At 40.2% G+C, this 247897-nt stretch overlaps 5 protein-coding genes across 6 annotated transcripts; 2 read left to right on the top strand and 3 right to left on the bottom strand.

Moving 5' to 3' along the window:
* Positions 1-14291: 14291 nt before the first annotated feature.
* On the bottom strand, positions 14292-25370 carry prelid3b (PRELI domain containing 3). The gene is made up of 6 exons (XM_039734933.1): positions 25199-25370; positions 17099-17267; positions 16615-16704; positions 16225-16295; positions 16043-16145; positions 14292-15820 (listed from the first exon to the last, which is right to left on the bottom strand). The coding sequence occupies exons 1-6, from the start codon at positions 25228-25230 to the stop codon at positions 15704-15706; spliced, it is 582 nt and encodes a 193-aa protein (XP_039590867.1). The 5' UTR covers positions 25231-25370; the 3' UTR covers positions 14292-15703.
* Positions 25371-28569: 3199 nt separating this feature from the next.
* atp5f1e (ATP synthase F1 subunit epsilon) lies at positions 28570-35853 on the top strand. Its single transcript, XM_039734734.1, has 3 exons — positions 28570-28692; positions 28887-29008; positions 35735-35853. The coding sequence occupies exons 1-3, from the start codon at positions 28661-28663 to the stop codon at positions 35737-35739; spliced, it is 159 nt and encodes a 52-aa protein (XP_039590668.1). The 5' UTR covers positions 28570-28660; the 3' UTR covers positions 35740-35853.
* Positions 35854-36198: 345 nt separating this feature from the next.
* On the bottom strand, positions 36199-40154 carry tubb1 (tubulin, beta 1 class VI). The gene is made up of 4 exons (XM_039734733.1): positions 40073-40154; positions 39481-39589; positions 38563-38673; positions 36199-38055 (listed from the first exon to the last, which is right to left on the bottom strand). The coding sequence occupies exons 1-4, from the start codon at positions 40127-40129 to the stop codon at positions 36965-36967; spliced, it is 1368 nt and encodes a 455-aa protein (XP_039590667.1). The 5' UTR covers positions 40130-40154; the 3' UTR covers positions 36199-36964.
* An 11455-nt stretch (positions 40155-51609) lies between these two features.
* Positions 51610-135240, bottom strand: si:dkey-11f4.7 (piezo-type mechanosensitive ion channel component 2). The gene is given in 54 exon segments (XM_039735930.1): positions 51610-52372; positions 52452-52683; positions 52769-52869; positions 52871-53038; positions 54590-54759; positions 55455-55547; positions 55648-55836; positions 57710-57857; positions 60601-60759; positions 60848-61062; positions 61144-61291; positions 65233-65368; positions 65461-65590; positions 65827-66015; positions 66098-66356; positions 69543-69749; positions 73417-73593; positions 73780-73952; positions 75609-75775; positions 75967-76041; positions 83862-83979; positions 84105-84214; positions 84348-84416; positions 84620-84744; positions 87552-87641; positions 87913-88072; positions 89614-89710; positions 90337-90580; positions 92118-92283; positions 92404-92505; positions 95273-95477; positions 97395-97595; positions 97676-97819; positions 98033-98215; positions 98362-98525; positions 98810-98907; positions 101803-101835; positions 101936-101977; positions 102125-102292; positions 108463-108611; positions 110774-110942; positions 111037-111152; positions 111443-111706; positions 111798-111934; positions 112046-112139; positions 120180-120345; positions 120473-120686; positions 121818-122025; positions 126648-126807; positions 126902-126947; positions 129753-129854; positions 130302-130397; positions 132200-132258; positions 135167-135240. Coding segments are annotated over 54 exon segments (7962 nt in total). The 3' UTR covers positions 51610-52119.
* A 30865-nt stretch (positions 135241-166105) lies between these two features.
* gnas (GNAS complex locus) lies at positions 166106-247653 on the top strand. 2 transcript variants are annotated; one of them, XM_039734431.1, is made up of 12 exons: positions 166106-166376; positions 208625-208697; positions 211276-211330; positions 211420-211539; positions 213015-213112; positions 216052-216106; positions 216221-216294; positions 217618-217676; positions 217766-217886; positions 241533-241663; positions 245937-246004; positions 246136-247653. In XM_039734431.1, exons 1-12 carry the CDS (start codon positions 166163-166165, stop codon positions 246280-246282), a joined length of 1215 nt encoding a protein of 404 aa, XP_039590365.1. In that variant the 5' UTR covers positions 166106-166162; the 3' UTR covers positions 246283-247653. The 2 variants fall into 2 exon arrangements, with proteins under 2 accessions (XP_039590365.1, XP_039590367.1); XM_039734433.1 differs by lacking the exon at positions 166106-166376 and adding an exon at positions 205841-206907.
* Positions 247654-247897: the final 244 nt, after the last annotated feature.

Below are 247897 nucleotides of genomic sequence, written 5' to 3'. Positions count from 1 at the left end.
TTCAGTAAAATTATAAATTACATTTATTTAAGTTGAGCTGTAAACTTCAATCCTACAAATATTTGACATATCTTATGACCAAATGTTCTTGTTACTTATTCTTTAGATAAGTGGTGATTGAGTGGTTATGTTTAGTAAATCCAGGACATCTGATAGTTTCGTTAAAATTTCTAGAGGTCTTTCACCAAAATAAACAATATGGGTGAAAGTGCAAAACTCTGTCCAGTTCATCAGTCTGCAGAAAATTGTGGTTAAGATGTTTTGACAGAATGACTATAAAGAATATTATAAACTAGACTATAAAGCCTGCATTAAAGTATTGAAAATAAAAGAATGTTCCAACCTTTAAAAAAAGCTTTAATTTAACTCAAAAATAATATTAACACATTTCTTTTATCAAATCCTTATAGTCAGGTAGGTCTAATACTAATTGAACTTAACTTTGAATCAGTCCATACAGACTCAATGACTAAAACCCCCAGTGTTAGCCTCACCCATAGAGGTGGGACTCTGCACCGTGTAGCGAACCCCTGTTTCAACCCGCCATTGGGTGATACATTGCTCTAAAACATGCAGTTGACTGTGTGTGCCAGAATTAATTTGCATAACAGGGTGAGCCATTGATAAAACAGACATGGTGTGTCAAGATAAAATAAAAGTCATTTATTTAAACTACTCTGTAATCCAGTAAACAGACTGTGGCAGACTGCTGGGGATCCCACCCATCCGGGACGCCTGGAAGGACCGAGAGAGGGCAGCCGCCCTGGTCTGCATTAGGGCCATGGGATCAAAGCTTAAAAGCTCAACCCTGTTAGGGCCCGTGGCCACTGCCAGGGGGTGCCCGGAGGATTGTGGAACCCTGGATTGCAGCACTTCCGCCACACCAGGAAGTGCCAAGGGAAGATCATCATGAAGCACCTGGAGCACATCCGGGGCATTATTATAGAGGAAGAGGATGGAGCTTGCGTGTGGTGGAGTGAGGACGGCAGAAAGAGAAGAAGAGAGAGAAATAAGGGACTGAGATTGGCTAGTTTGAGCACTGTGTGGTGCTGTACATTACTGAAGAATATCATTAAATGTGTGTGTTTTGGACATTCGGTGTCTGTTTGTCTGTGTCTCGGGGCTGATTATACCACAAGACATAAAACACAGTGGTGGTCATATATAAATGAGAAATCTAGAATGACAAAGCGCTGACATAGTCCAGAACGAGCAGAAGGCCAAAAATAGGAAATTTAAACATGAGAAAAATCACTAAACAAAACACTAAAGGCAAAGTGAAAAGGCAAGAAGACACTAAAAGAATCGCTAAACAAACAGGAGCTCAGGAGAGGCACTGTGACAAAGGCAAGATAGATAATGTTCGAGCTGCTTAATATCTGAGACCTCCCCTGCCCCTCCATCATGTGACTCCCACATATTAGAAAACATGCTGAGCAACAGGGGAGAGGCCAGAGGTTATCAGCAGGCATAGGATAGGACTAGGGGCAGACCCATACCCCATTCCTGACAAGCAGTCCTTAAAGTCCGAAGAAAACATAACATCTGTTAGTGGCTGGATATAGTAAAAAGAGTAACAAGATACTGCAAAACCACATGAAATGTTTTGTGACTGCTTGATTGTTAATAATGATGGCCGTTCACCACCGACTTCGCTTTGCTGTAAGTTTGGTGAAATTGTACGAATGTTTGGGATCTTTGTAAATTTGACTAAATGCATTGAAGTCATCAAGAAAGTAGGACCTGGAGCAGTGTTGAGTGGATTATAGCAGTGCTTTGGTCTTTACCTGTCCCTGATGGCTAGTGAACTGTCTGTTGGTTATGCTGGACTGATTATTGCGGCCAAAAATATGACCTGAAAAGACCATTGCCCCATTATAATTCACTAAAAATTAGTTTCCCCTTCCCTATTGGCTTCAACACATTTTTTCTGTGACACATGAGCATCACTTGACCTGCCTGTGCTCCAGCTGCAAAACCAAAAGAAATGTAACCAATTGTTATCACAAATATTTTAAGGCACCTTGGGTGAAATGGTCAACCAAATAAGTAAATGTAAATGTAATTTCCAAAACTTTTTCACCAAACTCAAGATGAAGCAAATTCATCAGGATTTGTTCATCACTGGTGGGGAAATAGTGATCAAGACTGAAAAGAAATCTGAGCTGCGGAAGGTAAACAGAGAAGGGTAATCTGGCAGAAGCAAGACTCAAAGAACTAACGATTAGAGATCATAGAAATGGTTGTTCGGGCAGATTATACTTAAAATCTTAAACTGCAGCTTGGTCAGAACTTGAAATTATTATCTAAAATTTGAATGCCTTTGAACCTGATTCCTGGAGCAGCCTTTCCGTTTATGAAAACAATGTTTTAACCCTTTTTGACATGTGGCTTGAACTTCAATTAGGTGGCCTCTATAACATCATATATGACACAGCTCATAAATTCAATGTCTAGCAGCACATAGCATCTCAGCTTCCTGTCATAATTTTAATTTTGTTCTGTCAGAATTTAAGATTGGCTGAGGCATTCTTTCTTGTTTTGTGAAAATAGTTATTAATTATTATATTTATATTTTATTTTGTGGTGGGTTGGCACCCTGCCCAGGATTGGTTCTTGCCTTGTGCCCTGTGTTGGCTGGGATTCGCTCCAGCGGACCCCCGTGACCCTGTATTCGGATTCAGCGGGTTAGAAAATGGATGGATGGATGGATATTTTATTTTTTTTGTACTACCTTTCTTATCATTTTTTTATAGCCGTGAAGTTGACCATTTACAGAGCCTTTTGCTGTCACATGATTAACAATGACAAAACAATGACAAATAATTACCGTATATTCTCATTGATAAGTTCTCCCGTGGATAAGTCGGGACTTGATTTTAGAGTATAATTTTCGGTATTTTATAATGTTGGTCGTATAAGTCGAATGCGGAAAACTCACGCTATTGGTCCAAGGGATTATGATATGCTAATGCCCACCTGAGAGAGTGACCACAGATCTCATTGCCTTTTTTTTCTTTGTGGATGCGGCAATGCGCTGTATCAGCGTGTGCTTCTAACCTCTCTCTCTCTCTATTGTGCCTCCGCAACCACACGGTAATACCCGAACTATTACAAAGCAACGTTTGCACTGATTTCTGTTTTTTGTATCTCACACCCTCACACACCTTTATTGTAAGAGCATCTCTTATCTATATGATGGAGCATTTGATCAGAAGAAAATATGAAGCTGGTTTTAAATTAAATATCGTTGAAATAGCGAAAGAAATTGGTAACTGCACTGCTGCAACAAAATTCAATGTGTCTGAGAAACTGGTGTGATACTGGAGAAGACAAGAAGATTTAAAAAAAAAAACATTTAAGTGTCGCATTTTTGAACAGGCGTATAAGTCGGGGTCTGAATTTATGATTGATTTTCTGGGTTTCAAGACCCGACTTATACGTGAGTATATATGGTAAAACCTTTTTGTGATGGTGATGAACGTCTGCCAACAAGAGTTAAACCAATTGACACATTGTGTAAAGATTTAGGTTAAGGCGGCAGCACGTTACATGACTGCAAGTTGGAGGGGGTGTCAAACTTAGTGACTTCAGTTGTGTCACAATACACGACTTGACATAGCTGCAACATGGCGTGCTTCTGTACAGAGTTTTCAACAGTTTCACATTTCCAGAGGTTCTGACAGCCAAGAACATGCCATCTGACAATGTTCTGCCACTGGCGAAGTGAACCAACTGAAAGAAAAGACCAGGAAATGAAACTTTGTCAAAGATAGCACATCTTGCAAGCAATGAACTAAACTGATTCTTTTTGTCAAGCCAAAAGGTTAGCCAGAACCTTTAAACAGAAAGCAAAGAAAAACACCTGAAATAAGACAGAGAATTTTGCACGTTATTCACAAACCTGGACCATGAATGTCTTGGTGTAAAAGCTTTTGAACGACTGTCTTCAGTCGTTGCTTGTTTATTGGACTTTCTGCCTTCAGTTTTGTCTTCAGCAACTGAAATGCATGTCCAGTTGGGTTGAGGTCAGTTGATTGACTTGGTCGTTGAAAAATGTTCCACTTCTTTGCCTTGAAAAGCACTTTTTTTGCCTTTGCAGTATGTGTTGGCTCAATGTTCATCTGTACTGTGATGCGTCGTCCTATCAGTATGGTAGCATTTGGCTGAATCTGAGCAGATAATATAGCTCTACACACTTCAGAAATCATCCTACTACTTCGGCCAGCAATATATCATCAGTAAACTCTATTGACCGATTTCCATTGGCAGACATGCATGCCCATGCCATAACACTGAATCCACCATGTTTCAGAGATGATGTGGTATTCATCAGACCATGAGCTGTTTCTTCTCTTCTCCATACTCTTCTCTTTCCAACATTCTGGTGTGTATTGATCTTAGTTTCCTTTGTCCAAAGATGGGAAAAGCGCTATATAAATTAAATGTATTTTATTAATATTACTAAAGAAAATTGTTCCAGAACTGGACAGGGTTTTGAGCATATTTTCTGGCAAAGTGTAATCTGCCCTTCCTTTGTTTGAGGTTTACCAGTGGGTTCCACCTTGTGGTAAACCCTCTGTCTTACTTTCATGAAGTCTTCTCTTGATTGTAGACTTTGGCAATGCTAGGTCTACCTCCCAGAGAGTGCTCTTGGTTTGGCTAAATGTTGTGAAGGGGTTCTTCTTCACCAAGGACAGAATTCGGTGATCATCCAGCACAGTTGTCTTATGTGTTTTTCCAGACCTTCTTGTTGTTCTGAGTTCACCAGTGTGTTCCTTCTTTTAAATAATGTACCAAATGGTTGATTTGACCACTCCTGGTGTCTCTGCTGTCTCTCTAAAAGGTTTGTTTTGTTTTCTCTGCCTAACGATGGCCTGTTTTTACTTGCCTGCACATCTGATTGAGAGTTCACAGTGACAGCTTCCAAATGCAAATTCCACACTTGGAATTAATTCCAGACCTTCTACCTGCTTAATAGTTAAAGAGATAATAAGGGAACTGCTCCCACCTGACTATGGAACAGCTTGTCAGTCAAATGTCCAAATACTTTTGAGCCCTTCACAATGAGGGGGCTATTCAGAAAAATAGCTCTCATACCTAAACAGCTCATACAATAAGCTGAAAGTCTACATTTCAAACCCTAAGCCTAACCCTACCCTAATCCTAACCCTAATGATTGCTTTATAGCAAATTATTCCATTGTGGTGGCATACAGAGCCAAATTTATGAAAACTGTCACTGTACAATATACTTATGGACCTGACTGTATAAGAAAAAGCTAAAATACACTGGAATGTCTCTTCTTCCAGTAATCATTTTGGGACAAATATACAGGATGGCCTTTGGAGTCTTAGTCTCTAATGCCAAAAATTCTAAATTTCTTCTTTAATAAGCTATCTTGTATAATATGTTGATATATTACATGGCTTATACTCATTTCGAATTTTGCTTGAACCCTTTACAAAGGTTTACACGAGAGGCAGAAGGGGTTGCAGTGGTCAGCATTACTGCCTCACATCTCCAGAATCCTTGCCTCACATCACAGTCTGGTCTCTGTCTGTTTGCAATCTATTGTCACCTCGCACTCACTGCTATGGGGACATCGCCTCCTTGCAGCTCTGGATTAGAGAGCTAAGTGATGAATAGGTGGCAGGAGGTTCAAGCCATTAAAAACCAATCTTTCTTGGATGATGTGCATTTGAACTCTCTAGAAAACATTAGGACTTGCAACTTTGGGTTAAGCTGCATCAGTAAGTGGGTGGAATACATAGAAACCATTATTATTGTTTTAATACATGAGACTAGTACATTTCTGAAACATTCATTTGTGCTAAGAAATTTTAGAATTGTCAGAATGTGTACATAGTACAGATCATGTTTATGATATTTGCAAGGCTACATGAAACAAATTGTCTCCTTTTTAAAAATTCTGAAACCTTTAGAAGTTTTTGATATTGAATTCATCAGATCTTCTCCCTGGTTATAGTTATACTTAAACCTGGATGAAAATGTTAACAATTACTTATTTCCTAAATTAAATCACTCAGCGTTGAGTTTTGTGGTGTGAAAGGGTAACCACCTCCTTGGATTTGGCAACTTGCAGGCAAACCATTCCATCCATCTATCCGTTAACAAACCATTTTTATCCAGTTCACCAAACCCTTCCTGTAACTGTTTTTTTGCCTCCTATATTACTGCAGAAGCAATTGAAAACATTCCTTCATGGTAAACAACCTATTCTCAGTAAATGACAAGGTTCTCCACCATGAGCTGCTCATCCGAGCTGCATCTCCAAAGGACTGAAGTCCAGATTTTGATTTTGCTGTTCCAGAACTTCTTGTTCTTCAGCCATTGTTTTGTATTTCTGAGATCTTTGTCTTGCTCCATGACTTACACATCATAACACTTTAAAGAACTCCTAAACCTGGTAGATATTGTTCCCCTTAGAAGAAGTACTGCCAGAAACATTAGGTGGGGCTGGGTACATCTCTGAAGTTGAGGTCAGTAGCCTGTTTAGCATTATGCATTCATTTTTATCAAAAACAAAGAAGTTATTATGTGTAACAGAAACGTGTAAAAACCAAAACATCAACATAATCATAGTAGGAAAGGTCTGCCTACTGTCCACTGCTGTACCGATGCAGATTTAGTATATGTGCTTCATGTGATATGTTTTGAAACAGTCACCAAGACACATAGGCATTGTTTGAGGAGACGTTGGAAGTTTGTTTTGTAATATTTCTTCTGTTGCTTACACACGCTAAGATAAAATGTCAGTGCCTGGCCCACACAGTCGACGTTGCCCACTGTGCTATTGTACCATTACGCAAGGCATAAGGACATTTCCCCTGACATGACCACAGACAGTTGCTTCATTGTGAATAGTGCTTACAAGCCAGACGTCATTCTTTCCTTTCATCTGACTGCAATAATTTTGCCTTTTTGCCACAAAACTACTACACCCCACCACAGCTTGACACATTCATGCATATCATGGATGGTTCGACCATACTGTGCCAAATGCATCAGTTCTCCTTTCAAGTAAAATTTCAAGCAGTTCAAGTGAGGTACAGAAAGTGTCCATTGTTATGCAGTAACCTTGGTGAAACAATGGGTCCATTAGATGATGTAGCAATACAATAGTGACTGACTGTACATGCCATCCTATTTGGTTCCTCTACTGGAGTATCAAGTTCAAGATGTACCCAGAGCGTACTTCTCTCAGCATGTAGAACCTGATACTGAATTTAGCCCATTTGAATGTGATGTACTGTCTCCATGACAGCCCTGTTTGACTTTTGTCAATACTTGTATCACGATCAATACACCTTCTGCATATTTGTAATGATTGCCTGATACATATCCCACACATTATACAGTTTCAGTGCTGGATGATTGACTTCATCATAGTCATTGCTATTAGTGAAATGCAGGTATATCATAATGAGTGAAAAACGACATCTTCTCCAAAAAGGCTGCAGGGGTGGAAGAGATCCAACCAGGAATACTCCAAGCACTTGGTAATGTGGGGATTTGTGGAAAGTGGGGACAGTGCACTGGAACTGCCAGACAGGAATGCTGGTCTCAGTTTTAAAAAGGAGGATGAGAAGATGCATTCCAGTGTGGCAAACGAGGGGAGACCTTGCCCCACCGGGATGCCTGGAGAAGCAAAGTACCGGAAGATGGCAGCCCCCCTGGAGTGCATGGGGGCCATGGAGCTTGGAAGCTCAACCCTGTGGCCGCCAGGGAGGTGCCTGGATGGTTCCAGAGCCATGGACTACAGCACTTTGGAGTGCTTCCGTTTGCCAATGCAGCACTTCCACCACACAAGGAAGGGCTGCAGGAAGGTCATCAGAGAGCACCTGGAACACATCCGGGTGCATTATAAAAGAGGCTGCCTCACTCCATTTGGAGAGCCAGAGTCGGGAGGCAGAGGACGGACCTTGCAAAGAGAGGAGTAGAGGTGGCAGAAAAGAAAGGACTGAGTATCTGTGAGTATTATTGTTGTTGGTTTGTGCACTGTGTGTGCTGTTAAAGTACTGTGCAAAAAAAATGTGTGTGGTTGGACTTCTGTGTGTCCTGCTGTCCGTTCACACCAGAGATCTTCTTCTTCCCTGGGAAAGCCAGTGCTGGGGTACTGAAATGGTTTATGGATTCAGATAGCTGGACCATTCTTGCCCCTATATTTGAGGGATCATGGGAGTATGGCAGTGCTGTCCACGTCTGCTTTGTTGACCTGGTAAAAAGCCTATAACCATTGTACCACGTGGTATCTTGTGGAAAGTGCTACAAAGAGTATGGGGCTATGGAGCTGGTGCTGTTTGATATTCGGACTGTGTTATTTGTTGAAGGAGAGTTGTCTTTGCATACCTAGCATTCAGTCAAGGCTGATCAAAGTGGATGCTGTCTCTTATCCAATACCCAATTTAATGGATAGCTAAGATTTGATGAAGTGATTCTGAGGTTGACCAGCAAGTGCAGATTTAGCAGTTTTACAAATGTTACACTGGGCCATGGTAATAAAGCTACACTTAAGTCCTTGAACAAGGCATTTGGTATTCTGCTCAGCCTATCTCCCCAGCCTCACCTACTGTATAGTCATGAGCTGTGGGTACTAACCAAAAGAAAGGCATCAGGAGTACACGATAACAACAAGAGGTTCAAATGCAAGGTTGCTAGACTCATTTTCTGTGATAAGGAGCTCAGCAATTTGAGAGGACAGTGTTTGTCTGGACCAAGAAGAACCCATTGAGGTGGTTTGAGCAAATAGTCAGAATGCTCCCTTTGGTGCCTTCCATGAAAGCATGGCCTACTGGGTATCTGTCAACTAGCCTGACAGTGTTTTGGAAATCCCCAGGAGGTGGGGGAAAAGGTAGGGCCCAACTGCTGCTGCTACCACAGCCCCAGCAGAGTGAATGATGATAACAATAACCCATGACACCAGAAAGTCCCGATTCCTTCCTGTGTGGATAGCGCTTTGAGTACTGAGAAAAGCGCTATATAAATGTAATGAATTATTATTATTATTAATGTTCATGTGCCTATGACTAGCGCAATGAAGCTATTTTATTTTTGCCTGTCTTCCATGACTCACACTTTGAACATGTTTTCCAGATGGTTTCAAACATAGAAGACAGACTTGTGATAAGTGTTTCAGGTACAGTTGCTTTGGAGAAGATCATTGTTGTTTCAAATCTTTACAGCAGGACTATTTGTATAGTGCTTTTGTGGACCCTCAGACTCATCAATCAGCTTCTCTTGATGCAAAAACCTGGAATTAGGAAAAAAGATTTTTTTTTTCACTTAAATATTGTTTGTGACAAAACGTATTAAAGATGAAGAAAGGTATGACATGACTTGTCTCATTTTCAACCTTGACATCAACAGAAGCTAAAATTCCAGTTTTATAGGTTGAGTAAAGTTGTGCTGTCCACTGCAAATTGTCAAACAGCCATATGAAGCACTGACCAAATTAAATGTTAATATTATCTAAAGATCCAGAAAATCAAAAAGAACATTATTTAGCAAAACTGAACTCTTGTGAATAAACAATATTTTTAAATAGATTTGCTCAGCCAGTAGCCCTACACCAGCCGTTTCACTGAGCTACATTCAGCTTCAGTATTCAACTGGCAACATGGTGCAACTGCTCTGGTAAAATTACAGAAGTTGTTCCATAATTTGAAAAACCCAGGAGGTAGTAGTAATCACCATACAGTAGTTTACATTGCAGTTTAGATACTAAGGGCCTAAGCTGACCTCCATGGTGCTCAGTTTACAAGGTACAACTGCTCATCAGATAGTCACCTCCTCAAAACCTTCACTCACATGGCTGCAACACAGTATCCATTATTCCGACTTTATAAAAAGGTTTGGTTGTTGTTCCACCAAATATTAGAATTGGCAAGACATGACCTAAGTGACTTTGCATTGTTGGGCGCCAGGTGTAGTGGGTCAGGCATCTCCAAAGGATCCACCCTCCTGGGATGTTTACACCCTACAGCCTCTAGACTTTACAGTAGAGAATTATGTGAAAAATAAAATCAGAATATCCAATGAGTGGTAGTGCTGTGGGTGAAAACACATTTATAATGTAAGAGATGATAGAATGAACAAACTCATTCAAGGTAACCAAAAGTCAAAATGCAACCACAGCTTTTCACTAATAAAAGGTTATCTCTGAATTAGACCTTGAAGAGAAAGATGAGGCCAGAGTGCACACGTGGATAAGCGATAATTAAAAAAATGTAACAGTTTGAATCCATTATTGCCTTTTTTTTAACTTATCATCAACTTAATGCTGCTCTGCACATCCAGAGACCTACATTCAAATTTTATGCCTGGTCACTATTCTGAAACTTTTAACATATCTCAGTTGACTGAGTGTTTTCTCTGATTTACTCTTTAACATCCAAAAGATGTATGACAAATATGTGGGAGTATCACCAGGCATGTCTCATGATGGACTGGCGTCTCATCTGGGTGTACTTTGTGAGTTTCCAGAGACTGACTCCAGTTCCCTTGTAATAAAAGAAGCTGATTTAGAAAACAGAAAGAAATTCTGAACTGAAATAGTATCGATCCACCCACACTACATTTGTTCTGGTCCTAGCTGTATTACTTAGTCTGAAGTAAAAAACTCCTAGTGATGGGCAATGCTTACCATTCTTTAAAAAGCTTCAAAGCAGTTGCACTGGGCACTGACTGATTAACGTTACAAAATGTACATGACACCTTGTGCTTCACTTAATCCACTTTCTTAAGAAATGGGACCTGTATCAGTAACGTACATGTGCTGGTATAGTGCCTTGTGGAAGTATTCATCCTTTTTAGTGTTTGTCTGGTTTTTGAAGGGGGGCCGGAAGGTGTGTTCCAACTACAGAGGGATCACACTACTCGGCCTCCCTGGAAAAGTCTATTCAGGGGTTCTGGAGAGGAGGGTCCGTCAGGAGGAACAGTGTGGTTTTCGTCCTGGTCGTGGAACAGTGGACCAGCTCTACACCCTTAACAGGGTCCTGGAGGGTGCATTGGAGTTGGCCCAACCAGTCTACATGTGTTTTGTGGACTTGAAAAAGGCGTTCGACCGTGTCCCTCGGGGAATCCAGTGGGGGGTACTCCGAGAGTATGGGGTACCGGACCCCCTGATAAGGGCTGTTCGGTCCCCGTATGATCAGTGTCAGAGCTTGGTCAGCATTGTTGGCAGTAAGTCGAGCCCGTTTCCAGTGAGAGTTGGACTCCGCCAGGGCTGCCCTTTGTCACCGATTCTTAACTTTTATGGACAGAATTTCTAGGGGCAGCCAGGGTGTTGAAGGGGCCCGGTTTGGTGGACTCAGGATTGGGTCACTGCTTTTTGCAGATGATGTTGTCCTGTTTGCTTCATCAGGCCGTGATCTTCAACTCTCTCTGGATCAGTTCGCAGCTGAGTGTGAAGCAGCTGGAATGGGAATCAGCACCTCCAAATCTGAGACCATGGTCCTCAGCCGGAAAAGAGCGGAGTGCCCTTTCAGGGTTGGGAGCGAGATCCTACCCCAAGAGGAGGAGTTCAAGTATCTTGGGGTCTTGTTCACGAGTGAGGGAAGAATGGAGCGTGAGATCGCCAGGCGGATTGGTGTGGCGTCCGCAGTGATGCGGGCTCTACATCGGTCTGTCGTGGTAAAAAAGGAGCTGAGCCATAAGGCAAAGCTCTCAATTTACCAGTCAATCTACATTCCTACCCTCACCTATGGTCATGAGCCATGGGTAGTGACCGAACGAATGACATTATAAGTGGCCGAAATGAGTTTCCTCTGCAGGATGTCTGGGCTTTCCCTTAAAGATAGGATGAGAAGCTCAGTCATCCGGGAGGGTCCGAGAGTAGAACCGCTGCTCCTCCACATCGAGAGGAGTCAGATTAGGTGGCTCGGGCATCTGATCAGGATGCCTCCTGGATGCCTCTCTGATGAGGTGTTCCGGGCATGTCAAACCGGTAGGAGGCCCAGGGGAAGACCCAGGACACGCTGGAGGGACTATATCTCTCGGCTGACCTGGGAACGCCTCGGGATTCCCCCGGAAGAGCTAGAAGTGGCCGGGGAGAGGGAAGTCTGGGTATCTCTGCCCCCGCGACCTGATCTCAGATAAGCAGAATAGGATGGATGGATATATATATATATATATATATTATATATATAAAAGAAAATCCTGAGATAAGACTATTTCCAAGCGATTTTTTCAAGCATATATACATATATATATACATACATACACACACACATATATAAATATATATATATATATATATATATATATATATATATATATATATAGTGGAAGCTCGAGATACGAACAGCTCTGTACTGTATATGAGAAATTCAAGATATGAGGAAAGTATGAGCAAAAAATTCGGATCTAAATACAAGCATTGGCTCGCGTAATGAGCCACGAGCCAGGCTGTGGGTATGCGTGACGCATTTCCCGATCCGCCTCGACTCGGGGATTCACCCAAGCTGACACTGCCCGCCCGTCAGCACACTCAGTGTTCCTTGTTCTCCCATAGTGTGAGGATTTACGTGTTTGTGCGCTTGTGATTTCATTGTTTTTTTTGCATTTAACGTGAAAATAATTATTCCACGAGAGAGCCTTCCTGAATCAGAGGGGGACTCTCCTTCCCCACAGTAACCTGTTTCCTCCTCCCCACCTCCCTATCGTCTCCCTCAAGCCAGCCAGGACTCTTCATAACAGTTATATTATTTACCAGTGTTATTTATTTAAGGTAAACTACAGTATATATTATTTATCAGTGTTATTTGTTAGGAAAATTGATTTTTATGTTGATATTTTTGGGGGTGTGGAACAGATTAACTAGATTTCCATTATTTTCAATGGGGAAGTTTGTTCTAGATACAAGAAATTCGCTATACGAGCTCAGTGCTGGTACAAATTAAACTCGTATCTCAAGGTTCCACTGTATATATTTATAAACCAATCAAGCAAAAGCTGAAAAGTTGTGAGTGCATGGGTACATCCCCTTTGCTCTGAAACCCATTAAGATCCATTCCAACCAATCAAAGTCAGAGATTAGTTGATTGGGGTCCACCTGTGTGCAATAAAAGTGTCATGTGATCGGTCACATGAGGTCGATATAAAAAGACCTGTTCTGAATGGCCTCTGCCTCTGCAGCATGATTATGCAAGCAACATGAAAACCAAAGGGCACTCCAAACGGGTCAGAGACAAAGCTGTGGATAAGTGTAGATCAGGGTTGGGTTATTAATAAAAAATCCCAAACTTTGAATATCCCACAGAGCACCATTAAATCATCCATTAGAACAAAATAGAAAGAATATGGCACTACTACAAACCTGATAAGAGAAGGCTGCCCACCAAAACTCACAGACCAGCCAAGGGGAGGGGGGGTTTTTGGGGGTGGTCTTTATGGAAGAGTGGACTGCAAAAGCCATTGGAATTTGCCCAACAGCATGTGGTGGATTCCCCAAATACATGCAAGAAGGTTCTCTGAGATGAGACTAACTTTGAACTTTTTAATTCCTCATGGGAAAAACCATTTGTGGCACAAACCCAATCACTTTCCATCACCCCAAGAGCCCTGTTCCCAAAGAGAAGTATGGTTGTGGCAGCATTATGCTGCGGGGATGGTTTTCATCAGCAGGCACAGGAAAACTGATCAGGATTGAAGGGAAGATGGATGGCACTAAATACAGGGCAGTTCTTGAGGAAAACTTGTTTGTCAGAGATTTGAAACCGAGTCAAAGGTTAACCTTTCAGCAGAACAATGACCCTAAACACACTGCTAAAGCTAAACGTTTAAATATTTTGGAATGGCACGGTCAAAGCCCAGACCGCAATGCAATTGAGAATCCATGGCATGACTTGGAAGACTACTGGACACCAACACAACACATCAAACTTGAAGGAGATGGAGCAGTTTTGCCTTGAGGAATGGATGAAAATTCCAGTGGCTAGATATGCTAAACTAACAAAGATATATACAACAGAGGTGACCCTACAAAATATTGACTTGGTGGGTAAATGTCTATGCACACTCAAGATTTTTTTTTTTCTTTTCTTCAGAATTGTGTGTCACAATGAAAGTATTTTGCACCCTCAAAATCAAATGGTGCTTACCGTAACCCAAAAATCAATTTTAATAACAAGCTGTAATAAAACAAAACACAAAGGGGATGGATATTTTCGTAAGGCACTGTAGTTGAAGAACTACCTGTCAGCAGATACAACTGAAATGGTCACATTTCACCCCTAGTAGCCAAAAATGAAGACACCAACTGAATGCTGCAGATTTCATAAAGAAGGTTTATTCATGTATTTTAACTGAATGTTACAAACCAAATATAACATGACATGTGACTTTAAAGTCCATCAAAGTAGGGAGTCACAGAGGAATACTGGAATTTCCACAACATGTGTAGTTCAAGCTGATCGGTCCTTTCTAGAATGAGCGTATTTTGTTACTCACACCAGTCACTTGATAGAGAAGAGCTGCCCACTTTAGATCATCATGACACATATATGACCTTTTGTGTCCCAGTGATGACCAAATACACATAACCAGTACTATATTTGGACTATTCATCCTTAAGCCCATTAGACACTGCTTATTAGTAGTGTTAACCATGCTGGTGGAGATCAGAGTGATCCGATTAGTCATATAAATACCATAAACATGTACATAACATCCCTAACTTATCTATCAAAATGCCGCCAAGAGAAATATACAAATTAGACTTACTAGGTATGAAAACATGGGGTTATCTGCTTGGACCTTCTTTCTTCTTTATTGTGCGTTTAGAATATGTTCATTCTTCTCTTTGAGCAACCTATAATTCATTATATCTGATCTGCAGGTCCCATGCCCTTTTACACAATATCTTCATTGCATGACAAATCATTACAGACCGTCATCATGTACTGCACGATCCACTGTGCTCGTAACATTCAAATACAATGGCAAAATGCACCAACAATAAATAAGGAGATGCTGGTCATCAGCAAATATTTCACTTTGTGATTCAATGTAAACAAAAAAAAAAATATAGAGCTAGGCTGCACATTCACTGTTCCCATTTCCCAAATGAAGTCTTTTGGACACAATCCACCTGTACTGGAATGGTGCAGACTAGAAACAATGTTTATGTGCTTTAAATATTAACTATTATAAAAATGCTTCTTTCTCCAAGTCACTTGTAGTACCACCATTTTCAAGTATTGATTTGCCAAAACTGGCCATTGCTGAACAAAAACTGAACCTTCACCTCACCACTTTGTTACATTCGCCATATATCATCCTAGCTAGACTCCCACCATCGCAGTCCATCTTGTTCTCAAGAATTCTACCTGCTGCACTCTGACAGAGGAACTCATTGAGAAAGCAGGCCAGGTCCAAATGTAACTGCAGCTCCTGTGACCAACAATCCTGCACTTCGGACTCCCCAATTGATATCTCAAGGCTAAATTCTTCAGTTGGCCATAATCTATGCAGGCTTCAACTCTTGACCCCTTCTTCTCTCTAAATAAATAGGTCTGCACAGCCCCTCTTTGTGCTCATTTCTCAAAATATCTAATATAGATATGTAATTCTCAGACCGAGTGCTTGCCTGTTACGTACATTTAGAAATAAATAGAAGCACAAAGAGAGGCTGAGTAGGGCCTGACTGGTCCAGACAATGCCAGTGGCTGAATCATGAGGGTCATTTCTCTGTGACAGCAGCAGCCATAGGTGTTCGGATTGTATTTCGAGCTGTAGCTGTGAATTCTTCAATTTCAGAGTTCAACCGTCGGATCACCCATTCCATTGCTTCACGGCCCTGAGGAGGACACAAACAGACAATCAGAAAAAGTAGAACAATCCTACACACACTTTAGCATCAAACCCAACAATAATAACACTTGAAGATTTGTGAAGCAGCACAACACAAAATACAGAAGCACACAGAGATTTCAAGATATTTGCTGGGATGACTTTCCCAGATTAGAGAACAGAACATGATTTCTTTAAGCAAGTCATCTCAAAGGCTGATGTTCCATACCTTGCTGGCATTCGATGATATTGTGCTGGCCATTACTCCCTCTAAGTAGCTACTAAGGCTGACACCTTTGACAGTGATGATTGCCTCTTGGGTGAGAACAGTCCTAATAAACAGAAGCCTGTGAGAAGCAGTGCTGATAATAATATTAACATCTTACTCATAAATTACTGTGCACAACATACCTCTCAGAGTCTTGAGGATGGGGCTTGTAAACCAATCTCTCATCCACTGAAACCATGTTAGTAAATGTGATCTTAAAAAGAAAAAAAAAAAAGAACAGTCGTCATGTAGGACCTCGAGTAATGTGTGAACTCATTCACATTTGTCAAAGACAAGGATAACATTTAAGCCTTACAGAACCATGATGGGAGAGTAAAAGTAAAATAAATACCTATGTGTGCATATATAAAAAGAACAGACATCTGCATAGTTATGCATGAAACAATGTGTATAATAGTACATGAGCTCGTTCTGGGTGTCCCACCAGCAGAAGACTCAAGACATTATGTAGCAGGAAAGTACCTGCAGTGACAGTAACTAACTAAACAGATCAAAGTTCAAAGGCTACTTACATTAGAAGATCTGAGCTCAAATGTCTGTTCTTCTGGATCCACAACAGAGTGCTCCTGGACATATGTCCTCGTACGTGTGGCACCAATAATCTAAAAATAAATTCAACAGAGAATGACAGGCATGTAAAACTCTCAATGCTCAAAGGCAAATTGTGCCCCAGATGGCTAATCTGGACAAGACTGCAGGCTCTCAGTAAAACATCACTACCAGACATTTCACAAAAGGGCTACACAATGCACCCACTGCGATTCCAACACAGAATGACGATGCAATGCCAGACCATTACCACAATTGCAGGGGCAGAAAATTCCAAATCAGCCAGGCTTTCTAGGAGAACTTTCATTCTGTTGGACACTCTGACAAGCCTTTTGCATACTTATAACATGCAACTACACTTAAACTGCATTGTACTGAAGTTTACATGCAATAAGCTTTCTTCTAGTGTCAGGTCATAAAAAATAGTTGTTAATTCGAGCTACTTACAGATTTGACAATTGATGGTAGCCCCCATTCAGTGCTGAGTAGCCGGCAGCTATGCAATCTTCCTTGAATATCCACATGTCTGTTGAGAACATCAACACCTACCACACTAGGATTCATCGGGTTGGGGTATTTCTGCATAGCTGCCTTGGTAACAGTGTCCCATGGATGGCTATGACAAAGCAAAAAATACAAATTAATATATTAACTGGATTCTGGTCAATTTGAATGAGAACTGAAATACATTTGTCAGTAACAGGATTGCTGCTGCTTTTCCTTGTACGGAATACAATTTCACTGGCATACTCCTGATGGAGAAAATGCTGCTGTAGATTTTGTTACAAGAGGACGTGCCAGTATGAGACTATATCCATTGTTATTTAAACCACTACTTTTTGCTTAGAGTCTAATTTTCCAATCCAGAAAACACTCATGATAAGAAATGTTAAAACTAGAACATTTTAGGCATGGATATCATTATTTCAAATATCATAATATCCTTAAAAATCACAACTATGCCCATTTTCTCTCACAAAGTCAACAATATTTTACCTCCACTCTGACAAGGACGGCACACCCGTTATCCAGTTAAAATGAAGTGAAAAGGTTGTTCATGCACCACTGGATAACACCTGCCTGCCTACCTACACTTCAACATGTGTCCCCAGTCAAGTAAACTTTAAACTGATAGTCAGCAGTACTGAAAAATAAATCAAATCTTTATAGAAGTTACTTCTTTCATAGTGAAAAACCACCCCTCAGCAGAAACCATGTAACATCCAAACTGTTAAAAACTAGGATGTGTCAAAGTGTAAATGCACAATGGACTCAACGTTTAAATATATAAAAATACCGTTGTACCCACAAATGCTGCAGATCTCCAAAGGGAATAGCCTCTGGCATGTTACAACAATGACGGTATGTGAAGTCTCATCTATAATTTTGGGTTGACATATAACTAGGGGTTGGTACAGTAAGTATGAGGAGTGCCATGCTGCTGTAAGCAAAGGAAGGGTCAGGCAAGCAGCACATTCTGCGCTCTGCAGTGTCAAATCCAGCTTAATAAAAGTGCCTGCATGTCTATGTCTCTGTCGTCTGCACCACTTGTGGATGGATAAATGTAAATCTTTTTATTACTAGATTAATTACAAAATACATTCCAATAGCTTATGCTAACCGTCTATGGGGGGTTGAAATCTAAGTAATCAACATAGTCCTCAGCTTTAATGTTAGCAGTGCACAGCTAGTATAACTTCAATTACATTTTTACTGTTAGCAGGCTGTATCCTAGAGCTCATAAGGAATTTGCACAGCTGGTTGCTAAACTACTATGTGCAGTTTCACACTGAATAACAACTTAAACTGTGGTTATGGCCGCCCACTGCTGCATTTATTTTGATCTTTTGACCTTTGCATCTTGACCCCAATAACCTCTGGATGATAAAGAATGTTCAAACCCCTGCAGTCGCAGAATAGCACAGAATTGTTTCTTAAAGTTTATGCTCTATTGGATGTAACATGGAAAGCAATGTGCACTAAATACTTTGTGTGTGTGTGTATATATATATATATATATATATATATATATATATATATATATATATATATATATATATAGTCAGGGATGCCAGGGGCCATGACCCGGCCGGGACGCCACGAGGGACCGGATGTGGGTCTGTGCCCACCCTGGATCACGTGGGGGTCGCCTTCCTGGTTGCTCTGGGGGCCACGGGTACAGGGCATGGAAGCTCCACCCTGTAGGGGCCCGTGGTCACCGCCAGGAGGCGCCCCAATGCCTTGGGACCTGTTACCCCAGCACTTCTGCCACACCAGGAAGTGCTGGGGAAGAATGGGCGGCCCGGAGAGCTGCCGGGAGGACAGCCGGCACTTCCACCACGCTGGGGCGTGGCTAGAAGAGGAATGCCGGGAACACCTGGGGCTCATCCGGGGACTGTATAAAAGGGGCCGTCTCCCTTCATTTGAGGCTGGAGTCGGGTGGAGGCAGGACAAGACAAGAGAGAGGAGAGTGGAGGCGGCCCGAAGAAAGGCATATTGTGGCCAGGACTGTGATTGGGGTATTTGTGCACGTGACTGGGGTCTGAGTGACCAATGAACTGGGGTCATTGTGACCATATCATTTGTATATAGTGTAAATAAATGTGTGGTGGTGTTTTAACAACATGTCCGCCTGTCTGTGTCCGGGTTCACAATATATATATGTACACTGCTCACAAAAATTAAAGGAACACTTTAAAGAAACACATTAGATACATCAGATCTCAATATGAAGTTGAATATCTATACAAATAACGACAGGGCAATGTCTTAGGAACAAAAGGATGCCAAGTCTTTTAATGGAAATAAAAGTTTTCTGCCTACAGAGGGCTCAATTGCGTAGACACCCTAAAATCAGAGTGAAATGAAGATGTGGCAGGCTAGTCAATTTTTTCTTAAACTTAATTTCTGCTACTCAAAATGCTTTTCAGTATCTTGTGTGGCCCCCACGAGCTTGTATGCATGTTTGACAATGTCGGGGAATACTCCTAATGAGACGACGGATGGTGTCTTGCGGCATTTCCTCCCAGATCTGTATGAGGGCATCCCTGAGCGTTGTACAGACTGAGGAGCAACCCGGCGGCGCCTAATGGACCGAAACATAATGTCCCACAGATGTTCTATTGGGTTTTAGTCAGGGGATCGTGAAGGCCATTCAATTGTTTCAATTCCTTCATCCTCCAGGTACTGCCTGCATACTCTTGCCACATGAGGCTGGGCATTGTCGTGCATTAGGAGGAAACCAGGACCTACTGCACCAGCGTAGGGTCTGACAATGGGTTCAAGAATTTCATCTCGATACCTTATGGCAGTCAGAGCACCATTTCCTACGCAGTAGATGTCTGTGCGTCCCTCCATGGATATGCCTCCCCAGACCATCACTGACCCACCACCAAACCTGTCATGTTGAGCGACGTTGCAGGCAGCATATCGTTCTCCTTGTCTTCTCAGACTCTTTCATGTCTATCACAGCTGCTCAGGGTGAACCTGCTCTCGTCTGTAAAAGTACAGGCGCCAGTGGCGGACTTGCCAATTCTGGTGTTCTTGAGCAAATTAGTCGAGCTCCACGGTGCTGGGCAGTGAGCACAGGGCCCACTACAGGACGTCGGGCCCTCAGGCCATCTTCATGAAGTCTGTTCCTGATTGTTTGGGTAGAGACAAAAGCCGCTTTTCCACTGCATAGTACGGCATGACACGGTTCAGTACAGCTCACCTTGGTTCGGCTCAGTTCAGCTTGGTTTGCGTTTCGACTGCAGTTTAGTACCGCTTTAGAGTGGGCAGGATTATTCACGTGTCGTTATAGTTGCGCCGCCTCTACTGCAGTGACACCGTGGAACTTTTACAACAACACGCAGACAACGACAACACTTTAGCTCGATGACGCAAGGTTAAGCATCTAAAAAAAGCACATCACTAGCTAACTTTTATCACTGTTGCAAAGCATAAAATGAACTTAACTGCCAGTGTAACATTAAAATGCTGATTCTGTATATTACAGATCTTCCACATTTTGCAAAAAAGTCGCCGCAACAGACTATCTGTTTGGACATTTAACCGTGCTTCAGAGTGGTGGGATGTGATTGTTCCCGGTTTTACAAACACTCAGTGGCTGGAGAACTTTTGAAACTTCCGCGTGTCTGTACCTTTAAAGAAAAGAATAGCCAGTGACGCAGTAATGACGATTTTCTCCGGCCAATCAGTGACCAGCAGAGTTTACACGTCACATTTTGGTAACGGTTCGGCACGCTTGGAACCTCGGCTGAGGTGGTACTAAAAAAAGGACCAGGTACCAGGTACTGTTCCCAGTGGAAAGCCCCGCAAAAGTGAGCTGTACTGAACCGTGTCGTGCCGTACTATGCAGTGGAAAAGCGGCTATTCACACCAGTGGCCCTCTGGAGGTCATTCTGTAGGGCACGAGCAGTGCTCAGCCTGTTCCGCCTTGCACAAAGGAGCAGGTATCGGTCCTGCTGATGGGTTGAGGACCTTCTACGGCCCTGTCCAGCTCTCAGAGAATAACAGCCAGTCTCCTGAAATCTCCTCCATGCTCTGGAGATTGTGCTGGGAGACACATTAAACCTTCTTGCTGCAGCACGTGTGGATGTGCCATCCTGGAGAAGTTGGACAACCTGTGCAACTTCTGTAGGGTTAAGGAATCGCCTCATACTGCCAGTAGAGATGATTACTCAAGCCAAAACTAGCACGAGTGGAAAACCAGCCAAAAAAGATCAAGAGGGAGAAACTTGAAATGACCTCCACATGTAAAACCAGTCCTGTTTTGAGGGTTTTCTAATTGTTGCCACTTTAGTGCACCTGTCGTTAAGTCCATGAACACCAATTAAGCTGAAAGTGATTAACAATGACCTCAGCTGCTTAACCAACCAGAAAATTATCAGACAGGTTTAATTGATTTCATGCCAGGCCCAATAAAAATTTTAAAATTTTTGTGAGCATATATATATATAAAGAGGCATCATAGTGGAGCATTTGGACAAATTTCCTTGAAGGTTAATAACATACAACATTTGAAACACAAGTCAACACTAGTGATACAAGACTGTTTACAGAAAGGAGAATCCAAATTCTCTCAAGAATATTCCTCATTGTAGAAGAACATGCAAGGGGCAAAAACAGACCTGTCTGCTGCTTTTAGAGGATATCTGACCAGATGTGTAAGCTGCTAATTTTTCATTATGCTTTAACATTGTGATTAGCACACCAAGATTTAAATTGTGACTATTGTATACAGTATAGTGGAAAACAGCCTTTGATAAGGCAGACAGATGTAAGCTGGTCCTAATCCAACCAACACATTTTCCAAAGAGCTTCAGTACATCAGTTTCCAATTTTCAAAGAAGTAAAACAGCCAAACTCAGTTCCTTAGTAAACTTTTAATCTGTCGTAAAATATATGTATGTATTAATTTATTATTTAAATACCAGATTAAGAAATCCAAGTACACAATTATTTAAAATGGACATCTCTAGTCACACCCTGCCAACATTAAATCATTGCAATTTTATTTTATTTAAAAGAAACAGTGAGACATTGCATCCATATACGCATATAAAGCAATTCTCTAAACTGCCGACTAATCAACAGATTTGTGAAATATCTGCAAAGAATGAATATTGGAAATGCTGTGATAAAATTCAGAAGCAGTTCCACATAGTTGAGCTTTTCAAACAATCTGAACAAAACTGTTGCAAGCTTTTTCATTTGCCATAATAAAATAATATCTTCATATGGTGGGCACACCATTTTAAAGCCGTGCCATAGTTACACCTCTCACTGTTCGACTGTAAATTACCCCGTATATGTAAGTGTGAGTGAATGCCCTGCAATGGAATGGTGGATCTTATCAGTTTGGCTTTGACATCCTGCAATAGAATGGATAGCATGATAAATTACAAAGTGGAACTGTGTATTGGGGTAGTATAGTGGTGGGGCAGTTAGCACTGCTGGCTTACAGCTACAGGGACCCACATTTAAAGGCGTTTTCAAACTCATAGTCCGTTTGCTTTGTTCCCAATCAGGTAATGATTAGTTATTTTGTTTCAATTTCCAAATAGATCACTTGTATGTCACATAGCAAACTTCTAAGCAAACCAGAAGGCACAAAAACACTCTGTGGTCCTGTTGTTGCCTCTGTTTATTGGGCAAACACATTCGCCCCAGAAAATCATCAACACTGCATTTATAATAATTAAATTGTTTGTTAACCAAACACCACTATATGGACAGAATGTCTATTATCTGATAACTAGAAGAACACATGAAAATGATGCATTACTTTGCATGCTACAGAAAGAACACTTTTCATATGGATGACTGGGCTGGATAATGGATGGATGGACTGCACACTGATGTGCCTCAACTGCATTTACCCAGTAAAAGTATCAGGTGGATGTAATGCACTGTGTACTGTATTATGCTACTCTCCAATAACCTACTATATGAACATTTCTATTTAGTTTACCCAAAATAACCTGTCTATAATCGATCAACTTGGAAATATAACAATGTTTACTCTAGAATGTCCAATCAATATTTACAAAACAGTATCTTAAGTTAATGCATCTCCAGGATCCGCACCATGCCAGCCATGCAATCACATTAACAGAATGCCCACCTGTGTGCATCACTGTAGTGGCACAAACTAGGGGATTTAATTATCGGTAGCACAGGGCACTTATTTCTTGCCAATTCTGTATGTGTTTTTATCTACTTGATCACAAGTGAATTTAAACCCTTTATTTTATTTTTTAAAATAACTGTTTAACCTGTTATCAGAAAAAGGCTGAATCAGGTACAAGATGGTATCAAGAAGGTATCTAACTGAATGGTACTTTTAGGAGGTGTTCTATATAAACTTCCATACAATTGTGGATTTTTTTATACTAAAATTGTACAGTTACCAACTGAAATATTTCCCATCATACTCAGTATTTCCAGTAGTTAATTTAGGCCAGTGTCACAACATACTCCTACTACACGTGAACTGCTGGAGGGTCATTACAAAAAGAGTGGTCCACACTAGGGTGCAATTGGCACGTTCGCATATACCTAAACGAACCGGAATATGGGGGGAAATGGGGGGGACTTTCCAAATGAAACTGACAACGCCTCACGTCACCAAGCGAGTTTAGTTTATCCTCATTGACGTGGGTTTTCGCCGCTCGGTTCTCTAGGTTCCTTAAATCTTCCCCAAGACATGCATGCGTGGTCAAAAAGCATCTAGGATTTGGCGAGCGTGTGGGCATGAGCGAATCCTGCAACTGGCTTGTGGGCCCTTCTGGGTTGGCTATTGTCTAAATGCACGCAAACTGTGGCCGGCCTCTTCATCCAAATGCCAGAAACACTGACATGGTAAAAGCTGGTCAATATCCTGCCAGATGGACGAGATAAGACTATCAGTCAGAGTTTAACCAGTTAAATTGTTAAGTTAAATTATCTACATGCTACTCCACGAGCCGTTTCAGATGAGAAGATAAAGGACAAACATCACTCATATATGGCCGTATGTCAGCATAAAGGATGATAAGATACGACAGTCGCGACGGCAAAAGAAATACATTTGTGTAAAACAACCGGTTCACGTCCAGAACACCTAAAGCTTTGATGTCAAAGCAATAAAATCACTCGCCACGAACGTGAAATCAACGTGCACAAACAGTGAAAAACGGTTCTTGAGTATTCCCGTCGCAGTTCCTTAATGTGCATGCGCAGTGCAGCATGAGAGCAGTTGCTACGATACAGGGGCGGAGTCAGAAGCACTATGTAATTGGGAGAAAGGTCAAATTGTGATGTAACACTAGAGCATGGCTGACGGAGCAGCATTCTTACCCTGAATTGGCACAATCGGTATCAAGCGAACTGAACGTCCTGTCCAGATATTGCGTCGCTGTACAGAGTTCCTTCAAGGTTAGCTGAACGTCACGACGCTGTAGCCATGGCTTCCTGGGTTGGTATTGCCAAATCAGTACACTCAACAAAATACTCAATGTCGTTAACCGATATAAACTCTCGTTTCTATTTTATCTTTACATTAAACAATATGAACACAATAAATGAAAGGTAGAAGGTGCTCAGTCCACTCTTCGCGAAATTAGGGTGTTTAAAAACAGCAGATATGGACCGGCAAGTTTCAATCAACGGGCTTTACTTCCCTCCGATACTAATCGTATAACTGCTTCAAAGCGCTCTCTTCATCACTGGCCTCTAAAACCCGTAGATTGTGAGCGGCGAGTTCCGCTTAATGATACTTCCGCTCTCATACAAAGTATTTTTCGTGTGGCCCTTACACCAATAAAAGCTCAGAGACATTAAATATACTCCCGTTTTCGTCGTTTGGTAAGAAAATTATGCCACTTTAACAAGTCCGAGTACTAACTTAATTCTAGGCAATTTCTGCAAACTTCTAAGCCGTTCAAAAGATATTTAACCTAACCACGCCGACGCCCCAAAAGAAAACCCAGAAAGATCCTGTCTCCAGCGGCAAAATCTGTTTCTATGCTCGACCCAACTGATTAGAATATTACTCCCACTTACTTGAAAACGTGTTCGGAGGTCCAGATCTTCATAGTGAACAGCACCAGCAGTCACGAGGAACCACACTGTCAAAGTCACCGGCTAGCGCTCGCGCCGGAACCTTCCAGAGGCTTATCTTAGCCACGCCCTCTGTGAGGCACATGATCGGGCCCTGGAATTCCGGACTACGGTAGCTGATGAAGGCCATATAGGGTAAAGACCCTACGTGAACCTTCTCCGACTGCGTCTGATTTCCCAATCATCCCCGAACCTTTATAAGCGCATTGTAATAGAATTGCATAATTATGACATAACTTAAAGGTTTTCAGCGCTTACGGTTAGCTAGGAAAATTACGCCTACATGTTGTACATCTTACTTTCCCAAAACATATACAGTATATGGCATTTGACTAGATAAGGTATGAGATTAGTAGGCCTACATCAATAGTTATGTTTTTTAGAGTAATTACAAAAATACAGTCAGTCATTGTCCAGCCCGCTATATTCTAACACAGGGTCACAGGGGTCTGCTGAAGCCAATCCCAGCCAACACAGGACGCAAGGCAGGAACAAATCCCGGGCAAGGCACCACACACACACACCCCAAGCACACACTAGGGACAATTTAGGATCGCCAGTGCACCTAACCTGTATGTCTTTGGACTGTGGGAGGAAATCGGAGCACCCGCATGCAAACCCAGGTCTCCTTACTGCGAGGCAGCAGCACTACCACTGTACCACCATGCTGCCCACACCTAACATGTAGTCCTGTTTTATATTAAGCAATTGATCAATGTCCATTTATTCCATTACCAGGTCAAAAAGTGTAATATCATCCTCAGAGGCAGTGACCAAGATAGGTTACCAAAGCTACGCTACTCATAAAATTGAGGGAATACTTAATCTTCACAATCTAACACCAAGTCAATTAAGCTTCAGGGATATCAGTCTGTCCAGTTAGGAAGCATAAGCAGTTGTGAATCAGCTACACCTGCTTTGCTGTAAATGAGACATCAGGAGATGGGCTGCTACATGAACAGAGCTGGACAGGGCCATAGAAGGGCATCAACCTAGCAGCAGAAGTACTGCTAGAGCCCTACAAAATGACCTCCAGCTGGCTTCTGGAGTGCATGGTCAGGAATAGACACCATGAGGGTGGTTTGAGGACCTGACGTCCTCTAGTGCAGCATTCGCCTGAGAATAACACAATTGCCAGCTCTGCCATTGGTGCCCCGTTCTCCTCACAGATGAGAGTAGGTTCACAATGAGCCATGTGAAAGACCTGAAAAAGTCTTTGCAGTGGTGAACGTTATGCAGCCTGTGACATCATCCAGCATGACCAGTGGGTCAGTGAAAGTCTGGACAGGCATATCCTTGGAGGGTCAAATAGATCTCGCTGTGCTAAGCAACGGTACACTGACTGCTGTTAGGTCCTGGGATGAAATCCTCAAGCCATTGTCAGACCCTACGCTGGTGCAGTGGGCCCTGGATTCCTCTTGATACAGGGTAATGCCCAGTCTTATGTGGCCAGAGTGTGGGGGCAGCTCCTGGATGACAAAGGCATTGATGCTATTTACTGGCCCGCATGTTGCCCAGAGTCCTACTGAGAACCTCCGAGATGCTATGTAAAGATTTTCCACTTGAATATTTCATCTATCGAGATGCAATGTGTGATTTATTTTTTTGAGCAGTGTAGTTTCCCAATGGGTTAAGGCAACAGTACAAATGACAAAAAATAGTTTTGATTGTAACTCACCAAATAATGATGCATTATCAAATTTATGTTTATAGTTACCATCTTAGACTCAAGAAAACATAAATTCCTTGGATCAATACAGTTTCCGTGTATAGGTCAGTAACTGTACATAGGTAACTTTTTTATTTAGTAAAGTGGCTCATTTGGCAATGAACTCATTATTTCTTCATAGTATGTTTGTTAGACCTCTTAATGAGGCTGTTTATCTACTGATCATTTTGATTGCCTTTTACTAAGACGTTCCCATGTTTTTTTTTTTGTTGTTTTTGTTTTGTTTACAGTGACCTAATTCTCAGGTCCTTGCAGTGAATGTCCCATCTCCACTGATGGAATCATGGTTGCAGGACTACAGCCTGTTCCAGAAGCATTAGGTGCAAAGCAGAGCATGGTGCTGGTTCTCCACAGGTCAAACACATGCACACACCCACTTTCCAGGAATTTGTCATTTGCCTGCACAGTTGTGCATTGATTGTATCTGTATTGGGGATACCAGAAATGTGGATCTATTCAGGTTTCTGTTTACATATTGCATGGTCTTTGTGTGTGTGAGTATTTGTGATCCAATCTTGTGTTAAAATGTAACTGTACTGTATTTGTAACAGTGTATATTTCTCTCTCTCTCCATGTGCCATGTCCAATGCAAATGTTGTGTTGCATGGTCTTCCATGTGGTCCCCAGAAGCCACAATGTTTCAAATATAAGTTTGTTTCTTACTTGGCAAAAATGGGGTGTAGCCAATCAAGAAAACATAGCATTTACATACCTTTTATTGAAGGTATAGCCATCAGCTTACACACAATTTCTATATAGAATCAAAGCAGAATGAATTTTTGTAGGTGGTTATAAACACCTTAAGAAAAAAAAAAAATGGAAATAAAATAGAACTGTGTTTAGCCTGCTTCTGTATGGTTCGTTGTGCTAGTGGAAAGAATACTAATCTCCCATGAATTTCTGTATTTTATATCAGTAAAATATTTAGTATAGATAACTTAAACGATTACCAAATATTATTCACACTAACCACGGTGGCAAGGGATATTAGCCCACACACTTTATTATACGCAATTTAGTTTAATAGAGACAGTCTCTTCCTCTTGAATCTTAACGGTTTCCATCCCAAGTAAGAATTTCTCTTTACTCTGTACATATGACAATGTTAGACCTTCTATTACATGTTTCAGTATGGACATTAAAATGCTAGAAATAGCTTTAAAATGGAAATTTAGCCTGTATTATTCAGTATCTATTAACTATATCGTTATATTATTCAGTATATATTAATTATTTTGTTGAAATTAATGTAATCTGATAGCAACAAAAATAAAAAAAAATAATAAAATAAAAACCCTCTGTATATATGACAATTATAATGCCATAATCCCACACCAAAGTGAGAAGTCGCTCACTCCTCACTCCCTGTCTTCTCCAAAACCTGTGCATGTGAGCCCTGTATTCCTGCAGGGAAGTCCTTTTATGCAGTCTTGTGATGGTTATACAGTTTAACATCTTCTTATATAATTTTGAACATTTTACGTTTACTGCATCCTCGCTCCTGATGTGCGAGCACCACGACCGTACGACTTAAATATACGCGGGCGCCGAAGCCGCAGCAGTCCCCGTTCCGTACTTCCCGGCATGCTTTACTCATTGCCACGTGACCGGACGCTTCTTCTGTGTGCCGTGTTCTTCTGCTCGGCTGTCCTTGACCGCTCGAATTAAAGGCAAAAATGGTGGCGTACTGGAGGCAGGCTGGTCTCAGGTAAGTGATTGAGATAACGAGTTATTAGTTTAGAAAGTGCATACAGAATGGAAGCCAGGTGTAGTCATTGTTTTATGTGTGTGACTGGCTCTGCTACTTTCATAAGTACCCTCGTCCTGCATGTCTTGTACCTCTTGTCACTTTTAGTGACAGCTCTCTTGAACAAGGCCTTCTTTCTCTCTCCCCGATTTCAGCTACATCCGTTACTCGCAGATATGTGCGCAGGTTGTACGCGCAGCCCTCAAGCCTCAGATCAGAGTGGAAGCAGAAAGAGCGGCTGGAGCGAATGTGAAGGTCACCAAGGCCAAGACTAGTGGTGAGTAAAGTAACAGAGAAAGAGATTGTGACTGCGAATGTGTGGTTCATTCTTCCGGATTAAATCAAGGGTGACCAGACACCCTCTTTCATGAAGATGATCTCTTTTAGATGTTTAAAATAGGCCGGGACGTTTTAAATAAAATTGACCAGGATTTCTTATTTTACATTACATGGACCGGTTGTTTTTACAGTTACTAAAAAATCGTTTCATGTAATGGTGGTAGATTCTAAACGCACTTCATTCATAAGTTGTCGGGAAGCGCTAAGAAATTTGTTTAGAGGAGAGCACACAAAGTAGTCTGACAGTCCCTAGAAGGATGGGGCAAAGCCGCATTACGTTTTAAAAATCGTAACCAAAGTACTAAAGAAAGCGTCGATTTAAATATGAATTGCAAAATAAATGTCTGTTCTCAATCAAGGAGCAATGAATGGGAAGTCGAAAGGCCCTTGTAGAGCCGTCACATAGTTGTCCGTAGCAAATAAAGGCACAAACTGCTTTGCACATGTCAAACAAGGCAAGGAACTGCCAGTAACGAGGAGAGCACATCTGTAGGCTACGTAGTGAGAGTCGGAAAAACCGAGGAAACTAACTGCAGCTGAGGGTGATCGTGACAGATCAGTGAAATGTGTAACTTAGACTGACACCACAGTTGATAGGTTTTTAGATAAAATATCGTTCTGAAGGCTTTGGGTTTTTTTTTTCGATTATGTAAACAAACTATTGACACTGTTTAAAGAATTTAAAGTTTTATTTTTTTATTAGATAAACGAATAAAGATTCATTACTTTATAGGAATGTGTTGAATTTCAATTACCATTCTTAGATCCACCCCCAACCCAAACTTTTTTTTTTTTGGGAAAGATAACGTATGGACACCCTATGGTAAACACAGTGTCCAAAACAGGCTTGGGCGTGAGAATAAACTTCTTGCCGATGAGACAGTAGACACAAAGACAGAATATCCCAGTTCAGTTGTTAAATGCACACTTGGCATAGCACAACTGATTGTATTACATAATATTTTTGAAATCAATGCACCTATTCACATAACTTGTGGATCTGCAAAGCATAAATGCTTTTGAGGTTTTAGCAGAAAAATTAGCATTTTTGAGATGAACATATCAACCAGTATTTTCACATGTTCCCAATTTATTTATTTTATAGTAAAATGAAAATACATTTGAGCTATTTTGATAAGACTGCATAGTTTAAAAAAGCATTTTTTAAGCAGCTGTCTGCTATTGAGACCTAATATGGATTTTATGACCCACATTCCCAGTGCTTATTATATATATTCGATTAATCAGATGTATACTCAGTACGATACATAGTACTTCTTATACGATATTTGTAGGTTTATTTATTTGTTTTGTTTTTTTTAAACTAGGGTCTAATATTACTTCACAAGAGCTTATTACTCTTGAAGATGCTACACCTTCAATTGCCCATGAGTAACATTCTGAAATAAATCAGTTATTGCTTTTCCTAGCAACTGACCTTGGCTTTTGTTGATGGTCATTGGGAAGCACAACCTTCTTTGAAGTTAAATTTTTTTAATTTTGAGACGAAATTAGTAGGAATAAGGGAAATATTGGGCATAAATATAATTTCTCTTGTCAAATCTGGTAAAATGATAGCTTACATTGAATCTGAATGTCATTCTTTCATCTGTAGTCTTGTATAGTTACAAAGTCTAGGAGAGTTTAGATCGAAGACAATATACAGTGAATCGTGGTTTCCTTTAGCTTGTTACATATAGCATTGATGATTACAAGCTTCATATTTGTGTGGCCTTTGAAATGTGTTTAATGGTATGAGCATTTTACAGAATAGAACAGGTGAAAATAAATAATATTGTAAATTATGTGCAGTGTCCACATCCTCTATATTTTGAACTTGAGGGAACCCCTTCGATGAGCTGAACGAGCATTTACAATGCATCCGGAAAGTATTCACAGCACATCACTCTTTCCACATTTTGTTATGTCGCAGCATTATTCTAAAATGGATTAAATTAATTTTTTTCCTCAGAATTCTACACACAACACCCCATAATGACAACGTAAAAAAGTTTACCTGAGATTTTTGCAAATTTATTAAAAATAAAAAAATTGAGAAAGCACATGTACATAAGTATTCACAGCCTTTGCCATGAAGCTCAAAACTGAGCTCAGGTGCATCCTGTTTCCCCCAATCATCCTTGAGATGTTTCTGCAGCTTAATTGGAGTCCACCTGTGGTAAATTCAGTTGATTGGACATGATTTGGAAAGGCACACACCTGTCTATAGAAGGTCCCACAGTTGACAGTTCATGTCCGAGCACATACCAAGCATGAAGTCAAAGGAATTGTCTGTAGACCTCCAAGACAGGATTGTCTCGAGGCATAAATCTGGGGAAGGTTACAGAAAAATTTCTTCTGCTTTGAAGGTCCCAATGAACACAGTGGCCTCCATCATCCGTAAGTGGAAGAAGTTCGAAACCACCAGGACTCTTCCTAGAGCTGGCCGGCCATCTAAACTGAGCGATCTGGGGAGAAGGGCCTTAGTCAGGGAAGTGACCAAGAACCCGATGGTCACTCTGTCGGAGCTCCAGAGGTCCTCTGTGGAGAGAGGAGAACCTTCCAGAAGGACAACCATCTCTGCAGCAATCCACCAATCAGGCCTGTATGGTAGAGTGGCCAGACGGAAGCCACTCCTTAGTGAAAGGCACATGGCAGCCTGCTTGGAGTTTGCCAAAAGGCACCTGAAGGACTCTCTGACCATGAGAAACAAAATTCTCTGGTCTGATGAGACAAAGATTGAACTCTTTGGTGTGAATGCCAGGCGTCACGTTTGGAGGAAACAAGGCACCGTTCATCACCAGGCCAATACCATCCCTACAGTGAAGCATGGTGGTGGCAGCATCATGCTGTGGGGATGCTTTTCAGCGGCAGGAACTGGGAGACTAGTCAGGATAAAGGGAAAGATGACTGTAGCAATGTACAGAGACATCCTGGATGAAAACCTGCTCCAGGGCACTCTTGACCTCAGACTGGGGCGACGGTTCATCTTTCAGCAAGACAACGACCCTAAGCACACAGCCAAGATATCCAAGGAGTGGCTTCAGGACAACTCTGTGAATGTCCTTGAGTGGCCAGGCCAGAGCCCAGACTTGAATCCGTTTGAACATCTCTGGAGAGATCTTAAAATGGCTGTGCACTGACACTTCCCATCCAACCTGATGGAGCTTTTAGGTGCTGCAAAGAGGAATGGGCGAAACTGGCCAAGGATAGGTGTGCCAAGCTTGTGGCATCATATTCAAAATGACTTGAGGCTGTAATTGCTGCCAAAGGTGCATCGGCAAAGTATTGAGCAAAGGCTGTGAATACTTATGTAAGTGGGATTTCTCAGTTTTTTTATTTTTAATAATTTTGCAAAAACCTCAAACTTTTTTTCATGTTGTTATTATGGGGTGTTGTGTGTAAAATTCTGAGGAAAAAAATGAATTTAATCCATTTTGGAATAAGGCTGTAACATAATAAAATGTGGAAAAAGTGATGTGCTGTGAATACTTTCTGGATGCAAATGTAAACTGACCAAGGCATGCTGTCACTCCTAGTATCTGTTGTACCCAAGGCCTGAAGTGGGTTGGTGCTCAGTGCTAGCACTTTTGTTTCTGCTTTGCAAACCTAAACATAGCAGCACATCATAGTCTGACTGTGAAGGGAACACCTCAGTTCTCTGCAATATTGCATGTACTTCCAAAAGGGGCCCATCCAATTTTTTGAAGTGTATGATTTCTATATAAGTAAGATCCACACGATCAACAATCCAATGAGAACAACCATAAAACCTCCATCAAGTTTTTTTGTGTACCGCATCACAAGGAGTAAGAAAAAGCCGACAGATTAGGGAGTATAGTGTGTATCCATCGAAGCAACTTGCTCAGCATGTCGTCTTTGAGCTTTGCAGAAGTTTCACTTCTTTCATAGCCCTCGGCAGAAAAAGTGAGTGTGTGTGTGTGTCTATAAATATAAAGAATGCTTATATGTATGTCTTTGTGCATGTGTGTATATCTAAGAATATTGATATTTATGTAATATACACGTATGCTTAGACAGATAAACAGAAGTCTTATTTGTTTCCAGGGAGAGGTTTTTGCTTTCTACTGAAGCTCAGTGAATACATATTATTAAGACAAGCAAAGATCTTTCATATATACACCAGAATGCCTGAAAAGAAAGAAAACGTCAGAGTCGGTAGTTCCAGTTGCAGTATTGAATTATGCAGGTGTAGTGCCTTTGGTATAAAGGAGCCCCCGTAGTGTTTCTTGACCTCTAGGGTGTCCAGATTGTGTCTTGTAACTGAGCCTGCATTTTTAGTTAGCTTGTTAATTCAGTTGGTCTTTCACATGTGAAGGATGTTGCTACCGGTATTCAAAAAAAGCAATCTCCCAAAAGGAAGGTAGATAATGTTGGCGTGGGTTTCCTCCCACAGTCCACAGACATGTCGGTTTGACACATTTTTGCAAGGTCAAATTGGCACATGCATTTGTGTCTGTTCATGCTGCAGTGGGCTGCTGCCTCATCCAAGTAGAGCTGGATGATTTTATTTTTTTTTCTTTTTGATTAAAATGTTAATTTAAATTAATGAGTTAAAGCAATAGGCAAACATGAAAATCATGTTTTTTAAATATAAATTACATGGTACATTTAAACAGTCAAGCAGACACCTTAATTTGATCAACTGATCACAAGTGTAAAGTCAAACCATACTAATGCAAAGAACACAAGTACCATTTCCTTTACAAATGAGCAAATTCCAAAGAAAGTCTGGAACTGGCTTACATATGAAGGATCAGGTGTGAGACTAAAGTAAATTGCAATGTCTGCAAAAATAAAAAGACAGTAGCAGTTAAAACAGAAACTGCAAATGTAACCAGTGTGAGAAAGCATGTGGTGAAGATAAAGCCTCTCCCTAACTAACCGCACCAGAGTATTCTTGGCCCTGCTTCAGCATGAACAGCGCAAGGTGTGCTCCCTTTTGTATATCTGTCAGTCACGCCTTCTTACCCTGCAATAGTGGCTAGGCTAGGATGGTGGAATTGAACGAGCAGGCAGCTGGAGGGCTTTTGGAGCACATGTATAAGAAGTGTCTCCGCTACAAGCGGGTCACTTCAGTAGCCTGTAGTTGCAGTAGAAGGAAGTAGCTGGCTGATGTGCTTTGCAAGCTGAACTTGTTGAGTGGAACAAAAGAAAGTCACCAGTAATATTGCAGAAAAGCTGCTGCTGCTCCAAAAAAGGGTTGTAAAGTGAAAATGGCAGAGTAATGAAAGGAATGTGGAGGCTATAATGAACAACAACCAAGGCTGCAAAAAATTAAAACTAAAAACTACTGTTTTCGGCACCCTTTCTTTGATAGTAAAGACAAACCTTCTCTCTTGTTATCTCAAGAATAGTTGAAAGTGCTTTCTATGTTGCAATATAATCAGGAATTGACCATAAGTTGAAAATGAAAGATTTTTTTTCCTGTATTGCCCAGCCCTACGACCAGGGATTGCTCCTGCCTTGTGCCCAGTGCTTGCTGAGATGGGCTCCAGCTTCCCCACACTCCTACTCAGGATGAGGCAGGTTTAGAGGATGGATGGATGGATGTGTAGATAAAAGGCAACACCATATTGCTATTTTTGGCTCTTTGTTCATTTGTTTGTTGAACAAGGTAATACAACAAGCAGCCTTCAAGTGTGAAAGGTTCCCCAATTAATTGGATAATTAAGGGTTTTTTTTTTTTTTTAATACTTAAAGTAACAAATATACTTCTTACAGACCGTCCTTCAGTGTACATTGGTCTAACCTTATCCCTTTCCATCACAGTGAAGCTGATGAGCACACAGATTCTAATACTCATTTTTAAAAATCCCAGATAAAAAAATGTTTTGCTGTCAGTTTGAAAATCATTATTCATCCAAAATTTCAAAATATCTCTATAAAATATTTAGGATTTGGAGACATCTCTCACAACTGCAAAATTCAGTGTTTATGACTCTACAGACAGAATTACAGTGGGAGAAAAATGAAATACATGATGAGTAACAAGTTTGAAAGCACAACTCACTAGTAAAAACTAAATACTAAAATACACCAATGTAATCCTTGAGTTCTAAACAGTGGCCTTTCAAGTCAAAAATGAAAAATCTTGGAGGCATAGTGCTATTAACTAATCCTTGATTTCAGTTTAAAAATATAATATTAACGGTCACATGTGACCATGATAAACGATTTTTCAGGAGAGTGTCATGGCACCTGAGAAGAATCTGAAGCTCTGGTAGATAGACGACAAGTTTATCAACACCAGAATAGTGTGTGGGACATGGGTCTGCAATTTGGAATGGTCAAGCCAAGGGGATGAACTGAACAGGCAGTTCATGTTTATACACCCACAAATGTAGCTAAGATGAAACATTTCTGTGTAGGTTAATTGGCAGAATTCCTTTATTCTTAAATTCTTTTTTTAAGAATATCATTGGAATAATGCAAGAGGCATTTTTGTTTTAATGTCAGTCTTTCCTGGTGTGTTGTAAGTTTTCTTCACTTCTTAATCTTGAGTGTTTTGCCTAATAGAGAACTTAGGTTTCTAGTCCAGTGCAATAACATAATGTTGGTTTTCTTTCATTGTTAATATTTACATTAGAAATTTTTAAATGTAACATCTTTTTTTTTTTTTTTCTTTTTTTTTCCTCCTCAGGCTGAGCCCAGAATTACTTGGTTCTCTGTTGGATGATATTTTCCTTACTTCATTTCTGCTTTCATACCAGTCCACCGTAACTGTATTAATATAATTACATTAAAAATTCCAAACCCCTACGCAGTTGTATTTGCTGTTCTTTCAGAGTTTATCACTGAATGCTGTGCTTACATTAATGTCTAGTATTTAATGAAGAGAGTAAGGTTAACATACAAGTCTGTGTCCCTGCTTCTAGCTATCTGTTCTTTTGACACACATATTGAGGGTCAAAAATTACAAGCTGCAAATGACAAGACTGAAATAATGGCCCAGGTTATTCAAATCCACAAAGGCAAATGCAGTGCAATGCAAACTGGTGACCGGTCTCTTATTTTGAATAACCAAGCCAAAATATGCATATCATTTCCCCATGAGATTTTCGCTTTCTAACCAACTGCTTTGTCTTAAAATCAAACAACACTTTGTCATTTTTCCAACACTGTTTTTATTGACGCAGACTAGTAGTTACATTTCTAGCATGTATAGCACCTTGAGGAATGGCATATAAGATGGTAGGTTGGTGTATAAAAGGCAGTCTTAGTCGTCTTCATGTGAGGCTCACTGCAGCTCTTATTGTAAATTGGCAGGGCATTGAGGCCAAGCATATATGAAAAGCCAAAGCTTGTGTATCTGCAAACATATATACCAGACTTTTTCTATGAAGTTTAGAGTTGCTCTTTACGTGTACAGGTAAGTGCCAGCCAATTCTGTATCTTTCTAGATATCTGGGTGTTCCAGTACCTTTTTTTTTTTTTTGTTGTTGTTTTTGTTCTTGATCTCAGTGAATTTCTACTCCCATAATATTAATGACACATTTCATGTTTATTTGCTGCTGGTTGCCGCTTTTTTTGACTTGTGCTCAGTACACGCCGGTGCTCTCCCAGTCAGTCCACAAATGAATCGGCAGTTAGCAAGCCAAAGCCTAACGCAAGAATGTCAGCACGACTGCAGGTAGGGAAAAATATTTGAAGCTGCTGAGAAGTGTGAAGATTTTTTTTTGTTTGTCTTCCGGATGCATAATCAGTCCAGTGACAATAGAAGGCTGGTTTCCAGGAATTGGTAGTAGAAAATGGACTTGAGATTGCTCAGTTTTATTGTTCATTAAAATAATATTTGGAAATAAACTAAAAGGTGAGACAGCTATTTTAAGGAGAGTTGATGCCCAGGCAGCCTATAGTGACATATCTACTGCTATGACTGGACCTCCGTCTCCACTTCTGTCTCCGCTGCCACGGTCTCTTCCTCTTCCTCCTCTCCCCACTCCAGGTCAGCTGTGGCGTCCTGGTACTGCTGGTACTCCGACACAAGGTCATTGGTGTTGCATTCAGCCTCAGAAAACTCAAGCTCGTCCATTCCTTCACCGGTATACCAGTGTAGAAAGGCCTTTCTCCTGAACATGGCTGAAAACTGTTCGGAGATCCTGCGGAACAGCTCTTGTATAGCTGTATTGTTTCCAATGAAAGTGGATGCCATCTTTAGTCCCCTAGGGGGGATGTCACACACAGCTACTTTGACGTTATGGGGAATCCACTCCACAAAGTAACTGCTGTTTTTCTGTTGGATAGCTAGCATCTGCTCATCCACTTCCTTGGTGGACATTTGACCTCTGAAGACCCCAGCCACTGTGAGATAGCGGCCATGGCGTGGATCACAGGCTGTCATCATGTTACGGGCGTCAAACATCTGTTGAGTGAGCTCGGGCACAGTCAAAGCACAGTACTGCTGGCTCCCCCGAGCAGTCAGAGGTGCAAATCCTGGCATGAAGAAATGCAAGCGGGGAAAGGGAACCATGTTGACCGCCAGCTTACGCAGATCCGCATTGAGCTGACCAGGGAAGCGCAGAGATGTAGTGACACCACTCATAGTCAAGGAGACTAGGTGGTTGAGGTCTCCATAGGTAGGGGTACTTAGTTTGAGAGTGCGGAAGCAGATGTCATAGAGTGCCTCATTATCGATGCAGTAGGTCTCATCTGTGTTCTCTATGAGCTGGTGAATAGACAGGATGGCGTTGTAGGGCTCCACCACTGTGTCAGATACTTTGGGTGATGGCATCACACTAAAGCTGTTCATGATGCGGTCTGGGTACTCCTCACGGATCTTGTTGATGAGCAGCGTGCCCATGCCTGAACCGGTGCCCCCCCCCAGGGAATGGACCAGCTGGAAGCCCTGCAGGCAGTCGCAACTTTCACACTCATTGCGGAGGACATCCATGACGCTTTCGACCAGCTCTGCTCCCTCAGTGTAATGGCCCTTGGCCCAGTTATTGCCAGCTCCAGAGTTACCTGTGTGAGGAAAAGGTATGAGCAACAAGCACTGGTAGAGAAGCAGTTGTTCTGAAGAGCACATTTATACCAAGTCTCTATTGAGAAAGCTTTCACAATCCCCAGAGACACTTATGGTCATCCACCTCCTGTTTCAAGCCTCCCACAATAAAGTGCAATAATTTAAACTTCTAAATGGAGGGGAAAGCCATGATAATTCCTGAGCAAACAAGCAGTCGTGCTGCTTATAGTCATGGAACGTCATTGCTGTATATTCTTTTGAACCTGGAAGATCAAGTGTGCATCATGCAGGTCCTCTTAGCCAGGTCACTGTATCTGCAGTGTTTAAAACCAGTATGGAGCATGCCATGAAGTCCTTATGACAGTACACATGCACATATATGTCCTCCCCTACATCCTCCACCATTATGTGCGTACACAAAAAGATCCATGAGCATGCTGAGTGACAGCTGCTTGCACATACATCCTCCCTACAGCTCCCACCGGCGTGCGCACATGCATACTCACCATGGATGAAGTTATCCGGGCGGAAAAGTTGCCCTATTTTGCTGCTGCGGATGCTGTCCATGGTTCCAGGCTCAAGGTCCACCAGCAGAGACCGGGGCACATATCTGCCATCTGAAGGAAGAAATAAATTACTCCATCAAACTTTATTTCATATAGTGCCTTACTAGGCAGAGGAAACACCATTTAAAGACCCTTTACATGTGCAGTACTGTAGTTGGTGTGTGGACAGCGAGGGTTCAGTTAGCATCCTTGAGGTTTTTGGTCCACATTGACTACAACAAAGGGCACAATAGCTTTGAACCAAGTTCATCTTGAGGCTGTTACGGCGTGGGTCACTTTGGAGTGACCAAAAATGTGCAAGCATGGAATGAAGAGGGAAGAAGCTGTGATGACCTTAATTAAAAAAGAGGGACACTAATTATCAGCTAAAAGTGGACATCTGTGGACTTCAGTTATGAAAATGGCTGTTTGAAGAAATAATAAAGCTGTAGGGGTTTCACTAATGGACCACTCAAGCAAATATCAGGTAAGAAGTTGCCAAGAGTATTGATGGATACTCAAGATAAATATGACCTCCCATTCTCAAACCGGGTTCATCAAATTCAGGGTCATTTGGCGCAAGTTTGGAACCAACCCTGGGTAAAGCCCACCTTCGCACCGAGCCAGTCTTACAGTCACATTGGGGCCAAATCAGAGGCACTGGTTCACCTAACCTGCAAGTCTTTGGGGATGTAAAAGCGGAATAAGAATGGTGAGCAGCTTTGGAGCTTAATGATCACGTTTGTCCACAAGTCTGTCCTTTTTAGTGTCTGACCTGGCTGCTTTGACACAATATTCCCCTCAGAGAGACCCCCAATCATCTTTAAGCATCTATGGTGACCACCTCTGGGGCCCCACATAGCTGCCAAAGTTTCTCACCATGTGCTTCATTGAAGTAGACGTTGACTCTGTCCAGCTGCAGTGTGCTGTTCCCCTGGTAGGCTCCCGTGTTGCTGATGCCATGCTCATCGCTGATCACCTCCCAGAACTCACAAACAGAGCAGAAAGAAGAAAAGGAGAATTTGAGACACACATACAAAGACATACGCTGTCAGTCAGGCAGGGCAAGCCTGCGAGGGAGGCCTTATCTCAGCCCCCAGAAGTGTAATCTCTCTACTCCATGCAGGAGGCTGACTGGTGGCACTCCCTGTGGTCAAGGCACACACACACACACACACACACATGCAAGCTCACCCATCTTTAAAGGGGCATCCCTTTCACTGCTCAGCCGGATACATTCAAATAACATTCAAAAAAGCTCCTCATGGAGATTTGCATGGGTGGCACAGCTGTTTGCGCCTGGCATCATGCAAGCTCGTCCAGTACTGCCTGCGAGCCAGAGGCGTCCAACCTGAGCTGGGACTGGACTGCAGTTCACTCTAGCTCTCGCTCTCTCAAAATGTAAGCCAGCCTGAAGGAGGCCACGATGGTGGGCTTGCCACACAGACCCCAGCATTAGCCGATGACCTACCTTTGATCCAATTTGATTGCCGCACTGGCCGACCTGCAGGTGCACAATTTCCCTCATGTCGTGGCTCAGCACTTGGTAATGATGTGACTCGGGGGCCGGGAGCAGGCAGGGCTCTTATATGAGCAGTGATGTCACCACAGGGTCCCGCCCTCGGCTGCCATCCTGCCCTGGGATGGGGGATGGGACAGTGCAGCCAGACGTTTGGCCCTCTGCTGGTCCACCCAGGTGTCATCTGGCAGAAGGCACTTTTACCTGTTCACTTGATCTGGCAAACATGTTTATTTCCACTGTCACTAGAGAAACAAATGGTTAGGCAGGAGAGTGAGCAGAGCAGGGTGGGAGCAGATATTCAGGGGTCTGTCCATTTTCACAACTTCAGCTTTCTTCTTCCACATCTGCCTTATCCTCCTTCTACGTTCCTCCTCATTACGATTCTTCCTCCTCTTCTGCCCCTGGCATCCTCCCTTGAACTTCTCTCTACCTCCATCTCATCCTGTGACAGATGTGGCCCAAAGTTTGGGTACCCTTCCACTAATTTAAAAAGAATCACAATTTGGCTCCCATCATTCTGGCAGGAGATCCAAAGGAGACCTTGGAATGTTCTAAATTCCTAATCTGAACTCCACTGAACATTTGCCGAAAGAACTCAGACTCGCAGCTGGAAGAAGGAACCCAACAAACCCAAAAGTACTGGGAGAGTTCAAGAGGAGTGAAGTTAGGTGTGCTAGCTGAGAGGTGCACAAGTCTCACTCCCTCCAAGCTTTATTAAGTGCTTGATTGTACTCATTACCTCAAAAGGGTGTGCTGCAAAATATTAGGTTAGGGGGTCCCAATAATTTTACCCAAGCCATTGTCATTGGTTTTATTATTTTAAGTCTTAAAGTGAAAGCAATACGTCTGCCATATTGAATAAAGAATGGTGAAAGTCGGTTACTTTTGTTAGTTAGAGCATTTTTCACAGAAAATGGTGAAAGGGTAGCAGTTCTTTTGGCCTTGCCTGCCATAGTGTGCCATTTGCTTACATTTCATCTTCTTACTTGTTCGACACTTTTCAACATTGTTCCCAGAATCCCAGTCCTTCCCTCTTGTTGTCAGCTGTTCATCTGATTTCCCTTTTACCCCTTGGCTGCTTCTTCCTCACCCCTCCTACACATTTCTTACACCTCCTCATAGTCCCCTTGTTCTTTACGTTTCCTCTTGTCCACGATGCCTTTGACTCAGGGTTCATTTTGTTCCCTGTTGATTTCTTATACTGTACCTGCTGTCCTTCACACTGACTCATTGTTGCATTTCCTTTTCCTCCCCTTGTCCTTCCTCGCAGCTCCTCACCCTTAATCTTTTTCATGCTCAGAACTTCTCTATAGCTGGCCATCCCCTCACTTCTCGCATACTTCCATTTCTTCATCCTTTCTTACTCTTTTTCCTCATATCGACTTCCTTACATTATAATTTCCTTCATCTACATGTTCTCCTAAACGCTCTCCCTTATTAACGTTCTTCCCAAGAGATTCTCTTGCCCTGGGTTCTTTCAACTGGTTCTTCCTTACAACCTCTGCTTTCTCAAGGCTCCTTCCGTCCAATGCTGGCTCATCCTCACATTTTTCCTGTCTCTTCCCTCACATTCTTCTACTCACTTCTTCATAACCCGCTCATCATTTGCTCTTCCTCACGTTTCTACTTCCTCACCCTTCCTATCAATGCCAGATCAAGACCCCCATGGTGTTATATTTCAGCCAGGGTTACTTATGTTTACATTTCTGTTCCCTGTATTTTGTGCAATTTTCTGCATGGTTCATTTGTTACAGTCATTACTGTTGATATCATTCTGTTCTTTTATTATTTAGTAGATATGTTTAATGTATGATTATTTTTATTGTTTGTGAATTATTGAACATTTATTCATCATTTAGTTCTTATGTGTGTGACTGTGTTCTGCTATGTTCCTTGTATTTTGTGGGTGACTCCAAACAGGTAGGGCTATCCTTACCTCACCACCAAGGGACCACTCACCCCACCAAGCCTTTAAAAGCAGACTGGGAAAGTGAGCTCCCTGTCGTGATGGGTGTTTTGTTTTAATTTACTGAATCCATTATTTCAAACTATGCATTTAAGGGAATTCATTCTTTTGGTTCATTTGATTCATTTTTAGAGATCACTTATACCGTAGTTTAACGGTGTGCCCCTCTGATCTCATCACAAATATATAATTTAATAGTTCAGACATTGGTGTCATATATATTGTTTCCTTTAGAAGCAAAAGCTCCCTAATTGGAATAAGTTCTTTTAAATTGCGTCATTTTAACTCTTTGAGGGCTAAATATTTTTTCCAAAAAACTCAGTTTTCTGAAAAGCACAAATAGCAATGGTTTCACACATAAGTCAACGTAAAACATCTGTTGCTATGTGCTGTGCCTGCTGTTGGCGTATGTTCATCTCTGGCAGCAGTGACTGCGCAGGGGGCACCTCAATGGTCAGCAGGAATTCATGGTGGGCCAGCTGCCTGGCTGTCTTCGCACAGCAGGCAGGTGGTGATGGGGGTTGCATTATGACGTAATCTGGTTTGTAGCTCTTGTCATTATATTATACACTTCTGTAGGAGCATCAGCTACATGAAAAGGTTCAGCAGCACGATCAGCTGGGGACCGAACAGAGGAAGCTGGTAGCTCACTTTTGTTTTTGATATCCATCTCCAGATCACTTGCATCACACTCAGAGTCCGACAAGTCAGAGTTCTATTCAACAAAATTACGTAAAAGGTCCATGGAGTATTTTGCTTTGTACATTCACTTTGGTCTCTGCCAGATGTCGGTGCCATTTTAGAGGTTGTTTGCTCTTCGCTACTCACGCACGTGTAGAGAATCGAGGTTAAATCAACAAAGTTACTTAACTTTCCTTCTAGCAAAGAGAGTCGAACAAAATGTAAGGGTGAGTGTTGTTGCCGTTTACAGCTGATTACCGTCCTCTACTCCTGAAATTTGAGAAAAGTCGACATCAGCCCTGAAAGAGTTAAGTAACCGAAAAATATAGAGCTATAATATTAAAAGGCGCTATCCCTCCCATAGTGATTACGGCGGTTACAAATCACATCAGAGATATATACTTAGCTTTCTTTAATGACGCTTTACAAGGCTTTACAAAACGGAGGAAGCTATAGCAGACAATACACAAGGTCAGATCTTGATGCATACAGTCTGCCATTTTCCGTTGCTGCGCTGAAAGGATTTTCGGGACGGATGAAGATAACATCATCTGGCCATCAGCTTCAAAGGGTTTAGCCGTGTCCAAGCCTTTTTATACTGTGCTGGTCCTCTCTGGTCTCCAAACAAGGACAGTAAAGGACTCAACCCCACCTCCAAAAATACAATAACAGCACAATGCCTACACTCGCAGTTGTCCTTCATTCTTCAGACGGCTAAAGTAATGGTTTTCTAAATGCAGGCAGACTTGCCCCTGTGTGCCAGACTTAGCCTGCTCATGTGAGTGAATTCATAAAAGTGTTTTACAGAGACGGTGACATTAACCTTAATATTATAACAAACTTATTATAACATATATATGTATGAAAATGGTGTATATAAATATAATGGATATTATTGCTTGTTAATTTAAATTTACTGTAATTCATCATCTATAAACTAGATTAATCTCTCTCTATATAAAATCCAACATCTGTTTGTCTGTTCCACTTTTCACAAGAGAACTACTTAATGGATTTAGATCGGGTTTTTTTTCTATAATTTGCTTGAACATTCCAGTTGATTTTGCGACTTCTCTCATTGCGCTAAGAATCATAGTTCACCTGCTGTACCGATTTATTCTCACGAATCCGAGAGAGGCGCAGCGGGCCAAGGGGAGGGGTGCAGGGCCATGGGGTGTATCTTACATCCACTTAGCTAGCGAAAGAGAGAACTACTTAACGGATTTAGTTTGGGTTTTTTTCTATAATTTGCTTGAACATTCCAGTTGATTTTGCGACTTCTCCTATTACGCTATGAATCACAGATCGCTTGCAGTAGCGATACATTCGCGCTAAGCCGAGACAGAGGCTGTGGGCCGAGTGGTGGGGGAAGCGTGACGTCAGCAGTACGGAGCCGGGCAGGGCCCTCTTCACTGTCCTGTTTCACTACTATGCGGGCGGAGCCGTGGGGCATGGCTAGTTAATTATGAATATCAAATGAACGAGAATTATACTGATTCTCAGATAGCGACCCATTCACAAATCAAGTGTGTCGAGACTCATGAGTCAGGTGGTTCTTGCACATTAACTTTATTCCCGTGCGTGTACATAGGGGACAGCTGAAGGGCTCTAGTGACTGTAAATATACCTCTGCTACAGGGGTTGGCGCTGTGTCTTAACGCCTTTCTCTCTTCCACCCTCTGCAGACTGGGTGATTGACGTCTAGAACATCTCTGATGGCACTTCTGGTGCCCATCCACCTGGACCCGCCTCTTCCTGCCAGAAAGACTGAAAACCGGAAGCCCCACCATCTTTGCCAGTTCTGGCCTGAATTCATGTCTGAAAAGATCTTTATACAATTATTTACTTGATTTTTTTTATTTGTTTGTTATCCAATTATATGGGGTTACTGAGGAGGTACCGCAATTCTTTATCATTGATTCTCGTACACTTTATATATCAGCAGTGGGCAGCAGCAGTGAAACAAAAGCAATGACGACGTCATGTAGGACACACATGCACTAGTCCCGTTGAGCTCTGCTATTTGTGCTCATAAATCGATTTATATGATTCACCAAAAAGAGTCACACAGAAAGAACAAATTGTTCACGAATCGCCCATCACAAGTTCCTTGCAGTCCACTGAATTTGCTTTGGAGGACGGTTGTGTGAGTATTGCTATTTCTTATTTTTTGTTTTCTTTCCTCTGTTTTTGATCTTCTGCTTTTGTTAATTGGGTTTATCTTCTGGATTTCATGTTGAGACTTCTTCACTCTGAATTGCCTTTTAGGTAACTACTTTATTTTAGTCATTTGCTATTTCTTTTTGTTGTCAATAAATATTTTCATTTATAAAGATCCTTTTTGGGACTTGTCTCTTCGAACCGGAGTTTTACGGTTCTCCTTCTTGTAAAGGCATATGTGTTCATTTTTTAAAAAAAAATTCTTGAAATATTTTGAGATATCGCTCTCTTTTTCAGTTTTCCTGGTTTAGGATTTTGTAGGCCGAAGCCTTCCAGTTTCCTAGGGTCAGGTCCCTCTAAGATGAGACCTATTTTTGAAAGCATTAGACGTTTTGCTAGCTTGTGCTGCTAGAATCATAACACAAGGGCCCTTGGGTGTCGAACCTCAAAAGGCCTCCTCACCTCACCTCGCTAGGCATATGCACGTACTCGCAACATTACAAACATTCACCCATTTTAATAATAAATCATCAGAAAAAAAACCTCCCACACTTTACATCGGATCAACTTCACCTCCCTATTTGTTCATTTGTGGATTTCAATGAATGTAATTAACTCATTTATGAGTGCAATGTCACATCTGTGGGAAGCCAAATTTCTTCTGATAACAGTTAACAAACATCCATTAAACATTTTTAAAAGGCCACTGTGGCACAAAGATGATGTGTAATCGGCTACATGCACACTGTAGTGCTGACGTACTTCCGGTGAAATCTTGACCGGCTCAGTCACTTCCGTTGTCCACACTGCAGTTGTGATTTTTGTTTAGTGTTGAGAATGTTTGAGAAAAAGAATTTCAAATTTCAGTTTACAGATAGCCCTACAGCTGAACATTGTCGTGTACCTTTATGTTGAGCTTCCAGTAAGTACAAACAAGGTACTTAGTTTTCATACGTTTCCTTCTGATGTGGAAATCCAATCTAAATGGATTGTTACTATCCGGAGGGAGAGCTTTACTATTAGTCCCCATACCCGAGTTTGTAGCCAGCATTTTAAAAAAAAAAAGAGAATTTTCGATAGCCAGGGTCCGAGACAGGGCGACGACTGTTGAAGAAGGGAGCAATTCTTGCATGGTTTAATTAGAGCAATTTCTTTGTTCCACTTTCAAGACTGGGGATTTTAGAGAGGAGGAAGTGACTGAGAGAGGATGACACACCGAGTGAGGAGGAGGAAGATAAAATCCTCGAACACCATAACTAACTTTCAGATCCAGCAGCTGTTGACCTAGCGTGCGATGAAAATGTGTCTCTCAGAGCGGAGAACCTCCAGCTGAGGAAACAAATCAAGACCCTTACAATGAAGCAGCAGTTTGGCATTCACCGTTTTGCTGGCTCAGACAGAAACATCTGTTTTTTCACAAGGTAAGCTGTCCAGCAGACTCATGTTATTTTGTATTAAGCTTACATATTCACCTGTCCCTGAATAAAGTTTAATGACTGATTATTGAAATTCTGTTTTTTTTAAGTGTAGTAAATGTAATCACATATTTGTCCCATCTAACTTCATAGTAGACACAAGATTTTAATACATCTGGATCTTACCTTCGTAATTGTGGATGTTAGCTTGAAACATATAATTTGAAGCCCTTCTCCTTTTTAGCTCCTAATGCTTGGCACAAAACGGGAATAATGCAACATACATCGTTTGCCATAAGTCTGTGCATGTCTTGAAGTGATCAAGTGAAAAATGCTATAGCTAGTCCGCAGGAAGTGAAGAAACTGACTAATGCAGAATCCAGAAGAGAGTGCGCGTATTGCCTCCTGAGCATTTTGGGTTGCATATTTGCACTCACTAAAAAAGGACTGTCAATTCAGATGTTATTTGGTTTATCTTACTTCCTGCAGTAGTCTCGTTGTCCTCGACATTGTTGCTCACGTGTAAGTCGGTGTTATGGGATACCATAGAATCAGACTACACATTGCTGCTAGAAGTGGCCCCATTAGCCCTTTCCTAATCTGAGTATCTCTCTCTAAGGTTGTTCTTATTCTTTTCCACTGCAGTATTTATGGCTTGTTTAAAGTGCTTGTTCATTGCTAATTTCATCTTGTTAATATACAGCCATGCCTGAATTTCAGGCCTGCAACACATTCCAAAAAAAAGTTAGGATGGTAAAGCATTCACTGCTTGTAATGTCACCATTCCCTCTCACAACACATTAAAGACATTTTGGCACTGAGAACACCAAGCAATGAAGCGTTTCAGGTGTTATTTTGTCCCGTTTTTCCTGCAAACACGTCTTAAGGTGTGCAACAGTACAGGGATCGTCATTGTCGCGTTTTTCGCTTCAAAATTCTCCACACATTCCCTATGGAGGACAGGTGAGGACTGCAGTCAGGCCAGTCCAGTACCCGTACCCTCTTCTTCTGCTGCCATGCCTTTATCACAGGGGTGGGCAAAGTCATTCCTGGAGGGTCACCGTGGCTGCAGGTTTTTGTTCCAACCCAATTGCTAAATAAGAAATACTTATTGCTCAAGTGACACTTCCGCTTCATTTTAATGGTCTCGTTTGTTAATATTTTGAACCCTTATTACTTCTTTTAGTATTAAACACCTGCATTCTTGGTTTTGAATTGTTCTTCAATAGCAGTAAGATGCAAATGACAAAAGAGATCAGCATTTCTTCATTTCGCTTGTTTCCATTTACACCAGTGTGTGTTTATCATGCACTGTTTGGTTTAATGGAATGCTTGGAAGGAAAGTGAAGAGAGAAAAGTGAAGGCCTGAAAATTACTCATCCATTTTAGACTTTAAATTATTAGGATGATATCCTTAGTGTCAGGGATATCTGGTGCGACGACCCCTTAGTGGACCAGAAGAGGGCATGATGCGCTCATCTCCGACCATGTTTGGTGCAGCCACCCTGGTTGCTATGAGGACCCCCCATACCTTTGGAGCCCTGGACCTCAGCACTTCTGCCATACCAGGAAGTGCTGGGGGAAAGAGGAGCAGGGACACCTGGAGTGCTTCCGGGGATAAAGCCGGCGCTTCTGCCACACTTGGGCATGTCGGTGGGAGATTGCTGGGAAGCACCTGGAGCACATCCGGGTGCTATAAAAGGAGCCGCCTTCCTTCATTGAATGGCTGGAGTCGGGTGAGGAGAGAACGAAGCAGGAGAAGAGAGAGTGAAGGCGGCCCGAAGAAGGAAAAGGCAGAGTGTGTGAGAGGCCTGGAATTTGGGGAAGTCTTGGGGTTTGTGTGGCACTTATTGGACTTGTAAATAGTGGCAACTGTAAATAAACGTGTGGTGGTGTTTTAACCATTAGTCAAATATAACACAAGTAAACACAAGTTTTTAAATGATGGTTTTTATTATTTAGGGAGAAAAAAAATCCAAACCTACATGGCCCTGTGTGAAAAAGTAATTTCCCCTTGTTCAAAAATAACCTAACTGTGGTGTATCACACCTGAGTTCAATTTCCGTAGCCACCCCCAGGCCTGATTACTGCCACACCTGTTTCAATCAAGAAATCACTTAAATAGGAGCTGCCTGACACAGAGAAGTAGACCAAAAGCACCTCAAAAGCTAGACATCATGCCAAGATCCAAAGAAATTCAGGAACAAATGAGAACAGAAGTAATTGAGATCTATCAGTCTGGTAAAGGTTATAAAGCCATTTCTAAAGCTTTGGGACTCCAGCGAACCACAGTGAGAGCCATTATCCACAAATGGCAAAAACATGGAACAGTGGTGAACCTTCCCAGAAGTGGCTGGCCGACCAAAATTACCCCAAGAGCGCAGAGACAACTCATCTGAGAGGTCACAAAAGACCCCAGGATAACGTCTAAAGAACTGCAGGCCTCACTTGCCTCAATTAAGGTCAGTGTTCATGACTCCACCATAAGAAAGAGACTGGGCAAAAACGGCCTGCATGGCAGATTTCCAAGACGCAAACCACTGTTAAGCAAAAAGAACATTATGGCTCGTCTTAATTTTGCTAAGAAACATCTCAATGATTGCCAGGACTTTTGGGAAAATACCTTGTGGACTGATGAGACAAAAGTTGAACTTTTTGGAAGGCAAATGTCCCGTTACATCTGGCGTAAAAGGAACACAGCATTTCAGAAAAGAACATCATACCAACAGTAAAATATGGTGGTGGTAGTGTGAAGGTCTGGGGTTGTTTTGCTGCTTCAGGACCTGGAAGGCTTGCTGTGATAGATGGAACCATGAATTCTACTGTCTACCAAAAATCCTGAAGGAGAATGTCCGGCCATCTGTTCGTCAACTCAATCTGAAGCGATCTTGGGTGCTGCAACAGGACAATGACCCAAAACACACCAGCAAATCCACCTCTGAATGGCTGAAGAAAAACAAAATGAAGACTTTGGAGTGGCCTAGTCAAAGTCCTGACCTGAATCCAATTGAGATGCTATGGCATGACCTTAAAAAGGCGGTTCATGCTAGAAAATCCTCATATAAAACCAAAATTCCTCCAGAGCGTTGTAAAAGACTCATTGCAAGTTATCGCAAACGTTTGATTGCAGTTATTGCTGCTAAGGGTGGCCCAACCAGTTATTAGGTTCAGGGGGCAATTACTTTTTCACACAGGACCATGTAGGTTTGGATTTTTTTCTCCCTAAATAATAAAAACCATCATTTAAAAACTGCATTTTGTGTTTACTTGTGTTATATTTGACTAATGGTTAAATGTGTCTGATGATCAGAAACATTTTGTGTGACAAACATGCAAAAGAATAAGAAATCAGGAAGGGGGCAAATAGTTTTTCACACCACTGTATATGAATGACCTGAGTTAAAGCATTAATAGGCCATGAAATTAAATTATTGGCAAGGATTGGTTTCTAATTATGCCAATGGGTTGGAACGACAACCTACAGCCACTGCAGCCCTCCAGGACTGACTTTGCCCACCCCTGCTGTGCAGAATGCGGTTTTGCATTGTCTTGCTGACAAATGTATGGATGTCCCTGGAAAAGATGTCATCTTGAAAGCAGCGCATGGTGCTCTTAAATCTCAATGTGTTTTTCTACATTAATGCTGCCATTACAGAAGTATACATTAAAAATATAAATAAAGTATAAATAAATGCCCTTTACCAAGGGCACTGACACAACACCATACCATGACAGACCCTGGCTTTGGGACTTGTTGCTGATAACAGTCTGGATGGTCAGTTTTTGTCTTTAGTGTGAAGGGCATGCTGTCAATTTCTTCCAAGAAAGATCTGGAATACTGATTCATCAGAACACAATACATGTTTCCACAGTGTGATGCTTCCGAGCCCAGACAAGTCAACGCCACTTCTGGACATGGTTACCACAAGGCTTCTTTTTAGCACAGTAAAGTTTTAAGTGGCATTTGTGAATGTAACTCTGTATTGTAGTGCCTGCCAAACTCATCCCTTGTAATCCCATGTGCTTATATGAGCTATCGATGAGTGACGCTTCTTGATCCGTCTGAGGGATCAAAGGTCACGGGTGTTCAGCTTAAAGTGCGCCGTTTCCCTTTATGCACTGAAATTCCTCCAGATTCCCTGAATCATTTCATGATATTATGCACTGCAGAGGGAGAAATACACAAATCCCTTCCAGTCTTTCTTTGAGGAACATCGTTTTTAAGCATTTCAATAAATTTCTAATGCATTTTTTGACAAACTGGAGATCTTTACTCCACAAAGACTTAGCCTTTCGTGCATACTGCTTTTGTTCCAAATCATGATTACAATCATTAATTTTTTTTTTTACCTCATTGCTTGCTCTAATTTACCTCTGTCCCAATTTTTTTTCAAATTTGTTGCAGGCCTGAAATGCAGGAATGGCTGTATATTAACAAATGAAATGAAGCTGACCAGCCAAAACTTGAAATTCCTTAGTTAGTACTGTCTGCCATGAAGTCAAAGTAAATTTAAGAATCGCTGCCTTTTTTTAAATTTGAATTTTCCATACTGTCCTAACTTTTTCTGATTTGGATTTATATATTGAGACTTGTTCGCTTTGGATTACCTTTGTTAGCAACTCCTTTTGGCCTTGTGTGCTCCACTGAGCTTCATGTACTTACAGAACATGTTTGTTATAATCCATCCATTATCCAACCAGCTATATCCTAACTACAGGGTCACGGGGGTCTGCTGGAGCCAATCCCAGCCAACACAGGGCGCAAGGCAGGAAACAAACCCCAGGCAAGGCACCAGCCCACCGCAGGTTTGTTATAATAAATCTTTTATTTTATTTACTTTTTGTATTTAACCAGAGTGTCCCTCTCTCTCTAGTGGGCATTACGTCCTTTGCGACTCCCAGTCATAACAATTGTTTATTTTTTCTCACATATTAAAAAGGCTCCTTTGTGAGTGAAGCCCCATTCACTCTGATGGAAGATCCCGCCATGCGTCCACTTCCTGCTCTTCTTCTCATTTGCTCTCTCCTCCTTCCCTAACAACAGCTCACCCTTACAGTTCCCCATCCTCTGAACATCTCAAAAGTTGATTTCACCTCGCACTGCGTCTTCTTCACATTTCCTCACCAGCTCTTGCTTCTGCCTCACATCCCCTTTGCCCTCCCCAGTTTTTCCTCATACGCTCTTTTTCTCAGTTTTCCATTTTCCTTACACCTGTCCTCCCAGCAAGCCTCAGGCTCTATCATAAGTAAGACATGAGACGCAGACTCGCAGAGGCAGTTTAATTATGACAAACCACTTTTCCATTCATGCATATAAAGGTTGGCAGAGAGACTCAAATTAAAATGTGGAATCAAAAGAGGTGGGACCTTTTGTGTTCTGACCTTGGCCATACAGATCCGGTCTCTGCTGGATGATAACAAGCTGTCTGCTCACTTACATAGAGTCTCTACTATTAAAGGTACATAAAGGACAAAAGACCTCTGCATGCCCAGAAGCATCTCAACTCAAAGACATCAGGAAGTTTGGTAGACTGCCTTGTGATTGATGGACTTCCCAGTTCTTCTGAGCAATTTAAATGAATTAGAGAGGACTGGCAGACTGACTTAACCACCCAACAAACAGGAGGTCATTCCTCTTTGGCTTCTGTATGTCCAAGTGGAAGAAGTTCTAGAGAGGTTGTGAGCGATCAAGACGTCTTTTGAGAAGGAAGCTCTGAGCAGAATACAAGACCACTGAGGAAAGAGCAAAGTAGGTCCCCAGGTTTAACAATCACTTAGTCTGCTTTCTCACGGGTCATTTTGATCATCGTCTCTGGAGAACGGTACAAGAAAATGAGCTTGGCAAAAAGCTGCTCCTCCAACTCCAGTTCACCCGTCTCTCGCACAACAAAGATGTCTGTACACAGTTTAAGAACACGATCAACACAGGGCAGCTCCTCAAACATGATGGACCGGGAAATGCCGTTAAAGAACTCCCGCACAAACTTGCCTATGACCAGCACCACAGACATGTACAGTCCGACGATCCTGACATTAGGATAAAGGAAGAATGAAGAATGACCAATGAGCATATACCTGAGGAAGACCTCAGGGAGGGAATACTTACCCATATCCAGCCAGAAAGCCCAGACTGGAAGGGCTGACCTTGTCATTGAAGATGACCAACTCAATTTTTCTGTAACCCATTTCAACATCCTTACTCGACTGGCTGCATTCATGGACTGCCCACCATTCTGGGAGTGCTTCAGAAGATCTGCTTTCATTGGCCTGCTGTAGCTTTATGGCTATGTGCCTGAAGAAGGTGAGGTTTTCAATGTCCTCAGGCCCATTTGAGTGCTCTGAAATAAGGGCACAAACCTGGCTTTGTCAGCAAAGGTCAAGGTGGCATGCAGAAAGAGGAGAGACACATCAATGTCCACTCACCCACAATGAGCCGCTGGGCAAGTTTTGCTTCAGGGCTTGAGGAGGCCCTCAAGTACTTGGGGAGAAGAGACTTAAGCACCCTATAAGAGCAAAGGTAAAGGGGTGAGAGGTCTCACTGCAGCGCTTGGTACTGTTAGAAGATACTCCACTTACACTGGCTCCTTCCTTGTCCCATTCAGCATTTCAATCATTTCACTCCTCAGCTTCTCATCTTCATACTTCACTGTGTGCTTCCCAGAGGATTCAGCATTGGGAACGAGTGAAGCATTCCTGAAAAGCACCAAGAAAGCCATCGAGATGAATAAATCTAGCATTGCACTACACTTCTTTTACAGAGATTTTCTGGCACAATATTTATTTATACAACCCTGCAGAATTCACAGTGAGATGTGGCCAGTCACTGCCCAAGCCTGTGAACGCTAGTCATGTAGTGTGATGTCACCAATGACTCCATTATAGTGCCTTGTGATTCTTTACATCAAGAGTAAGCTTGTTTGCCAGTTGTAGAGATGGGCACTTGGATGCAAGCCTTGACAACTATAAGTCGCACACAGGATGAGCAGGCATCCTGGCAAGGAGTCGGAAGGATCCCTTACTCAGACGGGAGGCCCCAAGTGGACAGAAAGGCATCCCAGCCAAGAGAGGGAAAGAAGTTGCACCCAGACAAGGCTTCCATAGTGGATGGACAGACATCCCAGGCAGAGAAGAAGATGGTTCCTTACCCAGGCGGGAAGCCCCAAACAAATGGACAGGCATCCCGGCCAGACATGTGCATAACACCTTCCCTGGTCAGGATAGAAGATGACAAGGAAGGACTGTCTCGGTGGGGGGTGGAGGTTTATTCCCCCATTCTGTAGATGGCAGAAGCCCTCAACATCACCGTCCATTGATGTCCAACCCTAACCCTAACTAGTAGGGAATGCCAAGGGTTGTCATCTGGCAGCACAGCCCTGCTGAGGTCCATGGGTGCCACAAGAGGGTGTTGCAGGGAGATGTAATCCCTGGTATGTGGGACTTCCATGTGACCCAGAAGTACTTCCAACAGACAACAGCCCTGGTACTTGAAGTACTCCCAGGTCCTCAATAAAAGGGACCACTCTACCTTGTACAGGTGAGTCGTAGCTGGGAGGAAGAATGGCAGCACCCAACTGGAGGAGGGAAATGTGTTGGACAGATGAGAGATGATTGAAGGACATTGTTTATACATGGTATTTTATAATAAAACACCCAATTATTTGAACTCGGGACTGTCTTGGTGTGTTTGTGTTTGGGGCTCGCTGGTACCCCCATTCTATCACACAACCATAAAGCACTCAATCTGAAGTGACTGCATATATAGTACTGCTGACAGTCAGTGAAAAACATGAGTGCCTGCAAGAAAAGAAAGTGAGAGGTTTTGACTGCGTAGACAGAGGGGAGGCTCGTCAAATTTTAATGGCAGCAGATGTCTCAATGTTCAAGAAAAGAAAGAAAGATTGGCTGAGATTTCTGCAGAGCGCAATACACAGAGGAAGCACTTGTTGAGTTTTTAGTTCAACTATGGAAGTTCACGATGATCGGCTTCCAAAATGAGGTAAAATTTAAATACTTCTGCGATGTAGTAGGAAAGTTGGAACCATGACGAAAAGTTGTGAGGGAGTCATGTTGTCAGTCAACCCAGTTTGCTCACTCTCAGAGACAATGAAATCCAGCAAACTGCTGATTTGAAGTCTAACATGATCTCTGTGTTGAGTATGATGGCTGCTTATGATATCATCAACCCATTACAGAGCTTGTGAACAACGTCACTTTGTAAAGTCACAAATCTTGCCTAAATGTTACCTGAGAAGTGTCCAGGACAATGTGATATAGAGGTGTGGAGAAGCAGTGAGCTCCTCAATCATCACCTTACGGCTCGCGGGGCTGATACTCCACAGCAAACTTGCATCACTTTTGATTTTAGCGATGACGATGTCCTCTGGCATGTACTTTACTATGAACTGCATGGCCGCCTATTAAAAGACAACAGGAAGAAACACTAGGAAAAGATATGGGTATAAAACTGTGGAGTGGACAGTATAGATAGAAAGCTGAAGGACAGGTATGGACCTGGGAAGTGTTAGAGAACATCCTCATTATTGGGAGACTGTAGTAGTAAAGAATGAGAGAAATTAGCAAAGCTTGGGCAGAGCAGTGTTCACCAGAACGTTATCCTGGAGGGATTAACAGGAATTCTCTGGAGTGTTATGGGGCAGGGGTGGTAAAATGATATGAATGCCACCAGTGACCATGGGCAGGAGATACACAAGTGGTGATAAAAATCAGGAGCAGGAGCCTTCAGAAATAATTGTGGAGAAAATGTGGCTAGGAAAGGATAAAAAGGACATGGAAGGCAAGTTGTTAGAAGGGATAGGAGAGAGAATGAGAGAACAAAGCAGGGTGGAGTGGACAACCTCAAAATTCCAATTAAGAGAGATGCATGGGGAGGAGAAAGACATAGTGGTTTACCTATAAAATGGGCAGAAAGGAATCACAAGTGATCTGGAATAACTTAGGATGGAAGGGATTAGGGTAGAAGAGGGCAAATGGGAAACCAACCAAAGTCTCTACAGAAGATACTAAGGTAGACTGGATCAGGGATTTGGAGAACTTTAGAACTGTTTAGATAGAAGAGGCGTGAAAATCTCAAAAAGCCTGTACAACTCACTGGGTGAAGTGCATATAGGTTGGTCATTCTGAAGTATGCCGAGTGGGAAAGTGGAACCAAGTTGTGCTGCTGGGCACTCATCGTGAACAATGGCTACAGGGGAACAGAGTGATCAGTTAACTTTCTTCAGAGACATTTTCAAGAGCCCATCAAGGAACCAAGTCAAGTACCAGTAACAATAGAAAAATCCCACCTCATAGCCACTAATGCTAAGCTGAACAGAAACATCCAGTGGCTGATTGGTCACTCCAGCTACAGACTTGACCAGTGACATGAAGAGAAGCGGAAACCAGACAATGCAGATCAAAGTGAATGTGATCAGACCACCCATCCCATACTTCACCACCTTTTTCTTCTTCTGGCCTGATGGCTGGGGATACCTCTGTTAAATTGCAAAATCACAGAAAAGTTGAGGTGTGCAAAAATCTTAAATCTACACAGATCATTTTCCAGGGGTCGATCCGTTATGAAACAAACCTGATTCAATTCAGGGCTGCTCAGGACAGGATGACTGGAACCTACAATCAGATCATCTGCTTGAGGCAGGAACCAAAAACAGATTTTGGCACCAGTCTCTTTTAAGGCGCATTCATTTATAGACGCCCTCACTCTCAGTAGGACAATTAACCTAAAATGTAATGTGGGGAGCAGCCCAGACACAGACAGATAGACATCATTTCAAGTCCAACACACATTTATTTACACAATAAGTAGTGCACAAACCCAGTGCTGCAGCACCAATCACCCCAACAGTCCAGGCCTCTGTCCACAATGCCTTTCCTTCAGACTGCCTCCTTCTCACTCTATCCAGACCTCTTCCTCTTCCACCCGACTCCAGCCCTGAATGAAGGGAGGCGGCCCCTTTTATGTCCCCCCAGATGTGCTCCAGGTGTGCTCTGGCAATCTTCCACCGACACGCCCCAGTGTGGCGGAAGTGCTGAGGTCCTGGGCTCTCCAGGCATTGGAGTGCCCCCTGGCGGTGACCACGGGCCCCTACAGGGTTGAGCTTCAAAGCTCTGAACCCATGGCCCCCAAAGCAACCAGGGCGGTCGACGCCACAAGGTCTATTAGGTGCAAGCCGTCCTCCGGTCCTCCTGGGCATCCCGGCTGGGTACCACCTCCAGCCGCGTGCCACAGTAATTATTTACATTACATTTATTTTACCCAATGAAAAATCTATACTAATATAAGGCAAAGCCCTCACTGACTGACTGACTGACTGACCGACTCACTGACTCACTCACTCATAACTAATTCTCCAACTTCCTGTGTAGGTAGAAGGCTGAAATTTGGCAGGCTCATTGCCTACAGCTTACTTACAAAGGTTAGGTAGATTTCATTTCGAAATTCTACGCGTAACAGTCATAACTGGAACCTATTTTCGTCCATATAAACGACTATAGCCTGCAGTTCAGTCGCCGTGTGAGGCGGAGTTGTGCCTGCCCATATAAGGCCTTCTATCAGCAGCTATCCAATAGACACGTTGCCGCAAAATATTCGCGGGTGAAGGACAGTGCTTACAATTGAGAAGGCAGCAAAAGAATATGAAGCGAGTGACGCATACAGGCATATTCATAAGTGCAGCTACTGTGGAAACAATGCACGGTGTGAACCTTAAGTTTAAATTAAATTCAAAGACAGGCTGCCTCTGGCGTTTGTCATGCCTACGACAAATACGATATTCGCGAGATACAAGTTTAATGAGAGGATGCAGGGTGTAAACGAGACTTTTCATCACTTTGTAATGGAGTTAAAATTGCTGGTGAAGGACTGTGCTTATGCAAACTAAGATGAGATGGTCAGGGATAGAATAGTGTTTGGCATGAACTCAGCAAAAGCGTGAGAGAAACTTTTATGTGCCGGGTCTGAGCTAACATTAAATAAAGCCGTGGACATCGTGAGATCGCACAAGATAGCACAAGCACAGCTGAGAACCTTCGATGCATGCACTCTGAGCGGCTCACGTGAACTGACTTTGTAGGACTGGGAAAGGTAAACCCGTGCATGCAGTGTGTGATGTCTCAGACACACTACTTCTCCGCTGCGAAGCGTAGGGTATTTTGCTAGTCCACAATAAAATTCAGAGAACCTGCAACCTCCACACAGACAGTGTCCAAGCCAAAGGACTCTGTAGGTGAACTATAGTATTGCCCTTTATCAGCATGTCAAAAGTAAAAATCAATCTCAGAACTAAATGAAGAACCACTAAGATGACTGCTAAATCAAAATTACAATGCAAAATTCACTTCACTAACCTTCTCTGACTCTCTCCAGCACTTGAGGATGAAAATGTTGGCATAGATATCCTCAACACAGATCCAACTGGACAGACTGAGGGTAGTGTCTGTCCAAACCCAGTCCATGACTGCCCTTAGCTCCGTGAGAAATGGGACAAGACGAAACCTGCAGGCAAGAAAGTAATCAAAAGTCAGGGGTTGGTTCAGTTGTGGCCAAAAGTGTGCAGAGGACAGTGATGGACAAAGTTCAGCAGTAGACCTAAGAACATGCAATAAACATTGTTGTAGGCAGCTATCAATTAAGACCAAGGTCAAGGTTCAAGACACAGTAGTTTGTGAGATGTTTGCCTAACAGATAAATAACCCTTAACATTTTATATATAGAGATTTGGTACTTTTTAACATTTTTGCACCATGTGTTATGATAACTTCATCAACCAACCGTTTTTGATTTTTGTTATCTTAATGCTATTCATCATAAGTGTTAGGATTGATTATTATACATATAATACATTTTTCTGAGCCATCCATATACATTTTTGACTGGCTGTTTTGAAAAAAAAAATGGAATCTGAAGATGGCACATGTCATAGATGGCCACTGAGAGGACTGGGGGAGGAAGCATGGGCAGCACAGTATCTCCCCCGGGACGTTAGATGGTAGCCCCCATGGGTTGCAGTGGTGTCTCAGACTCCCGCAGGGCTTCATGGGAGATGGAGTTATCTACAGCCCCTTTGGGATCTGGGGGTGCTGCCAGGGGTTGCTGCAGCTGTTCCTGAGTCCGTGTGGGCAGTTCTTCTGCCACACCCAGAAGTGGGGTAACAAGCACCTGAAGCACTTCCGGGTGACTTATAGAAGGGGCCAGCAGACACTACTCAGTGAGCCAGAGTCGGGTGGAAGGTGGACGAAGCTTGCTGAGGAGAAGTGGAGGAGAAAAGAGAGAAGTAGAGGAGTTATTTGTATTGTGTGCTATTGTGCCCATGGGAAATGGGGAAGGCGTTTTCCATGTGGTGAAGAAAAATAAAAACATTTGTGTTTGTGTAAGTGTAGCCTCCTGCGTCTGTCTGTGTCGGGTTAGGTGTTGGGATAACGGCATCTCTTGTCACACACAGAATGATCTGAATTCAAGTGCGGTGTAGACTGTAATTAAATAAACGAAGCTCTAGGACACATGGCCACAATTCTGTTCAAAGATCAGAGTGGTAAGTCAAAAGCCAAACAAAGGGAGACAAGATAAATCATCAGAGGACAGAAACATTGTTTTAACTAATAAATTCAAAAGTCATAATATGAAAAAGTCAACTCAAATAACAGAGCACTGGAACCATGGGGTAAAGGGGTCCATTCATCAGATTGGCCGGCTCTGTAGAATGGCTAGTAGGAGGAGACAGCTTGTTGACCAAGGTCTCCAGGACTCCAACTGTGTCCGACTTGTCTGACCTCTTTTCCAAAATCTGGCTGTGGTTCTACAATTAACAAAAGGCTCTGAAACCCCACATGGCATATTCTAGGGTACACAAAGCACTTGTGGGTAGGACTGGTTGATACCTTACAAATATCTGTCCAAGGACAAAGGGTTGGACCACTGTTCCATGGCCAAGAAGGAAACTGCAAGTTGTTCTTCATTATGTCTCACTTCTCAAGTTTTCCATGCAGTTTCCTGTTTTGACCACCAGCCTTGTTAGAATATTAGAATTAGAACAACTGTGACAAGAACAGGCCATTCAGCCCTACAAGCTTGCCTGCCTCCTTACTCACCAAGATCCTCTAAAATAACATTGAAATTTCAAGGTCCTACTCTCCACCATACTACTTGATCATTTATTCCATGTATCTGTATGCGTAAAGAACAACCTTCCAAAGTTGTAAAGTTCCTACTAGTTCTAAAGTGGTTTTATATGTCTGTTTGTATTTGACTAGTCCCTGACTTAATGGACAAATCAGCGTTAATTTGTGTTTCCCTCAGCCTCAACACTTTTTCTAGCTCTTCTCCATCGCTCATCTGCTCTCTTTACACATCTCTCCTGCAGACCTGCACTATGGAAGGGGTCTTCAGAGTCCTGCACTGAACCACCACATGGCCTGATTTCCTTTACTTTCATCATCTGCCACTTCAGTTGTGCCCATTTTGTTTTTTCTTACTCGTTTTATCATCCTTTCATACTCCTTGTTTCATTTTCTTCTCCCTTCATCTTACTCTTGACATCTGCTTTTCTTGCTTTCTCTTACTTTGCCTCTCCCTTGTCATGGACACTCGGTATTGGTTGGCATTCCAGCTGGGACGGCTCAAGGTTTCTTACCCGTGCAGGATGCCAGTTTAATGGAAGGACAAGGAGAGATTAATTGCATGGACTATCTGCTCTCCAAATACAATAGGTGGGAGTCTTCCTGGGCTGTGGTGCCTGCATGGATACCCGCAGAGCAGACTGGGAATTGCAGTCCCATGACACAGCCCTTGAGACAGTCCTGTTGTAGTCTATGGTGCCACCAGGGGGAGCTGCAGGAACTGATCGTTCCCACTTTAAAGAACTTCCACCTGACTTGGAAGCATTTCCTGGATGCAATGTGTTGGCACCAGAAGTAAACCCACGTCTGGCATAAAAGAAGCTGAGCCTCCTATACGGGGAGTCGGAGTCAGGGGGAGAGTAGTTGAGACTACGTGAGAGGTGTGGAAGGAGAGAAAAAGATCTGCATTAGTGGAAGGAGATATGAAGATTGTGTATTGCTCTCTTATAGAAATGCTTTGGGGTTACTGTAAAATAAAAAATATATCTTTTGTTTAAACCCAGGACTGTTGTGTAGTGTAGTTGTGTTTGGGGGTTTGGGATGCTGCTACGTCCCCTACTGGTCACACCACATTACTTTCCTCCCATGTTCCCTCCTCTCACCATTCCAGATCAGGACCTTACCCTTGGAAGAGAAACAGATTCAGGTAGTTGTAGCTCTTAGTCAGGAAATTGCCCAGGACTCGGTTGGGGTAGCCGCACTTGATCTGATAGGCAGACAGGCCAAAATAGACACACTTCACAAAGTACCAAAGCTGGGCAACGTGGTTGGCATTGAAGCGCCTGCTCAGGATGATCAACAGAAAGTTACCTGATGTGAGGCTTTTGGAAGGTGATAAGGAACAGCATTAAAGTGCAGAGGATGTTGTACCTTTCAGTGACCCCGGGCAGAATGAAGAACATCCAGAAGTGAATGCCAAACACCTGAAGCACTTGGAACACACACTTGCCTAGAAGGGTCTTACGTAAGTAGAGGGCACGATCTACCACCATGGTGCCAAACTGAATTAGCAGCATGATAAGAAAGGCCTCGGGCACCTGGTCCTCTGACAGTGACTCCGTGATATCAGCTGCAGCACTGTGCTTCTGGAGACACAAACCACACACACCATCAGTCATTGCATAGGCAGAGACAGCACAATAAACAAACAAGCTGGCCATACTCACCCCAAATGCCCAGTATCCAAAAATGATCACAATGAAGTTCACCACCTCAACCAGAAACATGATGGCGTAAACATCACACACTGGGCTGTACTCCGGGTGAATGATGTCGTAAAAGAACTGTCGCACAGGCAGGTACAGCTGTAGACATCTGCACTTAGAGAAGACACACCAGACAGCTGGCTGTGCATACTTTCCTCCTCCTCCTTCTCCTCCTCCTCACTTGATGGAACTCCCTTATACTCTCACATCCATCCTTATGGTTATTCATTCACCTCATTTTTGTATATTTCCATGTACATGTGGTGACTTTATTACAATCCCCATCACACTTTCAGTTCCTGTTCCAAAATGATTGCTTCCTGACAATAGTTGCTGCCCTGTGATTACAGAGGACTACTTCCTCATTCTCTCATACTACAGATGTGACAATACTACTACAGCTACTACTTCCAGATATTCCTTCTTATTCTTTTATAACAGACATATTCTTCCTCACAATCCTTCTTTTCGTTTGTGTCCCTTCCATCATTTTTTTCCATAATCACTTGTTATGTTGCTTTCTATTTAACCCTCATATTTTGGCTGTATCTTAATAGTCTTTCATACCATTGGGTACACCAGCCTATAGATTTGTTCTCCATCACACTCTTCCTCCAGCTCTCTTATTTTCTTTTAAAAGTGTTACTTGCTCCTACATATTATTCCTTTAATCCTCAAATCCTATACTTCCCCTGACTTTTCATAGACACCCATCCATCCATCCATTCTCTAACCCGCTGAATCCGAACACAGGGTTAAGGGGGTCTGCTGGAGCCAATCCCAGCCAACACAGGGCACAAGGCAGGAACCAATCCTGGGCAGGGTGCCAAGCCACCGCAGACGTTTCATAGACACTTTTGCAAATTGTTACTTTGTAATATCCCACTGCTCACTGATACTTGTGATTTCTGGGCACACCCTCTCACAGTTGGCTTCTTCCTCCCCTACTCTTCATACCGAGTTGTCTCCCCTTAACATCAACACTTGCACTCATTGACCTCATCGATCTTGGTAATGTTTCCTTAGTCAGTTACATGCAGAATTATTCCTAATATTAACTCTAAACTGAAAACTCCTTAAGCACCTTTTTTATGTTTGCTTACATCCCTTTGCTGTTTGGTTGTGTCTCTATGTTGTACTCCTCATGGCTTTCCTTTAAACACTTCTACAACTTTTAACTTCTACATACTCTACCTTATTTTTACTAGATGCACATTGTCCCACACGTGCGAATGGAAAACAACTAAAGGGCCTACAAAATAGTGAATATACGCCAGACCAGGTGGTGGCGGAGTGTGCTTACTGTCTCTCTCAGTCTCTTTCAGACCCTTCTGGGGAAATCCTACTTGGTTCCGGCGCCGACAATGACATCACTTCCGGCTAAGAAAATGTCGCTTCCTGTTCCAGTGCTGACGATGATGTCACTTCCGGTCAGGAGGAGGTCCCTTCTGGTCACGAAGACATCACTTCCGGTTCCAGTGTCGATGACATAATTTCCTGTTTGATCAGGTAAAACCTCCATCTTGTCTCCATGCAATCAGTTCTGTTCTGGACTCTGTTCTATGCACATCGTGCTACCTTTAATCAAACTTTTGCAGCTGGGAAAAACAATATACGGGTGGCTGCCCCAAATCTTTTTGATGTCTTTGACTCTTTCTTATAACAACATGCATTTAGGTTTTGTGTGTTTCTTCAAACAGCTGGATATTTTCCCAGACCTTGTGAATCTTGATTATGATTTTTATTGTTCCTTACTTCCATTAACAATCTCATTTTATTTTATTCCCTTAAACAACTTGAGGAAAATGTAAAAATATTTAAGAGCTGAGAGAGCAGAACCTGTGTCTGTCAAAAACACTCACACAAATGAGAGGTGAAAGTAGCGTGTGTGCGGTTGAAAATGTTTGAGAGGAAGGGGTGACTTGAAAAAATCTCATGGCTAAGGTCTCAACTCGATGGTCTTGAAAAAATCTTCCAAAAAGTCTCATCTCATTGCAGGATTTTTTTGTTATAATAGAGAGACGTGTTATGTCCAAATCTTATTGAAGAATTTCATCACAAAGGGTTATCAACAGAAAAAATGAGTACACGGGCAATCCTAGCACCGAGAACACGATGAAGTCAAACAAATTAATGCGAAAAATGACGATCGGTTTGCATGGCAAATTGGTTAAATGCGGGTCAATAGACTCTGCTGAAACAGTTGGTGGTGATCATGCGGAAGATGAAAACATCAACTTACAATATCCCAAAGAATAAGCACAACTGTTAACACTGTACGGTCTTCCACTGCCAGAATTACTGTATAAAGAAATATGTATCCAAGAAAGGTAATGTAGTACTTCTTCCGCGGATAACATTACACAGCAAAGGAGATCTTGATATGCCATTCATATTAAAACGTTAACAGTTTCTCGTTAGAATAGCTTTTGCAACAACAATTAACAAATGTCAGAGCCAAACATTCAAAAAAGTCTTTTTATTTAACAGAGTGAAGAAGCGAAACTCAATCACGGGCAGTAATATGTTGCATTGTCACGATGAAAGTCCAAAAACAGAATCAAAATTCAATGCGATATTGACGAAAATGTAATTTAAAAAATTGTTTTTTATGAGGTTTTGCATTAAAAGTGTAAGTTTAAAAAGTATTTGCGTGTTAATTTCAAAGCCAAACAGAACAAAATCATATTACGCAACGAATAACTGTAATGCAGCATGAAACATAATTTACTTTCAAATGATTACGTTTTACTCTTTTTAATATGGCTAATTACTCGCTGTAATGTAAAATAGTTCTATTATGCATATGAAACAATTCCCAGGAAAATAAAAGTCTGTTTAAATTGTACAACCGCATCCCCATACACAAGCGACAGAACCGCAAAGAGGCTAGCGCATAGTGCAGACAGGGGGTTGGCGAGCGAAGCAAGCAGGGTGCAGCGCCCCCTAGTTAAATCTAAAAATGAATTATAATTGGTTATCTTTTTTAACTGCATGTACTGTACATCTCTGAACTTGTCTACATTTTCTCAAGTTTTGACAACTGCTCAGTCATCCATCCATCCATCCATCCATCCATCTTCTAACCCGCTGAATCCGAACACAGGGTCACGGGGGTCTGCTGGAGCCAATCTCAGCCAACACAGGGCACAAGGCAGGAACCAGTCCTGGGCAGGGTGCCAACCCACCGCGGGACACACACACCAATTTCGGAATTATTTTTTACTTCTTTCTCAGTATCTACTACACTATATACAATGAAGACTGACTGATTCATCAATTCTCAGCAAGGTGGCAAATTGGTTACAGGGGCTGTCTTATAACTCCATATGTACCTAAATCAAATCTCTGACAATCTCTGTTTAGAATCAGTATCTTGTCCGTGTGTGGGAAGGGGGATTGAGGTTTCTCCAAATATGATAGTTTTCCTTCTGCATGCCAAAAATTAGCCTGTTAGTTTACTGGAGATTCTAGATTGGCATTGTGTGAGTATGAGTGGGGCCTACAATGAACAGGCATCCCACCATGGGTGTCTTTCTGTTGGAGTGGTTCTATGGATCAGAACATTCAGAGGAATTCATAGCAACCACAATGGAAAAGATTGACTAATCATCTATGTCCTTACAGTCTGTTTAGTTCTGCACATACCAGATTGCTTTCTGACACAACTTTTTACAACTGGCTATTTCATCCGAGGTGTTCCTCCTTACCTTTAATTACCTGCCCTCATAGGTCATGCATGTTTTCTTCCTCATGCCTCTTTATTCCTGTTAGTTACCCATAACATGCTCCTCTGAGGCCTCAGTTACTTTCATTAATCTCTCATCACTCCCAGTTATACCTTCTTACAGGTCATCACACACTCCATCTCCTCCTCACTTTTGGCCTCCCAGCTGGATATTCCTTACTCTTAGTTGCACTTCCATGTCTGCTTCATCCCCATTCTCAGTTAAACTCTTACTCTGCCCGTACACCTTCTTCCCTACTTCCTTACACTCCTTCTCACTTTCTAGAGTCATTCATATAATCTTAAAACTCTTCATTCCTTACAAATCAATGGTCTTGGCTTTGGCTTCCTGGAGTGCAAAGGTACATTTTTCCTTCATTTTCTCCCTCCAGGATTTTGCAGGTTTTCCCACCCGGCGACGCTTCTTTTTGTGCTTTGTTTCTGAACCATCAACAGCTTCTGAACAAATGTAAAAACAAGAGATGGTTGAACAGAGGCTTTAAGTCCATATAGCACGATCTGGTCATAGAGCAAAGACTGCAAATATTTACCTTCACCATTGGACTTAAAGGAGAATCCTGGTGAACTTCTTGAGGCACTTTGCTTTTTTCTTTTCTCTTTCTTAAACCTTTTGAAGAAATCAGGTACTTCAAGCTCTTTATTGTCCCAGAGACCATGGCACTGGAAATGAAAATAAAAACACTATTAGCCAGCACCACACTCATCCCATACGTGCCTTTTTTAGGTTGCTATGGATCGTTGTTACCTAAAGATGATAGAAAGATGTTTAATTGTTTTGAGACTTTAGATGTTCCCATTCTGATGCTTCTTATGTTACTTACGAGATGATATGACAAGATGGGTGTAGGACAGGTGAAGTCTTGTCCTGCTCAAGTCACAGAAGCCCGGGATCTTACCTTCAGGATAGAGCGATGGAAGAAGAGTGCCAGCAACTGCAGGAGATCACAAATGACATAGCTGTCCTTCCTTTCCACACCTACAATATTTGAAAAAGCAAATGGCCTCTCTGCATTGATCCCTCGGTAGTAAGAGCTTGTCCAGGGAAAGAAACCAAATTGGAAGAAATATTTTGCAACTACCGTAGCCTGAGAAAACAAAAATATATCATTGAGATACCCACTCTTATCCTAGCTCAGCAAACTAATAGAAAAAACTGGACACATTCACCTCAGTGTAAATGATGGCAGTCATCCAGAAGCGCTTACTAGGCCGTGGCACTGAAAGCATGGCCCAAAGGAAGATTAGTATTGGCAGTGGTAGAGTGAGGATAGAGGCTGAAACCATGTGATTTAGGATGATAACAAAATAGCAGAGCATCTCTGACTTGGATGCCATAGTGTTGTACAGAGCAAGAAACAGTTTCAGAAGACGTGGGAGGCTTTGAAAGAATCGGTTTGACTGCTCAATCTCATCATCCAGAAAAGCTCTGTAAGAGGCACACATGTAAAACACAACATTTCACTGGATATCTATGAAGAGGCCATAAAGCTACTGAGACATATCAACAAGGGCAGGGTAGAGCTGCAAATAAATATCGATCTGTTCCATCATCAAACAGTAAATAAGCAAGAACTACCAGTCATTGATTTACAGGTGCATCTCAACAAATTTGAATATCATCAAAAAGTTAATTTATTTCAGTAATTCAATTCAATAAATTAAACTCATCTATACTAATGAAAGGCAAAGCCCTCACTCACTCACTCACTCACTCACTCACTCACTCACTGACTCATCACTATTTCTCCAACTTCCTGTGTAGGTAGAAGGCTGAAATTTGGCAGGCTCATTCCTTACAGCTTACTTACAAAAGTTAGGTAGGTTTCATTTCAAAATTCTATGCGTAACAGTCATAACTGGAACCTACTTATGTACATATATACGGCCATAGCCTGCAGCTCGGTCACCGTGTGAGGCGGAGTTGTGTCCCGCATCATCACGCCTCCCACGTAACTGAGTGCCTGCCCATATAAGGCCGTCCGTCAGCAGCTATCCAATAGACACACTGCCGCTAAATATTCGCGGGTGAAGGACTGTGCTTATGCAAACGAAGATGAGATAGTCATGGATGGACTAGTGTTTGGCACAAACTCAGCGAAAGTGCGAGAGAAACTTTTAAGTGTCATGTTTTAGCTAACATTAAATAAAGCCGTGGACATCGCAAGATCGCACGAGATAGCACAAGCACAGCTGAGAACCTTCGATGCATGTACTCCGAGCGGCTCACGTGAACTGACTGTGAACGCAGTACGCAGAGAACAAGCTAGAGATCCAAAGAGTGCTGAACAAAAAACACATTACACAATTGAGAAGACAGCAAAAGAATATGAAGCGAGTGACGCATACACGCATATTTATAAGTGCAGCTACTGCGGAAACAAAAGCACGGTGTAAACCTTAAGTTTAAATTAAGTTCATAGACAGGCTGCCGCTGGCGTTTGTCATGGCTACGACGAATAAAATATTCACGAGATACAAGTTTAATGAGAAGACGCAGGGTATAAAAGAGACTTTGGATCACTTTCTAACAGAGTTAAAATTGCTGTAACGGAGTTAAACTTGCTGGTGTAGGACTGTGCTTATACAAACGAATAGGAAAGCAGGGTGTAAAGCTTAACTTTAAATTAGGCTTATAGACATGCTGTTGCTGGCATTAGTCATGCCTAAGACGAGTACGATATTCGTGAGATACAAGTTTAATGAGAAGACGCAGGGTATAAACGAGACTTTTGATCACTTTCTAACGGAGTTAAAATTGTTGGTGATGGACTGTGCTTATGCAAATGAAGATGAGATGGTCAAGGACAGAATAATGTTTGGCACAAACTCAGCGAAAGTGCGAGAGAAACTTTTAAGTGCCTGGTCTGAGCTAACATTAAATAATTGCTGGTGAAAGACTGTGCTTATGCAAACGAATTTTAAAAATGTTTCCATTTCTTTTTCACAACTTCTTTAACACACTTCTTCTCCGCTGCGAAGCGCAGGTATTTTGCTAGTATATTATATACAGTAGATTCATTACACACAGAGTGATATATTTCAAGTGTTTATTTCTTTTCATTTTGCTGATTATGGCTTATCACTAATGAAAACCCAAAATTCAATATCTCAGAAACTTAGAATATTGTGAAAAAGTTCAATATTGTAGACTCCTGGTGTCCCATTCCTGAGCTTTTAAATGGTTTCTCAATCTGGTTCAGTAGGCCACACAATCATGGGTAAGACTACTGACTTGACAGTTGTCCAGAAGACAGTCATTGACACCCTCCGTCCACAAGGAGGGGAAGCCACACAAGGCCGTTGCTAAAGAAGCTGGCTGTTCACAGAGTGCTGTATTCAAGCATATCAAAGGAAAGTTGAGTGGAAAGAAAAAATGTGTCAGAAAAAGGTGCACAAGCAACAGGGATAACTGCAGCCTTGAGAGGATTGTGAAGCACAGCCCATTCCAGAATTTGGGGGAGATTCTCAAGGAGTGGACTGCGGCTGGAGTCAGTGCTTCAAGAGCTACCAATGACAAGATGTATTCAGGACATGGGCTACAACTGGCACAACATTCCTTGTGTCAAGCTACTCCTGAACCAGAGACAATGTCAGAAGCGAGAAAATGGGCTGGACTGTTGCTCAGTGGTCCAAAGTCCTCTTTTCAGATGAAAATAAATTTTGCATTTCATTTGGAAATCAAGGTCCCAGAGTCTTGAGGAAGAGTGGAGAGGTGCAGAATCCAAGTTGCTTGAGGTCCAGTGTGAAGTTTCCACAGTCACTTATGATTTGGGGAGCCATGTCATCTGCTGGTGTTGGTCCACTGTGTTTTATCAAGTCCAAAGTCAAGACATTTTAGAGCACGTCATGCTTCCCACTGCTGACAAGCTGCCAAAAGTACCAATACCTGGTTTAATGACCATAGTATCACTGTGCTTGACTGGCCAGCAAACTCGCTTGACAGTCTAACTCCATAGAGAATCTATGGGGTATTGTCAAGAGGAAGATGAGAGACACCAGCCCCAACAATACAGATGAGCTGAAGGCCGCTATCAAAGCACCTCGGGCTTCCATAACACCTCAGCAGTGCCACAGGCTGATCGCCTCCATGCCACGCTGCATAGATGCAGTAATTCATGCAAAAGAAACCCCAAACAAGTATTGAGTGTGTACATGAACATACTTTTCAGTAGGCCAACATTTCTGTATTAAAAATCTTTTTTTTTTATCGGTTTTATGTAATATTCTAATTTTCTGAGATACTGAATTTTGAGTTTTCATTACCTGTAAGCCATAAACAGCAGAATGAAAAAGAAATAAACAATTAATGAATCTATATAATATACGAGTTTCACTTTTTGAATTGAATTACTGAAAAAAACTAATTTTTTCGATGATTTTCTAATTTATTGAGATGCACCTGTGTAAAATTAATGCTGGTAACGGCAGGATTTGGTCATGATGATAAATGAGCAATATTGAACCTGTGCACCAATGGAAGTAGGCCACAGAATTAAATTAAGTACAACGGAGTACTCTCAGGATGATACGCAAAGAAGTGCTGAAATGGTGTCATTTTGCTCATATCATATAATCCATAGTCCTGATACACTCGTTTCTTGGTATAACTTACTTGTTCAGAAGGAGTTCACTGGCTGTAAAGTTCTGAGCTTCTTCTGGGGTTGGTCTGCTCTCCTCCACATCTCCCTCCTCAGGAATGTCCTCCAGATCCCGAGACAAAGTCAGACAAGGTGCCCGAGAAGAATTTGATGACCCAGAAGATGATGAAAAGGTTGCTTTGTGCTGGGTGATTCCACTCTGTGCCTCCTCCTCCTCTTGGCTGCAAAGGTCATATGTACTTAGACAAGACTTTCAAATAGTATACTACTCATGACATGGCATCAAGAGCAGGAGAAGTGCTGACACAGACACCAGTTCTTTAAATCTCTAAGTCTGAATTCAAGAGTTCAGAAAATGAGTGGATGTGCATTTGTTGCCCTTGTTTAATTGAAAACTCAGAAAATGAGTTTCAGTCTGGAGTGGGAATGGAAAACCCTAAATGATGGAAATGTTCTTTCCTAAAGCCAAAAAACAAGAGCCCTCTTTAATTTACTTTAAAGAGTTGGGGCTACCACAGGGTGTACCCCATTCTTGTTGTGGTGTCTTGTGGCCTTTACACACAACCTGATGGAGGAGCTGGCAGCCTTAGGTTTAGAATGGACAGTTTCTGCTCCCTTAATTGTTATACAATTTTATGTTTTTCACACTATAAGTTCCCAATAAAAGAAGACTTATTATATCCAAATCCTAGCACAGAGAAACAATGAAGTCAAACGAATTAATGCAAAAATTGTCGATTAGTTACACGGCAAATTGGTTAAATGCATATCAATAGACTATGCTCAAACAGTTGGTGGTGATCGTGCGGAAGATGAAAACATCAATTTACAATATCCTGAAGAATAAGTACAACTGTTAACACTGTACGGTCTTCCACCGCCAGAATTACTGTCGGTCGAAGGAAATATCCAAGAAAGGTAATGTAGTACATCTACCACGGATAACATTAGACACTAAAGGAGATCTTGATATGGCGTTCGTATTAAAATAGTAACAGTTTCCTGTTAGAATAGCTTTTTCAAATACAATTAACAAATCACAGAGACAAACATTCGAAAAAGTCGGTTTATTTATTAGAGAGAAAGAAACGAAATTCACCCACGGCCAGTTATATATTGCGTTGTCACAATGTAAGTCCAAACACAGAATCAAAATGCAATGCGATATTGACGAAAATGTAATTAAAAAAATATTTTTATGAGGTTTTATATTAAAAGTGTAAGTTTAAAAAGTATTTGTGTGTTAATTTCAAATCCAAAGTGAACGAAATCGCATAACGCAACAAAAACGCAACATGAAACATAATTTACTTTCAAATTATTACGTTTTACTGTTTTTTAATATGGTTAATTACTCAGAATGTAAAATAGTTAGGTCTACTATGCATATGTTACAATTCCCATGAAAATAACAATCTGTTTAAATTGTACATCCGCCTCCCCATAAGCGAGCGGCTGAACCACAAAGTGCTTAGCACGTAGCGCCAGCCCAGGTGTTTGTAAGCGAAGCGATCAGGGGGCAAAGCCCTCTAGTTTTTCTATATATTAACTATTGTGATTTGATTCTGTAATACCTGTATATTACAATATATTCAGTTTTCAATTTGACTAATGATAAAGTGTTAATCATGTACCTATTGACAAAATTTTATTACATGTAATCAATCCATCCTACTTAATTTTTAAAACCAAGACTGGGAATATTCAGTAATAGTACATAACACACTGACATTACGATATTATAGCGTAATGCAACCCTTGTGTGGTGTAATTTGTTGAGAAATTGAAGTTTGCAGTAGGACTATCAATAAATAACTGAGATTAGAATATTTCATTCAGTCCTCTCTAAGATTTGCTTTTTGTTCCTTTATCCCTCAAACCAGCTGTAATAATTGAAATAAAAAAAAAAACCTGGTGGTGACTTTGAGAACTACAATAATTATCATCCTATATCAAATCTACCGTTCATTTCCAAAATTCTTGAAAAAGTAGTGGGAGCACAGGTTAATGCTCATCTCACAGACAAGAACCTGTTTGAGTCATTTCAGTTTGGTTTTTGTCCAAAACATAGTACTGAAACAGCCTTGGTAAAGGTCACTAATGACCTGTTGATGGTTACTAGCAATCCTTGTGCTACTCGATCTTTGTCTTGCCTTTGATACTGTCTCCCAAACTATTTTGTTGAATCGGTTAGCCGCCATTGACATTATAGATCCTCCTTGTATATGGTTAACTTTATGCCCGTCTAATCGTTTGTTCATCTAAAAATCTCTCAATCACGATCCCTCCCAGTCACTGGTGGTTTTCCCCATGGATCTGTGCTTTACCCTTACTGTTTTTAATATATCTACTCCCTTTAGGTGGTATTTTTAAGAAATTTGGAATTGATTTTCATTGTTATGCAGACGATATTCAGCTCTATATATCTACAAAGCCCAACTCTGTCCTTCCTCCTTCTTGCCTTCATTTCTTCTGATTTCCTCTACCTCAATAGCCTTTAGACAGAGCTTCTCCTCATTGGCTCCAAGTCTGCTTTATCAAAATCTAATAATTTTTCTCTTAATATTGATGGTACATCAGTCTATCCCTCCCGTCAGTTAAAAAGAGTTTGCTGATACTGATGCTCTGTGCAAGAGAGGACAGAGCCGACTATACTTTCTTAGAAGGCTGGCGTCTTTCAACATCTGCAATGAGATGCTGCAGATGTTCTATCAGACGGTTGCGTTGATCGCCATCTTCTACGTGATGGTGTGCTGGGAAGGCAGCATAAAGAAGAGGGACACCTCACGCCTGGACAAACTGGTGAGGAAGGCAGGCTCTATTGTAGGCACGGAGTTGGACAGTTTGACATCCATGGCAGAGCGACGGGCGCTGAGCAGGCTCTTGTCAATAATGGAGAATCCATTGCATCCACTGAACAGGATCATCTCCAGACAGAGGAGCAGCTTCAGTGACAGACTGCTGTCACTGTCCTACTCCTATCTATCTATCTATCTATCTATCTATCTATCTATCTATCTATCTATCTATCTATCTATCTATCTATCTATCTATCTATCTATCTATCTATCTATCTATCTATCTATCTATCTGTTATCTTTGATAGTACTCTGTCTTTTGAATCCCATATCAATAACGTCATGAGGTTTTTCTTGCACACCTGCGACCCTACCGCACACTAAATAGCACCGCCATCCTTACTCATGCATTGGTCACTTCCCGCATTGATTATTGTAATTCTGTTATTTTTGGTCTCCCACATAAGTTTCTCCATAAACTCCAGCTTGTTCAGAATTCAGCTGCTCGTATTATAACTCAGACCTCTTCCATGCAACACATTACCCCATCTCTTGAACAGCTTCATTGGCTTCCTGTAAAATTTCCCATTGATTTTAGAATTCTTCTCTTTACCTTCAAAGCACTTCATAACCTTGCTCCATTATACCTCTCTGAGCTCATACATGTTTATCTATCTATCTATCTATCTATCCATCTATCTATCTATCTATGTTTGTGTTCACCTCTTGAAATAATACGATGCATGTTTAGTGTTTAAACTCTTTTATGTCTTGGTGTTTACCTCAAGGGTACAGAGCTAACCAGCTCAAAAGTCTTTTCAAATCAAACTGTTTGCTTTCCGTTCATTTGCTGTATTCTCTCCTATGCTGAATCACTGAGTTTTTCCCTTGGTCCATTTTACACCCCTTTATTGTGCTCTGTTCCTGAATCTACTGATTTAAGATGTAAGGATATTGTTACCAATTTCTTTAATGTCTCCTTGTTGCTATAGAGAAAACAGCTCACTCTAGTTTGCCTAATCATGGCAGGCACATGCATTTGAACGAAAGCAATCATTTCAATGTACTTGAAAGTATTGTGTGTTTTTACCCTGATTTCAAACGGCCATTTTCAAACGAGGACAAATCAATATTAGAAGTCTTGCACAGCCTCCGGCGGAGGTGCTCTGTGGATCGCAGTGGAGAAGGAGCAGCAGCAGAGGACATCTCATCCAGGTCATCCTGTGTTGTCTGCCTTGAGCTAAGACTGGTCATGTCTGTCACACAGCTTAAGCAAAAAAGACACTGGGATTATCTCATGGCAAAGCAAGAAAAGAAAACAAAATTTACTTTAATGGGGAAACTTACAAAAACAGATTATGGATGATGTTAACCCAATAAAAGCTGTGTACATTGTCAGTGGGCAAGATGTACATCATCTCTGGACAAACAGCTATGCTTGGATGGACAATACCTTGAGATGCTGCTATCCCAAGACAGCTTGGAGTCTGAACTGGGCATCTTCTGGTACCCTTCAGATGTCCCTGGCACCACATAATCACTCTTCTCATCAGACTGAGACAAGCTTTGTTGAAGGAGCCGGGCATTATGAAACCGCCGGATTGTTTCATGGGAAGCCTCTTTGCCCTGAGAAGGTCACATTAGACATCTTTAGAATTAGAGCTTCAGACAGATACAGAAACTGTCCAGTGCTCAGTGTGGACAGCAGTCCATAGACTGAAGGCGTGGGTAGCCGCACACAAACTATGCATAATCTTTTTTGGACTATTTGCTTTCTGGAGGATGAGGGGACCACAGCATAGAAGACTGTAATTATGAAAGTTTTTATTTATTATTTTATAATATATACTAAAATCATAATATTAAATATTAATTTATAATAGAGATAATGACAAATGTGACTAAGATGAGCCAATTCCTTCTGTGCTCTAACAAATGCTGGTGCAAGATGCACATCTATGGTGAACTGCAGAATGGTGGCTGACCAGACAATGATGAAGAATGGACTAAAATAATTGTTGATAAAAAGGTGGGAATGATGAGAAGGATGAAAAGATTAATTTAAACACTTATGGATTAGAATTAGAATTAGAATTAGAACAATCTAGACGAGAACAGGCCATTCAGCCCAACAAAGCTCGCCAGTCCTATCCACTTGCTTCCTCCAAGAAAACATCAAGTCGAGTTTTGAAAGTCCCTAACGTCTTACTGTCTACCACACTACTTGGTAACTTATTCCAAGTGTCTATCGTTCTTTGTGTAAAGAAAAACTTCCTAATGTTTGTGCGAAATTTACCCTTAACAAGTTTCCAACTGTGTCCCCGTGTTCTTGATGAGCTCATTTTAAAATACAAGTCTCGATCCACTGTACTAATTCCCTTCATAATTTTAAACACTTCAATCATGTCACCTCTTAATCTTCTTTTGCTTAAACTGTAAAGGCTCAGCTCTTTTAATCTTTCCTCATAATTCAACCCCTGTAGACCTGGAATCAGCCTAGTCGCTCTTCTCTGGACCTTTTCTAGTGCTGCTATGTCCTTTTGTAGCCTGGAGACCAAAACTGCACACAGTACTCAAGATGAGGCCTCACCAGTGCATTATAAAGGTTGAGCATAACCTCCTTGGACTTGTACTCCACAGATCGTGCTATATAACCTAACATTCTGTTAGCCTTCTTAATGGCTTCTGAATACTGTTTGGAAGTTGATAGCTTGGAGTCCACTATGACTCCTAAATCCTTCTCATAAGGTGTACTCTCGATTTTTCGACCGCCCATTGTGTATTCAAACCTAATATTTTTACTTCCTATGTGTAATACTTTACATTTACTGACATTAAATTTCATCTGCCACAAATCTGCCCAAGCCTGTATGCTATCCAAGTCCTTCTGTAATGATATAACTGATTCCAAATTATCTGCTAATCCACCTATCTTGGTATCATCTGCAAACTTAACCAGCTTGTTACTTATATTCCTATCTAAATCATTTATATATATTAAAAATAGCAGCGGCCCTAGCACTGACCCAGGTGGAACACCACTCTTAACATCGGCCAGTTCTGATGAGGTTCCTCGCACCATCACCCTCTGCTTCCTGTGTCTGAGCCAATTCTGCACCCATCTAAAAACATCACCCTGAATTCCCACTTCTTTTAACTTGATGCCCATCCTCTCATGTGGCACCTTATCATGGATGTGACAGTAACTGTCAAAAGTCTAAAGTTACAGCTGACAACACGACACAATGGAGTGTTTTTTGGAAGATTCTGTCATCAGCTTACTTTTCTCAGTTCACGGTCCAGAATGGATTTCTCAAAGCGCAGCACCATGGAGATGTCCAAGTTGTCTTTGCAGAATGAATTCAGTGCGCAGGTCATGTCATCCATGAGTGAAAGGATGAAGACCCAAAAGAACTTGAATGAATCCATTGCTGGCTGGATTGTACTTTCTAATTAAAGGGACATACAAGAAAATTGTAAAAAAAAAAAAAACTCTTTACCACACATCTTATCAACATTATGTGTCCATATGTGGGACTCTCAGAAAAGGTCATGTCATGTTAGACTACATTGGTGGTTAGAGCCGATGGTATGGTCTCCTGAAAAGTAAAAGAGGCAGAAGACTGTCAAGCAGCCATACCTTCCTTTCCTGGTAGTGTTGCATCTCTTGGAATCTCCTCAAGTTCATCTTCACTAGACTCTGCCACATAAATTCCTAAAAAAGAATGGAACAAAACAATGATCAGGAACTATAGGAGAACATCAAGGGCAACAAATGATCAAGAGAGAAAAGGAGAAAACAGTAAATGGTCTGAAATGTGTAGCAAAGGTTGCAAGTGGCCTAGTATAAGAGATAGAAGTGACTCTGTTTTGGACACAGAATGCAGAGACAATGAGGAGTTGTAAGTGAAGCACAGTGGAGAATACGTTGTGAGGAATACTGGTAGAGAGGAGTGTTAATGGAAACAATCGGAAGAGCAGATTCAGTAAGGTATATGATGCGAACAGCTCTAATACTCTGGATTATATATAATGAGGCCTATGAAGGATATTGACAGGAGTCTGAAATAATTCACAGACCAAACAGAGTGAGGGTTCTGATCATTCAGGCAAAGACTATAACAATTATGATATAAACTGAAGTAACAAAGCAGAGTCTGAAATGAAGAAGAGTTGGCAGTTTGTCAGGTGAAGGACTGCGACCGACAAACCAGAAGTAAGAGCAAGTGGCAGAGTAAAGTCAGATGTAAAGAGCAGAATCTTTCAAGGTCTAAACTGAACAGTCTGAGCCAATAGGCAGAGAATATTACAATTGTGATATAAAGAGCCATGGAAGACTGAAGTGAAGAAAGACAGTGACAACAGTCTGAAGCAAAGGGCCAAGTCACTCAGGGTCCACAACAGAGATTGATGTGCTTGAGTAGAGTGGAGCATGAAGTTAGGAAGATCACTGAACAAATTACATTAAGAACAGTGACAACAGTATGAAGAAAAGGATAGCAACAGTGTCAGGCGATATCTAAAGAGACATAGTCGCATAGAATGATCAGGTTTAATCTGTGGAGTGAGGAGTCTGATATAACAAGTACAAGTAATTAAGATGCTGTCACACACGTACGCATGGGAGGCAGCTAAAGAGCTTGAGTAAGGGCAATTCTGAGTCAGACCGGGATGTGGCAGAGTGCACTGACTCTTCTTCTCCCTTTCCTGTAGACCATCCATGGGAGATTCCACCTGGCCCTATTGACGTCACTTCCGGGTCCGAGCCTATGGAGAAAGACCTTGTTGGCTCCAGCCCCTTTGATGTCACGTCAAGGCTCAAGCCTATGGCCCGACCCCTCTGGCTTCACTTCCTGTCTTCCCCTTTAAAAGCCTCCACCTTTTCCTTATTCCCTCAGTTCTGTTTTGGACTCGGTTTTGTGCACATCAGTACTGTATAACATTTTGCAACTTTGTAGCCAAGATACCAAATATATGGGTGGCTGCCCCAAACCTTGTTATGACTCTGTGTGGGGTTTCTGGCAATGCTAATATACAACAGATACAATCACACGCTGTACTGCTGCACTCCGACTTTGAATCCGGTTAACCTACAAAGCTTCTACATTGTGCCACATCATACAAACTGCCACAAAGTAATAATGTAACCACAATGAACTCCTTTACCTGTTAATGTTTATTAGTAATAGACTGAAACGTAAAGACAGAAAACATCTGAGTGCTCAAGCTCTGCCGATACAACTCCTCCTCTCACAGTTAACACAATGGACACTGGGAAAGGCTCACACTAATGCCATAACATAACAGAGTAAACAGATTAACTGGAACACAACAGGAAAACCTACAACATTACGAAGACTACCAGGATTTAGGGCTGTTCCAAATAACTAAAGTTAGTATTTTAGACACCCGTTACATTGGCAGAGAGGAGTGTGCAGAGAAAAGCAGTAGCAGTGTAGAGACTGCAAGGCATCCTGGAAGTGCAAGCGACAAAAAAGTAAACATAATGTAAGGAGTCTGCAGTGAGGAAGGCCATGGAGTATGCTACAGTATGTAAAGGAGAGTAAAAGTGTTGGAGGGGGCTTGATACACAATGGCTTCAGAAAATAATAAGATCCCTTCACATTCACCACACTTCACACATTTGAAATGGAAAAAGTTGCTATTTTTGCCTATCAATCTACACTCAATATCCAATCATGACAAAGTGAAAACGTGTTTTTTAAAAAGGTTTGCAAATTGATTAAAATCAAAAACTGAAATAGTTCATTCATGTAAGCATTCAAACCCTTAATTTTTTCCTTGCAGTAGCCCCCTTAGCAGCAGTTACAGGCTCCAGTCTTCTTGGCTAAGTCTCTGCAGCTTTTGCACACCTGGATGTGGGTAGTTTATCCCATTCTTCCTGGGAGATTCTTTCAATGTCTGTTACACTGGCTAGAAAGTGTCTGTAAACTTCTATCTTCAGGTATCTCCACACATGTTTTATGGGGTTTAAGTCTGGGGTTTGGCTGAGCCACTCCAGCGATGTCAAGGCTGTACGCCTCAGGTCATTGACAAGCTGAAAGTTTAACTGCATTCTGGAGCACAGTTTCTTAAAGGACCTCTCTGTATCTGGCTGCATTCATCCTTCTCTCGATTCTGACCAGTCTCTCTCTCCCTGCTGCTGAGAAGCACCCCCATAGCATGATGCTGCCAGCACCATGCGTCACTGAAAGGATGGTTTAAGGAAAGTGATGAGCAAAGTCTGGTCTTCACCGGACATAATGCTTGGAGTTCTGCCCAAAGAGAAGAATTTTTGTCATAAAAGTCCAGAGGACCCTTTACCTCCTGGTCATAAGAGTCCTTTAAAAGGTGTTTGGCCATCTCCAAGAAGAAACTGGACACTCTATCAGAAACGCCTGATTGATGGAGTACTGCTGAGATATCCATCATTCGAACAGGTTCTCCCATCTCAGCAGATGATTTCTGAAGCATTTTCAGGGTGACCATTGTGTTCTTAGTTACTTCCCTGACCAAGGCACTTTTTTTGCCTAATTATTGAGTCTGGCTGGACAGAGTCCTTGTGGCTCCAAACATTTTACATTTCAGTTATCGAGGCCACTGTGCTCCATAGAACACTCAAAACTTTAGAATTGTTTTTATCCCCTTGTCCTGATCTATGCGTTGCCACAATTTGATTGTGACGGTCTGTAGAGAGTGGTTTGGACTTAATCACTTGGTGTTGCAGTGTGGGTCATCTCTATTCTCCCAGACTCCCTTTTGGAAGCCTATTAAACCTGTACCACATAATAATGTAACCAAGGGATGGGCCACAGGAAGCGAGGACACACTGTCAGCAGTGAATGGTGTGAACTATGGCCAGCCATTCATCCCGGCCAATACCCCCAGGCCGCCAGGTGGAGCCCTCCCTGCAGCATGGAGGTGCCCTGAATGCCAGCAGGGAATTATGGACAATGGAGTTTTTATCCACAGCCCTGCTGGATACTACGGGGGCCGCTAGAAGGCACTGCAGGGAGGAGCAACGATGGTTTTCCCTGCAACCCGGAAGTGCGTCCTAGTCACATGGACAGAGGAAATGATGTGCTTCCGGGTTGAAGAAGAGGAGTTTTTATCTGACCTGGAAGTGTTACCAGTTGCATGGACAGAGAGAGAAAACACTTCTGGGTCACGGACTATATAAAGGACTGTGGGAGATCCCAGGGTTGAGCTTGTTGGGAGGAAGGGTGGCAACGCGTCTGGGTGTGAAGGATTGATTATTGTATTGTGGATTTGTTATTGTTTGGTGTCTGGCGTCTGGTCTGAGGGTTCAAGGGGACGACAGTACCCCATCTGTCACAATGGGTATAAAAAGTGCAGGTGCTTTTATTAATAAATTTCAAAACACAGGTTCAAAATTCAAATACGCCAAGAAGCAAGTGCAGTGTAATCTTCAATTCAAGAAATAATCCACTTTTGGACGTAAATAGTGAGATGCCTGAAAGTCAATAAAAAAATTCCAATAAAAGGCAGTGTTCCTTCTGCATTAAAAAGCAGCAATCGAAAAGCACATTAAGATCTCAAATTGAAACTCCACAGTTATCGGGTTACCTCCACTTCTATCCACCCAGCACAAGTCCCTTCTTTCATCTCCTTCAGCTCATCCTAAAAGGTCTTGCAGCCAGACAGAGATACAGATTACTACAGTCCAAGTCACTGGCTCCTTTGCCAATTGTCTCCTTTGGCACATCTCCTGGTACACCCTGAGCCAGACTCGGTCCTTTCTGCTGCCTCCATCTGTGTCTGCAAGCTCCCAGAATGCTCAGCTGCTCCCAGCTCTACTCTTGAAGTGCTGTTCCTCACACTTTCTCACAGGGCCCCTGACCACTCTGCCATGCTACATCAGCCTTGGTGGTATGATGTGTTTTGTTGTGGGTGTTGCTTGTGTCCGTTTGTTGTTTTTTTTTTTTTTTTTGGTTTGTTTTTGCACTTTCATTCACTGCTCTCTTATCCTTCACCTCTTAATTCTCTTGTCTTGCTCTCCCTTATATTCCTCCATAGGCACAAACCACAGGAAGCCACTGAAGCAATCAGAACAGAATACACCCTCACATGGCAGATGCACCCCACCTCGATTGCTCCACCAACTCCAAACAGCTGCACGAGCATGCACACCCACAGAGACTGAGCTGGCTATTTATTAATTTAAAACTGATCTTCAACCACAAAGCCACAGACCCTCTATATCACACTTGGTGTTTGTCCAGACCTACAGTGGGAATTGTCGAACCACATATATATATATACTGTATGCTATATATAGCTATTTTCCCTATGCCTCGGAAGCACACGTGGACAAGAGGAATGACGTGCTTCCGGGATGAAGAAAAGGACTTGTACCTGACCCGGAAGTGATACAGGATCACATGGACTGGGGATTGAGAACACTTCCGGGTCAGGCTAAATAAAAGGACTACGAGAGCTCCCAGATGGCAAGCTGAGCTGGGTGGAAGGGTGGCAACGCGTCTGGGAGTGGAGGAATTGTTTATTAGTGATTATTGTGATTTATATGAGTATTGTAGTGGAGAGTGTGCTTTGTGCACTCTGGCGATTAAATAAAGTCAACATTTGGACTTTTATCTGGTGTCTAGAGTCGTGGACAGGGGTTCAAAGGAGCGAGAGCGCCCCCTATGTGTATATATATATTGCGTATGGGAGGCAGCTAAATGGCTTGAATGAGCCAGCCCGGGATGTGGCAGAGTGCACTGACTCTTTTACTCGCGCTTCTGCAGACTGTTCACGGGAAATTCCGCCTGGCCCTGATGACATCAATTATGGTTCCGACCGCTTTGACATCACTTCTGGGTTCGAGCCTATGGATGAAGACCCTTCCAGTTCCGGCCCCTTTGAGGTCACTTTCTATACTGGCCTCTAAATCCCACCACCTTTCCCCTGTCCACTCAGTTCTGTTTTAGACTTCGATTTGTGCACATCAGCGCTATCATTTTATTTAATTCTGCAGTCAGAAAATAATATACGGGTGGCTGACCCAAACCTTGCTATGGCTTGTTGTCGAGTTTGTGAAAATATATACAGGTGTGAGCAATTCATAAACGATGTTCAGTTAATTAAGGTTGGAACAGGTGGACAATCAAGTTTTAGACACATCTCAATGATAGGTAAAGCGGACAGAATGTACCTGACCACAATTTGTAGTGACACAGCAATGAACCCGAATACTTACAGTATATAAAAGACAGCTTTCAGTATTTGATTTTTAATACATTTGCAAACCTGTGTTAAACATGTTTTTATTTTGTATAGATTGATAGTGAGTGTAGATTGACTGGGAAATTGGCAAATTTATCCATTTCAAATTAAATCTACAGAAAGTGAAGGGGTCTGAATACTTTCTGAATCTCCTGTATAGTAATAGAAAGAGGTCATTAAGATTCTGTGCTAAATAACAGAGGTACTGAAGTGTAACATCATGAAAAGCCCAGATATTAAGTCAGTGAAAAGCCCCTATGATCTGCAAAATGCCACAGGTCCGCTGCGCCCTCGACCCTCTGCAGTTTGCATACCAGGAGAAGGTGGGAGCTGAGGATGCCATCATCTACATGCTTCACCGATCCCTCTCCCACTTGGACAGAGGCAGTGGTGCAGTTAGAATTATGTTTTTGGACTTCACTAGCGCCTTCAACACCATCCAACCTCTGCTCCTTATGGACAAGCTGAGAGAGATGGGAGTAGATTCATACCTGGTGGCATGGATCATGGATTATCTTACAGACAGACCTCAGTATGTGCGTCTTGGGAACTGCAGGTCTGACATTGTGGTCAGCAACACAGGAGCGCCGCAGGGGACTGTACTTTCTCCGGTCCTGTTCAGCCTTTATACATCGGACTTCCAATACAACTCGGAGTCCTGCCACATGCAAAAGTTCGCTGACGACACTGCTATTGTGCGCTGCATTAGGAGTGGGCAGGAGAAGGAGTATAGGAACCTAATCAAGGATTTTGTTAAATGGTGCGACTCAAACCACTTACACCTGAACACCAGCAAAACCAAGGAGCTGGTGGTGGATTTTAGGAGGCCCCTCATGGACCCCGTGATCATCAGAGGTGACTGTGTGCAGGGGGTACAGACCTATAAATACCTGGGAGTGCTGCTGGATGATAAATTGGACTGCACTGCCAATACTGATGCTCTGTGCAAGAGAGGACAGAGCCAACTATACTTCCTTAGAAGGCTGGCGTCCTTCAACATCTGCAATAAGATGCTGCAGATGTTCTATCAGACGGTTGTGGCGAGTGCCCTCTTCTACGCAGTGGTGTGCTGGGGAAGCAGCATAAAGAAGAAAGACGCCTCACGCCTGGACAAACTGGTGAGGAAGGCAGGCTCTATTGTAGGCACGGAGCTGGACAGTTTGACATCCATGGCAGAGCGAAGGGTACTGAGCAGACTCCTGTCAATCATGGAGTATCCACTACATCCACTGAACAGGATCATCTCCAGACAGAGGAGTGGCTTCAGCGATAGACTGCTGTCACCGTCCTGCTCCACTGACACACTGAGGAGATCGTTCCTCCCCCACACTATGCGACTCTTCAATTCCACCTTGGGGGTAAACGTTAACATTATACAAAGTTACTGTCTGTAGTACCTGCATTGTTATCACTCTTTAATTTAATATTGTTCTTTATCAGTATGCTACTTCTGGAGTATGGGAATTTCCCCTTGGGATTAATAAAGCATCTATCTATCTATCTATCTATCTATCTATCTATCTATCTATCTGTCTATCTATCTATCTATCTATCTGTCTGTCTGTCTGTGTCTGTCTATCTACCATATAGACCAGGGGTGGGCAATGTCGTTTGTGGAGAGCCACAGTGGCTGCAGGTTTTTGCTCCAACCCAGTTTCTTAATGAGAAGTCGATTATTGCTGATGAAGCACTTATTGCTTAAGTGTTATTTTGATGTTTCGTTTTAGTGGTCTCGTTTGTTAAGGTTCCCCACCCTTAATTGCTTATTTCAATCTTAAAATGCTGCATTCACTGTTTTAATGGCTCCTTATGAGCAATAAGATGTAAATGACAAAGCATGCAGCAGTTCTTCATCTAGCTTTTTTCCATTTACATCTGTGTGTGTTCATCATGCACTGTTTGATTTAATAAAACACTTAATAGAAAAATGTGACTGAAAATGATCTTTTTTAGGCTTCAAATTATTTGGATGCTAACCTTGGAAAGGGAAAATTCTAAGATATAAGAACTTTGCAGTGTGCAGACTAACAAGCCATAAATTAAATAAGGTCTGAGATTGGCAATGATTGGTTTCCAGTTAAGTAAATGGGTTGGAATGAAAACCTGTAGCAACTGCGGCTCTCCAGGATTGACATTGCCCGCCCTTGACATAGACAAAAGTACTAGGATGCCCTGATGGGAAGAGCAGAAGTAAACTTTAAGCTTTGTGTGAAGACTATAAAGTTTACATGAACTGCACAAAATGGCAAGTTCACCCAATTTATAAAACTGTCTGCATCAGCATCCTACCTCGTTCCTGCATCTCCTCCTTGTCTTTTTCCTTCTGATGCCTCTTCAGTATTCGCTCCTCCTTCTTTTTAATTTTCAGTGCTTCCTTGGAGCTGGTCATCCAGGCCTCATAGGCAAGCTGGAGAAGAAAGACAATGAGTGCACCAGTCAAGCTCTGGGGGTGCTGAAGCTGATCCACCCCTAATCTTAAACTTCTCAGCCCTTGTCTTTCTATGTTCACACTCTACTTTACTGTGACCACACCTGAAAGGCTGATTTCTTTTTACTGACTTCATCTTCCATTTTCTGTGGCTCTTCCTCGGCTTCTTCCTCACTGTCTGAATCGAAGAGGCTATAAGAGCCATCTCGAATCACTGGAGAATAGAAGAACCAGTGAATTGTCCCATAAGTTAGAGCACACACCAGGAGATGCTTACTTAAAGTGGTTGGTTGGTAAGAAGGTGATCTCTTAGTGTTTGCAGCTTTGCCAAAGGAGTAGGTACTTACTGCTGCTGTGAGTGACCCAAGGTTGCCACCAATTCTTTTCCTCACTCCTACTCTCTTGATTGCTTCCCTCTGTAAGAAAAAGGACAAGATTATTGAGTAGCAGGCGATACACGTGTATGAGAAGAGCTCTTCACCTTTGATGACATTTCACTTTCTTTAAAAAATACACATACACGCAAGGTTTTTGATTAACTAACTTTACAGATTCAGGCAAGATCAAGATGTTTGCTACTTTTGAAAGTTCACTGGTGAGCTCAAAGAAAAGAAGCTACCCCGAGTATTTCCGTGCCCAATTTCTTCACTGTCCTTTTCTTTCTTCATCTGCATTGCAGTGGCTGCTGCTGGGATCATTTTCCCATCCTGGAGCTTTTTTTGTTTCAGTTTGATCTTTTCCATCCTTAAAAAACAAAATGACAAGTCGGCCAAGTCTAATCAGTGACAATAGCAAAATGTTGGGTGACACAGGTACTGTGGGAAGTGGCATCCCAAGTGGTTATCAGGGTCCTAAGAGCCAGAATGTCTGCAAGCGACAGAATGTCTTCATAAATGGCTCATTGTTCACTCCATCTAAATCATGGTGGATCTACAGTGGTGTGAAAAACTATTTGCCCCCTTCCAGATTTCTTATTCTTTTGCATGTTTGTCACACAAAATGTTTCTGATCATCAAACACATTTAACCATTAGTCAAATATAACACAAGTAAACACAAAATGCAGTTTTTAAATGATGGTTTTATTATTTAGGGAGAAAAAATCCAAACCTACATGGCCCTGTGTGAAAAGTAATTGCCCCTTGTTAAAAATAACCTAACTGTGGTGTATCACACCTGAGTTCAATTTCCGTAGCCACCCCAGGCCTGATTACTGCCACACCTGTTTCAATCAAGAAATCACTTAAATAGGAGCTGCCTGACACAGAGAAGTAGACCAAAAGCACCTCAAAAGCTAGACATCATGCCAAGATCCAAAGAAATTCAGGAACAAATGAGAACAGAAGTCATTGAGATCTATCAGTCTGGTAAAGGTTATAAAGCCATTTCTAAAGCTTTGGGACTCCAGCGAACCACAGTGAGAGCCATTATCCACAAATGGCAAAAACATGGAACAGTGGTGAACCTTCCCAGGAGTGGCCGGCCGACCAAAATTACCCCAAGAGCACAAAGACGACTCATCCGAAAGGTCACAAAAGACCCCAGGACAACTTCTAAAGAACTGCAGGCCTCACTTGCCTCAATTAAGGTCAGTGTTCACAACTCCACCATAAGAAAGAGACTGGGCAAAAACGGCCTGCATGGCAGATTTCCAAGACGCAAACCACTGTTAAGCAAAAGAACATTAGGGCTCGTCTCAATTTTGCTAAGAAACATCTCAATGATTGCCAAGACTTTTGGGAAAATACCTTGTGGACTGATGAGACAAAAGTTGAACTTTCTGGAAGGCAAATGTCCCGTTACATCTGGCGTAAAAGGAACACAGCATTTCAGAAAAGAACATCATACCAACAGTAAAATATGGTGGTGGTAGTGTGATGGTCTGGGGTTGTTTTGCTGCTTCAGGACCTGGAAGGCTTGCTGTGATAGATGGAACCATGAATTCTACTGTCTACCAAAAAATCCTGAAGGAGAATGTCCGGCCATCTGTTCGTCAACTCAAGCTGAAGCGATCTTGGGTGCTGCAACAGGACAATGACCCAAAACACACCAGCAAATCCACCTCTGAATGGCTGAAGAAAAACAAAATGAAGACTTTGGAGTGGCCTAGTCAAAGTCCTGACCTGAATCCAATTGAGATGCTATGGCATGACCTTAAAAAGGCGGTTCATGCTAGAAAACCCTCAAATAAAGCTGAATTACAACAATTCTGCAAAGATGAGTGGGCCAAAATTCCTCCAGAGCGCTGTAAAAGACTCATTGCAAGTTATCACAAACGCTTGATTGCAGTTATTGCTGCTAAGGGTGGCCCAACCAGTTATTAGGTTCAGGGGGCAATTACTTTTCACACAGGACCATGTAGGTTTGGATTTTTTCTCCCTAAATAATAAAAACCATCATTTAAAAACTGCATTTTGTGTTTACTTGTGTTATATTTGACTAATGGTTAAATGTATTTGATGATCAGAAACATTTTGTGTGACAAACATGCAAAAGAATAAGAAATCAGGAAGGGGGCAAATAGTTTTTCACACCACTGTAACATTCACAAAAAACAATGTCTAACATCTCATTTCCACCTTGATCCACTACAATTTCAGAAGAATCTTGCATGTAGAACCATCCATCCATTATCCAACCCGCTATATCCTAACTACAGGGTCACGGGGGTCTGCTGGAGCCAATCCCAACCAACACAGGGCGCAAGAAAGGAAACAAACCCCGGGCAGGGCGCCAGCCCATTGCAGTTGCATGTAGATAAGATTGCAAATATCACATTTTAGTTTGTTAATGTAAAATTAAAATGAAAAATTCCCTAAAACCAGGTCAGAAGCCTGGTTCTGATTCTGGGTTTTCCTAGTGTCAGTAGAAAGTGGGATGAAAATTGCATTTGATCCAGCACTTAAATTAAAAATCTGATCAGAATTTTTAAGGTCAAACAGTTTGGAAGAGGTTTTTTTTAAGTTTCACTAAGACTGTTGGATCAGTGAAATCTCGCTGTTTAGAGGTCACTGGACGTGTTTCTCCGTTTTAAATTGACTGTTGCAATGCCAAAGTCAAACAGAAATTCCAGGATGTTTATGGTAGCATGCTGGCTTAGTGGTTAGTGTTGTAGCATCAAAGCTCCAGAGTTGTCAACCCAGACACTGTGAATGAAGAGTCTGAATGTTCTCTATATGTCCTGTCAGTTTTTTTTAAGTACTTCTCTCTTCCACCAAAATCCTAAAAATATGTGTGTTAGGTTATTTGGTCACTCTTCACTGCCCTCAAGTGGGTGTGTGATGTTAACTTGATAGACTGATGTCCATTCTGGGTTATTTTATGCCTAATGGGATACAATCTAGCAACCATGACCCCGGTCTGAGCAAATGTATTTGATAATGAAAGGGCAGCTACATATGAAATATGAAGCAGATTACAGGCCTGAGGAGGCCTATTTAGGGCTTTGTAATTACTGATCAGTGAAAGATGGACCATGTGGGTCCAGTGCATCATGGATTACCTGTAGCGTCTTACTCAGAATTATAAATTTGCTTTGCAGGGCACACATACTGTCTTTTGAGGGCCTCCATGGATTTCTGCTCATTCTGCATTCGTGCAGCAATTGCTTTCTTCACTTTAGCTTCAAATAGCTCAGCTCCCCTGGAGAGAAAGAAAATAAGAATTCAGTGCCATTCCCAGGCCACTTCTGATCATAAGGAGTAGATAAATCATGGCACAGAAGTGCACTGGCTAACTAGCAAATGCCTTCATTACTCAAAATGAAACTATACTATAACTGTCTACACCAAGAGTATTCACCATTTAAATTCAAATTAGACCCGGTGCCACACCACACACATCTCAATCATACCCAGCGCCACCACAACTTAAATCAAAATTTAGCTGATGAATATTGTGCTGAACAGATTACCTGGATGCAAGGATCTTTGATGCCTTCAGGTCAGCCACTACATATAGAAAGTAGTAACTGAGGAAGACCCGCCTCTGTGCCAGTAGAAAGATGAAACAGATGGCATCCCAGATGACGCCAGCTTCTCCTTCAGGAAGCTCACATTCTTCATTGGTAGGTGCTGCAATGACAAAAACAGGCTTCACTGTGTCCACTGCTAAAACTACAATGCAACTGGCATTACCTCTGTGAACTCAAGTCATTGATAAACATGTACTGAGGATGGCTATGACAATGAGAACTCGTAATAGTAGGGATAGGCACTTCAAAAGTGCTTTGTGCTATTTTATTCAAACAATAAAAGTAGTGTTCAATATATTCAGTAAATACTGTATTTACGCGTGTACCACGCGCACATTTTTTCCCGAAAATTAGCATTAGAAAATCAGGTGCGCTTCATACACGAGGAAATGTGCGCGTCATACACGTGGAAACTTCTTCTGCTTGGGCTCGCGCACTCGCGCTCTCTCTCGCTCGCCCACTCACGTTCTCTCTCTCGCTCGCTTGCTCACCCACTTGCGCTCTCTCTTTCGCTCACGCACTCACGCTCTCTCTCTCGCTCGCCCACTTGCGCTCTCTCTTTCGCTCGCTTGCTTGCGCTCTCACGCTCTCCCTCGCTTGCTTGCTCGCACACTCGCGCTCTCTCTCTCTCGCTCGTGTGCTCGTGCTCTTGGTCACTTTTCATTGGCGCCTATAGGGTTGCACTGAGCCCGAGTCTGTCTTTCCTATGCCTCAGCTCCTGTGGGATCCCTAGAAGCCCCTACTTAACTAATGTCCCAGTCACCATCTCTTAGCATCCACCAGGATGCGCTGAGCTCAACTCCATCTTCCCTACACCCATCTCAGCATCTGTAGGATCCCTAGGATTCTCACAATCACTCCTAGTCTTTAATGCACAGAAGGTGTGATCAGGTCCACTCCTGGAGCACCTCTCATGCAGTCATGCCACTGACAGCTTCACCACCATCTATTAACACTAGCTCCTATCCAATTCTGATCTTTCACCTTTTCTCTTCCTTACTTCCTCAATCCCTCCTTGTTCTTTTGTTTTCTCCAGGTTCTTTATGCCTTGTGGGTTCAGACTCGCACAGTGCAAATGAGGAAACTGTCTTAACTGACCACATTTGCATGTGAATGCACAGTCAGCCAATTTCCTGATTAAACACCCCAGCGGTGCTCGGCTTTGCTGCAGCACACACCCATACCCTCAAAACCTGAGCTACACCATGTTGTTTAAATGACAAAGACACCATACCATGGACCCCTTACTCACTTCACCACAAGTGTCTATAGTTGGGGCACCAGCTTCAGAGACCTAAGCTCAATTGCTAGCCTGGTCAAAGTCTGTGTAGAGTTTGCACATCCTTCCATATTAGTTTGGGTACTCATTTTCTTCCACATGTTAAACATTCGAAGGCTAGGTTGATTTCCCTAATGTTTATTTGATTGTGAGCATGCACCTGAGTGTGGGCTATCCCATTTGGGGCTGGATCCTGCACTGTGCCTAAAGCTGAAAAAATGCAGGATTAGACAAAGCATGGCTTTTGTTAGTTCAGACAGGGAGACATTGCACAGTGGATTAATGGCTAGATACTGTAAGTCTGTGATCACAAAATGAAGCAGAATGTGGGTGGAAAGGTCAGAGGTCTGGATATAACTTACGCAGTTCATAGCCTGGCACAGTACAGAACATGCTTAGCATCTGGATGATCCAGCATCCTTTCTTCAGGAAGATGTCCATGTAGACACAGGCCCCCAACTACAAGAAAACAACACTGGAAGTCAATTTTCAATTATTACATTTAAGTGGGCAAGACACAATAAGTGCAGTGCAGAGACAAGTTCTCTGCAGTCTGGAGGAAAAGTGTTTCAGAATGCCAAGAGCTTTATTATGCTTTTCATATAAAAAATTATATGAGGATGACAAAGATGTGGCTTGGGGTCAACAGTACCCCTTTCGACCCCAGGCTGGCTCATCCCACTAGATAAAATGGACACTTGGCAGAACCTAAAGGTAATCAAGATTAACAGCCCCACCGATGTGTTAAGACAGAAGTATAGGGTGGTCTAGCTCAATTCATCTAGAAGGAAAAACACTGGGTACAACTATGTGGCCACCTGGAATTACTTCACTGAGCTGGGGAAATACTGGGTAGAAACCTATGGCTGACAAGCTCACAATTAATAATAAGACATTGGGCAGAAATGTGAAACAGCCAAGCCTCGCCCACTTAGAAAAAAAACACACAGCAAAAATGGATGTTAGCAAAAAAGTTTTCCACGGGATCATAAAAAAAAGATAATGATTTTCCTAAGCAACCTCACACAATTTAGGTTCAATTTATAGGCCATTAAACACATCTAATTGACCGTCTGAATGCTCACCGAAAGGGCATTCTTCATTGTGATGACTAGAGTAGTGTAAGCAATAAGAAGGTCCCAGCGCTTCAGCACATGTTGAACCGGCTTCAGCAGCAAAGTGCCTCCAAATAGCATGAAGTAGAAGCAAGACATCAAGTAGCCCATGCAGAAAATGTTGATCCTTGTTGTTCCTGTGATAAAAAGGAGGCAGAGCACCAGCCAGAAGAAGTATCCAAAGATGGAGACTTTTGCCATGTCCAGGTAGGACCTATCAGGAAGGTAAAACAATACCAGTGGCAAACAGGAAAAGAGGCTGAGCAAATATCCAAACGATCCACTAAACAGCTCCTGAAAGAACATGAGTGAGGATAGGTCCTACAGTTTCCAAGGTGGTGTAACCTATACTGAGACCATTACAGATGGCAGCGTGTAAGTTAAGTGGCTTCTGTACTATTGGTGGACAAGCACTAAATAATTGTGACTGTTTAATTTAAGGCCAAAGCAATTTTATTATCATGACATAAACAATCACTGTAGAAGTGTAACCGTCACTTGGATAGCCAATCAAGTGATCTGATTGATCAAGTGGTACTCCTAAGGTGAATAACCATAGAAGAGGTGTAATTATGAAGAGGTCAGCCACATCAGTGTTAAAGTCATGAGATGATCAACCACTGTGTAATAATACTTATGAGTTGCAAAGGTGACACAGAGGGGTGACTGTCAGATTGATGGCCTCTGCAATGTAACAATCATCAAATGGACAACAGTGGAGCGGTATTTGTCAGATGGATTGCTAAGGCTTACGCATGTCACTTGGACTGCCAGCATAACATGAAAATAATGACCTGGACAATCATCATAAGGAATCAAATTCATAAGGTGCATAAGCTAATGCTAAGGATGGCCAAGAACAGTGGGAGCACGAGACAGATATTCACTTATTCATTAACTGCATAGCTACTGCAAATGGGTGTGTGTCACTGGGAAGGCTTCTGTAACATAAGAACTGATAAGTGGTCAATCACCAACGGGTGATACTCTTGAGGTCAAATGGCACTGAAGAAGCATGGCTGTCTCCTGGATGACCAATTAAATTCTGTAATCAAGAGGTGGGCAATCACTGTGGAATGATACTCAATAGGTGAATAACCACTGTAGAGGTGCAATTATAAAGTGGGCATGCAGAGCAGGACTATAATCATGAAGTGGACAACCAATGTTCAATAATACTTTTGAAATGTTTAACTGCCACATAGGCATGACTGTCTGGTTGATGTCAATTGAAGTGATAGAATCATGGAATGGACAACAGTGGAGTGAACTTTGTGAGGTGGATAGCTAATGCAAAGGTTGGCCACTGCAGTGTTAGTATTTTGTTGGACAATCCCTTTGAGTGATATTCATTTGGTGGATAGCCAGTACTAATGGGTGATCGTAACTTGAATGGCCAAGGTAACACTAAAAGCATTAGGTGGACAATTACCTATTCATTCATCTTGATGACTTCTATAACACAACAATCCAGAATAGACAATGAATATGGAGGGATACTCATCATGTGACTAGAAAGTGCAGGAGTGTGACTATCACCTGGATGGTCTCAACAGTACTCTTACTATGGGGTAGTCAATCAATGTAAAATGATACTCTTGAATGTGACTGTCAACTGGATATCATCTACAGTGTTTCAGTCACAAGAAGGAAAGCATCTGCAGGACTGTTTAGCAAATTAGCTAAAATAATGGATAACAGAACCAAAAAGTGAGTTGTTTCATTGATCTTGCTCTCCTGGTGTATCTCACCTACAGTGAAGGAAGTTGTGGACCAGGCTGTATTGGCTGAGGTCTTTGGTGTCAAGGCTGCGGCTTATTTCAGTGTTATCACCTGCTAAGATACGAAACACTGCAGTGTTTTCATCTTCAAACACCTGCCACTGCAGAGAAACACAGAGGAGCAGCAAGAAGTCATCTGTGTGGATAAGAGTCGACAGGTGAGGTCAGAATCATGTCAGTCCCGTTACCACAGCACACTTTTTGTATAGACTTTTATCACAGCCTGGGTCTCCATAGCTGCTTTATAAAAACTCACAGATTAAAAAGCTGCTGTTCGGAGGCATGGCAAAGTCTGGCAAGAAGAACCACTTGATAAGGTTGGAACTGAAAGGCAAGCCAGGAGTCCTCCACGGGTAATCTGCATGAAAAACAACAACTGAGTTGACATCCTGCCATCTAACTGAGGTACAGGGAAACACAGCCTCCTAAAAGGCAGCCTAGGTACAGGGTGAGTCCAGTGGCCTTAATCAGCTTCTGTTAATCTTTTTAGTATAAAAACAGGCAAACCAATTTATCCTTGCAATGTTTCCATCTCCACACACACACACACACACAATATAATACTACCCATCACATTTTGCAAAGTATGCAAAATTTAGTTAAAATTCCAGGAGCTTTTTCTTCCCACAAACTATGTAGCACTTTATGTGACTTTCCCCCAAACACACAAAATGGCATTTCCTGAGACCCACCCAAAATACACACATATTCACTGAAATACACAGTTAAATGCAAAAACACTCCCTAATTCTTTCCTACACACAAAGAAATGTTTCCTGTAACCCTCCCGTCATGAAAGTAAATAATTTTGTAAGCATCTTCAATCACACAAAGCAACCCTAGCAATGATCCTCCATGCCACACACATCAAGTAACACATATTTGAAATTCCCCAAAATACAAAAAGTACTACTTTGATTTCGTCCCTTTATACATAGAGCTGCACTCCCTGTGACCTTCTCCTAAAATCCAATTAAAACCATGAGCAAACAGAGCAAAATTCCCTAAAAATCCTTACTAAAACAAAGTTAGACTTCCCCTTGCACACAAAGTAATTCTCCCTGTGATCCTCCACTCCATAAATATGAAATAATATTGAACACAATCACACACCCTGTGATTCTCTCCATTTGATCCTCTCCTCCACACCCACGGAACAAAACCCAATGAAATACGCACAAACAGAAACAAAGACTTACACTAAGCCTCCCACTGCAACCACAGTAATTTTCTCTGGAATCCTCCACTCCACAAAGACTGAAATTTCTTCCATATATTTAGTAATACTCATCCAACGCACACAAAGTTGCACTCTCTGTAATTCTTTCCACACACAAAGACACTTTCCCTTGATCATCTACTTCACACTACAAAGTTACACCAAAATTTAGACAGGAGTACACAGACAATCTCGATGATCTTTCAAAGACACACACTGACTAGTATTTGGTGAAATCTGTCCAAACAAAGTAACACTTCCTGTGAGCTTCCTCCACACTCAAGTAGTAAAATGTCCTTCGAGCCTCCCTCTGCATGCATACTCATTCTCCCTTTGGTCCTCCCTTTAGAAAGTATTCAGACCCCTTCCCTTTCTGCACACTGTATTATATTGTAGACGTAACCTTAAATTGATAAATTTGCCATTTTTGCCTCTAAATCTACACTCAATTACCCATAATTAGTTTACTAATTACTACTACAGTATAGTTTACTGATTTGCCTAGAACTTGATTGGAGTCCACCTGTGACAATCTGAATTGACTAGACATTCTTTAGTTCCACACTATTCACACTGCATGTCAGGACAAAAATCAAGTCATGAAGTCTAAGGAACTCTCTGTGGACCTCCATGATCAAATGTTGTTGAGGAATAGATCAGAGCAAAGAATGTAAAACCATTTCTAAAGCTTTGAGTGTTCACAGGAGCATAAAGGCCATTCAAAATGCTAGGACATTTTCTAGAGTTGGCCTGCTAGCCAAAATAAGTAACGGGGTATGAAGGGCCTGAGTCAGGGAGGTGACCAAGAACTCAATGGTCACGCTAAAAGAGTTACAGATGTCCTCTGCTGAGATAGGAGAACTTGTCAGAAGGACCACTATCTCATCAGCATGCCATTAGTCAGTCATTTACGGTAAAGTGGCTAACTCCCACTTGGAGTTTGCCCAGTGGTATTTTAAAGAATCTGAGGCATGAGGGAAAAGATACTCTGGTGTGAAAAGGCAAACACTGAACTTTTTAGGCAGATCTCCAAGCACTACATCAGGCTAAAACCAGGCACTGCAAATCACCAGCCGAACGCCTGATACCATCCCTACGGTGAAGTGTGGTATCAGTTCCCCTCATGCTATGGGGGTGCTTCTCTGCAGCAGGGACGGAGACCACTCAGAATTGAGGGAAGGATGAATGCAGTGAAAGACAGAGAGGTCACTGAAGAAAACCAGCTTCAGAGTACACACAACCTCTGACTGGAATGATGGTTTACCTTCTGACACAACAATAACCTGAAGCACAGAGCAAAGCAAATTCTGGAGTCAATTTAGGACAAGCCCCTGATTGTTCATAAATCATTTGTTGAGAGACCTCAAGATGGCAGTTTCTAGACACCTTCCATCCAGACTAACAGAGTTTGAGAGAATCTGCCAGAAAGAATGGAATGAACTGCTCAAGTCCAGGTGGGTAAAGCTTGCAGAGACCTATCTAAGAACACTCAAAGCGGTAATTGCTGCAAAAGGGTCTTCTACAAAGTACTGAATTAAGGGTCTAAATTCTTATATGAATGAGAGATATCAGTTTATGATATTGAGTGTAGATGGATGGACAAAAATGACAAATGTATCTATGTAAAATTAAACCTGTGAAGGGGTCATGAAAAACTTACACTGATACTTTGTCTGTAGCAGCATGAAGGCACAGATGTAACACTCCCTGTGACTTGAACCCATACACAATCAAAGTAACATTTCCCTTCATCCTCCTCACTCAAAGCAACTTTTCTCTTTGCCATAACACTTCTCCATGTTTGCACATTTCCTTGCAATGTGCCAAGCTGAATCACCTCCAAAAGAGCAAAACAGGCAATACGCAGCATCAAGTTCAGGTACAGCTGTCCACTTGCTTTTCTCACCTGTACAGAAGGCAGGGGGGATGCCAATAGACAGCAAGTACTGGAAAGCCAGAAGGCTGGAAGTGGAGCAGCAGTATGTGGGCCAGACCTCAGCAATGGACTTTCTTGTACGACGGCTCAACACAGCAGTGAGCATGAAGGAGTGAAGCAGGGCATAAAAGTCCATGCGTTGTCCAATGAGATTGACAGCAACCACAAAGCACACCTGGGTTCAGAGGAACAAGTGTGGTGTTATTTTTAGGGCTGCACAAAAAAACAATCCACTTTAATATTTTGTTTTAAATGTTTCCAGTTTTTAGCAGTGCCATGATCACTCTCATTTTGTGCTTTTGGTAACAGGTGCTTCTATGAAGGAAAAAATGATTAGCGTATATTTTGATATATACATTAATAGTGTTATACATACAGTATGTATACTCGTATGTTTTGCAATTATAGAACAAAAGATTTCCTTTAACCTAACCTAAAAGATGGTGTGAATTTGAGCAAGGGATAAGTTGAATACTTTGAGTTTCTAACTTTTCTAGTAACTTTCCACATTCTATAATTTACTACTATTTAACTGTTGTTCCAAATATATGTCTATGTAAGCCTAGGAATGTCTTTATCTAGTCAGAGCAGCTCAAGCAAAACAAAGATTTCACTTGTTGCACTCCAACAGATCTATTCAACTGAAAAAAAAAAACAAAACATATATATATATAGTACAGGGCAGCACGGTGGCACAGTGGGTAGCGCTGCTGCCTCGCAGTTAGATAGATAGATAGATAGATAGATAGATAGATAGATAGATAGATACTTTATTAATCCCAAGGGGAAATTCCCATAATCCAGCAGCAGTATACTGATACAAAGAAACAATATTAAATTAAATAGTAATAAAAATGAAAAGAATTAAAATAAAATTAATGTTCGCATTTACTCCCCCGGGTGGAATTGAAGAGTCGCATAGTGTGGAGGAGGAACGATCTCTTTAGTCTGTCAGTGGAACAGGACAGTGACAAAAGTCTGTCACTGAAGCTACTTAGGAGGCCCAGGTTCACTTCCCCGGGTCCTCCCTGCGTGGAGTTTGCATGTTCTCCCCGTGTCTGCGTGGGTTTCCTCCCACAGTCCAAAGACATGCCGGTTAGGTGGATTGGCGTTTCTAAATTGTCCCTAGTGTGGGCTTGGTGTGTGTGTGTGAATGCGTTCCTTGCGATGGGCTGGCACGATGCCCGGGGTTTGCTTCCTGCCTTGCACCCTGTGTTGGCTGGGATTGGCTCCAGTAGACCCCCATGACCCTGTAGTTAGGGTATAGCGGGTTGGATAATGGATGGATATATAGTACATTTAAATATATATACGAGGGACGTTCAAAAAGTTTCTGCACATTTATATTTTTGTTGAAGACTGTGAAAGCAGAAGGAATAGTAATTGGACATTAAAAATGTTGGTACGATGCTGGTAAAATTGCATTGCAAAGGAAGGTGACTATGTAGAAAGTGATGCAATTTGTTTCTGAAATTCCAACGTAACAGTTTTTGTCTGCACAGTCTCTACCATCTCAGCCACTGTAGGCTGTAACTGATTCAAATTTCTCACAGTTCTCATGGTGACCTCCCTCACTTAAATGTCTTCTTGCATGGTCACTCAGTTTTTGCAGACAGCCTGCTCTAGCAGATTCCCAGCTCTGTCATGCTCTTGCCATGTCTTAATGAACGATTAAACTGGACTCCAAGGGATATTCAGTGACTTGGATACTTTCTTGTTTCATTCAATGACTTTAAGCTTTTCAATTTTTTCACAAAGTTGCTTGTAGACAGGTGACCGCCATCAAATTAAGTATCTGACCTCTAAAGCCAATTTGCTGCACTAATGATGATTTAGGTATGCCAAGTTAGAGGGGGTGAATATTTTTCAATTATTGTGAGTTTTATATGTGTAATTAATGTATACATCTTGAATGAGATCTATTTTCATTTTGATATGAAAGAGTCTATTTTCTGTTAATCAGAGTGGAAAAAACAAATTAAATCCACTGTGACTCAATGTTGTATAACAATAAAATCTGAAAACTCCCACGGGGGTCAACACTTTTTATAGGCACTGGAAGTGGCACTAGCCTCCCAGGCCAAGCTCTCACCTCTAGACCAAACTTGTAGAAGAAGTAGTTGAAAAAGTATTTGATACAATTAGCCAGCCCTTCATCCAGATGAAGTCTCATCACACCCTTGTAAAGTTCCCCAGTTGTGGGTAGTTTTAGCTGGTGCAGCAGTCTGTAGTGTAGTTGGTGGCGGTGGACAGTCACCTCAAGAGCTAGCAGCCCTAGTGCCAGGAGGTGATTCTAGAGAGAAGAAATGAATTTAAGGAGATTTAGTTCTTAGCTTTGTCCCATGTTATCAACAGTAATCTGGCAGTCCTTACCTGCAGACAGGGCAAGATGCTATCTCCACATTTTTTTAGGCCTCCAAACCAAACAGCTGGATCCACAGGTGCCCTATATAGCACGGACCTTGATGGTACGGAGGTCTGGCGTGACTGTGTATCACTGTCATTGACTTGCATGAACTCAAGAAAAACAAACAAAAAATAATTTTGGAGACAAACAGTGTAATTTGTCACAGGTGCTGGTGCAAAACAGTAAGGCCTTTGTGACTCTGTAATGTCACAAAAAAACCCTTGCATTATTTTGCTGCAATCAATCAGTGCCTTCTACAGTAAAAGTGCACAATATACAGTTTCTGCTATAATATTTGTTCTCTTTCCTAAGCATAGAAAGACGCTCACCACGGTACAGTTAGAAGAAAACTCCTCAGGTTTCACAAACTTGAGCTGGTAAAGCATCTTACAGATGATCATAATGCAGGCCCACACAGTGCAGATGCTGGATGCTATTGGTCGCATTCTGGCAAAGGGTAGTGCTAGTGTCCACAGGATTACAAATGGGAAGTTCATCAAGGAGACCTAAGGGAGCACACATGAAACATCTGAACAGCTTCAGGGCATGTGTCATGTTATGGAGACATGATGCTGTTTGGCACAATGGTGATCCATGCATACAAACATTGAACTAGACATGTAACAGAAACAATGACTTCCCCCTTCCTAACCTCTTCAATGGCCATCCAGATCATATATGTGGCAACAATCTTGGTTATGTGAAGCTCCAGCAATCTCCAGGCAAAAACTTGAGCAGAGGTCAGCATCTCAGAGGCCTTCAGTACAAGCATGGCGACCCTGTCCACTACTAGTGCCCACTTGCTGCAAACCTCCTCTGTAGAGGGAACAGAAACAGAAACCTGTGAAATCATGGGTTGCTCAGTGTACAAAAATAATCTTAAGAATACCCTAGGATTGCTTTTCCCACAGATCCTTATTGATCATCCCAAACAGGATCTTCTTAAAGAGCCACAAGCCCACTGTAGTTACCCTGAACAGCTACCAATATCTCAACCAGCTTAAGGTTGCCAAAAGAGATGCAAGGCTCTCAGAAGATAAGAAAAATATTCCCCGTGGACAGCAGAGTTCCCAAAACCATTATTCCCTACTTGTTCCAACCTTCCATGTCTGTTGTCTTTGGTCCTCCTTCTGTGTAATGAGGTATCTTGGAATGTTCAGACTCATCACAGTGTTCAGAATGAAGCTCAGTAGCCAGTCTATTAAATAAAAATAGGCTTCATTTTGAGATTTGAAGGAGGTGAATTAATATGACCAGGCACTAACACTGTCAAACAATAAAGTATTTTACCTAGTGGAAATTAATGCCAAATTAACCACTAGCTGCACAATGAATATATGGGCATGCATTTTTACTGATATGTTCATTTTTCTAGGAGAGCAATCAAAAGTATAGGACAGCACATGAAGAAAAAAAGGACTTATCATGGCTTTGAAGAACAGGTAAGCTAGATCAAAACAAAGACTGGTGTCAGATGTTTAGTGTATGACCAGGCCTGGCACAAGCATACTTCAGTGATAGTGACATTGTGGCATAACGGTTAGGTCCTGAGCACTGATTCCCAGCATGACTACTATCTGTTCTCCCCATGATTATGTTTGTTTTATCTATTAATCTTTGTTTCCTCATACACACCCCCCTTGGTGCCTCGTTAGCTGTATGCATATGTGAGTGACTAGTTGATTCTTGCCTTGCACCATGTCCTCCAAACATCAACTTATGCCTATTTATCTGAATTGCGTGTTTTAGACCAGCTATCCAGAGTGCTTAGATCTTCTGGTCAGTTAGTTGTCTCTAGTTGTCCCTCGTACCAAATATAAAACCAAGGGGGACAGGGCCTTTTGCGGCTGCTGCTCCTCGCCTGTCTCTACCTCATCATATTAAGGAGTCGTCTACAATTGAACTGTTCAAAACAAGATTAAAAACTCACTTCTTTTCACTTGCATTCAGTGACCTTCAGTAATACTGATGGTTTTCTCTTTGTGATCATATAACATTATTTCTATTTATTATCTATCTCATTTTATGTTTATATATTTTATCACTATTTATGTTTAATTGTTTATTGTTTTTGTTTATTCTTGTATTCTATTATTGTAAAGCACTTTGGCCGCAGCATTACTATGTTGTTTTAAATGTGCTATATAAATAAATTGACAATAGCCAGGTTTCCATCCAAGGCGTTTTTGCGAAAAAATATTTAGCGCTTCAAATTTTAGCTGATGGAAATGCTAATTATCGATAAAATGTTGTACATGTCGACATAATATTTTTCGGTTTAACTTTAGCGCATAAATTCCATATCGATACTTCAGATGTTGCAAAAACTACATTGGAAACATTTTCTGTCGGATAAAGGGCTTTAACGCAAATAAATGTGTCACATGATACATTTTCATCACGTGCAATCAAAATGAGAATAGCGGAGAGGTTCGCATGTTCTGGTGAAGAGCGTCGTTATTTCTCGTGATGAGCCAATGCAGTAGCGGATAGGCTGGGTCTCCTGCTATAAAAGGGGTACCTGAACTCCCTCCACATCAACTGTAGCCTGGGGGTGTCTCTCAGGATGTCTAAATAATACAAAAACCGCAAAGGTAGTTTACTGTGCCAGTCAAAATATTTAATAAACCGTGTGTTTCATTATCTAAACATTTTTTTCTTATTATTAAATGGCAGATGTTTTAGCATATATGAGAAATTCTCTCATTAATATTAACTTTAGTTTTTTTTGATTAAACGTCGTTATTTTGTATTAATTCAAATTTCAGTTTTAATTAAAAACCTTAAGGGAAGCAGGTTACAGTACTAATTCAGTTGTTATCGCACTGAGAAGGGATGTTGAAAGGTAGGCTCACCTGTACAGATCCGATGCTGCAAACACAGCTGCATCATGGGCACTTCCAGGAGTGCCAACGCAAATGTCTCGTTTCATGCACCTGTCATCAACAAGGGCCTGGAGAACAATAGATGGCCACCCTTTGCAATTAATGTAATCGCGGTAGCCTTCCGTCGGGGGAAGAATAGGCACATGCGTGCCATCCAGCGCACCGTAAATCTGTGGCACAAGATGCACCAAGGAATTGCGGTATGCAATTTCATTGGCCTCCGCTACAGTCGGAAGTCTGATATAACGCCACATTAATTTTTCTTTAATAGCGGTGCACACAGCATATACACATCGATGGACGGTAGTTTTACTAACCCCGAAAGTTTCTCCAACTACTCTATACTCGGCGCAGGTTGCCAGCTTGTAAAGGGCGATGGCAATCCGCTTTTGGGTTGGAACCGGTGGTCGATGGCAACCTGTGATTGGCGCAACATCAGGACTGATGAATCCACACAACATCTCAAACGTTGGCCGTGTCATTCTAAAATGTTGCAGCCAGAGATTTTCTGTAAAGTGTCTCTCCACCACCTCCTCCCAGAAGGTCTTATTCCATCGTTGCTCCCATACCCGTGGGTTTCGTTGCACTGGGGTACTTTCTTCGAGCTCTAGGGCTATCAGACAAGCAACTGCTTCATTCTGCTGTCGTCTTCGGATATTATGTACAATTCCAATTATTTGTGAAACTGAAATAACAGTAAGCTGGCAAATAAAAAAAACTGTCTAAATAATCTCTCCTTTTCTTTGTTTCTTTGTTTAGTGAAGGGGGTGTAACGTGGAAAACAAAAGGTAGACAATTTGCGACATACACAAAATTATGTATGGAAACGGCTCACGGGCAGATTTTTTTTTGCAGTACAACAAAACTTATGCGACAGTTCGTTTTGGGGGGGATGACGTCATCACGCACACCATTTTATCGATAAAAAGCCAGTTGGATGGAAACAGGCTGGAGACAGCAAATATCGCACATTTTTTTACGTATATTCTGTTTGTCGATAACAAAACGTCGCAAAAAACTGGATGGAAACTTGGCTAGTGACATTGACAATCAAGGGACACCACGACTGTGTAAAGAAGTAATCTGTTAGGAAAATGGATGTCTTCATTCACTGCTAAACACACTTAATCCAGTCAGGGTTTCAGGCAGCGGTGCGAGGCAGGAACAAGCCCTAGTTTGGACAGGAAAATGGATTGATATTCTGTTACCTGTTTTGAAGCTTCAGGATACTTTTTTTAATGCTAAAAGATAAAAATGAAAATACACAGCTTTAGTTTTATCAGCAGAGTGGTGAAAGTATATAATGTTCAGAATAATGCTTGTACATATATGCGGACTCACCTGTTGGACACTGCAGACACTTTTTGCTTCATCTTTTCACCACTGAAATGGCAAGAAGAACAAAATAAATAATTTGATTATTTTTTGTAGATCAATCAATTATAAGAAATCAAAACTGAACATTAAAGGGAGAAGAGAGAATGACTCTGGACAATATGACCCCATAAATAAAGGCTATCCTCCATTTACCTGGAAATGTTTCCTTGAGGTTGGATGACATCTAAATCTGTGAGCTTTAGGAACTCCACATGGAAATAGTGAAGCTGTAAAATACAGGCTAGGAGGAATGTAGAAGGCAGCAGGATACGAGTAAAGAGCTCCACTGTATCAAACTGCTCCAGACCTAAGTCTCGCAACCTAAGGAAAGCAGAGAACATCGGGACTTTGATTTAAACATTTCAGAGTGCTAATGTAGAGAAAAATGAAATGTCTAAATTATGATAGGTCCATTATTGGTGAAAAAACAGCCAAGAATGATCCCATCAAGTGTCTCAAAATCAGTTCCTTCATATTTAAGTGAAAACAAATCTAGCAATTGTGTGAAGCAACTGTTTTATCTTACAGGATCTCCAAAGGCAGAACTCAGCTCTTGAGAGAATGTCATTGATACTCACTCACTCAAGGCCAATTTCATCTTATCAATTCATTTATCAGGCTCACTTTGCATACAAGTAAAGATACTAGAATGGCCACAGAAAATCTGCATGGATTTGGAAAGAAGGTGCAAATTCAATGTGGGAATAACTGAAAAAATTTGAAAAAAAAAACTTAAGCAAATGCCAAACTGGCACCAGATTTAAAGTTGGGACCTTCCCTTCTTTCACTGTTACAAGGATAGAACAATAGCCCCTCAAAATGCTGCACTGAAATAATTCTGTTAATGAAATGGGTGGGTGGACGAATATCAACCACATGAATGTTTTTGAAAGAAAAATACATGAATGAACACCACAAAACTTGTATGCTTCAGTTTTAAAGTCGACATTAACTGAAGAAGCTCACAAAACATTTATTCCATTTTTATCCTAAGTAAATCTATATATATATAAAATTCTTTTCGCGTTTGAAACGGAAATTACGTATGACCAGAGAACATATTATAATACAGGAACTAATCACTTTGTTTGTGGGCGCCATTTTTATATCGTCTTTACGAATTGTTATTATTTGGGTGAGAGTTATTTTACTGATATTGAAAAGAAGTAAACACAAACACGCCGATCTATCCTATAGAAGTGCACCCCGCGTGACCCTCTCCCAGCCCTCCGCCGTCAAGCGTGTTCTGACAGAGAAGTTTTATTTATTTGTCCACATGAGTGTCGCGGAAACTGCCACATTATAACTTTTTTTAATTGTCAGTACTTGATAGTACAAGAGATGAGGAAAACAGCTTTGCGTCTTTCTACTTTTTAACTGTGCCGAGCTGTAAACAATGTGAAGACGACACCACCTTCAGCGGCGACGGGTCGTGAGAACAAAGTGGACGCTGAATGCGTGGAATGTTGGGTTCCTCCATTGGGTCGAGAGCTTCGCAGTTTCGGGCGGCGTCCTCTCTTCTCGCACTGTTTGTGACACTTCGAGTGCCCCGTTGGCTCCTGGGAGAGTGGAAATCTTTGCGAATGAGTGTGATCGGCGCCATTGAAGCAAAACTCTCTTTGTAAATTGCACTTCATGACTACTTACTGTCCCTTAAGGTGAGTTCAGGTCACTAAAACCCCACAACATTCAAGGTTGTTTTTGTGATGCATTCTTTTAATAAGATGGAGGGTTTACATCTAAGAAGATTTACCAACCTCTTCATGTTAAGTTTTGGACTTGGGAATTGTTTGGACCTTCTGCCCGTTAAGCACGGAAGGGCAGCGTCCACATTTCTCAGAATAATTATTCTCTTAAATCACAGGCACGTAGTGCAAGGTTGTCAGGCAGAAATTTGGAGGATCGCATAAAAAATTGAATTTCTATACAACAGCGGCCGTGTAGCACCTTTTACAAGGGATCTGCTACTGAGAGATGATCCAAATACATTTAAGCTGCTGTTAATGATACTTACCTGTTGTGTTATAGCGCCTTTAAAATGTACTTTACCCAAAAGCACTCCAGTACTGCTCAATGTATCTTTACTTCTTACATGTTAATGTTTTACTGTTTAATAATTTATATACTACATTTTTTTCCCTTGCACTCAGTAAGCGAAGCCACTGGATAATCAACTAGTAAGGAATAAAACTGTATAGTGTCATGACTGATTTTTCAGACAAGTGAATACATGAGACATATGGCCTCAAGTACCAGGGAGGAGAAGAGAGAAAGAAGCTGATATGAGACCATATTCCCCTGTAGCCTTTTCAGATTTTCAGCTTTAAAAGGCTGCATTTAAAGATTTCCAAAATTAGATTCTCAATTCTCCTATAACTCAATGGTCTAATTAACTAAATCTCGAAATTCATATTTTTATGATGTTGATGTGAAATAAGGAGAATATACAAGAAACAAAACAATACATCTCCAAACTCAGATCCTTTACTATAGTTAATGCATTGAAAAGAATGAAAGAAATTAATTCTGATAATACCTAGGGAGATAACACTACTCAGCACTCTTAAATAGAGGTCTGCAATTTTGAAGAAATCCATCGGTTTCCTTGAGGTTCAATTTGAGGTTTTTGCAGGGACTACATTTAAGAGTTATGAGAAGACGTGGATGGTTAGTGAGGTCATGATGAATCTCTGAAAAAAATGCTTCTTGAAAATAAACTATCATCAATATTCTAATCAATAAAAATTCCCTGTGAAAGTACATTCAGCTGGAAAAAAGAAAAAGATAGCATGTGCATGTCAATGTTGCTGTAGCATTCTGGTTACTTTAAAAATGAGTTTTCAAATGTATTACTCTAGGCATTGTGGTAGATATGCACAGCAGCTTGTAAAGGCAGATGCACAACAGTGATCACTGGTTGGAGTGTTGGTTTCCTTTTTAACCCCTTTGTGGATTTTGCTGTTTTTAAGAATCCATTTAGGATATACGCCCAATTCCTGTACCTTTCAGAGGTGAAAACAGGAATACAGTGGAGAATGGGGTGGAACTTTCCTGGGAGTGGGAGAAAGGAGGACCAAGTTTTGTTGGAAATGGTTGTGTGCTGGCTGAACCTTTTTCAGAGTGGTCAAGAGCAGGATCAAAAAATCAGTACCATACAGACATCAACTCTCAAACACCTAAGATATCTCTGAAATTAATATCAAAAAAGATTATGATAAGTACCTTTTAAAATCTGAAGATTCAGCAGAAATATGAGGATCTGAGTGGCCCATTATAGGATTTGTGAAGGAACATAACAACATCAGCACATCTAGGACCGAGTTCTACTTATTCTCATAAGGAAATTGAGATTGTTTTGAGAAAATCTGTAGATGTAGGATCAGACTCCACTTAGAGGAGAGAAGAGACTCCGAAAAAAGTTTGAAAGTCTTTGATCCATTGATCACGTCTCCATAGACGGTAATTATTTTAAAGAAAATACTCATATATATGAGGGAAATGAAGTGTGAAAGGGGCAGAGGTCAAAAGAACAAGTCATCTATCCCTATTACACTAACCAGAGATGTTGTTGATTAAACCTAGCAAAGTTAAAAAGCCATAAACCCTCAAAAGACTTGCTAAACAACAAATGTGTTTGTTTTATTATACAGACATTTGGACAGTGAGTATAGCATGGTGCCATCTTAAATAATAGTCACCCACTGATTCAGACATGACTTCCAGTAGTGACATTTTTGCAACCAATGCCATTGCGAACACCCAACATACACAAAATGGTTATGTCCACAAGGAAAATAAACAAAATAAAGATTAATTTTAAAGCTCAGAAACAAGTTCAAAAAAGCTTTCTTCATAACAATAAACCTAGAAATCCATGTCAAGGAGAAACTCTTAGAGACTCATTAGCATATCTCTAAACCCAAGACTGAGCTGCATTTGCACCCACACAGAAGAAAATCTTTTGAGAAATTATTTAGAAAATCTGTAGAAGCAAGACCAAGTGTTACTTGGGGGAAAGGAGAGACTTCAAGAAATGAGTTAGAAAATATATATACCCAGAATCAAGGCAGGGAAAGAGGTCCTAGAGACCCATTAGAAAATCTGTACATGTAGAATCAAGTTTAATCCTAAGGACAGAGAATACCCTCCAAGGGTCCTTTAAAGGAATACCCCACCCAAAATGATATTTTTGTATGTTACTTAACCCATGTAGTTTATAGTGGTGGCAAAGAAAATATCTGAATCTCAAGATATCATGGAAAAATTATATATTGAAGATTCAAACTAAACTGAACCCTACTTATATCATTTGTGGTCCCCAGTCAGGGCTGGAGCCCGGCCGGGACACCCAGGAGGACCGGAGGAGGGCTTGTGCCTCCTCCAGACCGCGAGGGGGCGTCCGTCCTGGTTATGTTGGGGGCCTCGGGTACAGGGCTTGGAAGCCCAGCCCTGTAGGGACCCATGGCCACCGCCAGGCGGCGCCCCAATGTCTGCATACCCCTGGAGCTCAGCACTTCCACCACACCAGGAAGTGCTGGGGGGAAGACGACCGGGGACAGCCGGCACGTCCGCCACACTGGGGTGTGGCTATGACTGATTGCCGGGAAGCAGCTGGAGCCCATCCGGGTTCCCATATAAGAGGCCGCCTCCCTCCAGTCAGCAGTGGATGTTGGGTGGAAGAGGACAGAGCTGGAGAGAGGCATAGAGACTGTGATGCCTGGACAGATGGGGGAACGGTGCTGGAGGCACTGGAGGTGCACGTGAGCACAAATTGTAAATAATTCTTGTAATTGCCTGTGTCCGGGTTCCAGTTCACACATTATATCCGTTATATCCGTTATCGTTACAGAAGGACTTGGGTAGCATACAGGCTTGGGCAGATTTGTGTCAGATGAAATTTAATGCCAGTAAATGTAAAGTATTACACATAGGAAGTAAAAATGTTAATAATAATAATTATTATTATTATTTGCATTCATATAGCGCTTTTCTCACTACTCAAAGCTCTCAGCAATTGCAGGTTAATGGCCTTACTCAAGGGCCCAACAGAGCAGAGTCCCTATTGGCATTTACGGGAGTCGAACTGGCAACCTTCCGATTGCCAGTGCAGATCTGTTAGGTTTGAATACACAATGGCGGTCAGAAAATCGAGAGTACACCTTATGAGAAGGATTTAGGAGTCATAGTGGACTCTAAGCTATCGACTTCCAGACAGTGTTCAGAAGCCATTAAGAAGGCTAATAGAAAGTCAGGTTATATAGCGCCTTGATCTGTGGAGTACAAGTCACAGGAGGTTCTGTTCAAGCTTTATAATGCACTGGTGAGGCCTTATCTGGAGTACTGCATGCAGTTTTGGTCTCCAGGCTACAAAAAGGACATAGCAGCACTAGAAAAGGTCCAGAAAAGAGCAACTAGGCTGATTCCAGGGCTACAGGGGTTGAATTATGAGGAAAGATTAAAAGAGCTGAGCCGATACAGCTTAAGCAAAAGAAGATTAAGAGGTGACATGATTGAAGTGTTTAAAATTATGAAGGGAATTAGTCCAGTGGATAAAGACTGTTATTTTAAAATGAGTTCATCAAGAACACGTGGACACAGTTGGAAACTTGTTAAGGGTAAATTTTGCACAAAGTTTTTCTTTACACAAAGAACGATAGACACTTGGAATAAGCTACCAAGTAGTGTGGTACACAGTAAGATTTGAGGGATTTTCAAAACTCGACTTGATGTTTTATTGGAAGAAATAAGTGGATAGGACTGGCGAGCTTTGTTGGGCTGAGTGGCCCAACTCATCTAGAGTGTTCTAAAGTACTTGTGACCAGTTCTGGACAATAGCAAATAATGGCAAAAAAAAATCATGGTAAAAAGAATAAGAATTCTCATGTAACTTGTGTCGCATAATCCACATGTCCATTATCTATTCATATAGTGAAAAAAAGTCTGTTGAGCAGGTAGCCTGAGTGACTTGTTATAAAATCTTTAGACCTAGATCTAAATCTCACTTGAGGGAAGAGAAGAGGCTCTGAGAAGTCCATTATAAAATATTGTATGTGGATTCAGTATTGTGTCCCACTTGAGTGACCAGAAGTGAACAGGCCTTAAAGAAAATGAGTACTTCCAGGACTGAGTTTAATTTTTTCCTTGACAGGAGAGAAGATTTTGTGAAATGTATTAAAAATTTACTGGCAAGAAATGATGCCCCACTTACAGGGGAAAACAGATTCTACGAGGTGCAATAGAAGATCACAGGACCCAGGATCAATGCACAGAGAGAAAGAGTAGATGCACAATCAAGTCACATTTGGAACAGAAAATGGTATTGAGAGACACCAAAAAATCAATCAGTAGGCCCAGAATTAAGAGGTCTGAAGGACTTGTTAGAAACATATGAACATGTCCTGCTTGCTTCAAAGGGGTCAATCACACACAAAGAAGACAAAATAAATATATAAGAATAAAACAAAAAGTAATAATAACATATCCTTACTTACCCTTCTTCAGACATGCCAATGATCTGACGAAGGAGCCCAGAGACAGTCCGGAATTGGTACAAATAGATGGTAATAAGGACTACCATAGAGTAAGTCACCACAACCATCCAGAAATACTTCAGCGTTCGCCTCCAAAGACTATAATTTACCTTAAAACATGAATTCAAAGCTGAAGGCAGGAGCAGATATGAGATGTACAAAAACCCTAGGCTAAGCACTTTGTACTTTTTTGCTTTAATGGTCCCATAGATACTGAACACAACTGCCTGAAGCAGATTTGTTATGCAGGAGTTTTCATGTTAAAAAATAAGTTTGTCAAATGTTTTCAACAGAAAATGCGAGTTTAGAAGCAGCTAACCTTTTGATTTAAGGAACACTTGAGACAACAAAAGTAGTAAAACAGATGTAATAAAATGTAATTAACACTATTTTCTCGAGGTAAGGATGCCTTTCCTTCTTGCTTGTCTACTCACATCAGCCATTGTGGGTGGAGTTTCACATTTTCCAAAAGTATACCCACAATTTATCAAATTTCTGTAGCTTCAGGCTGCTTATTATCCTACTTTTGTTTTTGCAGGTCTGTTTCTTCAAAGGTTATATTCTGCCATGGCTTGTAGCAAATGCTCTGCACAAAAGTGTGTTGAGTGTCTGATATAATGGCAGACCTGTCAGTGTGCCTTGAAATCACCCGATCTGAGTATATATCTGCTGCAACTCACAATGTGCAGCACTAGACATATTTATACTGTGAGATATGGCCGACCTTTCATCCCGGCCAGTACCCCCAGGCCGCCAGGTGGAGCCCTGCATGCAACATAGAGGTACCCCGAGTTCCAGCAGGGCATCATGGACAGTGTTTTTTTTTTCATCATAGCCCTGCTGGATACCATGGGGACCTCCAGGAAGGCACAGAGACTTTGGTTTCACCTACGCCCCGGAAGTACATCCGAGTCACATGGACAGGAGGAATGACATACTTCCGAGGTGAAGAAAAGGACTTTTTATCTGACCCAGTAATGATAGGAGATCACATGGACTTGTTGATTGGAAACACTTCCGGGTCAGGGACTATAAAAGACTGAGAGAGATACTACAGCGTTGAGCTGAGCTGGGTGGAAGGGTGGCAACGTGTCTGGGAGTGTGTATTGATTAATTATTGCAGTGTTTATGAGTATTGTGGAGAGTAGGGTGCTCTGTGCACTGTTTATTAATAAAAAGTCATACTTATGGACTTTTATCTGGTGTCTGGAGTCAAGTCTGAGGGTTCAAGGGAGCGATAGTGCCCCCTATCTGTCACAATACTCAAATCAAATTTTGTACTTATGCCTTATGTACTCAGATCATATTTTTTATTAGGCAGTGGTGGCACACATATCGAATCACAAAACAACAGATATACATTGAAGTCATATGAGGATTATTTTCCCTGAACACTGCCTACTTTTCACCTATCACATTCTATATTGTTATTTCCTACCAAGTCACATCAAGTGGTCAAGAGTGCACCTAGGAGTTTTCATTGCACCTTATACAAATAGCACTAAATCTGAACTGAAATGATTACATCTTTGAGAGAGCCAAAGTAACTTTCTTGCCAATATGAAATTCACAATGCCAATATACACTCAGCACTCAGTGAGTACACACGATTAAAAAACATTCTGAGAAAATTAAAAAAAAGGCAGTTTATGCAATAGAGCAAAACCATGAAGATGAAATAATATGATGATGCAGTTCTGAGATGTGATTTGTTGCAAGTTTAAATCAATTTTTCCTTATTTTTATCACTGTAGTGAAAGACCGTAAGTGATTGTAAGTGTGATATTTTTTCGGTAATTACTGTCCAGCTGTCTGCAGAACAGAGATGGTGTCAACTCACATCTGGGCATCAATACTGAATGAAGTCAATCACAGTGCTTGGACACAACTTGCTCCTGGGATGACAAGTTGGTAGATGATGAAACACACAGCTGGTCTCTTTTTAAAATGAATGAATCACACAAAAAGGTTTAAAATGAAATGGATAGATTGTTTTGCAATATGTGTGCAATCCCAAGATGTGAATCAATACTTGATAATACTGTTGGATGAAAAAATGTGCATATTCAGTAAGTTTTTTTCACGTTTGGACCCTGGCCCCATCATCGCCAATTTAAAATGCAAGAAGAATACAGGCTAGGTTTTTTTTTATATATATTTTTTACAATTTACAATTTCATTGTGCCAAATTAATACACACCATTATGGTTCAGAAATCACTTCAAATTCAAAAATCCCAAACTTACCCTTTAAGAGTGATGAACTGACATACCTGATACAGGGTGGCACACATCAGGAAGAGCATGATATATAGTATCTTGTAAACAACGACTTTTCCAGTAAAGCTGATGAGAAAGAACATGGCACAGCAGAGATAGATCCAATATTTCACAAGAGTGCCCTTGATGAGTCCTCCAATCACTTCAATTGGGCTGAAATGGCTCTCGCTTAATCCTGAAGAGATAAATCAAAGACCTTCAGAGCAACCTTCTATGACTTTTTTGACTCATGAACTATAAGCAGTGATATGTTGACTTACTGACATCTGATGTTTTCACCTCTATCAGTGCTGACTGGTCCTGTATCTCAATTTCTTGCTTTTCTGTCAGTTTTTGTCGTAGTAACATCCAAAAAGTGAAAGCATAAGCAGTCTGTCAGGATAAAGATCTTGATGAGGGTTCACAGACTACAAATAAATAAACTTGTCACCCTCACCCCATTACCTGATTAATGATTTTATTTATATATCTGATAAAGAGGATTTCACTATAAAGTTAACAAAGAGTGGTGGTGCACTCCATGAACATGGACCAGAGGTGACTTCAAATCTGAGAAGTCCAGTTTTTTTAATCTCCAAATCCCATATTTGATCTAACCAAAAACGATAAACAGCTTATTATTTTTTGAATTTCTTTCCCTTTTACTGTTTGATCTTGCTTACCTTGATCCCCAGATGCACACAGGCTTTTTGTGAGTGTGTCAAACCCAAGTCCTGGAGCAGTGCAATAGAAATCCCAGGAAAGAGCTCCTCTGGACTCAACATAATTCCACTAACATAGCTACTGATCACAAGCAAGGATATATAGGAAACCAAAAAGGGAGCAGAGAGCATGGCATAGTGTCGGCGGTCCCGCAGCATCCAGATCACACAAGACCAGATTAGCAGCACAAAGGTCAGCCAGCTGTTGTAGGTGATGCTCCAAACCTGAGAGTAAAAATCAAGCTGCTAATGACTCACCCTTCAGACTAACTAGTTATTACACAGATGAACCTCCCTGGTGTTGCAAAGATCCTACCATCATGATGATGAGGGTGCTCAAATAACTTTGCTGCATCAGGAAGTGGTACAGAATGGCCAGAGGGCCTTCTCTAGCTGTGTTCATATCCAAAAACTCCTGGTTGTCCTGCTTCTCCTCCGAGAATGCCAGAAATTCTGAAAAATACAGACAAAAGCACCTTGTTGAGCACGGACTGAAGAGAAAGGTAAAACAACATGGCCAGAGGCTTTATCTTTGCATACAGTGTTCAAAAGTATCCAACTCACCTGGTTTGGCCACATTATCATCTCTGTCCAACAGAGACTCTGCACTCTGGCCGTGTTCTTCCTGCCATAGGCCGTTTCCAATAAAAGTCACTGGCTGTTGAAGCAACACAAAATGAGGGCAGCTCATTGTGGACTTATTAATGGCCATGCACCTTACCAGTAGTTATGAATCTGCACTGGAGCTTATTATTATCGTGACTTTATGAGCTCATTCATCTGCTGTGAGAAATAAGCCCCAACTACCTTGTTCCAGGAAATACCCTCTAATACTGTTGATACGAGGCTTTTGAAACACTCACCTTTTTATCTCTGCTAGAGGTCCAGAGCATTTGGCCATTTAATGGTGACAGTCTCACCTGTGGTATTTTAAAACAGAATTTCCTCTATTACTCAAGGACGAGTCATTTCTGACACCTCTAGTGCATTACCTGTATGTTTGCAGCTAACTTTCAATGTGTCAGTCCTTCAGCACAGCTATGACAAATTGTTTTTCAAATAAACTGATTTATTATCCAGAATAAAGACACTTACTGACTTTAATTTGTGTCTTCAGTTCAATAAATCGCATCATGTAAAGTGTCAGAAACAGGCATTTTTCTGATATACTGTATATTAATCACAAAATAAACTTGCAGAATTCACAGATGACACTAACACTGAAAGAAACATAAATGTATGCAGAGGAGGTGGGAAAACAATTCAGGCAGACCTGGACAAAATGCAGTTTAATGTAAAAAACTGCAAAGTGCTAAATGTAAATACAAGGAATGTTAATCTATACTAATAAAAGGCAAAGCCCTCACTGACTCATCACTAATTCTCCAACTTCCCGTGTAGGTAGAAGGCTGAAATTTGGCAGGCTCATTCCTTACATCTTACTTACAAAAGTTGGGCAGGTTTCATTTCGAAATTCTACGCGTAACGGTCATAACTGAATCCTACTTACGTTCATATACACGGCCATAGCCTGCAGCTTGGTCGCCATGTGAGGCAGAGTTACGTCCCCCATACCCACACCTCCCACGTAATTGAGTGCCTGCCCATATAAGGTCGTCCGTCACCAGCAATCAAATAGACACGCTGCCGCTACGAGGCGTTTGTCATGCCTAAGATGAATACGATTTTCGCGAGATACAAGTTTAGTGAGAAGACGCAGGGTATAAACAAGACTTTTGATCACTGTAACGGAGTTAAAATTGCTGGTGAAGGACTGTGCTTATGCAAACGAAGATGAGATGGTCAGGGATAGAATAGTGTTTGGCATGAACTCACCAAAACTGCGAGAGAAACTTTTAAGTGTCAGGTCTGAGCTAACATTAAATATAGCCGTGGACATCACAAGATCGCACAAGATGGCACAAGCACAGCTGAGAACCTTCAATGCATGTACTCCGAGCGGCTCACGTGAACTGACTGTGAACGCAGTACGCAGAGAACAAGCAAGAGCTCCAAAGAGCGCTGAACAAAAAACGCATTACACAATTGAGAAGGCAGCAAAAGAATATGAAGCAAGTGACGTATACAAGCATATTCATAAGTGCAGCTGCTGCAGAAACAAATCACACAGTGGAAAAAGTCAATGTCCAGCTAAATGAAGACAGTGTAAAAAATGTGGTAAATTGAACCACTTCGCTAAAGTTTGTAGGACTGGGAAAGGTAAACCCGTGCATGCAGTGTGTGATGTCTCAGATAAAGAGGAAGACGAGCTGTTTATTGATGCAATAAGAAAGGAACAACCCTCTGCATCTGAACAAGCCTTTGTAGACATATCAATAGGAAAGCAAGGTGTAAAGCTTAAGTTTAAATTACGTTCATAGACACGCTGCCGCTAAATATTCTCAGGCAAATCCACAACTTAATACCGGGAATGCCTGTTAAACATCTTAGATTCACGAGTAGCGATTTGGGTAGTGAACACTTCGATGAATGAAACCTGTTATCTTTACAACGGTTGACAAACACGTACTTGAACACAACACATCCTCCAAATACGAACCTGATTGAAAGAAATAATGATAATCAAATCCTTGATGACAGCAACACTCATAACAGTGACAAAACAATTACTTTGACAATCATGTTACGTTATTTTTAAAATGTTTCCTTTTCTTTTTCATAACTTCTTTAACACACTACTTCTCCACTGCGAAGTGCGGGTATTTTGCTAGTCATAAATAAAAGATGGCAGGCAATGTCTTACAGGGAGCAACCTTTGAAAAGGATTTGGGGATTTACATTGACATGGCATTCTCATTTTCTAGGCAATGTGCAGAAGCGATGAAATAGGCAAATAAAATGTTAGTTTGCTGCTGCTTACAAATCAAAGAATGCTTTGCAGAGGGAAGCAGCCAAGTTCATCCCAGGACTAAGGTGCATGTCCTACTAGAACAAGCTTGGGAAGTTAAACCTCTTTAGTCGCAAGCAGAGAAGGCTATGTGAGAACGTAATCCAGGTCTTTAAAATTATCAAAGACATCAATAAAGTCGATCCAATATATTTATTTTGACTAAACAGCAAATTACTAGAGAATACCACTGGAAATTCAAACTTATGCCAGGTCTTCTCACGCAAAGAGTTGTAGGACTCTGGAAAAAATACCAAGTCGTGTAGTTGAATCAGAAACAGTGACAAATTCTAAAAAGTAACTGGTGTGAACTTGGACCCGGGCACAGACAGACGGACATCGTTGGCTCCACCACACACTGTTTATTTACAATACTATTTACCAATTGGACTTGCACAAACCCCAGTGCCTCTTCCACCGATTCCCACAATGTCCAGGCCACACAGTCCTGTGCCTCTTTTCCTCCTGGCCACCTCCAGTCCTCACTCCAGCTCCGTCCTCTTCCACCCGACTTCCACTGCTGACTGGAGGGAGGAGGCCCCTTTTATAGGAACCCGGATGGGCTCCAGCTGCTTCCCGGCAATCAGTCCTAGCCACACCCCTGTGTGGCGGAAGTGCCGGCTGCACCCCCGGAAGCCGTCCAGGTGTCCCCTGTCGTCTTCCCCCCAGCACTTCCTGGTGTGGCGGAAGTGCAGGGCTCCAGGGTTCCTCAGGCACCTGGACGCTGCAGTATAACCAGGACGGACGCCCCCTCTCGGTCTGGAGGAGGCACAAGCCCTCCTCTGGTCCTCCTGGGCGTCCCGGCCGGGGACCACACGGGATATACCGGGGCGCCGCCTGCCGGTGGCCACGGCTCCCTAAAGGGCTGGGCTTCCAAGCCCTTTACCCGAGGCCCCCAACATAACCAGGACGGATGCCCCCTCGCGGTCTGGAGGAGGCACAAGCCCTCCTCTTGTCCTCCTGGGCGTCCCGGCCGGGCTCCAGCCCTGGCCAGGGACCACACTGGGTATGATATTGGGACAACTTAACTATTAGTTACCCAAATTAACTTGATGGAAATGGTCTTTGCTTGTTTGTCCAACTTCCTATGTTCTTATGTTCTCATTTGGCACGGCTGAACTCACTAGATTGGCAATAAGCCTACTTCATTTGCAATATAAGGATGGAGGTGAAAGTGATCTTTTGCGAACACAATGCTTATTACGAAGGAAAACTGATTGAAGGGAAACCCAAGATTGCCTTATCAGAGACCACAATGTGACTGGTGTAGGACAATGCTGAATGAGTGTCAGATCTTCCTGTCAGTGTGCATGCATAGAAAATGGATAAATCAGAAATTGTAGCACATAAATCTTCCTTTATGATATTTAATCATACACTTATTTAAGAATTTACATACTTGTAACAATGCCAATTTTTCCAAAACTAACTTTTGGGATTCGTGGCCCTAACTCTGCTGAATCGTGTTTGATAATGGATGGACTTTTTTGATATCTGTTTCTTCCTTTGGTGAATTTTATAATTATTTTCTTTAAAGTGTTTGAATGAGATTATTTTAATATTGTTTACTATTATGTTTTGCACTTTTTGACACTACTTTAATGAAGTAATTTTCTTTACAGATGTTATCTTGGTTGTGGCATCATCAAGTCATTTTGCATGATATCATGGTTTTAGGAATCTAAAAGGCACACACAGCACTCCTCGTTTTTATTTATTTATATATTTTTTCTTTGGCCAAACTTTTTGACTGTTGCTTTTTCCCTAGCATTTTAGTTTAGTTGCTTTGATAATTTGACCATGGTTAGCTTTTCAACTGTCCTTTGCAGGGTGTGGGTGCAGGGATCGTGCCCTGTCGGGAAGCCTGGGAGAAGCAGGGGACCAAGAAAAGGGCAAGTTATTCCCTGGGACAGGCAAGGAGCATGGGGCTGTAATGCTCAAGCCTCTTGGGTTACAAGGCCACCACCAGGGGCCACTGGGATAATTCCGGAGCCATGGTCTGCAGCACTTCCGCTTCAACTGCTGCCAGGACTTAAATAAGGAACACCTGGAGTACTTCCAGGTGTGGTATAAAAGGGGCCGCCTCACTCCACTCAGGGAGCCGGAGTCGGGTGGAAGTGGACGGAGCTTGCAAGAGAGGGGTGGAGGCGGGGAAGAAAAGAAAAGAAAAGGACTGTGAGTGATTGGTGCACTGTTTTGTGTGTATAAAAGAAAAATAAAAATAAAGCTCATGTTTTGGGGACATTTTGAGTACCGTCTGTCTGTGTCCAGGGTTAAGCTCCACAAGGGCAATCCTTTTCCCACCTGTCCCTTTAAGGACAGGTCTTTCTCCAGGCATTTGTAGACTATAATGATGCTGAGGGGCTACTTCATATAGTCCGTGTATCTAATAGTGAGTAGGTTCCCTAGCTACCCTGACTGAAGACAGAATTTGCTGAAGCTTGGACTCAGGAATATAATAAACATATAGGGATGCTGCACCAGAGTATGCACACCTTCTTGTTTCTCGAAGGCAGGATTTAATCTCAGTTGATATTTGTGGCTGACAGCCTCCATGAATGAGAAAGTATGAGGAGCGCACCACTCCTCTACTTAGCTAGTAAGTGACAATCTATACCTTGTCTGCTGCTCCGCACAAGTCACATCAGCCTCTCTCAGATCAACAGTCTTTTTCTCAACACAAGGCTACTGTTATGTGTGGAAATCCCAGTAAAGTGTCTGTTCCTAATACTGCTGACCTCTGCCACTTACGTATTTGCGACCCGAGTTTTCATAACAGTTTTAATCGCGCCCATTTTTTTGAAAGGAGCCCACTAATACCAATTTGTTCTTTTTTAATTAATGATATATCATAGATGCATATTTTATTATACCTACTTAAGTTTTATCAACATTTATCTAACTCTATATTTATTTTTCTAGTATCAGAATGTAGTTTCATTTAACTTGTTTTGGTTTCAATAGATGTATTTTTCATATATTTGATTCTTGTTTTCTTTTTTTCACATCTTTGCGCCCCCCTTTTTGTTACTTCGCGCCCCCCTAAAGGGGCCTGCCCCACAGATTGAGAACCACTGGATTAGTCTTTCCTATACACAAGATCTGCATATACCTACCTACCTATATTAAAGATCATGACACACCTGATTGAGAAGTTCACTAGTCTATGTCAGATCTGATAATGTGGCCACTCAGTGTTGTTTTGTTACAAAGATACAATTGCCTGAAGAAGGGGCCTGAGTTGCCTCGAAAGCTTGCATATTGTAATCTTTTTAGTTAGCCAATAAAAGGTGTCATTTTGCTTGGCTTTTCTCTAATTAACAAATAGAAACTAAAGGAAACGACAACATGCCCATGTTCTCAACAGCCACTAGAATGTCACTTTGAATCATAATGACTGTTTTATTTTCAAGCAACTAATCTGGTAACTACATTTTCTTAAGAATTAGGAGAAAAAAATCTCAACATATAGGCTCAGGAATCCTACCCAATTCCTATGCTCTTTACTAAATTTATTAGAGAGCAAGAGAGGGAGACTGGGATTAGAAACAAAATAAACTTTGTTTGCGTGTTTGACACAATTCAACAATCCATTGTCACAGGTGGCTGGGGGTGGAGCCCAGCCGGGATGCCCGAGAGGACTGGAGAAGGGCTGGTGCCTCCTCCCGACCATGAGGGGGCGACCACCTTGGTTTTGTTGGTGGCCTCGGGTAGGGGGCATGGAAGCCCAACCCTGTGGGGGCCCGTGGCCACCGCCAGGCGGTGCCCCGGTGCCTGAAGAACCCTGGAGCCCAGCACTTCCGCCACACCAGGAAGTGCTGGGGGGAAGAAGACAGGAGACACCCGGAGGGCTTCCAGGTGCGCAGCCGGCACTTCCGCCACACAGGGGTGTGTCCAAGGAGGAGTGCTGGGAAATACCTGGAGCCCATCCAGGGTGGAATAAAAGGGGCAGCTGGAGAGAGGACTGGAGGCGGCCAGAAGAAGAGGCACAAAGGACTGTGAGGCCGGGACTTTTGGGGGATCGGTGCTGGAGGCACTGGGACATGCACTAAAAACTTGTAAATATTGTATATAGTTGCGGTGAATAAACGTGTGTGTGGTTCCACACCATTTAACGTGGGGAGTTGGGGGTAACTAAAAAGCCAACCTCAGTTTGACACAGGGGCATGTGCACTGCAGGAAAAGCCCAAAATATTCTAGGCCAAATAAGAGTGTCAAATTCACTTAAGCTGCATGTCTTTGAATACTGGAAGGGCATTAGAAAATAATTACAATTCCACACAGACAATATTCTGATCACAGTTTACTCCCATTATCTTGGAGCTCTGGTGTACCAGTAATAGCACGTCATCACCATATCCCCTATTTTGAAACTAATTCAGAAAAAGCACATTAAGATAAATATGTCCAGTTATTCTATCTGTTAAGTACGGAAGCATATTAGGGCCACGGTGAAAAAAAAAAATACGGACATAGTGAAGAAAAAAAAAATCTAAATGTGGAGATTAAAGTCGACATGTTGACTTTATTCTCAACATTTCCATTTTATTCTCGACATTTACGTTGAGATTAAAGTCGACATGTTGACTTTATTCTCGACATTTCCTCTTTATTCTCGACATTTACGTTGAGATTAAAGTCGACATGTTGACTTTATTCTCGACATTTCCTCTTTATTCTCGACATTTACGTTGAGATTAAAGTCGACATGTTGACTTTATTCTCGACATTTCCACTTTATTCTTGCCATTTATGTCGAGATTAAAGTCGACATTTCCACTTTATTCTAGTAGTTTATTTTGTCAGTAGAATGTCGCAAACTAAACTACGGAAGCTGAATTTAGCTGTTGGTGTAGGAGTGTATGACAGTTCATTCTGTAAAACCCAGCACCCAATGTCTTCTAAAATGTGTCTTCACATACAATTTATATTATTGTCTATTAAGTACTGCCCTTCTCTCAATCTGGAACAGTATAACAATAGCACAGGTCAATCCAGGACTTGAAGAGCATTTGAACATTAGCGCTGCTTCAAGCGACAATACAAAAAAGGTCTCAGTCATTAGATTAAAAAGATGGACATTTAGTCTCTATTTTGCACACACACAGTACTAACGCGTTAACTTACAAGACATTCACACTGGCAGTTGAGCCATACTGCCTGACATCTGACATGCACATGGAACATCCATTAATCCAATCCTCCTACTCATCAACCTTTTGTGCCTACTCAGGTTTATTCCAGAAGTACGGTACTTGTCATAAATCAGGTACCAGTCCTAGAGAGCACATTAGTCTATGAGAGAACACACTCACCACATCAGACCAATTCAGAATTGTTAATCAACCTAAAATACTCATCTTTAGGATGTGGGTTGAAACTAGAAAACCCAGAGGAAACAGATGTCACTTAAGGGAGATGTATGAGCACATGGAGGCAATAACTTGGGTTAGTCAGGTCAGGTCAATGCCTCTACATATATGTTAAAATGTTACAGTATTGAATAGCCCCTGCCAGTACATCCAGGCCCTTCATTCAAGGATGCACAATGAGTTTCACTTCTTTAATTCCTCTATCATTTTCAGGACAGAATATGCAGATTAATTGGTTTTGAATCTCTTTGACTAATTTCTGTGTTATTTTAGCTTTAAACATTAAGGGAAGAAAACAGTCATGCTTTTGGAAGTAAAGTTTCCTTCAAGGGGGTAGCTGAATAAATATTGTGGGTGCTGACTTAAACAGCACTGGACAGCCTCACACTCACTATAAAAATAGAAAGATTATAATTACCTCCTCTCTCACACAGTCCCATTTGTGAAGAAGTGCCACCAATGTATAATATAGGACCAAGAGGACCAGAGGGTTAAGAAGCAGCGGCCAGGTCAGATCTTTGTGAAGCTGCAGTGTTGAGTTATTACTACCATTTACCTGAATGAAAGCAGTCATTCCAAATAGTCTGCAAGAGAGTTAATCACACACAGGTATTACAATCTGGCATTCTTTTAGCAGCCACATCTTTCATAGAGCATGAAAAGCTCAGAGGTTTATCATAATCTTAAAAGCATGTAAATATTAGATATTACCTGGCATAAATGTCATCTGGGGGAATGAGTAACTGGAACGGATGAATCTGATATAGGTAGAGTCCAAGCAGATGGCCAGCACTGAAGATAGCCATCATGACACACAAGCTGCTAAAGACCACCATGCTGACTGTTCTGCAGCAAGACCACCAAAGCACCAGTGCCAGGAAAGCAGCAAAGTAAACACTAGATGTGAGTGATGGTAGCGTTATACCTGAGGAGCAGAGAACAAATGACAGGAGTGGTGGGGCTCAAAAAGGCAACTTGATATCCAACATAGTATCAGAGTATATACAATTGTGAAGGATTCATAACAGTTTATCATGAGATTGTTGATGGCTGCTGTATCACAGAATAAAGTCAGGCAAAGTAGTAGGCAGGTCAAGTGCTATGTGTGTCAGTAGAAATAAGTGGCTACAACACAGATTCCAAGCTTTCATCTAGACATTAAGATGGGGCTCTTACATTGGCTTTGACACACCTGATACGGACACAAGATGAGCTATTCTACTCCAATATTTACATGGGACAGCAACACTAGTCCTAGCTTTGAGATGGGATAACTACTTTTTAACATTAAGACAGAGTTCCTAATTTTGAAAACAGTGATAAGACTCCTGTATATGGGCATTGGAATGGGAGCTGTACTGTTTGGCTACAGGATACAATGTGTACTTTGGGGAACTGACACTCAACTGAGAGACTCTATTGTTCTCTGGGCATTCTGATGGAATAGCTGGTCTTGGGAATTAAGATCGGGCAGGTACTCTTGGTAATTGAAATGTGACAGCTACTCTACCTTTTGTCTTGGCCTTGAACAACAAGATGTGACAGCTACTCTTGGGTATCAAAAAGAAGCATTATTATGGGCATTGGGATGACACACATAGTCTTACATATTAGAAGCATTATTCTGGGCATTGGGATGACACACATGGGCATTGGGATGACACACATAGTCTTACATATTAGATAGATAGATAGATAGATAGATAGATAGATAGATAGATAGATAGATAGATAGATAGATAGATAGATAGATAGATAGATAGATAGATAGATAGATAGATAGATAGATAGATAGATAGATAGATAGATAGATAGATAGATAGATAGATAGATAGATAGATAGATAGATAGATAGATAGATACTTTGAGAGTGGACATCTGGTCTATGACACTGAGATGAGACATCTGTCCTTAAAATGAGGCCCATTTTCTTGGGCATTCATAATGGGTGTGTACTCATTTGACACTGACATGGGCCTACAGTGCTTTTACCAAATCCCAAGGAAATAATACTCTACTTGAAAAATGGATCACTAAATGGTTGCATTTCTCATACCTGCAATGCCAAATAGGAGTGTTGCCACCAGCTTCCCTGCACCATCAAGCATGGTCTCCAGTAGCATTCGAATTCCCTGAAGTGATGCTGCCATCTTCTGGGTAAAACCATTCTTCTGTTCAGCAGATCGATTCTCTTCCTCGAGGTTCTCAGAGACAGACTCTGTCATCTCGTCTTCACTCTCCTCGCTCAGTGACTGTTCTACTGACTAAAATGTGTCAGGAATTCATTCAATTTTTTTACTATGGTTTTATCACTTGTTTACAACTTTGCCATTATTACAGTGAAGTTACCATCGGTGCCAAATGTAAAGATTATTTTTTTCTTGGCATCACTACTTTGTGTTTTTGCTTGTATGAAAGCTATCAATTTGTATTTCTGATTTTCATGTTATTATGTTATGGGGTTGCTTGAATGCATGTGCCATATGACCCTTGACAGTATGGAGGCCATGTTATATAAGATGGCAGATGATTAAAATAGTGACTTTACCTTGCATCAAAATAAAGGAAAGACTTTGCTTAAAAAAGCTTTTATTAGAATCTTTTGAATCAGGTTTAGTTAACATTTTGAGTTTAGCAGTTTCCTGATAACATGATGAAAGATCTACTGACCTTTCGTGCATCAACTTTAGCTGTGTCTGACTTACCTGCTATAATGTCTCTACTATCCATCCATCCATTATCCAACCCGCTATATCCTAACACAGGGTCATGAGGGTCTGCTGGAGCCAATCCCAGCCAGCACAGGGCACAAGACAGGGACAACCCCCAGGCAGGGCACACACACACCAAGCACACACACACCAAGCACACACTAGGGACAATTTAGGATCGCCACTGCACCTAACCTGCATATCTTTGGACTGTGAGAGGAAACCGGAGCACACAGAGGAAACCCACGCAGACATGGGGAGACCCCAGGTCTCCTTACTGTGAGGCAGCAGCACTACCACTGTGCCACAGTGCCGCCATGTCTCTAATAAGGATGCCAATTTATACCAGAATCAGTATTTGAGTACTCATATTAAAAATAAGTATTATTTTAATATATTCAAATAATAGGTAAACTTCTACTACATATACATGTGTATCTAACATGCTTTATTATTAATATTTTTGCTTTTTTGCTAGCAGTGTGTTTGCAAAGTATGCAGTCCTCATGACAAAAATATGATTTTTTTTGTACATGGAAATGGACCTGATTAAAGAGAAAAGATAAACAAAGATACCTCACATGTCTGTAATGCATCTACGGACCCCTTACAAAATCACTTAAAATTAACAAGTATATTTAACATGTTTACTTTAGTCCCTCGCATCCTGCTGCCTCCTGCAGCTCTCTGCTCCACTATGTGCCTTTTGGGTCTTTGGGTGCAAAAGATGTGAAGTCAGTGCCCATCTACTGTATATTTATTTAAGTCGAGACACAGTGAATCTATTTGTTATTCACCAAAGGAGTTACTTAAATATTGCATTGTTATGATCTTTAAGTATTTCCTTCCCATAATATTTTATTTAGCTAATATTTTCATTAACAATAACTTAAAAATTCTACTACTATGTAGAAAAATAATACAGAGCAAAATTTAAAAACAAATCACAAGAAGATTAAGCTATCAAAAAAAAATGATGCTATGTAGAAGATCATTCAAGTATGCAGATCAGGCCAATTTAATAAGACTGCAAAGCAGGTTGCCAGTGGTCAAAGAATGACATCTATCCATTATCCAACCCGATATATCCTAACTACAGGGTCACATGAGTCTGCTGGAGCCAATCCCAGCCAACACAGGGTGCAAGGCAGGAAACAAATCCCAGGCAGGGCACCAGCCCACCGCAGGGCACACACACACTAGGGAAAATTTAGGATCGCCAATGCACCTAACCTGCATGTCTTTGGACTGTGGGAGGAAACCCATGCAGACACGGGGAGAACATGCAAACTCCACGCAGGCAGGACCTGGGAAGCAAACCCGGGTCTCCTAACTGCGAGGCAGCAGCCCTACCCACTGCGCCACCGAAGAATTAAATTAAATGGGATTCTTTATCCCTATTTACAGATGCAGTAAAAATATAACCCATGTAACTTTAATACTTATTTTTCATTTTGCTTCTGTTTTAGCAATTACAGTATGTGTCCACCCAGCAGCCTCCCAAAGACACACATTGGTTGAGATAGCTTTCATTTCACTTTTTAAAGTGTAGATTTTAAAGTTCTCATAATAAAATAAGGACAATCAGAAATCTGGCAGTTATTTCCCAAACAAAATCAGTTTTTGTTTGCTACAATAAATGATTAATGATTTAAATATAAAACAACAGCAAATCAGGGGCCTCAAGTTGAAGAGTGAAACAGAATAAGATCAGGAGCAAAATGAATACTTTTAGGGCACTGCAAAAGTGTTTAAATTCTATTGTTAGCACACAGTGTAACCAAAAAGCAGAGCAATACAGTAGAAAATCTGTTTTATGGCACGGTAACACATCAAATGTATGATCGTATAAAAGTGACCTATTAGACACCAGTTCTGATCACGTGCTTCCCACTTGAAAAGCTCATCTTCAAGTCATTGAAAACTTCATGGGTTTGATTTTTGTGACATCACAGTTGTATTCAATGGTGTTATTTTGGTGCCAGCTTGTCTCGTAACTGCACTGAATTTTGGAGTTTTTGTTTTATGGCAGTGTGCATTCAGTTTCCAAGTACAGATTCAAACACTTAACAAGTGCTCTTTAAATGTCTCGCTTTCATATATTACTTTTTAACTCAGTCTCCATGTTGGTGCCTTGGCTCTGATTATTTTGGTGAACAGTTCTTCACAATTATTTCCTGACAATGATTATGATTAAGTGGAGTGGTGCTCTGAGGCTAAGGATTTGCTCTGGCAATCGGTAGATTGCCGGTTCGAATCCCGTAAATGCCAAAAGTAACACCACTTTGTTGGGTTCTTGAGCAAGACCCTTAACCTGCTATTGCTCCGTCCTGGGTATGACATTAATCTGCATCCAGCCCTGCATGAAGGTCCTCCAACCTGCACGGAAAAACCTGGGGGTTGGTGGCAGAATTGGCACTCCAGACACCATAAAAAAACTCACCCTGGTTCCATTCCATCTGAACTAGTGTGGTGCTGAGGTGTCACCCGTTGCACTCAGGTCCTAATATGAATCCTGAGTTGGTTTGTTGTGTGGTGGGTGCAGCGATGCGTTGTATCAGCGTGTGCTCCTAACCTCTCTCTCTCCCTCTCTCTTCTGGTTTAGAGCACCTTTTTTCAGAAAAGGTTTGTATGGTGTCAGATTTTGTTCCTAATTTTGTAAGATTGAAATTCTTTTGTTTTGTTTCTAAAAGAAACATGCACCTCCCGGTTTACTACTTTTAACATCTGAGCACTGTTCTCTAGTATCAGTCTGGGAGGTCAGTTTGTGAAAGGAATATGCAGTAGATTTGGGCATTTTTTGCATTTCTGCTACTGCCACAACGACATCCACTTGTCATGCATGGCCTATTCTGATAGGGTGGACTGATTTGCTGGGTTTAAATGGAACAGGAACAACAGTTATCTGCCTGGCGTGGATCCACAAGTGTTTAAAGGCAAAACCAAACTCAAAGTTGCTAAACAGATGCTTTTAGAAAATTTTCCAAGAGTGCAATTTTTTTGCTATCCCTTCATTTTCACAAAATGGCCTGAAGACTATACTTATGGTGGGAAGGGAGTTGCTAATTAACTGCATGCACTGTTTAAACTGTCATTAAAGTTAATGTGTCAAAATAGGGTGCTGTTCACAAAGAATAACATTTCAAAAGAACAATAAAAATGTAAAAGTTTCTTATTTAAAAAAGATTTCCAGTACTGAAGAGGTAATAATTTAGTGCTTCAGATTAAAGACAAGGCTTTAAATCTCTGATTCTTTTATTGGCTAACTAAAAAGATTACAGTATACAAGCTTTCGAGGCAACTCAGGCCTCTTCATTACTTCACATCTTGCCTGAAGAAGGGGCCTGAGTTGCCTCGAAAGCTTGTATACTGTAATCTTTTTAGTTAGCCAATAAAAGGTGTTATTTTCATTGACTTTTCACTACATCCATAATGGCTAGCACAGTACAACACCTAAGTACTACGGTTCACCGACAAAAGCGCGACGGACAAAGGAGCGGCGACAAAACTGAGACGGACAAATGAGCGCCGACAAAGTCGCTAACTGGTTTTCGACAAATGCGCGCCGACAAAATCACCACGCCAAAATCGCGAGAGAGGCCAAGAGAGTGGGACGCATACGTGCGCATTATGTACACATTATGTGCTAGGTTATAACTGTATTCAAAGATGCTAATTGCATCGAGCTTTGTTCTTCCGGAAGATGTTGGGTCTGCTTTCGATGAACTAAGCGAGAGTAGACCCGACAATCTCCAGAATGTTTATGATTACTGGGAGGACAATTACATTGGTCGATTAATACACAATCGACGAGCCAACCCGTTGTTTCCTATCACCATGTGGAACATGCGAGAACGTGTTGCTGATCTGCGTGCCGTGTCTCATAATATTGACTTCTAAAATAAACATTATTATATATGCTTTAAACTAGTAATTCATATCTAATGGAACTTTCGCGATTTTGCCTGCGTGATCTTGTTGGCACAATTTTGACGCCGCGTTTCAATCGGCACTATTTTGTCGGCACTCATATGTCTATCGCGAAAATGTCAGGTCACTAGTACGACAATCTCTGATCCTGTAATCCTTCTCAGCAAAGACCTGAGCTATTAATGGTGCACTCTCCAATCTGAAAACCTATTTAATCAGTGTGCACTAAACAGGGTTCTACATACCTCACGATCTGAAGAGAAGGTATGATTGTATTGGGTCATTGTAGTGCTCTTCGGCCTTGCAACCTTCCTACACACCCAGTAGACGAGCAGCCCACAAGTAAAGACTCCCAAATCTGGCGCCAACAGACGGATTCTGTCAGTAGGGGTCACTGGGCCCAGCCTGTAGAAGCAAAAAATGATCGTGTTATGATCCTTAAGCAGTATAACAGTGGATATCACTAAACTGAAACTTATGAGAGTGGTATAGATCTTACCGTACGATACCCACGTGGTGAAAAAGTTGTTCCCATTCGTTACCGTCTGCAAGAGAAAGCAGGCTTGTGCCTCAGACGGGTGAGGGCTTTGGTTAGGTTTGGAGATTTGATGGGTGTTAAACACAGACAGAGGCACTCATGCACACTTATACTTTACACACACTTAAAGAAAGGATGGTCTTAGTGTGAACCAGTGTGCCTATGCAGTTTGATGTGTTGTATTAATCAGTCCTTTATCTGCAGTGGAGCTGATGACACTGGACAATAACGGGTCAAAAAAGTAATTTATATTATACCTTTGCAGACTAATGTTACCTTATTACTCCCACAAAGGGGATACAACATGACCTTTATGGGAAGATGCATACAACTGGAGAAGTACCTGTGCCCAAATCCTGGCAAGATGAAATACTGTTTTTTTGGGAATGGAAGCCAAAGGTGCATTACTGACCAATACAGTACACTGATCAGTGAGGGAGCGTTGGGTTTTTTGGTCATCAGTCTGTCCTCCGATCTGATCTGTTTTCAATAGCTACATATTTCACTCCAAAAGAATGCCACTGTTCTGCATTGCAGCATTTACCATTCTAGATTTCACACTGACCTATTTGACAATATGACTTTGAATAATTCAGAAAACCCAGAGGCTTACAAAGAGAAGATGCAAACGTCAAACAGTAGACAGACAGACAGATAGATTGAAACTCAAGGCCCAGGTGCAGCAAGCAGCACCATTAAATGCAGTCTAACACTTGCGAGTCATTCTTGATGCTATTGAAATACATTTTAAGACATGGCCAAGTGTAGCGCACAAAGTGTTGAAGCTTCAACAAGAAAAGCAGTCTGAGGACTGCTGAGTTACAGGAGCACCGCCATTGTATAGTAGAATGGAGAGATGGAGGAGTTAAGTGTCAGTTTAAAGAGTAAAATACAGAAATAACTATATAAAACAATTGTAAAAACATTTATAACAAAATGCTCAAATAAGTATTCAGCTATTGAAAATGACATATGCTTTTGAGAAAATGATATGTAGTATTTCTTGTATGTCGGTCAGACAACTGCTATATGCCATGTATCTTCACTTCTTGTATTGTTAAGACTTTCTGGTGCCCTAATCTAATAGGTACCACATACCACATTGCCACCCTCATCAGAGTACCCATGTTGAATCTGTAAGAAATGAATCATGAAGTCTGTTAGACCGTAAATTAGTTAAAAGCTCCATATTAACAAGTTTGAAGTTTCACTAATGCTATTACATTTAACAACATTTATTATAATATAATTAAATTGACACAATTTGTAGCATACAGGGTGTCCTTTACAAGTTAAATCCGTCATTGATGATTTTTCAAACAATAGTTTCTCATTTTCATGTAATATTTATTGGTGGGTCACTTTTTAGCCATTTCCAAGTGCAGAGCTGAGCAGAACTCACATAGCACATCGAAGAAACGGTGTTTGGAGTTTAAGACTGAATGGCTGATCGGAAATTATTGTTAAAATGGACTTACCGCATAGTGGCGGACAGCATGTGCTCCTAGGGTTTATTTTTTAACTAATTGAAAGCAGTATCTTTTAAAGACTGTACCTCAGGGCAAGTATAGAGTGAACAGAGAAGCGAACCATCTCAAACGATATTTGAGCCAGAAATCTCATATCAATTCAGTCACAAAACTAAAAAATTAATTGAAAGGCTGTTGAAAAGAATATTAACACAATCTAAACAGGAACGCGAAAACAGGAAAGAACTTATGTAGCATAAACAAGCAACATCTGACGCAGTAAAGGTTTTTTAACGTTTGAAAATCTTCTATGTTGGTGAACAAGGATATTCATGATTATACCAGAGATTTAAGAATTACACCTTTGAGTTCATCGAGTGAGTAAATTCAACAATCAAAACCGAACTGTTAAATGAAATTAGAAAATTAGCCTCAAAACACTTTTATAGTCAATTAATCAACTGATATAACAGTTTAAAAATGTCAATTTTATACAATTAACATAAGAATGAAAGCTTAACCATTCATAAAACTACATTTGCTGACAAAAAAAAAATAACAGCATGTTATTGTTTATCTGTTCTTGGACTGTTCAATATTTAACATTAAATATACCATATAGTAAAGAATATGTTTTTTGTGCTATATATAGAAATGCATTGCTAATACTGGCATTTAAAACTTTTTTAGAACTTGTTGCTCACACACTTGAAATAAAAAAAAAACTTACAAATATCTAAATCATAAAGAAACTGTGAAAAATGTATTAGTTTAGTTTAAGGAATTGGATTGCAGCAACATATTTTTGCATCTCAGAATTCACTTTTTGGATTCCTATTTGGAATTGTTGCCTTGACATCTTGGAGTGATGAGTGTATACCAGGATAAAAATTTTGTTAGGATTATAAAGGACATGGAGAAAAGATCCCAGTGATGTTGGGATGTTACTGTGATGGCAGATTATTGCTGGATGATTCACAGGGACACACCAGAGAAAGAGTACCAACAATAGGCCACCAAACAAAGCTTTGGAGCATCTCTTTAAAAATGTTTGTTTAAAAACATTTTAAGTTAATTTAAAATAATATTATATACATGAATGAATTAATTGTGTAATTTGTTATATTTTAATTAAAGTTTTTTTCAGTTTTGTACTTAAGTGTGATGTGATGGGAACTTTCTAATTACATTTTTGTATTGTGCTCATGAATTTAAATAAAAATAACCCTTCACAATTAAAACAATTTTTACGACTTTAATTTTGTGCACCTGTGTTATTAGTCTGTATTGTCTACAAATGATTTTGCTTATCACTGCATTACCAGACCTCCCCTAGCTCTTACCCTGCGGCTCCAAATACATGAAGGTGATCTGAAAGCCCAGCTGGAGAGCCAGAAAGCTGAGACTGCAGTAGCAGATGCCGCTCAGGAATCCACCTGTAGGTCCTGCAGAGACATTCAAATACAAGGGAGTAAGTGGGACTAGAGGCTGGAGCTCAAAGACACTTGTTATACTATAGCTGAGTGACCATGAAGACCCAGGTGCAAGAATGTTATAGGCATATGCTGCAGCCATTGGGACACCCCTGGTATTTTAATGACCATATTCAGGAAAGTGCACTGGTTACCTAGGAGTGGCAGCAAACAACACCAATGAACAGTGGATGGGAACAACTTGAAACAACAGACTATAGAAGATATCCATCCAGTGGTCTACATAAGTATCAGTGGGGATGCCCCAGAAGATTATCGAATTGTTTAGGGTGAAACTATAAAACTACACATAAGGGCATCTTAACAACCTCTAATAAAATGTGGATTGTCATGAATCACTATTTGCCTCTGGGCTAGTGGAGCATGTAAATTCTCCATTAGAAATGCTCTAATACTCACCATGAAGGCTGACACTTGTGGGCACAGGAAACAGCGGCACCAGCAGGACAAACACAAGGTAGACCACTGAGAAGCCATTGTAGCGAAACAAAATTGCTACAATTTAAAACAACAGTGAAACATCAACATTAATCCACAGAGAGCAATGTTTGCAGAGCACTTTGACTAAGCTCCTGAATACATCCATAAAAATTGTGAAGAGGTGGGAAACAGCAGACCATGGCCTGAGATGGTTTAAATAATCCCCACCAACCAGATTAATGAATACAGACAAAATCATAGCAACCAATATTAAAATATAAAGGAGACAGAACAGCAAGATAAACTGGACAACCACCTACTCTTCCAAAAGACAGATAAAGTCAGTAATCTATTTTAAGTTTCATGCTGAGTCAAGACACATTCCAGCACACTATTGCTCATAGACAAGCAAGTCCACATGTGGCACCAAGTTGTGCAGTAACAGACATGATTAAGCCTGCCCCTAAGGCACCTTAATAAAGTCACTTACAAATCAGCAGGATTAGAGGTAGCAGCAAGCGGAAAATTAAGGTAGAAGAAAGGTGAGTACTCATGGTGGCCTGGTGACAAACGAACACAGAACACCTCAAACCAGGAGATCAGAATCCCAGTTCCAGGAAGAAAAATCCTCCATTAAGCTCCCTTTGTTTTCAGATACAGCAAACCTTCCAATGCAATGCTGTTAAAAAAGCTCGTCTCCCTTTGCAATCCCTCTGCAGACCCTTTATAGTAGTTCATCACTCCCTGGTAGGAGGAGTTTACTTGCTGCATTTAATATTCATAGAGGCTCACTAAAGTGCAAGTGCTTATACTGTGGAAGCAGGCTGAAGAAGGAATACTATCTAGCAGGAAGGTTCATTGGAATGAGAGTCCCACTGTGATACTGTCAATCCATGGGAACGGGTGTTACTACTTTATGAGGACAGAACCTCAAGTAGAAAGTCCTGAAATGAAGAAGAACACAAACCTTACAAAAAAGGACAACATTACTGCTTCAGTTCACAACTTTATAAAGCAGATCAGGCTCCTTGTTTAATACAGGACCTTATACAACAGGACATGTCATTGACTCAAGGCTTGGTCTGCACTGAATGAACATTTCTTGATGGCCTTACAGAACTGGTTATAACCATGAAAAAAGCCTTAGATAAATGTGTGACTCCATAGAGCAGGTCTGCCTCAAAGTCCAACGGCAGCATGTACAAGCCACAGAGCAAAATAAACCTCTACATGCTTACTGACTGAGATATGTCAATGAACCAGGTTAGGGCCTCATAGAACATGCAGCACTCCAAGGCTAGGTTCAAGTTTTACATGTTTATGCCATTATTGGATTTCATTGGAATGTCACAGTGATCCATGTCACAGACCACAGTCAGACCTTCACATGGCCAAGGGTGTCTTCTGCTTAAATGTGACTTACTATTGCTCAGTCTGGTGCTGTTTGGCTCAGCATCTTATCAAAAGCACAGTGCTCAACTAAGACATCTTTACAAGAACCAGCAAAGATAACAGAGAATAGCATCCATGAACAGAGTAGTGTGCTTCTCTAATAAGTAGACTGGACTGCACTGCTAGGCGAGAGTAGCTACGTTGGCAGGAAGTGGAGTTACATTGATTAAGCTGATGATTGCTCAGCAGGCGTCTAATATTTCAGTAAGAATGCAGCTAAGGCATTTTTGCTGGACTGAAATGGACAGTAAAACCACTAAATGAGCTCATTTAGAGAAGGAACAGCCATTTCCAGGATGTGTTTATTATAACAGGTGAGGAGATGGGGGAGGAGTGTTCAAGGTAAAAGGAGCAGAAGAGGTGAATCCTAGATAAAACTCCGATGGTATCTAACGTTTAAAGGAATAAAGGAAGAAGTGTCAGACCTGATAAGGAGAGATAATCATCAGGATCAAGATCTAAGTTCAATAAAATTGCTGGGCCTCTGAAAATTGAAAAGAAGAAGATACAAGACCTCAGAGGAGAGGGGCAAAATGCCTTATGTCAAGTTGTTGACTCATCAATAGATTTACAATCCCTGGCAGCAACAGTTATTCCTGTATCTTGCTATGAATCTTGCTTAGTTTTAGGCATCCTAGACCCTATCATGTTTATTTCTATGTACATTTCTTATGGTTACTATTTTTTATTATTTGGTTTGTCAGTTTATCAACACACTATTTTTTTTTACTGTTTCCCCAATTGGGAGTTGGCTTTTTGAGCTTAGTTTTCAAGACAGTGGTTATGCTGTTTAAGACAATAATGTCCTTTGTTGGTTACATGGTTGTAACGGTGCTATAGGAGACATCATTATGTGATCACTATTTAAGATGGTGGCTTTGTTTAATGAACAGCCAAGCTTTAGATACAAACCTTATTTTGTGCATGCCTAGTTATATACAGAAAGGAAAATAAGTAGTCAGAAACTTTGCTGTCATTTGTTATCAGAATATTTACATTGCATAAAGAACATCAATATTTGAATAGGTCATTTTGACATTTCTTTCACTTTGACTACTAGGTTTGAAATTCCCATTAGTTTGCTTCATTTCCCAGAGCTTTTGATGAGCTTTTCAACCCTTCCCAGTAAGAGGGGCAGCCTGCATCCTTAACTGACTGAAACACTCTTGGGATGGAAGGACCAGAAGAGAGAGCATGAACAGGGCATTATTTCCCCTGGATCACTAGAAGGCAGCCCCCTAGGGTTGCAGCCGTGCCTCAAATTCCCACAGGGCATCATGGGACATAGAGTTCTTCGACTAAACCCTGTTAGGTTCCATGGGTGCTGCCAGGGAGCGCTGCAGGGACTGGGGAGCCCTAATACTCTCGGGTGGTAGATAAAAGGAGCTGCCTGCTACAGATCAATGAGCCGGCATTGGGAGGAAGATGGATGAAGCTTACAAAGATGAGAGAAGGAGGCAGTGGCCAGTGACAGAGAAACACAAGAGAGGACAAGGCATGACTGAGTGCCATATATTGCTGTACTTGTGCTTGTGACATGGAAATGCTTACAGAGAAGAATTTCCAAAGAATAAAAACTCTTGTTCTTTTACACTGACATGATTGTTGCCTTGCAACTCTTCCAGTCATGTCTCAACATACTGATTCTATGGGAATAACGTTTAGAAGAGTTAGGCCTTCTAAAAAGAAATATGTCTAGTAGGAAGCACCAAGCCTTTTGTAAAGCAAATAACTTCAGAAGAAAAGTCAGGCCTGAACAGTCACAAAAGTCAAGTTTATAGAGGAGAGATACAATATGTCACAAAATATTATTTAACAAACAGGCACTGATTTGACTTGCATGAGAACCTGTTTGAAGGCAAGTAGTCTATATATATATATATATAGTCAATGTATATGTGTGTGTATGTATATATGTATATTCCAGCATCACTTCTGAATGGCTGGAGAGATTTTCATGAAACTTGGTACACATGTTTCTCATTGGTCGGCTAAAAATACTTTAGGGTGAAATCAACCCTAACCCGTCCCCTTCTGCGCAGGGTGGGGAGTGATCTTGCAGTCTGGTATGCATGTTATCATCCAGTTGACACTCGGAACAACCACCAGAGGGTGAACTGGAGATGACTGCTAGCCTTCTTTGTTTGAGTACCACTGCGCCCCTGCTGCTTTTGAAATTAAATCGAGTTGGCCGGTTCCGAGCGTCAACTGGATGATAACATACATACAAGACCGCAAGACAAACACATTAGTGTGTCTTCATTGTTTGTTAATTTATTTAGATTTTTAAAGTTGTGTTTTTTTATTATATTTTTCTCAAACAATTAAAAAAAAAAACACTTTATTTTCCTCCCAGGCAATGCTGGATATTTCAGCTTGTATTACATAAATCCTTCATGGTTAGCAATACAAGTTGGTATGCATCATTTTATGGAGCCATACAGATACCAAATGTTGCTTTATGGCTAATCTAAGTACACATTGTGAATCTGCTCCTGCAGGACCAAGGATGATGGAGAGCAGTTCATACCTGGTACCTCAGAAAGTTCTACACATACTGTATTGGAAACAGGTCTGAGGTTAGGATTCACCAGAAAAAGGTGCTGTCACGACATTCAGAAAAGATTAAGAAAAATTTAAAAATGTGCAAAACATAAAGTCTGGTTGAATAAAACAGAAACACAAGAGGCTGTCACAAATGGCACAATGGTCATGTTCTGACTTTAAATACCTGTTCCTCCATCATGACTGACTACTACAGTACTTGAAAAGTGAGAAATTAGACATGGATAACAGAAGAAGACATAAGAGGTGGCGCCAAAGGCCAGCCTTGACCCCCATTTCCTTGTCTATACAGTATATATTTAGTCTGGCTTATTTGCACAAAACCACCTATGTTATGATTTGTCTCATTTTTCTTGTTTATAATTTTTCTAAGTGAAGCTAAGCATGTACATGGTCAGTACTTGGATGGGAGACCATCTAGGAAAAGCCAGGGTTGTGAGGAAACACACAATGAAAGACACAACAGTAATTTCAGGAAAAGCAACACTAACTTCTATTACACAAGACAATATAAAGTACATTAAAGCGATAAACAAACATAACAATATCAGGAACGAAATTCCTTTTTTTTAAAGGAAAACACACAGTCCACACAAAAATCTGTTAAAAACAAGAATCGGAGGATACAACCTTTAGTGGTGCAGAGTCCAGTTTGCGCACTGTGTTACCCCAACAACTAATTGTCCAACTGTCCACAGAGGCACTCTGTTTACCAGATGCTCGTTTCCCAACAGAAGTCTTGTCAAATCATTGAATCCTTTTCAGAGTCTCTTCATCATTCTTTTTTTTCACTCTGGGCTTCTTGTGTTGCTGCCACGTAGGCATACCTCACTTCTTGTCCGCCAGCTTTGCTCTGTCCTTTCATGCGACTTCCTTCTCTCACTGGACCCACAACCGGCATCTTCTTGTGGAGCTGTCTTTTCCTCCCTGGAGGTAAGTGTTGCCGACCTTGTGCCTCATGTCATACCAGTCACGTACCCTTGTCTACCTGCGAGCCCCTGTGCTCTGTGTGAGTATCTTGGCAGCGTTCTCAGTGGACGGTCCCTCACCCCTGCCCTCTCCTGCCCAGATGTATACCTCTCCTTCAGTCCCTGCCTAGATCAACGGGATGATGGATTAAACAATGGCACATCCAAATCTCCTGGGCTTAACAAATAGTATAAACACAATTTAACAAAATGTATTGTTACCAACTATCAATGAGCACATATATGCTGATTAGAACCCAATGTTCTCAGACATGATAATTTCTAAGTTAGGTAAATACAAATATTTTCCAAGGAAGGAGCAGTTCTTTTATCACAATTTGTGTTGTTTGTATATTTAACCAGTTAAACTTCAAAACGGTAATTCTTTTGCAAGACAGCAAATACCTACAGGTATATCCTGCCATCACAATAATCAGTAACAGGATTACCCTGGAAATTTGCCTTTTTACTTCTCACCCCAGTCCCAACAATGGGTGCCTATTGCCTCTTCATCTGCTGTGTTTTAAATATAATACATGATCCTTTGCCTAAGAGATAAATGGAACCACCCAGTGTACAAAAAATGTCCCCCTCTGACACAAACATTCTGGCCACCTAATCATCCCCTGTCCCAAATTGTGTCTCTCTCACCACTTCACCACATAATAGCTCAAGTATGTTGAGCGTACTGGTGCAAAAATGGCTGCCGTTGAATCATCCAGGTGGATACTACACATTAGTGGTGGTTGAAGTGGCTACCCATTCACTATAAAAAGTGCTTTGACTAGTGAGAAAAGTGCTAAATAAATGTAAAGAATTATTATTATTAAGTGATTCCTGGGGCCCTAAAGAAAAAGTATGCATTACTTTGAGGGGGTTTGGAGACTAAGGAAACCAACAGAGATCTTTTTATGTGCTCTTTTGGTGTGTCTTTTAGTTATCTTTTGTTGCTAGGGTGAAATGACCAGGAATGTGCAGAGCATGATGTCATTTCCTGCAGGTAATAAAGGTCAGCATCGTATGCTTCCTGGTTGTCAAGTTTATGGATACAACCTGAGAAAGCCCAGCATTATTTTCTATGACTCTAAAAATGAATTTCTGTTTTCAAACTCAATACAATCCCTTTGATTTACATTTAGGCCCAGTTGGTGTGCAGGTTCCTGGTTTTGTCTCACACTCTTGTTTTGAATCTTGACTACAAATATTGTTTCACCTTCCTGGCTCTGTATACTCAATTCTTGCTCTTCCAGTTCTCATCTTGGCTAGTTTAGTTGACCATAACTGTCTCCTGATTCCATTTATCTTTCTAAATGTTAAAATATATTGTTATTATACAAATTAGAACTATTGCATTAGGTATCCATCCATTATCCAACCCACTATATCCTAACTAGAGGGTCACGGGGGTCTGCTGGAACCAATCCCAGCCAACACAGAGCGCAAGGCAGGAAACGAACCCCGGGCAGGGCGCCAGCCCACACACCACACTCACAGTAGGGAGAATTTAGAATCGCCAAGGCACCTAACCTGCATATCTGTGGACTTTTGGAGGAAACCCACGCAAACACGGGGAGAACATGCAAATTCCACGCAGGGAGGACCCGGGAAGTGAATCTGGGTCCCCTAACTGCGAGGCAGCTGCGCAACTCACCGCGCTACCGTATGAAATTATATACAAGAAAGCATTCATCCTCTGTATACAAATGCAAATTTAAGTAGAAGTCTGAAGAACAGGCAAAACGTAGTACTGCTACTGCTTCTTCATAGCTCCTAGGACCTGGGCTCAATTGTTATTTTTCTTTTAGTCACGTTGTGAGTTTTCTCTTGTTTTATTCCATATTCTAAAGATGTGTGAAGGTAAGGGTGACCCTAAATTGGCCCAGTCAGAGACTGCACATGCATATTTCCTAGAATGAGCTAGAATCATGCCCAGGGCTGGTTTTGGCCTTAGTCCCAGTGTTGCTCCAACTCCCCTCCAGCCTTTAGTGGAATAAATGGTTAAGGGAATGGAATAGAAAAAATATTTACCATGACCAAAAGCTTAATAAGAAAGTAAAATATATGGTTTAGTAGATTTTCATCTCTTCCCTCAGTGTTCTTGTTACATTGAAGCAACTCGCTTCGCTCGCCAACCCTGTGCTACGAGCCAGCCACTTCACGTCTCTGCCACTCGCATATGTGGCTTTTACTTTCACCAAACAACAAATCTTTTAATTCTCGCCGGATACGCGTCTTCATTGGGAAGAAACACTACTTTTCCCTGGTGACAACACGAATTAGACAATCTACAAGTCTCTGGCTTAAAGTTTAAATTCGAACAATATATTCAATCTCTTTTCACTGTTCTGTTATTTCACCAAGTAATAATTTCTATTTGCGCTAATGCAATCTTTACTGTCATTTTTTGAGCCTTTTGATTTTTAGTACTTTCATTATCTCTAACCTGCTGTGCATGTGTATTGCGCCAACATTTTTGAATTCTTTACGACATTCTACTTTGTCATCTACTCTTTGTCTTTTATTTCCGGCCCCGGGTGTGGTTAAATCTCTTGGCACAAAGACTCGTCTCGTGGGACGTGAAAGTATCTCTCTGAAAAAGTCACGTCTCACGTCCCAGAATTTTTTTTATCATAAAACAGAGACTACATTCTGAATTGTGGAATTTATTTGTGCTGCTTCATAGGTTTGTTGAAGCTGTACCAGGGTAGATGGGAGCATCTATGAATCACAAACCTTAGAACTTCAGCTGGGCCCAGTCAAAAAATCACTATTGTCTTCCAAATGTGTTCCAGTCATGCTTTGGCTGATGATATTTCTGCCTTTGGCTTCTCCAATTATTTCTAAAAAGAAAAATTAGGATATTCACTCAGCTTTTAAATTACAGAGACATTTGCTCACTTGTTCATGTGAAAAAATGAAATAAAATCCCATACACAGTAAAAAAGAAGGTGGCTGAAGTGGCACTGGTGATGGACTCTGAAGTTTTGAATGAGGTCTTTAAAAACAATGCGGTGGGCTGGCGCCATGCCCAGGGTTTGTTTCCTGCCTTGTGCCCTGTGCTGGCTGGGATTGGCTCCAGGGGACCCCCGTGACCCTGTAATTAGGATATAGCAGGTTGGATAATGGATGGATGGATGGTCTTTAAAAACAAAAACCTAAACGTTGAGACCTGTACTGACTGATGCAGCAATTCATCTTTAAAAATGGCATACAGGGACCACTCTCCCAACTATATAATGGCGCGGTGGGAGACCGAATCTCTTAAATACGGAAACAGTTGTTTTTAGACTAGCTCTGGGTATAAATTTATTACAACTTACAATTGTAACATAACACAAATGTTGAAAAATCCATTTTATAAAAAAAAAACTTTACACTATGCTATCATTTTAGACCATTTCCCCTGGTCCAAATCTTTTTAACCACTATTTCAGCTGCTGCATTGCCTTTAATTCAATTCATTTTTAGACAACCACAGGGTGACACTTTCAAACTCTAAACTTCATTACCACTTATTCTTCAATTGCATTAGACAAGATGCTAGGTGCTTTACACAATCAATCAAAGCACACAAGACAAGCTACAAGTCTGATAGCCTCTAATGTTTGAGCTAAACTGTGAAGGCAATCCAACTCTGCTTTTCTAGCAGGTAATTTCCCGGACAGAGTAGCAGCACCTGCCAAGCCACCCATTTCCTTCCAGCAAGAAAGCTGCTGCAAATTTTACTCTTGTAGTTTTTTTTTTTTTTGCTTTTGCATTGAGCACTTATTTAACCTTTTGTACCAAAATGATTGCTGTTCTGTTCATTTGCAACATCTTTCTTTTAGTTTTAGTGTCTACAGGAATGATTGATTGTGAGAATGATGTAAGTAAAAGGAGGTTAAAAGAGGACTATGAAAGACGGCAACATGAAGTGATTTGAAATGATTAATATTAACTGATGAAATGAAACTTCAACATCTAGTTAAATTTTATCAAAGCCATTAACTGTGACATGGTTGATCAACTTGAAGGTCTATGCATACCACACAGAGGCTTTCAGAGAGGCTTTCTGAACCACGTTCTGTAATTCAGCACTAATACAGAAGATCACAGAGCCCAGAGCTTACCACAAACATCAGCTCCCCCCTGTATGTGCATTGCGCAGTGAAAGCTTTAATCACAAAGGGTCGCAAGTGGAAATGCTGATTTAGCCCTCTGTACATTTCCAAGAGTGCACTTGAGTCTGGGAAGTTCCTCCCATTGTAAGTGCAGCCTGGGTAGTTATTTTGGCAGAGATTCAAATTCTAGACAAATATGATAGGTATTATACATTTTATCCTGGTGGACCATTGGGAATGACTGGTTTTGGCTTTGAACTTGGAATGTCTTTCACTGAGCTGCATCTGCTGTTGTTGTTTTGGAGAATTCCTCACACACTCTGCAGGTCACCCTAATCAAAATGTGAATCACCTTCCGCTTATGGTTGTCTCTAGTGTTGTGCCCCTGGAAACAAAAGTGGAGATTTTCTTTACTAGATGGCATCAGACTTTACAAAATAACAAGGAAATTATTTTCTGTGTTTTCAATATGTTCATTTTTAATAAGACTAGGGAGCTTTGCCCCCTGCACGCTTTGCTCGCCAACCCCTTTCCCCACTGCCAGCAGCCGCCTCTCCAAAACCTCTCTTAAACAATGATACAATGGGAAACAGGTACATTTTTCTTAACTCCTCTTTGCTCGAGCAGCTGCTGGCATGCTGCTGCTGCCCTCACGCGTGATCTGCAATTCGCTCGCCTATCCTGCCAGCAGTAAGCACCGTTGTGAAGAGGGGGGCTGAACGCACCCCAAGGAGATGTGGGCACTCCTCCTAAACCCCTCCTAAATGGTGATACACTGGGAAACAAGTAATGTGTTTTTTTCACCTCCTCTTTGCTCGAGAAGCTGTTGGCTTGCTGCTGCTGCATGCCGCGTGATCTGCATTTGGTGTGGAGCTTCGAATGTTTAAAAGCCTGTACAGCGCTTAAATATTCAATCTCTTTTCGCTGTTCCGTTATTTCCCTGAGTAATCCTTTCAGATTGTTTGCACTAATGTGATCTTTACTTTCATTTTTGGAGACTTTCGAATTTTCCTACTTCCATTATCTCTAACCTGCTCTGCATGTTTATCACGGGACTTGCGTCTGAAGGTTGTAAGTATGACGTGACTTGTCCGTTTCGCGGGAAGTGAAAGTGTCTTTCTGTCTCCCTGTCTTTCTTCAAACGATTACCTCTCGTCCCCAGGAAAAAGTCTTGTCTCATCGCAAGTTTTTTTTTTTTTAAATAGAGAAATGAGACACATTTATTTTTGTCACTTTTTAGACATCAGTCTGGTTTTTGTGTATACTGTATATTACTGTTGTTAATATGTGGGCTACTAACCTTGAAATTAATGAGAAGTCAAACAAAATGACACCTTTTATTGGCTAACTAAAAAGATTACAATATGCAAGCTTTCGAGGCAACATAAGTTTTCGTTTTGCTTGATTTCTCATTACATCCATAATGGCTAATATGGTACAACACCCTAGTACTCCTTGAAATAAATAAAATATCTTTTTGTGGGTTATCTTGAAGCATTTTTCAACTTTTATGTCATGCCTCAGCATCAATCGTTGTTTTTTGCATTCAATATTTAACTTTGTTATTATTATCACATTTTATTTCTTATGTTATTATTATTGATATACAGGGTGACACAGAAAAACAGAAACTTTTGAAAAACCCAATAAAAATAGAAGAAATCCAACAAAAAAATTTTATTGACAGCAAATGAACCAACTACAACTTGCCTTTTAAGAGCCAGTAATCCAAATTATCAATGTCCTGTCGATGGCGTCCTCCTGTACGTATGCATTCTTCCAATCTGCTGTTGAAGTTCCCCATTGATTGCTGCAAATTCTCAGCTGGGATACCTCGAATTTCGTCTTGAATTCTTTGTTTCAATTCATTCAGTGTCTTTGTAGACCCGACTCTTAAGGTAGCCCCACAAGAAAAAAATCACAAACGGACAAATCTGGTGATCTTGAGGGCCAAGGAATGTCACCAAATCTTGAGATGACGCGGTTACCGAACAATTCTCGCACAGCTGCCATTGATTGCCTTGCAATTGATTACTAAATTACTAAATGGCGAGATTGTTTACAGCTCACGGTCCCTGTTCTGCAGTGCTGCCAACTATACATGGCTGCCACCACTCATTTCAAAAGTTCCCGTTTTTCTGTGACACCCTGTACATCAGGATGAAGGCTTTAAAAAAGGGAACCTGTGGGAACAGGATACAGTACATTTTAGAACTTATTTTTGACAGTTGGAGGAAAGGCTTGTTAAAGGACTTGTTCAGCATCACTAGTTGGAGGTGAGCACTGATCAGGCAAATCTGCATTTTAAAGCTTAGAGTTTTAGCCTCAACACCACACCTCCACCTGCCTGTTATTATTTGCATTCACACGGCTCACTGACTTTTACATTCTTAATTTTTCAACTCTTAGTTGAACATCTGTATTAATTCATTCCTTTACACAAAGGCTTTAAAAGCATTCATTCTTATGCTTCTGTATAAATTCAAAGATAAACCTTCTAAGAAGAACTGGGTTTCCAATCATGAAGTTAAAACAAGGTATGTGCTAGCAATAACTGGAAAACCACCCTTTAAATGTAAAACAAACCTTGTTAGGCATTATAGAATTTAAACAGTAAATGAAAAACAAGGAAATAACAGTGTGCTTAATTAAGATAAAAGCCCACTCAAAGGCAGAAATGGTTTATCATAGAAGAGCCAAAAAAAAAAGATCCCCAAGGACAGAGCTGGGAATTCCCCAAGATAAGGGATCATGTTTCTATATTACTTCAGAGCACATAGCATGGTACAGGGTATTCTAAGGGCATGACTACAGGGAATTGAACGATTTCCATTTACATGAACGATTTTCATTTACTGTTTTAAAACCTGCTGTGTTGAAATATCTATTAAGAGGTCATACAACTTAATGTAAAATCACATGCTCAAACCTACTTAATTTAAATATAGATTCAGTGGTGGCGGGTGCTTATCCTAACAGCATTGAGCACAAAGAAGTAACCGGGGTGCTAGTCCTGTTAGCAATACATAACACCATGTTCAGTCACACAGGGTCAGCTTATAGTTGCCAATTAACATGCACTCCAATGAATGAGTACCCAGACTAAAACCCAGACAGACAGGGAAAAAAGTGCCAACTCAATACAAACATTGACCAGGCATGAGATTTAAACCCAAGACAGTGGATCTGTGAAGCAGCAGCGCTAACTGATGCTACAATGATGCACTTGTATAACTTTAATATTAATTAGTCTGAGTAAGGGTGCAACAGTAGCTCAGTGATCAGACATATTAACCGTGTTAGACAGTCCAGCACTGGCTTATTCTGTAGAATGCCCTGTGGGAGGGCTGAACAGCCAATTGGCTGAGGTTTCCAGGACTGACTCTGTCTGACTTTAACTTTGGATTATAACTGACTGTGCACCACCCAGTGGTTTATTTTTTCCAGGGATGTTGTTGACTAGAGCTTTTATTTTCCTCTCCCCTACTGTGAGCTGGTCACAGCACAGCAATAATGTTAAATGATACATGCTGTTAAGATCTATTTTTTTTAATATGTATGCAAATTCTTTGTTTACTGCGTGTTTAATCTTCCATGTGTATACATTATTTAGTCAGTAATTTATAATATTTGTAATTGTATTTTACCTGTGAACTTATTGGAGAAGCAGCACGGTGGCGCAGTGGTAGTGCTGCTGCCTCGCTGGAAGGAGACCTGGGTTTGGTCCTCCCTGCATGGAGTTTGCATGTTCTCCTCGTGTCTGTGTGGGTTTCCTCCCACAGTCCAAAGACATGCAGGTTAGGTGCATTGGCAATTCTAAATTCTCCTTGGTGTGTGTGTGTGTGTGTGTGTGTGTGTGTCCTGCGGTGGGCTGGCGCCCTGCCTGGGGTTTGTGCCTCCCTTGTGCCCGGTGTTGGCTGGGATTGGCTCCAGCAGACCCCCGTGACCCTGTGTTAGTATATAGTGGGTTGGACGATGACTGACTGACTGACTTATTGGAGAACTCTTCATCTAAACTCTCCTTCTAAACTTACAACTCCAGAACAACAGGTTCAGTTCTGCCCCGGTTTCTTTCTGTCTGTCTAGAATTTGATTGTTCTTCCTATGGGTATGTGGTTTTTGTTCCTTTTTTATTTATTTTATTTTTTTTTGGTGCTCTGGTTTTCTTCTCAGTTTTTCAAAGATGTACATATTAGGCTGACTGGTATGTAATGCTACTGCTGCACAACAACCCAAACACTGGCTGTTCATATTTATACCAATAACGGTGAACTGCATGACAATGTGCTGTGAATACATTTGACTTGAGTTTTGATCCTCTTTCTTTCTTTGTACGTTCAGCATTCGTTTGCTCAGAGGTTGATGTGCTTGCTGCTTCGTGAGCAGCTCTTCTTTTCTCCACCCTAGGGACCAGCTTCTTCTCTTCTTCTGTCGGCATCTTTTCACGTTAAAAGTGATTAAGTCAGTGTTTGTGTTGCAATTACTTAGTATGTTTAATTTCATCTTTCACTTAAGTTGGTACTTAGTCTTCAATCTGCCTCAAGAATGATTTAAGATATGAAGAGGTAGGGGAAGTGACGGCGAAGGTGGTAGGAATGAGAACAGTGCCCATACACATGTGCCACACGGCCGCCCTGCTGGCCTCTGCCAAGACTTGCTTCTACAATAACATAAAATAAAAAGAAAAAGAAAAATAACCTTGGAGGTCAATCATCACCCCAAAAGCGGATAGAAGATGTCTTGTAGCATATGTGTATCAAATTTCAGGTCAATAGTTCAAAAGGTTTGCGAGCTACAGGTGATTTAAAATCCTGGACAGACAAAACGAACAGCCACGGTAGCGTATTATATATAAAGATTTTGTGTACTCTCTCTGTATCACAGGGTACATCAGTTTCCACCAAAATTTATATCATTTGGCAAATATAAAGTAGCCAGATTTGATTTAATGTGGGTGTGCAAATGAGTAATGGACTGGCATTCGTCTTAGAGTTTGCCATTGTTTCTGTCTGAATTTCATGTTTCTGGAATAGTTAAATGTAATTCACATTAACAATGTTAAAGTAAAATGGAGTTCTAAAAATGGAATGCATAAACCTGACAAAAAGAAATGACAATACGAAGTAAGGGAAATTTACAACAAAGGAAATACTGGGCACAACTGGACACACCTACATTATTAAGATCACTTTGACTGTCTGAAACGTGGATAAAAGAATTGTCACCTCAGATAATTGAATTACAGTTGATATGATTTAGTAAAGAACTGAAGTTTCTTTATAGGGAAAACAACAAAAGGTTCTGTAATAACACTGTTCTACCAGGAACAAGCAACCAGGATAACACCCGCTTCTCATTTTATTTCCATTACATTTTTGTTAAAAAATTTTGAAAACCAGCATAAAATGTTATGCCTCATTATATGCTATATACTGTATATGGTTCTATGTTAGTGATGGGAAGTTTGGATCATTTTACCGACTCGGACCTTTGAGTCTTGTTCAGCAAAATGAACAAATCATTTTTCGAGTCATTTCGTTCAATTCTCTTTCTGGCTCAGACTGCATAGGTTAAGCTTATGGGGCTGTCACGTGATGAACGAACGACTCGAAAAACCTGAAAACTCGAAACAGGTGAATCAATTCCAATACAGAAACTATAGGAAGTTGCGCAAATGCGCAGGTGCGACTGAACGAATCACTCCCATGAGACGATTCGGTCTTCCCGAGTCACATTAAAGATTTGTTCAAAATGAATGAATCGTTCAAGGACGACCCATCACTATTCTATGTACTGTATATGAAACCCATACTGACCTGAGAAAGACTCATCAAGGCTGTGCTGGCATTGTGGATAATGATTGGTTAACTGCTTGTCTAGCCACTAAAACTGCAAACCCTAACTCAAAACCTTCATTTCTGAGTGTCACCATCTCGTTAATTATCTGGCTTTCCTTTGTTTTGTGCAAAACACTTTCATGCAGAATTAAGCCAAAAATGTCCTAGACTAAAAACAGAATGAAATTGGCACTAATTAATGGTGTTCAATATCAGTTGGAGAATTCAGTCTGAGTATTCACAATCGTGTGTGTGAATGAATATCAAAAAAAGTTTAGGCATTCTGTGCAATGCATGCAGTATGGACTCTGCTTTAATAATTAAATCCTCATCATTTCATAACTTTGACCTAAGAGTTTTACAGAAAAGGAATATTGATGAATTCATTAGAAAACATATTTTAATACAAGCAATAAAATTTTTATAGAGGCAACAGAGGAAATTACTGCATAAAAATGGTTTTAAGGTGATAGGACTGTAGAACCACAAGGAATACAGAGCACAGAATACTGTGTACAGAATGCTTGCAGGAAAATTCACATTTACATTTATTCACTTATCAAACGCTTTTATCCAAAGCAACTTACAAAAGTGGTCAATATAATCGAGTAAACATCATCCTGAGGACTCTTTTGAAACAAGTATAACAGAACCAGTTTACAAAATTGACCATCTTAAGCAAAGAGCTATAAACCAAAAAGGGTGACACAAGACTAGTTACTAATTTTTTTTTTAGCTTGTAAAAACCCTTGCATCAAAGCCATTATTAATTACAAACTTATCCAAAGAACAAGAAAGTCTTCAAACACTTTTTAAACACAATTAGAGAGTCAGCAGTTTGAGCTGAGATTTAAAATTTGATGCCACTAGGACATGATATTACCAGATGTCATTCATTACTTAAACCTGACTTGGTGGGAAGGAGCTTAGGACCTCATAAGTGCACCCATATACATGGCTGCTAAACTTCTGACTACTCTATATGCAAGCATCTAGCATTTGAACGTAATGTGCACTGCTACATGGAGTGTAGTCACCTAAAAGAAGAGTGATATGTACCCATCTTGGCTGGCTGAATTTAAGATGTACTGCCATGCTTCATATCATTTGCAGTGATGTAGTAGCACATGCAGGTACTTGTGGAAAAATACAAGACAGCTTGGTCAATCTGGTGTACATGACAAGGGCCATGCAGACCCTGCTTGCCCATGGTGTACGTAACAGAAAGCATGTTCTATGGTGTATATGGCAGGAGTCATGCAGACCCTGCATGCTTATAGTGTATGTGACAAGTGCTACTTCTTGTTTCTGGGCGTCTACATGGAAGGCCACGGGTGTGGACTCATCGAGCCCCAAACTAAGGAAACTAACAGATGTACTCCACCTTTAGGTTTTTGTAGCGCTGATTCAGGCTAATGTTTTGAAATACTTGTGTAACTAAAGTCATACGACAAGAAACCCTATAAAAAATCTTGAACACCGACCCCTCGGTGCAGATGAAGGGCGGTGTCCTAGGACTGTGCTTCTCTGTCATTTAACCTTTGCCTGGTGTGTATGAATAAAAGATTTTACTAACTTTAATTCTACCTCTCTGTCTTCAGTCACAAGAAACGACACCATAGAAAAAGTGCCCACAGTTTTCTGGCGCCCAACATGGGGCAACAGACCGCCGGCTGACTCCTCGATCGGGACCACTTCAGTGATCCGTCTTTTCAAGCGGACTGCCGCCAATACGGGCCCCGGCAGCAGTGCAAGCAGCTCCGGCAAAAGTTATGACTGCCCTGTCCTGAGACGGCTCCTGCGTGAGGAGCCCCCCGGTCTCCTCTTCAGCTGATCCACAGTGACTGAAAGGATTTCCAGACAGAGTTCAAATACTCCCAGGCTGGGGTAAGTACTGGGGAAATCCCCATTCTTGTACACTGCCGGCACTGGCTTGCTGTTAGGAAACATAGGAAAAATTTTATCTACATACTGGAATATACATACTTTGCTTTCGCCGTGCACTGTGACAGTTGACGTAGGAAAATAGTACAGTACTCTTCCTCTGGGAATATTAAGGGGAACATTGGGGCGGGTGAGTGGCACACTCAGCACTTCAAAAGTTCATTGGACAGGGGAAGGAATAGGATAGGTATTTAAAGGTAAATCTGACACAGGGCTCGGGGAAAAGCAAGGGGACATAATGGGAACACATAACAGCAAGCCTGCCAACCGGCGCTCCAGGGGTTCGAAGTCTTTTATGCTGGAAGGATTATTTTCGGAGGATCAACAGACGCCACGTAAGAATGGGTCACCCAGGAAGTTGATAGAGAAAAAGACAGGGTTGGATTTTAAAAAGGCATGTAAAAAGTGGAATAAGCAGAGCGGTGGGCGTTGGCCCCTGGAAGGGACAGGAGATGCAAGTGAGATACAGGAAATAAGAAAGATTTTATGTAGAAATACACAGGGTTATTGTAATGAAGGACCATATCGGATGGATATGTTCGATCGGTGGGAATTGGTTATTGAAGATCGGAATTTGGACACGGTACAGAAACAGAATGAATTGTTGAAAGCCAATGAGGGAAAGGCTAGAAAAGAAAAGGAAGAGCTGTTGATTGCGTTACAGAAAGTTCAGACAGATCCAGGACCACAGATCCGGGACCAAAGTAAAAAGAAGAGTAACCCTAGCAAAGATCCCCTGTACCCTGTTATTTGCCCTCCCCCCACCTTACCAACCACCACCACTACCTGGCCCTCCACCTCCACTTCCCAATGCACCGACAGCACCCCCGGTGACAGACGAACCATCAGGAGCGGGTTTCTTTGATGAAAGTTCAGACTCAAGGTCTGGACATCAGTTGCCCGATCTATCCCCTGTCTCTCACTGGACTAGGAGCCAAACCTCTCATCCGGGTCCAACTTCTGAATTTACTTTCATTTCCCTAAAACCCCAGAAGTCCCCTGGCCTGACATTTTCATGCCCTCTGATAGAGGTCCCAAATCCCCGTTATAACCCCGCCCAGGCTGTGGGACCCCAGAACCCTACTATCGTCATGATTCATCAAAATTGGGACATTCAAGAACTAAAAGATGTGGTTTCTGAGCTGCCCGACTCTAAGGGCGTATGGGGACTGAAGTTTGTTGAACAGTTTGAACAATTGGACAGTATGTATAAACCTAATGCTGCAGAGTGGACGTAAGTATTGAGGCGGAAACTCAGCACCACCTGGGTGACTGTGAGTCAGGGAAATAGAAACGGTGTGCCTTGGGCGTGGGATCAAAGCCTTCATCGAAGATAGGGGGCCGGTGGAGAGGCTGAGTTTGTGCTACAATGGGAGGCATTGAGACAAAATATTGCAGAAAAATATAAGAAAGGCACAGACTGGTCCCTTATCTCAGCCGTTGAGCAAAAGAAAGACGAGACAGTTGATGAGTGGGCACATAGAATTCAAGACTTTATGGCTAATCACTCAGGTTTGGAGAATGCAGATGATCAAACTCGTGCTGCAGTTCCTCCTTTTGTCTATATACAGACCAAAGTGCGCATTTCCTGTATTAGATGGGAGAGTGCTACATTTAAGGATGTCAAACAGCACGCGGAACATGCTGAAAAACAAACCAAGCAAAGAGAGTCTGACACTCAAACTAAGCTAATAGCCTCCCAGATGAACTATTACACAGGAGGGGCTTTAGCAAGAGGACGAGGAGCTGGTTTACAGGGACGTGGTAAAGGACAAGGGTGAGGCCGAGGCTTTGGAGCCCCGTCCGCTGGACAATCAAAAAACTCCTTTACACCCTCCTCCTTTAATCCCAATATGACTCCGTATTCCTGTTGTAACTATGGCGAATCTGGACATTTCCGCCGGGACTGTCCTCAGAAACAGCAACAATCCCTGGCACCTCCTCCCCCGCCTGTTTTTCCTGACACACCGGATCAACAGCATTGGGCATAGGAACACGCAGGGACCCCCAGCCACTCGTTTCAGTTGCCTCTGCTCACTCATAAGTCAGAGACTGATCCCTTATTGATGTTGCTTGTCTGCTTGACTGTTTTCCTAGTTGACACTGGGGCCACTCGGTCCACCCTCTCGCTGGCTAAGGTCCCTGCCTTGAAAGAGACTGTAACTGTACTTACTGTATCTGGACAACCACTATTGTTGTTTCTGGAGGACAATGGCCATAAAGTCTCAAAGGCTAAGCTGCAGTTAATTCAAACAACTGTAAAATATCTAGGTCATGACATCACTTGTGGAACAAGAGCTCTCTCTAGCGATCGCATTAACACCATTCAAAATCTTCCCAAACCTGTCACAAAACAACAGGTTATGTCTGTATTGGGCATTCTAGGTTACTGCCGGCAATGGATTCTAAATTTTACTGAAAGAACACAGCCGTTGCAACAATTGGCTAATACTCCTGGCATCCCCCTCTCTGGCCAGATGCAATAGAATGAACAGGCTGAGAAGGCTCTCCGTGATTTAAAAAATGCTCTTATTTCTGCACCTGCGCTAGGCCTCCCGGATCACTCTCGTCCATTCACTCTGTTCGTGGACGAAAAGGGGGGATATATGAATGCAATTTTAACACAATTACATGGGGACAAACAAAGGCCAATAGCTTATTTTTCTAAAAAATTGGATCCTGTGGCTGCAGCACTTCTGCCTTGCCTTAGGGCTGTGGCTGCCACAACAGAAGCTGTGCTAGCCAGTACAGATATAGTGTTCATGAGCCCCCTAACAGTAAAGGTGCCTCACGCTGTACATTCCATTTTAGTACAGGCTAAGACCTCACATCTCACTACTGCTAGGGCAATACACTATCAGAATGTACTCTGTACTTTGTCAAACGTTACAATTGAAAGATGCTCCACTTTAAATCCAGCCACTCTTCTCCCAACTAACAACGAAGGAGAACCGCATAATTGCCATGATGAAATAGCAAAGGTTGTAAAGCCTAGAGTAGATCTACAGGGAACACCTTTAGAAACTGGAGAAATGATTGTTGTGGACGGATGTTCCTTGCGATTGGAAAACGGAGCACCCTCAACTAGTTATGCAGTGGTCCAAGGGGACCGCCTGCTGGAAGCAAATCGAATTTCATCAAGTCTGAGTGCACAAGCAGCTGAACTAATAGCGCTCACCCGAGCATGTCAGCTGTCCGAAGGAAAAATCATAACAATTTATACAGATTCCAGATATGCTTTTGGAGCATTATGGAAATTGAGGGGATTTAAGACCAGTACTGGCAAGCCCATCCAACATCAAAAGCTAATCGAATCCCTCTTAGAAGCCATAACTAAACCATCAAAGTTAGCGATCGTTAAATGTCAAGCTCACACAGGAAAACAGGATCCTGTCAGTAAAGGAAATTAATTAGCTGATTATTTTGCTAAACAGGCTGCATATAATAACACACCAATCTCTTTATTCCAACAGAGAAATGATCAGGACCCTGATAATCAAATTATTTCTTTACAGAGTGCAGCCACAGACACCGAAAAGAGAAATGGTCCAAAGAAGGGTCCCTCTCTGATGGAGTCTGGACTCATAAGCAAACTAATAAACCTTTCCTCCCAAAGGCTTCCTTCCCAGGTATGGCAAAAATCGCCCATGGCCTCGACCATGCTGGAAGAGACGCCATGGTTCGAGATGTTGAAAAACATTGGGAAGCTGTAGGCTTCTCTACATATGCAAAGCAGTTCTACAGACGCTGTGCATTATGTCAAAAGTTTAATGTCGGAAAAGGCACCCAGGTAAGTCCCGTCATTACTCCTAATCCAATGGGTCCGTTTGAATACCTCCAAATGGATTTCATTGAACTAACCCCGTCTAAAGGTTACCGATATTGCCTTGTGATTGTCGTTCTCCCAATGAGCAGAGGCTTTCCCTTCAAAACACAACGATGCCAAAACAGCAGCTAAAGCACTAATTAAAGAGATTATTCCAAGATGGGGTATCCCGCAAAAGTTACAAACAGATAATGGCACTCACTTTGTGAATTCCATTATAGATGAATTAACTACCTGGCTCCAAATCAATGTACATCATTACTGTAAATACCATCCACAGAGCGGCGGTATCGTAGAACGATGCAATGGCACCCTAAAAGCTAAGCTTGCAAAAATTTGTGAACAAACCAATTTATCCTGGCCAGACGCTCTACCCCTGGCTTTAATGGGATTGAAAGGACGGACACACCGACAATTGGGACTATTACCATTTGAAATTCTGACTGGACGTCCCATGCCCATTGGCATGGTTGTAGGTAATGTGAATTTGCATACTGTGGACAATGATCTTCTCTCCAGTCCTCATTGAAGGACATCCACCAGCAGGTTAATCAGGCCTGGACGACCAGCCCACCTTCTAAGGATTCACCAATTCCCCTGGGTACCTGCATCCTGGTTCGAGACACTCGCAGGAAACACTGGCATCAGCCTAGGTGGAGAGGACCATTCCAAGTTCTTCTATCCACACCTCACACTGTGAAGGTTGAAGGACTGCCTGCCTGGATCCACGCTTCGCATTGCAAAAGATGGCTCTCTTAAAACTACTCTTTTTATTGTCTGCTGCCCGCACACTCTCAAGCCAATGAGCAACGGGTGGTGTAGACCTTGTTATAAGATAAAATTGAACCAGAACAAGAAATACCCGAATATCACAGTCACGCAGGGACTCACCACTTCAGTGCAAATTGATTTCTGCTCAATTGTAGACTGTGGAGTCGGACGACAAGAACAATGGGTCTGGTCTGACAAATAGGTTTGTGTCTCAGGTCCCTACACCTACGAGGACTGGTGCAATCGATGGGACCTTGTCTTTGCAAATACAGGACCAGATGACTGGGGATATTTCTCTTTTAAAAGCCAGCAATACAGCTTAAAGGCTCGATTTTCTATAATTAAGGGGCATGACACTAATGGCTGTGGTGAAAATCAATGTAATCCTCTGATTATTAAACTTAAAAACCCTACTGTTTATGACATTGGTACTTATGTCCTTGGGGCTTATGTCTCAGGAACTGACCCCTTCGGACAATTTAATATTAGGGTACAGGGCCCCCTTCCTTCCCCCTCTAGTGTTTCCCTCGATTCCTCCATCCCTGTCACTAATCCTTCGCCTGACGAAACGGTCCCTATAGTACGTATGTTGAACCTAACCACCTTAACAAGCACCTTTTCAGTAGAAACCGGTTATGGAGACCAGAATAGATGGTTGCAGTGGGTAATCTATTCAGCAAAACAGGTTAACCGTTCCCATTGATACGCTTGCGCAGCTGCACGCTCTCATTTAGCTACAGTCCCTTTCCCACTAACCAACATTTCTGATCCCGCAGGGTTACCTTGCCTTCTCTACTTATTTACTACCCCCAAAACCCCCATTAATTCTAATTGTGTTACTCTATCCCTTCTCTTTCCTCCCACCCGTCATATGACCACCCCCATGTTTCAGTCCCACGAAGGCAGTTACACATGTTTTAAATCAAATGGAACTACTTGGGTAGGAGAATTACCTTCTTCCTTCTGCTCCCAAACCTTACATGTCAACTCCTCCTCCTTTAATTCCACTCTTTCACTATTCCTACTTTCCCAAACTACCCCTAGATCTGATATTTGGTGGATGTGCCGTAGGTCAAAACTATTCGATATCTTGCCTCTTGGTTGGTCTGGCACTTGTGCCCCTGTACAGCTAATTATGCCCTTCCAATTACTGTCCTTACCCTCTTCACACTCTCCATATTACTCCTCTCATTCCCTGCCCTCCACTCTTTCCCGCCGAACCCGTTCCCTCCCAGACTCCTCTTCCGATTTTTCCCTGCACGGCCCAGGAGTATATATTAATTCCATAGGAGTTCCCAGAGGAGTCCCTGACAAATTTAAAGCAAGGGATCAGGTGGCTACTGGGTTTGAATCCATAACACCCCAGGTCACTATTAATAAGAATGTGGACTGGATTAATTATTTATATTATAACCAACAACGATTCCTCAACTTCACTAAAGAAGCTGTGGAAGGTATTCATGAGCAATTAGATCGTATCTCCCAAATGACTTGGCAAAATCGCTTGGCCTTAGACATGTTACTTGCTGAGAAAGGTGGAGTGTGTGCTATGTTGGTGACGCCTGTTGTACATATATCCCTAATAATACTGCACCTGATTGGTCTATTATCCGTGCACTAGCCGGCCTTACAGCCCTTTCCAATGAACTTGCCACTAAATCTGGCATCTCTAACCCTTGGGATCAGTGGTTTATGTCCACCTTTGGATCCTGGGGCCAATGGCTAAAGTCAGTGTTTATTTCTTTGGCAGTAGCATTCATCGTCCTCCTTGTTGGATGATGCATCATTCCTCTTATTCGCTATATTGTATCTAAGTACTTCACTGCTTCCATGGCCAAGGCCTATATGTTACACGAGGAACGTATGCTCCAGATAGCTTCTTCTGTTTCCTCATCCCCTTCTTCATCTCTCCCTCCTTCCCCGCTCCTCTCCTCCTCCATTTAATTACCTGTACCTTGTCACGCCCAGATTGTCCAAAAGGGGAGAATGTGGAAAAAAACAAGACAGCTTGGTCAATCTGGTGTACGTGACAAGGGCCATGCAGACCCTGCTTGCCCATGGTGTACGTAACAGAAAGCATGTTCTATGGTGTATGTGGTAGGAGTCATGCAGACCCTGCATGCTTATAGTGTACGTGACAAGTGCTACTTCTTGTTTCTGGGCGTCTACATGGAAGGCCACGGGTGTGGACTCATCGAGCCCCAAACTAAGGAAACTAACAGATGTACTCCACCTTTAGGTTTTTGTAGCGCTGATTCAGGCTAATGTTTTGAAATACTTGTGTAACTAAAGTCATAAGACAAGAAACCCTATAAAAAATCTTGAACACCGACCCCTCAGTGCAGATGAAGGGTGGTGTCCTAGGACTGTGCTTCTCTGTCATTTAACCTTTGCCTGGTGTATATGAATAAAAGATTTTACTAACTTTAATTCTACCTCTCTGTCTTCAGTCACAAGAAATGACACCATAGAAAAAGTGTCCACATACTCTTGCCAGAAAAGAGCTGTGGTAGTCAAGACATGGCAGGACCAATGTCGGAACCAGAAATCGTGCTTCACACTCTGTCAGATATGGTCTGATCGTCTGAATGTTATACTGAGTGAATGCACATGAATGAGAGACAGTAGCAATGTGGTCATAGCTCATCATCAAACAACATACCTAGGTTACATGATGTCTTGGTAAATGTTATTGATAATGAGCTCAGCTTTACAGAGATCTGAACTACAAGACAAACAATACACTTGTGTGCAATAAGCAGGTGTCCATGCTGTTAGGTGTAATAGTGTCTGTAAAATGGCTCTGTAGTGCTGGTATGCTATCCAAAGTTAATCTAGTATAGATAACACTGATGAAACATCCATCCATCCATTATCCAACCCGCTATATCCTATTTACAGGGTCACGGGGGTCTGCTGGAGCCAATCCCAGCCAACACAGGGCGCAAGGCAGGAAACAGCCCACCGCAGACTGATGAAACAATTTCAGAAAATATTTGGTTTTCTGGAAGGGTTGAAAATAGGGAATAGCTTCTAAATAAGGGCTAGTTAACCTAGTAATAAAACTATACCTTCAATTTTAAATGAAGAATATTATTAAAGACTGGAAAAGAGCAGAAAATGTGTATAAATTTTATATCTTAACAATCCTGTTACCTCCCAAAGAGAACAGTTCTGTACTTAGTTTTGCTGCTACATTTTTAAATGCAGGAGTTAGAAATCCATTAATATTTTAAAAAAAGGCATACAGTAATTTACTAGCACAAAGTACACTGCCAACTTATTGATTGCCTAAAATAGATACTTGCAACTGCTGCAAGCCTACTGACAATGTGTATTGTTGTAATTATTAATATGAATTTATTGATGAGCTTTGGCTGCAGTTCTTCAATAATAACTAATGTTATAACTTTAATAAAGAAACTGATGTGATGAAGATGTATAGACTGACTGCAAATTGATCTTCTATCTTTAAAACTGTCAAAAGCTACTTAAATACTAGTCTTATCTATGCAATCACTATCTTTAAACAAATCTTTTATACTGTCACAACAGAGAAACAGCATATATTCTTACTGATGTATTAATATCATGAAGGAGACCAGACATGTGCAAGGTTGAGAACAGTCCCACAAGAGACCTGCAGGCAAGAGAGAAAACCACTCAGCAGCAGTTCTACCTCATTTAAAAGCTAGGGGGCAGCAGACTGCGTGGTCTTTAACCTAGGGGACAGGTCACATCTTGTAAAGAACAGGCCACTGAAAGGCTATTATGGAGACAGGTCATTTAAGGGCACATGGAGGTTCAGGATGCAATGACACCAGCAGCCACTGGAGGGTGTTCTACCCTGCTGTCTTCATGCACATTGTATAGTAGTGCAGACCCCATTTCTAGAAACTGTTCCATGGCTTGGCAGAAAGTGGGGGGGTTTAAAGCCACTTTATGGCTTTTGAATGTTGATGTGTAAGCAGAATTGGGATGAAGACAATAGGAGGAGGAAGTAAGAGATGAAAATTAAAAAGGCAATGCTTGGTGATGCTTTTGAAGTCGGAAAAGTGGTATGAGACCCCACCAGGTAGAAAGTATTTAACCTGAAGTATGTCTAAAGAGTCTGTCGAAATGCACCTTTTTCTTTAGTCTTCTTTTCTGCAATCTTTATATTTATTATCCATCCATCCATCCATTTTCCAACCCACTGAATCCGAACACTGGGTCACAGGGGTCTGCTGGAGCCAATCCCAGCCAACACAGGGCACAAGGTAGAAACTAATCCTGGGCAGGGTGCCAACCCACCGCAGGACACACACAAACACACCAAGCACAATTTAGAATCGCCAATCCACCTAACCTGCATATCTTTGGACTGTGGGAGGAAACCAGAGTACCTGGAGGAAACCCAGGCAGACACGGGGAGAACATGCAAACTCCACGCATGGAGGACCCGGGAAGCGAATCCAGGTTTCCTTACTGTGAGGCAGCAGCGCTACCACTGCACCACCGTGCCACCCTATATTTATTATATAAATATATTTATATATTTACTATGTAAATATATTTATATAATATATTTATTTTGGTATACTTTTGGCTTTGTTAGGATCATTTATGTTACAGTTAGTACCTATAAGAACACCCCTACTCTTTCACTATTCTCTGATACAGTAAATGTATGCTGCAATTATTATACATTTAGATCTTGGAATTGATTTTGTTGTGACTGGAAGGAAGTTTGCTCATAATAAAGTGTGCTTCACCAAAATAGTATACTCACCTTAACAGTTTTAAGGAAAAGTTTTGCCTGACTTCATCACACTGATGACATCTCCCTGGAAGGAAGCAGGTCAAAGGAAACAGAAAGGTGAAAGGCAGAGCTGATACAACTCACAGTTGGCAACAAAAGAGGTAATAAACCTTTCCAAGGTGAATAAAAAGTTCAAAGATGGAACACAGACCAAAGAATCAAAGGTGCCAATGAATAAAAAAGAAAAGATTTCAAAAGAATGAATCCATCGAAAAATGCACATTTCTTAAGAGAGCTTTGTTAATCAAGTATTGAAGCCAAAAAAGACATTACCGTTCAAAATTGGAACAAGAACTAGAAATAAGTAAGGTTAAATACCATAGCATGACTTCTGCTTATTTAGTTATTTTTAATATGAGAAGTAATCGGATTACATTATTCCTTTATTTTAGTCTTATTTTAACAGTGGTGCTTTCCAGTAGTTCTGGATCTGATATTATTTTTACAGCATACTTTAGAAGATTATACAAAGACACACCAGCAAGGTCACTTTTTGTATGGATTTGAAAGTGATGTCTTTGTTGCTCTACTGGCCTCAGGATTCAAAAGGTTTTCATTTTCAAGGTCCTCCTTTTCAGGTTGGCCCTTGTGTGAGGTTGAGCAGTTTAGACTTAACTGCACACATTTAATGGAGTGCCATACAGTCTGGGATTGCTGTCACACATTGTTGGATTTGGTGTGCTCCCCCACAGCCTTGTTCTCTTAGACAGCTGAGAAACTGGATTAATGGATGGCGGTAACCCACAGCCTTGCTTAACTATAAAGCCAAATGATCCTCATATCCACATCCTTATTTAATTACTTTATTGATATGGAAGTAATGAACAGGTTATAACTATATATCCACTTTCTAAAACCATTTATTTAATACCCTGAAGTGGCAAAAACTGCCAGAAACAAATGAACACTTTTATCAGTAATGGAAAATTCCACAAATAACAATGTAACACAGTCAATTATGAACTCAAAGGTTCTTATCTTTACTATCACTAAATGTACTCTGAATTTAGGTGTTATCTTGGACTCAGACCTATATTTTTAATTCTCACATGAAAACACTGTCAAATATTTGCTTTCTCTGGCTTAGAAACACAACCAAAACAACGGTGTAAACCTAAAGTGCAAACTTTTTAGCATAGGATTCCTAAGTTCATTTTCTAAACAGTGTGTCTTGTTCAGGGTCATGGGGGACGTGTCTTTTTCGATAAAAAGTGAGAATCAATCCTGGTTACATTCCAGGATAGGTAAAAATGTAACATTTTGAAAAACAAACTAATGGGTTATGAGGAACAATGCCTCACATGGCAACAGAGGGTACAAGACAGGAACCAACACTAGAAAGGATGCCAGTCTCACTTAGGATGCACAACCTAAAAACTAATTCACTAATTCAAATTGATTAGAATTGACTATTGTAATGAATTATTCTTTTTTCCAGTCTATAGGGAATTTAACATATAGCAAAGTCAATGAGAGAACTTAGTTTCTCCTTACTATGATGAGAGCTAATAAATACTATTAATTACTGTACTGACATGACACTGACAATAGTATAATTATTAAGATAAATACAGTGCTGAAGGGCGGTAGCATCTTTGACGTCTCAGTTATGACTCCCAGCTTGTTGCTTCGGTTATAATGTATTGCCCAGTTCCTTTTTTAAATCCAGTGGAGTCAGCACACTTTGGGACTAAACAATTTATTCTTGTAGAGCTCTTTGAAATGCACACTCTGAAGTCCCTCTGAACACTAAGAAGGCATTACTAAGGACCATAATGAGTGAATGAGTGTACTTGACCACAAGCAAAGTTCTTCACATGAATCTGCAGCAATGAACACAACACAGATGTCCTTAAAATGTTGGTATCCTAAAACTGCTTAATCTGTGTCAAGATAAATTAGAACTCTAAATGCATAATAAACTGCAACACAGTGTCAGGTAAAATTCTAGCTTTTACAAGATTTTTAAATAATTTGGACAAAAAAGAACCTTGAGTTGCAGCCTACGGTTTTAACCCTCTTTCACCCACAGGTGTGCATTTGAGCAAAGGGCAAGCTAATTGCGACATCATGCTAAAATTCTAAAAGAACATTTTTGAAAGAGTTAATAAAAATCATGAAATCCCAGAAAAACGATAAATGAGCTAAGAGCAGCTGCTTCTTTGTTGCACATCATTTTGTCTTATCAGTTCTGTGGGTATCATATTTCTATAATTCTAGTGCAGATGAGAATAATTGTTACTGTTATAAGTCTAACAGCTGTGAACCCCCGTCTAAAGAGAAATAATAAGGAAAATAAAGTGGTAGGGTTACTAAAATGTCTCATTAATAGACATTGCCTAAAGCAAAGCCATGAATTAATTGAACTGACTGATTAACAATCTGTTGATCCATTCCTTTTCTCCAGATTATTTTTGGCACCCATGGGTGGTGTCACATACATGCGCTTGGGAGACAACATCAGGGCTAGAAAAGATGTAATTCCACACCAGGATGAGGGATGGCATTATGACCTAACAGCTCTCTTCTAGTTTCACCATCGGACCAGAAGATCGTTGTTGTGAAGAAGTTGGATTTCACTTCCGGTCCAGACACCCTGAACCCACCTCTTCCAGCTGGAATAACTTAAAATCACCCTCAGTTGCATATTATGGCAGTCAAGAGGACTCACGTCTGAGAAGATGGTCACTGCTTTGTCATTCTTGTTAAAGATATTTTCTTTTTCTCAATCAATTAGATGGGGTTTGACTTTGGGTGCCCCAACACGTGTTCTATTTACAGTGGGTATGAATTAAAACACTCACAATGCCCTATTGGCCTCAGGATTTAAAACAGCATTTTCTTCTCTTCTTAAAACTGCTGGCATAATTGTTTACTGTTTATCTGTTGTGCTTATTTTTAGATCATCATTTCCATTGGCCACCACAAACGCATTATTACTGCCTTCTCTCCTTAGTGTCCTAAATGCCCAATGAGACTTCAAACAAGTGAAAACCTCAACTTGTGAGCCACAACTGAAGGCAAAGCAGACACCATAACATAACAGACTGATCCTAACATGAAGCTGACTGTTCAAATAACAACACCACAAGTGGGCACAGCTCTCACTGTACATTGTAGATAGCACAACGTGGGGCCTGTGGCTTGCTGGCCTAGGTTAAAATGATATTGACTTAAAATCCAAATATATTCACATTACCCCCCAAGGTTTTTTTTATTTTTTAAGATATTCTCACCATTGTGGAGTTTGCTTTCCTTTCAGCCACTACCAGATGCCATACACTTCATCAATATTTGTATATCAGTTTGATATTCTTTTTTTCTGTGATTTAGGTGCTTTAGTTTTGACAACATTGTTCTGATCCAACCATCTGTTACTTGTATGATATAAGAAACTGATGCAAATTCTGATGGGGTCCCTCAGTACAACACTAGAGACAAGGTTATGGGAAAGCCAGAAGACAAATTCTACTGCAAGGTACAATAAAAAAAAAAATAATAATAATATTGTAAAACTTTTGCCACTACTAAAAATGAAATTAAGGGAATGGGGCAGCAAAAAACAGAATGCAGAAAAAGTTACCATAGCTAATTGGATTAGAAGAGCAAGAAATTAGCTGTACTATATTTACCATTAATCCAGGGTAAACAGAGTTACTAAGGAGGAATATTGGAAGCACTATGACGGGGGGCCAGGCAAAAAAGAAGCAACAGAAGAATCAAAAGATTGACCCGAATGTGGTGTCCATAAGTATGAAGGCGGAGAGTACAATACATGACCTTCAAAGGGTTCAGAACTCAGCATAAAAGGCTACAAAGTATTATCACACTATTCAACATGCAGAGATGGCATTACACCCTGCAAATAATTATGACCTTCATTGCCCAAGCAGCTGGAGATCCATCCTGGGTAGAGTACCACACAATGGACACCAGCAGGTAATCTGATATTGATTACAATGGTGTCTTAGGTGCGGTTAACCTTTGCAAATGTTAACAAATTATATACATGTAATAACAATGTTAATAAGACAACAACAACATTTATTTATATAGCACATTTTCATACAAACAGTAGCTAAAGTGCTTTACATAATAAAGAATAGAAAAATAAAAGACACAATAAGAAAACAAAATAAATCAACATTAATTAACATCGAATAAGAGTAAGGTCCATTGGCCAGGGGGGGGACAGAAAAAACAAAAAAAAAAAACTCCAGACGGCTGGAGAAAAAATAAAATCTGCAGGGATTCCAGACCATGAGACCGGCCAGTCCCCTCTGGGCATTCTACCTCACATAAATGAAACAGTCCTCTTTGGATTTAGGGTTCTCATGGAAGGGCTTGATGATGATGGTCATGTAGACTTCTGCCTTTTAATCCATCCATCATTGTTGGAGCATCATGAAGCTTTGAGTAGGCGGAGGTGGCGCAGGCCACCACCACAAAGAAACCGGAAAAAGAAACAGAAAAGAGAGTAGGGGTCAGTACCGATTTTAGAGCCACCATGAGTAGTTATTATGAGGAAATTGAACATACAGAGTATCAGGATTAAGTTAAATTAAATTAAATTGAAGTTATAGAAAGGCCATGTTAAAGTAATGTGTTTTCAGCAGTGTTTTAAACTGCTCTACTGTATCAGCCTGGCGAATTCCTATTGGCAGGCTATTCCAGATTTTAGGTGCATAGCAGCAGAAGGCCCGCCTCACCACTTCTTTTAAGTTTTGTTCTTGGAATTCTAAGGAGACACTCATTTGAGGATCTAAGGTTACGATTTGGAATATAAGGTGTCAGACATTCCGATATATAAAATGAGGCGAGATTATTTAAGGCTTTATAAACCATAAGCAGAATTTTAAAGTCAATCCTGAATGACACAGGTAACCAGTGTAGTGACATTAAAACTGGACAAATGTGCTCGGATTTTCTTTTCCTAGTTAGGATTCTAGCAGCTGCATTCTGCACTAGTTGCAAATGATTTATGTCTTTCTTGGGTAGTCCTGAGAGGAGTGCGTTACAGTAATCTAGTCGACTGAAAACAAATGCGTGAACTAATTTCTCAGCATCTTTCAGTGATATAAGAGGTCTAACTTTACTTATGTTTCTTAAGTGAAAAATGCTGTCCTAGTGATTTGATTAACATGTGATTTAAAATTCAGATTACAGTCAACAATTACCCCATAGCTTTTTACCTCTGTCTTGACTTTTAATCCTAATGTATCCAGTTTATTTCTAATAGCCTTATTGTATCCATTATTGCTGATCACTAAGATTTCAGTTTTCTCTTTATTTAACTTGAGAAAGTTACTATTCATCCATTCTGAGATACAAGTCAGACATTGTGTTAGTGAATCAATAGAATCGGGGTCATCAGGTGCTATTGATATATACAGCTGTGTGTCATCAGCATAGCTGTGGTAGCTCATGTTGTGCCCTGAGATAATCTGACCTAACGGAAGCATGTAGATTGAGAAGAGCAGCGGACCCAGGATAGAGCCTTGTGGAACACCATATTGGATATCATGTGTCTTCGAGTTGTAATTCCCACAATTAACAAAATATTTTCTCCCTGTCAGGTAGGATTCAAACCAATTTAAGACCGTGTCAGAGAGGCCCACCCATTGACTAAGGCGATTTCTAAGAATATTATGATCAATGGTGTCAAATGCGGCACTCAGATCTAAAATGATGAGAACAGATAAATGGCCTCTGTCTGCATTTACCCGCAAGTCATTTAGTACTTTAACGAGTGCAGTTTCTGTGCTGTGATTTGTTCTAAAACCTGACTGAAATTTATCAAGAATAGCAGGTTTATTGAGATGGTCATTTAACTGCATAATGGCTGCCTTCTCCAGAACTTTACCTAAGAAAGGCAGGTTAGAGATGGGTCTAAAATTTTCAAGAGCCGATGGGTCATGATTATGTTTCTTAAGAAGGGGTTTAACTACAGCAGTCTTAAGACAGTCTGGGAAGACCCCCGTATCTAATGACGAATTTACTATGTCCAGAACATTATCAATTAGCACGCCTGATAAGAGAACATATAACACTGAGAGTTTCATTGACATCACCGCCAACACTGTAACTTTCCCAGATTACAGTAACTTTCCTTTAACATGCCATTTTCTGTTAGACTGATGTACCACCCAAGTGTGAAGTCACTGGTTCATGACCAGCAAGAATCTAACTTATCTTGGATGCTCCCCATATATTCACCATGTATGTTTTGCTCGGAATTATAAAAAAACAAAAAAAAAAACAAATGTACTTTCCTGAGTTCTGTGTATTCTTTCCAGGCTCACAAAAAATGCTGGACTTAGTTCAGTAAATATTACGAACCGGAAAGACAACTGGTTGTATCAGATACATTTTACATACATGTCATAACAAAGACAGGGAATAATGATTTTTTTAAAGAGTAAAGTAGTATTGCTGGATCCAGGACTCACGTTGTTATTGTTCACATTGAACTGAATGTTTCCCTTTTGACCTCCCCAACACCCCTACAGAAATGCTTGTTATGTTAAAATAGATTTGTATGTGAATTAGTCCTGCAATGGATTTCTGCCCTGTCTGGGGATGTTTCTTTATTTGCATACAGTGATATCAGGAAAAGCTGTAAGTCATTGCAATCCTGAATTAAATGAACAGAATACAAGAATTTTATATTGACTGTTTCACTTGAAATTTGTAAGAAAAGTTGTGAATAATCTGCAGTATCCAGATCAGCATATTTTACAGATTAGGCACTCATCTATTATCAAACACCCTTAATCCAGTTCAGGAGGATATGCCCTGTCACTCATTTTAGTAGTACTGAACACAAGACAGGAATTTACTCTGGACAGGATGCGAGTAAAGAATTATACTAAAAGATTAATAGTTGCAATTGCCACCAAAAGTCCATTCATTAAGTCAAGTTTTTTTCTCCAATTTTGCATCACAAAGAACTTGACCCTTTCCATGTAGCCTTGGCCATAAGACTGAAATCAACATTCTGGTCTGTCAACCAAATACCAAGGATGCCTCTTCAAAATATTGACTGATTTTGGGTGAGGTAAAGACTTATGGAATTAATAATTTCTATATTAAATGAATATTTATTTTGGAAGTTTCTATGTCTGTTTTCCACTTTTACATTATTTACTTTCTTGCATTGTTAAGTGGCAAATAACAACATCAACAAGCATATCATAAAACAGTCAGAGCCTATCCCAACTATCATTGTGTGCAACATAGGAACAACACCTGGACAGGTCGCCAGTCCATTGCAGGGCACGCGCACACACACACACACACACACACACACAGGGTCAATTTTCCAACACCAGGGATAGACTGCAGCAGACTTGTAATCCTGTTTTAGATAACTGGGTTGGGAAAATGAATGGATGAATAGATTGTAGTACAGTAAAATACAAAAAGGTCCCAGGAATGGAATGCTTTATTGGTACAGTATACAGTGGATTCAGAAAGTATTCAGAACCCTTCACTTTCTGTACACCTTCTGTCGTAGATTTAATTTCAATAAATAAATTTGCCATTTTAGCTCATCAGTCTGCGCTCAATAATTCCTAATGACAAAGTAAAAACACATTTTCAAAAAGGTTTCCAAATTTATTAAAAATCAAATACTGAAATCGTTCATTTATATGAAAGTGTTAATTTATATAGTTAATTCAGTACTTTGTAGAAGCCCTTTTGGTAGCAATTAAATCTTTGAGTCTTCTTGTGTCTCTTCAAGCTTTGCACACCTGGATTTGGGCAGTGTGTCCTTTCCTTCCTGGTAGATCCTCCCAAGCTATATTACATTGGTCAGGATGTGTTTATAAAACTGCCACCTTCAGGTCTCTCCACACATGTTCCATGGGGTTTAAGACTAGGCTTTGGCTAGGACGTTCAAGGAAAGTCAGTCTTGTCTTGAAGCCATTTCAGCATTGTCAGTACTGTACACTCTCATACTGAAAGGTGACCCATTACCACAGCCTGGGGTTACTAGCACTCTGAAGCAGGTTTTCTGCAAGGACCTCTCTGTATTTGGCTGCATTCATCTTTCCTTTAATTCTGATCAGTCTTCCAGTCTCTGCCACTAAGAAGCTCCCTCATAGCATGATGCTGCCACCTCCATGCTTCATCATAGACATTTTCTTAGACAAGTGATGAGAAGTGCATGGTCTTTACTAGAGATAGTGCTTGGAGTTCTGCCCAAAGGGGTTTAGCTTTTGACTCATCAGATCAGATGCTCTCAAAGTTCATTAGATGCCATTTGGCAAACACCAAGTGGAAGTTAGCTACTCTTACTATAAATACCTGATTAATGCAGTGCTGCTGATGGTTGTTCTTTTGACAGGTTCTCCCAATCCGTAGAGGACCACTGAAGTTCTGCTTGCATGACTACTGGGTTCTTTATCACCTCTCTGGTTGGTCACTCAATTTGGCGGGACAGCCAACTCTAAGAAGAAACCACATTGTCCCAAAGTTCCATTTCAGTTATCAAGGCATATTTGGGAAACTTCAACTTTGGAAGTTATTTTATACCCTGGCCCTGACCCTTACTACACCATAATATGATCATGGAGGTTTCCAGAAAGTTCCTTGGATCTCATGTCTTGGGGTCTGTCCTGATGTACATTGTGAATGGTGGGAACTTACAGTGGGATGCAAAAGTTTGGGCAACCTTGTTAATAGTCATTATTTTCCTGTATAAATCGTTGGTTGTTACGATAAAAAATGTCAGTTAAATATATCATAGAGGAGACACACACAGTGATATTTGAGAAGTGAAATGAAGTTTATTGGATTTACAGAATTATTGTGCGCAATAATTGTTCAAACAAAATCAGGCAGGGGCATAAATTTGGGCACCACAAAAAAGAAATGAAATCAATATTTAGTAGATCCACCTTTTGCAGAAACTACAGCCTCTAAACGCTTCCTGTGGCTTCCAATGAGAGTCTGGATTGTGGTTGAAGGCATTTTGGACCATTCCTCTTTACAAAACATCTCTAGTTCATTCAGGTTTTATATTGCAGCAGATAATTATGAGTAAAAAGTTGGACACGCCATGCATTTTAAGATATTCTGTTTCCACGCTATCCATTCAACGTGCTGCGTCCCCCTAAGCCACCATAGACAAAATACGTACTTGTCCGTAAAGTTTATAAAAAGTATATATACATATTTATAAAGATGAATATTAATGACAGTGATGACGCTAAGTAAATTTATCTGTATATCCGACTGTACACTTCTTTCGAAAAATACGGAGTTTGGGCATATTTGCTTTACTTCAAAACGTTGATTCCCTGCATTTACCTCTCTGCCCTGTTTACTTCCTAGTAGTTGTAGATTCTACCATTTGTATACTCTTACTCCCTTGGAGGCTGAAGTTGAAGCTCCGCAACTTCAAACTCCGCGAAAAGCGCAACTTTCCTTCTCTTCAGTCACAGTTAGGGCGCCACTCTTCGACAGCTTACGACAGTGTCGCTAGGTCACGTGCTCCCAGAGTGCCTGTTTGTTTTCCTGTAGCCCGGCAGATCGCTGAGCTGTCCGGAGTGTCCGGTGAGTCCGGAGCTTATGGGGATATGTCAGAGCCTCCGCTCCCGACTCATCGGGCCGCAGTCCGCTGTCAGTCGCAGCGGAGAGGGAGAAGCTTCCTCGGCGGTGGAGCGGCTGCGAGCGGAAGAGAAGACCCGTTTAAAGGCTGAGAGTAAACGGAGTCGCAGCATCGACAAGAAGCTAAAGGCAGAGAAACGGCAGTACAAACAGACTCACCGACTCCTGCTGCTGGGTAAGTGAGTTCGAATGATTCGGAGTTCCGGTTTTTCACCAAGTCCTTGCTGAAGTGCTGGACAGTTGTGACGGCACTCCTGTGCTTGGCGTATCTGTGGTACCAATGATTTCAAAGAGTGGCATCGGGTTAGGTTAGCGGGACTGGGATACCAGAAGCTAGTGGAACACACAGAGACAAGTGAAAATGGAGTAATAGATGCGACACTGATGAGTAACAGTAAGAAGTGGGACAGTATGAGCAGAATTGGAGTGTCTCACGGGATAGGGACTTGCCTCGGAGAAGTCCTAAGAATTTTACAATTGTAGGAGTGGCGGAGCCTACTGGACGAGCACAATGCATTGTCAACTGGATCTATGCTCTAGTGGCTATAATGAAATTATTTCATCTGTCAAGTACTTCGCAGAATTGTCAAGCAGCTTTTGGAAAAACATAACTAGAATAAGGGACGCTAATGTGTAATTTCGAACTACACAATACCGTTCCAGGTATCCAGGATCTAGGACACATTGTATACTGTACAGATGCATAGGCCAGGAGAAAGAAACTCACTAATTCAAATAATATCTTAAATTATAGTGCTGAAGTGCATTCATGTATTATGTAAAAGCAAGACTGGATTACCATGGTCTTGTTCAAGTGGAGCATTTAGCAGTGGGTAGTCTGCCACAACTAGGTTACACTATGCAAGAGTAATCTGTGACAAACTAAAATTGAATCCACTGAATATGATGAGAGAAATTAGCTCTTTATAATATTGCCTCTAGTAAAAGAAAATGTAAATTTAGACTGGTGCACCCATTAGTTGTTCTGGATGTGAGGTGTAAGTTCAGGGAAGTTGTTATTTGGGTGAGGCAGAGGGAAGGAGCAAATGGAAAGTTAAAAAGCAATACATGCACTTAATGGAAGCAATTATTTTAAAATCCTGAGAGTGGGAAGATTGAGAAGAAATAGAAACATAATTGGAAGATGGCTTAAAATAAATGCTTACAGTACATGTTGCATATATCAATTAACAAAAAGAGTATCTTCAGTGTACCTTCAAGACTCTACTCCATATTGTTAACGAAATTACAAAAGATCCATAAGCTAAACAATCTGTTCCTGTACAGAAACATGATGATATTCTTATTGAGTACAGGTATTTGTACCATGTGTATCTGGAAAGTCATTTTCACACTCTCAAACTGAGTCATACATTTGCTGTTTTTAGCTATTCAGTGAATGTGTAGTTATTGTGCAAATAGATGCTTGTGTAACTTTTGGTGTTCCTGTGCTATTGAGTGCTGAGCAGAATGCTGGCATTGATTGCCTGGGCAGGGCTTGCCCAGTGTTCACCTATCGCTCAGTGCCAGGTAGTGCTAGCAAGGCAATTGTGTTACCGAGGTTGGGCAGTCCTTATTGTGATGATTACCAATTGCTGGGAATAGAGCACAGTGTTTTCGAGTATATTGGGAAATCCCTCAGCGAGACGAGCACTCTTCAGTGGTTACAAGGACACATTCCTAAATTTGTGTGTAGGCAGTAGTGTCTTTTGCAGTCACAGCTGACAGATATTACTGCTTGCCTGCCACACGTAAATCTGAGTATTTTGTATGGTATAAAAAATCAAGTTGTATAGAAGATCTGCCACATGAACAAGTTTTAGCATTTTGCTTTGGCCCACTTTATACAGGTATTAATTCAAAATCTGTTCATGTATATGTATTTTTACTAAGCTTTTTTATTAGACTTGTAGCAGTTTCTTTGTAATTGGAAACTAAAGAGGCCAGAAATCATAGCGAGCCTTACCTAATTAAAGGAATTAGTGTTGTGCTCATAATAAAATAATCATTCAGCTTGTTGCAGTGTCTGAAGTTCAGATGCTCTTTCCTTCCTGTGATTCTAATCCAGTCTCCCACCAAGCTCAGTGACGGTCAGCTTGCCCTTGATCAAGAGACCTGAACCCATTGTAATGATGAGGACACAGCAATAATCTGTGATATAGTATCAACAAAGAGCTAAGCATGGACATGTACAGTATATGTAAAGAGATGACTGGTGGGAAAATTTGGTTTGAAATTATTGATGCTGGGTGTGTTAGTGCATGTTAGATTAGAATTATTGACAAATCAGATCCATTTCTTTATATAAAGTTTAGAGATATACATTTCTTACTTATTGGTGGGTAATCAACAGAGCTCCAGTGGGGCAGCATAGCAGGTCACATACATAGATTCAACTTGAGCCTCATGCTTTTAGCCAAACCCCAAGTGTTACCTCATTTGTTTATGCACTAGACTAAACACATTTGCGCACTGTTCAAAAACCAAAGGAATGTGTTTTAAGTTTTCTCCTGCAGAATTAATGACCCTAAAAGACTACTATATTAGGAAAATCAGAAACCCTGAAACTTTTGTATACTTAATTCAAGAATTTTGTGAATTTTCCCTCAGGAATCAATGAAGTTCTCTCTATTTACCTATTGGACTGTTTATCCACCCAACCTGTTTTTCATTAATTAATTGTTTACATTGGTTAAAGTGCAAGATATATGTGGCAATCACTTTTTATTGCTTATAGTGCCTTTTAAAAAAGGTCAAACGGTAAGGCAATTTATAAGTCAAATAAGATAACCATATAATTCAAGCTAAAAAAACTCAATCACATGAAAACATTTAAAAGTCATACAAATGGAACCAAGCACTCAGAAATGACAGATTTAATGAGGAGTCTGAAAAGGTTAAGAACAGAGAATCTTACATTGTGGAGATTGAGGAAACAATTGACATAAGAGAAGGTGGAGTACAATAAATCATGCTAGAGTCCACTTTAGAGGATGAATACTGGAAGTGGAAAAGGTGATTCTAAAGAGGCGTGTCTTTTGCCTTGAATTAGTTGTTACAGTTAATGGCATCTTGCCAGTACACCTCTGTAGGAGCCAAAAAACTTTGTGTAAAAAATAGGAAGACAAGAGACAAAAGATCTTAATGTTGTTATAAGTTCAAATGGTGTAAGCAGTGGAAACAAGTATGCTCAGGTGTTGGTCTTAACAGGGCTATACAATGGGGCAAAAATTATTTGATCCCCTGCTGAATTTGCAAGTTTGTTCACTTACAAAGAAATAAACAGTCTCTAATTTTATGGTAGTTTCATTTTAATGGAGAGAGACAGAATATCAACCAAATATTCAGAAAAAAACACTGCATAAAAGTTATAAATTGACTTGCATGTCATTGAGTGAAATAAGCATTTAGTCCCCTACATCACAGCCAGAATTCTGGCTCCCACAGATTGGGTGTGTGCCCATGTGGCACACAGATTACAATCAATCAATCAATTATAGATACTCCTGATCGCAACTCATTATGTGTATAAAGCAAACCTGTCCACAGAATCAATTTCTTCCATTCCAACCTCTCCACCACCATGGGCAAGACCAAAGAGCTGTCAAAGGACATCAGGGACAAGTTTGTAGACCTGCACAAAGCTGGAATGGGCTACAAGACCATCAGCAAGAAGCTTAGCGAGAAGGTGACAACTGTCGGTATGAATATTTGGAAATGGAAGAAATATAAAATGACCATCAATTGCCCTCAGTCTGGAGCTTCATGCAAAATCTTGCCTCATGGGGTGAGGATGATCATGAGAAAGGTGAGGGATCGACGCAAAACTACGCTGGAGGAGCTTGTTAATGATCTGAAGGCAGTTGGGACCACAGTTGCCAAGTACACCATTGGTAACACACTACGCCATAATAGATTGAAATCTTGCAGCGCCCGCAAGGTCCCCCTGCTCAAGAAGGCAATGTATAGGCCCGCCTTAAGTTTGCCAGTGAATATCTAAATGATTCAGAGAAGGCTTGGGGGGAAAGAGCTCTTTGGCATCAACTCAACCTATCATGTTTGGAAGAAGAGAAATGCTGAGTATGACCCAAAGTACACCGTCCCTGCAGTCAAACAAGGAGGTGGAAACATTATGCTTTGGGGCTGTTTTTCTGTTAAGGGTACAGGATGACTTCCCTGAATTGAGGGGCCAATGGATGGGGCCATGTAGCATAAAATCTTGGATGAGAACCTCCTTCCCTCAGCCAGAACACTGAAGATGGGTTGTGGATGGGTCTTCCAGCATGACAATGACACAAAACATACCGCCAAGGCAACAAAGTGAGTGGCTAAAGAAGAAGTATATTAAGGTCATGGAGTGGTCTAGCCAGTCTTTAGACATCAGTCCTATAGAATATCTGTGGAGGGAGCTGAAGCTTTGAGTTGCCAAGCGGCAGCCAAGACACCTAAAGGATTTAGAGAGTTTCTATAAAGTGATGTGGGCCAAAATCCTTCCTGAGATGAGTGCAAACCTGGAGACCAACTACAAGAAACGTCTTACTGCTATGCTTGCCAACAAGGGTTTCTCCACCAATTACAAAGTCATGTTTTTGTTGGGTATCATATACTCATTTCTCTCAATGACATGCAAATCAATTTGTAAGTTTTATGTAATGTGTTTTTTTTTCAGGATTTTAGTTTGTTATTCTGTCTCTCTAATTAAAATGAAACTGCCATAAAATTAGAGACTGTTCATTTCTTTGCAAGTGAGCAAACTTACAAATTCAGCAGGGGATCCAATAATTATCTCCCCCACTGTAAGGTAATAATAGATTTTTATAGAAGATTTTGTATTTCTTACAGAAAGGCACTTTAGTTTACCCAGCTGAAGTGAAGTATGGTTGGTTTGAGCCAAATCCGGTTTTTGACAGCTGCATTTTTATTTTTTTTTTTTGATTTTATTAAAATCAAATAGCATTCCATACAAAAAACTCATGTTTTACTAAAAGCAGGTTTGAAACTGCATTTTTATTGTGTTTTAGTGGAAGAGAAAAAGTAGTTAGTGCTGATATCTCATGGATCACCAGCCTAGGTTTCTAATCTAGCATCCAGTGGTTACTGTCTGTTTGGGGTTTGCATGTTCTCCGTGTTTTGTGTTTTTTTTTTTTTTCTTCTGGGTATTCTTATTTTCCTCCCATATTCAAAGAGTCAATTGGTAGTTCAAAATGGACCATGTTAGTATTTACTGTAAGTTGGACCTGTAATAGACTGGCACCTCCCAGCGTTAGTTCCTGCTGGGATAGGCTTTGCTTCCCTTGTAACCCTAAGTACAGTAAGCAGGCCTGATAATATTATTTTCTGTTATGTTACAATAATGAATGAGCAACAGGGAAAAACTGTAAAAAAATTATTGAAAAAGAACCTATTGGTTACCATGGAAAAGAAATCATCATAATCAAAATGCATTTATCCATCTATTTTCTGAATTTTCTTTTTCGCACTACAGGCTTAAAAGAAGCCAGCACCAATCTTGGCAGCACTGGACAAAATGCAAGAATCAATCCCGAATTATGCACCTCTGCATTGTAGCACCTGCTAACACTCTGCCTGCTTAGAATGGCCATTTTACTTAACATGCATGTCCTTGGAATATGGGAGAAAGTAAAAGTACCTGGATAAAACCCAGACATGAAAAGAGTGGAAATTGATCCCAGGTCTCACAGCTGTGAGCCAGTTTCACTTGGCACTGTGCAACTCTGATAATAAATCTAATAATGTATTATGAATAAAAATTATAGATAATAATCAATGAAGATATTTTTACATCTCTAGTTTTCTTTATCCAAAACTGCAGAGATTAAAAAATTAAGATTTGATCTTTTGGCTACAGGTATTTAAAAATGTCAAGTCATGAAATGATGTGCAGTCAAGGGATGGATAGTTTGGATAAAATTGACAGAAGCATTAGAAGTCCATCTTCTTAAAACAGCATTCCTTGCATGAATCTCAGAAATGTGCCTGTAGTAAGTGTCTGTTCCTGTCTTCTTGGAAGATGGATCCTTTTCTGATCACCAAGCTCTGGTCCATCAAACACAGCATGTTCTCGATTCCATGTCCATTGATGCAAAATTATTTATTTATTTATTTATTTATTTTTGATTTTTTGTTTAATTTATTAAAAATATATAACATTCCATACAATCATGTCAAAACTAAATTCAAATCAACCCACACTCATGAGAAAGAGAGGAAGGCCAACAGCCAGATTAAAACAATTGGGAGTAGTAAAGAGAGAAAGGAGTCTTTTCCCCCAAATATAAATGCTTAATTTAAAATATAACTGATTAGGTCCTGCAAGGCTTTAAAAAAGGTTTTGACCAGATCCTCTAAGTGAGAATTTGATTTTTTCCAGTTTCAAAGAGTATATAAAATCAGTTACCCACTAACTTCAAAGAGCTGGGTTAGGATTCTTCCAGTTGAGCAAGATATGTCTATGTGCTATTAGTAAAGTAAAGGCAATGACAGTTTATTTGTCCTTCTCCACTTTAAGCCCATGTGGGAGTCCACCAAACACAGCTGTTAATGGGTTAGGAGTGATTGTAACACCTAGGCCGTATGATAGGCATTTATAAATTTTTGTCCAGAAAGATGTTAGTTTGGTACACACCCAAAACATATGGCCCAGTGAAACTGGAGCTCGATTGCAATGTTTGCAGGTTGGACCTTGACCTTGAAACATTTTGGACAATTTTAAGCAAGATAAATGTGTTCAATAAAAGATTTTGAGTTGAATAATTGAATGCTTTGCACATACAGTATGGAGCTAATCTTCCTCCAAAGTGCACTGCATTAATACTGTAATAACTAAACTCAATGCATGTAAAAAAAACTAGGCAGTGCGGAATAAATACAAATAACTTAATTACAATTATACCTCTTGATGAACAATATATTAAAACTATAAAAACAGATTATTGATTAAATAAAAAATATGCACAGAGCGGCGCTAATAAAAATAACTTAATTTCTATCTCAAATACCTATAACGCACATACAATTCAGTTCTGCTCTTCCGACACATTAAATATGGCTTTATTAAATGTTAGAGAATTAACCAACAAGACGTTTTCCATCAACGATCTTAGTAGTGATAGGAAAATTGATTTTATTGCACTAAGTGAAACATGGCTTAGCTCTGATGGTGTGACTGTTTTTAATCAAATCTGCGCCTCCGAATTACAGCTTTGCTCATGCGGATCACCAAGGTAAGAAAGGCGGTGGTTTAGCAAACTTTTACTTGAGCTGGTTAAAGTGTAAAGATGTTGGCATGGGCAAATTCAAATCCTTTGAGTATCTTGCCGTTGTTATTCATGGAGTTTCTCAGTTGCTAGTATTAGATAGATAGATAGATAGATAGATAGATAGATACTTTATTAATCCCAAGGGGAAATTCAACTACAAACTATTATTATCCGTGTATAGACCTCCTAAATACAATGCATCATTATTTGATGAATTCTCAGATTTGGTGTCAATTGTAATTACGAACTATGACACGTTCCTAATCGTCGGTGACTTTAACTTTCATATTGATAATCAGTGTGACCCGAAAGTAAAAGAATTCATGAACCTCCTGGACTCTTTTGATTTGAGCCAGCACATTAGTCAGCCTACACACAAAGCTGGTCATACGTTAGACTTAGTAATTACCAAAGGACTAAAAGTTGATGTGAAGAAGATCATTGATATTGGCCTATCAGACCATTTTCTTTTACTTTTTAATATAGAAATAATGATACAAAATATTCAAGAGAAGCATATTGCTTCAAAATTTACAAACATTCTAAGCAACCAGTCCGTTTTTAGTGCTTACTACAGTAGTGAGAATAATGTAAATAGTAAGGTGAAAAATTTTAATACTAATGTGAGAGCTGCTGCTGACATAGTCACACCTGAAAAGATAGTTAAAAAAAATCTTTTAGCACTGTTGTATCATTGAAGACCCAAAGAGTGTCTGATCTAAAGAGAACATGCTGGAGAGTTGAGCGTAAATGGAGAAAAACTAAACTGATTGTCCACTATGAGATATTGAAGGTTAAAATAACAGAATACAACAACATAGTCCATCTTGAGAGGCGCTGCTATTTCTCTAGAATTATAAATAACTATGCTAGTAATCCCAGAGTCTTATTCTCTACAATTGATCGTCTGCTAAACCCAGGTCACTCAATGGAATGCCACCAAAATACTTCCAGTGAAACCTGTGAGGCTTTTGCTGTATTTTTTAGTAAAAAAGTTATGATATTAGAAATAATATAGTACATCTCCCCAGTACTGATCCTCTTAAACCCCAGTACTCTATTATAAACAAATTAAATTCTTTCACAAGGATAGATTTACTTGATTTATATATAATAATTTCTCAACTGAGACCCTCCACCTGTGTCCTTGACCCAATGCCAACAAGTTTTTTCAAAGAAGTATCTGGTATGCTAATTGATAGTATTCTTGACATAGTAAACTCGTCATTAGATACGGGGGTCTTCCCAGACTGTCCTAAGACTGCTGTAGTTAAACCCCTGCTGAATAAAAATAATCTTGACTACTCTGCTTTTGAAAATTTTAGACCTATTTCTAACCTGCCTTTCTTAAGTAAAATTCTAGAGAAGGTAGTCATTATGCAGCTTAATGATCACCTCAATAAACATGCCATTGTTGATAAGTTTCAGTCGGGTTTCAGAACAAATCACAGTACAGAAACTAATAATGGATATAATATCCAATAATGGATATAATAAGGTTATTAGAAATAAACTTGATGAATTAGGATTAAAAGGCAAGATGGAGGTAAAGAATTTAGAGGTAACTATTGACCCTGACCTGAATTTTAAATCACATATTATTCAGATTACTAGGACAGTATTTTTTCACTTAAGAAATATAGCAAAAGTTAGACCTCTTATAACATTGCATGATGCTGAAAAATTAGTTCACGCTTTTGTTTTCAGTTGGCTAGATTACTAAAATGCAGTCCTCTCAGGACTACCCATAAAAGACATCAATCGACAAGTGCAGAATGCAGCTGCTAGAATCTTAGCTCGGAAACGAAAATCCGAGTACATCATCCCAGTTTTGATGTCACTACACTGGTTACCTGTGTCATTTAGAATTGACTTTAAAATACTGCTTATGGTTTACAAAGCCTTAAATAATCTCGCTCTATCTTATATTTCGGAGTGTCTTACACTCCAAATTGTAACCTTAGATCTTCAAATGAGTGTTTACTTAGAATTCCAAGAGCTAAGTGGTGTGGTGGCCTTCTGCACCTAATATCTGGAATAGCTTGCCAATAGGAATTCGCCAGGCTAATACGGTGGAGCACTTTAAAACACTGCTAAAAGCACATTGCTTTAACATGGCTTTCCCATAGCGTCATCTTAGTTAAATCCTGATACTCCGTATATTCAATTAATTATCATTATTATTCATGGTGGCTCCAAAATCCGTACTAACCCTATACTTTCTCTTCTGTTCTTTTTCTGGTTTTCTGTGGTGGCGATCTGCGCCACCACTGCCTAATCAAAGCACTATGATGTCCTTACATTGATGGATTAAAGGCCAAAAGTCCACATGACCGTCATCATCAAATTCTTCCATGAGAACCCTGAATACAATGAGGACTGATTGAGGTCATTTATGTTAGGTAGAATGCCTAGAGGGGGCTGGGCGGTCTCATGACCTGGAAACCCTGCAAATTTTATTTTTTTGTCCAGGCGTCTGGAGTTTTTTTTTTTTTTTGTTTGTTTTTTCTGCCCTCCCTGGCCATCAGACCTTACTTTTATTCTATGTTAATTAGTGTTCCCTTATTTTAATTCTTATTTATTTTGTTGTTTTTCTCTTTCTTTATCATGTAAACACTTTGAGCTACATTGTTTGTATGAAAATGTGCTATATAAATAAATGTTGTTGTTGTTGTAGAGAGAATTCTGTGCATGGCTTCCTTCCACTCCATTTCAGAAATGTTCAATAAGAGATCCCTTTTTCATTGTACTGTGGGTTCTTTAAAAGGACTTTAAAGTATTTTTATATATTATAGAAATGCTGTCTGAATCCCCAAGACTGATCAGTATCTCATGTTGAATAGAAATTGGTGGGAGGTGAGGAAAGTTTGGTCAGATTTCATTTAGCAACGTTTCTAATTTGGATATAGTAGAAAAATTGTGTTGATGGGAGACTAAATTTGGAGTGTAATGTTCATGGGATACAAAGACATTATTTATACAGTATACAAATCTCTAAATGATTTAATCCCATTTGTTTTTCAAACATTAAAAGCTCTGTAAGTTCGAGGGGGTGGAATAAGGTTTTTGTCATGTAGAGGTGCCACAGATAAAATATTCTATAACTTAAAGTGCTTCCTACATTGGTTCCATATACTGAGTGAATGAAGGACAATTGGGTTGTTAGCATATTGACAATACCTTGTATTTAATGGTGTACAAAGCAAGGAATATAAGGAAGTACTGCAGGATTTAATTTCTATTGCAGACCAAGCTAGTGTGTGTTCATCTGTTTGTGTTAGTGTCCAGGTTTTTATAGCTTTTATGTTTGCCGCCCAGTCATAAAATTGAAAATTAGGTAGAGCCATGCCGCCTTCTGATTTAGGTCATTGTTGGATTGCCTTTTCCCAAATTAATGAGGTTATGATTAAATCTAATTTCTTAAAAAAAAACTTGTTAATGTATATTGGGATCAGAAGCTTAGGGAGAATATTCATTTTAACAATGTTAATTCTCCCTACTAAAATAAAATGGGGGGTAGATCATCTATGCACGTCTTGTTTAACCTTGTCCACACAAATTGGAAAAATTAGTTAAGGCAACAAAACCAATTATTCCATTTCTGACTGCCTAGTTGTGCTGCAGCTTTAGTTTAAAATTTCAGGTTTTGTGGTAGTTTTCGTCTTCTGCTTCTTCTGGACTGACTTTTTAACTAAGCTTGTTCTTGGCCCAGTAGTCATCATTCACTTCCCACAAGGGTCAGGCAAGGCCCCTGCATGTTACCTACAGGGTATAAACTAGAACTCTTAAAGCTGTTTGAACGAATTCCATCAAGGTACTGGTTAAATTTTTTCAGCCACATTCTATTTCTGACACTAACCATCTCTATCTATCTTCCCCTTTTGGTGGCAATATTATCTGATGCACATGATTCTGATTTTATATATTTGAGGTAGTGATAAATCTAGGGTTATACTTGCATTTTTCACATGCAGAATTTCCATTTATGTTTGTTTAAATTATTGTGATGGATGGCCGGAGAAGCAGGGGACCTGGAGAGGGGCAATTCCTTCCCCAGGACGCAAGAGGGCAGCCATCCTAGATTGTGTGAGTCCCGAGGATCTGGAAGGATCAACCCTAAAATGGTTTTATTTCAGGTGACTACCTGTTAAAGCTCATCGAGAGAATGCCAAGAGTGTGCAAAGCAGTAATCAGAGCAAAGGGTGGCTATTTTGAAGAAACTAGAATATAAAACATGTTTTCAGTTATTTTACCTTTTTTTGTTAAGTACATAACTCCACATGTGTTCATTCATAGTTTTGATGCCTTCAGTGAGAATCTACCAATGTAAATGGTCATGAAAATAAAGAAAACACATTGAATGAGGAGGTGTGTCCAAACTTTTGGCCTGTACTGTATTTAGAAGGATATTGGAGTCCCTTGATAAAACCCTACATAGACACCCTGACCAAAATCTTAATCAAGTGTCATCAGATCCTCTAGGTACTTCTGTCTTCCTTCCACATTCAAAAAACTTGTATATTAGGGTAATTTTGTGACTGTACCTTAGCTAGGTGTGTGAGAGTATTTCACATAATGAGCTGGTGCACTATCAAGGGATTGTTCCTACATTTTGCTCTACGCTTCCAGGCTCCCCCCAACCCTGAACTACAGTAGAGTAGATGAGTGAATTTATAAATGGATGGATGAGTAGGTAAATAAAGACATTTTACAAAACACTGTACATTTACAGTAAACCCCAAATAATATAGATTTCTAAGTTAATTGACTGCCATATACAGTAGGTGTGTATATATTGTTTTGTTGCTGTAAAATATTGAATTGAATCTAGAGTTAAATTGGATTTTAATACGCAAACAGTGAAGAAGCTTAAGAACACATGTAATATTATTTCTTGTCATTGTCAAGATCCTTGCATTTGCATTTTAAATTTAATTCTAGCGTGAAGAAACAATGATTTGTACTGTCCAAGAGTAGATTATTATGGTGATAAATTGTACTTGACTCAAATTAATAAGTTGGTTATTCTATGATCTGCATAGAATAAGAGACTGCATTAATTAATCCTTGTGAACTGTAAAAGAAACCCCTTTGTCAACAATTAAATTCTGAAATTTGATTGTCCTGAACTTTCTGCATCTCACAAAGTAAAAATTGTTTTTGGTATTAATTTAAAGTTGTAGTTTTCTTCCATCCACTTAATATTCTTCCTGATCATCACTTAACTAGAGCTGCTTCATAGCTCCAAGTGACTTGGTTCAAATCCTGGTGTGGTGTTGATTATTGTTTAAGGATCTACTAGGGTTTTGTCTTGGGACTCTAGCATCCTACATGTTAACGATTTGGGGGTATACAATTCCATGCAAATGTTTGGACACACCTGGCCGAATTACATGTCTTGTTGACATTTAAAGTAAAAAAATAGTAAATACAACTTTGGCAGCAAACAAACTAAATCAGTGGCATTTTTATGAAATTATTAATGTACAGTTATGATTTAATTGATAAACTGAATATAAATAAAGTAAAATGTGGCTTTTGCAGAAGTTTGGACACCTTTCTAAGTCACTATTTAATAACACAATCTTAGGCACAAATCACTGCTAGCAAACCTTTTTGTAGCCAGCTATGAGAATTTGAATTCATGTTTTAGAATTTTTGCCATGTTTTTCCTTGCAGATAGCTGAGCTTCTAGCTGTAAGATATTCTTCGGCTATATTGCGTTCCAAACATGTTTAAGATGCCAGTAGATTTTCAATGATGTTCAAGTCTAGGGACTCTGAAGGCCAATCTAAAACCTTTGCCTTGTGTTTCTGAAGGTACTTCATAGTACATTTCAAAGTGTGTTTTAGATTGCCATCTATTTGTAGAAGACATTATTTTTTTAGCTTCAGGATTGTGACTGATTACCTGACATTCTACATAATTTTTTGATATTTAATGGAATCCATTCTTCCATGTGCAGTACTTGTGCAATGTTTCCTATACCAATGGCTGACACACATACCCAAAGCTTAATAGAGCCACTCCCATACTTAACAGTGGTCAATGTGTTCTTTTCTTCAAATACTGCTCATTTTGTCTTCAAACAAACCTTTTGTGGTTGTGGCCAAATAGTTTCATCTATCTGTGTAGGTAACAACAGAGCAGTGCTCCACTACTCTTTTTCTCATTTAAACCTGCCTGCAGGTCCTTTGCAGTCTTATTGGGGTTTTGCATTGCCATTCTCCACAGTATACAGAAGTTGCTCTGTCTGACAGTTTTCTCGTTCTTTTATACCTTCTGACGATTTCCAAGGTTCTCCTTAACTTCCATTTCTTAATATGAACTTCTCCAGGATGGTGGTAAGGCTGTCCTCCTGGCATTGCAGGCAAACTTTGTTTCCATTTGGGAGACAGGTGTCATTTCAAGCATGGTTATTATAGTGTTAACTTTTTATGTTAGTTGTTTATTTTTATATTTTTTCTGACCTTACTTGGAAATTCAGTTTAGTTTTCCTTCATTGTGTATTTTTAGTTTTAGTTTAATTTGTATTTCACAAAGACATTTCTATTTTATTTTTATATCCATTAGCTTCAGTTTTAGTTTCAGTAATTATGGTATTGTTAAAGAGTTACGATGGAGTTTATTTTTGTGTCACAATCACACAGAGCTGAAGACTTAATGGATCTGGATATGTTAGTGGAAGCTTACTACACTACTGTACATGGTTTACTATCTGTTTTTTTTTTGTCTTCTAATCAAAACTAGATACTGAATATGAACAATTTTATAATTTTTAAAATATTTTCTGTGTCATTTGTGCTGAACAAATGCGTGCTGATTGTTGGCACTTTTTATCTTTTCCTTTTATTGCCCAGAATAAGCCAATTTGTAAGGAAATTTGGGTGAATTTTTAAAGTTTGAGGGTTTTTTTTTACTCTAAATGTTGATACAACACAACATATCTCACTCCAACACAATGTGCTTATAAGTAATGTCTTCAATATTGCATTCAAAAATTTCCCCTACTGGCCTTTTAATTTTCTGCCACCCAAACTGATCTCTGATTCCGTCTCTGGCACATACAATTTATAGACACAATTTTGCCACCTGCAGGATTGAAAAGATATCAAAAATCAGAAAACAGATTCTACTGCGTTCTGACAGGTGTGATCATGAAAATCATGGGGGCTTTGGAAGAACAAGGGTCTTAGGCTTGAATCAATGTGCAGACCCCACCTAGCTGTATTGAGGGAAACAAAGAAAAACAATCATGTAGTGCAAAGGTTAGGGGTGGTGAGACTTGAGTAAGGGCAGATACTTTAATAGCAGTATGGACGGGCAAAAAATTACAGAGACGGCATCTGAGATTAAAAATAATTTATACATTATCTGAACCTGTTTATCCAGAGCAGGATAGCAGGAAACCTGGAGCCTACCCCAGCAGGTTTGGATGCAAGACAGAAAAATCGCTGGTATACAATATGTACTGTATGATATGGCTGATTCTAAAAACAAAAATAATATGATCTTTCAACTATCTGTTTTGAGAGTGAGAGAGAGAGTAATTTGAAAAAAGGGGGACAAATATTTTAAAACATAATTCTGCTACTGGATTATTTTCACAATATCAGGTATTTTGAGCTGTGAATATAAAGTAAATAAGGATAAATTAATAAATACAGAATAAATACAAAAACACTTTAGCATGGTCAGTTTTTCACCAGTTGGCAGACTCTCTTCGCCATCATACCTGTAATTCAGTAGAGATGTTGCCAACTAAGGAGTTTTACAAGGTTTGTATTGCTTTGTTGATAAACAACTTTTTTTTAAAGCAAAAGTGATTGGTCAGTAAGAATATGCTGATTTTGTATAATGACGTAGTCGGTCTCTTGCTCAGTGCTATTTTATTTTCAGAAAGGATTTCTAATATGCAAAGTGGCTGGTGAATTATTGTCAACAAAACGCAGGCACCTGAGAAATAAACTGAAATGTTACTCACTCGTGATTTTTCTGTCCATACGGTAAAGGTTTTGTTGACCAGCACTTTATGATTTCAGGCGTTTGAATTATATCTCGATATACAACAAGCGCAAAGAAAGGCGGCTTTCTATTTCTCATACTTTACGCACCCATATTGAGTTTGCTCTGGGTCGGGGAACACTTAATACAAAGCATTTTATGTGCTACATTAGTTACAATGGGGTTTGAGAAAATCTAGTAAATTAAACATTGCTTTAAGATGTGGAAATGTCGAGAATAAAGTCGGCATGTTGACTTTATTCTCGATATACACTTTTTTTTCTTCACTGTGCCCATATTAGTTTTGATTTTAGTTTTCATTAACTATAATAACCTTGGTCCCAACTAACTGGAAAATGGGACTTGTCATCCTTATCTGGAAAGGGAAGGGTGATCACCTGGGTTGCACCAACTACAGGGGGATATCACTGCTCTTGATGCCAGGAAGGGTCCTTGCTAGAGTCATTCTCAATAGGATCTGTGATCACTTGCTTACCTACCAGCAACCGGAGCAGTCTGGTTGTACACCTAAGAAGTCTACCATCTACCACATCCTGGCACTGAGGGTTCTCATGGAGCACAAACGTGAATATTGGTAGGGTTTCTTTGCATTCTTTGTTGATTTTCGTAAAGCGTTCGACTCAGTTAATAGAACCGCTCTGTGGGACATTCTGAGACTTTGCAGGATCTTCTCATGGTTGCTGGGTATCATGGCTGGCCAGTAGACTGGTACTGTGAGTGCTGTGCAGAGTGGAGGCAGGACTTCTGCGTTTTTCCAAGTTGATTCCGGGGTCCATTAGGGATGTATTCTTCCTCCTACCCTGTTCAGTGCGTAAATGGACAGCATGTTGTGTAGGGTCATGTGGTCTAGTGGCTGTGGGGCATCCATTGTCGAAGGGAGATTCACTAATCTTGACTTTGCCGTTGATGCTGTGATCTTCACAGAGTTAATGGAGGCTCTGATCAGGGCTCTCGAGAGACTGAGCGAGGAGTCTTGAGTGTCTGGGCTTGTGAGTGTCCTGGATAAAAACTAAGATCCAGACCTTTAATGACCTCTTGGGCACAGCCATCAGCATTGTATCTGTCTGCAGCGAGTGTGTCAACCTTGTCAATAAGTATACTTACTGCGGCAGCAACATTCATGTCTCTGATGACTCTACTTATGAAGTCAGTATACAGATTGGGAGAGCATGGTGGGGAGTAATGAGATCACTGGAAAGGGATATTTGGTGCTTCCAATATCTTTGAAAAAGGATGAAGGTCCAAGTCTTTAGAGTCCTGGTGCTTCCTGTTTTGCTGTATGGCTGTGAGACATGAATGCTGTCCAGTGACCCGAGAAAAAGACTGGACTCCTTCGGTACTGTTTCTCTTCGGAGATTCATTGGGTACTGCTGGTTTGACTTTGTATCAAATAAGCAGTTGGTCATGGAGTCCTGAATGAGGCACATTACCTGCATTGTGAGGGGCATCAGTTATAGCACTACGACCATATGGAGAGATTCCCAGAGGGTGATCTGGCTCATAGGATCCTCATTGTTGAGGAACTGAGTGGCTGGATCAGCACAAGGGGATGCCCACATAACACCTGGCTGCGGTAGATAGATGGTCATTTCTGGAGAGTGGGACTGGACAGTGTGTCTGCCTGGTTGGTTGCCAACCTGGATCCAGAGCTGTTTCTTCGTGTGATTGATGTGATACGTACAGTAACCTGTTAACAAAATATGTAATTTGGTTTGGCTTGTCCAAACTTTTTCATGGAATGCAACTGTTAAATCTAAACTGTCCAGGTTTGAGTGAGTGTTTCATTTAATAGACTAGTGTTCTTTCCAGGGTAGATTCCTACCTTGAACCTGATGCTGCTAGGGTGGGATGTAGGTCCCTGTGTTAAATTGAATAAATGGGTTAGAAAATGTATGTATGGATGGTTTCGATGAAGGTTGGACTCAGCAGGACAAATACCTTTTGATTGTACAGAAATCAGTAATTATGAATATATTTCAGCTAACTTTATTATTACATTGGGTCTGTAGGCAAACATAATTCAAAATTGATGTTATGGTATTAAGAATTGACTTTAGCTATAAAAAGTATTTACCACTTTCATTTTTGCCATTTGTTGAAGAGAAAAAAACATTCTTAAAATGAATAAAGCGATTCTTTAGATCCTTGTACATTATTTACAGATAACAGAAAAACAAAATGGTAAATGACCCACACCTTATAACAGATGTACACACATAGTTCTCCCTAGCTTTTTTAGGGATGACATATGTATATATTTCTAACAGGCAAGACATGGGTGTGTGTGAACGTCAGACTCTAGTCTAATAAATGCGTCCACAGTCACAGGAGGGGGGCATCTAGACAAAACCTTGAGAAAGAAATGGGTACATGAATGTCAGAGAGAGTTATGCCTGTCAGCAGCAGTGAAGCCCACTTTTAAGGACAGCCATAACAGAGAAACAATATCCATAAAATAATATATTTTAGAAACTTTGTCTACACAAAGATATAATCAAAAGTAATAAATGATACAGTACTGATCAGTGTTTTTGGAATTGTTGCATTTTAGGCATATCATGTACAATAGCCCTTGGGAAATAAAGAGACAACGAACCAGCTTTGTCTATATATGCTTGTTTGTCTGATACAGAGCATCACAGGATTAAACAGTACCAGTAAAAAGAAAATGTGGAGAAATTGTATAAAAACTTAAAAGGATGCCATGGCACAATTGTTCGCACATTCTTAAAAGATTAAAATGAATTTGATTCAGAAGAACTAGATCCATATTGCAATTAAATTAGATTTACTGCAACGAATTGCCAGAACTCACATAATATGAATTAAGGAATAAGTGATGGCTTTAATGTCTAAAAAACATCACTTTCATTCCATGTTCCTTATTGACAAAGACAAAGACAAGAGTGCTGTCTGAGACCATTGGGAAAATAATTATCACCAAATATAAAAATGAAAAAGTGTGCAAGGTCATCTCTAGAGACCGTGGCACTTCAGCTTCCACAGTTCATCGTATGATTAAGAAGTCTATTGCTTTTCGAACTGTCAAAAATATCTCAGGCTTTTGTGTGAAAGGAAAATTGATCAAAGAACTCAATGAAGGCTTGTGCCAAATGTTGAAAAAACACAACATTAAAGATCCAAAGAGTTTAAAGCTGACCTGGAGCAATGTGGAGTAATGGTTTAATGCAACCTGTACCAATACAATACTCAATACATCAAAAAGGGCTCTTTGTAGAAAGCAGTTAAGTCAAGTGGTTCTATTGTCATGCTATCCATGCTATTGCAGCATACAGTGGCACAAATAACTTTCCTCAGGACCACAGTGCAACATATAAACACAGGACATGTGCAAGATAGGTAGAAAACTATACACTTATCGAAGGCAGGGGGCAACTGTAGCATATCCTGGCAAGCAACGGGCACAGGCAGGATCAACCCTCGGACAGGATATCAGCCTATTGCAGCATGTACACACTCACAACAATGCACACATACATCAGGGATCAATTTAGCATAGCCGCTTCGTCTAATCTTTTTGTCTTTGGACTGTAGGAGGAAACCGGAGCAGACCCACATGCAAACTCCACACAAGGAGAGCTGTGATCCCCAGACTTCTTACTAAGAGGCAGCAGCGCTACCACTGTGTCGCTGTGTTGCCTAATTTCTTGAATAATATATTTGCATTAACTGTGGCCTTACAAATTGTGAAAAAAATAGCCTTTATTTGAAATTTAGTTGATTAACACACTGCTTTAGTTGGGTGGTCCAAGCCCCTCCTGCCACTCTTTAAAATTCACTAAACATCAGTAATATCTCAAGTTCACATAACTGAAGTTTCTTATCCCACGTCCTCCCATGGTTTGAAAAGTAAAGACGACATGCAGGAACATGGCCAAATTTATATGGTTATTAGGTCATGAACATTCATACATGGTTACTGGCAGGAGGTGATAGGGAGTAACTAAAAATGCATGCTCAAATACATAGCTTTATGTTGATTTGAGATTTATAGTGGAACATGGAATGGGACCTCATGTACATATGATTTTATACAACTGATTTTTTTGTGTGTACTTTACACTGGTTTTGCCTTTATCGCGTATGCAAAATTTTTGTGTAGAATCTAAGCAAGTTTTTATACATGAGGTCCCAGTTCTTATTTTCTTTTTCTTTTGTAGAAACAATTACATGCAAGTTGATCCAAGATTTTGATTATGTAAGTTTGAACATCCTAGTAAACTATTCTGATGATCAAAACTTGGCAGTTATTTTTGAAGATAATGTATGTGGCATTCCTAAAATACAAGGATTTCAATAATAATGACCACACAATTTCAGTAATTTTTAGAAACATAATGGAAAAATACCAAAACTGACATCATCATCCTCTGTCTATCCTGTAAAATTTGAATTTGTGATAAGGAAAAAGAGAGTAATGGAAAACAAACACAGAAACGTATACCTATGCTTTGAATGGAAGCAAAAAAACATGCACATACAACATAATGAACCACTTAATGGTAGAGCACAAACTACTCATTTATGGTTAAATGTGAAATGCAAAACAAAATAGCAAACTCCACATTGTTCATTACTTATCTATTTATACATCTAGTTTCTAAATTGCTAATCTAGTTTAGGGTAGCATGGATATCATGATGCCTATCCCGACAGCATTGAAAGCAAGGTGAGAACACTGGCCCAATTTATATAACATGCCGCAATTTTCACAAGTTCCCTAACACATGCTTCACAGAGGTCCTCTAAGTATTACAAACCTGATATGTGAGTAATGAAAACCTCCATCATCTAAATGAAAGTGTTTAAGTAAGACTTAAACCTAGCACTAACTATAATGGTATTTTCTTGGGCAAACTATTTGCTCTGTTTGACTTCTTGGTGTTGTGGGGCTTGTTGGTTTAGTTTGATCCTCCACTAGTGGGCACCTGACTTAGCTAACAAGATTTTTCATTATGACCACTTATGTTTGAAAGAAGGGATCACCACACATGTACAGCTTCCCTATACTAGTACTTTACTAGAAGTGGAGTAAACAACATTATAGTATGAAGAAGACAGAAGTAGAATAGCCACATGATTTCCAGGTGAAAATGTCCTCAGGCAATACAGTGTTGTGTATATGCAACCATTATAGAGTGACCCACAGATTGTTTGTCTGCTTTGAAATGCATTTTGGATCCTCAGATGTACATTAATGTGTTATTTTTTCTCACTTGAGTGCCCAACCACCAACAACCCAATATGGAGAACTAAACCTTTACTATACTACTACTTCCACACTCTTCAGAAGGCTACCATGCTAGCATTCAGGACAGTGCACTGGAGTGCACAGATTGACTTTGGGTTTTGTTTCTTAAGAGAAGCATTAGGGACTGGAATTCCTTACATTGGTTTAATGGTCAGCCTGGCTTTACTTGTTTCAGCAGCAATGCGATATAGGGTACCAAGTCCCATAAAAGATGATGAGCTCAGGTGTGAGCTATGATGGGAACTCCCACCGCTGCTGGCTGAGGCACGTCCTGGGTTATAAACGGCTTGTCTACTGCTATTTTTAGTCTGGGATTGTAAATAGAACATGGCAGAGAGAGCCCAGCATAGCAACAGAGGCGTTTGTTTGCTGTGCGGCACAGGGGGGCTCAATGACTGCTGGGTCTGTGGTTGCCAGACGGACTTTGTTCCCAGGAACTTTTTGGACAAGACCTGCTGCCTTTGCATATTGTTGTTCAAATTCTGAATGGATACTTCAGCTTTAATTGTCTTTAGTTAGCCAGTTTGAGAATATTTATGTGTGCATCTACATCAGGATGGTTAACAAAGTGCCTATATTACTGTGTACGTGTGACATTAGGTGAGACTTCAGTCATACATACTTCACCAAGTTCCCGACACCTTTTTCCAGAATCAACAAAAGCCTCAGAACAACCACCACCTCCCTTTGCGGTTCTCAGTCTTCTCCTCTCCAGCAGATCTTAACTTACAAATATATGTAAAAGAAGATGGCAATTGACAAAGAAGATGATGTTTTTGTAATGCATCTCCAACCTACATATTCAGGAGGTCATACTGGATCCATAAACTGAACAACTTCATTAATAATATTGTACTGGCATAAAGCTTTGCCCAAGTCACACAGCATCAGGATATTTCATGTCACATTTTTGAGCTCATATGCAGAAAATAGGAGACACTTTTTTGCAAGAGCCAATATTGACATTTCGGTACCCAGCAGGTCCATAAATTCCTCCACAGCCACTTACTACCTGGCTATAGACATACAGGTGTTAGATGTCACTAAAATACCCTCTCAAGACCAGCTTTTCTGGAATTTAGTTGACTATTTTGTGTTTGACAAAAGTAATTGTGATTTATTTGTCTATGATTTCACAAAGTTCATGTCAAATATGTCATATTGGTAAGGACGCCTTAAAGATGAGTACAAAAGTTAATATACTATAAAGCTTTGTCGTACATAGTTTATGTAATCAATGCTTTCCTCCAGAACTCCTTTTTACCCTCACAAGTTCAGAGAAAGCTGCATGTCTGTCATGACAGGAGAAAAAGCACAAGGCAAAAACCAACACCAGATCAGATGCCAGTCAATCACATTGCAATACATAGTTTTCTCATTTGCATGTTTAGTGTTGCCAGTCAAACTTGGCTGATAACTACTTTTAAATTGTGTTAAGTGGCTGTAAAAACTAATCATGACAACATACTACAAAACCAAATGTGTATTTCCTGCTTCACACCTGAGCAAAGTGTACTGAAGCTGAGGCAATGCAGGCTTGGTGGTTAATGTGAAATCTCTCTTCCCTTCTACAATTGGACATATAGCGCAGGAATGCCCAAGAATGAACTACCCTGAGATTATGAGCTATTTAGATAGCTACTGTCCAGCATGGAGCCGTTTGTGAGGTACCAGTTAGAGCCAAAAGAGTTCAGATTGACCTGTAAAGTTGTAGAAAAGCTCTATATCCATGTGATTTAGTTATTCTTGGTTTAACCAGTCCTAATACCTTTTCATACAGGCATTTTGGTCCAGTGGCTAATGCATTAGAATTTAAACCTTAAGGTAGCCGATTTAATCTTCACAGTGTAACCCTGTGCTGTGAACTGAAATTGGCAAACATATATATATATATATATATATTTAGGGGGTGGGAGAGCAAAGCGAGAAGGGGGCACAGCCCCCTAGTATATACACTTGTAGGGTGTTCCTCTATAGACCAATGCTATTGTGCTGTAAAGCACAAGCGTTTTTTTTTTCTTTATGCACAGCTTTGTTTTTCGAATGTTGGCACACAGGTACTTTTCAGCATAAATCAGGTTTTTGAGATACAATCCTTGTAAATATTGGGGGTGGGTTTGCATCAGGGTTGGAGCCAGTGGTCATAATTTCACAGTTGTCACATGTCTCATAACAAATTGGGGTCAGTGATCATGTTTAGTCTGAACACAGTAATTTATTTTCCCACTTTATATTTACAGCTACGTTTGAAATAATACATCTGTCTGTCTGTCTGTCTTCTGTAAAAGCCCAAATTTCCCCCTTAGGTACACAAGCTATATACACAGTGCAACAATTTTAATGGGTAAAAAATTTTCAATAACATATAATTTTTAAGTACTTTTTAACCTTCAATGTTCCCCCCTTGGCAACTTGGCTTTTATAAAATAAAGGTTAATAATTAGTTAGTTATTCATTACCTCACATGTGAAGTACTGGCATGCTCTGCTTTGTACATTATCACAGCTCTATCCTGCACACTTCAGTTTTCATTGATTTCTGAATTTCATTGTGTTCTGAATTCACAGTTTATGCAATTCTGTTATAACCTGAACACTATCCTACTTCGGTCATACCTAAATGATTGGTTTTATTTACAAGTATCATTTATATTCCAAACTGGGCGGCACGGCGGTGCAGTGGGTAGTGCTGCTGCCTAACAGTTAGGAGACCCAGGTTCTCTTCCCAGGTCCTCCCTGTGCAGAGTTTGCCTGTTCTCCCGGTGTCTGCATGGGTTTCCTCCCACAGTCCAAAGATATGCAGGTTAGGTGCATTGGCGATTCTAAATTGTTCCTAGTGTGTGCTTGGTGTGTGTGTGTGTGTATGCGCCCTGCATTGGGCTGGCGCCCTGCCCAGGGTTTGTTTCCTGCCTTGCGCCCTGTGTTGGCTGGGATTGGCTCCAGCAGACCCCTGTGACCCTGTACTTAGGATATAGCGGGTTGGATAATGGATGGATGGATTTATATTCCAAACCCAAAATTTAGGTCTGAGGTGAAAAGGGTAAAAAATACACTGCTTATACAGTAGCTTTTAGCCCTTGTACATGTAAGAAACTCCAGTCTACTCAGGATTTATCATGCAAAGCTTTTCATGTGTTTGTTCTTTACTGATGTAAAATGTATTTGACTTACAGCAAAAACACCTAAATTGGAAGAAAGTCCCTCAAGACAAGTCAACCAACTTTTCTTTGATCTTGTATTTAGTGTTTAGAGACTGCTTTGCTCTTGTTACAGTGCATCACCTTTACCTTTAATCCAGCACTCATGCAGGTGTCAACAGAAAAACTGACCTTAGCAACATTGGGCCACTGGCATTTCCTGTGTGACTGATATCTTTCTTTGCAACACTGTTTATAGGAAATTGTCAAACACATTGTGTTTGTCTGATGACAGATGTGTGGAGAGTACTACACTCTGATGTGGCTCCAGTCAATTAAAGCATCCACTGTGTCTCTCTAACATGGAAATTGCTTCACTGGTGTTTTAAGGCACTTCATGTTGTTATAATGGCACACAGTCATCATTTTGTGCTCATGTTTTTTCTCCACTTTGTTTTAGCTGACTGCTAGCTGTTGACAGTGGTAGGACAATCCCTTTTATTTTTACCCTACTTGGCCCACCTGCGATCAGAAAAGCAGGTGGGGCTATAAACCTCCTTTAACTCTGATGCGTCTATATTGACAGTTACTGCGTGGTGACACCGGTCTCCATGGAAACTGCCCTTTTTATAATTCATTCCACTTGCATTTCCATGCCATAATGGTCCTGCAGTCTTATACTGGCAAAATGCTTAACTTGTTTCCCTCTTTACCTGCTCTGAAATTCAACAGTTTATTACCTGTGCTCAGTGAGGGCCAGAGTGTTCTCTGGATAGAATTACTATTGTCACTGTTGATATCACATACTAGCAGTTTAGAAACCAAAATAATCTGCATGTGGTACAAAGCAGCATAAAGGATTATTAAGAAGGCTTAAAAAGGAGTATGAAACATTGAGTCTATCTTTATACAGTACACAGCTGCCAGACACCAGAAAACAACATCACATGAAAATATTCTGAATAGTGCAATGTTGTAGACACACAGCATTCAGACAACATGGAGTGAAAATCTCTTTATGCAGTGGAATACTGACAGACATTAGAAAAACAATTGTGACAATAACTTTTAAACATACCAAATAAACTGTAGTTAGATTTATATTGCTCCTACATGTCCACAAGTGTTAGCCTGGTACTTACTCCACATGTCTACTGCCTGAAGATGTTCCACACATACAGTTCTACAGTAGATCCACATTTAACTCACAGTCAATTCCACTTTCTGAATAGATAGGTGGCCACTTGTGAACTGCTCATTTGCTATTTTTAAAATAAAAGTAAGCTGTCTGTTTTCCACACTTGGCCACTTTGTCAGTTTGAGCCTTTCTGTACAGTTTTAGGGGCTTTGTGATTTAAATCTCATTCAACGAGTGAATAAAGTGTAAGTAAAGGAAAAAACAGCCCAAGCAGGCATAAGGATGTGACAAAGACATGCAAGGAATGGAAGCTTCTGATCAACATTTACTAACATTGTGCACTATACGTGCACAAAAGTAATTAAATAAAGAGAACTGTGTTTATTTTACCATTTATTTTCCTTTGGAGACATAGTTCTTATTCTTGCATTTTACTTGAAATAGACTGTCCTAACCAATAAATAAAAACACAGATTACCTGTGAAGGGAAAGACATTGATATATTTTGCCAGTTCTCCTATATTATTTTAAGTTAGGCTGTCAAATAGTATAGTTCAGGAATGGGTGTGCTTAATAAATGAGACGTTATTCAGGTAAGCATTACTAGGGACATTGATCCTAAATATCCTCTCATATATGGAAAATTTTTTAAATGTCAGTATTCTTAATTTCAGGTGCAATGTATGGACACTGAAGGCTGATGTATATTTTGCACAAAATGTGGGAAACTTGACTGACAACGGAGGCACGTAAAATGAACAAAAAGATTTATTTTTTAAACCTGTGGGGCACGTCTTCCCCATGTCCCACAGGCACAACACAGGCCCCAAAACCACCAAAGAAAAGAAAAAACACACCACAAAACACTGTTGTTTCTCCTCCACGGCAACTTTGTCCTCCTTCTCACGACTCTGGCGCCCCGAACGGTGACTGTTGGTCCCTTTTATAGTCCACCCGGAAGTGCAGCAGGTGCTCGTTGACCTACTTCCGACTGCACATCTGGGTGTGGCTGCATTCCCGCCCAGATGGGCTGATTAGGCCGTGCAACTCCCTCCACGGAGCCCAACAGGAATGAGCTCCAGTGTTCCAAAATATTAGCCCCAATGCAACCTAAGGGGGCTGCCAACAAGTTTTCTGGGGGGCGTAGTGTGCATCCCATGACTGCTCCCCCGGATCCAGTGTCAATTTTATTCACTTGTGCCTAGTATTCATAAAAGGTCAAAAATGTATAAGGCCCTACAAAGCTCTGATGTTAGGGGAAATGTAAGCAGAAATGATGTTTGTAACCATGCCAATAATAACACCAGGGTAAGGACCTAAGGTTAGCAGAAAAATGGGGATAAGGTGTTCCCCAGTCTATTACCTGATAGAATGTGGTCTGTTAAGTTATACATAGCCTCTTGCAGTGTATTATGGTAGGCCTGCTATATGTTATGGAACTTTCTGTTCAGTCAGTGTCTGTTTATAGTAAAAAGAAACCTTTTAATGTACTGCTTTGGCATTCTTTCTGTTATTCTTAGTTCTTGAAACTCTTACGTTCACCCCTATGTTTCACCGTATAAATCATTAAAATACCTTCATGTTACATCTTTGAAATGTACTGCCTTTCTGCCGGAGTGTGTGTGGCTTTAGGAAGGTGCCAGCTATGAACTAGTCATGTCTCTCTTCACCACAAAATGTTGTACAAGGAAATCCCCATCCATAAAAATACATACATTTTTACAAAAATATAAATTTAACAATTTATTGTCTGTGGAATGCATAAAAAAATTTACTTAAAACAACTGAATTCATTCCAACTTTAGATAAACCCTTGGTAGAGCTATACGGGCAAAATACCATAATCATGGACAAAACAAAGACGTAAGCAGGGTTTATTTGCTTTTTTGTAAACAGTGTAGTTAGGTGAATTTGCCAGGGACTAATCAAATGTAGCAATTCTGCACCATTGATCACAAATGGTGGGAGATACATCTTTGTTAGTTGGTTCATTGTTTTGGCTTATTTAATAAACAGATATCTTTCCATTCAACTAACCACTTTGTTTACTAGCATATGTCCTGAAATAGAAAACATAAATCTGTTTATCTGTGCTCCTCATTTGCTTTACCAGCATATTTAACTCTTCTTCTTGTTTTCTGAATTACTCACAGGAGTGTGAAGGTTTTCAGTTTTGTTAAAATGTATATTGTCATATATGTGTATACATTTTGTGTATATTTTGCATAGTCTCACTATTATAATTAATATATGTGTATCTAGTTTTTGTACCTACTTATGACAACGATAACTGCTGAATTATGAGGGGCACCACATACTTAACTTCCACTTCCCTTGAGCAGCATTGCATTTCTATGTGCTAGCACTGCTAGTCATGGATCATTGTAATACTCTTGGCTAAAAAAAGCGCAGAACTTTCATCTTGTGCTCCCAGGTCACACAACCCATTTCAGTATTACACAAGCATAGTGATTTCTAATCATCCCATTTCCATACTTGACTGTATGGAACACAGTTTAGTCACCCTCCACTTACACTTTTATATTGACAACATAGACTGTGAATGCACATTTATGATATGTTTACTCTTACATAAGCCAACACCAGTGTCACCTGTCAGAGAAGGCAGCAGAAGGCTCTGTGCTCGTCATATGAAGGAGAATTACACTTGACTGGGTGGAGTAGAACACATATCTGAAGAAGTGGTGTTTTGTGTGGGTGACAACAGTCTCCCACCATGTGGTACAGGAAGCACAGAGTGTTCACTTTGTGTTCCAAAGGCCATCCATTCTGATTCTACTTTCTGTGTATGCTCTCTCTTCACATCTACTGAACTATTAAAACACATTCTAACTACACACTTGTTTTCTTACGTACAAATTAGAAACTTTGTTAAAAGCAACCTGCCTGGTTTCCAACAGCTCTACTCATATACAATACAATACAATACAATTTATTTTTGTATAGCCCAAAATCACAGAAGGAGTGCCACAATGGGCTATGAAAAGCCCTGCCTCTGGACAGCTATTGTGAAAAACCTCCCAAAAAAAAAACCTTGTAGGGAAAACATGGAAGAAACCTTGGGAAAGGCAGTACAAAGAGACCCCTTTCCAGATTGGTTGGACATGCAGTGGGTGTCAAGAAAAAGGGGGGTCAATACAATACAATACACAGAACAGAACACAAGTAATCCTCAATACAATATAATAGTGCAATAGAAATATTACAAGTACAGAGCAGAATTAAACAGATGATATTACATACAATGTGGATTTGTACAGAATATATGTTGTGACAGATTAGGGTTTTTCTCGCACCCTTGTACCCTCAGACCACTCGTCAGACACCAGGTAAAAGTCCAATAATAAGATTTATTATAATAATAAAGTGCACAAAGCACACTCCTCTCCACAATTCTCCAATAACAATAAACAATAACCCAAATCACAAATAAACCAATCCTCCACTCCCAGACGCTTAGCCACCCCGCCTCCCAACTCAGCTCGTCCGTCTGGGATTTCCCACAGTCCTTTATAGTCCTTGACCCTCGGTCCGTGTGACTTTCTATCACTTCCGGGTCAGGTAAAAACTTCGCTTTTTCTTCAGCCTGGAAGTATAAAATTTCTTCCGTTCCCGTGACTTGGAAATACTTCTGAGCTGTACAGAAAATATAAATCCCTGGGCCTCCCTGCAGCGACTCCTGGTGGCCCCCATGGTATCCAGCAGGGCTGTGTATTATGACTCCACTGTCCATGATTCCCTGCTGGGATTCGGGGCACCTCTATGCTGCAAGGAGGGCTCCATCTAGCGGCCTGGGGGTATTTGCCAGGATGAATGGCCGGGCATATCTCACAGTAATGGCGAAGAACCCTGGTTCGAAGAGGCCAGCCCCGCGAGGGATGTCTTCCTCCAGGTAGGACTTTTGGGCGGACCTTGGTTGTGCCTTCCAAAGTGGTCCCTGGAGAACCTAGGGGGAATTTCAGAACGGTAATTCACTTTATCCCCTGTCCTCCAGGGACAGTTGTACCAAATATGGCCCAGCCGTTGGCATCCATAACACCGCCTTTGCCCTCCCGGAATTCTCCCTCTGCGACGCTGAAAACACTCGGGGAACTCTGTCTCTGTCCCTTTTCTCACTGAGGAGGGTATCCCCCACTGCCTCTGTGCTATTTACGCCCTTCTCCTTCTTGTCAGGAGACCCCCATTTTATTTTTGGGATCTCCTGCTTACTCTGGGGTTTGTCGACAGTCTGGGTCTCTCTATGATAGAAAGAAAGCCCCTTCCCTGTCTGCACCCCTTTGGATTTATTAATAACACAGGTCGGGCTCTTTAGGACCGAATCGCTCTGAGAGACAGCACCATCCAGCTACTCCGGCTCGACCGGCCCTTCCCCCGGCCACTCTGTAAACGTTTCACCCTCTCTTGTAGGGCACGCATCCACTTGGCACCCGCTATGGATTAAACGTGGGCCCGTGTCACTGTGCGCCCCTATTTCATTATATATGGTACCGGCTTTACCTACCTGTATTGCCAAATCAACTAAGACAGGAGGCTCCCAAGACAATCGCCGCAGGTACTCATTTAATTTGTTCATAGGCTTTTCAGCTGCTCCTTTCAAGTCTGCAACAATCATCTGGATTGTTTGCACCACCTGTAAAAAACTGTGCACGGACTGAAGCAACTTCTCCAGCTCGCGCACGTTCAAAAAGTTACTTAATTCAGCCGGAGGTATGCTCGAGCTATCATTAGCCTTACCCTCCGGCTGGGAGCCAATAAGTATGCCCGCTCCTGGCACGTGCTCAGACAGGTCCCGCAAGGGAGCCTGGGATTTGGAGTTCTTTTCAGAGGTCCGCGATGCCGCTTTTGGCTGACTGCAATCCGTCTGTTTCAATTTATCGACGGACCGATCAGTCATTTCCCGGACCTCCTTACCTTTTTGTAGGGAGAGTGGTGCTTCGCTCGACTCCCCTTTCCCCTTTGGAAAAACCAAGTCCGTCTTTTCTTGGGCGAAGCCACAAACAGCTGGACATGGAACATCACCTTCCTGGAATCCCTTGTGGTAGGTCACGTGTCCCTCGCCAGCACCCGTAATGCGGAAGTCTTGCGTTTTATTCATTTGCCTGAACGAGAGCGTGCCATCGCCTTCGGGATTTTCTTCTGCCTCCCGCAGAGCCTTTGGATGTACATCTGGGAGGTATGTACATGGGATAACGTGTTAATTTAAAAAGATTCTCAAGCACATTCCCGGCACATACCTCGTCGGAGACGTCCTAAACGCGTAGCCGCTCCAAGGCTCGTCTTCAGCGCAGGCAATGCCGAGCGCTAGACCTCCACTGTTGCTGGTGCTCTGCTTTGTCTTCTTCTTCCCCATGACGGACTTGATAAAAGTGAGGTTTGGCGATTTTTCTCTGCCTGTCGTGACGCTGCCTTCTTAGGGTTCTGTCCACAGTAAAATCTTTTTAAATACAGGTCCTCTGCCAAACCGACAGCCAGAGAATCCTGCCAACTACGCCAACTGTGACAGATTAGGGTTTTTTTCGCACCCTTGTACCCCCAGACCACTCGTTAGACACCAGGTGAAAGTCCAATAATAAGATTTATTATAATAATAAAGTGCACAAAGCACGCTTCTCTCCACAATTCTCCAATAACAATAAACAATAACCCAAATCACAAATAAACCAATCCTCCACTCCCAGACGCTTAGGCACCCTGCCTCCCAACTCAGCTCGTCCGTCTGGGATTTCCTACAGTCCTTTATAGTCCTTGACCCGGAAGTGTTTGTCCCTCAGTCCGTGTGACTTTCTATCACTTCTGGGTCAGGTAAAAACTTCTCTTTTTCTTCAGCCTGGAAGTATATCATTTCCTCCGTTCCCGTGACTTGGAAATACTTCCGGGCCGTATGGAAAATATAAATCCCTGGGCCTCCCTGCAGCGACTCCTGGTGGCCCCCATGGTATCCAGCAGGGCTGTGTATTATGACTCCACTGCCCATAATTCCCTGCTGGGATTCGGGGCACCTCTATGCTGCAAGGAGGGCTCCATCTAGCGGCCAGGGGGTATTGGCCAGGATGAATGGCCGGGCATATCTCACAATGTCCATGTCCGTATCTATCTCTGAAGTGGTAATGTGTAATCTGGGTCAAGATTCAAACAGCATCTCTAGGGTATATAAAAGTATTTCTGGGAATACACCCTTTAATGATCCCAGGGATCTCTCAAATAACATTTCTGAAAAGGAATGGAATTTAACCGTTCATAAAATACATTCTAGTTGAACATGTGCCAAGCATGCCATGATTTAACTACAAACTTTTCATAAATCACATATATCTTATTTAAAATTGTCTACCACAAGGTATAACTTATGAGCATTGTCTTTGAGATCATACATCGCTAGCCAATATGGTTTGGGAATATATTACACTTAAACAACTTTAGATGAAGATTTTGCCAAATAGCATTTGGATTTAAAATCATCCCTAACGCATTGATCGCAATATTTGGAATACTACCAGAAGAGATTAAAATACTCTGTGAGAAATCACATCTTGTACCATTTAACTATCAAGTAGACTTTTTTGCTGAACTGGAAGAATCTATAAGTCAGTGGGAAAGCATCATATTTCTCCAAATTGAAAAAAAAAAATTCTTTCAGAATCCATTCAAAACTTTTTCAAAATGTGGCAAGAACTTATTAATATAATTCTAAAAAACACATTGAGCCTGTGCTTAACTTTCTTTCTCTACTTGCTGTTTTGTCATCTATAAAGAACTATTTGAGATGGAACTCTCTGTTTGTATTCTTCTTTTTTTTCCTTGTTTGGGTTGGAACTGAATCACGAGCTATCTTCTCTAAATTAACATTGAAGCAACTGTTGTATGTGCAATGTTACTCTTGTTTGTTTGATTGAGTTGTTTTCTGTTGTAATGTTTTATTCTTAAATAAATTGATAAAAATACACAATGCAAACTGACAATCATATGTGCATGACTGCTACAGTGATTGGCAGCTGTCATCACTTAATGCTAGCAGATATGTAGTGGTGTCGAAGGTAAAACCTACATTCAGCAATTTCCTGTGTAAAGACACTGTGAAGCTCATCTACAGTAATGATACTTTTTATTGCTGTAAAGCCAAGCCTTCATCCCACTCACATATGCCCTCTAGTGGAAACCACCTAATATGCAATGTTATTGGCTTACTGACAGACAGACAGGGATGGGCTTACATTTCTATGTAGTAGCATGTACAATTCAAAACAGTCAAACAATACACTGATAGATAATAAATACATGCAGTACAGAAATGCTAATATATTATTTAAGTAAATGAATAAGAAGGAAAATCAGAAAATGCCAAGATGAAAAGACAAAACATATCTGTGGAAAATGCGATGCAGAGAATGGGTGTTAGAAAGATTATTCAGACAATAAAATCTCACAATGGACTCTGTGAAACATGGCATGACTCCAGGTTGCCCATGAAGTCCTTTCTCTCAACTTTCTGCATGTCATGAACGTTAGCTACTGTCACAGACAAAAAAGTGAGTACTTATAAACTGGAAGAATGCAGGAACGGCAAAGGAGGGTGAAAGATGTTCCTGCCCACTCAGATTGTAGTCTTGTATTTATAAGGAGTTGACAGCCAATATGCCACCTAACTTTGGCTCTGAGCAGTTGACCCACGATACGTTATTTATCCTGTGCTGTCAGGGCAATGTACTGACATATGGGGTTAAAATTACACCTCCATGGTCATGCTTACTAACCTCTGCCACTTGTTCTGCCCTTGCACAGTGATATTATGCCACTATGATTGCTATTAATAAATTGTAAAGCAATCCTGTATTTTTACTAGTCAGTACAGAGTTGCCACACATTGATGCAAAAAAAGCTTCACTTTTCAGATCTTCACCTTTTTAATTATCTTGGATACAGAAGAAACACCAATTCACTCTTCATCTGTTATCCATTTTCTGTACCCACTATTTGTATTAAAGGGTCATGGGGACCCAGAGTCTATTTTGATTGCATGAAGTACAATGCAGGAACGAATCCTGGATTCAATTGCAGATCTTTACATTACATACCCCAGTACACTCAAACTGTTCACTAAAATAATCTTTTGTTGATTTTATGTGATGTGATGGTGGAGGGAACACTGGCATATGCATGTTGCTGCTGCTCCCCCTCTTTAGCAACACGTTCCATTAAAATTCATGTTAACCTTGCATGTTTTGTACTTCTTTCACTTTCTCTTACTGTACAGTGCATCCGGAAAGTATTCACAGCACATCACTTTTTCCACATTTTGTTATGTTACAGCCTTATTCCAAAATGGATTAAATTCATTTTTTTCCTCAGAATTCTACACACAAACACCCCATAATGACAACATGAAAAAAGGTTTACTTGAGATTTTTGCAAATTTATTAAAAATAAAAAAACTGAGAAAGCACATGTAGATAAGTATTCACAGTCTTTGCCATGAAGCTCAAAATTGAGCTCAGGTGCATCCTGTTTCCACTGATCATCCTTGAGATGTTTCTGCAGCTTAATTGGAGTCCACCTGTGGTAAATTCAGTTGATTGGACATGATTTGAAAAGGCACACACCTGTCTATATAAGGTCCCACAGTTGACATTTCATGTTAGAGCACAAACCAAGCATGAAGTCAAAGGAATTGTCTGTAGACCTCCGAGACATGATTGTCTTGAGGCACAAATGTGGGGAAGGTTACAGAAAAATTTCTGCTGCTAGTCCCAATGAGCACAGTGGCCTCCATCATCTGTAAGTGGAAGAAGTTCGAAACCACCAGGACTCTTCCTAGAGCTGGCCGGCCATCTAAACTGAGCGATTGGGGGAGAAGGGCCTTAGTTAGGGAGGTGACCAAGAACCTGATGGTCACTCTGTCAGAGCTCCAGAGGTCCTCTGTGGAGAGAGGAGAACCTTCCAGAAGGACAACCATCTCTGCAGCAATCCACCAATCAGGCCTGTATGGTAGAGTGGCCAGACGGAAGCCACTCCTTAGTAAAAGGCACATGGCAGCCCACCTGGAGTTTGCCAAAAGGCACCTGAAGGACTCTCAAACCATGAGAAACAAAATTATCTGGTCTGATGAGACAAAGATTGAACTCTCTGGTGTGAATGGAAATCAGGCACTGCTCATCAACAGGCCAATACCATCCCTACAGTGAAGCATGGTGGTGGCAGCATCATGCTGTGGGGATGTTTTTCAGCGGCAGGAACTGGGAGACTAGTCAGGATAAAGGGAAAGATGACTGCAGCAATGTACAGAGACATCCTGGATGAAAACCTGCTCCAGAGCGCTCTTGACCTCAGACTGGGGTGACGGTTCATCTTTCAGCAGGACAACGACCCTAAGCACACAGCCAAGATATCAAAGGAGTGGCTTCAGGACAACTCTGTGAATGTCCTTGAGTGGCCCAGCCAGGGCCAGGACTTGAATCCGATTGAACATCTCTGGAGAGATCTTAAAATGGCTGTGCACCGACGCTTCCCATCCAACCTGATGGAGCTTGAGAGGTGCTGCAAAGAGGAATGAGCGAAACTGGCCAAGGATAGGTGTGCCAAGCTTGTGGCATCATATTCAAAAATGACTTGAGGCTGTAATTGCTGCCAAAGGTGCATTGACAAAGTATTGAGCAAAGGCCGTGAATACTTATGTACATGTGATTTCTCAGTTTTTTTTATTTTTAATAAATTTGCAAAAACCTCAAGTAAACTTTTTTCACGTTGTCATTATGGAGTGTTGTGTGTAGAAATCTGAGGAAAAAATGAATTTAATCCATTTTGGAATAAGGCTGTAACATAACAAAATGTGGAAAAAGTGATGCGCTGTGAATACTTTCCGGATGCACTGTATGTATAGTTTATGGATGCAATTGATTACTTTTTGTATTGAATTTAGATTTATTTGTATGGACTTTGCCTTGACTGAGTTTGCAGGCTCAGGGACAATTGATTGAAATGTTTTTGTAGTTCACTGGACAAAAGTTTCTTCTGCTTTCCCACTCCAGCCTGATGCTTGATTTTTGAACATTTTTCTTTGCATTGTGGAGACCTAGGAACTGGGAATGTTATATCTTCTTACTTAAAATGGATCTACAGAATTTTTATTGATGTCTTCTATATGTGCTTCAGCTGGAGAAATAATCAGATGTTCACACCCACCAGGCTTGTGGCACTAAGACAACCATATCTGTAATATCTATGTTTATATATACATATGGTTATATGTTGCAACCTCTGAATTCTGGTAGTTATCTTTATGTGCATCTTATATCTACTTTTTTGATGGATCAATCCTGCAGGCTTTCTTTGACCATCAAATGTCAATGCACTAACTGCAGCCAAGAATATGCATTATGGCATAATAGATAGATAGATACTTTATTAATCCCAAGGGGAAATTCACATAATAATGATAATAATAATAATAATAATAATATTAGAGAGTGGCCATGATAACCCAAGAGTTATTGTGTTAATAAATTGCTTTAGTTGCCTCACATTTTTATGCAATCTTTTTTTTCAACCCACTGAATTAAAGCTGAAAGTCTGCACTTCAACTGCATCTGAGTTCATTGCGGTAATTCATTGTGGTAATATACAGAACCAAAATTAGAAAAAAGTTGTCTCTGTCCAAATATTTATGGACCTAACTGTATACTGTACCTTATCCCCACCACACTTCTTAAATCCCACCTTCATGCCATAACCCCAACTGTTACAACAATAATAAATACATCCCTTAAGACCAGCTTTGTGTCAGGCACTTTTAACATTTCTTCTGTTACCTCAATTTTAAAAATGTCTGGTCTTAATGCTTGACAGTCTTAATGCTTTTAATCCTATTTTTCATATTCCTTTTCTGTCAGAACTTTTTGAACATGTTGTACGTTCCCAACTCACAAATTACTTAACTTCTGATAAACTGATGGAACCCTTTCAGTCTGGTTTCAGAGCACAGCACAGCTGTGGAACTGCTCTGCTTCAGGTAACTAATGATTTGCTTATGGCAGCAGACTCTGGACAAACCAGAATGTTAATTCTATTAGACCTCAGTGCAGCATTTGACGCTGTCAGACATGACATTCTACTTTCCAGAATGGATAACATTCTGGGTATCAATGGCTCTGCCCTCCAGTAGTTTAAGTCCTATCTGACTGATAGACACGACTTTTCTAGTCTTGGCAACAGCAGATCCAGCCATGCACTAGACACACAAGGAATTCCTCAAGCCTCTGTCTTAGGCCCTCTGCTCTTCTGTATCTTAATGCTTCCCTTTGGCCATATTACTCATAGCTTTGGATTGGGTTATCATTTTTATGCAGATGATACTGAACCCTATTTCAGTGTTAAAACTAAAACTTCATAAGAGCTTTCTCAGCTCACAACTTGACTCTGTGAAATTAAAAACCTGGATGTATCATAACTTAATAAAATTAAATTGCAACAAAACTGAACTCCTGCAAATTGGCACAAAAGTGCAACTTAAGAAAATGAGCTCCTTTTCGATAAATCTTGCCGATGATCTTATCAGTCCTTCTAATGTAAAGAATCTTGGTGTCATTTTTGATTCCACCATTTCTTATTTCACCCACATAAACCACATTAAGAAACTTTTTTACTTCCACCTCCTTAACATATGTGTTTGCTCATTCCTCTAGTTTTCTTTTTTTTATTTTAATGATGTGAAACTTGTCAATGCTTTTATCACATACCGCATTGATTATTGTAACTCCCTACTGGCAGGTACCCCTTCACATCTTGTATCAAAGCTCCAGTATATTCAAAACTCTGCTGCAAGAGTCCTTACACGAACTAGCAACAGTGAGCAGCACATAAAACCCATACTACTTCGCCTTCACTGGCTCCCTGTGTCTTACAGGTTTGAGTATAAAATTTGTATTAGTAACCTACAAAGCTTTAAATGGCCGTGCACCGACCACATCAGTGATCTTCTCAATCATTATGCTCCTGTTTGGACACTAAGACCCTCTGATTCTGACAATCTTGTGCCTCACACTAACCTTCACTTTATTGGTGACAATTCTTTCAGATGTATAGTACTCAGACTTTGGAATGACTTCACTCAATTAATTATATCAGCTGACTCAATTCATTCTTTTATAAAACAACTTAAAACTCACCTGTTCAGGGAGGCTTTTAACTTGACCTAACATTCTGCCCTTTCTTTCAGTTTACCTCTCTGTTCTGATGCGCAGAATAATTTGTGTGTGTGTTATATCACAAATGATGTTATTTTTTCCAGCTTTTCTTCTAGTATTGAATTCAATATTATACTTTGGTTTATTGTCTTTTATTCCTTTTAATGCTTTGTAAATCCCGTATTTATTTGTTTTAGTGTAATATGCAGAAAATATTTGTATTCAGTGTTATATAAACCCTGCTATTCTTTCTGAGACACTGTGAAGTGCCTTAAACCTGGGAAAGGTGCTATATAAATAAAATATTATTATAATAATAATTAGTATTATTATTAATAATTTGGTTGTGATAATAGGATGGTGAGAAAAACAGATCTAGGTACATGTGAAATAAAACAGGCATAGACACATTGATCAAGTGAGGAATTGAATCTATGCCTCTAGAGCCAAGGGAAAACGTTGCAAACCACTGCACCTCTTTGCTTCCCACACTTTCATCAATTATAAGATAAAGTGGGCATTTCTGTTCCCTGCCCCTTTCTGAATGAAGAGTGACTATGCAAATTGAGACTTAAGTTACCAAATAAGGAAATCCCCATTTTGAGCAAACCAGTTCAGAAGATTTTTTCCCAATAACTTTGACTTACTTGTAATTTTTGCATACCTGGTCTTCAGTCATGTTTGTGCATATTGCCTAGAATGTCAATGGAATCTAGAGCATTACTGGCAAATAATTATGAAGAACTGGAATTTTAAATACATGGTACTTGTACACTTAATAGTTGACTAATTTTATTGTTAATACATACATTGTATACATCTTATTATTCTAATTATTTTCATGTGTAATGTGTTATGTATACTGTAAGAACACATTGAATTAATCCATCTGGGTGGCATAGTGGCAAAACTTCGTTCCAGAATTCTGGGTTTGAATCCTGGCACAAAGTGGGATCTCCCCAACATTGCAATACAACTTGGACAAATAAACTGTTGGTATGAGTAACCTAATGTGTCAAATTATGGACACGCCACCAATCAAAGATAGTATGACTCATCCACAATATATAAAAAACATAAAATCAATAAAATGAATAGTAATTCCTTAATAATTAAGTGATTAGTATGGGATATTGGAGATTGGAATGGCAGTCACATTCATATAAACGAATAGGTGCACGATTCATCCTATTACTAATATCGGTGCACAATTAAATAATGCTGGTGTTAAAGATCTAGCCTTACCCAATATAATTACAAAACCTAAAGCAGGGTTATAACAAATAACATATCCCCTGCCCCCGGGTCAAGTGTTCCAATACACTTATTACCATTATCGAAGTTTAAGTGTACAGAATAGTAAGGGCATTGGCACCAGTTTCATCCAGTAAATCTACAGTTGTCGACAATTAGCTTTGGTGGACAATCATGTCCAAAAACAAACATTTATAAGAATGTTTACACCTGGGTGACTGAAATCCAAGAGGCCTCCTGTACAAGGTGGAACTATTACTGTTTCAGAGGCTAGGACACTGTGTATTTTCCAAAAGAAGGAGAACATATCACTCTTGCAGAAGGATACATAATCCTATCTAAAGTGGAATCTCCATGTCCACATGGGTTTTTCTCTGAGTGCAAAGATGTATATTTCATTAATTGGCGACTCTGATCTTTCCCCATATAAGAAACTCTTTGTGTGTGCTCTGTAATGGACTTGGTCCCTTTCTGTAGTTTTTCCTGTTTTGTGCCTCATTCTGCCAGAATAACCTCTAGTCCCCATAACCCTGAAAAGAATTAAGCAGGTCTAATACGGGGATGAAGGACTCTGCAGACTAAAGCAATAGCATTATGTTTTCACTGGACTTTTGGACTAAAACTGTGATGTATCCGTAAACTCACAGGGGCTACACTATAAAAAAATAAGAATACTGCCAAGAAAGCACTATTTTCCAAATCAGTTGTATTTACGAAGAGGTATGGTTAATGAAATAATTAATCCTTGCAGATTTTTGTAAACTTTTATGTAACAACCTGCATAGTTAATATCAATATATCCATGTTTTACCAGCAGTCACCAGCCCTGCTGGAACTTCTGCCACGCAGCCTAATGAGTATTGTGAGGACCACCACTGCTGCATAGATAGTCCTGTTGGCATCTGTGTCAGCACTGGCCAGTACCAGCTGAACTGTATCTTTGAATGCCTGCTTATTCCTTTTCAGCCTTTCATGGAATGTAAATTCCCCTGCTGCACAATCCACCCAAAGGTTTAATTATTTCCCAGGTGTAAGTTTTGAACTAGTGTTTCATTCATCTCAGCGGCTGGATGCTTTCCGTTTAACTCTCTCGGGTACTGTAAACGTGAAATAAGCTAATTGAGGCACTTCAGGGACAAGTATTTACCAATTAATTACTACACCCTTTGTGAGTTCCAATGGCCTCTTGTGGATCCAGACATTCATTAATACGTGAGCGAATGCAAACGTTGCTCCTGCTCCCCCGGTGTTCCCACACCTAAGCTGAACGGGTCTTGTTGTACCCCAATTGGCTATCTTCCCGTTGGGGGTATCGCTTCAAAGCGCCCTTGGTGTCTTTGAGTCCCGAGATTACGCAGCTCAGGACGCCGCTCTCCGGTTCGGGCTCGTTTGAAAGAGGGCGCCTTTCCGTGCCGCGTTTACCAGCGCTGACGTTTCGGCCGTCATGTGACGAGGCCCGGAGTTCCCAGGGTTCACTGTGAGCTCATTGCCCCACCCCACCTCTCCAGAGCCATCCATCTCAATATAGAAAGAAATCCGGGAGAAAAGAGCGAATCTGCCCGAGAAGGGTCCTGCCACCTCGGCTTCACGAGTGGGGGGCCGCGGTGAGCGCCGCGCACGGACACGAGGGGGGCTGAGAGGCTCGTGCACTTGCATGCGAGCCCCGACAAGACGGGCCAGCGAGATCCGGAGGCTGCGAGCAGGGCCAAGCCGAGCCGAGCCGGGCCCATGTGAGAGAAGCACAAAGCGCAGCGAGCGACTGAGGGACGGGCCTGTCACATCTGGGCAGCCAGCCGCGGAAGAAGCGCCGAGGGAGGCAGACAGACAGACGCACAGACAGGCAGGCGGTGGCGGCGCCCTGCACGGCTCCAGAGGGGCCGACTCATCGATCTCTTGCTGCTCGCGTCCCCGAGGAGGGGAGAGGGGCGAGTCTGCGACCCCGATGTGATTTCTGCCAGAGCCCCGCTGAAAGAGTGGCAGCCGTGAAGGACTCTAGGACTTGGACCGTGGTGGAAGCCGCCAGAGAGCGACCATATTAACGCGGAGGGGCGGCCCGGGCGGCGTCATCCAGTTCCCTCCTTCAGTCCCGCTCGTGCTGGAATCGGCCGCAAAGCCCTTCTGAGCGTTCTTCGGCAGAATCCTCGGAGTGGGGTGCACGCAGCGGCTCCGCGCTGACCCCCTCCCTGTCGAGCGAGCGAGCTAGTGCGTCCCCCGGCCCGTCCGGCGCTTTCGTCATCTTCGCGGTTCCGCTTGTCCGCTCGGAAGATGGGCTGTCTGGGGAACAGCAAGACCGAGGACCAGCGGAATGAGGAGAAGGCGCAAAGGGAGGCGAACAAGAAGATCGAGAAGCAACTGCAGAAGGACAAGCAGCTCTATCGCGCCACACATCGCCTCCTGCTGCTAGGTAGGTACGCAAGGGCCGCGGCTGCGGCCTCGGCCTCGCCCAGATGGCGCGCCCGCCTGCCTCCGGCCTTCCAAGACGGGGAGCACGCGATAATGGCCGCCCGTGCCCCTAGCTGTGATTTCCGCGGCAGCCCTGAAGGGCGCTATTTATAGCAACAGCGCAGGAAAATAAAGAGAACCGCAACAAAATCTGGGGGAATGGTTGGTAGAGAAAGCAACAAATTCCGTGTCAGGTTTGAACTGAACCGAGCAGCTCCCAGTCGGACAAGGCCGTACAAGGAGTCTGGCATTCTTGTCGTGTAAGTGGTCGTGGGTTTGTTAGTGGTGGTGCTAAGGGTTACTAAACTGAGTAGAAGGGTTAAAAGTAATGATCAACCTTGTATGACAAGCAAGTTTTTGGGATAAAGCAGAGATTGAACCTTCACCATAGGCAGACACCAAATGTATTAGTGATGGGGAAAAGAGATGTCATTAAATTGATAAAGTTGTGCACTATGTCATATGTAGTGGACATGGCAGAAGTATCCTGTACGCAAGGTTTTAACTTGACACCCAATGACACATTAAGGAGGCACAACTGCTGGGCTGAGATATTAGTGATGCTACCCATACTACGAGATTGTACAAGCAAAGTGAACAAAAAGGGATGAGGCGTGACATTTGGAGGAGAAAGTATCCTAGATTGGAAAAGGTTGATTTTAGGTAGTGGAGTTCAGTGATCAAAACTGCAACACCCCATGTATTGAAGAAGGCTTCAGCAGTGATTGATTTAGATCTATGTGATATGAAAGTTTGTGCCCACAGTGTCAAATTTTTGACAAGTTGAGTGGAAATGGAAAACTTCAATGTTTAGAGGCCCTTTGCACACATCTTTCTGTTCGTTGCCCAGGATGCGTCACTTTTCACAAACTGGAATATCAAAATGATACTGATTTTATTTGAACTCCATCCTTATGTTTCCAGCTTGAACCAGGTTTTAGGTGTCGACTGTGTATAATAATTTCTAGTCGTTGAAATGTCATTTCAGTAAAAGAATTCTAGCCATGTTAATGATATCTCACACCTGTTCCAGAAAGAACTAGGCACCAGGCGCTTAAGTGGCACACATCGGTCTATGTTCTTTTTACTTGTTCTGTTTTCTGTCTTGTGAGTTTACCCATACTTCAGAATTTAAGCGAAACTGTTTGATGTTAATTCTATGGGATTTAAATTAATGTATACATTTTGTATTGTCAAGATTTTCTGCTTAGTGTATAAGTGATTTAGAAAAAGTCAATGGCAGTTTATGATAGAGTATAGTTCATGAGTTCATCTTGCAATCGGTAAATGCCCTGGCTCAGATGGTGTCCTGCATTGCACCCAGTGCTGCAAAGATAGGCTTCAGCACCCCGTGGTCTATAGCTAAAAAAACTGGTTTAGAGTACGGAATGGTTGCTGTCATTTGGCTACGCTGTCAAGCTGCTTCCCTGTGTAAGAGGGTAGTTTTGCTCTTTAGGTAAGTTTGGTATGGCAATTACATTTGTACATCAGATGTCATGATATATGGGAGAAACACGTGTTTATTTTCATGATTTGGCCTCAGTTAAGATTAGGTGAGCATTAGGGTCAAGGTTAAGTTCAAAGAAGGTTAATGCAATGGGGAGAAACATTCTGACCCTGCAGGTTCAAACTGACTTTGTTGCATGTATGACTTTAATCCTGTGTCTGATCTTTCATAGGTGCAGGTGAATCTGGTAAGAGCACGATTGTGAAACAGATGCGGATCTTGCACGTAAATGGATTTAATGCAGAGTAAGTTTATCAAGTGGGGGGAATTGGGCAGCAGTATTTATTGATGTTCTGTTGGATGAGCAGTCCTAAGATATCAGTTTTATTAAAAGCATAGTAATTTAAGTAAACGTTGAATTAAAGATTCCAATTCAGATATGACAGAAGTATATTTTAGTCAATGATAACAGAGTCGGTGGTTTTGGCACAGAATATACCTATATCATGTTCTCTATATTTTGGATATTTTAGGGAGTGCTGGGTTTAGGATTTGATGAAGTTAAAAACTTTAGAAACTGTCCTTTTTCTTGGGTGCAGGAGTGGGCCCTGAGATGTTCTGGTGTCCTCTTCAGTGCTGTTTCCTGCTTTGTACCTAGTGCTGCTGGGATAGGCTTCAGTTTTCCACAACCCTGAATTGGATAAAGCCAGTTGGAAAAAGTTTAGTATCTAGGTGGAGTTTAGCTCACTGTGCTTAGGTCTGTGATTGAGGCTGTCATCTTTAGTCTTAAGCTAGAATCTATGAAAGACTGCAAGTTTTGGCTGAACATCAGTTTTATCCTTTATCCTGGAAGGAATGACAGTTAGATTAGTTGTGCTTACATCTTAAACCTTTTTTAAAACTAGTGATGAACACATTTTAAATTTGTGATCATTATCAGTCTTCTTATTAATGTGATTTGATCTTGACCTCTCCATAGAGAATCTGCCTTCACCATAAATGAAAAATCATGCTTTTTATACCTAGTGGACACATTGATCTATTATTCACATCATTGTTGAAACGAAGAATGTGGTGCCCAAGAACCATTGGCTGTATTGGGAGTTTGAGTATGCTTATTCAGAAATCGTGATTAGAAACGGATGAACTATGAAGGAGCAGTACCACAAATAATGAAATGGTAGTCGCATCAAGATTCTGGTGATCAAAAGACTTCTTCTGAAAACTTTAGAAAAAGGAATGTCAATGCTCATTAGACCAGAACGTTTATTTTTCCGAAGACTTGGGCCTGTTTCACACCAGTTCAGCACCATAGATATTCTTGTCAGGAGTGGCAATGGAAACCATTTGGCAAGTTGTAAAGTTCTCCAGAAGGACTGAAAGAACTCCATGGAGACGGCGTAAGGAGCTGTTGGCCTTTTTCACAGTGGCTAATGTACTTCAATTAAGAAGAATGCAAAATATGGGGAGTGTGAATGGGGAATCCCAAGGAGAAGACCAGTGCTCTTTAAATAAAAAAAAATAAAATAAAAAAAAAGTGCTTTATTGCCCATATAACCTTTGCTACATACTACCTAGATAATCCAAAAGGTTCCTGGTTGGAAGTATTTTTTTCAGAATTATAAGTCAAAAATAAATGTTTATGGCACAAATGATAAAATGTATATTTCATTAAAAGATATGTTCCAACAAAAACACCTCCCAAATGTACAACTAGGTATTAAACGTATAATGGGAGTAAAATAATTTGTGACACTTGGACAGCTTTCTATTAATGAAGGTATATGGAAATATGACTTGTACAAGCAAATTCCACAGGGATTTCTGGGTATTAAGAGTGTGGCTCATGCAGAATGGATAATTAAATCATAAACACCCAAGTAAATCTAAATAGAATGACAGCAGCAGAAGACATTTCCTGCTTTGAAATGGACTATTCCAAGTCGTAACCTTTTCTCAAATGATATACTATGGCATGACCTGATCTGGGAAGTTCATACAAAACGCCTGATGAATCCAAGTGATTCAGAGCAGTCCTATTAAGAGGAATGAGCCCAATTACCTGTATGTCTCAGTAATTTGATCTATAGGTACAGGAAATGTCTGGTTGAAGTGATTACAACAAAAGGCAATGTCAACAATATTCAGCCCTACAGATTCACTTGCTTCTAATCAACAGTCCATATTGAATCAGTAAAGTACAAGATATTTTAAAATCTTTTCCTTTTTTCTGTCAGGAGTTTGATGAAGATACAATTACAGTACAGATAAAATTATACGGCAATTAGTAAGTTGAATATGCAGCAGGACCTGTTCATGCTATTTGGGAAATTATTTTGTAGTAGCACAGTGAATATGGATTACAAAGAGGATGTAACAGAAATATAGTTCTGCATGTCTTTCAACAAACTCTGCACAGCTGTTTATGTCAGTGGCTGCTTTCTGGTATCGAGAATACTGAGCTTAACATAAGGACTGATTGCTGGAACAGTGAATTAGGATGAAACTAGGAAGAATAATGACTGGTGCAATGGCCAGCTGGGTAGGATTATGGTATTGGAATTTTAGTATTACTTTGGCTGTCAATATGGCTTAAACTTTGTTATTTTAAATTGGTACATTACAGCAGTTTACAGATTTTTTTTTTTTACATTTGGAGCATAGTCACATTTGGTAACTTACTCAGGGCAACACAAAAATTCACAAGCCGGAATTGAACTGGCAGCCTAGAGGTTTAAAGTTTTTTAACCTTTCTTGCCCAGCTCACTTGCCCACATTGCAGTGTGAACTTGCTGCTTCACATATTTTGAAGCTTCTTTCTGATGGAGTTCTGTTGTGGACTCTGCAGCTTGGCTGATACTGTTGTCTATCTTTATGTTGCAGAGAGAAAAAGCAGAAAATTCAAGATATTAAGAATAACATAAAAGAAGCAATTGAGGTAAGCGGCTATAAAAACAGGTACCTTAATGTCTCTTGGCCTCAAGTGGCTTTTTTTTTTTTATCCAAACTCTGCTTTGTGTTATGCAGACTATAGTGACAGCAATGAACACATTGGCCCCACCTGTGCAGCTCGCCATTCCAGAGAATCAGTCTCGAATTGACTATATCCTCAACATTGTCAGCCAGAAGGATTTTGAGTTCCCTGCGGTGAGTGAGTTGGATCATGCTTGTTTGAGTTGATTAACTTAAAACATTTTGACGTGGGTGTCTCAAGTGTGGTTTAGTTTTGTGCTTCACAAATACTGAAGAATATCCGCCTTTTTTTTTTTTTTGGAAAGAAGGCCACTGTGGTGAATTGTGGGAAGAATGCTGTTCATGAGATACACGTGGTGTGTTGCATGAAGTTTATTAGTATGCTACATACTATGTGCAGTGCATTTCTCTGTGATTTCAATATTTTGTATGGATGTATATTTGCAGGGTTAGCAAATATATTGAAGTATTGTCATGCTTTGCAATATGAGATTTTATGGTTGGTGAAACAATCCAAAATTGCACAGCATTAGGTGTTCGTATTCAGTCAGGCCCGGTTTTATTTTTTGCTTGCATTGTGATACTTTTCTCTTCACAGTATATCCTGTGTCCTTGAGTGGTTGACAAGTTGCCATATTAATTTTTTACTTGAGGAGGAATACCACCCATCTCAGTTTTCAGGCTTGCCAGTGTCTTTGTTCCCATTAAAGTGACTAGATAACATGAAGACATTAGCCTTGTTTACATCAGCATTACAAAAGTATGACATCTTTTCCAGTACGTTTCGGTTTACTTTGATCACTCTTGTCAGCTCTGCTGTTCTCTGCTGTAGGAAAATGAAATGTGTATGATTTAATTGTTAAACAAAAGTGCTGTGGCATTACGTGTGAATAATACAGGGTGGTCCAGATCTAATTATGCACATCCAGATCGTCTGGATGACTTTGATTTATGCGGAGACGATTCCAGTTCTGCATGAAGACGATTCTTCATGTCGTCAGTTCGCACACTTCTCGATGGTCAGGGATTTTTCGGGTGATTTTCTATGTAATAAACTTTAAGTTACAGCGTAATGAAAATTGCATAATTAGATCTGGACCACCCTATAGTACCCAAGTTCCCTGTCCCTTTGAAATAGCCCAGTCTCCTTAATGGACTTTAACTTAAAAGACAACCCCTTACAAATTGAAAGACTATTAAAATAGAGGGGACAATCTGAAGAATATGTGTTTGAGCATGCACTGAGATCTTCCTATTGATTGATTGTGCTGCACTGTGGCATTTTGTTTTGATGATTGTAGCATCTTGCAGGTAGAAAATACATGTCTACTTCCATTGAAACAGGTCTGAAAGATATGTAGTAATTAGTCAAATTTAGAACTTTAACCTTTTCGAGGTGGTAGCAGCAGCATTAGTAATGCAGGATGTGGTCTCACTGACTTTTCAGACAGCAACTGCTGTTGCTCAGTGAGCTTCAGCAGAATCTTGTAAAAACTATAATGTAGTCCTTTCTGTTTGGTCAGTGCTGAAGTGGTCACTTTAAGTTTGTGTTTGTCTGGCTGCTGGTGACTGGTTTCTCATTAAACCCTCATATCTGCTGTTGCTCTGGATATTTGGGTAGAACTGACATTCTGAATTTTATTTTGCAGGAATTCTACGAGCACACGAAGATCCTATGGCAGGATGAAGGGGTGAAAGCCTGCTATGAGCGTTCCAATGAGTACCAGCTGATTGATTGTGCCCAGTAGTGAGTTTCATTGTTGCCTTTTATTTATTTATTTTCGGGTTTGGGGAAAGTGATCTGCTTGTAATGTAGTGGTGTAGGCTACTGAGGGAAGTGCGTCAAAGCCACTCTAAGTAGCTGAGCAATGAATATGGGCAGTCATGATAAATAAGCAGTAACATTTATTTTAATAAAGTTATTGTCCATTACTCAGATTAACTAGTAGGGTCAGAACTTTCACGTTTTAGGTTGAGTTATGCCAGGTGCTTTGGAGTGTCGTTTTTTCTTTGGTAAACCTGAATGTTAAAAGTGCTGTGATTCTCTTTGCCTCCAGGGGATGCATATATTTGACACAAGGACAGGGTTGTTTTCTTCCATTCCCATCTTAATTGCTCAATGTTCTTTGTTCATTAATAAAATTCAGAATTTTCTTTATGCGCACTTCACATCATACATGTTTGTTTTGTCCTAACTAAATCCCAATTGTTCAAACCATGCTGAGGGAGTCTCGGCACAAGTGGGATTTGAGATGTAGGACTTTGCTGTAATGGGATTCTTTCTATCCTCTGGGTATCAGATATGTATTTCCTGCTTATTTATTGCGCTGAGATTTAGTTACTTGGTGGTCGTCGTCCTATTCTGTTTAAGCCATTGCATGACTCAGTTGTTTGTCACTCTGTGAATGCCTTAGTCCTGAAGCTAGCAGTAAAAAGGTCTCATTTGATATTGAAAACGGGGGGCACAGTTAGTAGTACTGACCGCAAAGTGACTGATATGTCATGTGCGTGGCCAGCACGCGGGAGCGGATGCCATGACCCTCTTGTCGCTGCGTCCTGGAAGCAGCTCCCTCCCAGCTGCATGGCATGTTTATGTAAAGGAGATCCGCGGAAGCTGCTCCCTCCCCCACGCTGCTTATGTAAACGGGAGGCTGCCTGTGTGAGCGAGTGGGCGATCAAGGGAGAGAGAGAGTGAGTTGGCTATTTATAGTAAGTCTTTTTTTTTTTCTTTTTCTTTGAAGAGGCGGGGCTGTTTGGTTGGGGGCCTAAGGAATGTGCACTGGGGGCTTGTGAAGAGAGTAGCACTTCTCATGTGCTCCAGAACTTTACATCCTCCTCCTGGCCTCTTTACTTCTGTACTCCTTGTTGAAATTAAATTTTATGAAAAATGATGATGTATATCTAAGCTAAAGACTGGCCCCAAGTCTCAAGGTGAGCTTGGAGCTGCCAAGTATCCTCCTCCTGTGTAGCTTTGGATTTGATAGTACCCTCCTCCATTCTCTTGTTGTGCCAGGCCGTTTTGCACATTTAGCATGATCTCCTATTCTGTGTTACCTGGATATGCTGAGCTTTACCTTTTGGTGTCCAGTGGAATTAATCTGCAGTTAAAAAGAAAAAAGGGATTGTGGATGTGGGCATAAGGGTCACTTTCACATCGCAAAAGTTGTTCGGCTGGAGAACTATAGAACATAAATTTGGAGTGGCTATTGTGTACCATTTTATATATATTTCTTCTTGACATTTTTAGCATTGCTTTTTAGATATTTAATTAAGAAGTGGTGTATTCTGGTTATAGCTACTTTTTCCCACTGTCCCCCATTAAACCCTTGTCTCTTCCTTAACCTAGTTTTTCTTATTTTTAGGCTAGGAAAAAATAATCATAAACACTAAGATTCAAAGATTGTGTTTTAGATTTCTGTTAAATTTTAAGTCTTCTGATGGACAGCTGCAGTGTGGGGTTGGTCCAAATGGCTGGTTTCTTTGTCGGCATTGGGTTGCTCTTCATTGCCAGCTCTTTGACATTGTGACGAACTGTGGTTTTATACTGTTTCTTCGTACAGTATGTCAAAAGGTAAAAATAAGGTGGTGCTGTCATTTGACAAACTTTATCTGAAATGCTTTAGTCACAGTCTTAGAGCCTGGCAGTGTAGAGGAGGTCATGGGTTAAAGTACTCTTTCACTCTTTCAATGTCCAGCGTCACTTGGAGCTGCACAGGCAGCCTGGCACCTCTCCAGACCTCTCAGAAGATTTTGAGCTGATATTCTATAAATAGACTATGTGGTTCCATCACCATGGTAACGCTGCTAGAGGCCAGGGCGTCTGGGAACTATTTTAGGATTTGACTTGTAATGTCAAGTCGTTTTGCAAAGCCTGTGTTGCGTCTTTTTTCTTGCACTATCTTTTGTGAGTTGAAGGACGGTTAAAGCACAGGCCTTATTTCTGCAATGCTTGATTTTACATGTACCTAGGACCAACACAAAACACTGCAGCTTTGCACATACAGTGTTTATCTCCCCAGCCCCCTCTGGCGTTTGGGTGTGCAAGAGATGGTGCAGTAGTGGCCACCCCCAACAGATAACAAGCAACACAGGAGAAGAGTAGTTGGAGTGTGGGCTAGTTGCAGTTTTCAGTTTCTGCGTAGCATGTCTGTGTCCTACTCACAGGACTCTTGGCTATTTTTGCCAACAAGTTACTTTTAAATAGCTGATCTCCAGAAGAGCAGGAATAGCACATTCTCGCTAAAACCATCTTGGCTGGCATAACACTGCATTGCAATGTAATCAGGTGAGCAGTTTACAAGCTACCACTGTCCCCAGTAGCTTAGGCACTCCCCAGTGTGGTGGCCTGATTCTCTGGTGTTCTCACATGTTTGGAAGGGCTTATTGAGCTGTCTATATTTCATGCATAATGGGAAGTGAGCCATAGACCCTGAAAACTATTCTTGAATACTGTGGCTCACAGTAATGAAGGGAATATGTTGTGTTTTTTTTTTTTTTTTTGATACTTGGAAGGGGTTATGTTGGTGGAGGTAGGAGTACACTATTTGCTTTCCATTTGTGAAGTTTTAAATATCCTTTTGGAGATTCCATCGTGTAGGTCATTTTACAATTGTAGAGTTCTAACTGCTAGCATTTAATAACAATAGTTTTAAGTGGTCTCTCTCTCTCTTTTTTTTTTAAAAACAGTTTTTTGGATAAAATTGACATTGTCAAACAAAGTGACTACACACCTTCTGACCAGGTAAGCTATTAAAGTGTTGGTTTTGTACAAGTATTTGGATTAACTATATTCATATTCATCAAATATGACTTTATTGTAAGAAATTTAAATGGGGCTTTGCTTATTCTGTGACAGGACCTTCTCAGGTGCAGAGTTTTGACATCCGGGATCTTTGAAACCCGGTTCCAGGTGGACAAGGTCAACTTTCAGTAAGTAGTCTGCTTTAATATCTAGCCCTTATCCTCCGCTAGGCTCAAACAACCAGTGTGTTGTTTTTTTTGTGTTGTTCTCATTTCCTGGATTTCTTTTGTAGTGGGTTGGGGGATTTCATCCACTATAACACAAAATAGGGGGATTTTGTAAGCTTGGGAGGCTAAGATTTCTTTTATTAGAGAATGATTTGATCATCCTGGACCATGTAATTTATCTTGCATGTGAACATGACTGACATTTTCTGTTTCATTAACTGAAAATATAAATGCTGTTTAAGTTAAACATTTAACAAAATAAAGTTTCAAACATTATTATAGTATTGCTAAATAATTGGTGAACACTGAGATCACTCGGGATATTTTCATTACATAACCTTTAAACACCAGGTAAGCTATGAAAAATAAAAACTTGTCAGGAAATCACTTTGTCAGGTTTCTGACTTTATTGAGAGATTTTTAGGTTTTCATCAATATACCGAGGAGACATTTGCTATTAATAAAGTATAAGTCAAATTGTAAATGTCTTGAGTTGTAAACTACTTAATGCTTTAATTTTTAAAATCTTTCCCTAATTTAAAAAAACAAAAAAAAAAAACAAATTTAAAGCTATCTTTGTGAAGTCAATTCTGTCAATTGAAGATTAATCTATTTCAGAATTCATATTCTAACCAGCCTTTGTTCTCTTAAGTGCCTTATATGAATAATTATTGCTTATGGCTGTATGCTTTCAACTGGACTGACCTTAATTGTAGTAATAACTTGTACCTGGAAACAACATCCCTTTTTCTCCTTCAAGTGTGCTTTTACCCCATTTGTTATATTAATGAACATTTAATTTGACTTGAAATCACAACTGATGATATAAATATAGTGTTTGGTAATTTGTTTTCGGGAGTGAGGTGTGCTGTTCTAGCAAATCTGCTAACTGCATTTTGGGATTATGCACTTTCATTAGCATGTTATCATTGGAGATATTCCAAAATTTGGATAGATTGCTGGACAGACAACTGTAGCCATGTCCATTACAGTCAAAGGATGAACCTGAACGTTTGTTTGCACCATCATTTCTAAGTTGATTACACAAATACTTGGTGCTACATGTTTAAAATATTGCAACTGACATATTTTTGGTTACATCATAGTATTCTCCCAATTATGCACAAATCATGCATTTTATGTCTGAACTAAATAATAGGCGCCATTTCCTCAATTCAATGCCGAAATTCAATCCATAAAACTTAATTGTATGGAAAAGCTCTTTTGGATGAATCTTTGGTTGACGTATGGAAAAGTTTTAATAGTTTTACTGGTGTTTTACAGTATGTTTGATGTTGGCGGCCAGAGAGATGAGCGCAGGAAGTGGATTCAGTGCTTTAATGGTAGGTTTATCTTGCCATTTATCTGTCTTTAAGAATTTTTTTTTTTTGTTGTTGATTCATCTCATAAAAACTTTTTTCTTCATTTGTAGATGTCACTGCTATTATATTTGTAGTTGCAAGCAGCAGCTACAATATGGTAATTCGAGAAGACAATCAAACAAACCGGCTGCAAGAGGCACTCAACCTTTTCAAGAACATATGGAACAACAGGTAGGGAATTGCCAAGTCAGTCTCTTAACATAAAACGGCCTTCGATTTTCTTAAAGCTATAAATGGACAGCATATTTGTAATAGTGTATATATTAAAGCAATTCCCGGATATTTGATAAAGGATGAAAGTTTACACAGGAAGGCATTTTTATTATCTTTGGGAATTCAAGTTGTTGCCAGCATGTTTTTAAATTTGACCTACTAGATTAGACTCTGTGGATGTAATATTACTGCTATATGTTTGGAAATGTCAACAAATACACAATCACAGCAATAAATACCATTGTGATTACTTTTTTTCTATTCTGTAAACTTGTTTATTCCTGCCAGGTCTAGTTGCTCCCAGTGTGGAATGTTCCTGTTTCTGCCAGTGTAGGCTCTGGTCTCCTACAGCCCTGAATTTAAGTGTTTTTGAGAATTTTTTGATGATGGTGTTTATTTTTTATTTTTGTATTAATTAAAACATAAAAGCATCATTTCGTGCCTTGTTTGTTTCCAGCTCTCCCTTGACTCCAAATGGGATCTAATCTAATAAACAATATATTATAAATATAAGCTTTTTAGTGTTTATTTTTAACATTATTGTCAAGGCTTGAACCAAGTCCCTGTGAAATATTTGGTAATTTCTATTTTAGTCAGATCTTTAAAGTTAGATAAAATAAAAGTCCTTGGGGTAAGAACAATGGCTTCTATACGACTACAGTTATTCTTACTACTTCCAAACACATATGGGGGAAAGTAGTGCGTGTATTCAAGAAACCTAATGAGGATTTTAGGGAAAGAATATTTTTTCACATATGCCTTAATTTATTTCAAATGCTGCTTATTACTTCTATTTTTCCACATTTTACTGCATTGGAATGGAGATAGTTTATACTCCAAAAATTACTCAAGTCTTTCATCTTGTGAACAGAGACCATATTAAATTTTACCTGCATTGTCTTTGCCTTGATGAACATACTGTAAATATGCTGTTGCCAGCATGTTTATGACTTACAAACTAAAATACACAAACATTTAGCATTTTGTGTTCTTATTTACTTATAGCTTAAACACATGGTATTACTTTTAAAGCTGTTTGTCTACAAGTAATTCTTTTTCTACCTTTTGTGAAACAAACAATAACTTAAATGACTCATCCTACATTATATTTTTTGTCTGTCATTCTATGAGTTAAATACATTATCATATACAGAGAGATGACAATAAAATATATTAAAAGAAACCGAACTCTGTGGCTTAGTGGGAGGTTGCAAGATAAGTGAGATGCTGAGGAACTGGCTTAGTGTACAGTATGTAAAGCCATGTTTAATCATGAAACCATCTTTGTCTTGGAATGACTGCCTTACCCAAATCAAAGCCCCAGGCAAAAGAGAATCTGGTACTTGGTTGCTTAGATGTAACAACTCAAATGCATGATCAAAAAATGATGACTGACACTGGAATGCATCTCTTCTGCTGCAGAGCTCATGAATGTTTTACCAAAGTACTTGTGACAGTGTCAGTGATTATTTTTCTTGCTAACCATGCAACTCTTTGACCTTGTAAAGTAGCCTAATAGGTTTCTGAAAGTTTTCATAAGCAGTTAGACTTATAAGGAGTCAAATATCAGATAAGCACATTGCTTTTCAGATATTATCTAAGCCCAGTTCAAAGTAGGCAGAGGTTTAGTAATATAAAAATAAAAGTGGCACACTTTTTTGTTCAAGTATATAATGTTAGGGTCACCCTAAAAACACACACTTCTTTTGAAGCTGTTATATGCTGTAATTAACTACAATTTGAGTTGTGCTTCTTTTAAAAAGTAAAATAGTTTTTGCTGAATGTTTTTAAAATACTTGGCTTATGTGGTTTATGGAGGTTAACCAGTGTCTGTGGCATGTTTATTGTAGATTAGTTTGTGTGATGCTGGTATAATAATATTGTACATATTGCTCACATATTATGTTAATAACAATACACTGTTGCATTGTGATTTAAATAATATGAAAAAAGACAATATCTGAATTGGACCCTCCCTGTCAAATCACTTAGCATCTTCACTCCTAGTCCAAACTAAGTTATTAGTGGATTGCAGATGACAACCTAAGGAATTAATTGCCTTTTCTTTAGCATTAACCAAAAGCATAATTAAGCTTTTAGTTATAATGGATTAGACCATTGAGTAACATGCAGTTAATGGAAAACCATGATCACAATATTCCCTTCTGTAGCCTTAATTTCTACATCCTGCTTTGTTTTTCTGGACATGCTTACAGAGAAGTGTGCATCTTAAACAAATGTGAAGGCAGTGGAATATCTCGTTCATATATTTATTAATTATATTGCCAGCCTTGCTTTGTGTGGTGCATGATTAATGTCTCTGTGTATAGAAATACTTGCTGGTACAGTATGGAAAGCCAAATAATATATCCTACCAGTTGTTCTAAGTATGGTGACTGCTAATATGACCAGAGTGGAGACTGTAAAGTTCAGCGAGTTTATGTTACACTAAGATGTTTCAGTAAAAGCATTGGGTCGTTTGCAGTGAAGAATTCCCCCCACCAACCCCCCCATCCCCCCGGTCCATTGTGGTCTTAAGTGTCTCAATCCATGTTACTGAAGTATTTGAAGTACTTATTGCTTCTGTTTCATTTTAATCATTAAAGTCAAATATACTTTGTTTTTAGAAGCTGTGTGACAATTCAATGAATACTATTAGCTTTGTTATTCTAGGTGAAATTGGCAGGAAGAATGTACCTGCATTACTCTGTAAACTGGTATCCCTTCAGTTGTTAAGCTTACTTTCTTGTGACCAGTAATAAAATAACAGACGTTATGTTTGCAATATTTTTTTTTGCCCTTTTTTTTTTTGTTTTTTGTTTTACCCTAATCTCCACTCTTTATAACATTTGTATATTATATACATACACACAAATATGTGTATATATAATATATATGTGTGTGTGTATGTTTGTATATAATGTACGTGTGTGTGTGTTTGTATATAATATACATGTATATGTGTGTGTGTGTTTGTATATAATATACTGTACGTGTATGGGTGTATGTATGTTTGTATATAATGTGTGTGTGTGTGGTTTTTTTTATCTAGATGAAACAAGATTTGATAATACATTGCACATAGTATTATGCACAATGCCATGTTCACAGAGTATAGTGAAATTCTTATTTGCATGTAGGGATGTCATGATACAAGATTTTTTTGTATTTGATACTAATACTAGTGAAATTTTGTGATGTTCAATACCTTTCGATACCTTGGCAAAAACAGAAATCACATTCAGTGGTCTTTTATTGAAGTACCTCTGTTATTCAAGTGGACAATATTGTGCCGTTTTCTGTAATACAGTATAAAAAATATAAAAACATACTGAAAAAGCAGCTTTAAGTTGCTGGTATATCGATCAAATTGTTATCCAACTATCATTTAAGTAAGTTAATACTGGCATTGATAAATATTAAAATGCGAAGTAGGAGATATGTATTACTATCTTAATTGTTGTTTTAATAATGTGCGAGCTGAAATTATCGAGCATGTCGCTCGCTTTGCAAAAAACACACCTCTTTGTTTCCATTATGTTACGTCATCACGGTGAGCCTCACCAAGTGTTCATTGTGTTAACTGTGAGAGGAGGAATTGTACCAGCAGAGTTTGAGCACACAAATGTTTTCTGTTTTAACATTTCAGCCTGTTAATAATAAACATTGTAACAAAGGCGCTATATAGTGCATGACTTGACACAGATTGGACACGGGAGGCACAGAGGCAAGTGCGGAACCCAACAGGGCTGGGGAGAACTCCATTTCCCATGGAGCCCTGCGGGAGGCTGAGGTTTGCACTGTCCAGGGCTGCTCCCCCTGAATACAGTCATATGAAAAACTTTGGGAACCCCTCTCAGCCTGCATGATAATTTACTCAACTTTCAACAAAAAAGATAATAGTGGTATGTCTCATTTCCTAGGAACATCTGAGTGCTGGGGTGTTTTCCGAACAAAGATTTTTAGTGAAGCGGTATTTTAGTTGTATGAAATTAAATCAATTGTGAAAAACTGGCTGTGCAAAAATCTGGGTACCCGTGTAATTTTGATGATTTGAATGCATGTAATTGCTCAGTACTGATTACTTGCAACACAAAATTGGTTGGATTAGCTCATTAAGCCTTGCACTTTATAGATGGGTGTGTCCAATCATAAGAAAAAGTATTTAACTATTTTAGGGCTAATTTTTTTTTTTTTTATCTCCCAGGGCTGAATATTTTTCCAAAAACTAACATTTTTTTAAAAAGAACACAAAGCAATTATTTAACATATCAAATCAACAAAAAATATTTACTTTTGACAAATGTTACTGTCTTGCATGTTGTATGAGCCTGCATTCTCAATGATTTCACATTTCAGTGGGTTTACACTTTGAAAAATAAGAATGCGATGCAAACGCAACCCACGAATCAAAATTTCTCTGCCTACCTGTTTATGTCGTCTGACGGTAGCTGAAAAGCAGCATCAGGAGAGAGCAGCCTGAAGTACAGCAGCTGGTGATCTGTCATGTCCAACAGCAAGCCATGCTGTCTTGTGAAGTCCAGCAGCCAGATCGGCTCTCAACGGATCAATGTCTGTGTATTTATCCCACGCGAACCTTGCCGTAGATGCATAGGCTGTGCGAAGCGCTCAACTGGCGCAGCATCGACTGGTGTTTGATCAGCTGATGCCGGCTTCTCGCTCTCTTGCTCGATCTCCTGATCACTGCCAATAAAATCCGATTCTGAAAATCAGAGTCCGACTCCGCGTTAATGCGCAAAACATTGTCTGCCGAGTGTTTTCTTTTCTGCACTCGCTTCGCTCCCTTGTCACATGTCGATGCCAACTTGCCATTGTTTACATTTCGCAACTCATGCACACGCTAGGATTAGTTGCCGAGTCAACGAGTCTAGCATTCCTCCAAGCACAGAGGGAATGCCTGTGACGTGACAGTGAGATGTGTCACCATTAACAGCTGATTATCGCCCTCTATCCCTGGATGTCAACTTTAGTCGACATTTGCCCTCAACCCCTCCTGTCGACATCCGCCCTAAAAGAGTTAAGTTGGTCAATTGCAAGTTGTGCTTCCCTTTTGACTCTCCTCTGAAGAGTGACAGCATGGGATCCTCAAAGCAACTCTCAAAAGATCTGAAAACAAAGATTGTTCAGTATCATGGTTTAGGGGAAGGCTACAAAAAGCTATCTCGGAGGTTTAAACTGTCAGTTTCAACTGTAAGGAATGAAATCAGGAAATGGAAGGCCACAGGCACAGTTGCTGTTAAACCCAGGCCTAGCAGGCCAAGAAAAATACAGGAGCGACATATGCGCAGGATTGTGAGAATGGTTTCGGACAACCCACGGATCACCTCCAAAGACCTGCAAGAACATCTTGTGGCTAGTTCAGGGACTGGGGCCATTGTTAAAGTCGAGGGTCAGATGAATTCAACTCCGTATCAACAAATTCTTCAGGATAATCTTCAAGCATCAGTCACAAAGTTGAAGTTATGCAGGGGTTGGATATTCCAACAAGACAATGACCCAAAACACAGTTCAAAATCTACAAAGGCATTCATGCAGCGGAAGAAGTACAATATTCTGGAATGGCCGTCACAGTCCCCTGACTTGAATATCATTGAAAATCTATGGGATGATTTGAAGCAGGCTGTCCATGCTCGGCAGCCATCAAATTTAACTGAACTGGAGAGATTTCATATGGAAGAATGGTCAAAAATACCTCCATCCAGAATCCAGACAATCATCAAAGGCTATTGGAGGCGTCTAGGGGCTGTTATATTTGCAGAAGTAGGCTAAACTAAGTATTGATGTAATATCTCTGTTGGGGTGCCCAAATTTATGCACCTGTGTAATTTTGTTATGATGCATATTGCATATTTTCTGTTAATCAAATAAACTTAATGTCACTCTTAAAATACTATTGTTTCCATAAGGCATGTAATATATTAAACGGAAGTTGCTACTTTGAAAGCTCAGCCAGTGATAAACAAATATCCAAAGAATTAAGAGGGGTTCCCATACTTTTTCATATGACTTTATATAGCGAAGGGGCGTCCCTGCTGGGCATGTGACCTGGCCTTCCGCCACAACATTAACAAATAAAGTTCATTGTGGTTTCATTACTCTTTTGTGGTGGTTTGCACGAAGCGTCACATCATGAATATCAATGCAGAAGCTTTTGGAGGTTAACCAGATTCAAAGCCAGAGTGTAGCACTGGTTGTGATAGGATAACTTCGTCACGTGATCACATTTGCTTTCTTTCCTCATTCATGCTGCTTGATCACCTTCACTTTTGTATTGAGGTCAATTGCCTCCCCCCGCCCCCTGTAATTGTAAGATAAATGTAAATGAACATAGTCAAAACTGCTGTAAGTAATAAATTGAGATAAATGAGTTTTGCGGAGCTCCGTAGGTGTCGGGCAAAAAAAAAAAAAATTGTTTGAACGGATATTTTTATTTCTGTAAGAAGCATATGCCTATTGGGCATGTTTTATTTCACAAGCCGTCTTGGTTTGTGGTCCTCGACTCCAAAACACATTTTTTCATATCATTAGAAGCTGGAGCAGGTGATGACGCAAGGGAGGGAGCAAAAAAAAATGTGTAAGTCTTTTTAGCAACTATTTCAAAAGAACACAAATTCAGATAAGGCAAGTTTCTCCACACTGCCATTGAAAAAGAGATCAAGAGCTACTTGATGATGCCTGAGGTGGAGTGATGTAAATCCACTTGAGTGGTAAAAAACAAAAGAATTACATTTCCCCAAATCGGGGTAACTTCAAAACAAAAAATAAACCTGTGCATCCCTGCCTCAAGCAGCTCTTCTGAGAGGGATTTCAGCACTGGAGGAATTGTTGTAACATGTATCTGTGCTGCTGTGGACAGACTGGTGTTTCTGTCACACAATTTGAAGTTTCCTCAGTAGAATTTTACAATTTTTTCTGATCTCTTTGTGCATTATTGGACAAAACTTGAAGTTAGTAATTTGTTTAAAAATGTTATAGGTTTGGTTATTTTTGTTTGTTTTTTTTGCATCTTTTGTGCACTATACGACAGATCTTGTTTACAAATGCTATAGTATTTTTTTTTTGCAGTATTTGACAGAACTTTGGATTTTTACGCTATAGTGCAGCATATTAGATTTTTGTTCTTGCTTGTATGCTTCACAATTCACCTTACAGAAGAGCAGTTTGTTTATCCAGACTGTAATGTTAATACCCTGTAGTTCAATTATGATTAGTATTCCCTTTGGATTCACATCTTGTAACACTTACTCTTAATTTAAACAAATGCTTTCATTATAATAGGTTTGTTGGTCTTTCGTGTAAATCCTGTAGGCCAGGATTGTTTGATCTCAGTAATACTTTGACTGGTGATTTTAATGTTTTTGTGTTATTTCACTTAGGATTTAAGCAAGTAAGACTTTTTTTTTTCTGCCCCCAGCTGTTGTTTCTGTAAGGATATTAATTGTAGCTTACTAATGAGACTATTAACAAGACCAAGCTAGATCAAGAAGACTTTTACAAACCTATTTTTAAAGGTTGGAAAATATTGTCTATCACCAAAGTCCCATAAAATATGAAGATGTAATTTTGTGCCAATATTGTTCATCCCCAACGCAGATATTGGGATCCCCCTAGTGTAACTACAAATGGGAGCTTTCAGCATAGGGTTTATGAACTACACTCTTTATATTATATTAGTATGTGCACATTTTGCATTTATTCTGAAATTTTCTCTCCAGTAATTGAAACATGCTGCTTTAAAATCTAAATTCAATCATTACAGTGTTTATACTAATGAATCCATGAATTTCAAAAGAATTCAGGGTATTTCCATTTAAACAAACTAACTCTGTTTTTGTGGCAGCATACTTTTAAAGTCTGGTTTGTCACTGAACCACTTTGTTACATTTGTAACATTTACTATTTTAAGACTTATATTTACCACATTAGCTGGTTAAAAAATATTACTAAAGTGTAATATTTAACAGAAGATTTGAATTAATTCAGTTTTTAAATGTCAAATTCCAGGGGATTTAATTTTCCAAATCTTTTTTTTTTTTTTTTATTAAACGATTTGTCCCAATTTCAAGTGATTTCAGAACACCTGATAAATAAGGTTTCTTGTGTGAGAACTTATACTGTGTTATTGCTTGATGTCTGCCAGAATTTGAAAATTACTTAGGCAGTTTGTAACTGTAAGAAAGCATTACATTCTTCAAAGCTCTATGCAAATTTTTGTGTTTTCACTTTTGGATTATACTACTAAACATTAGCTTGCCTTCAAAAACCAAAGGAATGATACCAATTTAGTATTTGCAGATTCATATTTAGAAATAAATTATGCTGTTGTGCTTGTTTGGCTAACTCCATATTTTGCAATTTCTGTTAACACAGTACATGTCGTATCAATAGGAAGATGTCTCTTGTCATTTGAAGCATTGAAATATTAAAATTCTAGCTGCTCATGTCATCGCCATGTGTAGTAAAGCGAAATAGCCACTTTGTTTGAATCTTGCTTTGATGTTTTCTTGCTACAACTGTTGTTCGTGCTGCCAGTCCTCCAACATCCTACCTCCTCCCATAAATTAGAAATGTATACACCAATTAAGAACGGAATTGGTGCTTGGACTGATGGGCACCGATAGAAGTGCTCCTTACAGTCAGAATGAATGCGAAGCCTCTGTTCATTTATCAGGACTGTGTAGGACACTTTATTAAAAAGCGATTAATTTTATTATCTTTTCAGCTACTCTTACAAATGAATGACAGCACAAGTTAAACAATTACACCTCATCTGATTAGTAATTTATATTTGCTCTCAAACAGTTTCTGAACTAAAAAGTGGCAATAAGAGCCTGTGTGTGTGTTTTGTTTGCTTAAACCTCTTTGATTCCTGCAACAGCACTGAAAATTAACCTGCTTCAAACTCGGTGCATTTCCAGCCATGATTTCTGCTGTTTTTCTTTTTGACATGGTGAAGTGCTGTATCATCACCATGCTGCGATTTCCATATAAAGTTTTACTCCTGGTTTTCTCTTGTATTATTGTGCCTTCCAAAAAAGTGTTTACTTGCAGTCAGACAATTACACCGTAGTACAGTACCAACTTTCTGTGTACATTTTGATACTGTAAAAAAAATTAGTACTGTTCATTTTTGGGACTTGTTATTGATACCAAAAAAATCTACTTTGTGACATCCCTACTGCATGTGCTAATCAACCTGGAACATTTCACCATTTTTAGAAATTGTGCTTAGTGAGAAGAGCTACTTTAAAATATCAGTCAACCTTACCTGAAAAATCTCTGCGCATATTTATCATTAATAAAATTTCTAATTTGTCTATCTGAGCAAAGACACATTTGAATAATATAAAATTAAAAAAAATTAGTCTGTCAGTCAGTGAAAAACAGGATGATTGTTTTAGGTTGTGGTTTTGTTCTATGGCTGGTTTTGTTTCCCACCCCCTTTGGCATTTGAGTAGCATAATCCTGATAGCAGTTTAGCTCTGACTCCTAATTCATTTTTCATTTATGTTCTTTTTTGTATAAATTGCCACCCAGGTATAGCCTGCTTCATTTAAACTCACCCATGATTGCCCATAATATTTGGTCCATAATACTCCTTGGGTAAGTGTAGCTCAAGAGGCCTCAGTGGTTACACAATTTTTTTTTTCTCTTCTCCCATTGTATTAGTCTATTCAGAAGCTCAGTGTGGGTGTGTGCATTGAGTGAGTACCAGTGACAGACTGCTTTTGAGTTGTTTCCAGATATGCCATTCAACCTCTTCTACAGAAGCATAAGCAAACTGGCAAGGTTTATGTTGAAAAATAGGGATCTGGCACAGAAGCCAAGTGCATCAGCTCACCTCTCTTCTAAATCCTATGATGTCTGGCAATGGCTTTCGGCACAGAACTGGCTAAAAATGCAGGGACCCTGGAACATCTATTTACAGTCCAGAGAAGTTTTATAAGATGTGGTCTTTATGGAAGGGTTGTGACAAAAAGCCATTCCTCTGAGGTGGAAATAAAGCCAAACAAGCATTGGGATGCAGAAAAATTGAAGTAGGTGTTCTGGACTGATTAGTCAAAATTTAAAAATTTATTTGATCAAATTAATGGCTCCTTCACTGCTAAGAAGTGCAAGCAGTACCATCAGGGTGGCATATGACTGGTATCATCTACATTCTGCAACATAATTTTTAAAATAAAACGCTATCTGCAGAGAAAATGCAAACATGAAGTATCACTACAGATAACACATTCCCCTGCCCTACAACACAGATCTTGACATCATTGACCCACAATGAGATTACTTACAGACAGAGAAACAAGTAAGGCAGAGAGTGTGCGCAGTGGAACTACGGTAAGTTTACCAAGAGTCTTGGAACATCCTATTATAGGAGTACTTTCAGAAGCTGCATGCAAGTGGACTTATGAGAAGGTAAAGGCTGCTCACACCTAATATTGATGTATCAATTTTTCTATACTTTATAGTAATTTTATTGATAAGGACTAATACAGTTTTACAGCATGGTGTATGTTACATACATACAAAATATGATACATAATATACATCCCTTTATATCTGAGAATTCAGTTTCAGGTGTAGTTGGCTTACCATGGCCTGCAAATACTACATTTAAAATTCCACAAATAAATAATCGCCAGATTCCATGCGCAGAGCATAGCTGCATTCCTGCAGCATGTAGGTGTGTACCACTGCAGCTCACGTGTCAACAAGTACAGTATAAGCCAGCATCTGGCATCCTTGCTGTCCATATTAATTACTCCGTTATCATGGTGTTGCAAAAATAACTCTTAATTTTGCTTAATGGTGGCCTCAAAGTGCAAAAATACATGTAGTTATGTTGGCAGTTCTTCAAAACCTAAAAGAAGCTTTGAAGTACTTCCCATCAGTGAAAACAACAAAAAATGGAAAGCCATTGAGTAAACACGTTTTAAAATTTTATTTCTTCAAAAATATCTTATTGTGGGTAAAGTGTGTGTGTGTGTGTGTGTGTGTGTGCAAGATATTTTTCATTGTTACATCATCCTGATGGTAAAGCTAAAACAACATAATCCCATTCATTTGAGAAAGAGAGCACAAGTATAATAATGTACAATGAAATATAACTTTTCAGGGTTTAAATACATACACACACTTTATTCCATATGTGCTGTATCTGTGTGTTCTATGTGAGATTCACATTGATCTGACAGTGTTTCTTTAGTTTGTCACACAATTCTGCATAATGTGGTAAAGCTTTTTGCTTTGTTTATTTTATAGTGGAGTAGACCATATGAATGAGAGTGTATTTAGTTAAACATTTATCTGGCCCACTTGGATTTTTTTATATTGATTACTGAAAGCTTTTCTTATATGCTATAACTATGTATATGAAAGTGAAGGGACAAAAGGTTAACTTTGTTGCACCACTAACAGAACACAAAGCACATTTCAAAAATAAAATTGTTTTCATAACAATTCGATGTAGCAGAAAAGCCTGAACCTGTCTTGTTTAATGCTGACAGAGAGTAAAGATAAGTAATTATTCTGAATTTGGTCTTGTGGCTGTTATGCTAATTAAAGATCATTGTGGAATATGGAATGCAAAAAAGCACAAGAGCTAGTAATCAAAGACCAGCAAAAGGACTATGTAAGGTCATAATAATTTAATTATGTGTATTTTATATGTTCACAACATGCAAAATGCCTTTTTAAAAGAAAAATGTGTGATGTAGACTAGAATGCCAGTTAGATCATAAATTGATATACTGCCCTAGGGATCTGACGCTGTTAGTTTTTATTTGAAACTGGGAATAACTGTAGATGTGATTGGTGTTTAGAGGCAATGCAACTGGACATCCTCTGATCTGGAGGGATTAAAGATGACACACAAATGCTGGCGAATCTGCCTTCTTTGTATCTCACCGTCGCTTGATTTTTTTTTTTTTATTCAGTTTTATTGAGTGTTCCTGCTCACACTGAATTAGTATGCGCCTTATGGTCTATGATGTCAAAAAAAAAAACAAAAAACACGGAGACCTAAGTATATATGATATTTGGAATTATTCATTTTATGACCTGTATAGTACATTTCATAAAACATTGTGGCACGGATGCAACATTTATTCTTATTATTCATATTCATTTGCATAAAATCTTGCAGTTGTAATCAGTGACAGTGTGGTTACCCCCCATATGCTAACCCCCCAGATCTTGCCAGACCCCACATGTTGCTGTATGCTGTTTCTTTTGTACTCCAGGAAATGCAGGGAAATGAATAGTACAGAGAGGTCATTTCAGCACTATATGTGATCATCAAATTCAAATGCTCACGGTTCTCACACACACACACACACACACGGACCATCCTTCCTACATTTACGACATGTGTACCTGTTGCAATGCATAACTGCTTTATGCAGTTAAAATACACATTAGAATAAATAATTACATATACATAAAAGTGAATACATATTAGATTAAACACAAAATAGAGGACATATGTTAAGATTAAAGAATAGAATTGATGATCATTATAAATCATTAAAAGTCTTGGCTTTGCTTAAAACTGACAGATACATGGGCACCCAGATGAACAGTGGCAGTTTGTTTTACAACTGCTTATTAATAAAGTAGAAGGGTGAATCGCCCATGGTAGAAAGTGTTGTACTGTATTTGGGGCAATCAAATAATTAGTGAATGCTGACCAAAGTGAAGTGTTAGAAGTGGATGAATTGAGGAAATCTCGAAAGTAAGTGGGGGCAGTAGCAGTAACACACATATACAAGGAAGAGAATCTTATACTAGATCCTCTCCTTAACAGATAGCTTTTAGGGGAGGCCAGCAAACAGAGTTCCAGTATTACAAGTGGGTTAATAGAGAAACATAGACTAGCATCTTTGCATTTCAAATAGACAAAGATGATCTGAGCTTGGATATGCTTCTAAGGTGGTGAAAAAGAAGTCACATGGAAACAGTGCTGCCCATTACCACTAAAATAATAAGACCATTTTCCAGCACAGGGTACCCACTATAATTACTTCTGATTGACCACATTTTTGATGCAGATGTTTCTCACTTATGCAGCTCTGGAAACACCAAATACCCACTGAAAAAGGTCTAGAAATAAGACAGATCTCTTTTACATTAAGACTTCAAGCATTCACATTTGCATCACCAGGATAGATAGTGGTCTTCTCCTAGACAAAAAGATTTTCTGAAATTGGTAGACATAGCCTAATAGTTTTAATTGTGTAAAAATAAAAATGTGTAAGGTCTGAAATTAGATTCTCTTGTGATATTTAGGTAATCTTATCAGTAGTCAAATGGGACAGACACATGCTGGATTGCATATTTGGTGTTGCCAATCTGGGTGTGAAGTTCACATGATTTTCAAAGACTTGTTGAACATTGTATCTTAAACATATTTTCTTATTTTTTTAAATGAAAAAAGTACAGCATTTAAGTTTTTTAAATAAGAGCATTGCAATTCTGATTGTTGAGGCAAGTGGTCTTCATTCTTTTTACAGGCATGCCTTGGTTCACGTTCTAAAATAGTTAGGTCCTGACTTTAGCTGGGGAATTTAATGTTTTTAACATTACCTGCATTACATCTGCTGTTGTGATTAGCAGTGTATACTTTGATTAACTGCAGTGAACAGAAATACATATACATTAACTTTGTTCCTCCAATTAATTTCTTCAAGTTGAAAATACAAGGAAATATGTATGGTTTGAACTATAGCATATTTCTACCTAAAATGCAAACCTGAACACAAATATCCGATTCTGCTTTTTTTATGCATGAATCGCATCATTCATTTTGCAAGGCTTTTCTTATCAGCTTCTTTGAATTCGTGGTTGTGAAAATTGAGGGTATACAACAAGGGAGCACTTGGTCTGAATTCAATAATGGTCTGTCTCACACCGCCTTTCTGTTTATTTATTGTAAATGAAAAGACTTTTCTTACAAAATAAAATATGAATTTCATGATAGTTGATCTATAGAGTTAATGTTTATAAAAAATGTTTCTATTTACCATTATAATTGTGATTAACCAATGAAAACATTTGTAGTATTTATTTTCTCTAACTTATGGGATAAAGTGAGAATATATTTTCTTAAATAGAGATCATCTCTGAGAATAATAATTTCACATTACATTTGTTTAAATATGCTTATTTTTTAATAAAGATAATCGACTAAGATATTTAGAAATTACAGTGGCATTCAAACATTTCTGTTACTGTGAATATTTCAAAAGGCATAACATTAAAGATGACACATTTGTTTACTATTTAAATCAATATATGTATATTTTTTAATTTGCATCATTTACAGTTTCAAAATCGCAAAAAATAAGAGCTCAAAGTAAAAGTTGGATAGACAACTTAGTAACAATCTATATGAAAAGTATCAAATGTAAACATTTTTTATAGCGAGCTATAAGTGTCTCAGTTCTTATTTTGGGGATTACTGCCCATTTGTCCTGCAAAAGGCTTCTAGCACTGCTCATTTGATTTTTGATGATGATTAGCTTGGGGGACTATGAGGACCGTGCCAAAACTTTCATTTTGTGCCTCTTAAGATAATCCATTGTGGATTTTGAGGTGTATTTTGGATCAATATCCTCTTGTTGAAGACATTGTCTTTTCATTTTCAGCCTTTTTTTTTTTTTTTTTTTCCCCCAGACAGTGGGATGTTTGCTTCCAGAATTTGTTGGTATTTAATTGAAATCATTCTTCCTTTTACAAGTGAAATGATCTCCATTCTACTGGCTGCAACACAAGCCCAAAGTATGACTGATTCACCCCCATGCTTAAGTGTTGGAGAGGTTCCCTTTTTTTAAACCAAACATACCTTTCCACATTGTTGGCAAAAAGTTCTGTTTTGACTTCATCAGTCCACAGGACTTGTTTCCAAAATGCTTCAGGCTTGTTTTAGTTGCTCATTTGTAGACTTCTGACACTGGATTTTGTAGTTAGGATTTCTTCTGATGACTCTTCCATGAAGGTCATATTTTTGTAGGTGTTGCTACATGGTAGAATTATGGATGTTCTGATAAATCAGGTGCTGATTGGAGTCAGCTGATTTATATATTTGTATAATTTTTTTTATTATTTATTTATTTATTTTTGTAAAAAATGTCTTATTGGACCTATTGGTAAAAGGGTCGATCGTCAAAAGTGATATTTTCCTCCCCTGTTTTACAGTAATTTAGTTGCAGTGCTCCTTTATAGAAGGTAATGTGGCAGTTGAGCCAGCACGCATCTCCCTTGCAACAAACAGTGTAAACAAACTGCAGCAAGTGGAGGCTTTGTTTTATCAGTGAAGGAGAGGTGTATATTATTCTTTACTTTAAAGAAAGTGAAGTGATAAACTGAAAAAAAAATAATCGGAGATGTCATCCGGACACCACTTGGGTTTTGACAGCGAGCTAGTTTAAAATGCAGAAGCTTAGGCTTTTAATTGGAAAAAGAGAAGATAAAGACAAATTTGAAAAGGCTTGCTTTTCTTTTTTAAATATACAAAAAGATTTGTACTGTTTATTATTTGTTGCTGTGTCATACAGCATAACTTTCGTTAAGAAACAAGTACTACATAATTAAAATTGCAATCCATATGTTTTCATTAAACCTCAAGAATTATGAATGTCTAGTTGATACACTGAAGGAAAAAACACACCTGTATAAATATAGTAAATGTGTAATTTAACAGCAAAAAGCTGTAGTGCAATTAATGATTTAAAATGATAAAAACCTCTAAATGCATGCCATTTACATTTAAGCAGTGTTTAATATCTATTAAATGATTGTGTGGGAATATATAATATATATATATACTGTATTAGTGAAATGGTGAAAATTATTATTTTTTTATTAAGCATTGTTTCAGATGGGTACATTACAGAAGAAATGAAACAATATGACAGCTTGTAATTATGAGAAGCATTTTATTTTATGTATTATGGATAAATATTTTATACATATTTTATTCATTAAAGTATGCATTTTAAGGAAATTTTATTTATTTTAGTGTTTTATGGCCAACAGAAGTTCATTTTGTTAGTACAAAAAGAACAATTAACGCCTGTGGTCTGTAGTTTAATTATAAAAAGACACTTTTTAACATAGGGGCTTAGTGTCAAAAGTTTTTTTAAAGGGATAAAGAAAAAAAAAATTGGTTTCAGAATTGGCCAATCAAGTAACAGGAAAATCTGTGATCGGTATCGGCCTTAAAAAAAAAAGAAAAAGAAAACAAAAAAAAAAAACCTGATCGTAGAATCAATAGGTAGGGTAGTGCACCACCAGAGTCTGATAAATCTTCCTGAAGGTCTTTTTCAGCAAAACAAGGGTTTTCATTTGCTTTTCTAGCAATCCTACAACCAGTCCTCTTGGAAATTTTTCTTGGTCTTCTAGAAGTGAACTTGACCTCTACTGTTCCTGTTAACTGCCATTTCTTGATTACATTACAAACTGTGGAAACAGTTACATAAAAATGCTTTGATAAGTTTTAATAGCCTTTTCCTGCTGTGAGCGCATGAATTTTTATTCTTCAGAATGCTAAGCATCTCCTTAGAGAAGCCTAAAGTTTTTGATTAAATTAAATATTTATGCAAACATGTTTTTTTTTTCTTCTTCTTTAGACATTAACATAAAATATCAAATTACAAAAAGATAAATTTGGCATTTTGTTTCTAATTTAATCATTGAAAATAAAATTTCAGTGTAGAATTTGTTATTCAGTAAGAGAGTTAGCCTATATATACAATGAATGTGTAAATGTAAGTATATACATACACACACACACACACACACACAAGGTCATTAAGCCATAAGCATTTTATTTTTAACTTGAATATAAAATTATGTAGGCTTTTTATACAGAGCCCTGGTTGAACAATAAAATTAATTCATCAATTTACTAACCTACCAGTGCTTATTGGGCAAGACCAGAAACATCCCTGACTGTGGTGTTAATCCATGGCAGGGGCAAAATTATATTTCAGTATATTCTGGCTGCTTTATTTCACATTAATTTTGCTTCTGTTATATTTATCTTATATTTTAACATAAAACCATTACATAACAGTGTACAGTGAAAGGAATTTTGTAACTGTTAGCTTTTTAAACTAAAATATATAAACCTTTGAATTTAGTCAGTTTTCATTGCCATCATCAGTCTTGCAGTATTAAGCAACATTTTTCAAGCAGTTGTTGGTAAGAATTCATAACATGCATTTTTAAACTGAGCATATGAAATGTGCATAATAAACTTCACAATGATTTGTATTTGATGCTTAATTCTTTGGACTGTGTTGAGTTGTAGAATTAATGCTGAAACAATAGCACATATTCAATAACAGAAATAAGTAATAACTGAATATGTTAGTTTGGTTGATAGTAAATGACTCCATTCATATAGGAGTATTAAATGCTAATGTCGGAAACATGAGATTTGTGGCTTTGAAATTGTATAAAATTTGATTTAAACGCCACAGTATTCATAATTAAGGATTAATTGCAACAATCTCCTAAATCAATAACAACCAAATCCCCCACCCATCCCCTAACCCACAGAAAAAGGATAAGTCAGTTGTGTTCAGTAGAAGTAGAACTTTACTTGGTGAAGCATACTTAATTCACCATGCTGGAGAGTCATTCATGTGATTAAGGCCAAACCAAAATAAACATCTAAACCAAGAAAAGTGTAGGAAGAATTTAAATATATATGTGTGTGTGTGTGTATGTATGTATGTATGTGTGTATATATATATATATATATATATATATATATATATATATATATATATATATATATATATATATATATATATATATATATATATATATATATATATATATATATACATATATACACACACACACTTTTTTTTAATTTAAAAGGGTTTTAGTGGGCGACAAAATCAAGTAATAGACATGGACATGAATATTGTAAACTCAAGCTGTTTTAATTTCTGAAAAAAAAAAATGCATTTAAACTGCATTTCAATTCAAAACAGAAACAAAAATATCATCCCTGGCTAAAATTGGGCAAACTTAAAAATAAAGTGTTATTTTAAGTACTTTAAGTACATTTTCAGAATGGTATTGTCTTTAAATAATAATAATAAAAATTTCAACATAAAGTGCAGTTTTTCCTCTTATAAACGTAAGGCAGAAACATAAAAGGTAATTTGACCAGCTTCATCTTTAAACTCTGAGTAACCTTAGCCAAAATTATTTTGTACATTAGGCTAAAACAGTGTGATCATTGAACATTTTGTAATTAGATGTAATTAGAAATACTAATGGTCACGGAAGTCCAATGATCCCCAGTAAGAGCCACAAAGTCCGCTTTCTGTAATGCATCTAATTTTGCTTGCTTATCTGTGTCATAAAGCTGTTGAATTTTACTTGAAATAGTCTTTCGGCATGTGCTTGCTGCAACACGTTTTGCATTTAGATGGTACCGTAAGGTTGAAATGCTTCGGTGGTATGCAAACTCCTTTTTGCACAGTTTGCACAAAACCACGCTTTTATCAAGGCTTCCGTTGGGTAGTCTTTTGAAATGAAATTTGCCTCCGATCAGTCTTAGCAACGCGCTTTCTTCCGCCTGTTGCATTTTTGTAGCTCTGATGTGTGCATCAATGTAATCGGTGTACCAGGAAATCATGCATTGACAAAAGTTCCCCTTTGCTTTGAATTGAAAGTGTGATTAAATGCGTTATTTTTTTTAACGCGTTATTTTTTTCAAATTAATTAATCGCAATTAACGCGTTAAATTCCCACCACTTATATATATATATACTAGCAGAATACCCGCGCTTCGCAGCGGAGAAGTAGTGTGTTAAAGAAGTTATGAAAAAGAAAAGCAAACATTTTAAAAATAACGTAAGATGATTGTTAATGTAATTGTTTTGTTATTGATATGAGTGTTGTTGTCATATCTATCTATTTATATATATATATATTTATATATATCTGTGTGTGTGTGTGTGTGTGTATATATATATATATATATATATATATATATATATATATATATATATATATATATATATATATATATATATATATAAAAATACCTGTGATTGGCAGGAGAAGTAAAAAGAAAAGGAAACATTTTAATAATAGCGTAACATGATTGACAATGTAATTGTTTTGTCATTGTCATGAGTGTTGCTGGCATATATATATATATATATATATATATATATATATATATATATACATACATACATACATACATACATACATACATATATATATATATATATATATATATATATATATATATATATATATATATATGTATATATATATATATATATATGTATGTATATATATATATATGTATGTGTATATATATATATATATGTATGTATATATATATATATATGTATGTATATATATATATATATATATATATATATATATATATATATATATATATATATATATATATATATATATGTATATACATATATATATATATATATGTGTGTATATACATATATACACATATATATACAAATCTACATATATATATCCACATATATATATATTTGGGGTGGGACTCGATTAAAAAATTAATCCAATTAATTAGAGGCTGTGTAAGAATTAATCTTGATTAATCGTATGTAATCACACACGTAAATTTGCCCCAAATCGCAAATGTTTTTTTTTTTAATTTAAAAGTGTTTTAGTGGGCGACAGAATCAAATAATAGACATGTACATGAATATTGTAAACTGAAGCTGTTTTAATTTCTGAAAAAAAGCCTTTAAACTGCATTTGAATTCAAAACAGAAACAAAAATATCATCCCTGGTTAAAATTGGGCAGACTTAAAAATAAAGTGGTAGTTTAAGTACTTTAAGTAGATTTTCAGAATAGTATTGTCTTTAAATAATAATAACCAAAATTTCAACATAAAGTGCAGTTTTTCTTCTTAAAAAAATAAGTCAGAAACATAAAAGGTAATTTGACCAACTTAATCTTTAAACTCTGAGTAACCTTAGCCAAAATTATTTTGTACATTAGGCTAAAACAGTGTGTTCATTGAACATTTTGTAATTAGATGTAATCAGAATTACTAACGGTCACGGAAATCCAATGATCCCCAGTAAGAGCCACAAAGTCCGCTTTCTGTAATGCATCTAATTTTGCTTGCTTTTCAGTGTGCACAAAACCATGCTTTTATCAAGGCTTCGCTCGGAAGTCGAAATGATCAGTCGTAAGAACGCTTTATTCCGACTCTAACATTTTTGTAGCTGTGATGTGTGCATCAGTGTAATGGATGTACCAGGAAATCATGCATTGACAAAAGTTCCCGTTTGCTTGGAATTGAAAGTGTGATTAAATGCCTTATTTTTTTAACACGTTATGGAGTACATGCATCGAAGCTTCTCAGCTGTGCTTGTGCTAATAAAGGGAAACATTTTAAAAATAACGTAACATGATTCTGCGTTAACCGAATATTTTTTCATACGTCCCAAACCAAGGAGATGCGAAGGTAAAATGAATCGGGTAGCGAGCGTACATACTCAGTGCATCCCTCTCGGGAATCGAACCTCAATGTCGGCATTAGAGGCTTAAGACTCTACAATTAGCCACAGCGTGTGGCTTGTCTATGCGAGAGTATGTACTGTAGATCGGGGTATATATATACATTTATATATATATACCCGCGTATTGCAGTGGAGAAGTAGAAGTTATGAAAAAGGGAACATTTTAAAAATAACGTAACATGATTGTCAATATACAGTAATTGTTTTGTGAGTGTTATTGAATGTTGCTGTCATCAAGGATTTGATTATCATTATTTGTTTCAATCAGGGTCGTATTTGTACAATGTGTTGTGTTCAAGTTACATTCCGTGTTTGTCAATCGTTGTAAAGATAAGAGGTTTCATTCATCGATTAGTTTCTTACTGCATCAATAAACAGCTCGTCTTCCTCTTTATCTGAGATGTGACAAACTGCATGCACGGGTTTTTTTTTACACTGTCTTCCTTTAGCGGGACATTCACTTTTTCCACCGTGTGCTTTGTTTCCGCAGTAGCTGCACTTATGAATATGATTCTATGTATCAGACGCTTCATATTTTTTTGCTGCCTTCTCAATTGTGTAATTCGGTTTTTGTTCAGCACTCTTTGGAACTGTTGCTTTTGTCTGTGCACTCGTCAGTTCACGTGAGCCGCTTGGTGTTCTTGCATCGAAGGTTCCCAGCTGTGCTGGAGCCATCTCGTGTAATGTCAGCTAAGACCCGGCACTTAAGTTTCTCTCGCAGTTTCGCTGAGTTTGTGCCAAACACCACCCGTGAACATTTACCGGCAGTGTTTGTATTGGATTGCCGCTGATGGACGGCCTTATATGGGCAGGCACTAAATTACAAACGCTAGTGGCAGCCTGTCTATGAACTTAATTTAATATAAACTTACGGTTCACGCCGTGCTTTGTTTCCGCAGTAGCTGTATTTATGAATATGCTTGTATGCATCATTTGCTTCATAATGTTTTCTGCCTTCTCAATTGTGAAATGGCGTTTTGTGCTCATCGCTGTTTGGAGTTCTTCCTTGTTCTCTACGTACTTACGTAGGAGGCGTGATGATGTCACACGAAACTCCGCCCCCCACGGCCATCTCTAACTCAACTCCATTACATTATATGTAGAAAAATAGGTTCCAGTTATGACCCTTACGCGTAGAATTTCGAATGAAACCTGCCCAACTTTTGTAAGTAAGCTGTAAGGAATAAGCCTGCCAAATTTCAGCCTTCTACCTACACGGGAAGTTGGAGAATTAGTGATGACTCAGTGAGTGAGTGAGTGAGGGCTTTGCCTTTTATTAGTATAGATATATATATATATATATATATATATATATATATATATATATATATATATATAATATATAATATATATATATAATAATGTAATAGTTTTATCACTGTTATGAGTGTTGCTGTTAGCAAGAAATTGATTATCTTTATTTCTTTCAGTCAGGTTCGTATTTGGAGGATGAGTTGTGTTCAAGTTATATTCCATGTTTATCAACCATCGTAAAGATAACAGGTTTCATTCATCGAAGTTCTTACTACCCAAATCAGTACTCTTGAATCTAAGATGTTTAACAGGCATTCCCGGTATTAAGTTGTGGATTTGCCTGCGAATATTTAGCGGTAGCGTGTGTATGAACTTAATTTAACCTTTCCCAGTCCTGCAAAGTCAGTTCATGTTAGCCGCTCGGAGTACATGCATCGAAGCTTCTGAGTCTGACGAAGTTGCATCGGAAGATGGCGTTAGCCGCGGAGCTCAGCTCAGAGCGAAATGAGGTAAATGGGGGGGGTGATGATGACTTGACTCCCTCACCCGCCTTAACTGTCAATCCCCCACAAACACAGTCTCTCGGAATTTGCATAAGCACACCCCTTCACCTACAATTTTAACTTAGTTACAAAGTGATCAAAACTCTCGTTTATATCCTCGTCCTCTCATTAAACTTGTATCCCGCATTACCTGTGGGCATGTGAAACGCCAGCGGTAGCCTGTCTATGAACTTAATTTAAAGTTTAGGTTTACACCTTGCTTTCTTTCCGAGGTAGCAGCACTCATGAATATGGTAGTATATGTCACTCGCTCGCTTCTTATTGTTTCGCTGCCTTCTCAATTATATAATGCATGTTTTCTTAAGTGCTTTTTGGAGGTCTTCCTGGTTTTCTACGCACTGCGTTGACAGTCAGTTCACGTGATTACGTGAGAGGTGTGATGATGTCACACGAAACTCCGCCCCACGTCATTCCAGCTCAACTCCATTACAGTTAATGGAGAAAAATACCTTCCAGTTATGACCATTAGGCGTAGAATTTCGAAATGAAACCTGCCCAACTTTTGTAAGTAAGCTGTAAGGAATGAGCCTGCCAAATTTCAGCCTTCTACCTACACGGGAAGTTGGAGAATTAGTGATGAGTCAGTGAGTGAGTGAGGGCTTTGCCTTTTATTAGTATAGATAACCATAGGTAACAGATTAAGGTGTATATTTTAAATTAAGTTTTGCTGGTTACTTAAGTTCTTCATAGTTCTTTTCTATTTATGTAGAATTGTTTGGATTTATGGGGAACATTTCTATATTTAAAGTACTCTGACAGCTCCAGTGTGAAATGAGTTGAATTTAACAAATGGATCCTCATAGTGGGGAAAATGTTTGTTTGCCAAGACCAACCCCATTATATTAAGATCTAACATTTCAGTATGACCATTTTAAAATGCTGTGGGCTCAAAGTGAACAAAATATTTAGCAATAATACTGATTTTATATAAAGTGGGGTGACTTTATCCTATTATATGACAACGATCATACATTGCAATAAGCCACTCTTAAATAAAATCCATAAATAACACAACTAATGAAGATCCTTGGAGCACAGTTCTGGAGAGGTCATGTTCTTTAGAAATCTGATGCAGTGAAACTGTTGATATGTGATCTTGCTTTGACTGCTGTCTCTTAGATTTCTCTGACATGTCACCTTAATAAAATTAATTGATTCAGTCCCACATCTGCTTAAATGTCATTTTCCTTTCCCATTCTCTCCCATCTTCAGGTGGCTCAGGACTATTTCTGTCATCCTTTTCCTAAACAAGCAAGATTTGCTGGCTGAGAAAGTTCTGGCAGGAAAGTCCAAAATTGAGGATTACTTTCCTGAATTTGCTCGCTACAGTACACCTGATGATGGTAAGTCACAGCACTACACATTGGATGAGGATAATGTTACATGTAAATTACTTGTGATGTCTGATTGCTGTTAGTTCTATCTAATGTGTTTTATGTTTATCAGATATTTAGTTTATTTAATATGGCTGCTTACTTACTGATATATATATATATATATTGCTCTTTTTTGATAATTGTCTTTACTATTTTTTGTCTGCTGTTTCATTATATCATGTACAGTTGGTGCAGTTTCTGCACAAGTGGTCTAGCAACAAATACATTTCATTATACTGTAAAGTGTAGTGAGAAATTAAGTTTAATGCTATATGACAATTGATAGTGACAGTGAGGCTCAACTGTGAGACCTCTGGACGTAAAATTGGATTTAGCAATAAAATCTAAACTTTTAACTCTTAATCTCAGAATAACTTTAGAACAAATAGTTCTATGTACTTGTTTGTTGTTGGTCCCCCCACCCGACATGTTTCCTATTACTGATATTGCTCTTATCTATTTACGAAGTCCCATCCTGCTTAAATAATTTTTAGAAGTAAATTGAGTGAATTTTAACTCTCTTGGTGTGAAGTCAATTTGGCAGGAACCACAAATGAAAGATTTTTATGTTAAGTACTGAATATTTGAACATACTGGATAGAAACTATTCACACACATTTTTTTCCATACGTTACCCCAAGTGGTAAGTGATGTAGCAGTAGTGGAGGCGGAATTTTTAATGGAGAACAGAGGTTATATTTTCTGATAGTTTATCCTTTGCTCCCATTCGAACGCTGGATTGTAACAAAAAACATAAAAGCGTACATGAACAAATTTCAGATTACTCCTGGCACGTCATCCTACCATGAACTTAACTGGCAAAACGCATGCATTTTTTGCTAAAATATTAAGTAAATACTCCTGGAAAATTATACCTGTGCAGCCAGAGAAAAGACATTCATGTTTGAAGGAGCTTTCCAATTGAAGACCAGACACTTGGCCAAAGAGTGTGAGGGAAAGATGGGTCTTTAATTAAAAAGTTCAGACCTGTGTGAAAGTATTTTCACTGTATTTAGTATTACTTTATAGCTGGAGTATTCCTTTAATTTTGCCCTCCTTCTTCTTCTTTCGGCTGCTTCCATTAGGGGTTGCCACAGCGGATCATCTTCCATATCTTTCTGTCTTCTGCATCTTGTCTGTTACACCCACCACCTGCATGTCCTCTCTCATCACACCCATACACCTTTGCTTAGGCCTTCCTCTTTTCCTCTTCCCTGGCAGCACTATCCTTAGCATCCCTCTCCCAATATACCAAGCTTCTTTCCTCTGCACGTGTCCAAACCAACGCAATCTCATCTCTCTGACTTTGCCTCCCAACCGTCCAACTTGAGCTGACCCTCTAATGTACTCTTTTCTAATCCTATCCATCCTCTTCCCACCCAGTGCAAATCTTAGCATCTTTAACTCTGCTACCTCTAGCTCTGTCTCCTGCTTTCTGGTCAGTGCCACTGTCTCCAACCCATATAACATTGCTGGTCTCACTACCATCCTGTAGATCTTTCCTTTCACTCTTGCTTATACCCGTCTGTCACAAATTACTCCTGACACTCTTTTCCACCCATTCCACCCTGCCAGCACTTTCTTCTTCACCTCTCTTCCACAATCCCCATTACTCTGTACTGTTGACCCGAAGTATTTAAACTCCTCCACCTTCACCAACTGTGCATCCTCATCATTCCACTGACCTCCCTCTCATTTACACACATGTATTAGGTCTTTTTCCTACTGACCTTCATTCCTCTCCTCTCTAGATCATATCTCCACCTCTTCAGGGTCTCCTCAACCTGCTCCCTACTATCGCTACAGATCACAATGTCATCAGCAAACATCATAGTCCATGGGGACTCCTGTCTAATCTCGTCTGTCAACCTGTCCATCACCATTGCAAATAAGAAAGGGCTCAGAGCTGATCCCTGATGTAATCCCACCTCCACGTTGAATGCATTTGTCACTCCTATCACAGACCTCACCACTGTCAAACTTCCCTCGTACATATCCTGTACAACCCTTACATACTTCTCTGTCACTCCCGACTTGCTCATACAATACCACAGCTCCTCTCAAGGCACCCTGTCATATGCTTTCTCCAGGTCCACAGAGATGCAATGCAACTCTTTCTGGCCTTCTCTATACTTCATTAACATCCTCAGAGCAAACATTGCATCTGTGGTGCTCTTTCTTGGCATGAAACTATACTGCTGCTCACGAATCATCACCTCACTTCTTAACCTAGCTTCCACTACTCTTTGCCATAACTTCATGCTGTGGCTCATCAATTTTATTCTTCTGTAGTTACTACAGTCCTGCACATCTCCCTTATTCTTAAATATCGGCACCAGTACACTTCTTCTCCACTCCTCAGGCATCCTCTCACTTTCCAAGATTCCATTAAACAATCTGGTTAAAAACTCCACTGCCATCTCTCCTAAACACCTCCATGCTTCCATAGGTATGTCATCTGGACCAATGGCCTTTCCATTTTTCATCCTCTTCATAGCTGTCCTTACTTCCTCCTTGCTAATCCATTGCACTTCCTGATTCACTATCATCACATCATCCAACCTCTTCTCTCTCTCGTTTTCTCCATTTATCAGCCTCTCAAAGTACTCTTTCCATCTGCTCAACACATGCTCCTCGCTTGTGGGTATGTTTCCATCTTTATCCTTTGTCACCCTAACCTGTTGCAGTTCTTTCCCAGCTTGGTCCCTCTGTCTAGCCAATCAGAACAGGTCCTCTTCTTCTTCCTTAGTGTCCAACCTCTCATACAACTCATCGTATGCCTTTTCGTTAGCCTTCACCACCTCTCTCTTCATCTTGCGCCTTATCTCCTTGTACTCTTTTGTCTATTTTCTGCATCTCTCTGAATATCTCACTTCTTCTTTGCCATCCTCTTCCTTTGTATACTCTCCAGTATTTCCTCATTCCACCACCAGGTTTCCTTTTCCTCCTTCCTCTATCCAGATGTCACGCCAAGCACCCTTCTTGCTGTTACCCTTACTATATCTGCTGTAGTTTCCCAGCTGTCTGGTAACATTTCACTGCCACCCAGTGTCTGTCTCACCTGCTCCCTAAACTCAACTTTGCAGTCTTCCTTTTTCAACTCCCACCATTTGATCCTTGGCTCTGCCCTCACTCTCTTCTTGATCTCCAACGTCATCCTAAAGACCACCATCCTATACTGCTTAACTACACTTTCTCCTGCCACCACTTTGCTGTCTTCAATCTCCTTCAGATCAACTCTTCTGCATAGGATGTAATCTACCTGTGTGCATCTTCCTCCAGTCTTGTACGTAACCCTATGTACCTTCCTCTTCTTATTCACCACAGCCCATGTCCATCCTTTTGGCAAAATCCACTATCCTCTGACCTTCTTTATTCCTTTCCTTAACACCATACCTACCTATCACCTCCACTGTTCCCTTCACCAACACGACCATTGAAATCCACTCCAATCACCACTTTCTGTCCCTTGGGTACACCGTTCATCACATCTTCTTTCTCACCCATTACACACCCAACTTGCGGTGCATATGCACTAACAACATTCATCATCACACCTCCAATTTCCAGTTTAATAATCATTACTCTGCCTGAAACTCTCTTCGCCTCCAAAACACTTTTGACATACGGTTCCTTCAGAATAACTCCTACCCCATTTCTCCTCCCATCCACACCAAGATAGTACAATTTGAATCCACCTCCAATCCACCTGGCCTTACTCCCCTTCCATTTAGTCTCTTGCACGCACAATATAATATATCAACCTTCCTTCTCACCATCATATCTGCTAACTCTCCCCTTACCAGTCATACTGCCAACATTCAAAGTTCCTACCATCAGTTCCACTCTCTTTACTTTCCTCGTCTCCTCCGGACACATCTCCTCCTCTTCTTCTCCTTCTTCGGCCAACAGTAGCCCAATTTCCACCAGCACCCTGTTGGCTAACAGTTCTGGTGGTAGTTGTTGTTAACCCGGGGCTTGACCGATCCGGTATGGAAATTTGTATTGTTGCCTGCATATTGATTTGGCAAAATTTTATACCGGATGCCCTTCCTGATGTAACTCTCCGTATTTATCCGGGCTTGGGACCGGCACGAAGAAACCTACTGGTTTGTGCATCTTGATTGTGGCAAAAACATATTCCTGTTTACTCGCTAGAGGGAGCCAATGACTCTTGGCTCAATATATTCTACAGTAAATCATCATTTTTCTTTTGTTTTTCCCCTCTTTCTTATTAAAGCAACACCTGAACCAGGTGAAGATCCTCGGGTTACAAGGGCCAAGTATTTCATCCGCGACGAGTTTCTGGTAAGTAGTCATTGCAAGTCATAAGTAAACTTTAAAAACAAATCCAAAATGCATTTTTGCTTGTGTGCCATTTGAGTATCTGGTGTGTTTCAGTGGATCTTTCCTAACCCCTTGTCTTTTGTTTATTTCAGAGAATCAGCACAGCCAGTGGCGACGGCCGACACTACTGCTACCCCCATTTCACATGTGCGGTGGACACAGAAAATATCCGCAGGGTGTTCAATGACTGTCGGGACATTATTCAGCGGATGCACCTTCGCCAGTACGAGCTGTTGTGATGGGGGAAGAAGTTTCTGTCTTCATTTTGGACTTCTCCTCCACATCTTTCTTCATCAGTAAATCAGATTAAATTGACAAAGCTGAACTAACTTGCCCACATCCGGATGTCTTTCCGGAATTGGAGCCTCGTCTCCCAGCTCGTCTTCTCTGGCTTGCTCTCCCTGCCCCGCTTCCCACCCCCTCCTTCCCTTTTCTGAGACGGCGCACCCCAGTCTTCAGCAGCCATTTTTGTGTATTCTTTCTTTGTGGGATCCGTACCTTAACATTGTTAACATAGAGCGTCTTGTGTCCCGAGGAAGTGGTGACGCCAAGGACTGGGGGTCTGGGAATTAGGAGCAATGACCATCTTTGGAGTTTGGAGCCTGGCCCTACTAGAGACGCTTTTTGGGCAGTCCTACAGTTGAGACTGCCCTGCGATATGCCTGTCCCCTGCATCAAGACACACACACACACACACATACATACACACACACACACACACACACACACCCAACCACACACGCCCTCTGCAGGCACCACAAATATAGGAGAACAACAACCTGCTGACTTGCAGGACAGAAGACCCTCCAGGAGTGTCCTATGACCCGTGATTTGTGGGGGATGTGGATGTGGCTCTGTCTGGTGTGTGCAGGGAATATACTGGTGGCTCTGCATTTATGGAAGGAATGCCCCTGAATCATTTACTGGATGGTCCTCTGTACACTGACCCCTCCCCCAGTCCTCTCATTTTTATTTTTTATTTTTTTTTTTTTAATTTTCCTGCTGGATTATTATTCTTGTACAGATATGTAAAATGTATTATTTTGTACAACTTTATTGAGAACAGACTTGTAGGAGATCATTGTGCCTTGCTCATGGCTGTACCTGTAAAATGAGCTGAGATGTAAAGTACGTTTGACTGCGCTGTACAGCTCCTGACCCTGCCCGCCCACCGCGGGGCGACACTCTCTCTGTAGTTTCGTTTTTTCTGGTTTATAAAAAGGAGGAAAAACGCTGTTTAGTAAAAAGAAAAATACAAATTGTGCAAATTTAACCACTTTAAAAGTGAATCTTCAACAAGCGGCCACAATCTGCAGCATTCATTTTAATTTTTTTTAAGCTTTAACTCATTTAAGTCTTTATCCAAATGCAAAACATTGCTTGTTTCTACATAAACCAAACTTTTTGCTATAAAAATTGACAATGTTAGTGTTTGGGTCTTTCCTACATGTGTTGCCCCTCTTGTGGCTCAGTTCTGCCTTGCTTGGATACCAAGTTGGTACATTTTGAGACAACTAGCAACCATTTTGCTGATTATTTTTGTGTTCTGTTCAGAGTGGTACTAGGAAGACATCCAACATGGCAACTGAGATAGTAAATCTTGGGATCACTTTTGGGCTGCGAACTGGTTTTTCTTCATTTGAAAGGATGTGTTTTTATCCTTAACCGTATCTGCTTGCAATCACAACATACATAATGATCAGCTTTACTCTAACAGCAAAATCTCAGTGCAGCATTTTTAATATACATTGGTTTAAACTATTTATTCTGGAAGGACTTCTTAACCTGTTTTGCCAAATCAGCGTGATTGGGCTGAAAGTTGGGTAAAAAAAAAAAGCAGCATGCATGCAACCA

This window comes from Polypterus senegalus, chromosome 14, assembly GCF_016835505.1.
Source record: "Polypterus senegalus isolate Bchr_013 chromosome 14, ASM1683550v1, whole genome shotgun sequence".
NCBI lineage: Eukaryota > Metazoa > Chordata > Cladistia > Polypteriformes > Polypteridae > Polypterus > Polypterus senegalus.
Note: the sequence above shows the minus strand (reverse complement) of the source record. Positions and strands in the feature narration are given on the sequence as shown.

Bases quoted from the DNA above. Each gene is read 5' to 3' on its own strand.
- gnas (XM_039734431.1), top strand. From the start codon at position 166,163: ATGGGGATATGTCAGAGCCTCCGCTCCCGACTCATCGGGCCGCAGTCC. The intron at 213,113-216,051 runs GTGAGTTTCATT...TTTTAAAAACAG, and splicing joins CTGATTGATTGTGCCCAGTA to TTTTTTGGATAAAATTGACA. The intron at 246,005-246,135 runs GTAAGTAGTCAT...TGTTTATTTCAG, and splicing joins TCATCCGCGACGAGTTTCTG to AGAATCAGCACAGCCAGTGG.
- tubb1 (XM_039734733.1), bottom strand. From the start codon at position 40,129: ATGAGGGAAATTGTGCACCTGCAGGTCGGCCAGTGCGGCAATCAAATT. The intron at 39,590-40,072 runs GTAGGTCATCGG...TCTGTTTGTGAG, and splicing joins GCAATCAAATTGGATCAAAG to TTCTGGGAGGTGATCAGCGA. The intron at 38,674-39,480 runs GTGAGAAACTTT...TTCTTCCTTCAG, and splicing joins CTACTTCAATGAAGCACATG to ATGGCAGATATGTGCCCCGG.
- atp5f1e (XM_039734734.1), top strand. From the start codon at position 28,661: ATGGTGGCGTACTGGAGGCAGGCTGGTCTCAG. The intron at 28,693-28,886 runs GTAAGTGATTGA...CCCCGATTTCAG, and splicing joins TGGAGGCAGGCTGGTCTCAG to CTACATCCGTTACTCGCAGA.
- prelid3b (XM_039734933.1), bottom strand. From the start codon at position 25,230: ATGAAGATCTGGACCTCCGAACACGTTTTCAA. The intron at 16,296-16,614 runs GTAAGTAGCCTT...TTTCTTTTTAAG, and splicing joins TTGAGCTCAGATCTTCTAAT to ATCACATTTACTAACATGGT. The intron at 16,146-16,224 runs GTATGTTGTGCA...TCTGTTTATTAG, and splicing joins CATCCTCAAGACTCTGAGAG to GACTGTTCTCACCCAAGAGG.